This window comes from Xyrauchen texanus, chromosome 27 (genome assembly GCF_025860055.1).
Source record: "Xyrauchen texanus isolate HMW12.3.18 chromosome 27, RBS_HiC_50CHRs, whole genome shotgun sequence".
NCBI lineage: Eukaryota > Metazoa > Chordata > Actinopteri > Cypriniformes > Catostomidae > Xyrauchen > Xyrauchen texanus.
The window spans coordinates 18,250,233-18,538,590 of record NC_068302.1 but is presented as its reverse complement, the minus strand read 5'-3'; the positions used below and the strand labels follow the sequence as shown (position 1 = coordinate 18,538,590).

Here is a 288,358-nt window from a genome sequence, read left to right as displayed (position 1 = left end):
GGCAATACTGGAAATGGATTTTGTTGATAATTAGGAGTAAAGTAATAATGGTATTCCCTACTGTCTTTTATAGTGGGTTGTTGAGCAATTGAGCAAGAGGAGCCCTGACCAAAATGGAAAAAGGATTTCTTCTCAATTAACAATCGGAAGCAAGTATGATTTTCTAACTGCCCTCAGCAAAGATTGCATCTACAGGAGCCTTTTAAACAGTAGATATTTGCGCAACAAAAACATTTGGTTTAGTGCTTAACTGAGACTTCTCAAAAGTGACAATGGATAATAATACAGACTTAAACAATATACAGTGAAATATTATGAAATGTAGCGAAGCAAATTTACCTGTGAGAAAAACAACCTGTACTTCAACAATTGAAAATGTATTTGGTGATACCTCAAATTTATAAATATTGCTCAGTATAAATATGCTGCAATAATTTATTTTATTGGTTCAATTAGAGAAGTGGATGTGTTTATTTAAATAATTTATGACACTATATATATATATATAAGACTATAAATGTTTAATTTTATGACAAACATCACCTCCGCCAGACATGGTTTTCAATCACATACATTAGCCTAACTAACTCAATGTATTGTGAAGGTCTAACAAAATATATTGTAATTTTCTTACTGTGCATTTCAGCAAGTAATGTAGGGCATTAAAATATACAGTGCAGTCAGAAGTTTTCAGACCCCTTCATTTTTTTTCCACATTTTGTTATGTTGTAGGCTTATACTAAAATGCTTTAAAAAACATCACATCACTCTAGACGCCATACCACATAATGACAAGGTAAAAAAAATTTTTCATAACTTTGCAAATTTATTAAAAAGAAAAAACTCTGAAATATCACATTGATATAAGTATTCAGACCCTTATCTCAGTACTTAGTGGAAGCACCTTTGGCTGCGATTAGAGCCTCAAGTCTTTTTGTGTATGATGTGACAAGTTTTGCAAACCTGGATTTGGGTATTTCTGCCATTCTTCTCTGCAGATTCTCTTAAGCTCACAAAGGGTTGGATGGGGACCATAGATGGACAGCCATTTTCAGGTCTCTCCAGAGATTTTCGATTGAGTTCAAGTCCGGCTCTGGCTGGGCCACTCAAGACATTCACAGAGTTGTCCCTAAGTCACGCTTGCATTATCTTGGCTGTGTGCTTAGGGTCATTGACCTATTGGAAGTTGAACCTTTGGCCCAGTCTGAGGTCCTGAGCACTTTAGACCAGGTTTTTATTAAGGATATCTGTGTTTTTACTAAGGATAATGTATTTTGTTGCATTAATCTTTTCTTCAACAGCTTTTATTCAAGTCCTCCAGTCCCTGCCGCTGAAAAACACCACCACAGCATGATGCTACCACCACCATGCTTCACCGTTGGGATGGTAATGCACATGTAATGAATGATGCCTGGTTTCCTCCAAACATGACACTTGGAATTGAGGCCAAACAGTTCAATCTTCATTTCATCAGCCCAGACAATCTTGTTTCTCACAGTCTGAGAGTCATTTAGGTTCTTTATTATGTGTCTTGCACTGAGGAGAGGCTTCCGTCTGATCACTCTGCCATAAAGCCCAGCATGGTAGAGTGTTGCAGTGATGGTTGTCCTTATGCAAATTTCTCCCATCTCCACATGCGACTTTCGGGTTCTTGGTCACATCTTTTACCAACGCCCTTTTCCCTCAATTTCTCAGTTTGGCGGGGTGGCCAGCTCTAGAAAGAGTGCTAGTTGGCTTTGTCATTATGGGGTGTGGAGAGTCATTCACACATTCATATGCATTTTGGCATAAAAAATGAAAACCTTGTGCACAAAATCTCTCATTTCATTATGTGTATTCTGAACATGTTTATGCTAAAAACTGTCAGTTCATATCACACAAATTAGTATACAATTGTCAGAATCAGTCACCAGAGATGCAGTCTATGTAGAACAATGCAAACAAATTTAACTTGACATCTTCAATTTCAAACCTGTACAATCACATTGATTTATGAATCTGTTATGTCATAATTCAACATCAGAACACACAATTGCAGGAGATTATAATAATAATTAAAATATCTTTCCCATATTCATTCCATCACTAACCTAAACCAGACCTTTTACATAGCTTGTACAGATCTGCTACAGATGTTGCAACCATAACATGCTCAATATAATGAAATTTCAAGCTCACCCATCTGATAGACAGGAACAGGAAACAAATTTCCTAATTGCTCTGCCTCTCTCTCTCTCTCTCTCTCTCTCTCTCTCTCTCTCTCTCTCTCTCTCTCTCTCTCTCTCTCTCTCTCTCTCTCTCTCTCTCTCTCTCTCTCAGAAACTGACATACACCATGATCTGAAACTCTCCACCAGCTTGGCCATGATATTCAGATGCTTATCCTGAAGTAAAATGACCAAGTAGTCTTTAAAAATGTTTTACTCTGTGCTGCCCTAATATTCCTGTCCATGTATACATACATTAAAGTAAATTATTATCTTTAAAGAACACAGATAAAGACATATAAACACATATCCAAACTGTCACATAATTGTCATACCTGGGAATTATGTATTGTGCAGCCACTATAAATCAATTTTAAGATATGGATTTAACCTCTGGAGTCTTATGGATTACTTTTATGCTGCCTTATTGGAGCGTCAAAGTTCTGGTCACCATTCACTTGCATTGTAGGAACCTAAAGAGCTGAAATGTACTGCAAAAAAAAAATATTTTTTTCAACAGAAGAAAGAAAGTCATACACATCTGGGATGGCATGAGCATGAGTAAATGATGAGAGAAATTTCATTTTCGGGTGACCTATCCTTTTAATGAATCCAAAATAAGACAACCCACTTTCATTTTTAGCTCAGTTAGGAGATAAAACTGTTTCAAATTAAAGCCAATCTGAATGTTACTGAAGACCACTATGAGCTACAGATTGTATCTGTTTAACTGAGTGGCATAAGCTCATGGAAGAAGTGAGGGAAGGTTCCTCAGTTTAAACAAGCTTCTGTGGGGCTAATCTGAGGTTATTTAGGCCTTATTTCAACTGAATTATTGATGATCCCTCTTTTCCACAGGTAAATATAACCAAAACAAGCAAACAAAAAAAGAGTAGAGTTAACCTATTCCAGGAGGAGTTTTTCAGAAAAGCAAATTTAAATTAAGAAGTGATAAAGATCATACCTCCAAAGTCCTCTTTGGAGGATACCAGTCGAGGTGAGCTGTTCACAGGTTCAATCTTCAATGACAGACTGTATTAAATAAAATGAAAAAAATTTAAAAAGTAATGGTTGTGTTTATACTTCACTGACATCATTTAAACATTGAAATTTGACCAACAAAATGTCACTGATGTGCAGATCTTCCATTTTTATTTAGAAGTGGTGTCATCAAATGTGTATTATTTATTCTATGTTAAAATGACTTTGTCTAATATGCAGATACAACTATAAGTTAAAGTTTAATAGTCTTTCACTTTTTGCTTTCTTTGTGGGCTCAAATTTAATGTCAGATTTGTCATGTATTTCTTTTGAACAATGTATTATTTTAGTAAACTTTTAACCTAAGCACTACACACACACACACACACACACATATAAAAACTCATATTCAAGAACAAGACAACTGTTCAAAACAGTAAAATCGTGTAAAATCCCTTTTATAAAACAGTTTCCTTATCTAAATTGTGATTGACATGATATGTTCAAAGCTTGTGACGGTGTAATCATGCATTGTATATTAATGTGCCAATTGTGTGCATTGCATGACAATCGCAGACAGTCTAGGATAATAAACTATATTACTTGGCAGAAGAATTGTTTATTCTGATAATTACTACTAATATATGTTAACTTTTTTATTGAAGGTTGGTGTCTTTTGCCACTATTTGTAATAATAATAATTAGCCAAAAGAGGCTGTCAAAAGAAAAAAAAGGGCTCTTGTGGCATCTTGCTTTATTTGACACTATGACTGTACAGTGTACATGCATTCAATATGCACTTTTCATGACTTAATCTTCCACTTTATTACAGTACAGACTTTATGTAAACATTAGTCTCTGCATGGCCTAGTTTTAACAGAGGTGTCACCTGATATTTCTCAAAGTAAGCCAGACAAACAAGTTTTTAACCAAGCACGGAAAAGACGTGTGAATTATGTTACTCTGTCATAAAGTTGTCATTCTTTATTTTATCAGATGAAGGCTGGGTTTGAAAACTTTACCAGACCAACAGCTTTAACTCATTACTGTCGTCTGTTCGAAGATCCTGAAAAAAATGATTCAGTAAATTAAATTTCACCATGGGCAAAATGATCTCTCTTTCCTAGAAAGAAAAAAACACAAGACCTTATATGTCTGCTGAGGTTCAGTCTTCTGCACAGATCTCTAGATAAACAACTGTTAAGCTGTCTAGAGTCAGCTTATGTTCAAAACATTATATTCACTGGACATGATAACAAAATTATCACATCAACATCTGATCTTACAGTTTTTTACGATTGCCATGACAGATTTTTCAATACTTTTAACAATTTTCCAAAACTCTTAACACAGTTAGCACTACATCCGTCTGTGTAAGCTATACTATTAACACATTTCTTGTTGCTTTAACACAAAATGCATACAATTAACACAAATTTAAAATGCTTGAACTTCTTTTACAGACAAGCTCAAACAAGACCAAAACGATGGATTTTTACTGCCAAATTTACCAATGCTTTAACACTGTATGTCAGAACAGATAACACCATGTTCTAAACTTAACCTTACAGGCTAAAGTCAAGGTAAACAGCTGTTTATATTGTGAATTGAAACACAAATATATCCCCTGTATTTTAGTCTATTGTTACTGAGAAACAGCTGATTGAATTATGCAAATGTATAAATCACAGCTGATTCCCATCTAGGAAACACACTCAGGTGATGAGGTTCTTTCAATCACATGACCATATGGTATAATGTAAAAGAGGACCTTTTGGGCTGATCTTTTGTGGAAAGGGAACAATATAGAGCAACAAAAGAAAGAAATAAAAATGTCTGCACTAGGTAGAGGAAGACGTATACCAGGACAAGGGAGAGGAGTGGGACAATGTTGCATTCCACCATTCCTGTGCAGTCACAGCTTGGTTTGACGCCCATCCTAGGATGATGTCCCTTTTCCTTGCTCCTTACTCCCCTTTCCTCAACCCCATTGAGGAGTTTTTCCTCATCCTGGAGATGGAAGGTTTTTGACCATCATCCACAGGACCAAATGTCCCTCCTGGATGCAATGGATGCTGCATGCCAAGACATCACAGCTGAACACTGCCAGGGGTGGATAAGGCATGCCAAAAGATTCTTCCCACGATGCCTTGCCAGAGAAGATATCAGGTGTGATGTGGATGAGAACATGTGGCCAAATGCAGAAGACCGGGCAGATTAGAAGATGACTCTTTTTTTTCTTCTTTTTTTATTCTTCTGGTGCTTTTTCTGTTCGTATATTTTGTATTTTCACATATTACTGTAAATGGCAGCTATATTGCATATTTTGTTATCTTGCAGTAATGTCCTTTTGCAAATAAAGTTGTTTTTTCATGAACTGTACATTCTATAAAACACTCTGAGATGGGTCTTTTTTGTATTGAATTTCTGCAGCAAAAGACCTAAACCCAACAAAACAAAAATGTAGAGATGTTCAAAAGAAACTGTAGTGCAAAACACAATCTATGATCAATACAATATACTGTCTGTTGTATAAGACCTAACACATATAAAATAATGCAGCTTCTGTAATTCCATCTGATGTTAGTGTTTTTATGACATTGTGATTGACTAAATATTCCTGTTGGACGAGAACATATGTTAGTGTTTTGAAAAATTGTTTGATTTTGAGACATGTTTGCAGTGTTTTGGTAGACATAGTGTATTGTTGCTAGTGTATTATTGTATTTTGAAAATTAGTGTTGGAGTTTAGTTTACAATGTGTGATTTTGAGCATGAAATTAAATGTTTTGCCAATTGTGTGTTGTAGGTGTGTTGGTGCGTTAAGAGTTTAGGAAATTTGTTAAAAGTATTGAAAAAATTGTCATAGCGATTGTAAAAAACTGTAATTCTTGAAATTGATTGATTGTTAAAGTAAAATTGTGAAAGTACCACATTCTTATTGAATCAAACTGAAAGCTGAACAGAAACAGCAAGTTTTAGGTTTGTGTATAATTTAAAACAAAGCAATGTTATGGTGTAAAATGATGAAGACATATTTAAGATTCTGCACTGCTTCTTGGTAAACTCTGCAAGTGGAACATTACTTTACGAGTTCTGAGCAGATGAATGATCAAGCAAAGTTGTATTTGTAAGTGGGAAACTCATAATTCTTGATGATATTCGAGCTGCCGAGTTGTCACTTTGGAAGGGGCAAGTTGACATAAAAGATAATGGAAAGCAACTATTTTATTTGTAATCAAATCAAGCAATGAACCTATTTGCAATTTTGTCAATTTCAGTGCTTTATTTCAATAATATTAATTTGTTATATATGTCAGTCAACTAATGAATTTCCTTTCACTGTTTGTTTTAAGAAAATGAATAAATGATTTGTTAAATTCCAGGCATTAATAAATTATATAGGTCATGTAAAAGTGCTGCACAGGTGTATTCACTAATGCTTATTCACTGTTACAACAGAAAAAAGGTTCTCTACTCTGCTGTACTCAGTAATGAGACATTGTGAGAGTTTTGTGCCTCTGTTCAAAGACCTCCAGAAACAAATATAGTCTCAGAGCTGGGATTAACATCACAAAACAACATCACCAAGACATGCTGTTCTGTCTTTAAATCAGCTGTGAATTGCCAAACATTTAGTTAAATAAAAAGCTGTACAAATAATTGGAAAACATTTACTTGAGTTTTTTGGAGACAAACACTCTTTAAAAACTGTGAATTTAAATACTTGATCCAGAAACAATAATAGGCACATGATGTAGAAGGGTTGGTCCCTCTTTAGAGCATTTCATATTAAGTTCCTCTTCTTTGTCACTTTCACATTAATGAGGAAATACCAGCGTTGCTGATACGACAGTTGTAAAAGAGGCGCTTCCTTTTCATGATGAGGGGAAAATCATTGAAAACCCTCTAAACCTGCATACTTTGACCTCTGAGACATCCATTGTATTCATTAAGGCTGCATGATTGATTAAATTAAGAATGAATTTGTGATGTGAACTAGCACAATTAAAAAAACTGCAAAAGGCTGCATGTTATGAAATAGTTTCTTACCAGAGGCACTTTCAGCTCTTCACGGAAATCAACGTCATGTTGTAGTGACACGTGACTTGTGTGGCAGAAGTGGCATATTAATGTGCCTACTCAGCTGTCCTCTGTAATGAGACATTTCGAGAGTTTCATGCCTCTGTTAAAATTACCTTTGTACACGAATATAGTCTCCGAGCTGGGATTAACCGTCACATCACAGAACAAAATCAAGTCATGCAGTGCAGTCTTTAAATCAGCACCTGACATTAACATCCACAAAGCTACCAAATGGTATCTCCGTCATCCTTACAAGCCACTTTGGTGGGTGGCCGCAGACAAAGCAAATTTAATGGTATTCATATCGTGGTCAGTGACTTATAAGCAGTAATTATACTTCTCACAACTGACACATACTGGTCAGGAAAAACAGATTTTTTTTGGCTTATAACTGTTGAACACTTTTGCAGAAAATGAAAAAAATTGTCTCGTTAGATCAAGTGCTACATATTGAGTCAAACGATACCACAATTTCCTATGTCGGCCATTTTGGTTGCCAGGCATTTTTAATTTAGTCATACAACGCAGTTTTTTAGAAACGACTTGGCGTATCGTTACGAATCTCGGCAACTGTCTTTGGCACCATGCTCTGAAGGAACTCAAAAAGTTTCAGGACAGGCCCTGAGGTTAGCGTTTTGGCATACTACCCCTTACTGGTCAGTAGATAGAAAAATGGCTGTTTTTGCTTTGTAGCTATATTTATTCTTCTTATTCCGCTCTTGAGTCTATGGCAGCCCATAGAACCACTTGCGGGAAAGTTATGAAATTTGGCGCACAAATAGAGGACAGTCTGATCTGTTACCACAGCAAATTTGTCTTCTCTACCTCAAACCCCCAAGTCTTCAGGACTCGTACCCTTGACTTTTGTATCGCATATGCAGCACTCTTATCAGTTGAGCTAACATGCAATTTAAAAAAACGCTAAAAAACGCTAACCTCAGGGCCTAATGGTGATGACACATACCAAGTTTTCAAAATATTTAAAAATGGCGGACAGGACGTTTGTTTGACCATGACATAATTGGTATCATTTTTCTCGGCATGAACCATAGAATGCAAAAATAAAAGGCAAAAGGAGTCAATAGCTATTAGCATTTTTAGATATAGCATTATAATTTTTATCCTGAAACTTTTTGAGTTCCTTCAGAGCCTGGTGCCAAAGACACGTGCCGAGATTCGTAACGATACGCCAAGTCGTTTGTAAAATACTGCGTTGTATGACTAAATTCAAAATGGCTGGCAACCAAAATGGCCGATATAGGAAATTGTGGTATCGAGTGACTCAATATGTAGCACTTCATCTAACGAGACAATTTTTTTCATTTTCTGCAAAAGTGTTCAACAGTTATAAGCCAAAACAAAAATCAGTTTTTTCTCCTGACCAGTAGGGGCAGTGTGCCAAGAAACAGCAGGCAACCCCAGGGCCTAATGGTGATGACACGTACCAAGTTTCGTCCCAATCCCTCAAAGCGTTGCGGAGATACAGCCTCAAGTTCAATTTAGCATGTTCTTTGTCAAATTTGTTCAAGTGCAATTCGAAAACATATTGTTTTTCAAAATTCTGTGAATAACTTTTTGTTGTGAGTGCCTCTAGGTGATGCGGATGTGGCCGAGGCACACTCGCTGCTCATGCCGAGAACTGGGTTTTAAACACAAAAGAGAAAGGCTACACGGTTCAATTCGTTGTAAAACCAGCTCTTTTCAGTGGAGTGGCCATGTCAGCGGCTCAGGGGGAGTCAGTTCGGATATTAGAGGAAGAAATATGTTTTTACTTAGCAAAGGAGTGATAAGAATGATACCATCGGAAGAACGCCATCAAGGTTTTTATTCCTGGTATTTTATTACTCCAAAAAAAGGAGGTCTCTTTACTGAGGATCCATAAATCTAACACGGGACGGAGACCTCCTTTTTTTGGAGTCAGAACTTTGTCTCATTCTATTATTTTTAAAGTAGTCACCCTTTGCCTAGAATTAGCAGACATGTACTCTTGACATTTTCTCAAACAACTTCTTGGGGTATCACCCTGGGATGCTTTTTAAACAGTATATATAACAGCCCCATCAATGTTGGGCACTTATTGGCAGCTTTTCTTTATTATTTGGTCCAAGTCATCATTTTCAAAAAACAATTTTTTTTATTATATTTTAGTTTTATAATGAAAATTAATATGGTGGCACAATTATGTTTTTGTATACAAAACTAATTTCAAACATTTAAGCATATGCCTTAACATCAAAAGATTTTTAAGATCATGAGAATCATTTCAGTCAAGTGTTTCAAATTTTGACCGGTAGTGTATATAAATAAATAAATATATATATATATATATATATATATATATATATATATATATATATATATATATATATATATATATATATATACAATGTGTGTGTGTATATATTGTGATACCTGTGTGAGCAAAGTCAGTAAGTTTAGTCCAATATGAAAACACTAGCATTTTCAGGCTAAATAAAATCCTCTTCGGGTCAAAATTACTGGAACACAACATGAGGGATAAACATATTTTCCTTTAAATGTTAATAAAATTAATACGTTTTTGAAACATTATCAAACCAGTAGCATGGATGAGTTAGAAGTATGCAGTAAGTCTGGCCTGGCAATTGTTTATTTTTATTTGAACAAAACATGAACAAAAGCACAATAAGAACAAAACATGTATTACAAATTTTAACCACTTGCAAGTGAGAAATTAACACAATATATCAGCATCAGTTAAACATTTCAGGTCTGAGTTCCCAGTTGATTATAAATGTTCTTTTTTTTTTGTTGTTGTTGTTGCTATAGCATGTCATTTGGGTTTGTTTACAGCAGTAATGTTGCAGTTGCATCATTCTTATGACAGATGGCTTTAATCAAATTTGGTCCAGAACAAAAATGTTTGGCAGACAGTTTACGTAACCCATAAGCAGTCTCCAGAATTTTCTACCTCTGTTCATCTTTTTCTTTATTCATAGTTGAATTTGATGAGTTTGGGGGAAAAGTGTATTGTGAATGACATTATGATACAAACATGTCAACTGGAAAGCCTAAGTAAACCTGAATGTTTCAAAGTCTGGTCAACATTCTGTATCAGTTTTTGCTCAAAGTCCCACACTCTTTTGTCCACAGCCAGTTCCTCTTTTGTAAGACGTCCCTGCAGTGGAGTTCTTACATGTACAATTCTACACACATGAAAAGGTACACGGTAATTACCTCCAATGCTTTTCAAGGGGACATGCACTGAGGTTTGCTCCACCTTCCTTGGGTCAACAATCATCTTTGTGGGATTGTAAACATTCTTTCGATCAGGTTCTCTGTAAATGTGCTCCATGATATTGATTCCAGGGACATCATTCCATTCTGGCCGTTTGTACTTTCCACTGTCCTCAAACTGTGTTTTGGGGAATATGTGGTTCTCAATAAGGAACACACCTACATTGGGATGTGCAGACTGAAGGTCCTCCATAAGAGAAGGCAAATCGGCATGCTTGTAAGGCATGATGATCTCATCAATGTCATTCAGGAGAACATACTTGGATTGATACATGTGCCTGTATATGCACTCATTGAGTGTTATCAACTGGCCATAATAGTGGAGATCACCACTGTTCTTCCTGAAATTCCAGCCTGAGGACGGGTTAAGGAATTGGTCAATAGGCCATGAAACAATCTCCAGTATTCCCTCTCTTTCATAGTGCTGTAGGAGCTTTTCCAGGTCTGGTCCACAACTAGTGTTATAGATTACCACTCGCTGTATGCCCAGAAGCTTATACATCTCAATAGTTTGCGCAAACTGCAGTACATTATTGTAGTCCCCAAAAAGGTTGGAGATGCAAACTGTGAAGTTAAATTTAAAGGTCTCACTTATCACTCTATTTTTTATTGGCAGATAGTCCTTTTTAAGATTGGCTGAATCTTTATCAGTTGAGATGAGAACATGTTTTGCATTTTGCAAGTGCTTATCTTCACAAATCACATCTGAGGCAGCAAAAGGGAAACCAAAATGATCCCTGTGTATCTGGACATTTGCCTTTACAGTTTTACAGTCCTGTTCAGTGTTGCAGTAGACACAGTAAAGTGGCTGAAGACTGTTTCTGTTGATTATGCTTATGACTCGAATGATCCCACCCACTCTGTGGTCGATAAAGGCAGACACCATATAGTGCTTTGAGTTTTTGATGGCCGTTATTGAATTTAAAGTCTCTGTGGATTTCTGTTTATCACTGGGTTGAGGGAATCTCATGTAATAAGTCTGATTGTCTATGTATGCCAAAATCAGCATGCTAATAATAGTGACAACAAATAATATAGTAACAAATGTCTTTAATCTGTCTTTTTCCATCTGCCCTTTAATTCCTGTGGAGTAAAGCAAAAATATATGTCAGAAACAATGCAAATACTCAGCTCAATTTATCTTTTCATAACTAAAACCATGGTAGAATCCAGTCATTTAAACAGTATTATTTTATCACAGCATATTGCGTCATTTATTTAACTTACTAAGAAGCAACTAAACAGCTTAATTTAACACACCAGTCACATTTTCACATTCACAAATGTCTTGAATAAGTCTCAACTTTAAGATATTTAAGATACTGATGAATGTTGAGCTTTCTTTTTTCTTCTTCTTCCTTAGGACATCTATATACTATGGATGCAGAACTGAATATGTTCAATTTGTTGATATTGTGTAATTATGTATATAACATTAAGACTACATATATGTTGAGACTGACGGCGTCCTAGTACGCACATGATTTTAGAGCATTGTCCAGATTCAAAGGTTTATAGAGTCTGTACCATTTATACTTATTTTTTATGTGCTTTTGTAATAGAAATACGTATTCACTGGTGATGGATGTTTACATGGATTCAACCCAATAATTGTTGCTCAATTATCATTTTATTGTTTCTAGCTGTTTGTTGTGTGGCTTAAACTGGGATCCTTTTATAACCAAGTTGTTGTCCCTTTATATGCATGGTGTGACGTACAGTGGATAAAATATCTACACACCCCTGTTAAAACAGCAGTTTTTTGTGATGTAAAAAGTTAACAAAGAAAATCATATCAGGATTTTTGCACCTTTAATGAAAAAATGACAACCTATGCAATGCCACTGAAATGTGTCCCTTCAGTTTTCAGAGGAAACATTTTTTTTTTCTTTTTAGAATAACCTAACTGCAGAAGTCTGCACATCCCTGAACTAATCCTTAGTTGAAGCACCCTTTGATTTGATTACAGCACTCAGTATGTTTGGATAGGAGTCTGTTAGCTTGGCACATCTTGACTTTGGAATATTTTCACACTCTTCTTTGCAAAAACTTTGCAGATCTGTCGAATTGTGTACGGCCCTCTTCAGGTCCCCCCACAGATTTTCCTATAGGATTCAGGTTTGGGCTCTGGCTGGGCCATTCCAAATTGTGTGCTTTGGATCATAGTCTTGCTGAAAGGTGAAAGATCTCTTAATTTTCAGCTTTCTAGCAGATGCCAGAAGGTTCTGTGACAAAATTTACTGGTACTTGGTGCTATTTTGGATTCCCTCCACCTTCACTAAAGCCCCAGTTCCAGCTGAAGAAAAGCAGTCCCAATGCTGCCACCACCATGCTTCACCGTGGGTATGGTGTTCTTTTGCTGAAGTGCTTTGTTGTTTTTGCTGCAAACATACCTTTAACAATTTTGGGCAAAAAGTTCACTTGGTCTCATTATCCCAATGTTGCTTTGGGCCTCTTGATAGCACCCTGACCAGTTTTCTCTTTGTCTTCTCATCAAATTTGGAGGGATGTCCTGTTCTTGATAATATCACAGTTGTGCCTTACTTTTTCCACTTATTGATGACTGTCTTCACTGTGTTCCAGGGTGTATCTAATGCCTTGGAAATGTTTTTGTAGCCCTCACCTAAGGGATACCTTTTAACAATGATATCCCGTTGATGCTTTGTAAGCTCTTTGTGGCCAGTGGCTCTTGTAGTAACATGCAACCAAAAAGATGTAAGAAAATACATGCTGAGATTTATTTGGAATTAATCAGAGTCACTTCAGGTGAAGAAAAGAGTGTACTTTTTCACATGAGCTTGATGATTGGTTGATTCTGTTCCCAGCCACATACCCAATTGTAAAAGTGTGCAGTTAAGATATTCAAAGTTTTGTTTTCTCTGAAATGTGTCACTTTGGTTTTCTTAAAAATGTATATGATTTATCTTTGTTTAATGTTTTTACACCACAAAAACCTGCTGTTTTAACATTGCTGTGCAGATTTTTTATATCCACTGTATAGTAGAAAATTATAGGTTATCTCACATTCTTTGTCTAGATGTGCACTAGCAAAGAAAGTATGTTTTTATTTTTTAATTTATTTTTATTAATGTAATTGTTTAAGGGATTCACTTCCTAACGACCCGGTTACTAATGTAACCTCGGTTCCCTGAGAGGAGGGAACGAGTATTGCGTAAGTAGCTTACGCTATGGGAAAACTCCGTTTCTCGAGAAATATTGAAGTCTTTATGTAAAACGCATTGCAGCTGCACAGCAGACAGTAATGAGCGAGGCAGCTCGGTCATTGGCTGTGCTGCGGCAACTGCTCGAACCAATGACGGGCGACTCTGAGCACGCGACCAATGGGCTGCGCCTCGCGTTCAGCGCTCAGAGCCCTCCGAAATTAGCATAGCCAGGCTATATAATGGGCACCCGTCATGCGAGTTCCTTTAGGTTCAATCGACTGAAGCGAACTGACCAAGCACAAGCACGGCAGCTTACGCAATACTCGTTCCCTCCTCTCAGGGAACCGAGGTTATGTTAGTAACCGAGTCGTTCCCTATCGAGAGGTCTCTCCTATTGCGTAAGTAGCTTACGCTATGGGAACACCCTGCAAAACGCTGTGCGTGCTGACTTCAGCTCTATAAAGCCAGAGGCAGATGCCTGAGCCTTAAAGCAAAGTGATTATTCCACGAGCCGACCAGCGGTGAGCTATATAACGGGATAACACAGAGCGCCTTTGCCCCAAGGTGGGACGCTCACTGTACAAACACAAGCACATATCTTATGTACTGAGTTTTCTATGTACTGATATGCATAAAAAATCCTTTAAGTCGGTCAGAGATGGACCTTGTAAGGGAGGAGATAATGCTCAGCATATACATACTCCAGTCCATTCTACAGTCAGGCTGATAGAATGTTGGAATGCATTTTTCTATGTACTGGCATGCATAAAAAATCCTCTAAGTCAGTCAGAGACGGACCCTATAAGGGAAGATATAATGCTAGCATATACATTCTCCAGTCCATTCTACAGTCAGGCTGATAGAATGTTGGAATGTAATGACAGGACCTGTAGGTTATAAAACCTGATAAATGTCGAAGGCGAGGCCCAGCCCGCCGCCGCACAAATATCTTCAATGGGTATCCCACTCGACCAAGCCCACGAGGAGGCCATGCCCACGAGACCTTTAGTGCAGCCGCCAAAGCATACGAATAATTGTTCCGTCTGTCTGAACAGGGCAGAACGTTCCAAATATACTCTGAGCGCCCTGACCGGGCAGAGTAAATTAGCGTCGCTTTCGTCTGCTGGGGACGATAGCGCTGCCAGAGATATCACCTGTGCTCTGAAGGGTGTGGAGAGCACTTTAGGAATATACCCGTGCTTTGGCCTAAGGACAGCTCTGCAGTCGTTAGGTCCAAATTCCAGGCAAGCAGCGCTTGATGACAGCGCATGCAGGTCGCCCACTCTCTTGACTGAGGCAAGCGCCAGTAAGAGCGCAGTTTTGAGCGAGAGCTGTTTAAGGTGCACGGTTCGGAGAGGTTCGAACGGGGCACTCTTGAGTGCGTCCAGGACCGTGGCCAGGTCCCAGATCGGCACCGAGGGGGGGCGAGGAGGGTTCATCCTCCTAGCGCCTCTTAGGAAACTAATGATTAGGTCGTTTTTCCCTAATGAACGTCCTTTATCAGGATTGTGTGAGGCCGCTATGGCAGCCACATAGACTTTGAGTGTGGAGGGTGTGCGGCCCGCCTCCAGCAGCTCTTGCAAAAAGGCGAGTACACTTGGTATCTCGCACGATTTGGGGTTCAAGCTCTTGGTATCACACCAGTCACTGAACACTTTCCACTTTTGGGCATATAAGCGCCTCGTAGAGGGTGCTCGCGCCTCAGTGATGGTTCTCAAAACTCCACAGGGGAGGTTCTCAGGAACCCGTTGAGGGGCCATGCATGGAGGGCCCACAGATCGGGGCGGGGATGAAGAATCATCCCGTTGGCCTGCCTGAGGAGGTCTAGCCTCAACGGAATCGGCCATGGGGCAGATTGCATCATCTGCATCAGTTCTGGAAACCACGTTTGGTTGTTCCAGAGTGGGGCTACCAGGAGCACTGCACATCTCACTTCCCTGATCCGACTGATGACCTGAGGTAGCATCGTGATCGGGGGAAAAGCATACAAGGGGCGGCTCGGCCAGACTTTAGCGAGCGCTTCCGTGCTCTTTGAGAAGTAAAGGGGGCATTGCGCGTTTTCCCTGGAGGCGAAGAGGTCGACCTCTGCCTCGCCAAAGTTTTGCCATAACCACTGAACCATCAGGGGGTGGAGAGACCATTCTCCTGGGAGAACCTTGTCTCTGGACAGCATGTCTGCTCCCTGGTTCAGGGCGCCTGGCACATGCGCTGCTCTCAGCGAGCGCAGGTGGTGTTGTGACCATAAGATGAGCTCCCTGGCCATAGAGTGCAGGGAGCTCGACCTGAGTCCACCCTGGCGATTTATATACGGAACTACCGTCATGTTGTCCGTTCGGACCAGGACGTGTTCGTTTTTCAGGTACGGAAGCAGGGCTCTGAGAGCCAAGGCGACCGCTTTCATTTCCAGACAGTTTATATGTAGGCGCTTTTCCGCGTTTGACCAAAAGCCGGATACAGGCCTGCCCTCGTAAAGGGCCCCCCATCCTATTTTGGAGGCATCTGTCGTGATCATTTTTCTCCGCGTATTTACGCCCAGACTCACGCTGGTTTGATACCAGTTGACAGCTTTCCAGGGCATCAGGGCTTTTATACAGCCGTAATTCGCTCTGATCAAAAAGTGGCCCGAGCGCCACACGTGAGTGGGGACACGGCTCTTGAGCCAGCACTGGAGAGGACGCATGTGCAACAATCCTAGCTGGAGTACCACCGATGCCGAGGCCATGAGACCGAGCATTCTTTGAAAACGTTTGACGGGGGCGTGTGCGCCCGTTCTGAATGATGTTGCAAGGCGTCGAATAGAGAGCGCGCGCTCTGATGAGAGGCACGCTGTCATCTGCACTGAGTCTAGCACTATTCCCAGAAAAGAGATATTCTGGCTGGGGGATAGCACGCTCTTTGCAAAATTGATTCTCAGACCCAGGCATTCTAGATGGCTGATAATCCAAGATCTGTGCGTCGTTAACTGACCCTCTGATTGTGCTATGATTAGCCAATCGTCGAGGTAATTCAGTATTCGCACTCCCGCTGTCTCAGGGGAAAGTGCGGCGTCCATACATTTCGTGAATGTACGGGGGGCCAATGATAGGCCGAATGGTAGTACTGTGTACTGGTATGACTGTCCCTCGAAAGCGAATCTCAGAAAAGGCCTGTGATGAGGCGCTATCGGAATGTGAAAGTAAGAGTCTTACAAATCTACTGATAGAAACCAATCCCCAGGGCGAACTTGCGCGAGGATATGTTTGGTTGTTAACATTCTGAACGAGCGAATCATTAAAGCTTTGTTCAGATGTATGAGATCTAGGATGGGGCGGAGGCCACCGTCCTTTTTCAGGACGAGAAAATAGCGGCTGTAAAAACCCGCCTCGCTCATAGAGGCAGGAACAGTTTCTATAGCGCCCTTCTCTATCAGTTTGAGCACCTCGGTGCGTAGAACATGTGACACATCTTTCCTCACTTTCGTCTCGACCACCACTGAAAAGCGGGGCGGTCTGCGAGCGAACTGAAGTGAGTAACCGTGTTTTATTATGTTCAAAACCCATTTCGGCATGTCGGGGATTTTTTCCCAGGCTTTTGCTCGCACAGATATGGGCTGAATGCTGGCTGGGGGCATGTCGCTGTGACGTATGGGCCCCACCGGCAAATTGCCTTGTGCTAACACTGAGTTTACAGCTCTCAGAGGCGCAGGTGCGTGCTGAGCAGCCGTGTTGAGTGCCGAGTGCAGAGGTGCGTGTGAGAGTACAGGCACGCACGCTATCTCCAAAATGCTTGCAGCATGAGTCGGAGAAATGCTTGAAACTGTATGAACAGAGTTTTCGGGTGGGGGTGCATACATCGGAGTAGGCACGCGCGCCACATTCATAAAGCTTCCCGCTTTTAGCGGGGCATCTCTTGGCTCGCGCATCGCATCTGTGATGTTTGCGGCATGAGACAGAGAACTGTTTGAAACTGTATGGGCAGCACTTATGGGTGGGGGTGCATATACTGTAGTAGGCACGCGCACCACTTTCATAAAGTCTTCCGCTCGCGGCGGGGGTTTTTTGGCTATGCATACAGTGTTTGTGTGTAGGGGTGCATGCAGGACAGCAGGCACACGCGCTACCTTTATAGTATTTCCCGCTTTTACTGGGGAAGTGTTTATAACTGTGGGAACAGTGCTTGTGTGTAGTGGTGCATACATGACAATAGGCACACGATCTACATTTATTGGACATCCAGCCTGAGCTGGGGAAGTATTTGGCACTGTTTGGACAGTATTGGTATGTGGGAATGCGCACTTTAGTGTGGACATGTGAACCCTTAGTGACACAGGCAGAAAATGACTCTTTTCTTGATTTCTGTGTGTCGCCGTTAAAACGGCGTTTGATTGCAGGTGTGCGAGTTCTGTGACTGGCCCATTGACTGCTGTACAGACATTTCCAACCGCCTGTAAGGGGACTGGGTAATATTTTACATGTTTTAGAGAGAGTGGTTGGCCTTTGCGAGACACGTACTCTCTCTTTTTCTTCCTATTGCTAGGAAGACTTACGAGGCTCCGGGTTCAGCACGATCTTGGGCCGAGGACCTCGTTGCTCAGGCGGCTTTCTTCGGCCAGCGGAACGCGAGCGGCATCGAGCGTCCGTTTCAGGTCTGCTCTTCGGCTTTTGGGAGACGGGAGGGGCCGCCCTGGCTCGCTGCTGCTGCTGAGGCGGTCTCTGGTGAGACGAGCTGGAGCGCTTGGGCAGGAAGTGACGCATAGCTTGCGAATCCTTCCGGGCCTCAGTGAAGCGTTCAGCGAATTCTTTTACCGCTGATCCGAACAGGCCGCTTGGAGCGATAGGCGCGTCAAGGAATGACGCCTTATCCGCGTCCTTCATCTCCGTTAGCGTCAGCCACAGATGGCGCTCAAGGACAGTCAAATTAGCCATGGCCCGGCCGATGGATTGGGCGGTGGCCTTTGTGGCTTGCAGGGCTACGTCAGTGGCGCTGCGCAGGTCCTTGAAAGCTTCAGGTTCAGGTCCAGACTCGTCCATGGTGGGGAGAAGTTTAGCCTGGTAAACTTGTAAAACTGCCATTGAATGAAGCGCTGACGGCGTATGCGCGACCGGCGAGAGCTGAGGTAGATCTGCAGGGCTTCGAGGGATGAGAAGCTTTGGCTTTCCATCCGGCGGTGGAGAGTGGGCACAGATGGTTGGCCACAGCCTCCTCGAGGGGCGGAGTTCCCTCGTAGCCTCTTTCTCTTGCGCCGTCCACTGAGGAGAGCGATGAAGAAAAAGAAGGCTTCAGGCGAGCAGAGTGCGGGGCTTTCCACGACTTTGTGAGTTCGTCGTGCACTTCGGGGAAGAAAGGAGAAGGTCTCTGTCGAGGGGCCTGCCGGCGCCCCTGCAGGAACCACTCGTCCAGCCGGCTGCGGGCGGGTTCTTCCGGAGAAGACCAGTCGAGCCCGAGGTCTTCTACAGCTTTGGACAGGATGCGGACGATCTCAGAGTCCATGCTGGTGCCCGTGCTCGTGTCCGCTGATGTCGATGGCGCGGGGTCGAAACTCGAGCCCGGCCAGTTGTCGGATGCAGCGTCAATAGAGAGGCTGTCATCCTTTTCATCGTCGTCCCCTGACGCGCCGAACGAGACGAGACCCACCGCTCTGCTGGAGGGGTGCTGGTCCGTCTTCATGAAATGGACTGGCGGCGGGGAGATCTCAGGCAGCGGTGAAGCACGCGGGGACTGGGCCGGCGTGACGTCACTGAAGTCTACGTGCTCTGGCAGCCTCTGTGAGCGGCGCTTTTTCTTGTGCGGCTCGAACGGAGGGGGCGGCAGCACGGTGGAAACAGGCTCGATTGCGGCGAAAGTGGCAAAGTGAGCGCGCATCTCGGCGAGGCCCAGGGAGTCACATTCGGGGCATCCGCCCTGAATGAGAGCAGCTTCTGCGTGGTCCGGTCCCAGGCAGCGAGTGCAAATGATGTGACGATCCCCATCAGGAAGAGGGCCTCTGCACGAGGCGCAGGCTGAAGGTATTTGCAACAACGCCTTGAAAAATTGCACTTTTACTAATCAAAAGCGTCGCAGGGGCGAGCGCTTGCAGTAAAGGATATAGCGTTGCGCGCCGGATGGCGTAGCAGAAGGCTTTCGAAGGCGGCTGAAGATGCCGCCGTCCTCTTAGTGGTCCTGCTGTAGGCTTTTCGACAGCGGGCGAAAGACTCCAACAATCCGGAGAATCCAGCGAAGAGAAGGTCTTTGCTGAAGGAGATTAAATCTAAAGGAACTCGCATGACGGGGTGCCCATTATATAGCCTGCTATAGCCTTCTGGGAACCTCTTGTTTCGCCTGGGACAGAGGGTATCCAAGACTAGCCCTTGGGCCATCAGTGGCCTGCTACAGCGAAATTATATGTAATTCATCTTCTGAATACCTGATGCCGCTATCATGTTAGCCACTATTCAAACACATTGATTAAACATTTCCAGAACATCCTGTGCTCTGGTAAGTATGGTGTAATTAATTGGTTTCTTTCCGATGTTTAGTTGAAGCAAGAAAAATTATTCACTGGCTTCCCAGTGACATTAGATTGAGGACATACTGTATGAGTAATGCTTAAAACACTCGCACATCTACGTCTGATGCACACGCTCAGCTTGCACATGGCACATCTACAAAATAAAATGAAGTGCAATAATTTTTATCTAGGCAAAATACAGTCTTATTTGTAACACAAGTAAAAACATAATTGAAACTATAATTGAATAGTTGAAAAACAAAGAGTTCACTTCATAATAGGAAAATGTATACTGTTTCTGATTATTGTGATGGTCACACCTGACACAATAGCAGCTAAACAGAGAAAGATATAGCTGCAGCCATTGCTCCAAACCACCATTAAAAATTAAGATATGGGGAGCCCCTTACCTAAAACTTTCCCTAACCTTAACCTTTAATGGAAGTGACACTCCCTTTTGAAGTTGGCGAAGAAACCCTCTTTTGGAGTAACCCCGCCCTCTTTTGGAGATTCCGCTCCCTTCTTTCCCTAACCTTAACCTTGAGTGGAGAACGCCCCATTTTGGAGTCGGCACAACCCTTTTTTGGATTAACCACTCCTCCTTCGGGAGAAAACCTGACCTCTTTTAGAGATTCCACCCCCTTTTGGAGGTCTACGGCTTGCAACTTTACCTACTAGGCTCTACATGGGTCATTATCAAAATATGGTAACAAACATGCCCCTTTTCTTTTCAGTGAAGTAAAAGATTTGAAATAGTCAAATAACCCCATTTAAAATCCATCAGTCTATAACATAAAAATGTTTAAATAATAAAAATGGTTTGACTCTCTATTGTTTTACACACTTTTTAGAAAATATATTTGAATTTGTCAACTGCCTAAAAACCCCTGGTACACCACTTCTATGACATTTACAATTATTTATCAATTTATTTTGTATACATTTTTTTCTCAGGTCAAGCATTACTGAGAGACCTAACAAGTGTGTAAAAAAATTAATTAATAATTTGTCTGTCCCTTGAATTCATCTCATTGGTGTTATCTATGTTAAAAACTTTGGTTGTGCAAAAGAACTACCAAAGTCAAAGTTCAGAGAAAGAAAGGGCTGCTCAAATGTGCATATATGATTTTCCCACCATGTTGAAAAAGTTATTATTTTACACTTTAAATGTATTTTTACGACGTCGTCCTACAGGCCTTGGAGGGGGTACTGGGCGATCCCGCCAGGTGGCCACGTTTTGCGGGCGCAGGTGCACCCCAACCGTTTTGTCCACTTGGGGGACCTCTGTGTACCAGTGGACTGCCCCGCCGTCGAGGGTAGTGAGGGCAGACGAGCGAGGAGGTTGGATTCGGGCAGTAAAAGGTGCCCTCCAATACTCTGCCAACTCGTCATGCACCTCCGGGAAGAAAGGAAACGAGGGGGGGGGGGTGGCTGTGAGCGGCGCCCTGACCCCAGGAACCAATCGTCGAGTTCCGGGGAGTTGAAGCCTTCTATTTATCATGTAGCATTGTTTATTTATTTAACTATTCTTAACAACAATGTATATTAAGTATTACAATTAAGAGATGATAAAGTATCATGAACTGACAACTGTTTATTTCTTGGCAGGAAACATGTGCAACATATTCCACTCCCTCTTTCAGAGACACAACTTAAACCATAGCAGCCTATGTTTGGTTATTGAGAACAGCTTAGAGCTTATCAAATATAGCTTTCATGTAGAATAAATTACAAAAACAGAACAGAATTTTTATAAATTTACTTCAACAAAGGCTATAGGCAAACTATTGTTTCAAGTCAGCCTTCAATTTCTCTCTGTATTTAGGAGATAAAGGGCCTATCTGTCTGTCTGTCTGTCTATCTATCTATCTATCTATCTGTCTATCTGTCTGCCTGTCTGTCTGTCTCCGTCCATCCGTCCGTCACTTTATCTCACTTCTAAGGGCAGGCCTAACAAGCCAGGCCCATTGTAAGTTCACATTTCTTGGGATGTCAAGAAACGCAGCTGACACTAACAGAACCACAGATGCACTGTAATGACGGCTTTTGCATTATGAGTCAATAGTTTCCATCCACCATTCACGCTATTGTGTTATTGACAAAGTGAAAATGCGTAATTTTTTTTGACATTTGCTGCCTTCTGCCAGTTTCCATTCAAATGGCCTTGTATCGATAAAAATGCGTAATTTTGTTTTGGACATTTGCTGCCTTCTGCCAGTTTCCATTCAAATGGCCTTTTATCTACCCTTAAGCCATTTCCATACAGAAATGTGTGTTTATTGCTAATTTGCCTCCCAGAGATGTCTCACATTTTTTTCCTCCAAAGTTTTGGTAAAATGGGGAGACAATTCTTTGAAATTTGACAGCTTACTGTCATTTTAATAAAAGCAAAACGCATCACCATTACAACTGCATTATGTCCCGCATATTTCTCCAGCAACCAACTTATCATCTAAAATGTATTTTAGCTTCATATTGCAATTTACATTTTCTGAAGAAGCAAATGCGATCCGAGGTAAAGCATTCTAAACCATAAAATGGTTAGATTTAAAATATTTAAACGTTTTTAAATGTTAAAAAGCTCGTTTTCTGAAAGTGAGCTCAGCACTGGACAAACAGTTCTGATAAGTTTTATAGTGCTAAAAGTGCGGAACATTCTAAGAGTCATTCAGTCATTAAAAGGTTAATTTAAGTTTGTGTAAAGAAAAGGCATAGGTCTGAAAGTAAAAAGAAATTATTTTGGTAATTTATTTTTTAATTGAATGCTTTTTTCGTTTGGTCATTTATTTAATTTAATACTGCGATTAAATTAATCACAAATAGTGGCCATTCATTTGTTCGACGTGCACGTATATTTGTGTTGGCACTCCTGGAAGTGTCATGTTTGCAGCATCGGATCTATATGCCATAAAGATCAATCCATAATCACGTACAATCAGTACCGCCGCTTCCTATAAGCAGACTATGCAGTCTGCGTAGGGCACCAACTCCCTAGGGGGGCACCATCTTACCCTAGGAGGGCACCAGAAAGTCCACCGGCTGCCCTTACTCGCACGGTATACATTACTCAAGGCGATCACGGAGTGCTGTGGTAAACAATGAGTAACAGATTCCCTTCACGTCACCAACTTATCATATTACACACAAAAATCATCTTTTGCCACCAGCTGCTGACTAATATATATATATGTTTATATATATAAACAGTTAGTTCCGGTCCTCGAATCTGATTGGACGAGAGATGTTGTATATATATATACACACAAACACACAGTATACAGTATATACACTGGTGGAAAAAAGTTTGGAATAATGTACGGATTTTGCTCTTATGGAAAGAAATTGGTACTTTTATTCACCAAAGTGGCATTCAACTGATGACGATGTATATAGTCTGGACATTAATAACGTGAAAATTTACCATTACAATTTGAAAAAACATTTTAAACTACTTCAATGAGTTCTCATCAAAAAAATCCTCCACGTGCATCAATGACAGCTTTTCAGATTCTTGGCATTCTAGCTGTCAGTTTGTCCAGATACTCAGGTGACATTTCACCCCATGCTTCCTGTAGCACTTGCCATAGATGTGGCTGTCTTGTCGGGCACTTTACAGTCAGTACTGATCCCACAAAAGCTCAATGGAGTTAAGATCCATAATCCATTTTTCCAATTATCTGTTGTCCAATGTCTGTTTCTTTGCCCACTCTAACCATTTCTTTTCATTTCAATTGTGGCTTCTTCTTTGCAATTATTCCTATAAGGCCAGCACCCCTTAGTCTTCTCTTTACTGTTGTACATGAAACTGTTGTTGAGTGGGTAGAATTCAATGAAGCTGTCAGCTGAGGACATGTGAGGTGTCTATTTCTCAAACTAGAGACCGTTATGGTTACGGTTGTAACCTCCGTTCCCTGATGGATGGAATGAGAAGTTGTGTATTGAACGTAGTGACACAAGGGATCTTTCTTGAGAGCCTCGCATACCTCTGAACTTGAGAAAAGGCCAATGAGATATTGGCAGACAGAATTTGCATGTCCCACCGCCAGACATACGGATAAAAAAGGAAGCGGGCGTGTGTCTGTCAGTCAGGTTTTTGCACTGAGGAGCTGAGAATAAGGTATAGCCAATCACAGTGGTCTAGTGTCGTGGCAAAGGGGACACAACGTCTCGTTCCCTCCATCAGGGAACGGAGGATACAACAGTAACCATGACGTTCCCCTTCTGTCACTCACAAGGGGTCCTATTTCAAAGTGCAATGCACTAGACCATGTTACGTGAACTGCTGACAAAGGTACAAGAAGGATGGTGCATGCTAGAAGAAACTGTATCGGCTGCACATAACCCTCCCCAATGCCCCCAGAAAATGGTGTCATAAACAGACCTTCCCAGCACCCTTAAGGGGGGACAGGCACAACATGACCATCATGGGAGCAAGCCAGCCAGCCGCGGCCTTTTCTCTCTCTATGTTTCTCGCATAGAGCGTAATGCTATGAAATGCGTCGGGGAAGGCATTCTTTCCCGATCCTATTCTTTCAGGGGGTAAAGACCCTGCAGAGACCACATCCTGCCCGGACTAGGGGGAGGTGATATGTGGCCAATACACCACATGGGTTGTCAAGCCATACGTGGGAGTGACATGGTGGCAGGTCCTACCTGATGAGGGAGGAGCTCTACAAACACAGGGACAGGGGGCTGAGGGACTGCTCAAGGGACATGCGGGTCCGCCGACAGGGGGACCGTACCGTGGAAAATACATCACAGGGAGTTGCCTGAAGTGGGAATTAAGCCTGTGGAGCCCTACCACAGTACAGAGCACTTGCTGCTTGTAGTGGGTCTGGTCGCAAATTTCTCCACTGAATTCGCAGGCCAGAAGGCTAGGGAGGAAGAATATCCAGGAAACAAGAGCTTAGTGGCTAACCTGGGAAAGAAAGCACACTGGATCAGCTTGGTGAAGGGCACTAGGTGCAAGCAGAGCACCTAGTCGGCTGTTCCGTATTACCGAGTTCTACCGACTCGGACTTGACAAAACACAGGACAAAACAGACTCAACCCTGAGATTGTAGAATCTAGCAAAGGTCTTGGGTGTTGCCCAGCCCGCTGCTCTGCAGATGTCTGCTAGGGAGGTGCCGTTGGCTGTGCCCATGAGGATGCCACAATTATTGTCGAGTGTGCTCAAACCCACATGTGGACAGCACCGTCTGGGTCTGGTAGGCCAGAGAGATGCATCAATGACCCAGTGAGCTAACCTCTGTTTGGAGATGGCATCCCTTTCCACGATCCGCTGAAGCAGACAAAGAGCTGCTTAGAACAACTAAAGCTCTGCGTTCGGTCCAGATAGATACGCAAAGCACGTACCGGACACAGCAATTAAAAGGCTGGGTCTGTCTCCTCCTGGCACATCGCATGTAGGTTCACAACCTGATCCCTGAAGTGGGTCGTAGGAACCTTGGGCACGAAGCCCGGTCATGGTCTTAGGATGACATGAGTATCTGCCAGACCGAACTTCAAGCAAGTGTCGCTGACAGAGAATGCTTGCAGGTCCCCAACCCTCTTGATGGAAGCGCTATCACGAGGGCCGTCTTCAAGGAGAGTGCCTTGAGTTCAGCTGAGTCAAGCGGCTCGAAGGGGGGTCTCCGTAGGCCCAAGAGGACCACTGAGAGATACCAGGAGGGGAATAGGCTTGTCTGGGGAGGGTTCAGCCTCCAGGCACCTCTAAGAAACCTGATAATCAAGTCGTGCTCACCCAAGGACTTGCCGTCCACTGCATTGTGGTGGGCCGCGATAGTGGCTACATACACCTTCAAGGTGGAGGGGACAGCCTCCCCTCCAACCTCTCTTGCAGGAATGAAAGCACTGACCGCATTAATGAAAGCACCTGAGCACCGACTGCGCACGCTCGGTTTGTGAGCTCGAAGGGGGGTCTCTGTAGGCCCGAGAAGACCACTGAGACATCTCAGGAGGGGAACAGGCTTGGCCAGGGAGGGTTCAGCCTCCGGGCGCCTCTAAGGAACCTGATAATCAAGTCGTACTTACCCAAGGACTTGCCATCCACTGCGTTGTGGTGGGCTGTGATAGCGGCTAAATACACCTTCAAGGTGGAGGGGGACAGCCTCCCCTCCAACCTCTCTTGCAGGGATGAAAGCACTGACTGCAGGAATGAAAGCACCTGAGCACCGACTGCGCACGCTCGTTCGTGAGGCGTACTGTCATTGAGACTGAGTCTAACTCCATGCCGAGAAAAGAGATGCTCTGAACCGGGATAAGCTTGCTCTTTTCTCAGTTGACCTGAAGCCATAGATGGCTGAGGTGAGGCACCTGGTCCCTGTGAGTGCATAGTAACTCAAGATTGAGCTAGAATGAGCTAGTCATCAAAGTAGTTGAATATGCGTATGCCCATTTCCCATAACGGGGCAAGGGCTGCCTCTGTGAGTTTGGTGAAGACGTGAGGGGACAGGGAGTGGCCGAAGAGAAGGACCTTGTACTGATACGCTTGGCCGTTGAACCGTAGGAAGGGTCGGTGTCGAGGCAAAATGGAGACATGGAAGTACACGTCCTTCAGGTCTACCACCGCGAACCAATCTTGATGCCGTACGCAGGTCAGAATCTGTTTCTGCGTGAGCATTTTGAACGGGAGTTTGTGTAAAGCCCGGATGAGAACTCGCAAGTCCAAGATTGGCCACAACCCACCTTTTTTGGGTATGATGAAGTAAGGGCTGTAGAAACCTTTCTTCATCTCGGCTGGAGGGATGGGCTCTATTGCGTCCTTGAGTAGCAGGGTTGTAATCTCTGCCCGTAAGGCACTGGCGTTCTCGCCACGCATCGAGGTGGAGCGAATACCGCTGAAATGAGGCGGGAGCCTACCGAATTGAATCGCGTAGCAGAGTTAAAAATTTTATATAATGGCAAGTGATTTTCTAAAACCAAATTAGCAATTAAGCATGATTACTTAAGGATTGTTTTTATCACTTATTTTTTCAAATAGTGATGGTGCTATTTTTTACATCAGTAATGCCCTTACTATACTTTGTGATCAGTTGAATGCCACTTTGGTGAATTAAAGTACCAATTTCATTCCGAAACAGTAAAATCTGTAAATTATTCCAAACTTTTGGCCACCAGTGTGTATAATTAAGCAATATCACACGAGCAAGAGTGTGATATGGCCTAATATCAGCACTGCTGCGATTCGGCTGCAGCCATGAGGCAGCAGGCTGAGTGCCAAAGGTATTCACGGCAGTGCTGATGTAAGGCCATATCACACTCTCTTGCTCATGTGATATTGCTTAATTATACACACTGGTGGCCAAAAGTTTGGAATAATTGACAGATTTACAGCATCCCGAGGCTGTAAATCTGTTAGAGTCCAGGATGGTTCATGTCGGACAAGCATGTCGGACATCTAGGCGTCAGCCACAGACTGGGCATACTGGCTTGAAGGCGGCAGCCCAGTCGAGTCATCCGCGTGGCCGTGAGGCGAGCCGACATTGCCTCTAGCCCGGACGGAAGTCAATGAGCGTGTCGGATGGTTCGCGGAGACGTACCCGGCAAAACCGAGCCCACTGCCATCCCCAAATCACCTCCATCCTTCTGAAGAAGAAAATCTGTGACCGCAACGTTGCCATGGTCATGTTCTCGCAGTGAGAACATGAGCCATCAACAAACGCTGCCTCGGTGTGATCACTGCCCAGACACACGAGACAGCGCCTATGGCTGTCAGGAGCGGAGAGCACTCTACCGCATCCAGGAACTACACAGGGGCGGGAGGGCATCTTTATAAAGACGCGTCCTGAAAACGACGTTTTACGCCAGCTGTGAATATGCTCTTTTAGAGAAAATAACTATTTTAGAGAAATAAACTCTTTTAATCTACTGTCTAAGCGCCCAGGGGCAAAGCTGGAGAAAGCCGCTGATATGCGCCATGGATCCAACAGCAATCGCTCAGAGATGGGAGGAACAGTGTGTGACTCGCAGGTCGCTGCATACACAACCAGTCGGCTCCGAAGAAAATTTCTTCAGTCATCATTAAAGTGCAGAAATTCGTTTGGCATGTCTTCATTAATCATTCACTCATCGTCATTCAGACCATGTTTCAAGCTACAGGGATCTTCAAGCACTCGGGGCTTTATCCATGTTCCAAATTTCAAAGCCCAGAGTCTAACAGTCATGTCGGCCCAACTATATTACTTTTCGGTATCAAAGCATCTCGATATGAGCCATTCCCTTTTAATGCGCATGATCAGGGACGATACATTTTAGTAGCAGGTAAGTAGGTCTGTCAATCACTGGATAAAACCTGTGCCGAGTCAAGCTCAATAATATAATCTGTAACCATTAAAGGAGACCTAATAAGTCCCAGATGTCTCCAAAATGCGTATGCAAAGTCTCAGCATAAAATACCCCCTACAAATCATTTACTATAACATGTTATAAATGTATCTTTAGGGTGGAATCAAAACACGCTGATTTTGTGCATGTCTCTTTAAATTCAAATGAGCTGCCGCTCCCCGCCTCCTTTCCGGAAGAGGGCCATTCCTTTTCAGCCCCCGCTTAAGACACTACAGCAGCAACAAATCAGAACCAATATGATTGACAGCGTAAATACCAGAGTTCAGCCATATAAGTACGAATATGTATGTATAACTGGTCTCCACGAATGCAGTCAGAGACAATGGTAACCATAGCGCATTAGTCATGGAATCAGCTATCAAGCACATTCGGAAAGGAGATTTGCTAATATTCACAAAATATAAAGCGCGATACTTGCATATTCAGGACATAAAGCTGGGATTCGAACAGTTGGTACTGATCCATGCTATACCATATTGATAATCACATTTTGAAGATCCAGATTTATATTGACACACATTCACAAAGCAGTCCGGTGTTTGCACAAACATACACATATTTTGTATGTTTTGGGGCACATTTCCTTAAAAAACAAAACTGTCCTCTGCGGCTCTGACGCCGGGACTACATGAGACTCCCATGTTCACTTTTACAGCCAACAACAAAACTCTTACGAAGCCGAGACTTGATTCTTCTCACTCTATTTGCTCCAGCTCGAGGAAGGAAGAAAGAGAAGAAAAAAAAAAAAAAAAAAAAGGGGCCACATCTCTCGAATCACGCTCCATTCTCTAAACATGCAAGATTCATGCCTAAAGAATCACAACAGGATCAGGTCTATTTACACGTCGTTCTCTGGTCAGTTTGGGCCTCATAAGCAATCTCCAGTCCCTACCAGGCCACCGCAATTTTGCCATGCTTATCATTCCTCAAGGCCACTCCTTCGTTTCCCGCCTCCCCACACTAGCTCATTCCGTAGACCACCTCTTCTACCTATCAATCGATGATGGCTTATGCGAATCTCCGGATGACATGTGCCTATTCACGGATGCGGCTCCCTCCACAGGACTCGGGGGTTACTTTCTAGGATCATGGTTCACAGGAAAATGGACAGAATTATACTTTTTCAATATAGCTTCCTACGATCCATCAGCTCTCTTCGAAATTAATCCCATCGTTAGGTAATTTCGTCATTTAATGTATTTAATGCATTTTCTTGATCTGCAATCCCTGTCTCGATGTGGCTAAGCTGAGGGAAGAAAGATATGACACAGAGACTCAAGCTATCAAATCCATGGTCCAGCAAATCAACATTCCACTATACCCTCCATGAAATGGTTCTTTACCCTATATGGGGTAACATATATGTCTTAGTACAAGAATGGGATATACATTCCCAGAGCAGCTGCTTTTCATGATGCCACAGCAAGCTACATCAACAAGAGAAGTTTAAAAGAGGCCTTTATTATTCCACACCCACCGTCACGGCCAGCGTCATATGGGTTTCCTTCAGACACGCAAACGCATCGTAGTTATGCTACAATTCCGCAGTCGTCACTATAAATCAATAAAGGCTGGTCCCCCTCGAACCATCATGTTCCTTATGAGACGTCTGACATGGCAGAGCATTTCCTGCAACTTCATTATCCCAGCCAGACACATCCCTAGGTTTTCAATGTAATCTCTGTCTCCCTCCCTCGTTTCGCAGGAGTTCCACAGACCAGCTCATACTGGCACCCTTCGAGGTATACTGGAATCCACAATGAAGATGCTCGGCCGCCGATCTCCCCAATCGTACCCGAAATGGTCAACCTAACCCAAATCATCAAACAAGCTCAACTCTCCATTAGCCATAAGCTCTCATGCATATCTGGAGGTGGTCGGTGGCTCTCTCCCAGTACATCCGATTCAACACAAGCATGCCCACTGTTCGCAAGGATAGCGCATAACTATGTCTACCCCCCTTGCCAGGGCTTCCATAATCTCAACATGGTTCCTTTGCAAAGATATCTCAAACTACTCTTCCCTCGTCGGAGGGTTTTCATATCAAATGTCTTTCAACGAAGGGACTGCACGCAACGTCGCCATTATCGTATGGCTTTACGCACATCGCCCACCTTTCAGCAAAGATACCCAAACAATTCTTCCCTCGTCGGAGGGTTTTCATATCAAATGTCTTTCAACGAAGGGACTGTAAGCAACGTTGCCATTATCATATGGCATTACACACGTTGTCCACCTTCGGCAAAGATACCTCAAACAACTCTTCCCTCGTCTGAGGGTTTTCATATCAAATGTCTTTCAACGAAGGGACTGCACGCAACGTCGCCATTATCGTATGGCTTTACACACGTTGCCCACCTTCGGCAAAGATACCTCAAACAACTCTTCCCTCGTCGGAGGGTTTTCATATCAAATGTCTTTCAACGAAGGGACTGCACGCAACGTTGCCATTATCATATGGCTTTACACACATTGTCCACCTTCGGCAAAGATACCTCAAACAACTCTTCCCTCGTCGGAGGGTTTTTATATCAAATGTCTTTCAACGAAGGGACTGCACGCAACGTCGGCCTAACATAGGGCCGCATATCACGCTGCTCGCCTTAGGTAGAATCTTCACAACCAGGGGCCTCGACGGAGAGCCCAAAATCACACCCAAAAAAAATGTTTCACACAACCATACCAGAGATATTGCAAATTTCATGTCAATTCTGATGCTCACATCTCTTATTTTCTCCTTCTCCAGAATGAATGCAAGACCTGGTTCGTACCAAATTGGATCATCTATTTTGGGGGTAGTATACTACTTTCTCTTTTTTTGGGGGTAGGCTCCTCGCCCCTGCCTCCTATCTCTGGCAGGACATGATGGTTCTGTGTACAACTCCCTCGGACCGCCGTACGGGGCCTACGCCAAAGAGAGAGACATTACTTTCTGTTTTACATTTATCAAATAAATGGCATCTTAACGAGCAATCACGGAGTGCTGTTGAATATAAATATTGAGTGACACTGACTCACTTCACATAACCAACTGGCTCGTATTACACGCAAAAATGGTCTTTTGCTTTCACCTGCTGGCTAAAATATATATTTTCACAAAATTAAATGTAACGAAAACTAACTGTTGTATATGTACACACACATATATATATATATATATATATATATACACACACACACACACACACACACACAATACATTCAACGGTGCTGCAGCATCGCATTAGTAGATTGAAAAAGTTCCGGGTCAAAAGCCTACTCATTGTTCTGGTGGCCATACTCAAAATCCTAAGAAAGATATATATATATCTTATAAATATATATATATATTTATAAGACACATATGCCTCCGTATACCCTAGACTACACTACAGTATTGTGGGTAATGTAGAATCTGTGTATCTAAGGGATTCTTAACAATGGGAGATAACTAATCTATGTATCATTTGGCTGATTTAAGGTTTATTGAAAATAAATTTTGTTTGAAATTAACTTTAAGATGCTTAGAAGTATATTTATTGTTGAAATTGTTTTCTAGAGTCAAATGATTTGGACAAAATGTGCTGTTCTGTCTATCTGGAGTTAGTTCTGAACTGGGACCTCTGTAATGATGGTCAGATGTTAAGAAATTTGCCTGTTATTTTATATAATTTTTGCCAATAAATGTGTACAATGTGTAATGTGTAATACGATTTGAAAACTGCTTCCTGATGTCTGCTTGGACCACATTCTCACATAGACAAAGTATTATGTAACTTGATATAAAATACAAGGAAGAACTGGCTTTTTAAAGTTGAGACTTTTCAAGATTTCCATTAATGTAAAAATTAATGATTGAATGTAAAAAAAAACAGTGTTGAACTGAGCTGAAAATTGTTGAATTGCTTCTTGGAAAGTTAATGAAATGTTAATTGTAATAAATCAAAGTAGATGACCAACAATTTGGTAACTGAAATCTTAATCATTCTTTCCAATGTATCTTATCCGTATGTGTTCATCTTTCTTTGACTGGCAAATGATTCAGTCTTAGATAAGACAATATTTTTTGTCTTATCTGATTATGTTTTGCCAAAATATGCTGCCAGGCCAGTCTTTTAGCATACTTAAAAAAAAAAAATTAAAAAAAATCTTCTTTACTTGATGCCATGCATTTGAGTATCAATTGAAAAGTAATAATATATACTATAAAAGTATAATAATTGCCATTATTTAGTTTTAATTGCTGTTTGTCTGTTTACCTTGTCTGTTACTGACCTAACTGTGTAGGATAATTTATACTATTTCAACATAAAGCTTAGATGCATTTAATAAAACTTGCTTAATGAATCAAAATATAAGAATTACCATGGTTTTACTTGCTTTTTGTCTGTACTGAGTGATTTACAAAAGCCGCTTACAGGGTCATAGAACACTTAAAAGCATTTTAACTGATATGTATGTTAAAATTCCATGTTTTGTTGATTAATTTATGTATTTGTCCAGACTTCTAGAATCAATAATTAGTTAATGTCACTGAATTTGATGTAGACACTTCACAGTTAGACATCAGCAGTGTTTAGATATTTGTATCATTATTTGTCATGAGAAGGAATGGTCTAATCGTTGAGTGGTTCTTCTGTCCAGAAATTCAGAATCATCGATAATGTATTTCACGAAGGGAGTTTCTTGTTGTAATATAGATTTTATAATTTATACATGTTTATTCATAATCATATTTACTTTTAAGTATACTTATATTCTCATGTGTTTCCGTGTGTGTGTGTGTGACTGAACACTCCCTGCATTTCTGAGAACAGAGTGGCCTCGCACCTTCTGTAACCATTCTTGCGGACTACTAACTCAAACTCAAACAGACTCACTACCAGTCAGAGTTAGAGTCTCTGTATGGTTTTGAGTCCACAAGCAAGTGTGTTCATTAAATATTTATTAGAAAAGGACCACAGTTTTTGAGTCTCTTATTACAGAATTTCCACCAAACATGTCTAGACAGACTCAAATATGTTAAAGTTATTTGTTATGGGAATGTTTCTAGAATTATATACAGGTGCCCAGGGGAGTGATAAACAAACGTGATGAACAAGATGACCAAGGTTTTGAAACATGTACCTGTAGCATGCAAATTAGTTTAAAAGTATGCTGCAAGACTGGGCAGACAATATATTATTGCAAAACTTACTGAATATTTTCCGTCATGGTGGTTCATCTCCTAAACACTATGTTCTTTCACTAAATAAGGCTTACATTTAAATGACTGGATTCTACTTCTAGTTATTATTGTTACCATTTAATTAACTTACCAAGAAGCAATTCAACAACTTTCAGCTCAATTCAACAACAGTAATATTTTACAGTTTTGACATTCAAACATTCATTTTTACATTGACAGAAATCTTGAAAAGTCTCAACTTTAAAATGTCAGGTGATACGTATTTGGGAATGTTAGGTTTGTTTGTTTGTTTGTTTGTTTGTTTCTTTAGCATAACCTACTCAAGAATCACTATGGAGACTAATGAGTTGGTTCCTTGTAATATTTTAAATTACAAGTACTTTATTTATTTACAGATTACATGTAATTCGTTATTATTTGGGAATGTTAGGGTTTCCTTCTTTCCTTCTAAAGCACTTCTCAAGATTCACTAGACTATGGAGACTAATGGAGTTGCTTCCTTGTAATGGTCCTTATCTGACTACTTATTCAGGACCTTACAATCTTTCTTCAAATTGTCTTTGTGGATGTAGAATTGGTTGCTTGTGCACACTTTGAAATGCTGAGATAAATATTTAGCAATATATTGCAGAATATAATAGAAAATGTAAATGCTGTAGTGTTCATCTTCATTCAAACCCTTCAAATTGACTCTAATGTTAAAAAGACAAGAGCACTGCGAACCAGAATAAACTTACAATTTATAAATTATGTCAGATTTCAACAAATCTTTAGGCACAACGGACCACCTGTCTGCTGTAATAATACAGTTAGGTCTATATTAAAACCCCTTCACTTATCACACAAGCAGCACATTCATCACAGAGCTGATCCACTCTCACATAAACTAGTTTTGCTTTTAGGGTATTTTAGTAATCGCGCCCAACACATTTATTAAGCTTTAGATATATAATTAGTTTAATATTTAATGTTATTGTGAAATATGTCTTGAATGCATAATATAACAAAACCGTTTCTGAAATTGGTAGCTTTGATATATATATATATATATATATATATATATATATATATATATATCTATAGATATATATACTATAGATATATATATATCTATATATATATACATATATATATATATATATATACAAACAAGAAGCAAAATTCGATCAAATGAAACAAAAAAGCAGTCTATGTGTAATAGATAGCCTTTTCACTTAACTGTACTCTTGCAGATGAATAGAAGTTATTCGAAGGCAGGTTTGAGAATTTCTGTCTATAAGTATACTATTGGTGCGTTACTTCATAAGAAAAACACGCAATGACACATGCGCATTTATGAAAATACGCTGACACACGTCACTAACGCTTATAATTCCCTTTGTAAAACACGCTGCATTATTCTCCTAGATGGTATATGGCTGAAGTCCAAGTGTAGCTTCCAGTAAATGCTCCACCGAAAGCAACTCTGAACTACAGTGCTTCAGCTTGACTGTTTCCTGAAAGAGATGTGCACAGCTTGCATTTACATGGCAGCTCTACAGTGGCTATACTTGAAGATATGCCAAGAGTTAACAACTTCTCTCTAAATATTTCAAAATGTTTTACAAAACAGTCTCTGGATGGGTATGAAGTATAATGGAAGACCATTAATAATTTTTATACAAAAATGTTCAACCTCACTAAACAATGCAAGTAGGCTAAACATTGTCAAGATAATAAAATAGTAGGCATGCACACAATACAACTCTTAAATAAAAACAAAAAGAATGAGGATTCAGTAATAATTGGGAAGCATTATATTTGATTAAATCATAAATAATATGCAGTTAGAAGTACAATTATAATAAGCAGTTTTCCAAGGCGTTTCTTCTTAAAACAGTAGTTTCATTGGCAGTAAAGACATAATGGAGAGATGGCAGACAGCTCAGTCCACATTTAAATAGTAGCCTGTCCTTGTTATATATATATATACAGTTTACTAATGATAAATAAAATAATGTTGCATATTTTATTTGTCACATAGAAATGCAGATTTGACAGTAAAACATTGATTTAGTGTTGGCTCAGTGGTTGAGGCTCATTGTTACTGACTAGAAGGTTGGGGGTTCAAGCCCCAGCACCACCAAGATGCCACTGTTGGGCCCTTGAGCAAGGGGGACTGTCCCTGTAATAAGTGCACTGTAAGTCGCTTTGGAAAAAAGCGTCTGCCAAATGCGTAAATGTCATAAATGTCAAATGTAGAGCTGGAATGCAGAAATACATTTACTGGTATCAAAAGTGCACTCAATAATGTTCTCTCTGTCTATTCTCTCCCTGCATAACATATAATGTGTGGACGCTCTGTAGCCCGAACCTCCCCTACAAAAGAGGGTGAGACATGGGAACGTGAAGGCTGAGGGCGGAGTTGGATCAATGCATGATCCACTGAGTAGAAGGATAAAGGACCAACAAACAGATTTAAGCAGCAATTCTCTATCTGGTAAGAAAATTACACTGTGATTCTCAATAGATTATAATTTTTATAATTGTTATTTAGTTGAGAATAGCTGGTCTGGGGCCGCAACAGAAATCCCACTGTGATTCTTAATATGGAAAATTAAAAAAATTTAATTAAGGAAACACCAGGGCTGGAATAAAAAGGATTCTAAATAATTGATAAAATTATTTTAAACGACGGATTGCTAGGGCAAGTCTGGGACCACTAGAGAATCACCTAAAATGGGTTCGAACAATAGTAAAAAAGAAAATGAAGGGATAATAGACTAACCAGGTCTGGGATATCCAAATACCAAATATGATAAATAATTATGGCAAAGGCTGCTGTGATCAACTGTGAGTTTGTTTAGTTGAATGTCGATTTTCAAAAACAGGAAGTTTCAGCACATGACAATTGAAACAATTAAGAGAAAGGTTAGAGGAGAAGGTAAAAAAGAGTAGGGAAGAACATGAAGGAATGCCAAAACAGAGGCAGAAAAAGCATGCAGTGTTTCAGGAAGACTGGAAAGCATATGCAGACTGGCTCACCGAAGCAAACATGAAGGAAAGAAAATGTCAGGCAAGGACAGATAAACAAACAACTTGTCTCAATGTCTGAAGTACTCCAATGATCCTCATCTGAACTCAGCTCCCACTGGGCGACACCGAGATCGGCAGAACAAATGATCAGATGAAGCAGCACAAGACGAGGCAACCCTGGGGTCGACAACAAAGCCCCATTCAGCTAGTGTCTCACCATCAGTGCTGCCACTACCACAATCGTATACAGTAAACATGAAGGAAGGCACTGGATTACCATATACAGAGAAGCCGCAGCTGACTTAACCATCCCATATGTGCCAGGGAAAGGTGCACAATGGGCTGCAAGACAGTTTGTTAGTTTCGTCACCAAAATCATCTCGAAGCTTCTCCGACAAAGCTGCCATTAACATGCCAGGGCAGGGCCAGGTCGTGATGCTACACAACCTTCCCCTAATCAGGCTAATTAACCCTCGAGGGGGATAAAGGCAGACTGAAGATGGCAGTGCGACAGAGAGAGATTTATGGACAGCTGTCCGACACCAACTTTACTTAAGTTTCTAATTAAAATATTATTTATATTTTAAAGCCGGTTCTCGCCTCCTCCTTTCCATTAATCCCTTTACACTGTTGCCGAAACCCGGGAAGGTGGCAGCGAGAACCGGCTTGACAATATAAATAATATTTTAATTAAATTAAATATAAAAAGGTTGTGGAAAAGAACTACCATGGTCAAAGTTCAGAGAAAGAAGAGGCTGCTCAAATGTGCATATGTGATTGTCCCACCATGTTGAAAAATATATTTTACATTTTAAATGTATTTTTTTTACATGGTTAATTTTAAAATGTGATATGTATTCTCATGTTAAATATGTTTAATTATTTTTTTAATGGTATGATTTACCATACCATTGATGGTGTGAAATTGTATTGTCTCTGGTTACAACCCTTTTCCCAAAATTAAGTAATAAAATAAAGAACAACAGTCAAGTTGTCTTTTATGATTAAAAATAATGTCAAGATGTTGAAAAATGTTTACCCTCAGCTTTTATGGGTGAAAACTGAACTTGGAAAAGGTCAAAATGTTGTAGGTTGGAATGTCAAAATTGTTTGAGAATAACTCATACTTTGCGCTTTGCAGTCAAACTGAAGGGACAAGTAAAACATGTAGAACAAGACAAACCAGTATTACTGTTCCATTACAGTGAGTGAAATAGAGTATCCTTTATGTGCATGCAGGTTCTACACAAGCATAACATTGAGTAAGAACATTTTACTAAAACTTGCATAATTTTAAGCATACAAAATAAAGGTCATGAATAGTGGCGATGTAGTAGCATTTAGCCTTTTTTTTTTATTATTACAATGATGCGGCCCACTGCACCATATTTTTTTAGGCATTTGACCCACAACCAAAAAAGTTTGGACACTCCTTGCCTAGGATGATATGATCTTTGACTGCAGCATGGGCCAGTGGGTGGGGAATTAGAGTGCACGTGAGCTTCCAGTCATTTTATTTATTCTTGCACTATATATTGTGGTAGTGGTGAAAAAAAAAACACACATGCACTCAATCTTTAAAATTCATTTACATTTATATACAGTACATATACATATACACAGTATAATATGTAAAGAAAAAAATCCATAAAAAAAAGAAAAAAAAAGAAAAACACTTTAGTCCCACATAAACTTACAAAATGTATATGCTTTCCATAAATGACAGACTCAAATATGTTCAAGTTTAACAGTATTTGTTATGGGAATGTTTCTAGAATTACATACAGGTGCCCAGGGGAGTGTTAAACAAACATGATGAACAAGATGACCAAGGTTTTGAAACATGTTCCTGTAGCACGCAAATTAGTTTAAAAGTATGCTGTAAGACTGGGCAGACAATATATTATTGCAAAACTTAATCAGAAAAGAACACTTACTGAATATTTTCCGTCATGGTGGTTCATCTCCTAAACACTATGTTCTTTCACTAAATAAGGCTTACATTTAAATGACTGGATTCTACTTCTAGTTATTATTGTTACCATTTAATTAACTTACCAAGAAGCAATTCAACAACTTTCAGCTCAATTCAACAACAGTAATATTTTACAATTTTAACATTCAAACATTCATTTTTACGTTGACAGAAATCTTGAAAAGTCTCAACTTTAAAATGTCAGATGATACGTATTTGGGAATGTTAGGTTTGATTGTTTGTTTGTTTCGCGCGCCTCATCAGGCCGATTGGGGACCTGGCGCGCGATATTCTGACCCGGCCCCGCCACCCTCCGCTCCACACTACTCCCGCCGTTATCTCAGGCCGGGGTGCCACCGGCATGACGTACACCCCCCCTCCCATCCCTGGGGCGGGGTGTATCTTGCGTCCCGCGTGGTCATCCCCGCATTTTTCGCCCTGGGAGGAGACAAGAGGGGAAGAAACAACAACAAAAAAAATAGGCGAGGGAAAAGGCCAACACGGTGCGAAAGAGAGAGAGAGAGGAGAGAGAGAGGAGAGAGAGAAAAGCTCACTCACCGGTTCTCTGATGTACCGTCGCGTGGTCCTCGAACACTCCTCCACACTCAGGCGGACGACAGCCACTCCAACCCCGGGCAAACCGGAGTGAAACCTTCGACCCCCAGCGGGCAGAACGCGCCTCCGCTTTTCTGGCAGCAAATGGGGACACTCCTCTGCCCCTGGCAGCGGCTCTACCGCTCCGGGCGGTCATAGAGTTTCTTCCCTCCTCCCCTCGTGGACGCCGGTCTCCCTCGACCCCTCCGTGTCTCTGGGGATGGCAGGGCAGTCCTCCGCCCCCGGCAGCGGCTCCCTCGCTCCAGGCGGTTGGGTTATCCAGTCCCCACTTGCTCCGCGGACGACGGACGTTCCCCGCATCCGGGCGGTCGGGCTACTCCATCACCCGGCAGATGGCAGCGGCGCTCCCCAGGGTGGACGGCAGTGTCGAGGACTCTGTGACGGGCATCCCTCCTCCTTCCCGGGCTTCGGCACCAATGTAACACAGTTAAAGAATGGGCAAGGAGGAGGCGAGAACCGGCTTGTCAACATAAATGATATTTAATGAAAACTTAAACCATAAGCACACAAACATAAACACACATGACGGACATGCCCGTAATTCTCTCTCTCGAACCATCGTCACCAGCCGCCTTTATCCCTCGCGCGCCTCATCAGGCCGATTGGGGACCGGGCGCGCGATATTCTGACCCGGCCCCGCCCCCCTCCGCTCCACACAGGCCATTCGATGGTTTTGTGTTTTTTCTTGCCCTAAGTGTCACGCCATCGGAATATGATGAGACGTCTGGAATAATATTTCCAGATGGCTCATGGGTATCAACAATTGGGTTTTATCCTCTTTTGTCTAAGCATCCTGCATCACCCTATACAACTGATCATTTATATCAGAAAAATACAGAAATGAGAGTGTGATGTCTGGCTGAAGACATTGACCATCAATCACTTTCACTTGATTGAAGGCGTGCCTAACTACCTCGTCCTGTGTCTGCCCTTGAGGGAATTCGCTGGTGGGGAATCCTCTAAGGGCTGGGGAAGCCGAGACTTCCCCCTCCCTTATGTCATCCTGATGCGGAGCTGATGTAAATGGCCCCGGCTCCACCTCCCCAGCCAGCACATCACAAATCGCATATTACCATGCACACACCTTACCTTCACCTTGTGACTAGCATCCAAAGCCTTGTCTTGAATCAGGCATTGATGGATGGAGGTTTGGCTGCAACCTGAATCCGCCAAAGCCTGGTATGTACCCCACTTAATACTTAGTACGTCCCAACTAGATCGGGGACAGTCTGTTGCATGTCGGGGACACAAAGCAATGTCCCCACCTCCATTACTGAGCATTGGTTCTGTAAATACCTGGGCTCCCTGCAGCTCTAGCAGACTGGCCCAGACCGGCAGCGGTTTCACCAACCTGGGAGTGAGAGCGGAGAGGGACAGGAGAAACCGGCGGTTAGTGCAGTCCCTGAAGCGGAGGAGCCCCCATTTCCTGGAAGGAGGAACAGGATGGAAAAAAGGGAAAGAGGAGAGAGAGAGAGAGAGAGAGAGAGAGAGAGAGAGAGAGAGAGAGAGAGAATGATCTCAAGTCTTGTCAGCTTCTGAATACGCCGCCATGTGGTCCTCATCCAGCTGGATGGTCGTTTGGAGTGACACCGGGTAGTGGCACTGGACCCACTCTGCCATCAGTCTTGGAATTCATGCAATAAACTGCCCCAGTACCACCAGGTTGATCACAGCCCAATGTTGCCATGCTCAGCCAGCAACCACCTCTGGCAGGTGTCCCGGAGCTGCTAGGCGAAGACAAATGGGTAGCTGTGCTTCCAATGGACAGTGAGCGGAAGCATTGGCACTGTTGCTGGGGTGTCTGGACGACCCGTTGCAGGATGGCTTTCCTCAAGAAGGCAAATGGGTGGCTGTGCTTCCAATGGACAGCGAGCGGAAGCATTGGCACTGTTGCTCGGGTGTCTGGACGACCCATTGCAGGACGGCTTTCCTCAAGTCGGTGTATACCAGGAGGTTATCTGTTGATAACTTCTGCTTCCCGTGTATGGCTTTCCTGGACAATAGCGGAATTAAACGGACTACCCACTGGGTGCTCGGCCATTCGCAGGCCTCCACCATCCGCTCAAAGATCTCCAGTAAGGCCTCTGGATCATCTTGGGGGCCTATCTTGACTAGCGAAACATGGAGTGGGGCAGTCGCATGGTTCATGGTTACGGCGGTGGCACCCTCCTGGGGCAGCAAGCTGCGGAGCACCTTCCGGTCCTCCGCTTGGGCCTGGAGGATTGCAATAAACCATTGCTCCTGTTCTGTGAGCAGCTCAAGGAGGGCCTGATGCTGTGACTGGTGGATGTTGACGAGGGTCTTGAAAACGTCCTCCATAGGTGAGGCATCCATTGTGGCGTTCTTCCTCCCTAACTCCATGTTTTGGCACCAGTGGTACATGTTCGTAAGTGGGGAAAGGATGAAGTAGGAGATGGTGAATCCAACTCAAAGGTAATTTGTATTTTTCCAACTCAAAAGCTTCCAACACACACGACTGATGCACTACACACACACACACACAAGTGCTGACTCTGCTCTCTCTCTCCCTCCTCACTGGTGTCTGTGAGGAGGGAGAGATACATCTCCAGCTCTCACTGCAATGATTAACAGCTGTTAGAGAAAAAAATTGCCAGGTGATGATACTTATGGTCCTCGTCTTCTGATCTTGCTCTCCATTCACAATCCAGCGCTCAACCACGCCCCCACCACCACAACGTTTTTAATCACCTAAAAAAATTGTGATTGCAATGTACTTCAGTTAAGATTTATCAAGCATACCATGAAATGATTCAACAGCTTCCTATTCAAACACATCACTGCTATTCAACACATTTGTATATGCTTGGAATTGAGAAGGCTTTATAGAGTTCAATGTAAGATGTCAGGACATTAGCTGAATTAATAAAACAAAGAAAAAAAAAGAAAGAAAGATTGAATTATCTACTGTATATACACAAGATTTGACATTTGGTTACCATAGATTTGATTCACTTAGTTAAAAGATTGAGCAAAAACCAAAATTAACAAGAACTGAGTGAATTAGGAGGTTCAGACAGAAAAATCTAAACTACAACTCAATTGTTGAAACCACAAACTTTAGAAAAAAAAACTATTCAGAATTGTATTCTTAATTAAAATTTTTCCTTCAAATAGTTTACAAAACCACCAAATACTCAGATACCCTTAACATTAATACATTAGTTACACACTCTTGGTATATTTTAAAAACAATACAATAACAACTTCTTCGGTTATTTAATAATTTATTTGAATACATTTTAAGCAGAACATAAAGTACCACCTGGTATGACTTATCCACCCTTGAAAAGAATCTAAAGCAAATGTCATTACAAGCCTATTCCATTGCTTGTAGAAGGTTCTCTCACTGGTAAGGATTTCTATCATAAACTTTCACTGCCATCTCCTACATCTCTGCTGTCACCTCTTCCACTGCCTTCTCCATCTCCTCCACCTCTTTTATTACCTCCACAGTCACCTCTTACCACTCTCCGAACTCTTGCTCTCCTATTCCCTCTCCAAATTTGTCTTACTTGACCACTCTCTGAATTGTTGGAATCCATTTTTTCCAATGCCAGTACAGTACACCCTCTTGCAGTCCTTTTTATACATCCATTGAAAGAAATCTGATTGGTGTGTGATAGTGTTTCGGAAACCTGTTTAAAAATAGCTGTTAGTGGAGCATAATTTACACAACTGACATTTAAACATAATGTAAAGTATGACAGGTTATTCAAAATATATTTCAAACTTTTCTGTCTCATGCACCACTCTCTCACACACAGCCTATTATTTTTTTGTCTTGGTGGGCTCCCAGTTGTAAAGTAGTTTATTTTATTCTGTGTATTACAGGTGTGCATAAAAGAAATTATCTGTATTTGTATCTGTATCTGTTCATATGACAAAATTATCTGTATCTATCTCTGTCTCGGATAGAAACGGATGTGCGTGGGGTTTAAACTGGAAGTGTGCCAAAACTAAGGAATTGCCTGTTTTTAAATGTTTAATTGCCTGTTTTTAAACTTTTACATGTATAGTTTCCATTAATACATTTTGTGTGGTATATGCCTTTTTAATAATAGCCTAATAATAATAACAACAATAATAATAATAATTATTATTATTATTAGCCATTTATATAACTATTATTTTGTTCTTTCTATTATCTTTTATATTATGAGATGAAGCTGAAATTGTAGGCTACATTAAATGTGGAATATGTTTTTGACTTATTTTTTATAATAGGTATTTCTGATAATATCTACATGAAACAGAATTTTCGTTTGTCTGTGAATGTATAATAACATTATTCTGGAGGCAAGAGGTGTTAAGCAAAATGTGAAATTTCAAGCACACATTTTGCAGTGAATAATAAATACAAATTCAAACATTAAAATAAATGTATTCTACAAACAGTCCCGTAAATCTATCAGGAATTTTTATGATAAGACATCATTATTTAGTTAAATAATAATAATTATAATGTGAAATTTATATAGTGCCTTACCAGAGGTAGCACAGTGTAAAGACAAAGAAACAAAGCATGTTTCAGTTTCTTAGATTAGCAGGAACAGCCTATTCCTAATATATGAATAGGCCTACTTTATGAAGCATTTAAACCTTTATGGAGCATTTAAAAAAAATTTCTTAATAAAGTCTTAACCATATATTTATCTACGCCTCTGGTCATGGTGGTTTTTAGATGGATGGCAAGGCGTTTTAGGTCGGGTGGAATCTGTTATCTCTGATTCAGTTTGTTTGGTGGCTTCCATGGGTACAGCAGGCGGTGTTGTTTGCCTGCAAACTTGTTCAAATATGGCAACCTGGAGGTGATGAAATACTATTGGTGAGTGGGCAGTGGACGGGATCACACAGGCCAAAACATAAATAGTAATTCTGGCCTGGAATTGAAACTTCAAAGTAGAATATCTGTAGCATTGTTATTGGAGAAGCCAGTATTTCAACTTAACATGTTTCCTATATCGACATAATGACATATTATGGTCATTTTATGATTTGGTACAGTGTAAATATTACATATATAGCACCTTTAAATTACGGGTGTATCAGTTTTACAAATTTTATTTGATAATTAGTATTTTTGTATCATTTTGGTGATCATCAGGATCAGTTTCAGTCTCTTTCGTGCCTAATAGAAGAATCTCTGATTGCACTGAAAACTTTCACTGTGAGAAAAATTATCATTACAGTACTTTTGAATCTGAGAAAAAAAGAGCAAAACTGCTCTACCTGTGGGTCTATATTCATCTCTGCGGTGAGAATGTCCATGGGTTTATCAGTTGCATGTTTTCTCCCTCATTCTTCGTCTCTTCTTCAGAGTCAAAGTCCCTTAGTCGCTTGACGAAAGCTCTCTCCAACATCACTCTAGGAGGAAGAGAACAGAGAAAAAAAAAACAAGCATACTTTAATAAGTGATGTTAAACTGGGAGCAACCTTTCCAAAATTCACCAATCACCACACTAATATACAATGTATAGTTACACAATTAAATGCATAGGTGACCTAAAAAATGCCTTTACTCACCCCAAAGTTGTTCCAATTTTAATTCTTACATTTCATTGCATCTTTTTCCATAGAATGAAAGTGAATGGGGACTTATTCCTTACAACATCTCCTTTTGTGTTCCACAGAAGACGGTAATAAAAAGGGGTTTGGAACAATATGAGGAGTATATTAAATTTGTGGCTGAACTATACCTTAAATGAGGTAATTAAATGCACACATAATAATTAGGTAATAAATAGTTCAGTCTAAGTTTTGGTGTAGGGCAGGCATTTATTCTCTCTCGTTTACACACACACACACACACACACACACACACACACACACACACACACACACACACACACACACTTGTTTTTGTGGTATAGAAGGACATTGATAGCCAAACAAGTTTGGTGGTGGTATATGGGGACACACCTTTCCCGATGCCCTCCAGTGATGATACAACTATCAAAAAAAAATTTTTTAATCTGCAGATCACAAATCTGACTTCAAATGTTCTATACACACAACAGAAAGGAAAATATGACAATAGGATATTTTGGTGGTACACAAGGACATTTCCCGCCCATTCTAAAATGTTCCTGCCTATGACACAATTGTGATTTTTGGCGCCAGGCCGGATTATGAGGACACTCATTTTACAATACACAAAATATGTCATTTCAGTGGATTACAGGGACCAATGTGTTTTACAGGCACATGACCACACACACACACACACACACACAAACCTGACGATATGGTTCATTACCAAGACTAAGGTGATTTAAGAGTACTGGAGCTTATACACAATACACAACTGCACTATCCAACATTACAGGGACTAGTGTTTTACAGGCACACGACCACACACACACACACAAACCTGACGATATGGTTTATTACCAAGACTAAGGTGATTTAAGAGTACTGGAGCTTATACACAATACACAACTGCACTATCCAACATTACAGGGACTAGTGTTTTACAGGCACATGACCACACACACACACACACACACACACACACACACACACACACACACACACACACACACACACACACACAACCTGACGATATGGTTCATTACCAAGACTAAGGTGATTTAAGAGTACTGGAGCTTATACACAATACACAACTGCACTATCCAACATTACAGGGACTAGTGTTTTACAGGCACATGACCACACACACACACAAACCTGACGATATGGTTCATTACCAAGACTAAGGTGATTTAAGAGTACTGGAGCTTATACACAATACACAACTGCACTATCCAACATTACAGGGACTAGTGTTTTACAGGCACATGACCACACACACACACACACACACACACACACACACACACACACACACACACACACACACACACACACAAACCTGACGATATGGTTCATTACCAAGACTAAGGTGATTTAAGAGTACTGGAGCTTATACACAATACACAACTGCACTATCCAACATTACAGGGACTAGTGTTTTACAGGCACATGACCACACACACACACACAAACCTGACGATATGGTTCATTACCAAGACTAAGGTGATTTAAGAGTACTGGAGCTTATACACAATACACAACTGCACTATCCAACATTACAGGGACTAGTGTTTTACAGGCAAATGACCACACACACACACGACAACACTGTGTATATTACCAAGACTAAGGTGATTAAAGAGAACTGGATCTTCAACACAATACACAAAAAAATTACATTACAGGGAAGTACTTTAATTGCAACACCATTTGGAAAATTTTTCCAGATTTGAATCATTCAAAACTTTTCCCCCCAAAAAAAGACAAAACAGCCGTTTTGAAACAGGCAAATTTTAAAATGTTATTAAACAGGCATTGAAATGTATTGATATTAACTTACTGAACATGCAATGGATGCCAATCACATGAGAAACTTTTATGAGGGACCAACCAAAAGAAATGGCAATTCTGTTAGCATTTCCTCCCCCTCATGTTTTTTCAAACCTGTATGACTTTCTATCTTCAGGGGAACACGCAAAGAGACGTTTAGCAGAATGTTAGGGCCAACCTCAGCAGGAATAAAGTTACGGACACGAGTCTACCGCATACACACCTTCTGAGAGAATAGATACGGACACGAGTTTACCGTATAAACACCTTCTGAGAGAATAGATACGGACACGAGTTTACCGTATAAACACCTTCTGAGAGAATAGAGATACGGACACGTGTTTACCGCATACACACCTTCTGAGAGAATAGAGATACGGACACGAGTCTACCGTATAAACACCTGAGAGAATATAGATACGGACACGAGTTTACCGCATACACACCTTCTGAGAGAATAGATACGGACACGAGTTTACCGTATAAACACCTTCTGAGAGAATAGAGATACGGACACGAGTTTACCGTATAAACACCTTCTGAGAGAATAGAGATACGGACAGGAGTTTACCGTATAAACACCTTCTGAGAGAATAGAGATACAGACAGGAGTTTACCGTATAAACACCTTCTGAGAGAATAGAGATACGGACAGGAGTTTACCGTATAAACACCTTCTGAGAGAAGAGATACGGACACGAGTTTACCGTATAAACACCTTCTGAGAGAATAGAGATACGGACACGAGTTTACCGTATAAACACCTTCTGAGAGAATAGAGATACGGACACAAGTTTATTCTCTCAGAAGGTGTTTATACAGTAAACTCATGTCCGTAACTCTATTCCTGCTGAGGTTGGCCCTAACATTCTGCTAAACGTCTCCTTGCGTGTTCCCCTGAAGATAGAAAGTCATACAGGTTTGAAAAAACAATGAGGGGGAGGAAATGCTAACAGAATTGCCTTTTGCTCACAAACTACTGTTGCCATAAGTTTCTTACTATAGTATGAAAAAAAACAAGCATAGTAATAATCAAAATAGCTGACATCAAATAAGACATGTAACTTTACTTGATTTGGGCTTTCCTTTTTAAACTAATTCCACGATTTCTGACAAAATCTCTGATGTTTTGAGCACTGCGCCTTGCCAAAATAGGATCTTCAGCTGTCTTACACTGCTGGCATTCAGTCAGTGTGGCCAGTTTCCCTTTGCTTATATGTGCCTTAAAATGTTTCATTACAGCGCTAATTTCCGCATTCGACCAGCACACTTTTTGTCCTCTGCGTGGGTTTTCAATTTCTGTCTCACTCTCATTCGCTGTACAGAATAATTAATACATTAGAAAGCTCCAACTATATGAGAGCACATGTACATACAATGATGGTTGTGTTCCAAATTTAACCTCAGGTACCTTTCGAAAATTCAGTGGCTTCCTCGATGGGCATCTTCTGATCATCTGGAAGAAATCAGTTATATACCAATCAGGAAACTCGGATGTAACTTAAACTTACAGAACTCAATGTTAACTGGTTATAAACCAGATATCTTGATGACATTACAAACTAAATATTCAACATATTATTCTAGAGATTACATATCAGCCTGTTAAACAGCTGCTTTTTAAAACTTGTGTTCATCTGTCATTTCTGTTTTTGGCGAACATGAAAACTATCAACTTATTGGTTGATCCTTAATTTCAATAATGTTCTGTTAGAAAAGTTGCAATATATGCACAATACAGTATAATTGTATTTATGCATTTTAAGACAATAATCTAATGAAAATGATGGGTTGAAATAATAATAAGTTTATGAACATGTTTGTTTGACACATACCAAAATCACTGGAGACACCTACAGCTCCAGCAGAAGCATCATCCTCAGACTCGCTTTCATCAGGATCACTGGCATCAGAATCTGTAATACTGATCTCATCTTGAAGAAAAAGGGAAATTTACATTTACATTTATGCATTTGGCAGACGCTTTTATCCAAAGCGACTTACAGTGCACGTATTACAGGGACAATCCCCCCGGAGCAACCTGGAGTTAAGTGTCTTACTCAAGCACACAATGGTGGTGTCTGTGGGGATCAAACCAGCAACCTCCTGATTACCAGTTATGTGCTTTAGCCCACTACACCACCACCAAAGTGACTTACAGTGCACTTATTACGGGGACAATCCCCCCCTTACTCAAGGACACAATGGTGGTGGCCGTGGGGTTTGAACCAGCGACCTTCTGATTAACCGCTGATTAACAGCCCTGTGCTTTAGCCACTACACCACCACCACTTAAAGTAATTTGTGAAAAATGACAATTAGACTACACCCTACAGTGTACTCACTGGATGCATGGTACATCACATGATTTAAGTTTCCTTAAATCTCCCTATGAGTGTAAAATATCCACTGTACTACCTACACTAGGACGGACATGTCAAGTCATCTTCATTTAAATAGCACTTTTAACAACGTAGATTGTTTCAAAGCAGCTTCACAGTGATAAATGGATAATTTAAGGTAACCAGTCAGTGGATGGACACTAGGATGGACATACCTTCAATCTCAATGTCATCAAAGCGATTTGCCTTGAATATTAGGAAGACGGCCCTTTTCCATGGCTAGCAGTAACTTCGATATTTTAGCCAGCTGAGTAGTGGCTTCAGGCAGCCTGTAATAGTCGCGATGGACGCGAATATCATGTCCTAAGAAATCTGCGACCTGATCTAATTCGTTGTTTTTCAGGTTAAGGATTTGGGAGAGAGTAGCTACATGCTTACGCAGATGAGTTGATCGGAGAAACTCTGGATTTTGAGCTCCACATTCACTTGCATAGACCCTAAGAGAATCTGGGCCTCTGTAGTGACTCTGGGAGTTGGGCCTGGCAAACAAGAATTCATTAGTGTCCAGCACGCCACATTCACTTCTCTTGCTGACCAGCAGTGTCAGGGCATCAACCATATCGGGTGAGAGAAGAACCGCAACCTTTCTTCCTCTTTTCCCCTTGATCTCAACTCGACTAAAATGGCTGCAGAGTTTCTGTTCAAACTTGCTCAAGCCCATGGCAACATCATCATGGAGAGAGGTGCTGTCCCTTTCTTTGAAGCCTTTGAGCGGCATTTTAGAGACCTCTCCGGCACGTCTGCGGTTGAAAACAATGATTTTGGCGAGCGTTGCTTTGGATAGTTCTGCGTAGCTTTGAGGTGACCCAGTCTCATTTAGTTTCTGAAATGTCGTATACGAAGTCTTCTCAAGGAACTGGTGAAGACACTGTACATCCTGAGTGAAAGGCAGTGTTGACGGCTTGTTAAATTTCGCCTCATTCAGTGTTACTAAAGCACTGTGCGAGATCATCTCAGACCACTTTGAGGAGTATAGCTTTTTAAAGGTCTCTGTCGATGCGATCAGTTCCTTGTCCTCGGACATCAGTGCTCTGCAGTGAATGATTTCACAAATCTTATTCAAAGAATGCCCCAGTTTCAGTGCAAGGCTTGGACATTGGTAGCAGTGACTCTCGTCGTCAAAGCCAGACACCCTCTGGACCGCTCCAATGAGTCTGTGAAAATTGGCAGGTTTCACAGCTTCTTCAAGACTGTATATAGAAAACTCTCGACCTAAAGTCAACAACAATCTTCCAATTTCTCTGAGTTTTTGACTGAATGTACTCAAATTTGGTAGGGTCATGTCCATGTTTGTTACAGAAAGACTGTGCAAGCTGAAGAATACTCAGGTCATTTTTGACAACAGCAGAAACGTCATCCTGCTTCATCACACTTAAGAGTTTCCAAACTCCCTGAGATATCTGCTGACTGATTGAAGCCATAGTTGCCAGACCCAAAACCCTGGTTCTCCCTTGGTTTTCACTGTCAGACGCTGGTTTTGAGGAACATGTTTTCAAATGACGCCATAGATCTCTCCGTACAAACATCCCTTTGCAGTACATGCAATGCACAAAATGCTTTGAATTACATTCTTTTTTTGGGGCCCGTTTTATTTTAAGGGTGCCCACGCCACACTGTAAAACGTCTGTGTTATGCTGATAGTTGCCCTTGTTCCTGAGTTTTGCTTTACGTTCTTTTGAGTGCACAGGGAGTGATAAAGCATGCCCAATTTCAACATCAGACGTATGAGTTTTCAGATGGCGTGCTAACTTGGACTGAGGTTTCCCGCAGATGTAACAATAGTTCTTACTATTTGCTGAACTGGAAATATTTGCTGATTGCTCACACTGATCTGCTTTGGACATACCGCTTTCTCTCCCTTCCTCTCTCAACGTTGCTGCTCTTATTGCATTCAAAAGCTTCTCAGTACTGTCCTCTCTGTTGTGTGATCAGGGTGATGACATAACATCTATTGAACTGTGTACCTCAGAACCTTGCTTTCTGGGAAGGTGGCATTCAGCTGTCTCTGATTCAATGTCTATCTCAACATCAGTCAACTGCTCCTCATGACATAGCAAACCAGACTCTCCATACACACATGCAGCTCCCTGTATATCTGAAAGGAGTTTAGCTTGATCACATCTTGCTGGTCTTGTTAGTTCAACTGAACTGTCTAACTGACTGTCTGACTCAGACTGTGGTATGTACTCCTCATCTGACTGCTCGTCTTCCTCTGAACTCACTCCCTATAGTCAATATATTTATGATTAACAGCAATAATAGAAAGTTAATTCATAAAACTGAGCAAACAATATAGAATCAAACATTCTTACCAGTGATGACTGTTTTCTAGTCCATTTGTGAAACTTTGTATAACAGGACTTGTGCCAAAAACTGGAACACACTATGAGAGAAATGTATCAGGACATGTTCAGCTGTTAACATTTGTATTGTATTTAGGTATAGAATCTCATGTTAATTTACTATTACCCCCTTATTCTAATTAATACGTTTTAGTGGTGTAATAGATCACAAAACTCAAAGGTTTGGAACATATACAGTTTTTGGTAACAGGATATTATTTTAAGATCAGCAAAATAAAATAAAAATGATGTGCGTGCAAAGTAACTTTGCTTTACATATATTACTTTAAGCACATTTTAAGTACTTTTATACCACAGCAAAAACTACTGGCCTAACCAATAATCTGATAATCACCTGCAACAGTCATTCAATTTTGATCTTAAATGAATGATTCTAAAATGAATTAAGATATGTCATACTGGAAATAGACATCATACTAACATTTACATCTCAGGCCAATCCACTTCAGTGCCGCAACAGGTCCCACACATTCAGCACATCTGTCCATGCTTGATATTGCTGAAGTGACCACGTCATGCTTACAGACCTGTGAAGAAAAACAATTGTGAAAGTGAAATCATAGTAGAAAAGGAATATTCTAAAACACACATGTAAAAATACATTGAGCTACATTGTTCATTAATTGTTTAATTTTTTTGGTGAAAGGGAAGCTGTGGTCATATCAAAAAAATGCCACATGTAATCATTAAAGAACATTTACATCACAGATCTTAAATGGTATTGGCTGATAAGCAGTAACAAATTCTTTAGACATTGTCTAATATTACTGAAAAGAGCTAAAAAAAAAAGGCTGTGTGCTCTTCACTTTGAAACAGGGAGCGCAATAGACCATTTACTTAATTTCAATCTTTCACAATTTGATATGGACACCAAGCCATATCGTGCTTTCGACTAGTTCATTTGACCTAACCCTAAGCAATGGCACAGAACACAATGTCAAATACATTTTATGTTATTACGAAAAGTGTAAAAATATGTCTAGGTTAATTCGGTTCAAACTGGGGCAGGACAAATTAGACTTGAATTGGGCCAGCAGAGTAAAGGCAATTAATGGGAAACACGGTAAATAATTTGACTAAAACATGTAAATACCTCTTTGACTCCTTCAGTAGGTGAACAAAAGCTCTGCTCCTCATTTAACAAGTACTCTTTGACAGGTGGCATCTGAAAACATAATGAAAAAAGAAGGCTAATGTGGTGAAGCTACACTACACTAATCTCGTATTTTCTAAAATGATGCAATGGTCTATTAATTACCATCTCAACATCATTTTCAACACAGTCTTGACCTTCCAATGATATGTCTTTCTCAGGAGTCACCTGGAAGTAGAGAAAAGAAAAAAGGTACTAAACCCCATTAAAGATTCAGAGATTATCCAAATAAAGCCGCATCACAGACATACCTTTTCCAGTCCTTCGGTGGATACACAGACCCTTGATTTCATTAACACTGATTGATCACTGACAACTGTCAACTGAAAACAAGATCACATTATGAATGATGTACTCAAGCAAAAGATGGCTAATGATGCCATTATTAGATGATGCCCGAACAAATTCAGGTATGATGGCACATTTTTAACCACTGGGTAATAATAGTGGGCAAAGAAATCCATTGCAGTGACTTGCACATTTAAAAGAGGGAGAAATATTAACGTGGTATTCATGCATTTAGTTAAAACTATGAATATATGTCCATAACCATTTGATTTCCAGAGAGAGAAAACAATACCTTCTGCACATCTCTGGCTTCTGACTGGGAATGAGAGTTCACTTTAAGAGTGGGGGTTCAACCTCACGGAGAGTCTACAAAACATAAAATTAGACATTTGAAACACTGGTCTAAATATGTTAGCAGCCTAGGTCGCGGAAACATCTTTGCTACATTTGCTCATATGAGTTGGTATCAAAAACAATTCCAATTCTAAAATAGAGTACTTAAGGTCAGGAATTGTATACTAGTAATAAAATTAACATTTCAATTCCTCTGATCTATTCCTATTGCATTTTAATATGACCTTGAACTATTCAAGCGCTAATCCCATGCGTTGTTCTCTTACGAGAGGTTCTCTCGTATTGCGTAAGCTAGCTTACGCTACGGGAAAGATTCATCTTTTCTGAGATATTGAAGCCAAAAATTATCCTTAATTTTGTATCCATTGTCAACGCAGTGCGGCAGCTGCAGACCTTGAGCGGGCTAGCTAGCGAGCTCATTGGTTGCTCTGCGGCAACTGCTGCAGCCTATAGACGAGCTTGGGCGAACTCGCGATCCAATGAGAGGCGTCCGGCGCTCACTGCATCAAAGCCCGCCAAAAGGCCGTGACTAGAGTGCATATAAGCGTAGTTCAGTAGGCTGGAACCCTGATTTTCATCTCTTCAGCGAAGCTCTTCGCATCTCTGAACTGGAAGCCGCGTCGCCGTTCGAGGGGCATCTAGCAAGCGTGGACGGCTTCGAAGAAGCCGGCCGTCTTCGCCACCTTCAGCCATCCTGCGAGCTACGCCATCCGGCGACGTATTCTTTTAGAGCAAGCTAAGTTCCTCAGCGAACTTCACAAAAGAGTATCGGCGTCTTTTTAAAGATGCCTCGCACTTCCTGTGGCTCATGCCGCGCTCCTCTCAGCGCCGGAGACCGACACATCATCTGCGCTCTCTGCCTGGGACTGGGGCATGCAGAGCTCGCCCTCACTGTCGGCGGATGCGACCTCTGCGAGGAGCTTCGATGTCGACCCTGCGGGCTCGACTTCGAAGTATGCAAAACCGAGCTGCCGCGCCTTCTGTTTCGCCGCGCGAAGAAGCGCCGCTCCTAAAGGCTGCGGAACCGGTTTTAGAAGCGACTGTCTCGCCGGAGCCCCTCCCTCGAGCATCGCGTTCACCCTCCCGCCCCGGGCCGCGCAGTTGCCGCCGGCGGCCGCACTGCTGCCACCTCGAGAGTGAGGCGGAGGACAAAGGCTGCTGTTCCATCATGGCTTCGGACAGCGAGGAGTGGTCACAAGCCTCCTCAACGGCCCAGGAATCCAGCAGGACCCGCGCCTGAGTCGAAGGGGAACTGATACGCCTCCTCACACAGGCCGTCGACCACCTCGGGCTCGAGTGGTCACCGCCCCTGAGCAGGCTCCCAACAGACTCGGCGGCTGTTTTCTTCAAAGCCGTCACCGCTGGCGCCAGCGGCCGGACGCTCCCTTCCTGCGGAACTCCACGCCGAGCTCTCTAAATCGTGGAACGCGCCTCTCTCGGCCAGGACTCGATCCCACATCTCCACCGCACTCGCTTCAGTGGACGGCGCCGCCGAGAAGGGCTACTCTTCCATCCCCCCGGTCGAGGATTCAGTAGCAGCACACCTTTGCCCGCCCTCCGCGAGATGGCGGTCTAAACCAGTGCTCCCGTCTAAGGCCTGCAGAACTACTTCCGCCTGTGTTGGCAGCGCCTATTCCGCCACCGGCCAAGCCGCATCTGCTCTGCATTCCATGGCCGTCTTGCAGATCCTCCAAGCGGACCTTCTTCGGGAGTGGGATGAGAGAGGCAGGCACCCAGAGGCTGTTACAGATCTAAGGAGCGCGACGGACCTCGCCCTTCGCGCCACCAAAGCTGCAGCCCAAGCTATAGGGAAGTGCATGGCCTCGCTGACTGTAACCGAGAGACACCTGTGGCTAACGCTAGCTGACATGGGAGAAACTGAGCGCTCCACGTTCCTCAACGCGCCGCTCTCTCCGTCCGGTCTCTTCGGTTCCGTGGTAAGTGACATTGTTGACCGTTTTGGAAGTCCAGAAAGCCACCCAAGCCATGAATCTCTTCCTGCCTCGCGCGCTAGCTCCTCTGCAGGCCGCCCGCGTAACCAGCCTCCTGCACGAGCATCTTCACAGCGCCCAGCTCAACAAAGCCAGACTTCCCAGCGCCGACAGGCGGCCGCCCCAGATCGGCTCAGACAGCCGCCGTAGACCACCGCCCCAGCGGGCCTCGGCCTAACATTGCGCTGAAACCTGAACAACCGAAGTCCTCCTAACTTTGTTGAACAAATGACGGCTCAGTCCGCCGCGGCGGACCACCGTCAAAGCTTAGCCCCTGTCAGTCCCCTTCTCTCAGGCTACTGCAGTGGTGAATTTAGCAGCCAACAAGCCGGTGACACTGCCTGCTTGCCTGCACTCAAACGCCGTTTTCACGGCGACCCAAATAAATCTTGTAAAGAGCAAACATGTCTTATGTGTAGAAAATGTGCCCACAACCCTGTGTTAGCCCCTACACACAAGCATAACACATCCCGTGCCCCTATCAGAGCACGCTCTCATAAAGCGTTCATGAACCGCTCGGCGTCAGAGTCAATGAAGGTGCCCACAAATCCGTCTTGGCGCCCATTCTCTGGCAGCTCTGTCACACAACCAGCCCTATGTGTACAAAGCGTGCCCACAATCCAGTGTTCACTTCTGCACACAAGCACTGCATGTCTCGTGTCCCCACCAGAGCACGCTCACATAAAGCGATTCTGAACCGCTCGGCGCTAGAGTCAATAAATGCGCCCACGAATACGTCTGCGCGCCCATTCTCTGCCCGCTCTGTTACACGGCCAGCAAACATTCCTCTGTGTGTAAGTCCCGTGCCCATGACTATGCTTACGCATCCACGTAACAGATGTGACTCTTTCCCCATTCATTCCAATCGGAAGTCACTCACAAAACAGCCTGTTCATGCTGTCTGCGAGCAATCATGCATAAACACACTAAGCGGCTCACACATTTTGTTCAGCTCTGTGTCGCGGCAATCAGAGCGAATTGGCCATTCAGCCCTCTAGCGTTATGCTTCAAAGCGTGGGAAGCTATTCCAGGGATATCCAAGTGGGTGTTAAGCACAATACAACAGGGCTATTTGCTACAGTTCGATCGCCGCCCTCCTCAGCTTCAGAGCTGGCTCGAAACCACTGTGAACACGAAGCTTAGCGTGCATGCTTCGTTCAGAAATAACAAGCCTTCTGTGCAAAAGGGCCATAGAGAAAGTGCCACCCTCTCTGAGCGAGTCGGGGCTTTACAGCCATTATTTTCTTGTTCCCAAGAAAGGCGGCGACCTCAGACCCATATTAGATCTCAGGGTTTTGAACAAGGTGCTTGCAAAAGACCGTTCAAAATGCTTACAATCAGGAAACTCCTCGCGCATGATGCGCCAGGGGACTGGTTTATTTCTCTCAATCTGAAAGATGCATACTTTCAGATTCAGATAAATCCCTGTCACAGGCCATTCTTGAGATTCAGCCGACGGCCAGGTTTATCAATACACCGTCCTTCCGTTCGGCCTGTCCTTAGCACCCGTACTTTCACGAAGTGCATGGATCGCGGCTTCGCACCCCTCGTGAGTCAGGGTTTGCGAATTCTGAACAATTTGGACAACTGGCTGATTATGGCTCAGTCACATATGGAGCTTCTGTCTCACAGAGCAGTTCTCCTCAGCCATCTGAACAGTTTGGGTCTTGCAGTCAATTGGACCAAGAGCTCACTACAGCCCAGTCAGACAATTTCCTTCCTTGGGATAGAACTAGACTCCGTGGCAATGGCGGCTCGCTTATCTACACAGCTGGCCGTGTTCAGCGACTAGCCGCATCTTTTCAGATGAACAGCCTCACGCCTCTGAAGAAATTCCAGAGAGTGCTAGGTTACATGGCCTCAGCCACAGCAGTACTTCAGCTGGGTTTACTGCACATCGCCCGCTTCAGCATTGGCTAAGCACCGGCGTCTCGCCGGGCTTGGGCCACAGGCGCCAGCCCATCAAGGTGACTCAGACCTGTATTTCAGCTCTGCAGCCTTGGACAGTGGCCGAGTGGTATCAGCGAGGAGTGACAATGGGAGCTGTATCTCGCCCGAAAAGTCATCTCGACAGGCAGCGTCCAACACGGGTTGGGGCGCGGTCTCGCGAGAGCTCTCGGTTTTGGCCTATGGTCAGTTCAGGAAAAGCTCCTTCACATAAATTGTCTGGAAATGATAGCGGTCGATGCGCGCTCGTGCGCTTTCTCCCGGTCATTCAGGGTCACCACGTCCTGGTCCGTTCGGACAACAGATCTGTGGTATCCTACCTAAACCGTCAGGGCGGTGTCAGATCCAGGAACCTTTTCCATCTGGCCGGACGCATACTGAGTTGGTCCCAGTGCCACCTGCGCTCGCTGAGGGCGACGCGCGTGCCAGGCCACCTGATTGGCGGCCCGGACAGACTGTCCAGAGACAATATTCCCCAGGGGAATGGTCCTGCACGCTCAAACAGTCCAGGCGTTATGGCACCTATTCGGCAGAGCAGAGATAGACCTCTTTGCGTCAGAAGAGAACTCTCACTGCCCGATATTTTTCTCAGCGAGGGCAGCTGGCCCAGGACTGGCCCAGGCGCCGGCTTACGCCTTCCCCATCTGCGCTATTGCCACAGGTAATGCAGAGGATCAGGAAGCAGCGTCACTCGGTGCTCCTCATAGCCCCGCGTTGGGAGAATCAGACATGGTTCCGGAGCTTACGCAGCTGTCACTGACAGCGCCGTGGCCCATCCCAGTGAGCAGATCTCCTCTCTCAAGCTCGCGGCACGATCTGGCATCCCCACCCAGAGCTGGGCTGCATGCGTGGGTGATCAGCGACTACCCGTCGCTCTGCCAGAAGGAGTAATAAATACCATTATACACGCTAGAGCCCCTTCCACAAGAAGACTCTATGCGTCAAAATGGTCTGTGTTCTCAAAATGGTGCACCGACAGAGACCTGGACCCGCGGACATGTGGGGTGTCAGTACGCTGCTCAGTATTTCTACAAGAGCTGCTGGATAAGGGCAGATCCCATCCATGCTCAAAGTGTATGTGGCAGCCGTTCGGCGTTAGCTGAACCCCTGCACGGCCAGTCATGGGGAAAAAATGAGCTGGTCATCCGGCTTCCTTAGGGGAGCTAGAAGGATGAACCCCAGCGCCCCCATCGGTTCCTATCTGGGATCTTTCTATAGTTCTCGAAACTATGAAAGCCCCCTTTCGAACCACTTCAATCCGTGGATTTGAAATACCTTTCACTCAAAACCGTTTTTCTGACTGCCCTGTCATCAGTCAAGCGTGTGGGAGACCTTCACGCGCTGTCTGTCAGCGCTGCGTGTCTTGAGTTTGGACCAAGTGACTCCAAGGTAATTTTAAAACCTAGACACGGCTATGTTCCCAAGGTGATCGGTACTCCTTTCAGAGCACAGATCATTTCCCTATCGGCGCTACCAGCATCCGATAGCGAACGCGACGCCAATCTCCTTTGCCCAGTCAGAGCACTGAGATTGTATACGCAGCGCTCCGCCGCTTTCAGACGCTCGGAGCAGCTTTTCGTTTCGTTCGGAGGGAGCACCAAAGGTCTCGCCGCCTCGAAACAGACACTATCTAGATGGATAGTGGACGCTATTGCTGCTGCATACGCGTCAAAAGACCGGCCATGCCCGTTGGGCATTAGGGCTCACTCCACTAGAGGCATGGCATCCTCGTGGGCATGGTCCAGCGGGATTCCCATTCACGACATATGTGTGGCAGCGGGATGGACTTCCCCCTCCACATTTGTCAGATTTTACAATATGGAAGTGCCCTCTCTGCAGGCAAAACTACTAGCGGTTTAATACGCTACAGCTCCCCTGGTGAGCTGCACGGATGGGACACATTCCACACAGACCAGCACCGCCGCTCTGTCGTTCCCTTCCCACTATGTGCTTATATATTACACAAACACTGACCCGCATTCTTGCCGGCCAAATCTTATTTCCCCACTCATAAGGGCTCCCCCGGGTTCCCCCTTAATTCCCTGGGGCTCATACAGTGGATGCTTGGCGCGACGGCGTTGACAATGGGTTCCGTAGCGTAAGCTAGCTTACGCATATCTGAGAGAACCACTCGTAAGAGAACGTATCGGTTACCTAACGTAACCTCGGTTCTCTCTAGATGAGGAGCGAGTATTGCGTAGCCGGCGTGCTCGCGCCACGGCGACTTTTCGCTTCAGTCAATGAAAACCAGGGTTCCAGCCTACGAACTACGCTTATATGCACTCTAGTCACACCCTTTTTGGCGGGCTTTGATGCAGTGAGCGCGGACGCCTCTCATTGGATCGCGAGTTTGCCCAAGCTCGTCTATAGGCTGCAGCAGTTGCCGCAGAGCAACCAATGAGCTCGCTAGCTAGCCCGCTCAAGGTCTGCAGCTGCCGCACTGCGTTGACAATGGATACAAAATTAAGGATAATTTTTTGGCTTCAATATCTCAGAAAAGATGAATCTTTCCCGTAGCGTAAGCTAGCTTACGCAATACTCGTTCCCTCATCTAGAGAGAACCGAGGTTACGTTAGGTAACCGATACGTTTTCTGTGCTGCACACACATCCAAAGCACACTCACACAAAGCGATCTTAAATGTACATTTAAACCAAAGACTCACGCATTGCTCTTCTGTGCTGCTCACACACCCAAAACGACATTCTCAAAGAAATCCACCTTTTATACTGAATAGTATGTATTTGATACTGAAACAAGTATTTCTCAATTATCATTCTGCATCCTTCTGCACATGAATGGCCAAATACACACAAAAATGTCCTTGTAAACAGCAGTGACGTGCGGTGATGTCTTAAAGAGGCTAGGCACTGAGTTATGAAAGCCAGATTACCTGATTGTTTAAGATAATACGTAATAACAGTGAACGTTACGCACAAGCGCGGCATATCAAGAAATGTACAAATCAGGATGTATATAGTGTGTACTCTCTCTCTCTCTCTCTCTCTCACACACACACACAAGTGCGTAAACAGTGAACGTTACGCACAAGCGCAGCATATCAAGAAATGTACAAATCAGGATGTATATAGTGTGTACTCTCTTTCTCTCTCTCACACACACACAAGTGTGTAAACAGTGAACGTTACGCACAAGCGCGGCATATCAAGAAATTTACAAATCAGGATGTATATCGTGTATTCTCTCTCTCTCTCTCTCTCACGCACACACACACACAAGCGCACAGCCACATAGCCAATCTTTTCTTACATACCAATCAGTTTGAAATGATCGGATAATTTTTGGGCCCTTTTGCTGTACTAGTCCATCTAAGGCTGGCGTAGACCTCCCTCTTGCAATTAACTCCTATTTGGAATTAAAATCGAGCTTGGAAAAATTTCTTAATTCCGTGATTACGGCTGGTGCTGTCATTTTGAATTTTGCGGGGATTAGGCATGTACGCTAGCTGTGGTGTAATGACGTTAGCTACGCAAATGTCCAGGAATATCTTGATTTTAATTGGTCCATGTCTGATACGTAACGGAGATGATTACGGGCATAACATATTTACGTCAAATGGCACAGCAGATTTGTGCTTTTTGCCGTACGTGTTAAAGAATACAGGATCGAAGTGCGCATGCGCAACATGGGTTTTCCGCTTGTCGTCTGCAATGAATGGACCGTAAAAGCACTGCTTATTCTACCATTTGTTTTTAGTTGATTATGCGGCTAACTGCTACATTTGTCATCATAACGTCTAAACAATTGGAATAACACACATATTGCATATATAAATCACAAGAATAAAAAGTAAAAATATAAATACAAGTTTATCATTTAATAAACATTTTATTTTTGAATTTTGGCAGGGTAGGCAGTGCCTAGTTTGCCTACCCAGACCGCACGTCAGTGGTAAACAGACAGTTTTGTCTTAAGTGAATGTAACAGTTGAGAAAAAACGCGTGTATCAGTATATTGGGTCCGTGCAGCTCTTAAAGTGTCAGCAGCCCAATATTCCTGGTGCTGTCTTTTTAATAACGGTAATCAAACAAAAGACAGAGAACATTCGGTCGCTGTTTTTCACTGAATACGTTTGGTAACATGTGGTTTAAGTGGACTCGTTTTCATGGTAGGCCTACATGTTTTAAGTAATTTACACAAAATGTTCAACATTAAATATTTAGCTAACAGTCTGAAGTTACCTAGCAGCAGTGAACACAAGGCTAACATCAAAAGGACTAGACAGAAAATATGATTATCCTGACCTAATTAACTCACATCTTTCTTTTCATCCATGACATTAAAGACACCCGTTGTTGTTTCTGGCGTTCCATCGCTGTCTGTGCCGCAACCGCTATACAGTATGTGCTCTGGCAGGTCATTATAACGTTCAGTGAGCTATTTTACACAGGCTCGTTCCTGCTCCTCCGAGGCAATGACGGCGGGCGGTTAAAAATCACAACAAACGAATTTGAAAGTGGGGGGTGAACTTGCAATAGACAGTAAAAGGAACTTGCGCTCCATGCTTTCAACGACGACGCAAACGTGACGTATGGTTCTCAATCACACTGTGCTGCCAGGACCCGCCCTGCTCAGCTTGTAACGTTAGCTAGAGATGCGTTCCTCTCAATTGATTTCAACTACCATATGAGTCGAAAATATTAAACCGCATGCAAAACAAAATTCCCCTCATGGCCGCACGCCAGAGATCCGGCATGGTGCCAGAATACTTTAAGCCCTGAGGACATCATACGAACATGTTCCTGTTGTTTGACGTGACTGGAGAATCTCAATGTGTGATAGTTTGACAGAATCCTGGTCTATGAGGACACAGTTTTATGAGGACATCATACAAACATGTTCCTGTTGTTTGACGTGACTGGAGAATCTCAGTGTGTGTGTTAGTTTGACAGAATCCTGGTCTATGAGGACACTAGTTTTACCGGGACACTGGTAACTATAGATACATTTGGACTGCACCCCGAGTTCAAGTGTTTGTATGAGAGTGATACAAGACAACGTGCCTGTGCCAGTTGTACAGTAAGTGGTCAGGACTAATAATCATAATGATTCAATCATAAATAACTGTGGCAAACACTTCTGAGGAACACTGAAATATGTTGTATTCTTTAAGGACTAACTCCATTATTAAATTAACTTCTTGAATACCTTTAGAGACTTTTCAGTTGTCATCTGAAAGAAGTTTTAAAAAAAAAACAAAATATTACTTGACAAATAATTACTATTGTAGAATTACTTATTGAAAGTCTATTTTAACCAAAGAGGCTACTTTATTTACCTTCTATTATGATTACATTTTATCTAACAAGTACAATTATGAGTTTTCAATATTGGCATGAGCTGTTCTTGAGATGTCCTCATAAAACAGGTGTAAAGCTACACACAAATTGACATACTGTAATCACCACACATTTAATGTAAAACAAAATAAAATCCATTATATTTGACCTTTAATATTTTTAACCTTTGAAATAATCCAATAAATAAAAGTTGTTATTGTAAAGGTTTACATACCTTGCATCGCCATGGCCACTCAGAATCACCATAATTATATGTGATCTCTTCACCAGCACAGATGTTTCTTATAGCAAATAAGCATAGATGAAGTTTTCCATCCACGTGGATAGTCTTCATCTTGCTGTTTGGGTTAATATGGTCATCATTTACAAGTCTACCAAGAGAACCGTCATCTCGGGCAGCATCAACACTAAACAAATGAGTTCAACAATCAATAATGGAGTCTTATTCCTGTTAAAATGGTTGACATTAAAAACAGAATATCAGTTCTGAAAACCTAGGAACATCAAATATTATATTATTTGCATTCAATCATTTAATGCTCATTACCCAGCATTGAAAATACATAACTGATAATTATAATAATTATAACAAACAAACAAAATTATGCATTAAATAATCATTGACATGTCCACTTTCACATTTTGAATAGGGGTGGGAATTGGCAAAAATGTGACCATTCGATAGTATTGCAATATTTGGGCCATGATTCAATATTATTGCGATTCAGCAAGTATTGTGATTCGATTCTGCGATATATTGCGATTCATGCCCCCCATATTATTCAAAAGCATTACAAAAGACGAGGAAAATAAGACTGCTCTACTCACTTCAAATGTCACATTTAATTCTGTGAACATTATCTTCTATACATTAAATGAAGTGCAAAAACTACATCATAAAGTATGATCATTTTATACTTTGAGCAATGATGGAGCTATACTTGACTCTTCTTAGAAGCATATAAAACAAACAGTTCCTTGCTCCTTGGAAAAAAAAAAAATTAAAAAAAGTAATATTGTTATAAACAAAGGTTTATTTTTATTTCAGATTAACATTTGAGAACAGCAATTGTATTCATAATGTCGAAATTAAACCCATGTAACGTTACTTGAAAGCATTGTAGCCTAAAATTCCTGCCAAACTTCCATGGTTACAGTTAGCGTTACTACAGTAAATCCATGGTAAATGTTGCTGATCTGTGAACTCTGGATAGTTCATTCGTGGCACAATGTTTCTTCCTGGTTTCCACTTCAGCACTGTTTGATCCGTTAATAACAGAGACATGTGAATGCTTCTCACTAGATCTTGCAGTGATTATTACTTCAGTGGCGAATTCAAATGCTTTCTTTACTGGATGTCTTAGCGCTGTGTAGTAACAGTCTTGCTTGATCAAGACCGGCTCACGCTGCATTGGTTTAAACTGATTCCGTGAAACACAAAATGACGAGTAGCTCAGTTTCGTTCCGCTTTCATTATGTTTGCCATTTGATGTTGGGCAATGTTGTGGTCGTGCCAGCGCGCACTTGCCACGCACCTACATTTAAAATAACTAAATTTTGGTCGGCAGGAAAAATGGTCCAATGAACCGTTCGGTTTCTTTGTGTACCGAACCGAAAGCCTCGAACCAAACGGTTCAATACGAATAAGTTTATCGTTACACCCCAGTTTACATGTAGCGCGTCGATTTTGTGTGGTATAATGCAACTCTCCTTCTCTCTGTGCATGACGGCGAGTCGCGCACCTTCACACGAGTTTAAGGTAGGTCACACGTAGGCCTACGCTGAGCTGAATGATCGCTTGACAGAGCGAAACTCAGTCAGTGTTCAGCAAGTGGAAATATATCTATGCTAAACTTATACTTGGCATCTATATTTTCATTTTAATTTCCTGTAGAATCCACGACAACAAAGAACTGCAACAAGCGCTTGGATGTAATACGCGAATGTAAATTAGTGGAAATATATTATTCAGTTTATATTCAGTTTATATATATATATAAACATGTACATACCAGAGGAGTTTTCCATCGTAACGAAACTCAAACAAGAATACTTTGAGGGCGTTATGATATATTCTTTGCCTCCGCTCACATTCTTCTTTGCTTATGAGGTCTCCTCTGTATTCCAACAGGAAATCTCCCTTATCAAACTCAGTGCAACTGAACACACCTCTCCCTACACAACAAGTAAAATCACTGTAATGGCATATAATTTGAAATTTAAAAAAAAAAAAAAAACTTATTTAACTGACCTTTTGAATCATTGATAAATCTGCCATCAAGCCCTTCTTTGTCTTTTTTAAGAAGGGAAAACTGTATGGCCTCCTCCAGAGGCTTGGGCTTCCTCCTTCGCCGTTTAACTTCAGCCATTATCTGATGTGCCTGCGGTCACAGAAAAAGACCCTCAATAATTCTGAATATTGCATTTCATTTGCAAGTTTGTTTTCAATATAAACATTGACAGTTCTATTGTTACAGAATATATGTTATTACATTCAGGGGCAATAAGAGCATCTTGAACAATCTCTTTAATACCCAGCAGAACAGCAGCACGTCAGGATACTGGGTAATAATATATTATATTATTTCGTGTGCAGTTTCTATCTGTACAACCTGGAAATTAAAGTGACGCATCACTACACCACTGATTACCATATTAATTATAGGCTAATATAAACTTAAAAATAATATAAACACGTATTTAAATAAGCATCTATGATGTATGCCTATGAGTAAACAGTGTGTTTATACTTATTATTAATTGCAAATAAGCTAACGAGATAATAGTCAGTTCACGTTTCTCTATTACACTGACTGACAACTGCTTTCAAGTTATTTTCATAATTTATTAGGCCTATATGATATTTAAGGAATGTGTTTAACTGCAGGATTACTATGCATCACATATTTAATTCATAATCGATAAATTAGTGAGAATTATAATAATTACTTAGTATTTTGTATATTAACTCACGTGTATGCAGCCAAGGTGCGACACTCTCGAAATCAGGGATACACTGTGTATGGTAAAATTTCAGGGTTTTGTGGTATGTAAGGACATTGCGCCAAAATTTGAGAGGGAGCTTCTGAGACATAGTAGATAGCGTTTACACTGTCGGAATTATAAGGACATGGCCTCTGTCCTCATAAACCCAAATGTCCCCGTAGTGCTGGTGCGTATTCAGGTCAAAAGTCCTCGTAAACCACAAAAACAAACACACACACACACACACACACACACACACACACACACACACACACACACACACACAAAGTCAATCATTCCAAGCGTTTTACATTTCTTGGTCTCTCTCTCGTCTTTCTCCTGCAGTACCCATTTGAAACGCTTGTTGTCATAGCACCTTTACATTTAATACACTGCACGTAACTTGCACTAAACTTTAATAAAACAAGCAAAAAATGGCCCACGGTGCCAGTCAAGAGGTTCTAAAAAAGCTATTTTAAAGTAGTAAATAAACATCAAAGGCTGACATGAACAGTCGTTTAGGCTACTTGTGAATCTTACCTTTATATTGCTCTTTTTTATGCTCCTCTTCTTTGTGCCACTTCCTGCCTTGTGCACCTGATAATTTGGTTCTAGTTTTACTCATTTTGTCCACATATGATAAGGATTCGATTATAATTTAATCGCATTGCGCTAGTGCTCAATATATCGGTAGAGGGCGCACAGTCGCCATGAGAGGGCACACTTCTGACAAAAAAGAAATACATCTCATATGGTGCCTCTGTCATTTTGCACCCTAGTCAACTGCCTATGCTTCCTTCCTCTGCCACGGGCCGGCCCTGAATCAGTCAATACAAATATGTTTTATATCATTCGGATGAATCCATTATTCGTTTTGAAGTAATTAATTGTGCCTTTTAAAAAAAGCTATTCGGCTTCGGGGACATCCCTAATGTGTATCTAAATAAATAATAGTGTATTTTAACTATTCTATTCTATTTCATTACATTGTTTTTATTTTTTACAGCGTTAACCATCCTTTTAACAGTTTAAACTTCCTGTTGTGTTTGTGTCATTAAAAAAAAAGAAAAGACAAATCGATTTCAGAGTTTAAAACATGTTTTAAACCTAATCTTAATCTTTTTAAACTTGTTATGGTGGTTACTGGGGCATTGCTACGGTGTTGCTATGTAGTTGCTAGGGCATTACTAAAGTGTTGCAAGATGGTTGCTTACACAGGCCCAAGTCAAATGAGACCATCCCAAGTGTCTTCAACATCCTGATCCCCAGATACTGCATGACCTTTTCAATGGAAGTCTTTGTGATGTTTCGCTTATTTTTCATCCACCAGGCAGACATCTATATTAAATAATCTAAAATACAATTTTTACTCAAAACAGAAGGGTTAAAATGTAATTTAAGATGAAGTTTGTAATTTCTGCAGTACTAGCACAACTGAACCAAATTGCAAAAATAAACATTGTTGATCAAACAAACAGAAAGCCCACCCAAAACTTGTGTTGCACCACTGGTTGTTGCATCGGGTTGAAATGTTTAAGTTATGGAGAGAGGAAGATACTCTGATTATTTGGTAACACGAAAGCATCCTTTTTTAATCAAAATATCAGCAAGATTTATTTAGACGAAACATTTACATTTAAAGAGCTTTAAAGAGAACAGTGCTTTAATAGCCCTAGTGAGAAAGCCAAAGGCAACATTGTGGTGTGCAGGTAAAAGTAGAATACCAAAAAAGTGGAAGATCATTCTCTATTCACCATCAATGAAAGTGATATGTTGCAAAATATGGTGTTAGATTCTACTAGAGTTGCTAGATTATGCAAATTATAAAGAATGAAAAGTTTGCCATATGTTTATGTTTGTTCAAGTTTGTGAGATTAAGTTATTGGCATGATGAAAAACCTGTGAATATATCCTATATAGCCCTTGATTTTAACGTTACATTGTTTACTGTCACTATGATTTTGGCCCATAATGATTTTAAGACCTGGCTGGAGACTAGAAGTTGTTTGAAGCACTCGTTCACTGTCCTCTTATATTTTATATTTCACTGGTGAAAAGCAACAAGTAATAATACATTCATTTTAAACCTGAAATAAAAGAACCTTTCCACCTCAAAGGGAACTGTATAAATCCATATCACGATGGAAAAAGTTACAATACAATACTCCCTTATAAGTGTGAAATAAGAAATGTTATACCAAACGAGTTGTTCTGAATAAGTATGTATTTCCATAAACAAAGACAAAACATCACCAAACACAAAATGTGTTAAGTAAGTAAAAGGTCCAGGTTCAGTTTATAGACAAGATTCAGTGACATCACATCATGATAACTGTCCAACAGAGCAGTCAAATCATAACTCCTTCATTTGCAGAGGACTAATACAGAAATACATCTTTGTTAAATTTCAGTATGGTAAACATATACTCAACCATAAGACTAAAAAATAAATAAATAAACATATCAACATAGGAGGTAGCATAAGAGGTAGCATCCACAATTCTTGTTTAGAACACCAGTGCAGAAGTGCTACCTGACAGTGCAGTCAGTCACACACAAAAGGTTGTTTGATGCAACATTACAAAACCAGTGAGAGCAGAATTCCATTGATTGAATTTACCACATAACATTGCAGGCTTCACCGGTGGTTCTTGTGGTTAACAATGTTTATACCATGGTCTGGGTGAATACTCGATTCTGATTGGCTGCAGGGTGTCCGTTAAAAAATGATAGAGGACACCTAGTAAAGTAGTTCTGGTGAAACTGCCTGTTTACCATTCAAAATTAATAAATAAATGCGCTGCCTACAACAGCTGTGAGTAACCATTGCAACAGGCAGTCAAAGTATCCGTTAACAATTTGCTCTATCAAAACAAACATCTAACGTTTGTTAGATATTACATAGCCTACTAATACAACAATGAGCGACTTCGTTATTTCTTTTAACATTTATGGAGAATATGACAACTTTGACGACTGGGATGCTGCTGAAGAAAGAAAAAATGTAAATAAAACGGAGAAACGACACAAAGAGATAACACCGGAGAATTGAATCAAATAGAAGACGAAAAAGTTGAGATCAACACGAAAAAAATACCGAAATGGGCAGTAAATACACTCAGAGACTTTATTGTTCAAAAAGAAATGGACTCCAGCTTTGAAAATTACACCGCTGCTGCTCTGAATGAGACCCTGCAGGAGTTTTACGCAGCTGTCCAGACAACCAAGGCAGGAGGAGAGTACAGTGCAGAACTAATTGTTTTTTTTTTTGTTTGATTGTTGTTTGATTAATTGTTTTATGTGTAATAAAAAAATAACTATGCCTACCTTTGTGTTTCATGAAAAAAAAAAATGCATTTTTGAACCTGAAGGGTTCTACAAGCTGAGTGGACTATAAATATCTCCGGTTGCTAAATAAACCGTCAGGCAAGTTATTATTTGTAAAAACTAGATTTAGCCTAATTAAAATATAAACTAATGTTTTAAAAATGTTTTATTTGGCAAGTGACCATGGTATAAGCGGGTTAATGCCCTCCGAGATGTCCATTGTCAGGTTTTAATGGCCTTCGGCGGAGGCAACCGTCCTCCGCTGCGCGTCGGCCGGTTCACACCTCGCCGTCGTCCATTAAAACCTGACAATGGACACCTCGTCGGGCATTAACCCTTACTTATTTAAAATCACCTGCAGCACTCATAGCATTGTTGAATAATGGAATAATTTTAGGTGCCATAATGTCAAGCTATTTACTGACCATCTTTTGGCACTGCGGAAATTATCACCAAGAAATTAGGCCCTAGATAGACACTCAAAAACCTGTTCTTAATCCAAAACATTTACTGTATGCATGATTCAGAGAACCTACAGTGTACAGTATCTAGAAAATGTCACAAATCTTTATTTGTACCTTGATTGCTTTATTAGATATCCAAAGCATCAAAGTTAACTTCACATTACATCTTTGAAGTGAATACGTCTCATTCTTACACCTTATAAACATTTGTCACTGTGCAAAATACTAGACTTTGCAATGTACTTTACAATTTAAACAAGCCTTTTGGTGTATTTTCTAAAAACAAACAAAAAAAAACAAAACAATAATAAGTGGAATAACTAGCTGAATTATGTGAACACTGAACTTCCACAAAACATTAATTGTGGTTTTCCCTAACAATAACTCACAAACATCATTAAACATGGGAAGAAAAATGTTCATTCTGATTAACTCAGATGCCCTGGCCAAAACACCTTTACAGCTCTTCACATACCCCTATATGATTTAAATCTAAATTTACAACACTGTTTCTTTAAAACGTAAGCTTTAAGGACCTGCTCACTCTCTGATGTCATGATAGTGGAGAAGAAATCAGACTTCACATAGTCACATTATGTTCAAAAGCATAGACACTATAAACCCTTTGAGCTGCACAAAGTTAAGATTTGCAATCAATTACTAATACTTGGCTGTGTGGCAGTCGTATATTACATTGCTTGGTGATTATCATGGACTGTTTACCAGTTTGTCATTTAGGTGTCATTGTGATAATGCGTACTCAGATAATGCCCTTTGTGTACTCAGGAAGGTCAATTCACTGTTTAAAACATTGTTGTTGTTTCCTATTATACAAGCATCCTTTTCTCCCAATTGATGTGCTCTTAATAGACATACTGAATCTGTATTTTACCCACAAGAGAATATGACTGTGACATCTGTGACATCACTAAAGTGCACGCACACACCACGCGCACGCGCGCACATACATACACACGCATATCAGTGGCAAAGTCTTCTCTGCTAGCCTAACATGCCTAATAAATAAATATTTTTCATCCTTTCATTCTCAATCACATTTTTGCCTATGTATTTTTAATCGCTTTCCACTCTTACTTAATCTACAAACAAATAGAGAAAAGTTTATCCAGTCAGAATTTATTCCTTGATGCTTACAAGTAAAGTGTGACAACTGTTTCACAAATAGCATGGCCGAAGCAGCTTTGAGTTTGAGCTCCACCCCGTCAGGCCTTCAAAATTTCCACAGAATCCCTCAACAGTGCAAATGAATGAGCAACTAAAGTCAGATTGCCAGATTCATTAGCCAATCAGATTGATATATTTGTTCTTGGTGGGTGTGATCTTTAGGATATGTCCCGGTCGAGGCCTTCTAGCTGGCCTTGAGTGATGCAATCATTCTGTCGGCTGTCATTACTGCCTTATCACCATTGAGAAAGAGATCCTTAAGGATTTGACAACACAAGATGTTCTGCATGACCATGTGATTGCTTTATTAAACAGGAAAGGAGGACTGATTTTCACTTCAAGTAAATTGGTAAGTGCTTTTTGATTGTTACAGCAACATCAGGAGTTTTCTATGTGTAAATTAGACTGCTTGAGCATTCAGTGTCGGGTCACGTTTTGAAAAGTAGTGCTGCATTCCATTCAAGTCGGATTTTACAACTTCCTACTAGGAAAAGTGCAATGAAATGCATCTTGAAGTCAGAACTACAGCTTGTAAGCTCATGCAGAAATTCTCATCTCTGATTTTGCTGAGATGCAGGTGCATGATGTCACACAAACATGTCGTCACTCAGGGAGATAACATTTACTTTATTAAGTAACATCGATAAATGAGTTTGTTTCCACATTACATGATATTAAAGCTTGTTTAACAAAGGCTTGCAGAAACAGGTGTATAAAACATATTTTGATAATCGTACACCTGAAGCACAAATGCTAGCGCTGCAGTTAGGTTGCTAGGAGACATCTCTGCTAAGCTAACCGGAGCGTTGCAGTTCTGAATATCGGGGAATGGAAGGCATTTATGGTTGGAGATATCAAGTAGGAATATCCCTCATCCAACTTGAATGGAACGCAGCATAACCGTGTACCCTGACGAAACAAAATTTATTGCAAGCAACATTTAAAACGCAAATATTATTAGATAGATTTTTCCAGGTATTATAGACCTCCTTGATAGATTCATATGAAAAAATATGATTTTTTAATGTCTGTTCGTGAGAAGTTCATTTCACAAAACAGTCATGCTGCAGTTAAAATTAGGCTTGCTTAAGCATTATGTGTCGTTTCATGTTCTGGCTTTCATGCGTGGACATGTTTTTAAAATGTCAGTTGGCATTACTAGTTATCTGCGACATAATGTATGATGCCCGAAGGCATAGGGTGTCTTATTCATTGTGAAACTGTGTTTCTTAATGGCATGAATCACACTGAAGGCCTAGACTTAAAATGCATGGGCCACCACATATATATATATATATATATATATATATATATATATATATATATATATATATATTCTTCTCATAAGGTCTTTCTTATTATAACTTTAGGTTATTAGGATACAGATTATGTGTGGCCATGCATGTTATGCAGGTGTAGACTGGATTCCACTTTTTCTCTAACATCTAACATTAATTTAACATAATTTTAAGAGTGTTAACAATAAAAAAGTCATAATTTTGGCACTTAATCACATGGAAACATCAATAAGACAATTATATTTTATACAAATATTTTACACCATATTTCACAAAGCTTTAGGTTTGTTAGGCAAAACTTAAAGGGATAGTTCACCCAAAAAAGAACATTCTCTCACAAATTACTCACCCTCATGCCATCACAGATGTGTATGACTTTATTTTTTTGCAGAACACAAACAAAGATTTTAAGAAATAATATATCAGCTCTGTAGGCCCACACAATCAAAGTGAATGGGTGCCAACATTTTTAAACTCCAAAATGCACATAAAGGCAGAATAAAAGTAATTCAAAAGACTCCAGTGATTAAATCCATAGCTTCATAAGTGATATGATATTTGTGGGTGAGAAACAGATCGATCCATCCATCCATCCATCCATCGTCAACCGCTTATCCTGTGTACAGGGTCGCGGGGGGCTGGAGCCTATCACAGCTAACATTGGGCGAAAGGCAGGGGAAACAGATCGATATTTAAGTAAATTTTTACTATAGATTCTCCTCCCTGCCCAGTAGGTGGCAACATGCACAAAGACTGTGAATCGCCAAAAACAAAAGAAGAAAGTGAAAGTGGAGATTGACAGTAATACATGACTTAAATATTGATATCTTTCTCACCTAAACTTATCATATCTCTTCTGAATATATGGATTTAGCCACTGAAGTCATATGGATTAATGTTATGCTTCCTTTATGTAATTTTTGAGCTTCAAAGCTCTGGTCACCATTCACTTGCATTTTGAGGACCTACAAAGCTGAGATATGTTTCTAAAAATGTTTGTTTTTGTGCAGCTGAAGAACTCATACACATCTGGAATGCCACGAGAGTGTCAATTATGATAGAATTTTCATTTTTGGGTGACTATCTCTTTAATTCAAGACACAAAATCATCTTCTCTGGACACAGCTGTGTCTCCAGTATTTGACAGAGTTCATGACCTTTTACTCATACAGCTGCCACAACATATTTTCCATTTCCAGGTATATAATGTTGATCTGCACAAAGGGAGGGATATGTAGAAGTGCATAAAACCAAGTTTATTTCTTCCTACAAAGTCACAAAATGCTGTCCCCTTTTAGCTATGTATAGCCAAAAGAGAAAAAACTCTACCGTAATGTCTTTTTGATCTATAGGTTTTCACTTCATCTTCTTAAATTCCACTGCTTTGTTTTCCATGTTCCTCGAAGCAGCTATTCAAATGACATGAGGTTTGCTGGTATCTGCAGAAAACAAGATTTGATGATTTTTTTTAAAGTTAAACTTTACTTCTTTGTGTGTAAATGAGAATTTTGGTCTCAGAACACACTTGCCTGTGGTCTTGTACTCCTGCAAGCCTCAGCAAGATGTTTGTGCCAGATAATCGCAGAGAAACGAGATCCAGTCTGGAACTTGTAAACATTACCTGGATCCACAAATGAACACAAATTAACTCACTTGAGCTTATACAAATTAAGTTGTGTGACATAGCAAATCTACAATTTATAAACCATATGAAGTAGTTTGTCGTATAATAGAATTATAATTTTTTTATATGTAAACTATGTCTAGTTTTCAGAATGTTGGGTATATTTACAACCTCAATTCTGGAAAAGTTGGGACAGTATGAAAAATGCTACTAAAAACAAAAATGAGTGATTTGTAAATTATAATGACTCTTTGCTATATTGAAAGCACAACAACTACACATTATATGATGTTTTTCCTTGTCAATTTCATTATTTGTGTTTTATTGTACAGTCATTTGTACAGTCTGAGGCATCAGAGATCACACGCATTCAGAAGTGGTTTTCGTCTTGCCCTTTACGCACCAAGATTTGACCAGATTACTTGAATCTTTTAACTATATTGTGCACTGTAGAAGATGAAATGCCCAAAATCCTTCCAATTTGTCTTTGGGGAACAAGTCTCGAAAGATCCTTGGTCTTGAAGGACTAGGCTGTTTTTGGAGGCTCCTTATACAGTAATATGTCACAATTGCCTCACCTGTTTAACATCTGTTTCACATCGCCTTGTTATTTAAATTCATCAAATTGCTATTAGTCTTAAATTGCCCTTCTCAACTTTTTTGGAGCGTGTTGCAATCATCTGATTTGAAATTACTGAACATTTTCAAAAAAACAACAAAATTCACAAGGAAAAACATAATATAATGTGAAGGTGTAGTGCTTTCAATATAACAAAGGGTGAATATAATTTACAAATCACTCCTTTTTGTTTTTATTTGCATTTTATATACTGTCCCTACTTGATCAGGTTTTTTTTGTTATTTTCGTTCTAGTTTCCTCCCCAAAGGTGTGATTGTGAATACAACTGCCAGGGTACAGTATGTTGATGTTGCAAGCATTCAACAAAGTGTTTGAATTCACTGAAACTTATCCAATACAACAAGGTAAAGGAGAGACAAAGAAATGCACCACACCTACAGCTTGAGCAAGAAAAATACATTCTTGTACTAAACCGCAAAGTGTCTAGCCACCATTTTTGCTCCCTTATCAGGCAACACAGCCCATAACATGCAGAACACCTAGTACTTTGGCAAAGTCTAAGATCTGAGACTGGAAACAGATGGGTCTGTCGGTAGCTGTTAAACACCTGTCATGGTTTGTGTCATGAAGTCTAATGATTCTTGGTATGGTCTGAGAATAGCAAAAGAACTAGAATCCCAGATGCAAAAATCCTTGAGATATAGAGTCCCAAAACACAGTAAAAACACAATTGATCAGCCTCTACCACAGGGTAGCCATACTCAATAAACAATAGTCAGTCTTGAAGTGACATGACATTTTAATGCATGACAGATACATGACGCAACCTCTACAAACTGTCTTTCTGATTGCAAAACACCTTTGAACAACAAGATAAAAAATAATAGCTTTTCTTATTAGCTTCTTAATAATCACATATTGATTTTTATTTTATTTATTTAAATTGACCTTTTAGTAGTACAAAACCATATTTAAAAACCACCAAAAAAATTTCAGCAACCTAACTTTTGGAATTTGGAGAAAACTCACAATTCGATTGACTAGCTCTTAGACAATGAAAATGTTTGTACATAACATAAAGCATACGCAAACAAAACCATAATGAGCATTCATAGATATTGTTTAGTTAACCTCTTCAACTGGCGGGTCCAAAAGTGGGCGCTATGTTACAAAAAAAACGAAACTTCTGCATTTACATAAAATAACAAAATAAGGTCTTAAAACATTTGCACCGAAAATCAGCGCCACCAAGAGGTGAGGTGGTAGAAATATTAATATGAATAAAAGTCTTTCAAATAGCACTTAAATAGACAAATCTTATATCAAATGAAAGCTCTCATTCTCAGGAATGCGATTTTACAGTTTATTCAGTTTTATTTTGCCCTAATACCAGTTCGAAAGATTTTCAATAGAATCCCAAAATGAAATATGATTTCTGTAATTCATCAAATACAAATGTCTCTTTTATGTGTCAATCAATGCTGCTGTAAGCCCCAAATACCTAAAAGTGTTATAACTGCTTTTACCTTTTTACTTGTCTTTGAGCTTGCTTGTGTGAATAATCCAATGTTATATATTAGATGTACATAAACAAATAATTGGAAATATATGTTATCGACGATTGTTGATAACATTTTTTAGATCTCTGCTTTCTAATGACACCTAGACTGAGCTTCTTGTCAACTCAGAGGCCAAGATATTTGATTAAAAAATGGGGATGGGGCAGTAACTAAAAATTAGACTGAATGTCAATGGACGAGCACATCTGTGAGGGCTAAAATGTGCATCTAAATTTCAGATCATCATTTTGTGATGGAAGGTGATAGAGGAAAAATTCTAGTAATTCTAGTGGAATTAAATAAGACTTTTTGGAGAGAGATGGAGAAAACAGAACCAGAAGTACGTGCTTACAAAATTAGGACAAAATAATAATAATAATAATAATAAGTTTGTAACTATATAAAATATTACTAATGAATCATTTGAGTCTTTAATTTTTTTTTATTGTTTTAAAAGAAATTAATAAATAAATGAGACCCATTTTTGGCAATTAGTCCACAGTATATGTAAATGGTGAGCTTTTACATTTTAGTGTGAAAAATTGTAGGTAGAAGCACAAATATGCTCCAGTGGTATGCTTGAGGTAATGATTCTCAGTCTAACTTTACTATACTTTTTTTTTTTTTGCGCTAACCTTAAAAAAAACCTGCTTCATGTGGTAACATCTAAATCATCTACTTTTTATTAAAGTCAAAAATTGTATTTAACCTGACAATCAACCTTTCAAATTAGGCTACACCAACAAAACTAATATTTATGGTTTAGATCAAGTAGAACTAGTTCCTTGAGGTTACAATTTCAAGTGGCCACTTTGTTCAAAATTGAAACCTTGACAGAGTTTTATTTGTGCAAAAATAACAATTCTAAGTCATGAGTGTTTTAACGCATTGCTGGAAGACAATAGGCAGATAAGTGCCAGTACCTCTTTCAGGATCAGTGAGCTGGAATATGTTTGGGTGTTCAGGGTTGTCAGGCAGCGCCACCATCCATCCTGTGAGTGTGATCTTTTTACATGGCCTGGATTTGTACTTAAGACAAAAATGTGAAATTACAAAGAGATGAAAATAAATGTAAATATACTTTAATGTAAGCTTTTACTGTAAGTAGGTGTTTAGTCGATATGATGTATTGCTTTTTTCATCACTATTTGTGGCAATTCTTTCACAACAGTCTAAATGTCTGCAGTCTTTTCAAGAAATGTGTGTTAGAAATGTCTGTTCCAAATGTTTGTGTTCCACACCACACTAAACAAATGTAAAAACAAGGAGGTAGTAAAAATGAGGGGCTGCCAAAGCCATTACTTAAACATGACCTTGTAGCTTGACTTGACATTATTTATTTGACAATGTCATGTCTGAATGATGGCCTTGATGTCTCTTAATAAGTAAAGGTCTCTTGTTTCTCATAGAATTTAGGGAATAATTAATCACGTACATGTCTTCGCTCATTTGCTCTTAGAGCTTTAGAACCAAAATAGATAAGAACTGGGCCAGAAAGGACAATCCAGTACCGCTTCCACGATGAGAGCTGGAAAAAAAAAAAAGAAATCAGTAGAGACAGGTTAAAGTGCTCTTTTGAACTCTAACAGACATGAATATTGCAATGATATGGAAGGCCTACCAAAGAATGTTATTTAATGAAACTTCAGACCTAAACTGACCATAAACCTACCTCTGTAAAGATGGTACAGTGCTGTACAAACACAACAAAATAATGTCTAATCCAGTAGATATAACCAGGTAAAAAGTGCACACAAAAAATCGTGATACATTTTTTTCCCATTTTAAAAGTTTTACTCCTAAAAAGTTTATTGTAATTTTTAAACATATGTATAAATAAATGTATAAATTATACGCAGTGACATGAAATTACGACTCTTGTCATCAGTAAATTATACATGGAGAGGGTCCACTCATGGGGGCTGCCATGTTAGGATCACATGACCAGCCACATACTACTTGCTTAATCTCAGTAACCGTCCTCTTATTGGATCCTTAACTCATGAATTAAGTTTATTATGGCTGACTGGGAATAGTGAATTTCTATAATGCCATTAGTAACTGAAAAATATTGCGTTTAAATTATGCTGCATCCACATCACTAGGCGACAAATTCCAAAAATGTATGAGTGTATCTTTAACCAACTCAGATGTACACCGGTACCTCAAGAGTTTGATTTTGAGTCTAATTGCAAAATAAATCAATTCATTAATTTTAAAGCACAGATTTAAAGGTGCACTCATTATGTTTTACTCATTTAAAAAAGTTTTACTTCTAAGTAAATTAATAGTAAATTTGAAACATATGTATAAAATCATGAACACTAATGTGAGATGAAGAGTTCAGACATATCAGTAACCATATAAAAGCTCTTTTATTCTATATGGAGCAGGGGCACCTCATGGGGGCAGCCGTGTTAGAATCACATGACCAGCTGAATACTACTCGCTTAATCTCAGAAACTGCCCGGTTACTGGACACTTTTATTAATTAGTTAAATTAATCCATGCTTACTTTGCATAGAGAAACATTGTTTTGGACCAATAAGGCCAATAACTGGTCATGACTGGGCAGTGGGACAGTAATACTAAGTCGTATTCTTAAAATGTACATAATTCTGAAAAATCACAGATAAATGTGACTGTCACTTACTGTGGGTTTTTTACCCTCCTTCATCAGTGTCTTCCTTCGTAGAGGCCCTTCAATGGTTATACTGCTCAGAGAACTGCACTCATAGCTTGATGCTGCTCCAGGGGTGCTGACAAATAAGTAGCAATATCCTTATTTTCCCCATGTCATCACAAACATGCAGATTAACATATACCATAGCAGAACCAGTTAGGTCTGTAATATGGATATACACTAGTATTAATAGTATAGTCATAATAGTATATATTATAGTATATTCATAATTTTCTATTACATCAAATGTAGAAAATAGACCAATTTCTATTTTAAAAAGGGCAGAGGCTATTTGCAATAAGTGTAAATAGCAACCAAAAGCATCTTCTTTGCACATCGGTCCAACCAGTGGCATATACTAAATCAACCTAAAGGAAATATTAGGAGGAGAGACAGGAAACAGGATGTGAAAAAGTGGGACAAATTTCTTTGTCTTCATTTTCTGTTTTTCCACCAGACTATTGGAGTGCAAACAGCCACCCTTGTGGCAGGTGCTATTTACACCTAGTGCAAATAGCCACAGTATTAACAATTATATTTTCGTGATATTCAACAGTGTGTACTTATGGACCCACACAAATGGCAGCTCTAGTGTCTCTTACCTGTAAACATAACGTCTACTTCTAGGAGAGTTACAAACTGGAACTCGCCAGTTTGGACCGAGTGTTGCATACATACGTCCTCTGAAATGGATCAGAGGTAGGAATGTTAATATTAGTAATAAAACTTTATATTAAGAAAGCAGTCAAAGTAAATAACATATGATGACAGCTATTTATTCTGAACATTATTGCATGGAAAAGAAAAAGACAGAGAAAAAAGTAGAGGACATAAACTGAAGAGTAAAAATAGTTCAAAGGAAAAAGGAAAATCTTTATAGAAATGGTATAACAATGTAATAATAATGAAGTATAGATTGCCTCACCTCTCCACAGTACTTGATAATTCATCACTAAAAGAACTTTCTCTACTGCCTACAGAGGGACAAAGAAAGGCAAATTCTAAATCACTTTCTTTCTCTCAAAATCAATGGCTGCTAACAGATAAATTCTATAACAAATATGACCATACTATTAACGCAAATATACTCCACTAGCCAATTATTGTAGAGTTTGCTAAAAGCAAAACTCACAACACAAAGGCTTCAATACTGCTGCCATCTAGTGAAGAAAATCATAAAGGTAACCACAAAAATGTATGACATAAGAGAACACTAACTCTACTTTAAATAATCCTACAGATATCCTTGCACTGGCAGTGATCTTCAGTGAAACATGCTTAAAGTATGTTTGTGAGACAACATCTGCAATCATAATAAGTGTGCAATGGAAATATGCAGCATTACCCAATGAGATGCCATTGGTGAATACTGAATCATATGTGTGGTTTCTGACAGGACTGTGAGACTCTAAGAAGCTGTCATCCAACAGGTGTCGAGCCTTTTCTTTTGCAGGGAAAGTCGCACTTTTACTCTCCACCACACCAAACTGGCACATCATACTGAAAATATATGAGAGAAAGAGATTGAGAAAAAGATATGCTTTATTTTGTTTAAGGTAATTATATATTTATATATAAATATATAATTATTTCTGTTGTGAAAGTGTAACCAGTGTGTACGTGACACTGTATACAGTATGACCACATAGTAGTCTTTTAATGTTGTGAGACACTAACTTATTCCCCAGACTGTGGCTCTTCCTGTGACGGGCAGGAGGTGGGGTGGGGAGGTGTGCAACCACTGATGTATCAGGACAGGTCGGCCGACGGTTATACCTCACTGATGCTGACACTTCTGAGGGTCCTACACACGCACACACACACACACACACACACACACACACACACACACACACACACACACACACACACACACACACACACACACACACACACACACACACACACTTGTTTTTATATCATTGTGGGGACTCTCCATAGATTTCCATGCATTTTATTGATTTTATACAGATCTAATGATAATTTCTGTCCCTTACCACTAACCCTACCCCTAAACCTAATCCTCACAGAAAACATTTGTATTTTTACATTTTCAAAAAACCATTGTTTGGTATGTTTAATAATCCTTTTCCCTTGTGGAGACCGCTGGCTGGGCACCACAAGGTCGGTGATCTCAGATTTTACTATCCTTATGGGGACATTTGTTCCCCACAATGTAGTAGTACACACACACACACAAACACACATTTACATTTACTTAATTATCAAAATGAGTATAAAATGTACTTCCAAAACTGAAACTGTGGTACTTGGTTTTAGTGTGCATCTTGTAGCTATTACAATTTTTATATTCAGATTCTAGAATATCCAGTTATACATGATCTTAGATAATAGTCTAAGAGAACCGGTTTTAGTTATAGCTCAGTTTTGAATAAATGCGTATGCTCGACAAAGGCAGGTGCAGCCAGGAAAGGAAACAAATTTGCAATACTGTGTTACTGGTCGGCGCTGCACTGTCTCTCACTGTGCCTATTGTCCTGTAAATTCTTTGTAATTTATTGTACTGTCCAGAACTTTGTGCACACGTTAGCACGTGCACTTTACATAGGTATGTTATTTAGTCTGTGTAGTCTCATGTGGTTCTGTGTTTTTCCTATGTTGTTTTATGTAGCACCATGATCCTGGAGGAACGTTGTCTCGTTTCACTGTGTACTGTACTAACTGTATATGGTTGAATGACAATAAAAACCACTTGACTTGACTTGGTTCCAGCTTGGTCCCCCGAGCCTGCAGCATCACCCTGGCTCTCCATTCCTCTGGCTCTGCCTTGCTCTCAAGTCCCCCTGACTTTGCCTTGATCCTCTGCTCCCCTTGTGCCCCCTTGAACTGCCTGTTTCCCCCTTCCCACCACACCCTATTGACAATCCTTTTTGGAGCATCTGGAATAAGCTCCTTATTGGGGGGCTCTGTCAGGTATTCCCTGTTTTTGTTCTTAGATTTTTATTTTGAAATTCTTGTTTAGTTCCCGTTCCTGTTTCCTGATAGTTTTGTAGTCATTTTGTAGTTTCCTTTCATGATTGGTTTTTCCCTGATTGATTTCCACAGTTGTCCCTTGTATGCCCTATTGTGTAATTAAGCCCTTTTTTCCCATGGTTTCATTGTCAGTCTTCACATGTGTTGTTATGCTCTGTACTTGGTTCCCTGAGTTTTGTTTCTTTATATTCTGAGTATTAAAGCAGAATAACCTTTTATGTATAATATTTACAGTGTACAGTATACTATATATATATATATATATATATATATATATATATATATATATATATATATAGAATAGCATTCTGAGATGATATTCTTCTCACCACAATTGCACAGAGTGGTTATCTGAGTTACCGTAGACTTTATCAGTTCAAACCAATTTGGCCATTCTTCGTTGACCTCTCTCATCAACAAGGCGTTTCCATCTGCAGAACTGCCGCTCACTGGATGTTTCATTTTCTTTACACTCTAGACACTGTTGCGTGTGAAAATCCCAGGAGATCACCAGTTATAAAAATATGCAGTCAGCTTATCTGGCAACAACAATCATCCATGTGATTATCTAATCAGCCAACCATGTGGCAGCAGTGCAGTGCATTAAAATCAAGCAGATATGGTTCAGGAGCTTCAGTTAATGGTTCACATCAACCATCAGAAAGGAAAAAAATTTTGATCTCAGTGATTTGGACCATGGCATGACCGTTGGTGCCAGATGGGCTCGTTTTTTTTTTGTAACTGCTGATTTCCTGGGATTTTCATGCTCAACAGTCTCTAGAGTTTACTCAGAATGGTGCCAAAAACAAAAAACATCCAGTGAGTGACAGTTCAGCTAACAGAAACGCCTTATTGATGAGAGAGGCCAACAGAGAATGGCCAGACTGGTTAGAACTGACAAAGTCTACAGTACGGTAACTCAGATAACCTCTTTGTACATTTGTGGTGTTATGGTGGCACAAGGTGGACCTAAACAATATTACACAGGTGGTTTTAATGTTGTGGCATATTGGTGTAGGTTGGTAGGTGGGTGGACGGACGGACGGACGGACGGGCAGGCGAACAGATAGATAGATAGCTAGATAATCACTACAGACTAACCCTTACTCACAACCTTACCCTACTTCTCAAATAAATATTTTTTGAATAATAATAAAACAAAATCAAAATACATATTTTATGTGCTGTATGAATTGCTTTTCCGACTGAGGACATCCTAGGATGAAATAAAAACCATTCCTCAAACTAGCTAAGCATGCACACACACACACACACACACACACACACACACACACACACACACACACACACACACACACACACACACACACACACACACACACACGTTGTGTTTCCATGTTTTATGGGGACTTTCCATAGACATAATGGTTTTTATACTGTACAAACTTTATATTCTATCCCCTAAACCTAACCCTACCCCTAAACCTAACCCTCACAGAAAACTTTCTGCATTTTTACATTTTCAAAAAGCATAATTTAGTATGATTTATAAGCTGTTTTCCTCATGGGGACCGACAAAATGTCCCCACAAGGTCAAACATTTCGGGTTTTACTATCCTTATGGGGACATTTGGTCCCCACAAAGTGATAAATACACGCTCACACACACACACATACACACACACACACACATTTATACTCAAAATGTAAACAAAAGCTTCATCATGTCAAATATACAATTTCCTTATTTCTGTCACTTCAAAAACACTTAACACTCCGAGTAACTGCAAAAAAACAAACATTTACTGTAGGATCTCCTTCTTGCTTATTAAAACTCTAACATTTAGATGGAAGATGCATTCTTAGAGCTCTTTCCTGTACTGTTCAAAACAAACAACCATACAATACTTAATAGCACTTATTTAAGACACATGTGAATAATTTGCAAAGTTCTGATTCTCAGAAAGCTAACAGGGCCATCAATTTAAATGAACACTTAACATAGTTCCACAGCAGAAAATTAGGCATCAAGTCAAAATTCCTCTTTATTGGCTCATTTTCACAAACCAGCCACAGCATTACTGGCCTGATAAAAAGAATGTCAGCAAAAATAATTGGACAGGCTTATCCAATAAAACTGTTCCCTGTATTCATGTTTATAAGCATCTTTCCATTATAAACTGAAACCAGAGAGGTATTTGTGGCAATACTGGAAATGGATTTTGTTGATAATTAGGAGTATAGTAATAATGGTATTCCCTACTGTCTTTTATAGTGGGTTGTTGAGCAATTGAGCAAGAGGAGCCCTGACCAAAATGGAAAAAGGATTTCTTCACAATTAACAATCGGAAGCAAGTATGATATTTATAACTGCCCTCAGCAAAGATTGCATCTACAGGAGCCTTTTAAACAGTAGATATTTGCGCAAAATAAACATTTGGTTTAGTGCATAATTGAGACTTCTCAAAAGTGACAATGGATAATAATACAGACTTCAACAATATACAGTGAAATATTATGAAATGTAGCGAAGCAAATTTACCTGTGAGAAAAACAACCTATACTTCAACAATTGAAAATGTATTTGGTGATACCTCAAATTTATAAATATTGCTCAGTATAAATGTGCTGCAATAATTTATTTTATTGGTTCAATTAGAGAAGTGGATATGTTTATTTAAATAATTTAAAAATATATATATATAAGACTATACATTTTTATTTTATGACAAAAATCACCTCCGCCAGACATGGTTTTCAATCACATACATTAGCCTAACTAACTCAATATATTGTGATGGACTAACAAAATGTATTATAATTTTCTTACTGTGCATTTCAGCAAGTAATGTAGGGCATGGCATACAAATAGGCATTAAAATACAGTGCAGTCAGAAGTTTTCAGACCCCTTCATTTTTTTCCCACATTTTGTTATGTTGTAGGCTTATACTAAAATGCTTTAAAAAACATCACATCACTCTAGACGCCATACCACATAATGACAAGGCAAAAAACTGATTTTTGATAACTTTGCAAATTTATTAAAAAGAAAAAACCTGAAATATCACATTGACATAAGTATTCAGACTCTTAACTCAGTACTTAGTTGAAGCACCTTTGGCTGCGATTACAGCCTCAAGTCTTTTTGTGTATGATGTGACAAGTTTGCACACCTGGATTTGGGTATTTCTGCCATTCTTCTCTGCAGATTCTCTTAAGCTCTGTCAGGTTGGATGGGGACTGTAGATGGACAACCATTTTCAGGTCCCTCCAGAGATTTTCGGTTGGGTTCAAGTCCGGCTCTGGCTGGGCCACTCAGGACATTCACAGAGTTGTCCCTAAGCCACGCTTGTGTTGTCTTGGCTGTGTGCTTAGGGTCATTGACCTATTGGAAGGTGAACCTTCAACCTAGTATGAGGTCCTGAGCACTTTAGACCAGGTTTTCATTAAGGATATCTGTGTTTTTACTAAGGATAATGTATTTTGCTGCATTCAGCGTTTCTAAAACAGCTTTTCTTCAAGTCCCCCAGTCCATGCCACTGAAAAACACCACCACAGCATGATGCTACCACCACCATGCTTCACCGTTGGGATGGTAATGCACATGTAATGAATGATGCCTGGTTTTCTCCAAACATGACACTTGGAATTGAGGCCAAACAGTTCAATCTTCATTTCATCAGCCCAGACAATCTTGTTTCTCACAGTCTGAGAGTCATTTAGGTTCTTTATTATGTGTCTTGCACTGAGGAGAGGCTTCCGTCTGGTCACTCTGCCATAAAGCCCAGCATGGTAGAGTGTTGCAGTGATGGTTGTCATTCTGCAAATTTCTCCCATCTCCACATGTGACTATCGGGTTCTTGGTCACCTCTTTCACCAAGGCCCTTCTCCATCAATTGCTCAGTTTGGCTGGGCGGCCAGCTCTAGAAAGAGTCCTAGTTGTTCCAAACTTCTTTAAGAATTATGGAGGCACTGTGCTCTTGGGAACCTTCAATGCAGCCAACATTTTTTTTTAGCCTTCCCCATATCGGTGCCGTTACACAATCTTGTCTTTGAGCTCTGCAGGCAGTTTGTTGACCTCATGGCTTGGTTCTTTCACTGATATGCATTTCCAGCTGTGAGAGCTTATATAGACAGTTGTGTGCCTTTCCAAATCATGTCCAAACAATTGAATTGTAGTGTAGAAATGTGTAGAAACATTTCAAAAATGATCCAGAGAAATTAATTTCAAATGTCATAGCAATGGGTCTGAGTACTTATGTCAATGTGATATTTCAGTTTTTTTTCTGTTTACGAAATTGGCAAAATTCTAAAAAAATCTGATTTTGGCTTTGTCATTATGGGGTGTGGAGAGTAGATTGAAGTTAAAAAAATGTAAGCGTTTAAGCAAAATAAAATGCAAAGTTTCACAAAATGTGAAAAAATGAAGGGGTCTGAATGCACTGTACATTTTCAAAGCATTGCTTAAGGTGGATGACCAATTATAACAGCAGTTTGGGATTGTGAGACAATTTTAACAAATTATATTTATAAGCCAACAATTATGTTCATGAGCATTTTGGCATAAAAGATGAAAAACTTGTGCACACAATCTCTCATTTCATTATGTGCATTCAGAAACATGTTTATGAATACAGAAAACAAAACTGTCAGGTCATATCACACAAATTAGTATTCTATTGGGCACAGAATCAGTCACCAGAGATGCAGTCTATGTAGAACAATGCAAACAAATTTAAATTGACATCCTCAATTTCAAACCTGTACAATCACACAACATCTGTATCTGTTATGTCATCACTGCCCCAATAGTCCTGTCCATGTATACATACATTAAAGTAAATTATTATCTTTAAAGAATACAGATAAAGACATATAAACACACATCCAAACTGTCACATATCTGGGAATTATATATTGTGCAGCCACTATAAATAAATTTTAAGATATGGATTTAACCTCTGGAGTCTTATGGATTACTTTTATGCTGCCTCATTGGAGCTTCAAAGTTCTGGTCACCTTTCACTTGCATTGTAGGAACCTAAAGAGCTGAAATGTACTGCAAAAAATATATATTTTTTTCAACAGAATAAAGAAAGTCATACACATCTGGGATGGCATGAGGGTGAGTAAATGATGAGAGTAATTTCATTTTTGGGTGACCAATCCTTTTAATGGATCCTTTTAATGTCTGGATCCAAAATAAGACGACCAACTTACATTTTTCAGTTAGGAGATAAAACTGTTTCAAATTAAAGCCAATCTGAATGTTACTGAAGACCACTATGAGCTACAGATTTTATCTGCTTAACTGAGTGGTATAAGCTCATGGAAGAAGTGAGGGAAGGTTCCTCAGTTTAAACAAGCTTCTGTGGGGCTAATCTGAGGTTATTTTGGCCTTATTTCATTGCTCCCCTAAAGCACACATCTGCAAAATCCCTTTAACCAACAATGACTTCCAGACATATGATAGTCCATGCAGAATACCACCTCCCCAGGCAGGTACAGCTGTGGTATTTCAACTGAATTATTGATGATCCCTCTTTTCCACAGGTAAATATAACCAAAACAAGCAAACAAAAAAAGAGTAGAGTTAACCTATTCCAGGAGTTTTTCAGAAAAGCAAATTGAAATTAAGAAGTGATAAAGATCATACCTCCAAAGTCCTCTTTGGAGGATACCAGTCGAGGTGAGCTGTTCACAGGTTCAATCTTCAATGACAGACTGTATTAAATAAAATGAAAAAAATTTAAAAAGTAATGGTTGTGTTTATACTTCACTGACATCATTTAAACATTGAAATTTGACCAACAAAATGTCACTGATGTGCAGATCTTCCATTTTTATTTAGAAGTGCTGTCATCAAATGTGTATTATTTATTTTTATGTTAAAATGACTTTGTCTAATATGCAGACACAACTATAAGTTAATGTTTAATAGTCTTTCACTTTTTGCTTTCTTTGTGGGCTCAAATTTAATGTCAGATTTCTCATGTATTTCTTTTGAACAATGTATTATTTTAGTAAACTTTTAACCTAAGCACTACACACACACACACACACACACACACACACACACATATAAAAACTCATATTCAAGAACAAGACAACTGTTCAAAACAGTAAAATCGTGTAAAATCCCTTTTATAAAACAGTTTCCTTATCTAAATTGTGATTGACATGATATGTTCAAAGCTTGTGACGGTGTAATCATGCATTGTATATTAATGTGCCAATTGTGTGCATTGCATGACAATCGCAGACAGTCTAGGATAATAAACTATATTACTTGGCAGAAGAATTGTTTATTCTGATAATTACTACTAATAAATGTTAACTTTTTTATTGAAGGTTGGTGTCTTTTGCCACTATTTGTAATAATAACAATTAGCCAAAAGAGGCTGTCAAAAGAAAAAAAAGGGCTCTTGTGGCATCTTGCTTTATTTGACACTATGACTGTACAGTGTACATGCATTCAATATGCACTTTTCATGACTTAATCTTCCACTTTATTACAGTACAGACTTTATGTAAACATTAGTCTCTGCATGGCCTAGTTTTAACAGAGGTGTCACCTGATATTTCTCAAAGTAAGCCAGACAAACAAGTTTTTAACCAAGCATGGAAAAGACGTGTGAATTATGTCACTCTGTCATAAAGTTGTCATTCTTTATTTTATCAGATGAAGGCTGGGTTTGAAAACTTTACCAGACCAACAGCTTTAACTCATTACTGTCGTCTGTTCGAAGGGCCTGAAAAAAATGATTCAGTAAATTAAATTTCACCATGGGCAAAATAATCTCTCTTTCCTAGAAAGAAAAAAACACAAGACCTTATATGGCTGCTGAGGTTCAGTCTTCTGCACAGATCTCTAGATAAACAACTGTTAAGCTGTCTAGAGTCAGCTTATGTTCAAAACATTATATTCACTGGACATGATAACAAAATTAGCACATCAACATCTGCTCTTAATTCTTGAAATTGATTGAATGTTAAAGTAAAATTGTGAAAGTACCACATTCTTATTGAATCAAACTGAAAGCTGAACAGAAACAGCAAGTTTTAGGTTTGTGTATAATTTAAAACAAAGCAATGTTATGGTGTAAAATGATGAAGACATATTTAAGATTCTGCACTGCTTCTTGGTAAACTCTGCAAGTGGAACATTACTTTACGAGTTCTGAGCAGATGAATGATCAAGCAAAGTTGTATTTGTAAGTGGGAAACTCATAATTCTAGATGATATTCGAACTGCCGATTTGTCACTTTGGAAGGGGCAAGTTGACATAAAAGATAATGGAAAGCAACTATTTTATTTGTAATCAAATCAAGCAATGAACCTATTTGCAATTTTTGTCAATTTCAGTGCTTTATTTCAATAATAATAATTTGTTATATATGTCAGTCAACTAATTAATTTCCTTTCACTGTTTGTTTTAAGAAAATTAATAAATGATTTGTTAAATTCCAGGCATTAATAAATTATATAGGTCATGTAAAAGTGCTGCACAGGTGTATTCACTACTGCTTATTCACTGTTACAACAGAAAAAAGGTTCTCTAGCCATTGTTCGTTGTCTACTTGTTTGAGTTTGACTTCCATATTTTGTTTCCGACTTGAATGCGTGCTATGTCGTAATAACAAATGCGCGACTCGGATGTATTGTAAGAGCTTCCCAGGTTAACTCGAAGGCAGCAACTAATCAAATATAAGCACATTTGTGATATTGACCATGTAAACTCCTCACAAAAGATTTGATTTCCTTGTGTAGTCCATGTCAGCTTGAGTGTCTGCTGTCATTAAAGAAAAATGGGTATATACTAAATACTAAGAAAGTCTTACATTTATGTAGATTTATTTCAATTAAATTTTTCAAATACAAGTAATGAAAAAAATAAAATAAATGAATAACAATAATGTTTAACTTTATCTATTCTGCCCATTCTAATCAGACAAAGATATAAAGTAGTGTGATATTATACCATGGTCTGTTCGAATACTCATTTCTGATTGGCTGGCATGCGTGCCTTAAAACCATTTAATGCACAGGTATTTCCAGTTGGTTTTAATCACCATTCTACACTAATGCGCCTACACTGCTGTACTCAGTAATGAGACATTGTGAGACTTTTATGCCTATTTTTATTAAATACTGGCGTTGCTGAAATTACACTTTTAAAACATTTACATTTATGCATTTGGCAGATGCTTTTATACAAAGGGATTTACAGTGCCCTTATTACAGGGACAATCCCCCTGGAGCAACCTGGAGTTAAGTGCCTTGCTCAAGGACACAATGGTGGTGGCAGTGGGGATCGAACCAACAACCTTCTGCTTACCAGTTAAGTGCTTTAGCCCACTACGCCACCACCACTCCGCTAAAAGTGGCACTTCCTTTTCACGATGAGGGGAAAATCATTGAAAACCCTCTAAACATGCATACGTTGACCTCTGAGACATTCATATTGTATTCCTTAAGGCTGCATGATTGATTAAATTAAGAATTAATTTGTGATGTGAACTAGCACAATTAAAAAACTGCAAAAGGCTGCATGTTATGAAAAAGTTTCCATTCAAAGCTTCGGTCAGCGATTTGTGATTGTGGGGGTGCTCTCTAGAGGCTATAGACAGCACATATTGAGAAGCGCAGCAATATTAGATTATGTTTATCATATTACAATTTAAATCATCTTGCCTCGTCTTGCCGGACAGTAAAACAATTTTTTTCCCTCACATACAAAACCATATCAAAGCATACTTTCCTTAAAAGTGCTTTAGGTGAGTAATACGGGGCTGATGAACACTATTGTCTATTCTGTGTTTCCTGTAGTGCTTCACAGTTTATTTAAAGGACTTGGCATTAACTTTTTGGCTCAACAGCCATAGTGGCTTGTGGCATTCCAAAGTCACTTGCCACTCAGCATTTTCACAAGCCAAAATCCCATGCCCCACAAAAACTGATAAAGGTAAATGGAGACTGTAACTGTATGCATTTCTTTGGACATTTTATTTGAATGAGTATGATATACTTTCAGCAGGACGCCGGCCACCTTTATATCTGAAGGCAAAGATGGCCATTTAGAACAGTAGTATAGTAGTATGATAGAACAAGAGGAAAACAATAATTTGTCAATTTGTCTATGGAAGCCCAGATGGTAACACCATTAACCATTCTAAATTGTACTTGCCTTCATGAAAGGTTACCATTGGTTCTACCATTTTCTAACAGTTGCATTTGGAATAAAGCAACAATCAGATCATGGATGGCTCCTCATTATTACTGTCGTTAGGCTAATGTTGATAGTCTTTCAAAAAAAAAAAATATGCAGTATTTGAAAATACTAATAGTCTAAACACATTTAGAAACCTTTAACTACAACTTTCTCAGTAATAATTCCATTGAGTACAAAAAGAGATGTTAGACTGATTAAATTCACTCACCATTAAATTTCATTGCACCTTTTTCCATAAATGGAAAAATACATTAATATTTTTTTTTCCATTCATGGAAGAAAGAAAGACCTATGGATTTGGATTAAGATAAAGGTGATAAAATGATGGCAGAATAATATTTATAAATTAAGTCATATATACAGTATTCACCCTAATTGATTTAATATGTATCTATACCAGAAATCAGTTAGTGTTAAAAAAAAAAAAATTTTGGTGTGATGATGAGTATTTTAAAAACCTTGTAATCTATGTTGTCTCACACTGTTGTCTCGTCAGTGCTGTTTAATGTCAGAGCCAGGGCCATAGCGAGTGGGTTGAAAGGTGGTAAAGATCAAGGGGCCCAAAGGTCCAGGGGGCCCCACAACAAATTCTAAACTGTATTTTTTAATAGGATAGGGGCCCAGAGACTTTGACAGTCTGGGGGCCTAAATTACGGCTCTGGTCAGTGCTGTTAAATATCAAGGCTGTCTGGTAGTTTGAGAGGTTCAACTTCTCTCAGTACAATTCAAATGCATCACATTAGTTTTGTTGTCTATGCCAGCTGCTACGATATCGAAGCACGAATGAATCACACAGGTTTTGCTCTGCGCTGAGCTCTGGCTCTGTCTCTGGAGCACACTGATTTGCACTGCAGTGGTTAGAAAGAAAGCACGTATCATTCACCCCACGAAGATGCATGTGTCGGTTGTGAGAAGCATATTTACTGCTTATAAATTGCTGAAAGCGATATGAATACCATTAAATCTGCTTCATCTGCGGTCACCCACCAAAGTAGCTAGTAATGGTGATGAAGATCCCAGCCAAACCCAATTTCTACCCACATTTGGTGGGTTGGCAGATGTTAATGTCAAGCCCTTATTTAAAGACTGCACTGCATGACTTGATTTTGTTCTGTGATGTGACAGTCAGCCCCAGCTCGGAGACTATATTCGTGTACAAAGGTAATTTTAACTGAGGCATAAAACTCTAGTAAATTATCATTACAGAGGACAGCTGAGTAGGCGCATAAATGTATAACAGGGATTAAAACATAATGGAACTACCAGTGAATTAAATGGTTTTAACAACCAATCAGAATCGAGTATTTGAACAAACCATTGTATAATTCAATTTGTGACAATGGGACCAATCACAATTCTCTAGATACCACAAATTACATATTTCCATTCACCAGTGTCTACTTCAATATGAATCTTCAACACACCACCCTGATATAGCCAACAATATCTGACTGGAAAATAACTTTGACACATCCAAAGGATGTGAAAAAAATTGGAAATATGGGCATGCAGAGTTTCATAATTCCTGATGTTGCATTTATAAGTGTCTAGACGGCGAGAAATTGGACCACAGTAAAACCACCTGCCCCTTATGCAAAACAGACAGACAGGACCACACAGACTGACTGAATTACCTAATATAATAATGATGTCACCCTAAGAAATGTATGCCATTTTTGTCTTTGTAGAGGAAGAATGCCACATTATACTTAATATATGTACCATGTAGCTTTTCTTAAAAATAAATATTTACATTCTATAGTAAAATATTAATTAATAACATTTTATTCGTCATACATCACCACATCATTGCATGGTGTCATGTTTTCAGATAACCATATAATATAAGACTGTACTAGGAAAATATATTATGGGCTTCATGTGTTTATGCTGCCTGAGGTAAAGGAAATAGGGATTATATTGTAGCAGAAAGTCATGCCAAGCTGGTGCAGCTGTGGTGGGTAAATTAGGTGTTTGGTTGGCTTTTCGGCCACACAGCCAAACCAAGAAGGCATAAAGTCCACAGGGTCCATGTGTTTTAATAAAAACTATAGGCAGCTGTGCAAAATTATGTGTTAAAACTAGGGAAGTTCTTGATTTACAAAGGTCCTACAGATGTGAGCAGTTTTCAGTGAAAACTGGTATAGATGTTTGTGTATAATGCAATTAACTCCGAACTAAATTCAACATTTTCTTTAGTTCCTGTCCTTGAAAATACTGACTGATCAACTTACAATGTTAAAAAACTCTTATACTATTCAAAATTATACACTATAATTCAAACTAGAAGATCTGAATTTCTATTAACAGATAATGATCAAAAATCCAATTAAAATTTGTTTAAGACAAGCTATTGAGTGTAACTTACGAGTAATTGTCATCTTCCACAAACTTCTGCAGCTCTTCAATGTAGCGCACTGACATCAAATACTTCTGCACATGTGGTAACATCACCAAATGATCTGTGGGGTGAATACATGTGGAGATTTTATGTAAATTCTCTGCCATTAGCATACATACACTGAGCATGTGTATCATTGTGCCTATTTACATGCACAGTATTATGCCGATTACTCTCTAAAATCAGCTTATTTAACAAATCTGACAAGGCATTTACATGACATTTGAAATAATTGCATTACTCTCTACTTTTGATGTCAAACCGTGAAGAGGAATACACTCAACACATGCACACGTTGGATGAGCCGGTAAGAATACCGGGTAAGGTGTTTAAATGGCACGAAAAAATCGGCATAATGGGCAAAATTCTACCCATGTCAACTGGACTATTCATCAGCCGTTTATGGCCTTTACATTGATAAAGGAATGCTGTTTATTGCGTTTACATGAAAGCATTCATTTTCGGCTTATTAAGCATAATCGGTTTAAGAATGTGCATGTAAATACGCTCAATGATAGCTTTTCCTTTTATTTCACATGTAGTTTCTAGGGTGAAGAATGTATTACACTGTAAGGCAGTGGTCCTCAACTGGTTAATAGTGAACCATAAATAGGTCAGAGGTTTGTTCTGATAAGTTTCCAGAAAGCAAGAAAAAAAAATTATAATGTAATGCATCTGACGATATATTCACTCATACTTACGACAGAAAAATAAATAGGCTTATCGAGTTTGAAAACAAGAAAATACATCCTATATTGTATGTTGTTAATTTCAAATGCAGTACATTTGCAGCAAATTAATCTGTCACTTGGTAGAAGCTAGTCAAATTCAGATCCCAACATTGAAATATTGATTGGCATGGCCTCATCCTCGAAAACCATGAACAAAAATAACAAAGTATGACCCAGACTGCGGTTTTGGTGATACGACCATAAGTGGTCAGCATTATATGGAAGCGCAGCGTAGTTCTAGCGGGAAGACTAGCAGCTGGGTAATTCCTAGCCTATCGCATGTAAGCCATTGCTTTATAAGTCTGCTCACAATCTATCACATTGCTGTTTCAGTGTGCTAACACGGCAACCTCCACCACCCCGCCATCACCAGTTGAGCCCTGTCCCACACGGGGGTAGGCTCCTCGCCCCTGCCTCCTATCTCTGGCAGGACATGATGGTTCCGGGTACAACTCCCTCGGACCGCCGGACAAGGCCTACGCCAAAGAGAGAGAGACATTACATTCTGTTTTACATTTATCACATAAATGGCATCTTAAACTTCACTCAAGCCTGCGTGTCTTCCCGATAGAAATACAGTTGAAAACAGGGTCCAAATGGTTTTGTGACCGGATCACTGAGGTAGTCAAAAAATGCATGTGACAAATCAATTTTGAGGTGTGAAATGCTAATTCGTCCTGAATGTGTCCCAGTGCTGTACACGCTTGAATCCCTAATATGGTTAGGCTTAAGGGTGGGTGAAGGGCTGGGCTTAAGGGATAGGGACCTTATTGGGAGTAAGAATCTGTCAGATTTCGGTAAAACACCAGACAGCCGTGAAGAGCCACCCCTTGCCTGTGAATCAATGGCTGTGCTAAAACAAAAGTGTAAACTTTGGCAGTTCTGAGTGTCTTTAAAAGGAAATAACCGTCCATTCAGAAAACTTGAAAAAGCATACACAAGCACGGGAACTTCAATGATCTTCTTCAGTGTTTGATATCAACATGCAGAGATACAAATGACAAACACAGACATCTGAAGCTAAGATTATTACAGGTAGAATACTCCACTATAATAACCGAAAATACTGCTTGAAATGTTATGTTTGTTTTAGATCATATTTCAGTTGAATCTAGGAGAAAGAGTGCACTAGGGTTATTTTTCTTGCATTATATTTGCCTTTTATTACTTTTTTGCAGTTGATGTTCATGCAGTAGCACACTGACATACAGTAGTGATTGATGCATGATATCAGAGACCCTCCCCTTGAAATCCGAACACAAGTGCTCAAAGGAGATGCATTTGAGACGCATGGTAATACCAGGTGGAAACAGCAATATGCCACAGCTCCAAAAATGCATCTTAATACAGGTGTTAACAGAGCCAAGGATAAAAATGGTTTGTACTGATCACTATTTGTTTTGTACAATGAATTTCATGAGACTTTAAAAATCAAAATTGTAAAATGTTCTGTACAGCCTTTTTCATATTTTTTTTCAATTAACATTTGTATTGATTCATAGACTTAACACAAAGAAAAAAACACAACATTATGAATCACAGTTAACATTAAACCCACAATATTAACTCTAACTAAATCAGACAAATTTGTCAAAATACTTAATGCCCTGTTTGGGCCACTGGAAGGCACCCAGCTGGAAAGCCGTTACTGGGCAGTACAATGTCAGAGCCAAAGCTTCTGATTTAGACCAATTAACTCTGTATTCTGAGAACTTAGAAAATTATTTAATAATTCTGTGGAGGCAAGGCATAGCTCTAGTGCGGTCGGAGACGAATAATAAAATATAAAATGTGTAAAGCAAAAGCTTATACCACACCTCCAGCCACCACCCCAGGAAAATGATCTTCCCTTCTTATTGCCGCTGCTAATGGTTCCAGGGCAAGACAGAACAATAATGGGAAAAGAGGGCAACACTGCCGGGTGGCACTATCCAGAGTAAAATAATCTGAAATGAATCCATTTGTTTGTTTCCAGAGTAAAATAATCTGAAATGAATCCATTTGTTTGTAACGCCACTACCGGGCGTCTATAAAGTAACTTATTCCTTCCGATAAAGTATTCCCGAACCCGTATATTTCCAAAATCATAAAAAGATAATCCCATTCTACCATATCAAATGCCTTTTAAGCATCAAGTGAGATGGCCGCGACCGGAGTCTGATCATTTGCCACTGACCACATAATATTGATGAGATTCCTAATGTTGTTAGAAGAGCTGTGGCCATGAATAAACCCACCTGATCAATATGTATAAGAGATGTCATAACTTTACTTTTTGACATTTTAATGTCTAGCAGGATCAGGGAGATTGGACGATAACTCTTACACTAGCTTGGACCTTTGTCCCTTTTAAGAATCAGACTGATCAGGGCTTGTGTCATGGTTGGAAGATGCTTTCCATTCTTTAATGATTCTGTATAAACTTCTAACAAAAGTGGAGCCAGTTCTGTGGCATAAGATCTAAAAAACTCAATGTCAAAGCCATCTGGCCCCGGAGCCTTTCCTGTAGGCAAGGCCTTAATTACCTCTCCGAGTCATGATAATTTATTTGCTCAGTCGTCAGTTTAGGGAGTTCTAATGGTTCCACAAAATTTCCAATATCCTCATCTATAGATGAAAACGCGGAACTATAGAGATCAAGATAGAACACTTTAAAAGCATTTTTAATATCAATGGCCGAGGTAAAAATTACACCACCAGCAGATTTCTCTGAGGGAATGATAGAAAAAGACTCTCTCTGATTTATATATCTAGATAAAAGCTTCCCTACCTTGTCCCCCGACTCAAAGTATGACTGTCTTGCCCTGAATAACTAAAACTCCACCTTCCATGACAAAAAATTATTATATCTGTATTTCAATCAAATCAATTCTCTGAGACCATCAGACGACATCCGGTGCTTCAGCTGTGCCTCGGCACTTTTAATATTTCCTCCCAACTCCACGAGTTCTAGTGCTTTGGATTTTTTTTGTTTATAAATGAGGCATACTGTATGATCTATATGAATCCATGCCCACATAGGATAATGAGGACAAGTTGGTCTCCATATAAACATTGATTCATCCTTTAAAATTTGTTGGAAATCAGGGTTTTGCAAAAGGTATACATTAAAATGCCAACTATGATTCTTCTTCTCTGTGGCAACACCTCTAATCTCACCATGGTGTGAACTGAGACTAAGATGTTTCCAAATGAACAATCAACAACAGATGAAATGAGGGACTTAGAAATATAAAAAAACAAATCTATTCTATAGTAAATCTTATAAACTGATGTAAAAATGTATAATCCCTACCAGATTGGTGCAGAAGTCTCCAAATATCTGTAAGACCAAGAGTTTTACACATCCTGTGAAGCATCACTGTTGCTCTAGGGGGCTTACACACTTTTGCTTCACTACGATCAAGGACTGAGTCCATCACAAAATTAAAGTCTCCTCCCAATATTATATCATGAGGGTTCCAGCGGCTTGCAACATCCCTTCAAGATCTATAAAAAAAGCCCTGATCATCAGTGTTAGGTGTGTAAATATTAGCCAAAATTAACCCTTGCCCCTGAATTTCTGCAAAAACAATAATGACTTTTCATAATTTAAAAACATATCTTTACTCTGAGACATTTGAATTGAAAATGTTTATTTATTAATGTAATGACTCTCTTACTTGAGCCAGCACTGAAGAAAACATGTCCACCCCATAGCTTCCCACATGTTGCGGCACCCCACATTTCTTGAAGAAACACTAAATCCTATTTCTTACGTTAAAGAAACTTTCCTTCTTTTTATGGGGTGCCGCAACCCATTCACATTCCACGTGGAGAGAGACAATCCACTCCTATTAACATTTGACAATTTGACATATTAGGAAAAAAAAAATTATAAAGACCACATTCTAACATTAGTGCAACAATCAACCACCGAACTTTCCCAAGAACAAAAACAGAAAAAAAAAATTGTGCATTAACCCAGCGCACGACAGCGCCAACCGGTGTCCATGTACACTTAAGAGAGCCCCTGTGACAACTTTGCCATTGGATTGCTTGAGCCTGGTGCTTCTGTACAAATTTTGTGAGACAGAATTACACAACAAAATATAATCTATAAAACAAACTCCAGCCAATGGGCAGAATAAACACAAAGAATGTGTAGATTCATTCACAAAACTGTCTTGAAGGTGTGTTCTTCCACAAAACAGACTCCAGCCACTAGTGGAACTAGCACACAAATAATAATAAGAAAAAAAAGCCATTCAGTTTCCTCTGAGAGTCAAATTAATGTTTAGTGAGCCGGCTGTTCATGAGTGCAACAGATGACCTAATCCTTCCAATATCCTGAACAAAAATACTCCACAAAACAAAGCCTTCCTTCACTCCTCAACTCGCGCAACACAAGATCTTTATTGGATGATCTCAGAAATTTGGCCAGAATTGATTGCCTGTCTCCTTCCGCGGACATCCTAGCCGGGACTCTGTGAGCTTGCTCAATTTTCAACTTATGGCCTGATATGTCGAGCAGAATTGGGAAGAGATTGTCTAGGAATTTCACCATATCTCGGCCTTCCTCATGCACAGGAATTCCAACAATTTGGACGTTGTTTCACTGATTACAATTCTCAAGGTCTTCCAACTTTTACCAAATACATTCCTACTCTGTTTTGGATGCTAGCAGATTAGCAGCTAATTCCCTCTCCGATTACTCCAGATAATCAATCAGTTTCTCGATGTCCCCTATTCTTGTAAGCAACTCAGAGAATTTCGCCTCCATCGCCGCAATCGATCGACATATTACAGCAAGATCCTCCAAGTCTGCCATGACCTTTGCCAGCATTACAGACATGCTCGACAGTTGACATTGAATTTCTCCTACCACACCATCCAAATTGAGTCCCTGGTCTGCGGCCCTGTCTGGGGTGTCAGCTTGATCACGTAAGCGTCTTTTAATATCTCCAGAGCCCGAGGATTTTTAGTTCTTTGACATGTTGACTTCATAAAACAGTTATGAATCAGGGTGTACCGAATCTCACCGGTTTATGACATAAAATAATTAAAAACTAGCAAAGTGCGTAGAGCTCGCGTTCACACGTCTGACCCCATGGGACTCCATATAGCCTTTTTCATGACAATAATTGTGCATTATGTTGAGCCTATGCAGTTCATGGTGATTTTAATACAAATCAATGATTTTAAGGATACACTCACTGAGCACTTTATTAGGAACTGTATGGTCCTAATAAAGTTCCCAAAATGGTCTTCTGCTGTTGTAGTCCCTCTGCCACAAAGTTCAATGTTTTTTTTCATTATGAAATGCTATTGTGCTCACTACAATTTTACAGCCTTCCTCTCAGCTCGAACCAGTTAGGCCTTACTCTGTTGATCTCACTCATCAACAAGGCATTTCTGTCTGCAGAACTGCCACTCACAGGATATTTTTTTGTTTTGGCACTATTCTGAATAAACTCTAGAGACTGTTGTGCGGGAAAATCCCAGGAGATCAGCAGTTACAGAAATTCTCAAACCAGCCTTCTGGCACCAAAAATCATGCCACGGTCTAAATTCCTGAGGTCACATTTTTTCCCCATTCGGAAGGTTGATGTGAACATTAAAATGAAGCTCCTGTACTGTTGTACTGCTGCCACATGATGGCTGATTAAATTATTGCATGAATAAGTAGGTGTAAAGGTGTTCCTAATAAAAATGCTCAGTGAGTGTATGCTACTGTGGCAGCGGGGCAGTGGTCAAGCATCCATCCGGAGAGAGAGAAAGGGGTAAGGGTGCTCACACCTGAGCTAAACACCTGTCTCTAATTCAAGTGAGCATGGGGAGAGCGGCATATAAACAGCCACACGACCGCCAGAGAGGGAGAGAGAGAATGACACGAGTGACCAGTGACTGGCCTGATGTATTACATTTTTATTTTGAAGATGAAGAGTTTATATTGAAATGTATAGTGTTGTGAAGCTGAAGACTCAGATAAATTTATGTTAACAAAGATTGTGTCACATGTTGATTTAATTGGAGAGGACTGTACAGACATAAAAAGAGCCTTAAATAAAGAGCCTTACTGGACCTCTTCACAGCCCCCTGTCTCATCCTTTCCACAGTTACTTTTGTACGATAAACCATTTTGGTACTGTGTTGGCTCACCACTTGATGTCCAATGTAAAGAATATGTATCAAGGCTTTTCTAGATCACTCAGTGCTGCCTTCTGGTGGATATTGGAACCTTATAGCTATCCACTATCTCTGACCTGTCAAAAACATGCTAGCATCTTTTCTAGACTTTCTAGACACCCATATGAAAGATTTTTACAAGGGTGTATAGGAAGACGACACTTTATGATGCTGAAGATTTCATTTAAATGTTGATAAATGTTCTTCTAATATGAACAATACAAATATTTTAAAGTTTTGTGTAGGAAACTGACCATAGTTACAGGACATCTGAAGGTCAGAGATGATGCGCAGTAGATTGTTCATCTGATTGGTTCTCTGCTCAGTCTCTATGATGCTGTCAGAGGCTGGGTAGGCGGAGTCAATGTAGGTCATATCAAACAGGTAAATTCCTAATGTAAACAGAGAAAGAAAGAAGTATTTGATTAGACAGATGGACAAAGGTGTACCAACATTAGCATTAGAGAAATTAAAGTGGCAAATAATTAAGGATAAGGTAACACTACAATAAGGTTAAACTTCTACTATGTGAGTCACGTGGCACAACAACATGACGTTGATTTCCGTGAATTGCTTCTACTGGCGCAGAGCCAACTAAAGTGCCTCTGGTAAGAAACCTCTATGTTTTTTAATTGAAAACTTTTTGTGTGTAAAGAGTAGCAACACTATGCTGCTTTAAAAATGTAATAAACTAAACATGATGCCCACATACATGGATTTTCGGACACTATTCCTTCAAAAGTGGAAAGTTATTTTGAATAACTTTCAACATTAACACATCTGTGGGTCATTTTGCTTCATTTTAATATACATTTTTGTTATATTTTTAATTATCACTGTACAATATGGTTCTATTAATTAACATTCACTATACGTGTTTCTAATGTAAATCTCATAAAATCATGTTACAATAACAAAATGTTGGCAAAATTATTTTTATGTGGCTTTAACATGGCAAATTCCTTGTTGAATGAGCACAAGAGGTGCTAAAACAACAATGACTTCTATCCCCTTCACTCGAATCACAAGTAAAACGGCAGATTATCAGTTCATAAACACTTTGTGCTCTGTTCTTAACACAGTGCTCTCTTATGACATACAGTATAAACACTTTTACTATAGCGCATGACTTTTGCATTACATAAACAACTACATTTACAAGCTTGTTTAAATGTGATCAAATTGCATGGTAGCTCAACTGATAGAGTGCTGCATATGCGATACAAAGGACCAGGGTAGAAGTCCTGAAGAGCACGTGAGTCGACACTTGAGCCGAAAGTGTCATAGAAGCACCACAAATTGAGTTCGTTACTACAGAAATTCTGTTTTTCATGGCATTTTTCCTTTTTATGACACTATCAGGTTTAGGTTTAAGGTTTAAGGGTAGGGAGGTAGGTTTTGTTGATTTAAATCTTGATAGAACATTAATCTTAAAAACCTCACGTGTTTGAGAGAAAATTTCACTCGCTTTTAGCGCCACACAGTGGACATTTCACTTCGGAACTGCCTTCACATGTGTAATGAACAAAATAATTGTATTTTCCAAAAACCTTGCCACAGTCACACAATGTTTGTTACATGGAAGAAGGCACACACTAATTGCTATGTCAGAGCACTCAGCCCCTTGAGACATAGAGAAAGATAAAAGAAAATCAAAATAAGCTGTGAAGAAAGTTAGTAATGTTGTTGGTTTAGTCAATTGTTTTCTGAGTTTTGCTACCGAACCTTGCTGTTGAGCAGATGGATGAATTCAATAAAAGTTATAAATGATATTTACTCAGATTCCATAATTTTTATTATCATTATTATCATCATTATTATTGCTGGTTTTATAGTTATTCTTATAATTAATAGTTGCCAAAAACAACAATAATAATTCAGCAAATAGGGTGTAGAAATTCATGGATATTATTTAAATATGAGGGCAATTGAAGAAATAAATGACATATACACATTTAATTACAAAAGCCTTTTGAATTTAAATATATAATATATAAATATATATTTTGACTTCATAACTGTCCATTCTGTAAAAGCAGCAGGCATGTAGAATAAAGTTTATGACAAAAACCGTCTGTGTTTCTCACATCGTGTTCATAGTTTAGAATGAATACATCACATTCAGTTGGCTGGTCACATAAGGTCTAGTTGCACAAATATTTCAACATATCTGAAGCTCAAATCAGATCTGTAATTCTGCCTCTTCAGATGGTCAGAATATTATTTTCTTCCATTTTTCTCCCCAATATGAATTCAATTCCCAATGCACTCTACAACATGCGACTCTACCCTCCCTAGAAACCTGGCCAATATGGTTGCTTAAGAAAGCCTGGCTGGAGTCACTCAGTATGCCCTGGGTTTGAACTCGTGAATTCCAGGGATGGTAGTCAGCATCTTTACTCAATGAGCTACCCAATTTTTAGGAAAATAATTTGCTGTAGAATGTTTTAAAAAAAAAGTTGTTTATTAGGTGGTACTAGTTACAAATCAAAAAGGGAAATGGAAAATGCACACACCAGACATGCTCAGGTCTCTGGAGGTTAAGTGCCTTGCTCTTGATACAATGGTGCTGGACAGAGGTGGGTAGAGTACCCAAAATCTTTACTCAAGTAAAAGTAAAATAATTAAAATATATATATTACTCAAGTAATATTAAAAGTAGTAATGTGAAAAATGACTTGAGTAAGAATAAGAAAGTATCCAATTAAAAGAATAGTCAAGTAAGAAATGCTCACTTCCTGTTCCGGTTGCTGCCGGCATGCTGCATGAGTCTGTTTTTGTAGCTTGCTAGCCTGCTTAGCATTGCTTATTCTTATAAGTTCTTAATTTTATCCTTTGCATTTTACAGCATACTTCATTTTTTCCGCTTTTCTACTGTTTCTACTGCGTGTAGTTTACCATGCACACCTGGTTCTCTCTTTTTCTTTTCTTTTTTCGCTTGTCTACATCTAGTGTCTCGACTGCGTACGTTCATTTCTCTGAGTTTTATAAAGATTATTACATAAATCTCAAACATCTGCTGATCAGGAACCACATCAAACCACATCGATCTCAAACCCTTGCACTCAAGAACAACCATAACAACAACAACAAACAATTGTGGTAAGTCATGGCATCCGCTCATGTTATTTCTTCCTGCATTGTATGCCACATGTTTACTATAGCTTCTTCCATCAGCAGTGATGGATAAACATGTGATAAATGTAGGGAATTAATCAGGCTGACAGAGAAGTTTAATTAGTTAGAGACACGCTAGAGGAGGACAGTGAGAAAGAGAAAATGGAGTGCAAGTGGAAGAATACAACATTACAGGTATTTCGAGCTGTGGCTACAGACTAGCTAGCAGGTCAGCATATTTTAGCAAACTCATAGAAAATAACCACAACAATCCTAGGTTTTTATTCAGTACTGTGGCTAAATTGGTTAGGAATAAAGACTCAACTGAACGCAATATTCAGTCGCAGCACAATAGTAATGACTTCATTAATTTATTTACTGATAAAATAGAAATCATCAGAAATAAAATTGGAATTATGCAATCAATTGTCACAGCACCTCAGAAAACTTTGTCTCATAATTTTCCTTATGAGCAATTTTTTTACAGCCGGGTACACATCCAACATTTGACATTTATTAAACAAAACACAGACATAAAAATTTGACACACATACACAGTGTAGGGCCTAATAAAAATGGTGGTAGGGCCTAATCAAAACGGCCTTTGTTCTATAATCAAAGGAGAAACTCCATTTCAGAGCTGATGTTAAGTCCCGCCAATGGACCCAGTCTCAAATACCATTGGTCGATATCGGCATATGACAAGCAGACAGATGTAGCTCAGCCTCTCTGTACTAAGCTCCAGCTGGCTGTTAAAGAGACATCTGTATTTGTGCACATACTGAAGGAATTTTCCCTCCTTTTAGGACAAAGAACAAAGAGACCACGTTTTTCTAACCTCACCATTTGGCCACGGTGGAGTAAGATTAATTTAGCTTTGTTCCAGTCTAGTATAATTATAAGGACCGGTTCATTCATTTTTCACTGTAAGACAACAGTGAATTTATTTTGAAAAATAAATTTTCTATCGTTTTCTATCAACATTGACTATCTCCTGCATTTCTCTCCATCACCGGACCCGAGGAATAAAGCAGAGATGCATCTTTTCACTGACGAGCATAAGACAAAGGACCAATCCAGACCGTTTCTTCCCGCTCAACACAACAAGAATTCTAATGGACAAACGTGCTGAAATCACACAGGATCTCCCAAGTAAGGCTTGATATCTGGGCGGATTTAGTTTAGAAACTGTGATTTTTCTTGTGCAAATAAATCTTATGTTTGAATCTAAATGCTGATGTTTTGAGTATAATTTGTATGTTTAACTCTGATCGCTGTTTGCTGTTTTGATTTGGGAGATCGTAATTTTTGGGTGAAATGTTGTTTTGTTGAGTGATCTGAACTAGTAATTTAGTCAAGCTGTTACAAGTGGTCACCCTCAATTAGATTTCATGCACCTCTTTGTTCGCTCTCTCCCTGTCTCACATACTGATATTCACAGATTGAGTAGCACAACAGATTATGTCCAACTCAGGCTAGTGTTTCAAAATCTCCTGCCTGTTTCGTCAGTTCCTTTGTGTGCCTGCTCATTTCCAACCTCACTTGGCATCAGCTCCACTGCTTTGGAACTGATCCAGCCATCTTTCTTTTCTCCTTTCCTTCCACATTCAAATGATCTTTGGCTGTGTCCTTTTGATCTAGTTCTCCATGTTGGACCTACTCCATTTTGGATTAAGTCCTCCGTTTAGAATTTAGTCTGGCATTTTGCTTTCTTTGTTACCATATCTAGACACACACACCCACCACCCACACACACACACACACACACTAGCATATAGCTGCACTATTAGTTAAGATTTCCGTGTTATGTTTTATGCTATATTCAGATAGTATTGGCCGTGCTCATTACTGCTTGATTATAATAAATCTTGTTATATTATAATAAGAAGTACTCCTGGTTGCTTCGCTCCTTAAATTCTTGGGAGACCCAAGACAATGCCAGACACATATACACCTCAGTATTGGTAGGGAGGTGTATAGACATCCATGCGTTACTGGACACTGTGTCTGAAATCAGTCTAATGGGCAAGGAGACTTTCGCAGAAGTTGCCAGGGCAATGGTCTCTCTTGGTAAATTACTGCAGACAGAGCCCTGTAATGTGAGCCTTGTCAGCGACACACAAAACCAGCCTTACCAAGCTCCTCCGGAAAGACAAGGTCTTTGAGTGGGGAGACCCTCAAGAGCAGGCATTCAGAGAACTAAAAGCAAAGCTCTGTTCAGCCCCTTGCCTCGGCTACCCAGACAAGGATAATGAGTTTAACTTAAAGGCGAGTTTCTCCTCCCACTGCCTCAGTGCCACCCTGACACAGAGGTATGACAAAGAGAACTAGGAAATTCCCCAAAACTGCCTGCTGACTGTGAACCTGGGTTGACAACCGGGCAATGCAGACTTGAGTGCCATGTAGGAACGGGACCTGGTGATCCAAGCAATCCGGCAGCGGTTGATGGATCATCAAACACAACGGGCCCTACCATCCCCTTTACAGGACTCAAAAGACCTAAAAGCTCTCTGTCAGGTACAACAACACCTGAAATTTGTGAAAGGCATGTTGATCTATGTTCCCCATGGTCCAGGTCCACCCCAGTGGGTCTTTCCGACCGGCCATAGGGGGGTGATACTGATACATGCCCACAATGCTCCCACTGGAGGTCACAGGAGCTACAAAGCTTCCTACCACATGCTCCAACAGGTTGCATACTGGACATTTATGCTTAAAGACACTAATGCATATGCAAATGTTTGTCTGATCTGTTGTCAATTCCATCCTTCCCACCCACTGAATCGAGCTCCACTGCAGATCAAGGGAATCATGTATGCTTTGTCCAATCTGCAGGTGGATTGGATCAGACCAGTACCCAAATCGGCATCAGGTAACAAGTACCTCCTCACTGTCATCTGTGCTTTCACAAAGTGGGTGGATTTTTTACCAGCACCCAATGATATGACTGAAACCACAGCCCTCGTGCTCATGAACCATGTATTCAGCCGTTGGGAGATACAGCTCTTGATCGACTTGGACAGAGGCACTCATTTCATGGCTGCTGTGATGAAAACAAAGTGGGAAATGTTGGGTGTGTAAGCCAAATTCCACATCGCATACCACCCCCAGTCATCATGTCAGGTTGAGCGGACCAACCGTACCATTGTCAGCATGCTCAAGAAGTATGTCAACAGCAATGGCAGATTGGGATGTGAAACTCCCCTTGGTACTGATGGCCATCAGGTCTACTCCACACCATAACTCAGGGGGTCACATTTGAAATGATGTCTAGGAGAGAAATGACTCTCCCACTGCATCTGCTGAACCATCCAGAAGGCATCAGTGTTGCAACCACATATGCTGCTCATTTTTTTGGGCCCAAGCAAACGTAATTTGGAGGTGTTAGCGTAAATCGGTCACAAACTTGTAAACCAGTGTCAAAGGACAAAAGGCCTATAACGATAGGAAAATGTCTGACCTCGAATGTAAAGTAGGTGATAAAGTCCTCTACTTTAAGTTCACTAAACTAGTGGGAATCGCCAAAAAGTTCCCACCAAGTTGGTCAGGCCCATTTGAGATCATAGGGAAGCTCTCCCCGGTAGCTTACCGAATCTCGATCTAGAAGTCAAACCAGACATAAACGTACAAATGGGTCCATTCAAATCAGATCAAACCCTTTGAACAGTCTCCACTCCAAAGGAGGGCGGACCCACAACAATAGTGTCCCCTGTAGTTAGGTGTAGCATTCTTTACTCAACATTAGCATGCATTAACACTTAAGATCACTCCCGCAAACACAAGGTAACAAGACTCTTTTGTGTTTCAGGATCCTTGGCATCTTCCTCTACCTACAGCGAACACAAGCCAATGAGGGGGTAGAACCCAGCCTACCAACCGGTATCGTCCTACAAGGGACACCCTCTTAATCACCCATTGTCACCTCTACACCCAAATAATCTACATTAGTTTAGACCCTTGGGATGTGTATCACAAACACAACCGGTTACCTCCACAAATGACGGCAGGCAGGGTAAGTGGAACCCAAACCAAGGACACAGCTGAACATGCCAAATTGACAATTGTCCACATCCTAAAACAACTGCAGAAATTCCTAGTCATAGAGGAAGAACTCAGTGGGAATAAACGACCAAAGCGGTTTCTCGATGGCCTGCTAGCAGCAGCATTGGCCATTGGTTCCCTGTTCTCTATCGGCCTTTCAGCTGCCAACTCTGTCAGTCATGGTACACTCCAAAGACAAATGGGTGAACTTAATGAGGAAATTCCAGAAATCCAGAGAGAAACTCCTATTACAACAAGAACAATTAGAGGGTCTGGATAATAACCTGCAGGGTACCATCCTCACTGTAGACATGCATTCTGCAATTCTAAATAACACGTTGCATGCTCTGGATACCTTGTCAGATGTTGTGAGATCAGAAATAACATATGTGTGAGTGGTTAGAGATCTAATGCATGACCTTGTGAGGGAAATCAGCACTTCAGTTAACAGCCTGAGTGGTGGAAAGATCCCATCCTATCTAGTTCCCCTAAACATGGTTGAACAAATCCTTAGATCTGCCACTTCCACTGTTGTGCAAACTTCTCATATACATCTTGCGTACAACATTGGCAGTGCAATCCCCATCCATGTAAATCCTCAGAACCTAGGGATAGGATTTATCTTTAACTTACCCATTATAGAGAGACAGAACATTTACCAGCTAAAATCCATATTGAACGTTGGGTTTCGGAAGAATAAAGTAAATGTAGATATCAAAACACCACCTGTGCTCACATTCCATGATGATAACCCCTCTCTCTACCTTATTCCCAATCTTAACATGTGTACTAAAACCAAGGACATACACTGGGTTTGTCCCAGTAACCCCTTTATCAGAGACATAACTGACCACCTGTGCAGTCTGAGGGCTGACACCCCAGAGCAAAAATGTCAGGATAGTACGAAGGAGCAGAAACTAGGGTAGAAAGAGCTGGTAGTCAATGGCTTGTCAGTACCCCTGCCTCCGAGATCCTAATGTCATATGACCGTAATGACACAGCCATTGAATTAACAATCCCAAACCAATCAGTGTTCTTCAAGGTCCCACAAGGGGCCACTGTACATATAGCCAAAATTGTACTCCACCATCTCTGTCCAGAGAGACACAAAATATAGATTGAGACGATGGACACATACAGAGGCCAGAACCTCACTATCAACAGCAGCTTCTAGCTGAAGGAACCAAAGTAGTAAAGTTCAGTCTCAAATCAACTGGGCTCACGACTAGATTTTTCAATCGGATAGGAAAATTATCGTCTTATCAAGAACCAGTCCTCCATTTTGGATTTAGTCCTCCATTTTCGATCTAGTCCTCCATTTTGAATTTAGTCTGCCATTTTGAGGGGCAGCCGTGGCTCGTGTCATAGAGCAGGTTCGATTCCCGGCCCACACGACTCCACATGCCGAAGTGTCCTTGGGAAATCACTGAACCCCAAGTTGCTCCCAATGGCAGGCTAGCGCCTTGCGTGGCAGCTCTGCCGCCATTGGTGTGTGAATGTGTGTGTGACTGGGTGATTGGGACACAGTGTAAAGCGCTTTGGTAACCTCTAAGGTAAAAAATAAAAGCACTATATAAGTGCAGACCATTTACCATTTTGCTTTCTTTGTTACCATATCTAGTAACACATACACCCACACACACACACACACACACACACACACGCTAGCATATACCGTAGCTCCACTGTTAGGATTACCTTGTTATGTTTTGTGTTATATTCAGATTGTATTGGCTGTGTTCATTACTGCTTAATTTTAATAAATCTTGTTATATTATAATAAGAAGTACTCCTGGTTGTTTTTGCTTGAATATTGTGTTGAGGCCATTGTGATGGTGTTAGAAACTAACTGTAATTAGATTACCATTAGATTAGTATGGCAATCATTTAACTAGTCCCTCCCCTTTTTGATTATTTTTATTAATATTCAAAATACTCAACCTTCCAGGTAGATTTTCATGAGACATCGATCAGTAATTTGCTATAATATTTCTTGTCAAAGAGTGATTCCCAGAGAAATGAATTTAATGAGTTAAATTATATAAATGAGTGTCTCTCTCTCGACTACAGCTGTGGTTGCAGCTTTATCTCTCGCCCTTCATCGCCATAATCACTAACAGATGGGCGAGATCATTCGCCCCAGGCGTACATCTCAGCCTTGCTCTGTGCCATCATTGCTCACCCCGCCTGCCCTGACACACTCCCCCATCACCCGATTCAGGCCGAGAAGCTATCCGGCCTGAGCCTTAAAAATTAGTTGTTAACTAAGGTTAAACTGCAACTTATCTCTGTATTTGGAAGCGAGATGGGCTTATTTAATTCCGGGCTCTGTTGTCCATGAGAAAAATGCGCGGCATCTGTCAAATGCAGAAATGCTGTGGAGACATGCGGTCAGCTGGCGCTCCAGAACTCAAGTATGTGGTCTACAAAGTATAAAACATTTACACCTAATGAAGATGAATTTAGGAACTGATATTGCAACACTGATAAAACAAAATTATACTTAGAAACTGAGGACATAAGAGCCCATAGTTACAGAATCACCCTGAAAATAACAAACCGACATTATCATAATTGCCAAAACTTACCACGCTGCACTTTTAATCTTGAAATATCCACTTGTCTTGGTGTAAAATGAAGGCACTGCATGACAAAACTACTCTTTTTCATGGTGTGGAGCAAAGATAGTGTTGATTTGGTGCTCTTGCTGCTGCTGGAGTGACGAGCTTGACTTGAGTGACAGAGCACAGCTGTAAAATTCCCTTTCAAAGATCTCTCAATAAATAACATATTTATTTACACTTATTAAATTAAAACCAGTATTGTAATGACAGGAACGTCACCCACTGTAATGAAGTAAAAAGTAAATTTATTAATTAGAAAATATACTCATAAAAGGTCAATTCTTTCCTAAAAGTTACTCAAGTAAATGTAGCGCATTCCTACCTACCTCTGGTGATGGATCACCCATTCTTGTGTTCAAACTATTAACCTTTATGTTACCAGCCCAATTCTTCAACCACTAGGCTACAACTACCCCCTTTTGCACAACTTTGTGACAGTTAAGAAACTTCAAGGCTTTCCACTTTAGTGGCCCCTCACCCCACTTTCACCTCATCCTTAAACAGATAGTTCAGAGAGAACTCTCTCCAGGATTCTCATTCTCACTGCCAATTGTTAGGCGACAGAGACAAAACTAAAACTACATGTAGTGTCTGGCCTAGATAATTGGTGGCCTGGAGCTATTGCCTGATAGCTCTTGCTTGCTTTTTAGGGTTCAAGAGCTGCTTGCTTAACAGCAGGTGGATGTTATGAGTCTACTAATTTGGGCCTGAAGATTATCAGTGATTTTGTATATGGAAAAAAGATGCAATGTAAGAGAATGGTGACTGAGAACAAGAAGAGTTCAGAAAGTGTGTTCCAAGAAAGTCATACAGGTTTGGAACAAAGTGAGGAAGAGTAACTGATGATTGAATTTTAATTTTGGTGAACTATCCTTGTAATTAGTTCTAAATAACAGTAAAAATAAGAAGTGGATGTTCTCAGAGAACAAAGCAAGCTGAATAAGGTAAATCTGTAAATTATACTGTACTATAAATTGAGTTTGAATCTTTTGGCTGAAGTGAATTTTTGCAGCTAAAATGAATGGTACAGTAGCTGCAGAGCAGCTCTTCTATTCTATTGCTAAACCAGATGCCACTCTTGCTCCTTGTAAACCTACACTTGTAAAATATTGTAAATTATCTGCCAAAGTTGTCAGAAGTGAATAGTTTTGACACCTGTAACTGTGTTGGGACAAACTTGGTGCTGAATTGCATTATGCTTTGTGGCCGAAAGCTCTCATTATTTTTCAGATCTAATGTGTATTTCCACCTATTGTCTTATGGCTGAATTATGTTTTATGAGTTTTTCATTAACATGTGATTAGAAAATAATTTTAACTGAAAAAATAAATAAAATATTGTCTTAATATTTTGGTGTGTTCATTTCAGTAAGCACTTGAGCTGGGATAAACTCCAGGGGGTACTGAAAAAAAAGAACCCTGATGATCCACGTTATTACAGCATGATTTGAGATTGTTCTAGAGAGCATGGAAGCAAGAAAATGCTCAAAGTAAGCAACTTTCAAATTAAAACCATCTTAAGATTACAAACACTTCTCTAGAAGTGTAGAAGTGTAATTGAGTCAAAATTGTTGATTTGATATTTAATAAAATGGGAAACAAGTGTAGCACTCGAGCCAAATACTGTATGCATTTAATGCATGCAACTTCATAACTGCACCATAAAACTGATGTCTTTAAAAATATCAAGACCTGCTGGAGCAAAATAGAATCTGTGGTTATAACAGACACTGAAGCTGTCATTTAAAGTCACAGAAATAGTCTAGTGTGAGTGTGTTGGTGGTAGAGGTCAGAGGTTAGCTGTACAGATGAGACTCTGACATGCTTCTTGTGAACAGTGAAGTGGGTGGCTCATCAACCTCAAATGACCTCATATGATTAAATGACAACAGTAAAACAGCACTGTTGTATTCGGGTTGAAAATGAAAGTGGATGAATGTTACTTTAGCTGCCACAAATCGTTCTATAATGACTGTACATATGCAGAGGGTAAAGAGAAATACAGTCCAACTTTTTTTCAAAAATCCGTAAACAGATGTTAAACATATTTGAGGGAGAAGTAATTTGCACATTCAACTTCTTCAAATAATTGTCTTTCTGTGGACAAGGACAAAATAATCTGTTTACAAGCATATTTTATCTTATTTTATATTTCAGTTGAGTTCAAGGAATTCAAAGTGAATCATTAGAATTTTACATTTGAAAACTTTATATAAAAAAATAACAAAAATCGAAATGGCTTTATTTGGCATTAAACGCATAATAATTACAAATAATTATATATTTAGCCAGGTCTATTCTAGGTTTTTGAGACTTTACGACTTTGTGGGACAATGAATAAGAGTCAGATTTCCTGGAAATGAATGTTCTATATTGGCTGGTTTCCAAGTCCAGGTTCAGCTTCGCAGAGAGACAATGAGAAAGAAGTAGAAAGAAAATGAGTAGAAAGAAAACTCTACATTATCCAGAGTTACATTTATCAAATTCAACTTTTGCATGAATACTATGGGTCCAATGTTTAATAGATTGTGTCCTCAATCTGTCAGGAGTTATCAATGTTTCTTCATTCCCTATTGACCCCTATCAGGAGAATGTGAAAGTCAGCAGAAAATAATTAAATGCTTGTGGAATTCAGTCTGAGATCGGCAGTCCAGTAATGTTGCCCCTGAATAGAACAGGGAGTGTCGTGCTCTCCCTTTCTGGCAGAGTGTTACAGCTCCTAAAACCAGGGACCATTACAACTAAAGACATTTACAGACTTCAGGGTTTATGCTCCCTGAAATGTATAATAGTTTATAAGTCTCCCTTCCCAGGAACTGAAAAACACAGTTTGACTTACACAGACAACGATATGATAAATAAGGAAATTTTCTCCGAAAATAATAATAAATACCCTCTGTGATCAAAATAAACCCTGACATGTCCCAGATGATCAGTGATTAATATGCATCACCTGTGATGTATAAATAATAATAAGTAAATATGATCACCTTCAAGTTAACCACAGGCAGTTGACACACAGATTTTGGTCTATAAATATCAGAAGCATTTAGGACAAAGATCAGTTTGGAAGCACAGTCACAAACTTAGATTATTGTGTATATTTTAATAGGGGATTTCACAAATAAATATACACCCACTGAGCAATTTATTAGGAACACTATGGTCCTAATAAAGTGCCCGACTTGTGCCCATCTGCCTCAAGGTTTGATGTATTGTGCATTCTGAGATTATATTCTGCTTACTAAGTTACAGTAGCCTTTCTGTCAGCTCAAACCAGTCTGTACATTCTCCGTTGACCTCTCACATAAACAAGAAATTTTTGTTTGCAGAACTGCCGCTCATTGGATATTTTTGTTTATTCTGAGTAAACTCTAACGATTGTTGTGCATGAAAATCCCTGGAGATCAGCATTTACAGAAATACTCAAACCAGCCCGTCCGGCACCAACACTCATGCCACTGTCGAAATCACTGAGATCGCATTTTTTCCCTCATTCTGATGGTTAATGTGAACATTAACTGAAGCTCCTGACCTGTGTATGCATGATTTTATGCATTGCACTGCTGCCACACAGTTGTACATGTGTTATTAATAAAGTTCTGAGTGAGTGTACATTTACATAATAAAATATTAAAAATCAATATACTGTGAAAAAGGAACTGTTCTCTGCCCAAGACTGATGGAGAGTGGATAAAATAAATAGCTATGCATGTTGTACCACATTACACTAACTATGGCATGAACAAGAAGGCATTTTTACATAAAATTTACCAAAAGACATTCTATATATACAGCCATCAGCACATTTTAAATGGTTAACATAACTGTAAAGCCACTTGATATGATTGGCCAAGACTTGTTCCATGTGCTCAAAACTATACATTAGTAATTGGCAAAATGCACATTGACTTGGACTTAATACATAAATTATAAACAATGCTGCATATAACTACAAACAATTCTGGACTGACTGCTTGGATTTTTGCCAGTTAACCTAACAAATCTACTTCATGTTCTCACGCCATCAGTGTAAACAGTTTTATTAGTCAAAAATAATTTATCAAAAAGTCTAACAAATTACTTAAAATAATTAATTAAACCTGACTACTTTTAAGTGCACAATTAAAGTCATTTCAAAGGTCAGGAAAGAAAAGCTTATTTACCTTACAACTGCCCAACACTTTTTATGGTGAGTAAGCATTGTCAATGAGACAAAGCTGTGTTAAATCTGTGTAAGATTACAAGAAATATATGCAAGCAAATGGATGATGGTAAAATGGTCTGCTTTTATATAGCGCCTTTTTTTTACCTTAGAGGTTACCAAAGCACTTTACACTGTGTCCCATTCAGACACACATTCACACTCACACACCTAGCCTGCATTTGGGAGCAACTTTGGGTTTAGTGTCTTGCCCAAGGACACTTCGGCATGTGGAGTCGTGTGGGCCAGGAATCGAACCGCCAACCCAACGATTAACGGCTGACCCGCTCTACAACCTGAGCACACAGCTGCCCCATGATGCCACTAAAATCTGATGGATTGCTCTAAAAATATAACAATCTCATTTCCCAACTAGGCAGTGAGGTGAACTTCACTAATTACAAACGTTAACCTCTTTTTTTTTATTACGACTGTTCCTGAAATCGCAGTAACTATATCGCATATCCATCATTAAAACCACATTTGATAAAAAATATAGAGCTGTCATTAATGATATTACGTAAGGGGTGGAGTAATAACTTCTGAGGATATCAAATTATAAAAGCTTGTTTACACTTAACCCCCAGTATTAGCATTTTTATTTTGTGTATGTAAACATGGTCAAATTCTTGATGTATTGAAAGATTTACAGTATATGGAATAAATTATATAGAAGCCTCAATGAAGATAAGTTATGTCCACACACCAAACTAACAAGGAACTATGCTTCAAACAAAGGTAAATAGCAGTAAACACAAAATCATATAAATATCTTGGTAATGATGAAACTTGTGACAACATGGCTATGCTGGCCCACCAGCTAGACCAGCACCAAACCAGCATAAGCCAGCCGGGATCAGCACGGTAACTTCTGTAGTTCTAACCTGGTCTTTCCAGTAGGGAATGCATACTGGCACTGTGTAAAGGCATCATGTTTACAGCTTATGACAGTAAGCCAACTGAAGATGCTCAAAGCCAACAGCAATGCTCCTCTTATCTTAAGCATGGTGTCAATGCCATTAACCAGCTCTATTAAAGCTTTCTTATGTGTGCACTGAACAAAGCTATTAAATCAGGACTGCTTCATTAATCAAAGCGCAATGCAATAATAGTGGTAATATCTGAATGCTTATGTCTGGTTTGAAATTAGGTGAACATTTGAATGTGAATAATTGTGGAAAACTACAATTAAATAAATGTATTTTGTAGCCACAAGTGGTTAGGGGCCTTTTGTTAAATGGACTGCATCGTCTGTATTCATAGTGAGCTATGGAAAAACAACTTTGTGAAAAATATATGTCCACAAGCAAACAACCAGAAGAGTATTGAGGCTTTGGCCTGGCTAGAGGCTGAGAAAAATTCCAGAGGTATGAGTTCACATGTGATAGTGTGGTTGCAGGGTGCTATTCGGTGGCTGTCTCAAGCAATGTGGCCTTCCCTACAGGGGCTTTCCAGAGTGCAGGAACAACTGAGATGGCTGGGAACCAACCAATGGGAACTCCAAAACATATAAATGTTTCTAACGAGTAACAAGGAAGAAATACATTACTAATGTATGCATTTAAATATGAGTATTTGTCTTGAGATGCAAGGCCAAGTATGGTGAGATTTACTGAAGGATGATGGAACAGAGTGCAAAACTAGGAGCAGCCAAGAGCATGTTTTAAATAAACACAAACAACACTGGCATAAAGTGAATTCACAGAGAGAAAGAGGGAGAGAAAAGGCCTGGCTCTTTCAAATGGCTTTAGAGCCAGGAAAATACTTTTGTATCTTCTCAACAATCTGCTCATCGTCTCAGGTGTAAAATGTACGTAGACAGTGACGACAGAGTTTATTAGTACCTGAAATGAAATCTTCCCAGGCAGAATAATGTTCTTTAGCATAGACTTAGGCTATAATATGTTGGCATGTCTGCAGATTTCAAGACAGAGTTTACGGAAAATGCCACGCAGACTGGGAAAATTTATATATTGCATAACAAGATAAAAGAGTCTTTTGTGCGGTGACTCAAGGGGCTTTCATGAAACAGCCAGAGACAGTGGAAAATGACTAAGTGAACAAACAAATGTGCACTTAGCACTATTGTACTCACACACACGCAAGTGGCAAAATCACTACAGGGACATTATAAGTGAAAGCCTTATGCAACTGTCTATCTTTGGCTAAGACAGTAAAACTTGCCACGAGGCAATAACTTATCCTCTGAGAGGAATTTTAAAGTTTTCAACATTGTCAACATCATACGAGGGGATTAAATACATTTTAAAAAGCAGATTTAATCTGCCCTAACAAACACACATTAAAAAGAATTTTCCTGAATAAAATCCTGAGGAATAGTTTACTCAAAATTATGCTATTTCAATTGAACCTCATCTGTTTAATTCAATGGAAGTTGATAGTGACTCACTTTGAAGCTTTTAAAGGAACCAAAAGTATCATAAAACTAGTCCATGTGACATACTGTACATCATATTACAAATCTTCTAAACTCTTCAAATGTGATATTTGTAGGGCTTTCGGCAAATGCCAATAAATGGAATAAAATCAAAGCTTCCATATATAGTGTCTCCTGGAAGACTACCGTTCATCTCTGACACACCAACAAAGATGTGGTTATTCTTAACCAGCATAAATTCTTAGTAGATACTGAATGCAGAATGGGTGGAAACAGCAATGTCAAAAGGCACATATTTTGTTTGTAATACACAATATTATGAGTCTTAACAACTACAAAATATCTAAAACCAATACAGTCAATTTATTTAAAAGAGCCACTACATTTCCATCCAAGGATTGCTTTGCAAAAAAAGGTTTAGCGCATCCAAATGTTTAACAATATAGCTGAGAGAAATGTAAATTATCACGGTCGATTTGTCAAATGTCATGAAAAACTAGTTTTGGAAAAAGACTTTGTATTTGACGCAAAAAAAAAAAATTGTGTGATGTAAATTCATGACAGAACAAACATCATAGCAGAAAGGAATACTTGGACTAATGAGGAGACTCAAGCTTTCCTCAGTTTGATTAAAAACAATTATTTTTAAAGTGTGTTTATTCTTGATGGAATTTTTTCTGTACTTTTTATGGACTGCGTGTTTGTGTGCAGGTAAAGATTGAGGCACATTTTAACAAAAATGGCCAGTAAAAATTACATATTTAAATTAATACCGTGCGACTGACTTGCTGGTAATAAAACAGTAAATCACTGTTCAGCCTGTAAGCTTGTTATTTATGGTTAAGTTCAGAGTGTCTGGATATTGCCCAACGAGAAGACACAAGATACAATTTTTTATTGTATTGCAATAACAGACAAGAGTTTTCAGAACAGAAAAACAAGAAGAGAAATAAAATTCAAAAGGTTTAAACAAAAGTGCCAAAATAATTAACACAGATACAAAATAGGTATTAAATAAAAAGTATATGGAAGGAGTAATTAACTTAAATAAATGAAATAAATGAATCCTAACAAGTGTACAGAGACAGAAAAAAAGAAAGTCATAAATAACAGAGATATTATACCATATTATACCAAAAGTTATATAAAGAAACTGAAATTCGTTCACCCATTCCATGTTTTGATAGCTTGTTTTTTTGTTGGAAGAAGTGTACAGAGTTTTCATGTAAATTCCAATATATCTTTGCAAAAACGACTGCTGATAACGCTGGCTGTTGCCTATGGACTAATGCATTATATGCAATCCAGTGTTTATTTACCCAAGTAAAAGAAAAAAAAAAATGAGTGCATATTCTTTTGGTTTGAAAAATTAGAAAAGAACACAAGCACATAATTTTCAAATAAATGTACATTATTTTAATGGATTGTCTTTATTTTTAATTCAAGAGTGTAATATAGGATTACAGGTGCACTAATTCCAAATGTTTTGTTGCATTTTGCCAGATATTCCAATCAATTTCTTCTAATAATCCCAGATACAGACAAGTAACTTCTCTGTTTCAACGTTATCTTCTTATATTTCCTACAAATGCAATTACTGTATGTGAAATTAATTTGACAGTAAACTGGCCAATTTCAATGATCTGTCTCAAAACTCTCTCTATTTTACACAAATCTGGGACATCTGGGATGCAAAAGTTATAAAAATCACGATATACACAAAATTCTGTATGGAAACGGCTCAAGGGCAGATTTATTTTACGCTAAAGCAAAACGTATTCGACAGTGTGTTTTTTTGAAGAATGATGTCATCACGCACACCATTATATCAGTAAAAGGCCCTTTAAATGGAAACGAGCAGGAGATAGCAATTTTCGCAAACATTGTTTCCGCAAAGTTTTTTTCAAAAGCAACTAGCTCTACAATCCAAATTGCTGCTGATTAATTCCCGCTATAAAACTAAAGTAGAGGTAAAGCGATATGCAGGACTGATCTACAGGGATGGTGGAGTCTTGAGGATGTGGTCAGGCTACCGTTCAGGTCTGTGCACAAAGAGGCTGCAGAAGTCTAGCCAAGCAATGAGCTCATGAGTTTGTGCAGGGACCACAGTGGAGGCCTGGGGTGGATTTTCCATCTCTTCTCTCTTTCAGGCATGCTCGGATCTCTGTTTCTTGAGGTGGCTTATTACAGACTTTGCGTGTAAATTGCTGTGGGTGTCAAAGCCGCTCAAGAGAAACCCTCTTAACCCCTTTCTGATTAATGTGACAAGCTTTTGCTTTTTAACTCATCAGCACCACAAGGCTGAGGTGAACATTCATCCTTTTGTATTAAATGAGTCAGGGTTTTTTTGGCTGTCTTGCACCAGACATGTCTGTCTGATTATGCATCAAAGATGAAAAGATGAAAGAGATACTTGGAGCTGTGAGATGTCCTGAAAAGAGTGCAGCATTTCAAGCAGATCTGCTGTCCAATTAAGTATGCACTTCATTATGAATCTATTCTTGTGAGATTGTGGAAGGGAGAAAATGAAAGGTGGTTGAATGCACAAATTTATGGTATATAAGAGCACAAATCTGTTGCAAAACATTTTCAGCTGTCTAAAGGGCCATCCATTTCTCACATATTTTAACATACACATGTTTTTCAATTGTTTTCCTATATAAAAATGCCCTTAGAAGTTGTGTCAATTTAAAATGAACTTCAACTTTGGTTACATTTTTTCCATTCCTTGAAGCTTTATTTTAGTGGAAGAATGTTTCTAAGCAAAACAGCCCCTAAGTATGCATTATAAGCATGCTCCAAGAAAATCTTATTTTGGGCAAATTCTAAGGCAGCATTGTATGTATCTGAGAAAACTGGATAAAGCAAGATCCATAAATATATTTATAATTCATTCAATTCCAAAATGTTACATTTTATTAAAGATGGACTGTTATAGTCAAAATTTGTGCATGCTCTGCATTTTTTGCTTATTAGATGATCGTGTTGTTAGCTTAGCAACATGATAATGGAAAACTCAAATAAAAATCAAGTTTCCCGTATGCTCCACATGAGGGGCGTTCTTGGTAAGACACACAGAATTGCTAAACTAAGCCGAACCCTTGCATATGTGGAGCATTCCAAATTAGTCACTAAAGTTCCATTTCAGTTAGGGTGCTGCATATGTAGGCAGTAGAAAGCAAGGCAGCTCACTCCAATGTGTGTGCAACCAATGGCAATGGCAAATTTAAGCCTGTAATTAAGGAGGTCAGGCAAATTTCTAAACATGTACCATATGACATATCATCAGTTCCACTTAACCGTTCCTCCAGTTAATTACATTTTTGTCAATTTTGACAACAGGGCACTTTTGAATGTGAAATAAAATCCAACAATTTAAAAAAAATCAGATACTTACCATACTGTATGGTGGAAAATGGCAGCAGAAGCTAGTTGTGGTAGATTGAGGCCCTTCATTTAATTTGTAAGGTATTACCATATTTGCTGAACATGGGAAATAATAACAAATGGTGAGTCCCTCACACTGAGACACTGGGTATGTGCTTTGCTTGGAACCTCTGTCTCACCGCAACATCGACTTGCCTGAGTTTTTCAACTCCTGGATTTTTCCATAGTGCTCAGATTGTAATACTAAGCTATTGTTTGTCTAGTGTCAATAGTTGGAGGGAAAGGAGAGATTTGAGAGGAACTTGAGGGTCTCAGAGGAATATTTGCTTCCAAAATCAGCAGACAACACAAGACCAGGTTTGTTATTTAACTACAAGGAAGCTTTATGATTTCATTAAGAGTCAAACACCCATCTGAGGCTGTTAAAGGGATAGTTTATCATTTCATTTTTTTCCCCATGGAAAAAATAAATACATTTAAGCATTATGTTAAGGTGGTCGCACACCTGTACAGAACACAGGGCACATCGATGCAGTTCAGGTGGCAGACAGTACACTCAAATGTTACCAAGTTTTTTCCCTTCTTCAAGAATGAACAAAGTATCGTTGATGAGTTTGCAGGTTAGTGTATGAAACTGTGCAAACTGAACGATTAGAAATGGCTACATTAATTATGCAATTTCTCTATCTGCAGCATTTAATGGGCTTCATTCAAACTGTCAAACCACAAAATACATACTTGTCATTGAAAACGTCTCGGGTAACATGTGTAACCCTTGTTCCCTGAAAAAAACGGAACGAGATGCTGCGCTGCTAAGCGCTACGGGGGAACAACTCTAGCTGTGAACCGAGCTGAAATAGTGTGTGTAACACATCAATGAACATTGACCGGAATTTATAGCCTCGGCTGATGTAATCATTAGATGCACCTGCGGCCAGGCTATAAATGGAAATGTCACCAGGTGTCGTCAGATACTTCTTTTTGAAGAGCAGTCCTGGGACGTCCCAGTGCGGCAAAGCAGCGCAGCATCTCGTTCTGCTTTTTTCAGGGAACAAGGGTTACACATGTAACCCGAGACGTTCCCTTTACAAAAAGCTTCACTACGATGCTGCACTGCTAAGCGCTACGGGGAACGCAATACCCATGCCGCAGCACTTGGGGCTGTCCGGACCCCTACGGTTGTGCAGTGTACTCACAAAAACACGAGAGGTCTCAGACATGAGCTTGAGATGTCGACTCAAGGGCATAAGAGCCCGGAGTAGCATAAACATCTAAACCATTCATTTTTGATGAATGTGTGCGGAGAGGACCAGCCTGCCACATCACAAACTTGTTCAGGCATGAGCTGAGATGTCAACTCAAGGGCATAAGAGCCCGGAGTAGCAAAGCATCTAACCCATAAAGTTCGATGAATGTGTGCGAAGAGAACCCTATCGTAACACAAACTTGTCATAAAAACTGATGAATGTGAGCAGAGAGGACCAGCCTGCCGCATCACAAACTTGTTCAGGCATGAGCTGAGATGTCGACTCAAGGGCATAAGAGCCCGGAGTAGCAAAGCATCTAACCCATAAAGTTCGATGAATGAGTGCGAAGAGAACCCTATCGCAGTGGCCACATAGAACCTGGCAGTGGCGAGGCAAGTGCCCGCTGACAGTTCTTTCTACAAAAAATCCAGAACTGAAGCAAACTGGCAGTAAGCTGGTTCTGTAATAAGAACTTTAGTAGAAGGAAACGCATGCAGTTTCATTTGTGCTATGTATGCGTTACTACGATCAGCCCCTCCCGAGGGGGGTACTGGACGACTCGGGGAGAAGTAGAGGAGACATTGCGCTATCAACAGAGGCGAAGAGGTCCTCTTCTGCCCTGTAAAATCTACCCAGATCAGTTCCAAGTGGAGGGAGCCCTAGCACTTGAAATGGTCTCGATAATCTCAAGAGAAAACCCTGTGAACCTCATTTGGTACCCTTAGGGGCCAGACATGAAAGGTTTCACAATTTGGGCCAAGGATGAGAAGGTCCTCCCTGTTCGGAATCGCCCAAGGCGAGCCGTCGAGGAGAGGAATTAGCTCCGAGAAACATATCCTGATCGGCCAGCGCAGCCATTAATAGGAGGCAAGACCCTTGCTGGTGAACATCGCCAAGAGTCCCGGAGCAGAGAAACCGGGAAAGAAATGCATACAGACGCATTCTGGGTCATGTATGTGTCTTAACGTCCAGACCCAAGGGGGCTGGGTGATTTCAGGGAGAAGTAGAGGAGACATTGCGCTATTCATAGAGGCGAAGAGGTCCTCTTCTGCCCTAAGATCTCACCCAAACTTGTTCCAAGTTGAAAAAGCCCAGCATTTAAAAAGGTCTCGATAACCTCAGGAGAAAGCCCTGTGTCCCTCAGTTGGTACCCTTAGGGGCCAAACATGAAAGATTCCACAATTCGGGGCAGGGATGAAATATTGCCCTGTGCCTGAGATAGAAGATCCTTCCTCTGCGGAATCGCCCAAGGCGAGCCGTCGAGGGAAGAGATTAGCTCCGCGAACCAAGCCCTGTTCGGCCAGCGTGGTGCTATCAGTAAGAGGCAAAAACCCTTGCTGGCGAACTCTGGGCAACTACTACCTTAGAGTGGAGTTCTTAACTCCCCCGTTGGTATTTTCTGTCTGGACCGTAAATCTGCTCCCATATACGGGCATCGAGGGATATAACTGACCTGAGTGACAGGAGCTTACCCTGGGCCCTAAGGAGAATCCGACGTGTCAGAAATACAGCTGACAAGAACGTGGGTCTCCATGATGATTTATGTAAGAGGCTACCGCTGTATTGTCCACCCGCACCAAGACATGGCAGCCTCAGGAGGAGGTATTTCAGGGCCAGAAATACAGCCATCAACCCGAGACAGTGACTGTGACAACCGAGCTGATGACCCTCCTATCCCCTTAAGCTGGACGACCGCTTAAGGCCGCTACCCCGCCCGTCAGGGAGGCGTCTGTCGTTAGCAGTCTGCTACAACAAGACGCACCTAGAGTGGGACCCAAGGCAGAAAACCGGGGTCTGAACCACATAGAAAGGGAACGAAGCCTGAGGCGCGTGACCCTTTTTAGCCTAGGGGTTTTGGCCCTTGGAAGAAATCCCTTGGCTTTTGGCCACAACAAAAACGGTCTCATGAGCAGAAGGTCCAGAGGGATCACCGTGGACGCGGTCGCCCTGAGACCTGGAAATCGTTGATACTGATAACAGTGCAACCTTGACCTAGCCTGACTTTGCTCAGGGTGATTTGAATGGACTCAATCCTAGCGGGAGACAGTTGTGCCCGCATTGTGATTGAACTCCATACGATGCCCCGATAGACAGTGTTCTGAGTGGGAGAGAGGACGCTTTTCTTGGCGTTGAGCCTCAACCCCAGAGAAACAGAGGAGCTAAGACGATGTCCCTGTGCTGAACTGCCAGTTCCTGGAACTGTGCTAGGATCAGCCAGTCGTCAACATAATTCAGAATGCAGATGCCCCGGAGTCGCAAGGAGCCAGCGCTACATCATGCATTGTGAATGTGCGGGTAAAAAGGGCTAGGCTGAGTGAAAGAACCTGACCCTGGAAGACTTCGCCCCTGGAAGTGAACCTCAGGAACTTTCCATGTTGTGGCAGAACTTCTAAATGAAGTATAGAAGTGCGTCATAAGATCGATGGTGACCAGCCAAATGAGTTGTAGGGCTTGAGACACGACCATCTTGACAGGCATCATCTTGGACTTGAACACCCACGGGTAGTTCAAGCTTTAAGATCTAAGCTAGACGCCACCCCTCACCCTCCATGGGAAACGGGTAGTATTTAGTGTAATAACCTAACTCTCTCTCTGGAAGGGGAACACATACCATAGCCCCTTTAACCAGGAGATTGAGTTTTTTTGTTTTTACATAAAAAGAAATCCGGTTCACGGTAGTGAGAACACGCCGTTGAAACACGGAAAAGCGGTGAGTGAATTAAATCTTGACGCCCTTATAAGACCCACAGAAAAGAATACATCCGGCAGAAGTTTCCACGCTGCCAGGATCTCTGAGAGGGGTATTATATTTTAACACTTCCTGTTGAGGGGTTGTCGGGTGTTTCGCGTCCTGAATAAAATGCAGGAACAGCGAAAACACCCAATTTTGACGGAAGCCTCTGCAACCCGAAACACCAAGAGGTGGCGGGAATGGAGGGGCTTCGAGGGGGTACCGGGAGGGGTGAAGTGAAGCACGTGCCCCGTCCCGAGGGGAGCTACCCCCTAATCTAGGCGCAAGACCGTCAGGGTTTTCTCTTACTAGAATTTATAGTCCTGAGGTCTTGCTTCGGGGGCTGGCGAGGGTGGCGAGACTGTCCCCAATCCCTGGGAGGAGGAGCACGACTCGCCACGCTTTGCTTTTGAGCCTCCCTTCAGTCAGGACCGAGGCGGGTCTGAGGCTTGCTCGTCAAGCGCAGAACCCACACTCAGGTCGTCCAGGAGGTCAGCCCGGTACGCCTGTAAAACAGCATAGTGTGCAGAGCAGCACCAGCCTGACCTGCAGCTTGATAAGCCCTTCCCACTAAAGTGGAGGTTGTCCTACAAGGCTTTGAGGGGAGAGAGGGCTTCTTAAGTGACGATGCCGAGCCCGGCGAGAGATAGCCCGCAAGCGTGTCTTCGACCGGCGGCATCACTGAATACCCCCGTGCCTCAGCACCCACGATAGTCGAATATAATGACGTTGAGGGTATGTGAACACGGGAAGAAAAAAAATAAAAATAAAATAATAAAAAAAAAAAAAAAATATATATATATATATATATATATATATATATATATATATATATATATATATATATATAATTATTATAATTTTTTTTTTTTAGGGGTTCTCCATGAGCGAAAAAGCTCTTCATGGAGGTTATCAAAGAAAGGGAAGGGACCCGTGAGGCGTTCCCTTTCTTAGACTGGAAGATAAAATCTATCCCCTAATTTGGAGCGTTTGGGGGTCTCTTTTTCGCGTGGCCAGTCCAATCTGGCAACCGCACGAGTAACAACATCGAGCAATTCCTTCGTAGATTTTTTATCACGGACGGAAAGCTCGGAGGCGGGAAGAGCCTCATGATCGGAACGTCGGAACGCGCTTCGAGATCATGTGAAGGACCAGCTGGGTTTGGGGAGAGAGTGAGAGAAAGGGATCAACGAGCCCCACGAACGATGTTTTTTTTTCTTTTTCGTGAGTGCTGACTCCCGGAAGCATGCGAGGCGAGCACGACGCACTCTGCCTGTTAAAGCAAATCGCAGTGCTCGCACCCGCCCTGCTGCAACGCGAGAGCAGCGTGCTCTTACCCCCAAACAAACAGAGCAAAAACTGATGTGTGTCGTCTTCAGCTATAGAGCGAGAAGAGGGGAACACGCACCGTTTGTGGCTTTCAGTCATTCTCTCTTTTTTTTCTGTCTTTTTTATAAATATATATGTGACCGATCACGGAAAGTAGGGACACAAGTCGGTTTTGGGGCATTTTGAGTTATTCACAGATTCTGAAAGTGTAGTCTCCAAGCTTTCCAACGATTTGTAACACATGGAAATCTGACAATATTTGGAGAAGTTGTGGCCATTTGAAGGTAGGCACTCAAAAAAGCTAAAAGGGGAGAAAACGGCCTCAAAAGATTGTGCAGTTCTCACCTCTCTCTGCTGCTGGGAGTGACAATAGGGCTCATTTACATCTCATTTAGATAAGCCATACCCCCTGTAAAGCTCCCCCCTGTAAAGCTGTAAAGCACAGGGGGGAGCAAAAAGTTCAGGAAAATGTGCCATCAAAGAAAAAAAAAAGTTTGCAAACAGGTAATAAATAAATGTCTCTTAGCATCTACCGATAAAACTGTATAGGCAACTCTTATGTACACTGAGTGCTTTTCATACAAGAATGTAAAACTAAATTCAGGTGGTTGGTTGATAAAGTGACATTGCAGGTGTTGTAAACAAGAAAAAGGTCTTTGTGACACAGTCCAATGAAATTACATTCAGCATCCTCTTCTGTGGACTCTTCTGTGTTGTGACCCTTGGCGCTGGGCATGTGATGTCTCTTGCCTCGTCAGCACAGAATGGCCTGATTTTTTCATATAGATAGGTCTGCCTGTCAATTTTCAGTCCAGGTGGGGCCAGGACAGGAAGACCGTCGACAGGGGGCAGATCTGCTCCGTCGCGCAGTAGCTGATATTCGACAGGTTGTGCATCACGGTGACTTTTTGCAAGCACCACACCTGGTCTCTTGGCTTCAAAGCTGTGACAGAAAAAGCACATAAGACATTTTAAACATGGCAAAGTATTTTCTTATAAAAAACTGTCATGTGTATGTTGTTGCTATGTTATATTGTATGTACACAATGTGAAAGTTTCAATTACCTGAAGTGCTGATAACTCTTGATCTGTGGGAGTCTACGGAAGTGGCGAGTCAGATGCTGCTGCCAGTCGAAGGTCTGGACTAAAACTTTGCCCTCTGCCGTTCCAACAAGCTGTGGGAATTTGAGGTGACTCACAGGAGAGCTGTTTTCCACAACCTGATGACAAAAAAGAGAAGAGAGGAAGAAAAAAAAAGATCTTCAGTTAAATGTTTCATTGAAGCAGAACAGAAAACAGCACTGAAGTCATTAAAGGAAAGTAAAGTTAAAGTACCTCAGCGATGTCTGCCAAAGTGTTGACTCTTGTCTTCATGTAGGCTTGCTTGATGAGTCCAAAGCCACAGTCAGGGGAAAACTTGGTGTGGCCAGCAATAAGGAAGTGGATTTCAATTTTATCGTGAAGCTTGTGTCCAACCCGCCAGGCAAGGTACCAGAGCATGAAGTTGTTCTTGTTCTGCCCACTGCAGTTGTCACAATGAAGATCCACCTCTGTTTCTCCAACTCCAAAGTTGCCGAAGAAATGATGCATGTAGCTGATGACTTCATTGCTTCCCTTAGTAGATGACATGCCTTCATCAATCAGGTAATTCACCTGTTTCTGCAGCCCTTCACATGAAACACCAAATAGGCCACATTTCCGTGGGGTCAGGAAGTACATTGGTCCTGGCTGGAGAGGGTTTGAGGGAAAGTGTAACTGTAGGAGACAGAGGGAGAGAGGGAACTTGGATTAGATTAAATTAAATTTGCATCTATTCATAATTGTCTAATAAAGATAAAACTTACTATATTGATGCTATTCTGCATTTGCACTATTTATTCTCATGCACCAAATCGCCCTTTAAGGGACATTAATAAAGTAAAGTGAAGTAAATGTGTGTGAAATATTACCTGCTGAGCAAAATCAAAACTGTAATGCATCCTAATCTTCTTGCTTGCTGGTAGGGATGGTCCAAAAGACAGGTTGGAGCCAGAGCAAATCTTTCTGCAGGCAGCAGTCATGTCGTTGTACACAGCCCTCTCTTTCTGCACAAGGGAAAGATGATCTTGTTGCTTCTTTACTGCTTCAGACTTTCTATCATCTGGGAGGTTTGCACTTCGTATCAGCTGCTCGTTATTGCTTTGGCACTGCCAGCAGAGATCTGTGCGTGGCCGGCAACTTTTGATGTGTGGGAGAAGTCGGTTCCACAGTGCTTTGAAGCTGGTTTTACAAACTGCACGCTCACCTGAAAAACAGATATTGCTTATGGTTAATTGTATTGTAATTGCTAATAGTGCTCCGCATTATTTCACTTTATAAGCACTCAATTTTAAATCAATGTTTACACATACCAAGCTCCTTAGCAGACTTCACGTAGAGATGCCACACTGAGGCCTTGGACACATGAGTTGGCAGCAACTTCACATGCCAATCCTTATGCCCAGGCTGTCGGCCAGGCAGCATGATGGCATTGTCTTCTGCATAGTGTTTTATGAAGTCCACAACTCTGTTGATATCCTCAGGGCTGATGAACCTGGCTGGTGGACGTGGCAATGAGTGCTTCTTCCTCAAACGTGGTCTTGCCCCATTCTCCTCATAGTGTTTGACTATATCAGCCAGGGTGTCTCTGCCAATGCTGAAAAAAGGGGAAATAAGAAAAACGTTTAACATCATGGTCTTGCTAACAGGCATCTTGTCACCTATATCAAAATGTATTGTACAAATTATAGGTACTTTTACTTTACTGAAGTAAATTTTATGATGAATACTTTTTACTTTTACTTACTTTAGAGCTTGTATCTGTACTTCCTGGTTTAGTCTTGTTTTAGTCCTGGTTTAGACCTCAGTTAGTGGTTAGACCTGGTTCGAGTCAAAGGATTAAAAAATCCTAAATTAAGTCATTAACACCAGTCAATTCAAGCAATTGAAGCATTATTCAAATTAATAGCAGAAGCTCACATTACCATCTTAAAGCTCATTATAGTAATGGGGGTTTTGGCAAGTGATATGATGCTAATGATTAGCAGCTAACGTTACAATTAAAACGACAGTCCTGAGCTAGCTAAAAACAATAGGTAGGTATTGGAAGGTCTAAACATGGACTAAACATGAGATAACGTGTAATGCGTGTTCTTAGAATGAACAAAAAACGACAAACTTTGATGTTTATGGAAACTCACCCCATAAGAAACAGAAAAGTATTCTTGCAGATCTCGTTGCCTCCAATGAAATAAGTCGTTCGGGCACACTTTCTCTTTGTCGGGGTCTTCTTTGTGGATGTAACCATCTCCGAAGTTTGCACTGTGCGTCTGTTTGCCTCTAAATGTCCAATAATTAGCATGTCCTGACACTCTTTTTCCGCAGCTAAAGAATCCAGCCGTATGTTGTACATAATGTCTGGAGAAAGCTTCTGGCTACAAGACTGTCTCCCATGCAGAGAGTTCTCTTTTCTCCTCGTGTAACATTTACAGTCAAAGTTACGGATTTTCCCCATTTCTCTATCTATATCCCCATCAAATGTTACTATCGATATAGCCTCTGATATCTTACGGTCCAACTCGTCTGACGCCAGTCCGATACATTCTTCCTCGTCTTCATCTTCGCTCAGTTGTAGATTAGGGATATTATTCAGTCTTATCATGCCACTTTCATCGTCGCTCAGATCGTCTTCAGAATCAGTGAACGCTTGTTCATAAGCATCCGGCTTGTCGAAGAAGTACTTCAAAACATTTTCGTTGTAACGGCCACGGTTCAGCTTCGTCTGCGACGTTCTTTGCGGCGTCCATCTTCATTGAATTTTGATATCAGATAGAGCCGGCTAGAGCGCTGCATAATAAGTAGCCACGCTTGTTGGGGGCGGGGCAAAAGCGCCGGCGGCTATTCAGTACGGAAATACACACAGACAATGACACGCCCCTACTGCATGCTAGAATCTCCGAAAAACAAGCTGATTTCAACCTCAAAATGTACGCTTTTAAATATACCAATACTGTTATCTCAAACATGGAGAGGCTTCTTCATGATCTCAACTAACAGATTCTGCAAAAAAGCGGAAATCACCAATTTTGGAAAAAAACACTTGTTTCTCATTTTGCTCACAAGTTGTGCTGCCGACTTGTGTCACTGGTTTCCGTGACGGGTCACATATATAATATTTTCTAGACAGAAGAGAAAAGAGAACAACATTCACTGCACACTGCCTAACTGATTCTAACTCCTAACAGAGGAAAGAAAGTTTTGACAGGGTTTGTGAAACACACATCGCTCTGAAAAAAAGAGTTTCTAACGACACCTGGTGACGTATCCATTTATAGCCTGGCCGCAGGTGCATCTAATGATTACATCAGCCGAGGCTATAAATTCCGGTCAATGTTCATTGACGTGTTACACACACTATTTCAGCTCGGTTCACAGCTAGAGTTGTTCCCCCGTAGCGCTTAGCAGCGCAGCATCGTAGTGAAGCTTTTTGTAAAGGGAACATATTGTGTAGGCTATATGAAAGAAACATTTACGCAATATATCATCCAGTGATGGCTAGATAATGATTTGGCTTGAATTTAATGGAAAATTAAGCAAGTCGCGGTCCGTGGCGTGGCAGAAATTTAAGAAGCCTCCAGAGTCGTAGCTGGTCGCCAACAACAGACGGCGAGCGGTGGTGCTGCTTTAGTTTCTGTGACCATTCCCTTTCATTGCATCTTTTTTTCCATAAAATGAAAGTGAATGATTTTGTGTTCCACAGGAATTATGTAATTCATACAGGTTTAGATCAAGGTGAGTAAATGATGAAAGCACTTCCATTTTTGGGTGAACTAACACTTTAAGGGTATCATAAATTTGAGCTAACAAGTTTTTATATGTTCACTGTGTCAAACAAATATCTGTATCGGAACTCAATGATTGGCTTACTCGTTTAATAACTAAATACAGTATATTAAATCTCTTGCTGAGTGAATGTGATGCACCTCATGTTCTGCCAGTAAGCAGGAATACGTTTGGATTTTTCCAGTAATTTTTTCTCATGAAAGAATTAATGAAAATATGTATTCATAACTCCCATAAAACATACAAGGCTATAGTGAAAATGGGAGCAGTTACCACAAAAAGAGAACTTTTGGAAAGCCACCCAAAAGCAGAAAACCCCAACAGTTTTACATGGAAATAAAATTAGAGGTAGAGGTGACAAGGTCATGAAGTTTGTCCTATTCCATTTTCCTCTGTGGTTGAAAACACCTATCTGATTTTCTCATTCAAAACAGCAGCCCCTTGCATTCATATTATTTCTTTCTGTGTTTGCAATGAATGTTATATTCTACGTATATTCAATGTAAATTATTTTTATTCTTAACTGTAACAATTATAGAGACAGTGTCGAAACACAGTCTCCAAATTAGTGTTTTAATATTTAGAAAGTTTTAAGAAGTACACTTTTACATTAACAAGTTTACTTTAGGGCTGTCACAATTACTTTATTGAATTTGATTACTTGATTAAAAAAAAAAATCTTGATTACTAAACAAAGTAAACAAGGCGGAAGTGACGAAGTCCACAGATGAGTGTCTGAACAGATAATGGCAAAAAGTGTCGGCTGTGTGAGAGCATTTAATTTAGATTAGAAAAACTATGTAGCTGTCTGTCACCCTATAATACCATACCATCACTTTTGTGCACTTTAAACCTATTTATCTACACAATCCTATACAAAATCTTTTGCATTTTTGAAGCGAGATAAAATAATGTAATAAAAAAGACGTTCGTTGGACTTAATGAAATTAACACACAGTGATGGACACACAAACCCTTTCTCTTCAGTAAATCTGACTGAATCCAAACAATCTCAAAAGTTTATTTTCAGCTAATTGTGGTTTGGATTCTGTTCTGTGTAAATGAATTACCATTTAAATGTAAATGCAATCTTCCTCATGAGTAAATTAGATTTTGTGATGATTAAGTTTGTAATAGTTCATAAAGCCCCACTTATGATAAATATTATATAGGCCATTATCACAAGTAAAACTCAATGTGGGAATCCAGAGAAATATATTGACTGAACAGAGCCGCAGCTTAATGCAAACTTGCAGCTTGCTATTAAAGCCACACAGCCGAGTGCCTTCTGCCCTGCAGACGCTATATGAAAAGGGCTTACCTGAGCGAATAGTGGCTAGTCTTTGCATGTGAAATGATTAACAGTGTTTACTCAAGAAGGAACTGCCTTAAGGGCATTTTACTCAGCATGTGGCAAGCGACATCCTTTGCACAAGCACAACAGTGCCCGCAAGTACTGCAGCTCAATGCAAGAGAGTGAAAACATGTATCTCTGAATGATGTGATTGCTGTAAACATTGTATTCCTTGTTGCATGTAATTGATAAAAAGTAATAAAAAAAATGACTGATGGGCAGACATTGTTTCCAAAAATATATTTGGCCTGTTTTTCCATATAAAAGTTCTTAATTGGTAGATCGAGTTGAACTAGTTAATGAAAAAGCAGATCTTGCATTACATCAAAATTTGGGTGTCTGTCAACTTTTTATATTATAGATCTACTTTGGGTGTCTGCTGGCTTTAGATATTGTTTGCATAATTGTTTTATTTTCATTGTCATTCAAATGTAGTGTACAATCAAATTTAGGATTATTAATGTATTTTAGCCAAATGTGACTTCACGTCGATAACATTATGCAATCTGAGTTAAAAAAAAAAAAATTGGTTAATCAATTAATCATCAGATTACTTGATTAAAAAAACAATCAATGGTGACAGCCCTTTACATTCATTAAGAGGGATACAGGTAAACAGATTTGGCTTGCTGTCCATATTGGAGGGTGTGGCAGGGCGGAGGGCGGGGGCCGGGTCATGATCCTACGCACCCGGTCCCGTATTAGGCTAATCAAGCCTCTGAGGTATAAAGGTTGACTGCAGGGTGTCGTGCGGGAGAGAGAGATCGTTTACGGACAAGTGTAAAGGAATTAATGGAAAGGAGGAGGCGAGAACCGGCTTGACGATATAAATAATAGTTTAATGGTAAAATTATAAGACAACACAAACACACACACATGACGGACATGTCCATAAACGATCTCTCTCTCCCGCACGACACCCTGCAGTCGACCTTTATACCTCAGAGGTTTGATTAGCCTAATACGGGACCGGGTGCGTAGGATCACGACCCGGCCCCGCCCTCCGCCCTGCCACAGAGGGCTATGAAGGATATTTAATGGAAGATATTAAATTATAGAGATATTCTATTTGGGGTGGTGGAGGGATGCAGGAAAAATGTATGTGAGGTAAGCAGCGACTTATATATTTGTGTGATGTAATTGTCAGGATTAGATGAACAACCTCCTCCAAAACCTTTTATTTAATAGTTCATTAAATGCTCTGGATCAAAACTCAAGACATAAATCTGTTTCTGTAATTTATGCCTCTATAATGCGAGATTAGGGGGTTTTGTTTCCTCTAAACTCATTTGGATCAAGAAAAGCCAAACAAGAAGCCAAAAACAATAGTAATTCAAAGACAATAAACTTCATTCAAGGAGACACAATGAGCTGCTCTTGGCAGTTAAGTACCCTTGACCAACATGGTCTCATCCAGATTAAAATCTCAATCATCCAGTTGTGTATAAGGATGGGAATCATCTTAAAATGGGGACATAGAGACAGAACAGTTGAGCAAAACAGAATGGAGAGTACAGAAGGTGAATAGAACATCTTGACCCAAGGTTGAGTTTTCAGCAAAGAGCCATGAAGTTGGAGAGTGTTTCAACAGTTCCTTTCTGTATGTGCAGGGCTATGATTATCCAAAACAAACAAGGACTCTCTTTCAAGTGCAGGGATCACATACTGAGCACCTCCTCCAAAGAAACGAAGGTCTTGCTCCTATCACTTCACCCACTCCTTTTTCTCAGAGATGAGGTCTCACCCCTACTGCTTCACGCTTCTCTCATCTGAACAAAGATCCTGAGCAAAACTTAACTACAGAATAATTTATGGTGTATATCTGAACATGTAACAGCACAATAATAAAGTTTCCAAAGCCTCCGAACTCAAGGGTCTTTGATGCCCTTCAATGTCACATTTGAATAAGGAATGGCTAATAATGTTGATGTATATCATTTCTGCACCACTGGCTAACTGAATTGCATTGGAATGCAATTAGGTTTCCTGAAACCTCAACCCATCTTCCATTTGTTGGTCAAAAAAGATGCTTGGTCCCACCCCAAACTCACACCATTGGTTCAGCCAGCGTTGCTATGTCAGGCTGGTTGGGATGCTCAAACAAACAAGAGTGGTGTTTTGACAACGGCACAGAGCCACAGTGTTTACAAGGGGGAATCAAACTATGAATGGCTTGCTTTTAGTTGTTTCTTCATATTAAGGTTGGATGGAAGAAAGCATCTTGACATTGGGAAAATCAAAAACTTCACCTTTAACTGAAAATGACTTTATTTATTAAAAACTTTTAGTTTGTAATTAGCTTCAGGTTTTAAGGAAAGAAAATGTCAGTTATGACAAGATAATGTCCAATAATTATTGGTTTTGTATAGAACATGTTTTTGGTTGTTTTTTTGTTTTGTTTTTTTGCTCCAGAGGTTTGTGGCTCTTTATCTTTTTTCCAGGGATTGTGCTTGCAGGCAGGATATGATCTCACTCTGATCTTTGGCCTGGCAAATAATCTGAAGTGTCAAAGCTTAAGTTGACAAACTCAAGCTGCATCAGTGAAGAACAAAAGGACAGCTTATAACCAAAGTTTTGGTAACACTTTGCTTTCACTACTGATATATCCTGAAAACAAAAGATATTCTCCATATCTAGCATACTGCTAGACATCTGTAATTACATCAGTTTTTTTTTTTTTTTTGAAAACTATTAAAAAATTAAATATAATAATGTGACTGTCTTATAAGGTTCTAAAATGTGGTAAAATGTATAGTCTGTCTGTGTTGGGACAAGGCACCCCTTATAGTTACTTTGACTTGCTATATTCTAATATATATATATATATATATATATATATATATATATATATATATATATATATATATAAAAATATTACTAGAAAGACTTTTCCATTCTCTGACAGGAATAAGTTTTCCACTCAGCAGGAGAATGACATGTACCACGCTGGTTCTCATTGAACTCATGTTGCACATACCTGTATTTCGCAGAACTCAGCTGTTCTGAGCGTGAGCATGAATATTTGTTTCACAGTAAACTGCATTACTTATGATTGGCAACACTTCCCATTGATCTGATTGACAATATGGAGGCTTATTGGACCTTACATTATCCAAGCATAACAGAATATGAATACCAATACCCAGGTGCGGTGCTAAATCATTGACAGAGGTAGCAAGGGTGGTGTCAGGATTTTTTCACAGGGGGGCGGGGGGCGGGCAGGGTAGAGTGATCAGTCTGTGGTGGCTAAGAAATTCCATCTGCCTGGTGGGTGGGGTGTTATATCGTCCAACAGAGTGGGGGAGAGGTGTGCAAGTGTTATACACCCCTTGCCCCCCATCTAGAACAGCTCAGGGGAGCTGAGTTTTGATCACTAAATATGTGCAAAACCTGGCATGGCCAAGCAATTTTTGGTTTAATAATTAAATATTAAACTTAATTGTTCCCTTTACAAAAGGCTTCACTTTGATGTTGCGCTGCTAAGCGCTACAGGGAACAGCTTTCGCTGTGAGCCGAGCTGAAATAATGTGTGGAACACGTCAATGAACATTGACCGGAATTTATAGCCTCGGTTGATGTAATCATTAGATGCACCTGAGGCCAGGCTATAAATGGATACGTCACCAGGTGTCGTCAGAAACTCTTTTTTCAGAGCGATTCTGTTTCTGTGTGTTTCACACACCCTGTCAAAACTTTCTTTCCTCTGTTAGGAGATAGAATCAGTTAGGCAGTGTGCAGTGAATGTTGTTCTATTTTTCTCTCTGCTCCAGAGGGCACTCCTCCTCTAAAACCTTGGCTAGAGGTCTCCCTCTGCAGCAAGTTTGTGATGCGGCAGGTTGTCCTCTCCGCACGCATTCATTAGATTTTTATAGTTTGGATGTTTTGCCACTCCGGGCTCTTATGCCCTTGAGTCGACATCTCAAGCTCATGTCTGGACAAGTTTGTGATGCGGCAGGCTGGTCCTCTCCGCTCACATTCATCAGTCTTTATGACAAGTTTGTGCTGCGATAGGGTTCTCTTCACACACATTCATCGAACTTTGTGGGCTAGATGCTTTGCTACTCCGGGCTCTTATGCCCTTGAGTCGACATCTCAGCCCATGCCTAAACAAGTTTGTGATGCAGCAGGTTGTCCCCTCCGCACACATTCGTTGGACTTTTTTAGTTTGGATGTTTTGCCACTCCGGGCTCTTATGCCCTTGAGTCGACATCTCAGCTCATACCTGAACAAGATTGTGATGCGGCAGGCTGATCCTCTCCGCTCACATTCATCAGTTTTCATGACAAGTTTGTGTTGCAATAGGGTTCTCTTCACACACATTCATCGAACTTTATGGGTTAGATGCTTTGCTACTCTGGGCTCTTATGCCCTTGAGTCGACATCTCAGCTCATGCCTGAGCAAGTTTGTGTCTTGCGGCAGGCTGGTCCTCTCCGCACACATTCATTGGACTTTTTTAGTTTGGATGTTCTGCACTCCGGGCTCTCATGCCCTTGAGTCGACATCTCAGCTCATGCCTGAACAAGTTTGTGATGCGGCAGGCTGGTCCTCTCCACACACATTCATCAAAATTGAATGGTTTAGATGTTTATGCTACTCCGGGCTCTTATGCCCTTGAGTCGACATCTCAAGCTCATGTCTGAGACCTTTCGCGTTTTTGTGAGTACACTGCACAACCGTAGGGGTCCGGACAGCCCCAATTGCGGCGGCGTGGGTATTGCGTTCCCTGTAGCGCTTAGCAGCGCAACATCAAAGTGAAGCCTTTTGTAAAGGGAACGTCTCGGGTTACATGTGTAACCCTTGTTCCCTGAAAAAGGCGGAACGAGATGTTGAGCTGCTTTGCCGCACTGGGACGTCCCAGGACTGCTCTTCAAAAAGAAGTATCTGACGACACCTGGTGACGTATCCATTTATAGCCTGGCCTCAGGTGCATCTAATGATTACATCAACCGAGGCTATAAATTCCGGTCAATGTTCATTGACGTGTTCCACACATTATTTCAGCTCGGCTCACAGCGAAAGCTGTTCCCCGTAGCGCTTAGCAGCGCAACATCTCGTTCCGCTTTTTTCAGGGAACAAGGGTTACACATGTAACCCGAGACGTTTTCTGTTATAGCAAAGTCTTTCTAGCAAGTCAGTGCACTGTCGGCCATCTTTGGAACACTCCCTGGAGGCTATTTCCAGTGATTCCAGCGTAGCTCCTATTTACTTGAATGGCAGAACACCGAAATAAAAAAATAAAAAATGGTCAAATGTAATCAGCAGTAAAAATCTGATAAAACTGGTTCAATAAATTGTGCTTCTTTACCTCATATTACACTAAAAAGCAATTTTCCCAGCGTATATAGCTAATGTGCATGCACGCTTTCAAACTGTTTGACATTCAAGGTCTGTGTCTAAAAGGCGATTGGCTCTATAACTAAAGGCGGGACTTCCTTTCTACATCCGTTGATTGTTGTGTGCTCAGAGCTCCTTGGTTGGGCATTCCAATTTCTCCCATTCATTTTAATAGAAGTGGCCCATCTCTGCTAAATAGTCTCTGGTTCTAGTCATTTCATTTCTGTTTTTATGGAGTGAGAAAAACTCAAAATGATACAGTGCATCAGCTTTCAGAACAATTCAGACCATTTTGATAAACGGTTCTGATTCTAAACAGGTAACAGAAATACAGGACACATGACATGATTGCTAAAATATTGTCAAGGAAAATTATTCTTCATACAATCTTTATACTGAGGAAAATCTGTTGGGTGCTGTTACAAACATTTGAGAAATGTGTTGGTTGCTGTTAGAAACATTTAAGAAAAATGTTATCATAGAGGGAAAATTGGAACCTCAAAACTGCGCTCGTCACTGATTATGCGAATGCAATTACTTCCTGTCACAACAAGGGATGGGAACCTGGGTCTCACATATGGCTGAAGCAACAAGCTTCTGGTCGTGCTACATGAGAAGTTAAACATACTTTAACCAATGCAAAAATGGAAATGGTGCTTGTCAGAAACTCAGCATAATGGGGCCGATGTCAGGGTACTTGAACATTTAGAAGCAAAACTCAGATCATGTTGCAAAAACACCATACTTCCATACTGACTCATGTACTATATACCAAGTTGTCTGAAGCCATACAAACACTTTGTGTGATCAACAGAACAAAATCTTAGCTGCTATTTACTCTCAGATAAATCGTATCAATAAAGTAATGTGCATAAATTAAATATGGTGGTTACGTTGATAACTTCAAACCTATTTGGTTATGGATCTTACTTTGTTATTATAAAAAATAATTACAAACAAAATTGGGTTTGATTCAGCATATAAAGTGACCGTATGGCTTCAGAAGACAATTACAAAATGTTCAAATGTTATAGACCAGGCTTAAAATACAACACTCTATTTAATACAATCTATGGCAAGTGTCCCTGCCAGTCTCTTGATCCACCAAGAGGTTTTTCTCATGCTAAAGGTTGAAGACCTCTGGTCTAAACCAATCAGAATTGCCGCATTTTAAAAATATTTAATTATTGGTTTATATAGGTTTTCTGAATCTTCAGAATTTTTGGAAGAGCTGATAGTTGATGTCTGCACACACCAGCCCATGAAGGGACACTGACTAGGGATCACCTCCACCTACAGTGAACAGATACAAACAAGGCAATATTTTAGGCATGCTGCTGCTCTGTTCCAGGCAGCAGCAAGCATTACAATGTGCAGAACTGAACTCTATCACACACTAACAGAGCACACCTTGTTCTCTGCTGTCCCGCAGCTGTGACTTAAGGGGAACCGCTCCTCCAAATAGACATGATATACTCCTGACATGTCACTAGTATGTCACTCTCAATTTGTAAAGTCACTTCAAATTTGAGGATTGTGTAGCATGAATCATCATCACCATTTTTAAGGGATATTTCAAAATACGGTCGCAAGCCTTAATTTGCACCGGAAGATATTTAGACCCCATGAAATCAAAGCAGGAGTTTTGTGGCTTTTAATCCATCTCTGTTAGCTTTGAGGTCTTCTGAAAGCTAGTGTACTCCTAAAAGTTGACAAAATTGTTTTAGCATATATACACCAAATTTATAGTCTTTCTCATCCAGTAAAACAGACCAAAACATTGATGATGCATCTTTACATTTACATTTATGCATTTGGCAGATGCTTTTATCCAAAGCGACTTACAGTGCACTTATTACAGGGACAATCCCCCCGGAGCAACCTGGAGTTAAGTGTCTTGGTGATGGTTGTGGGGATCAAACCAGTGACCCTCTGATTAACAGATATGTGCTTTAGCCCACTATGCCACCACCACTCCATCAACAGAACTATCACTATCACCTACTTCGGACTAGTAGCAAAGATTTGTTCATGGATGTTTTGCCCCAACTTTTTGTTTCAACAGGACATGTCAAAACAGGAAAGAAAACTGCACTTGTCAAGTGATTTTAATGGGGTGTTTAAATGTGGTACAGCATAATACTAAGTCAAGGGAAGTGTTGAATTGTCTTGGTGACAGCAGTTTAACTCTTCTTTCAGTAAATACCACAGTTAGGTGGGTTAAACATTTCAAATCAAGTTGAGTCTTCCAAACACTATTAAGGATAAGTATCAGAAAATGCCATAAATCTAAGGTGTTCTTTCGCAGGCACAATCCAGAACCACTGAAGTATTTCTTAAGTTCAGATTCTTTCTCAGGTTTGCAAACATCTGGGAAAAAGAAAATCAGCAAAATTTTTATTAATGGACGAAGCACAGACAAAGTGTGCATGGTTTCAGTCTCAACATTTTCCACAAATGTTAAAGGGAAAGTATTTAATGGCAAGAGTAAAATACCTTCCTCTGAAATAATAATAATAAAAAAATGATTTTATTGGCAATTTTTGAGGATAGGGAAACTATGTAAAGTGCTTTGACAGAGTATCTCATTCAGTTTCTTCTGGCAGAGTTGACAAATGAGGTAAATCTTGCACCTCAAATCTTTCTCAACAGTTAAAAGATACGTCTTTTAACCGCAAGAACAATGTTTAATTCAGCACTGGCACTGAAAGACAATCCCCAGTAATATCCAGCTGATGGAATTTTTCCATACTTTCAGCTGAAGATATCTCCTTGTAAAATGATATCTTTGAGATTGCCTGAGGAAATTCTCAAAGATGATTACTGGAAACATTTGCCTTTGCCTCCTTTGAATCTCTCTCTATTTATTTCTCTTTATCTCAGGATTGGTGTTACCCATTAAAAGACTCACCCTTCTTTTTTTCTTTTTTTTACATTTAACTACAATGGATTTTAATGCAAGGCACCAGTTTAAAGCTTCACCCTAATCCCTTTCCATAGATCCGTTCCTTGTGATGTACTGAAATAAATCTATCTGGAAGCTATATGTCTTGGCCTTTAAATGAAGTATACATGAAAGATCGTGAACTTTAACATTTTAAGGTTGGCGTGATAATAGATTTTCATTTGTAGCAGGAAAACAGCTGATGTAAAGAAGCAACCCTGTACTCTACTTGGTCAGCACCAGAGAGGAAACAATGCAGGAGTTCTTTGTTTTGTTTTTTACACTGTTTCCAACCTATTATTTCAGTAAACCAAACAATAGGATAACCAACATCTAATAGAAATTACATTACATAAATAGCAGTTCTGGTCTTCTAAGCTGATTGGATATGCTGCATTCCAAGGGTGCTGATATTTAGTATAAGCTCACTGGGACTCTTCATTGGTTGTATCACTCCACTTGTCTGTGTTAGCAGCATTTTAGACGGTCTGTCAGTCTGTGCTTTTCTCAGTGGCAGTTGATCCTTGTGGAACTTTGGCTTTGTTTGGAACTATTTTTGAAAACAAAGCTAAAAGAAAAGCTAAAATAACAGAGCTGGCTATATTGTGATTAAAATATAAGTTACTCCAAATTATCTTCTTGTTTATATCAGCACGGCTTGGCTAATTTTCAATTTAAAATGTGGAATGTTCTTAAGGTGCGTACACACTGCCAGCGACTTTGTCGCTGCAGGTCGCCAGTGGCTGGCGGTGAAGTCGCTAGTGGGTGTAACATTTATAAATGACATTCACGGATGTCATTCCATTGCTGTTGGCAGCGAATCGCTTTTCTTACCACTAAAAACAAACATTTTGGAGGGAAAAGACTAAATATAAATGGAATCAGTACATAAAATGCTTTATATCAAAGATGAATGAGAAACCAGGCGTGCTGTTTGCCAGAGCGGCTGTTTATCTCTGGCGAAAATGCAAATGCCGGTCTGTCTGGGTCCATAAAATCCCCGCGATCTCAGATACACCTTTCCACGCAGTATTTTTCTTAAAAATGTCCTTGTACGTGGGAAGGGACATATCATAGAGCACTGGAAAATTTCTAACAGCAAGAATTAGCCTTTCATCCATCTTTCCGTTACTGCAGGAGCTGAGAGAGAGAGAGAGAGAGAAGGATCACGTGAGCTCTCCCGTCGTCTCTCCTATTGGCTGTCGCTTCCGTTAGTCGCTCCAAAGTTGAACTTTTCTCAACTTTGTCGCGTCGCTGGACACGCCCACATCTAGCGCCAGCAGTCGCGACAGCTCGTGTCACCGGAAGTCGCTGTGCTCGCACTGAAAATGAATGGTATTGAGTCGATGTCGCTGGCAGTGTGTACACACCTTTACTGCCTTCATTAGAGATTTGCATTACACAATTTCAGAATAAAATCAAGGTTCTGGTATTCTTCTCAACTGTAAAAGAAAGCCTGAATGTGATGACAATTTATAATACTATTCACTTGGCTAAGATCCTGACTCCCCAAAGGCAATCACAAAGACATTTATGAGGTAGGCGGTTTTACAGCCGTACAGAGTCGAGGACTACCAAACTGTGGAAACTGTAAGTAGGATAGATTAACATTCATATCACTCATATTTTTTTTTACCAAGTGCTTGAGCAATTTTTGTGGAGAGGAATCTGTGGGGTAGCCAGTTAAAATAACTGTAAATTGAACTAGGGACATGTGGCTTGGGAAAAAATTAAAATATTAGGCACAGCAGGAAAATAAAACTTAGGATAGAAGGACAACTAAAACATACTTCAGAGAGGAAATTAATGATGGTGAAAGAGAGGCTTTGTATGGGAGGACTGGAACATGCAAATCCATTTAAGTTCCCCTGTTTAAAAGTATTAAAAACCTGCTACTGCAAGAGATAAGAATTTGTATGTTTATTTCTACTATTAATAGCCTTAGCAGCGGTAATTTTAAGGGGATGAATTTAGAAATACAACTACTTAGAGGGTGTTTTAGCATGCTGTGACTGCTAGCACACTAAAATCCTTTCTAAGAACTTGCCTCTCCATGTTCATCCCCTTTAAAGCACCACCATCTTTGCATCAAAGCATTTTTTTACCAAGTCCACCACCTCATATACATTTCAATTGTTGAAATTACTGTTCTGATTTATATAGTTGCACTATTTACACATACATATAGACACATTTTGCCGTTTTAATTGTATTTTTTATTTTTATTTTGGCCAATTGACCATTGCGTTTTTGAGATGCAAAGTAAAATTAATGACCAGTGGTGTGTGGTGGACTTTTGAAATGGGAAGGCAAGAGTTAAATGTTCAGTTTTTTGTTTTGTTTTTGTAAATTCATATTTACAAATCTGAAATCTGATATTTCACATCATATGATATAACAAGTAGGCCTATATAAAAATGCATGATATAAAAAAAAGTCATACTTGCACATTATGCAACAACATACAGTGCATTAAGACCCCTTAATTTTTTCAAATTTTGTTATGTTGCAGCTTTATGCTAAAATGCTTTAAATGTTTTTTTTGCACAACAGTCTTCATACCCCCATAATGACAAAGCAAAAACAAGATTTTTGATAACTTTGCAAATTTATTAAAAAGAAAAAACTGAAATATCACATTGACATAAGTATTCAGACCCTTAACCATGTACTTAGTTGAAGCACCTCATTGAGGCAGCGATTACAGCCTCAAGTCTTTTTGTGTATGATGTGACAAGCTGTGCACACCTGGATTTGGGGATTTTATGCCATTCTTCTCTGCAGATCCTCTTAAGCTCTGTCAGGTTGGATGGGGACTGTCAATGGACAGCCATTTTCAGGTATCTCCAAAGTAGAAGTCGACCAATATAGGATTTTGCCGATACTGATAACTAAGTTGGGAAGACAAGACGATAACCAATTAATCGACCGAAAATTGATACTGAAGTGAAAAATAACATTTAAAGTAGGGATGTACCAATACCACTTTTTCTCTTCTGATTCTGATACCAGAAATCTCAGAATTGGCCAATACCGATCGCGATCCAATACCAGCGTTGTTGTTGTTGTTTTTTTTTGCATAATCAGTTTAGAATATCTTTACATTATAGTGTGTAACTAATTGGAAGCATTCTTTAATAAGTAAAGAAACACAAACCTCTAACTAAATGTATAGCTTATTAAGAAACACTTTATTATTAACTAGTATACTGGATAATGTAGTAGAAAATTAACAGTAATTCCAGACTTCAGTAGAAAAGAAACCAGTGTTTTATTTTTTCCAAAGATTTTGGACTTCAAATGATTCAGATCTCTTTTTTGTTCAGTTTAGTTCTAAGATATGAGCTCACTTTTCATTCACACAGTTATTGTTTGGAACCGGTTTAATTTAAATATTGTTATAAATTGTAAACAAATACTAATGATGACAATAATAATAATAATAATAATAATAATAATAATATATGTATTTTTTACACTATTTTTTACTTCACTTCTGGTGAGGGGTATTTAATGTGAAACTAGGGCAAACTAATTAATTGCAATGTCTTATGTTTTTTTAACACTTCTATAAGATTCAGTGATATTTTGCGTTACGTTCATTTAAATTCTCCGAGAAATTTGACTCACACACACACACACAAAACGATCACTTGATGATTATCTAATCAAAATGACAAAAATACGCATTAATGTGAGGATAAAACATTTATTAAAATCAGATGCATTTCTGATATGTTTATACGTTTCTCTTGACTGTATGAAGATATTTTTCTCAAATCTCTGACTACCTTTATATATAAAGGGCTAGCAGTCTAAAGCATAAACGTGACTGATATAAACTAATGCAAATAGATGGTAATAACTTTTTTTAAACATTTGAATAGGACTTGCATGATTTTTGTAACATTGTTCTAACCGCTTGAGGTTAGTTTTAAAGTTAGCGTCCTCTTGGCCTGGTCTGCAAACATACTGCTGTTCTTTACTAATGCAGCACCTATTCAAGAAATTAATTACTTTATAATGATATGACAGCATGTACTGTATACATACCTTTTAGTTGTTGGTGTTTTATATCTGCATTGTTCAGCTCTGTGCAGTGTTGCACTTCATTCAATGTGCAGTCTCACGTGTCAAAACATCCACCACGCGGCATCGATGATTGCCTCTAGAGGCCGCTCTCATACTGTATAATGACAGTGTGCCCTTCCCAGCCGCACCAGCACCGGACACAATGGGCCACAATGGGGGAAAATGATTTGTGTGGATTTTTGCTGATAAACGATAGTTCCGGAAATCGTTAGCGGTGACGATTAATTGGCAAAACCGATATATCGGTCGACCTCTACTCCAGGGTTGTTCGATTAGATTCAAGTCCGGGCTCTAGCTGGGCCCCTCAAGGACATTCACAGCGTTGTCCCTAATCCACTCATGCGTTGTCTTGCCTGTGTGCTTAGGGTCATTGTCCTGTTGGAAGGTGAATCTTCAGGCCATTCTGAGGTCCTGAGTGCTCTGGACCAGGTTTTCATTAAGGATATTTCTGTATTTTTCTACATTCCACTTTCCTTCAACCCTGACCAGTCCCCCAGTCCCTACCACTGAAAAGCACCCCCACAGCATGATGCTACCACCCCCATGCTTTACCATTGGGATGGCATTGTGCAGGTGATGAGCAGTGCCTGGTTTACTCCAGACATGTTGCTTGGAATTGAGGCCAAACAGTTCAATCTTCATTTCATCAGACCAGAGAATCTTGTTTCCCACAGTCTGAGAGTCTTTTATGTGCTTTTTTATTTCAAATTCCAAGCAGGCTTTTTATGTGTCTTCCACTGAGGAGAGGCTTCCTCCTGTCCACTCTGCCATAAAGCCCAGATCGGTGGAGTGTTGCAGTGATGGTTGTCCTTCTACAAGTTTCTCCCATCTCTACACATGATCTCTGGAGCTCAACCAGAGTGACCATTGGGTTCACCTTTTTTACCAAGGCCCTTCTCCCCTGATTGCTCAGTTGTGCTGGGTGGCCAGCTAGGGAAGAGTGCTGGTTGTTCCAAACTTCTTCCATTTAAGAATTATGGAGGCCACTGTGCTCTTGGGAACCTTCAATGCAACCAAAACACAATCCTGTCTTTGAGCTCTATACCCAGTTCCTTTGACCTCATGGGTTGGTTTTTGCCCTGATATATATTTTCAGCTGTGAGACCTTATATAGACAGGAGTGTGCCTTTCAAAATCAGATCCAAATTAATTTAATTTGACACAGATGGACTCCAGTCAAAGTGTAGAAACACAAAGATGATGCAGATAAATTAAACCTATCCTCCACCAAATTTCACAGAAGTCTCTCTGTTGTGCGCACTGTGTCCATATCCCCAACCGGCAGTCCACTGAGTCCTATGTCTTTGGTTTCTATCAGATAAATTTCAGTTTAGATCATTTCGCGTGCCCGCTGTTTTATACCAGAATCAAAGTAATGATCTTTGAAAAGAAAAGTAGCGATGCAGTACAAGGGTTTGGATTCCGTCTGATTACATCGCCTGCTGACAACCTCCAAGAGTGTGTGTTTCGCCATTTTTACTCCATGGTCTGTTTCAACCTCTTTGCTTAGCAGACGCTTTAGTGCCTAAGGGGATGACTTCAGCAACAGATGCATTGAATGAGCTTATCTCCTTTGTTAACTGCTCAAAGGCGGCAAGAATGGAAATGACATAGTCAATGAACGCCCACTGGTGGGCACTGTACTGTGCGGGAAGATCATAATAAGCTACATATGCAACCAGGACTGTCTTTTGCTCAAATAACCTTTCCAGCATATAATATGTACTATTCCATCTCGTTGTGACATCTTTATGATGCCTTTTTGTTGGCCATCTAAACTGTTTTTGTAAATTTGCTAAGCGTGAGTATGCAAAAGGAGAATTATTTAAGCGGCCTACAACCTTTCTCCCTTTAGCTATCACATCTGCTATACTGCACTGACTCAGCACTCCCTGTTTGAAAGCTAACTAAAGAGTATATGCCATGCAGGGCAGGCATTTTAGATCGAGGTCCTCCATAGCTTTCGCCATGTTCCTTGCAGTGTCCCTGATTATGAAGTGCATTTTTTATTAATCAATTTGCCAAGTTTGTAGCATACTGCAAAATGCCTCTGATATGGCTGCTGCTGAGTGTGACCAAACTCATGTGTGTGAAGCAGAACCGTCTACAATTTTAAATTGTTGTCTAGCCATTGTGCTGTAAGACTTAGCATACTACGTCTGAGCTCCAAATGTCAGTAGTAAAACTAAAGGCTGGTATGTCTGCAGTCAGAATCTCCTGGATGTGATTCGCAACAATGGCGTACATTTCTGGCAGACACACATCTGAGAAATAACGACTACTCGGAATTGTATTACAGGGCTCAATGTGTTCGATCAACTTGCAAAATCCTATGTTTTTGACTACTGAAAAGGGCTGATCATACAAAGTAATAAACTCCATGATATTCTTAGTGATGCATTTTGCTTTAGCATTGTCATTGGAAATTGTTTTTACCCTTTTCAAAAACATCAGCTATGGATGGAGTCAGTGTGCTGGGGCCGGGGAGATTTTTATTTGCCATTGTTGTTTTGGTGAACTCTGTATGTTGTTCTGGGTGTCATGTTATCAGGTGATAAATCAAACTGGTCATATAAAAGTTCTTTGGCAACGAGCCATCTCATGATATTTCAGCTTTAAATAAGAGGTGATGCACCAATTAATCTATTTTATGTCCAGTATGGAAATTGTAATTCCTTAAAAATTAAAACTGAATGAGCAATTTGTGAGTTCTAAAAAATATTGTAGTCATCCTAAATGAGAGAATGTTACTCGCTGGTTGCAGCTGTTTTCTTATGTGTACACAAACATCATCATCATACAAACACTAGCACCCGCACAAACAAACCCACTTTTCTATACACTCAATGCCAGATGGCCAGGTGCGGAATCAATTGCCGGATCTCATTTTTCACAAATGCTCAGGGCCCCCATGAGAGCATGGAAAATGACTTGGAGTAGGGCTACTGTTACAAGTGTGAACATGCTGGTGTCAATGAGAGACTATAGTCAGCTATTACTCAAAGATGAGTCAGACAGCTCTGAATCAGCTCAGAATGAAGCCAGAACTTCATTCAGTACTATTAAAAGCCATGGAGACACTAAACTGTGTGTTCAAGGGGTCCAAACTTCCATCCAAAATAAACTGTAACAATCAATTTTTCAGCTGCATGGTAGGTTACCCATAAAGGGATGGTTCACCTCACAATTCATATTCTGCCATGATTTAGTTTCCTATATTCCATTCCAAAATCTGTATGACTTTCTTATGATGCTTTCATCCAAAGCGACTTACAGTGCACTTATTACAGGGACAATCCCCCCGGAGCAACCTGGATTTAAGTGCCTTGCTCAAGGACACAGTGGTGGTGGCCATGGTGATCGAACCAGTGACCTTCTAATTAACAGTTATGTGCTTTAGCCCACTATGCCACCACCACCAGAGACTATTTATTCACCATTTAGAAACTGGAATGCCCAACAGAGAACATAGAAAAGTAGACAAATTTAGAAAAGGAAGTGCCAACTTGTAAAAGACCTTTTAGATACAGACATCATCACCTGTCAATCAACTTGAGAGAACGCACATGCAAATTAGCGATACAAGAAATAGCATTTTTCTGCATAATCAGAGTAAAAAAAAAAATCAGAATTGGTGATTCCACTGTTGTCAGATTTTACTGCTGATTTGAAATATTTTCTTTGATCATAATCTTGACCAACCTTTTTGGAGATTTTGGTCTTTCCCCATTTAAGTAGATAGGAGCTGCTCTTGTATGCCACTTGATTACATAGAAAAACAGCCCAGCCTGCCCAACAGGATTCCAAAAATGGCTGATGAGTGGACTGACTTGCTTAAATGACTTTGAAGGCCTATAAAAGTTAAGTATTATTAGTTATGTTTAAAAATGTTACCATGTTTAAATCCTTTCAATTTAGCAGATTTTCTCCAAAACAAATGTGCAGAAAATGCGAATGTGTCAGATTCAGTTTCATACAATTAGGACAGAATACCATCTGGGCCTATAGAGGACCCATTGAGGGCTAAAATACATTTGGCAATAAATATGTATTTTTCTGTAATGATTAAACACAACAAGTTAAACAACATTTGTGGTAAATTACTTGCTGTTGCTGTGAGCCGTTAACAAAACAAACCTCTTTTCACCCAGTGGAGTTGTCAGTTATTTCAGAGTAGAAATGATGAGAAATCTGAGGTATTTGGGGTGAAGGGGTCACCAGAGGTCAACGCAGGCACATTCATCATCAATGGAGACAGGAGAACACTTCAGCCTTGTTCTGACAAATGTTTACCCAGCTGAATCTGTGTGGTGGCCCTGCTTAACAGACTGACCTGGTTTGTGTGTTTCTTGCCACATTTGCATGCTTAATGTGAATGCAGAAAAGCACAAACTGAAAGTCAATGGTTTTAATGAAATCGTTCCCCTTGAACAAAGATGAATGACATTATCAACCTCCAGTTGACAAGACTTCAGTGGAATTAATGTAGGTCTTACAGATTTAGTACATGAAAGTTACTCGTACATACATATCCCCCATGTTTATTAATCCTGGCAGATTGAATGATTTTGGTCCACCTCTACTATAATTAGACTTTCACCCGGCAAGCCCTTTCTATCTTCATTGAAACGCCTAAACACAGGAACAAAATATCTGTGTCAGGTTTGTCATTAAACACTGAATAATCACTGCCACACAATAATTTACAAGCCAAAAAAAACTTCTGTAACAATAACAGTATGAACTGTTGCTCTGAAGAACTGTCCATGACCTCAGATGCTCACTTTTTCCGTGCCTGGAAAACTTGAGTGCACAAAACTTCAAGCATGATCATACAATCACAGATCAGAGTTTAAAGAGACAGATACTATTGAAATCTGAGGTTCAGTTCAGGGTTTAAATATTGTTGTCCAACACTTTGCATTTTACTTATTTTTTCATGAACATTTTAACTATTTTTAAACTCTATGATGAATGACATTTCACCTACAAAATATAGTTAGTTAAAATAATGAACTGTTCAAACAACATGTTCTGCAGCATACTAATCAATCAATTTAACAATTATGGGATCACAGAGTAAAATAAAACGTGGTTAATATACTGTATCGTTAGATTGGAATACTAACAACCAATTAAAAGTGCACGTTTTTCACAAAAAGTACAGTATATACTAAAGTTGGAGGGTCGCACAACTAAAATGCCATTTGAGTCTTAACAACAGCTGTGCAGTTATAAACTGTACTATGGTACGAGAGCTACTAAAGTCTAGTGCACACTACATGACTCAAGCTCATCAAGAGGAGAGTGTGACGGGCGGAGGGCGGGGGTGGGTCGTGATTCCGCACACCTGGCCCCTAATCAGGCTAATCAAGCCTCAGAGAGGGATAAAGGTCGACTGGAAGCTGCAGTGTGGAATCATGTCCCATCCCCATCCTCTGCCCAGTCACAGAGAGCATGGTATTGGGAAGCAGGAGACAAAAAGTTATTAGAAAAAAATAAATAAATACCCACATCTCCCTATCCGATGTCTTTATGACTTTCAGCTGTTTTTCCTTAGCAAAAAGCACAAAAATTGGAGCGAGCCATTCTTGCATGTCTGTTGATGTTATCACGAATTAATAATTTTTTAAAATTTTATGGTGTATTTTGGCTGATCTGTTTGAAACGGGACGGCGCAAAAGAGATCTGTAAGGGGCTCAAACTGTTTTGAGATTTCCTCCCTTTAAACCCATTAAGTAGTTGGGCTCGTAGTGCCACAGCAGTGGAGTGCATCTAATAAAACAAGAGTTTAAACTTTTACAGTTACGTGCGTATTTAAAGGGAAATAACTGATAGGAAACTTTTGTGTTGAACGCATGCATGAATGCAGTCTTCAGTGTGCTGATATAAACATGCAGGTACACAGATATGAGAAGCACACACATTATGCAAGTATTATTAAGAGAAACTCTGTGCCGGTTTTAACACTTTTTTTCTTTTATTTTTAGCGCTTTATTACTATTCAGTAAAACACAGATGTAATGATTGATGTACAGTATGTCCTCATGAATTCATAGAGTTTCCCCATGAAATACAATCACAAGTGGTCAAAAGAGATGACCAGATGTTACAGGTAGAGTCTTGCTTGTACACATGTGATCTGTTAACTCAAAACACATCTTAGTACCAGGTGTACACATGGCCTCAGTCCAATGGTTGTGTAGTCTGTAATTAGTCATGTAGTGTGACCGAAATCAAGACTGTGAGTCGAAGGGCAATGACTGCAAGTCGTGTATTGTACTATGAGGCAGAATCTGTGACCACAATGAAAATCTTTTTTTTATATATACATTTTTAGAATTCTGAAATATTTGAAACAAAGAAAAGATTATGTAAAATGAAAACACTCTCTCTCTCTCTCTCTCTCTCTCTCTCTCTCTCTCTCTATATATATATATAGATAGATCTCTCTCTATATATATAGAGAGAGAGAGAGAGAGAGATACATAGTATATATACATCCTTTTTTCCCCAAGGCTTTTGCCTGTTGTGCTTGCATTACAAGATAGATGACATCACACTCCTTTTTGTTTGTACATGTTAGGGTATACTGCAACAGTTATAAAAGACTGAAGGCCACAATCTGCAACAAATGCTCAAGATAAACTATAATCATTCCGGTTCCCATTGAACTGCTTGTCTACCCTCTGATTATCTGAAGTTAGCACTCTCTGTGCTCCCAGACTCAGCAGAAAAGGCAGATATCTGTAACTGTTCTCTTTGAGCAGTTAAGTGGCTCAAGGCCTATAACTGAACAGAATCCATGCATGCACACATGTATGAAATTAACAAAATACAGACAGCAATTACAGGGATGGAAAGAAAAGCTAAGAACAGGATAATGACTGTTATGTAAAACATTTCTGATTTGAAGTAACATTCATGTTTTTTTCTATGGTGATAATGCATTGTTTGTCTCTTGCTTTCCTCATGTATTTAGTAAGTTTAGAAATTTGTGGTCTGGTTGGCAGGTATCCCTGCTGAAAAAAATGGTTTGGTGGTCTTAGCTGGTCTGAGGACCAGATGAAGACCAGTTAGACCAGCTTAAATCATCTAAGACTATTAAACCAACTAAGGCTGGTTTTAAGCTTTTTTGTAACTTACCCTTTCAAATAACGTTTGTTAGTTGTATGCCCAACTGTGCCTCACAAAGCAATTTTATTTTAAATTCTGAACTTTAAAGGCATGTCTTGAGGAATAAACATTAACTTGATATTTTGACAAATAAGAGGTCATTCTATTATAAAAACATACTGTAAATTACAGAACTCAAAACGTAATGCCCAGTGCAATATACAGGTGAAACTCGAAAAATTAGAATATCGTGCAAAATTTCATTAATTTCAGTAATTCAACTTAAAAGGTGAAACTAATATATTATATAGACTCATTACAAGCAAAGTAAGAAATTTCAAGCCTTTATTTGATAAAATTTTGATGATTATGGCTTACAGCTTATGAAAACCCCAAATTCAGAATCTCAGTAAATTAGAATATTGTGAAAAGGTTCAGTATTGTAGGCTCAAAGTGTCACACTCTAATCAGCTAAACACCTGCAAAGGGTTCCTGAGCCTTTAAATGGTCTCTCAGTCTGGTTCAGTTGAATTCACAATCATGGGGAAGACTGCTGACCTGACAGTTGTGCAGAAAACCATCATTGACACCCTCCACAAGGAGGGAAAGCCTCAAAAGGTAAATTGCAAAAGAAGTTGGATGTTCTCAAAGTGCTGTATCAAAGCACATTAATAGAAAGTTAAGTGGAAGGGAAAAGTGTGGAAGAAAAAGGTGCACAAGCAGCAGAGATGACCTTAGCCTGGAGAGGATTGTCAGGAAAAGGCCATTCAAATGTGTGGGGGAGCTTCACAAGGAGTGGACTGAGGCTGGAGTTACTGCATCAAGAGCCACCACACACAGATGGGTCCTGGACATGGGCTTCAAATGTCAAACGTCTTACCTGGGCTAAAGAAAAAAGAACTGGTCTGTTGCTCAGTGGTCCAAAGTCCTCTTTTCTGATGAGAGCAAATTTTGCATCTCATTTGGAAACCAAGGTCCCAGAGTCTGGAGGAAGAATGGAGAGGCACACAATCCAAGATGCTTGAAGTCCAGTGTGAAGTTTCCACAGTCTGTGTTGGTTTGGGGAGCCATGTCATTGGCTGGTGTTGGTCCACTGTGCTTTATTAAGTCCAGAGTCAACGCAACCGTCTACTGGGACATTTTAGAGCACTTCATGCTTCCTTCAGCAGACAAGCTTTATGGAGATGCTGACTTCATTTTCCAGCAGGACTTGGCACCTGCCCACACTGCCAAAAGTACCAAAACCTGGTTCAATGACCATGGTATTACTGTGCTTGATTGGCCAGCAAACTCGCCTGACCTGAACCCCATAGAGAATCTATGGGGCATTGCCAAGAGAAAGATGAGAGACATGAGACCAAACAAAGCAGAAGAGCTGAAGGCCGCTATTGAAGCATCTTGGTCTTCCATAACACCTCAGCAGTGCCACAGGCTGATAGCATCCATGCCACGCCGCATTGAGGCAGTACTTAATGCAAAAGGGGCCCAAACCAAGTACTGAGTACATATGCATGATTATACTTTTCAGAGGGCCGACATTTCTGTATTTAAAATCCTTTTTTTTTTATTGATTTCATGTAATATTCTAATTTTCTGAGATTCTGAATTTGGGGTTTTCATAAGCTGTAAGCCATAATCATCCAAATTATATCAAATAAAGGCTTGAAATATCTTACTTTGCTTGTAATGAATCTATATAATATATTAGTTTCACCTTTTAAGTTGAATTACTGAAATTAATGAACTTTTGCACGATATTCTAATTTTTCGAGTTTCACCTGTAAGCATTTATTGAAACTAAGCAGCAAGAATGCCTTGTTTTCTACTTTCGTGACTTCCCTGTGTCACTGGGGGCTCAATAATTCATGACCGGCTCTGCAATAACAACATCAATGCCTACTTTAAATCATCGCACCCTTGGCCCCACCTGAGGACGTAGATTCCAGGGGGGATGGGGTATATTTATTTTTATACTTATACCATGATCAATGGAAACATTTAAATGCTTCACACTGCAACCCCCTAATATTCAAGCCAAATCTATGCCCTTGGCCCTGCCCACTGGTGCTCAGTTCATAAACAGAGAGAGAGCAGGACAGACAGACCTTGTGTGGCCTACTAACTATTCCTGAACACCAAAGGGAACTTTTTATTTTATTTTATGTATATAAACATTCACTACGCATATGTCTTTGACAGTTGTCATGTATCTCAAACCACTTTTAAAAGACGCAATGTCAAGTTACAACTCTGAAAAGAAGACCTTATTCTGTTTCATTCAGCTGCTCTGCATCTTGCTGTTTTTGCGCCCATCTGCACTATTTTTAATTGTTGGTGCAAAAGACAGCAGTAATATCACGTCTCATCTTGAGTTCCCAACAATGTCTCAAACAATGCTCATATTTGCTGAGACACCAAATTATCAGACAAAGTTGATACTTAAATAAAACATAACTGAAAACTCAATTACTATACGTATCCTGAGCTTTGAAAGAGCAATCTCTGAGCAATCTCTTTGGGGTCTAAATAATAATTAATAATTAAATAGTTTACCTGCAAATGCTATGTCATATGCTAATGGCGGCAAATGCCCCATCTAACAACAATTGATGGATTAAACACATCTGGTAAGGAAATGATGAAGGACATCATGGGATAATTCGTAGTGGGTAGACTTTGGGTAGAATTAGTCTAAAAATCAGTGAAAGATAACAGCCTTGTTTTCACCTGTGTTTGTCACATAATTGTTTTTGCCGTTTTTGAAAAGCATTGGTTGGTCACTATTATTAATATAGAGGGAATTTGTCACACCTGTTTTGATTTGTGTGCATGGATTACATTTTTTTGGGACAAAACCGATCCCCATCTGACACGTGTTGTTTATTTCACCAGTGTAAGTATTTCTTAATCAGTTTAGAATATCTATACCTCACTGTGTGGAACTATATATATGTATATATAAAATAATATATATATATATATATATATATATATATATATATATATATATATATATATATATATATATATATAATAACATTAATAATAATAAATATTATAATTGTATTATACAAAGTAATGCATTTCAGTCATATTTCTTGAAAGCAAAGTGATTTTTTTATTTTATTTATGAAATGACATGCAATGCCTTTGTCAGATATCACTGAAATAGGTGCCATGAAATATCACACCCGTCTCGTTAACAGCGCTAGGCAGTCTGCGGGCTTATCGGATCGTTTGTTCAGCCAAGCATAAGACTTTTTGCCTGTCAATCATTGTGCACTTTGCCGTGTTCACAGGGCAGCCCATAAATGCTCGTAAAAGGGCCGGTAAGGTGTCCTGCTTAAGTGAAACTTTCATGTTCGGACGGCAAAACTCTACCCCCTCCATCAGCTCCAAACAGTCTCTAGTGTGTTTGTGAGTGTTTGCATGTCTTTAGAGTGAAGTGTTTTGTAAAGAGAGGACTTGGCTAGTCAAAGACTGCATAGTCTGGTGGAAGTTCCAGGAAGGCTAAAACTGCTTACAGCACTTTTAACCTAAACCCTGAGGCTTTTATTATGATGAACACTCCAAAAAGACAGTAGCCTTAGAGTGTCTGGGCTAGTTAACAGTGGTTTAATATACTTTTAATTTTAAATCTGGTGAATTGCTTCTCCAGTTCCGATCTCAATGCATGTTATAAGCAAACCAAAATATCAAGCATCTATATCTGAGATGTAGTCTGTGTGGAGCACCCACATATTGCGTGCCACTCTGAAAGCTGAAAACAGCAGCTTGTTATCAGCCAGCACGTGCTATGTGAGAGTGTGTGACACAAAAGAGCACCATTCATTTACTAAAGTGCACTGCACTTGCAGCCTATTTATTATATGCAGCCTTTAGAGATTCACAAAGCTATAATATGTATAAGAGGCTTTAAATATAATGCATGAGTCATATGGAGTATTTTAATGGTGCATTTATGGTTCTTTATGCCATTTTTGGAGCTTCAGGATAACAATCAATTATTGTTGGACTAATATCGATTTGGTTAAGAATGTCAGTATTGGAGCTGATACTGATCCAGTGATTGAATAGTTGCATTCTATTTTTGATTAGCAATGGAAAGTTCCGCAACCCACGGTTACAGATGAAATCCAAGCACAAAGAATACGACAGAGTTAACTCAGACTATGACAGATTAGAGAGTTCTATTAACAAACCACAATACTGACTGGCATTGTGAATGAGACAAAACATATGCAAAATTACCAACACATGGCGCAATCTGTCCCACCACTAGCATGTGGAAATGTCTGTGGTGTGACACCACTAAATGTGTCTCTGATATAAACAAATGTTGCCATAGTAACTGTGCTCTCATTACCCCATACTGAATCGTACAACACTGAATTTTTAAACATCTAAATGAAATTGTCAAAAAAACCTGACACTCATTATATTCCTGTCTTTTGAACAAAGGTGTAGTAGGTACAGTCTGGATGGATGGATGGATGGATGGATGGATGGATGGATGGATGGATGGATGAATGGATGGATGGATGGATGGATGGATGGACCAAGCACCAACAAAAAGTTTTCAGATGAAGTAGAGATAGATCAATTCCAAGTGTTATGTTATGTGTTCATTCAAAGTGGTATGTTATGGGTTATTTTTTTTCTCCTTCTCCTTTTACACATTTTAAAGTATTAACTTGTTGATAAAAGCTCTTTAGCTACTTAAAATACACTTTCACATCCACCATAAAGAGGCCTGAAATCTGGTTCCAGTATTTGATAAACCTGATAAAAAAAAGAAAATTGTGCCGTCTATCGATCAAAATGTTTAATCACAATTAATTACATTTTTTTTGTAGTTAATTGCGGTTAATCACAGATTTTATAAGTGCTGAAATATCTAATCAATATTTATATTTATTTTACTGTCACAGTGCATTTATTTCCAACTTAAGAAAGAAAATAAAACAATATGTAACAATACAATGCTTTATTAACATTTTCCAAACAAAGCCTTCCACAGTATAAATATAGAAATGCACTAAAATAGCACAAATTCAAGTAACATTAAACGTTCCCAAAGTCTAAGTCGGAGGTCGACTAATTGAAAGAACTAGTCTCCCCATAGGTTGCCCATTCATTGCAATGGGCACTAAATCTCTTAAACTGTCATCCTCCACAATATTAATCTGCCTGTAGACTGTGGCTGTCTGCTGTGTTACAGCAATGGTGAAGCCGCATTCATGATTGAATGCGCATCCATACCAGCATCAAGCTCCGTTTTGATCACAAGTCCCATCTGAACTTGAGTGTTAAGAGCTCCTTTCTCCATCATGTTATCACTGACACGGAGGCACTGTTGTGTGTTGTGTGAAGTGTGCACCTCTCTAAAAAGTTCTGCTCTCAGCTCTTCTTCCTGAAGAAGTAAAAACCAAGTGAGCTTTGACCTAAACAAAGAGCATAGTTTCTGTTCAACATCTGCTCTGAGAACACCTTGTGAGGCATTCTTATGGAGTGTGAACGTTCCATGGGACACATCCCACATCAAACAGCTTGTAAATACCCACAAACTGATTTCCTGTAAGGGGAAATAAAGGGTTTTAACCTAATCACCATAATATGCTGGATGTTTCATTACGTTATACAGTATATGGATTATGGGGAAATGCAGAGCAGCTGAATGGACTGAAAATGAGCACTGTTTAGACTATTTTGATAATATCAGCCTTGATTTCTTTCTTTCTTATTTTTCTTTAAAGCCAACTTTCTTCAAAGCATCTGGTAAGTTGATCAGTGTAATTGCATTATTTTGAGGGCTTAAAAATATACCATTGCTTATGAGAAATAAACAACTTGGGTCTAATTCCAAGCAAGAGGGAAGCAAAACTAACAGCAATATAAACTACCAGGGTCCACCAGGCAAATCCTAAACTCAAGTAATAGAAACATTAAGCTAACATTAAGCATACATACTCAAAATTAGAACCTGTTGACCCTGAAAATTAAGCAGAATGTTCCCAATAAAACAAACTGAATCCAGACCTACACTGCAAAAACAAAAAGAAAGTGTGTTAATGCTACAAAAAAAAAAAACTGTTGTCAGTTGTCATCCTGAAAGAAAATGCAGCTTTATAATACATTTCAAGCAATAAAAGAGATGCACTGTTATTATTACTTAAAAACCAACCACTCATATAAAAAAATGTATTACCTAATTTTAAAACAAAACAAAGCAAAAGCAAAAAACAAAACCTAATCAAGCCTTAACAAACAAAACCATCATCAAACCTAATCAAACAAAACATAATCAAACCTAATCAAACAAAACATAATCAAACCTAAACAAACAAAACATAATCAAACCCGATCAAACAAAACATAATCAAACCTAATCAAACAAAACATAATCAAACCTAAACAAACAAAACATAATCAAACCTAATCAAACAAAACATAATCAAACCTAAACAAACAAAACATAATCAATCCTAAACAAACAAAACATAATCAAACCTATTCAAACAAAACATAATCAAACCTAAACAAACAAAACATAATCAAACCTAAACAAACAAAACATAATCAAACCTAAACAAACAAAACATAATCAAACCTATTCAAACAAAACATAATCAAACCTAAACAAACAAAACATATTCAAACCTAAACAAACAAAACATAATCAAACCTAAACAAACAAAACATAATCAAACCCAAACAAAACATAATCAAACCCAAACAAAACATAATCAAACCTAAAAAAACAAAACATAATCAAACAAAACATATTCAAACCTAAACAAACAAAACATAAATCAAACCTAAACAAACTAAACATAATCAAACCTAAACAAACAAAACATAATCAAACCTAATCAAACAAAACATAATAAAACCTAAACAAACAAAACATAATCAAACCTAAACAAACAAAACATATTCAAACCTAAACAAACAAAACATATTCAAACCTAAACAAACAAAACATAATCAAACCTAATCAAACAAAACATAATCAAACCTAAACAAACAAAACATAATCAAACCTAAACAAACAAAACATAATCAAACCTAAACAAACAAAACATAATCAAACCTAATCAAACAAAACAATCAAACCTAAACAAACAAAACATAATCAAACCTAAACAAACAAAACATAATCAAACCCGATCAAACAAAATAAATAAAACAAAACCAAATAAAATATAATCAAACAAAACCAGATTAAACCAAACAACCAAGAAAAAAACATTACCAAGCTCACTTTCTCTTTTGATCTCTTTTTGATCTTTCTTCCTCTCACTCTCCTAATTCTAACCTCCAGAACATGCCCATTAGGACCTGATTGCAGTGACGTCACTGAACTCCAGACAGCAGTTGCAGCTGGTAGACGACTGGCCGGAAATAGCCACAGAAAGGGAGGAGGGTATAGTAGGGGCTGTGAATATGGGTGGGGGATTAGAAGCTAATGCTTTCAGATTGCTTTGTGCCAAGGGGAGGAGAAAAGTAGAGAGGGGGGTGGACCAACCCCAAATTCACTCTCTGTTGTAAGAAAGAGAGGGAGAGAGAGCAGTAGAAAAAGTTAGTGCAACAGAGGTGATGGACTTAGTCCAGTAAGAGTGACAAGGAACACACACACTCCTTCTTCGGGCAGAGAGGAGCAAGCTGACCATGTCGTTGGACTTTCACTGCCTTTAAATCCCCAAGCTCACTGAGGAATCTACATCCACTTCTCTTATCAGAGATATCTACTGATCCTCTAGGATCATCAAAGCCCAAGGACTTTACAAAACTGACCACTTATCTTAATCTCCTTAAAATACTATTAAATTCTATAGAACACCAATTTTTTTTTGCTAAAACCTCAAACAACAATCGAAGGACTAATCAAATTTAAGGGATTCTTGCTATTTTAAATGGTCACATTTGGGTTTAATTCTAAGGACTTTTTACTTTATGTATATCCTTAAGAAAAGGGCTTTGAGTAACTGGTACTTGTCTCAGTTCTGAGGCAAGCCTTCACAGGCTCTTTGTCGCCACACAAACAGAGGTGTTTAATTGAGGGCTTTAAGAGTGAAGGCATTTCCACTGACACGGAGGACACACTAACAAAGAGAGACAGTGGGGGATTACGACAGAGAGAGAGTGGGAAGAGGAGAGAGGGAAACCCCACGAAGCAATCTCTCCAAATTGTGATGACTCTTTTCACAGAGGCTCTTTGCACAGTTTTTCCAGGACACTGACAGATTTGAAGAGGGTGCTGTGTGATAAACTGGAATTGTCTGGTAAGGTTCAGGTGAAGGCTCTTCTTTCTGTGCTAAATGCTTGTTTCCTTAGTTTAAACGTGTGTAATTGCATCTGGCTCACCACATTGTAGTGCCTGTGCTAATCTTGGAATGGGCTTTTAAACACCTGTTTACAGACAGTGGTGAGTTTATGTTGTGCAATGAGATATCTTTTGTGTTACATGTTGAGTTTGGACTCTGTGATTATAGAAGGGGTTGTTCAATGTGCTTTGGTAATCATTTTTAGCTTTGCCCCCATCCCAAGTCTATCATGGACTGTATGGATTAGGTCTGTTGCCCCAGGCAACATCCCATTCTGAGTTTTAAATCAAGGGATAATCTTTTGCCAGGCTGAAAGTAAGTCCTACAGGGGTGTTCAGGACAATGGAAGTGAGAAATTTGGGATGGCGTGTTTCAGGGGTATGAGGCAGTTAATTGGTAATAAACACACAATGCCTGTTATTAGTGAGGGTCCCAGGCACACAGTATAAAGCAACTAAGCAGCCGTCGCTAGCCTATAGTCAATTATCACATCTGTGGTGTATTTCGAGCAAAAAGAGTTGTTTCTCATGTGCTGTCAGAGATTAGATTTGATCATAAAAACACTCTGTGAGGTGTAAAGGATAAAAAATAAAGACAAAGTGGATTAAACAGCACAAAATGCACTGAGTGCATCAAAGTTGCACGGTTGGGGAGAATATTTTACACAATGCATCTTTCAGTTTCGTGATTACAAATGATTATTTTTGGAACTAGAAAAATAAAGGAAAGACTGTATTTGCACAGAGGGATGCAGGGCAGGGACTGATAGAGGCGGGTAATCTACACATCCAGCTCCCAGAGTGAAACATTTGAATGGGACAGGATGCTGGAGAGTTGACTGTGCATGTGTCTCTTTGTTTTATCCCTCAGGAAGCTGTTTTCATCTGTAGCGATCAGAGTGGAGACAGACTCCTGAATCAGGCTTTGTTCTTTGAATAATAGAGAGCATATTTTCAAAATCAAACTTGTCAGCCCTCTCTATTTACATTTTCATAGACGAGTGTGCCATGGCAACAGAATACATAAGGATCATGACTGCAACTGTAAATACAAACCACTCAGCATTGGAGTCCTTAAAGGTACTCGTGGACAGACACACTGTAAAAAAAAAAAAAAAAACCCATATAGAACTTTATTTTAAAATATCCTATATATTTCAAAATTAATTTCTAAATGTGGTACATTAATGATCTGGCATTGTAAAGGGTAATAATGTTCACTAAAGTTAGTAACAAAGCATTCCTGAGTACAACTTGGGTGTCCATGGGTTGGCTGAGAGTCTGGGTAGGGGGTCCGTGGGTCTCTAAATGTTTAAACCCCCTGGTCTAGACAATAAAAGCAGCTCCAGAAAATGATGTCACACAAAGACACTCCCTGTCTCTGAAAACAGCCACAATAACCTAATTATATTTCTGTGCAACCTTTAAAGGTTTAGTTCACCCAAAAATGAAAATTCTCTCAGTTCACCCTCATGCCATCTAAGATGTGTATGACTTTCTTTATTCTGCAGATCACAAACAAAGATTTTTTTTTTATATATCTCAGCTCTGTTGGCCAATAAAATGCAAGTAAATGGTGATCAGGCCTTTGAAGCTCCAAAAAGCAGATAAAGTGGGTAACTAAATAATGAGAGAATATTCATTGTTGGTCAAACTATCCCTTTGCCAACATATGTACTAACAATAGGGTCAGTTGTTTATTAGTTCGTGTATTTTTTGTTTTAAAGTGTTGACATATTTTTGACTAAATTTCAGTCTGTTCCTCACACAGCGGTACCACCATTTGGCTTCAGAGGACTTGCAATACAGCACACAAGTTGTATAGACTAGTTTATGGTGCTTTTATGGTACTTCATTGCACTTTTGATAGCTTGACCATTTAAAGCTGCTTGGACAGTCTGCTAAACTTCCTCTTTTTTATGGCATAAAAAAGATCATTCATTGACAGGAGGATGTGTAAATGATGACAGATATTAATTTGTTTTCTCCCCAATTTGAAATACCCAATTCCCAATATGCTTTAAGTCCTAGTGGTGGCATAGTGACTCCCCTCAATCCAGGTGGCGAAGGACGAATCTCAGTTGCCTCTGCGTCCGAGACCGTGCATCTTATAACATGGCTTGGTGAGCGTGTTACTCCCACACACCCCACCGAGAGTGAGAACCACATTGTAGCGACCTTGAGGAGGTTACCCCATGTCTACCCTCCTTAGCAACTGGGCCAATTTGGTGTCAACTGGGCCAATTTGGTGTCTAATGTTAATTTTAATTCATGTGTGAACAATCCCTTTAAACAGAATGTGACTTTGTGGAACATAATTATACAAATGACCCTCAAATAGATCTATTGTTAAACTTAAAATAACTGTGTATAGTCTCATTACTCTGTGTGCTCTGTTAACGTATAAATAACTCTGCAGTCAGAGCTAATTTGTAAATGGTTGAAAGTATGAGGGCACACAGGCACAATTGTTAGGTGAGGGCTTCACCAGCGTTCACCAGTGCATGTGTGTGTTTGTGTGTGTATATGGCAGCTTGGCTCACCCTAATGAGGAGAGGTGGAATTCAGGGAATGCCACATTCAGGTTGAAATGAGAAGGGCAGGCGAAAGAACAAGGGAATGAGGGAGTGAGAGAAAAAGAGATAGATGAGGGGTAATTTAGTCTGGTGTTACTGAAAAGAATGAGTTATTTTTTCAGCTTGGTTTCAATAAATGCTTTTATTGCATTGGGGATTAAGTTTTGAGTTCTGTTTTTATAGTAGAATTACCTCTCATATATCAAAATATCAAGGAAAATGTGATTCCTCGTAACATGACCACTTTAACATGCTGTTCTTAAATTCACCCGAATGCACATTTCACTGATGCTATTGGTTAAGACATGGTGCAACATAAGTTTCTATTGGCTATTTTTCTTTTTCTTTTAAAACTAGTCTACTTTTCTATTAGGGTATATGTGGAAAATATCAATATTCAGTCATGCTGTTGCTTGTTGCTATTAATGGCACATCTGTAATGAAATACTGGACAGGGTAAACTTCACTTTGGCCTATAATGACACTTCTCAAGGTGGGTGTTTGTCTGAGTGTACTTCAATAAGGGAGGCGAGAGCAAACAGGTCAAAAAGGTCAAGCTTCTGGATTAGGCAGATGTGCTTTCTATTCTTTATGAGGATCTGTTGCTAAACCCATGCATATAAATGCTCAAACTGACATTTCACCACAACCGAATGAATTTCCAATGCCTCTTTGTGCTGGTTGGGGAGTCCTAGCACTTAGACTTGGGGTCTCCATTGAAGTTCTGTAAAACAGGCTCTCAAACAACACATCTAATGTTCCATTCAGAAAAACCACAGGTATTGCCCTTTCTAGACACACACAGACACATGAACACAGATGCTCACATACCACAATGAAACCACATTCCACCCGCAGCATTAGCTCATGCGAGACAGTGCCTGCTGTAATATCACGGCTGTCCGACACTGTCAGTATGTCCAAAAAGTCCAACCTATAATTATTGGTCTGTTACAGCGACTAGAGGGGGTTCCTTTCCCCCTGTAAAAAATAAATAAACATATATACATATATATATATACATATATACATATATATATATATATATATATATATATATATATATATATATATATATTCAAACATTATCATTACATTTTCCTTTGAAGAGAAAGAGAACATGAAAATATTGCTACTTTTTTTCTTTTCTGAAGCTGACTTGAGGGATGTTGCTTTGAATTGGTTTCTTCTGTTGAATATCTGTTTATCTACAGCTTATGTAATTTCTGCACAATCTATTGCAAAAAATGATAAATGTTTTCAAACAGCTTTTCCGAACACTTCCCCCATCTCCCACTGCTCAAATAAACAGATAGTTCTGCCCCAAAGTTGCTGTGTCGAGCTGGTTGGGATGCTCAAACAAACAGATCAATGCTTTGATAGCATCACAGTGTTTTAACTTTTGGGGGAAATCAACTTACAAATGACTTACTTACAGTTGTTTCTGCATACAGTATTAAGCTGGGATATGATCATATATTTTAACATTAAAAATAACACATCAACTTTAAGCCATCTGCCTCATGCCAAATCAAATCTGATGTGAATAGCTAACTCTAAAGATTGTAAAATTGTGATGCTTCTCTGAGAATAAATCTGTCAATAAGATTAGATAAATAAAAGCATTTTGTGAAAACTGTAGAATGTGTTTACCAAAAGTTTGCATTAATTTCTTATCCCTGAAAAACTAATGTAGTAAACCTATGCCATCATGACTCAAACAGTGAATATTTTCCATGGGAAAGGAAATGCCAGGAAGTTTATTTAAATAATTCTTTTAAATATTGAATCTCTTTTTCTCTATATATAACCTAATATCAGTGCCGGAAATCCGAAAAAGCATGGCAACTTAAATTACAGAGATACTATGTAAACAGCTCTCAGATCATCTCTTTTTTCTGTTAGTACACTCCTCAGATATTAAAAAAATTAAAGATGAAGTATATACAATTTCTATATTACAGTAAAATATTTTCTCCTGCCCCAGTTAAATATGCAGAAACAACTTTAAGTAAGGCATTTGGAGGTTGATTCCAAGAAAAGTGTTTACACAGAGGGTCTGTAGTACTTTCAAATCATTGCTCTGTTTGTTTTAGCATCTTTACCAGCCCGAAATTGTCTCAACCAATAAGCTGAGTTTGGGGAGGGACTATCTGTTTGTTCGTCCAATGGAAAACTTGGGGAGTGAGCTGAATACCTGTTTGAAAACAAGCATAATTTTTGCAATTCCGTGTGGTGACACTAGTGCTGAAGATATTACACATCACATTTAAGATCATGAATGATTGTCTCAAAACTGGAAGAAAAAGAGGGATGCATGGAAAGAAAGAGCCAGAATGAGAAAAGATATTGCATTGCAAGACAGCTATTAGAAGACCCAGTCATGAAATAATGATGTGGATGGCCAGATTGGTGACACGTTCCTGTGCTTTTGCTGACTTCATCAGGGGCTCATGACATCTGTCATTGTGCTTACTGTGTGAGAAGAACATAAAGAGACTGAATCTTGTTGTCAGTCTTTTATTATTGAAACCAGACAGAAAGCTCAACACAAAAATGATGAGAAGTGTTTATACTAAAGTTTGAATATTTTCTTCCACGGATCTTTCTCTCTATTCTTTTCATCTTCAGTTAATCTGCATCCATCAATGCTAATACTTCTAAAATCCTCCTAAAGTTAACTCTGATCAAGATCTGTGTGGCAGCGGGGGCGTGGTCAAGCGCCCATCCGGGAGAGAAAAGCGGTAAGAGCGCTTTAACCTGAGCTAAATTATGTCTAACACCTGTCTCTAATTTCAGTGAGCACGGGGAGAGCGGCATAAAAAGCAGCGAGAGGGCCTCCATGGGGTGAGAGACAGAGAGATATGTTGGAAGCTGAAAGCTCAGTGCTTTATTGTAGATGTAAACTGTGAATATTATTTTGAATTATATTGTGGAGACATTAAAGGTGACTGACCTGAACTGCCTTGTGAGGAGTTTCTCTTACACTGGTGCCGAAACCCGGGAAACGTTATTCCAGTCATGGAAGGTAACCGCCCCAAAGAGTCCTCCCAGCTGGCGGAGGTCCTCCAGTCCCTCGCTGTGATGCATCAGAGCCACCAACAGTCCCTGCTTGAGCTCCGGCAGGACCAGGATCGTCGGTTCTTCGAGATCATGCGGGCTCCAGCAGAGGATCGGCTTGCGATCCGGAGTCTTCTCGGCCAGGAGGCCGATCCAGCCACAGCCACAGCCGTGACCCCGGACCCCCGCGCCTCTTTGCCCCCACCGGCGATACAGAAGATGGGGGCGGCGGACGATCCAGAAGCGTTCCTCAACCTCTTTGAGCACACCGCTGAGATTTGGCGCTGGCCGCACGACCAATGGGCAGCTCGCCTTGTTCCTCTGTTGTCCGGGGAAGCCAAACTCGCGGCTCAACAATTGCCGGCAACGAGCCTCCTGGCCTATGCTGACATCAAGCGAGCCATTCTGCAACGGGTTGGTTGGAGCCCGGAGGAGAACCGTCAACTCTTCCGGGCTATGAAGCTGGAGAAGACCGACCGTCCATTCGCTTTTGCCCAACGGCTCCGGGACGCCTGCCGGAGGTGGCTGCTAGTGGGGGACCACGACGTTGAGGGACTCATTGACCAGGTAGTGCTGGAACAGTTCACCCAACGCCTGCCCAGGAGAACGGCGGAGTGGGTCCAGTGCCACCGCCCGGCGTCGCTGGAGGCTGCTGTCTGGCTCGCAGAGGACCACATGGCGGCGATCCCGAGGGCAGAGGAGCCCTCTCTCTCTTTTCCCGCTCCCCCTGTATTTTTCCCTGTTCCCTCCCCTTCCTCTCTGCCTTATCGCTCTGCTCTCTCCCCAGGGCCTGTTCCTGCCCCACGTAGGCGAGGAGGATTAACGAGACCGGCTTCCCGGCCATGGGAAGCAACATATTCCCCTTCCCCAACCTTCAGCCGCCCTCCCCCTCAGGTGGGGGCACCTGTCGACGCAGGTACAGGCATAGCGCCTGGGCCGGCGTGTTGGCGATGTGGAGACCCGGACCACTTCGGGGTCAGTGTCCGCTGATGGAGGTGGGGACGGTGGTGTGGGTCTCTGATATCCAGCAGGCTGCCCCCGATCGGTCTGGAGCGTACCGGATTCCGGTAAGAATCAAGGGGGGTACATACCAAGCTTTGGATACAGGCTGTAATCAGACCACCATCCACCAACGCTTGGTTCAACCCGGGGCTTTGGGCAGAGCTAAACTGGTGAGGGTAAGGTGTGTGCATGGGGATGTTCACAAGTATCCTATGGTGACCTTGGTGATCAAATTTCGGGGGGGAAAAACATAGAATGGAGGCAGCGGTTTGTTCCCGCCTCACTCATCCACTGATTTTGGGGACCGATTGGCCGGGCTTTAGAAATGTATTAGAGGGAGTTTGCGCGGATGGGTCCTGTGCTAAAATGAGGAGATGTGTGATGTGCGATGCTTTTGCAGGGGAGGCGGAGCCGGGGCCATCCTCGACCACTTCAAGTCGGAATGACGAGGGAGGGGGCGGGGTTACCGCCCTTCCTCTCAGGGAATTCCCTGAGGGGGATTTCCCTTTGGAGCAGTCGAGGGACGAAACTCTTAAGCACGCCTTTGACCAAGTGAGAGTAATCGATGGTCAACAACTCCGGCCGGGCATCGCCATTTCATACCCTTATTTTACCATTATAAATGACCGGTTATATAGAGTGAGGCAGGATGCTCAAACAAAGGAAAATGTAACACAGCTGTTAATTCCACGGAGCCGCCGGGAAATGGTTTTCCAGGCGGCTCACTATAATCCCATGGCGGGTCACCTAGGAGAAAGGAAGACACTGCTCCGTCTAATAGCCCGTTTCTATTGGCCCGGCATTGGCGGCGACGTCCGCAGGTGGTGTGCGGCGTGCCGCGAACGTCAGCTGGTTAACCCACCGGCCACCCCAAAAGCGCCATTGCACCCCCTTCCACTGATCGAGGTCCCCTTTGAGAGAATTGGAATGGACCTCGTCGGGCCATTAGAACGGACAGCACGCGGACATCGCTTTGTATTAGTCCTGATGGATTATGCAAAGCGATATCCGGAAGCAGTGCCTCTGAGCAACATCTCAGCACGTAGTGTTGCAGGGGCACTCTTCAAGATAATCTCCCGGGTGGGGATTCCGAAAGAAATCCTCACCGATCAGGGCACAACATTTATTTCACGTACACTTCGAGAACTTTACGAACTGTTGGGCATTAAGTCGATTCGCACTAGCGTGTACCATCCGCAAACCGATGGCCTAGTGGAGCGATTTAATAAAACGCTCAAAAATATGATTCGTAAGTTCGTACACGAAGACGCTAGGAATTGGGATAAGTGGCTCGACCCCCTGTTATTCGCAGTACGAGAGGTCCCACAAGCCTCCACTGGCTTCTCACCATTTGAGCTGCTATATGGGCGGCACCCGCGCGGAGTGCTTGACGTCATCCGCGAAGCGTGGGAGGAGGGATCTTCAAATAGTAAGAATTAAATTCAGTACGTTCTTGATCTTCAAGCAAAACTCCACACACTGGGGCAATTAACACAGGAGAATTTGCTCCAAGCTCAAGAACGCCAACGGCGGCTGTATGACAGGGGTACTCGGCTAAGGGAATTTGCACCGGGAGATAAGGTACTCGTATTACTCCCAACATCGAGCTCTAAATTACTCGCCAAGTGGCAAGGGCCCTTTGAGGTCACACGACGAGTAGGGGGATCTCGATTATGAAGTTAAACGTACCGATAGAGGGGGCGCACATCAAATTTATCACCTCAACCTCCTGAAATTGTAGAGGGAGGAGGCGGCCTCTGTGACGTTGGCCACGGTAGTTCCGGAGAGGGTGGGGCTCGGACTGGAGGTAAACAAAAACTGCAATCTTAACACTCTGGTTACTTGTGGAGACCACCTCTCACCGCGTCAACTCACATAGGTTTCCAATTTACAAAAGGAATTTGCGGATGTGTTTTCCCTTCTACCGGGCCATACAAACATCATACAGCACCACATCGAGACCGAACCAGGCGTGGTGGTGCGTTGCCGCCCCTATCGCTTACCCGAACATAAAAATAAAATAGTACGGGAGGAATTAGATGCGATGCTTGATATGGCCGTAATAGAGGAATCCCACAGTGATTGGTCCAGCCCGGTTGTTCTTGTTCCCAAGAGCGATGGGTCTGTTCGATTCTGTGTGGATTATAGAAAAGTCAACGCGGTGTCTAAATTTGACGCGTACCCAATGCCCCATGTTGATGAACTGCTCGATCGGTTAGGTACTGCTCTATTTTATTCGACCTTGGATTTAACAAAGGGTTATTGGCAGATCCCCTTGACACCAATGTCCCGTGAGAAAACAGCCTTCACTACGCCGCTTGGATTACACCAATTTGTGACACTTCCTTTCGGTTTGTTTGGAGCACCAGCCACGTTTCAGTGACTCATGGATAGGATCCTCAGACCTCACACCGCGTACGCAGCTGCCATCTAGCAATGATTGGCAGCGGCACATGCAACATCTGAGGGCCGTCCTGAGATCGCTGCGGCGGGCGGGGCTCACAGTAAACCCGAAGAAGTGCGCGATTGGGCGTGTGGAGGTGCGGTATCTGGGGTTCCACTTGGGTCATGGCCAGGTGCGTCCCCAAATTGACAAAACCGCGGCGATTGCGACTTGCCCTAGACCCAAGACCAAAAAGGGGGTGAGGCAGTTCCTGGGGCTGGCTGGCTACTATAGGAGGTTCGTGCATAATTATTCGGACGTCACCAGCCCGCTGACTGACCTCACTAAAAAGGGGGCTCCAGATCCGGTCCAATGGTCGGAGCAGTGCCAACAGGCGTTTATGCAGGTTAAAGCCGCACTTTGTGGGGGGCTGCTTCTTCATGCACCTGACTTCTCTCTCCCTTTTGTATTGCAGACGGACGCTTCAGACAGAGGGCTGGGGGCCGTACTCTCGCAGGTGGTGGAGGGGGAGGAGCGCCCTGTGCTGTACATTAGCCGTAAGCTCTCCTTAAGGGAGACTAAGTACAGCACCATGGAGAAGGAGTGTTTGGCCATCAAGTGGGCGGTCCTCACCCTCCGTTACTACATGCTGGGGCGGGCCTTCACCCTCTGCTCGGATCACGCCCCACTGCAGCGGCTCCGTCGCATGAAAGATACTAATGCCCGGATCACCTGTTGGTATCTGGCCCTCCAGCCCTTTAAATTCAAGGTGGTCCACAGATCGGGGGTGCAGATGGCTGTCGCCGACTTCCTCTCCAGAAATGGGGGGGGAGTGGTAGACAGGCCGGATGACGCCCCGGCCTGAGTCGGGCAGTGGGGGTATGTGGTAGCGGGGGCGTGGTCAAGCGCCCGTCCGGGAGAGAAAAGTGGTAAGGGCGCTTTCACCTGAGCTAAATTATGTCTAACACCTGTCTCTAATTTCAGTGAGCACGGGGAGAGCGGCATAAAAAGCAGCAAGAGGGCCTCCATGGGGAGAGAGAGACAGAGAGATATGTTGGAAGCTGAAAGCTCAGTGCTTTATTGTAGATATAAACTGTGAATATTATTTTGTATTATATTGTGGAGACATTAAAGGTGACTGACCTGAACTGCCTTGTGAGGAGTTTCTCTTACAATCTGTTTCTCCTCTCTGGCTGTCCTCCCAGAACATACTCCAAAACCGAACTAATGAGCACACCAATATCATTTTCTCTCTAGAATTTCCAAGAAACTCTGCAGTCAGCTTTGTACGTGTTCTGCACAGACCATGTTGGACATGTTTTCATAGCAAAGAGATCATTTACTAATTAGACAATCTTAAAATTCCCATTTTAGCTGGTTTGGTGCTGGTCAAGCTGGTGGACCAGCAATGACAAGCTGGTTAAACTGGCTGAATAACATGGCTTTTCTAGTGGAGCTGTGTCACCAAATAAATATTGCTCATTTAACTAGTTTAGAATTCCATGCTGGGTAACAGAATCCATATCAAAATACATCGGGGCTCCCACATTCATGGAAAGCCTGGAAATATCAGGACATTTTAAAATGTGATTTCCAGGCCTTTGAAAGTAATGAAATTGGTCAAAATTAAAGTCACAGAAAAGTCATGGAGATTGCTATAGTGAATATACACTCTGTACGCACTTCATTAGGAACACCTGTACACTTATTTATTCATGCGATTATCTAATCAGCCAATTATGTGGCAGCAATGCAATCCATAAAATATGCAGATACAGGTCAGGAGCTTCAGTTAATGTTCACATCAACCATTAGAATGGGAAAACAAAAAACATTTATCCCAGTGATTTAGACCGTGGCATGATTGTTGGTGCCAAATGGGCTGGTATTGGTCAAAATGGTCCACAAATCAGAATGATTGATTTGTGAACTGGTCTGAATCAAAACTATTTAAAAAAAAATCTGTATACAGTAATTAGAAATTACTGAATTGGTCATGGAAATGCCATGGAATTTCATTGGTCAAAAAGGGTGGGAACCATGGCCAGCTGGGTCTATAAAGTGAAAGGTGTGATAAATTAATGTCACCAATAACAACGGTTCATGATACTGCTTCTGTAAAATAAGCAAAGAGTAATATGGTGTCCCTTTCATTTGCATGCATCTTTTGAATCAAGTTTCTTTCAAGTACATACACTAAGCCAATGCTAGGCCTTTTTACTCAAATATATGCATGTGTATTTATGTGAGTGGAGATCAGAGAACCTGCTCACAGTGGGTCAGAAAGGTGTTGCACAGCAGCACTCTGTAACCCAATCCACCAGCGGCTTTCAATTAAACTTCCCACAGATGAAGTGTTCTTGTTATGCTTCCTTAGAAGCAGTGTTCTCCAAAGCCTGCATTGGCATCTCTCCTTCCACCTCTCACTGTGTCCACCCTTACAGACACCCCCGGGCTGTTTTTCCAACAATAAACTTATTCTCTATGAAACTTGAGGTAAACAACACAAAATGGCATTATTTCATGAATATAAAAGGCCATGTGTTGTCATTACAGAGCTTCACAAACAGTCTTTATATAACAGTGTTTTTTGTTGTAAATAAAAAATCAGGCCAATCAATTATGTCATACTGCTTCATAGAGACTTTATGGAGAAAAAAAAATTGAAGACTATAAAAGGATTGATCACCCAAAATGAAAATTCTGTCATCATTTACTCTCTAGCCTCATGTTGTTACAAACCCATTTGATTTTCTTTCTTCCATGGAGCACAAAGGGAGATGTTAGGTGGAATGAGAGCCTGAGTTCATTGCAAATTCAAATTCATTGCATGGACAAAACATGCAAGGCACATTAATGGTGACTGAGATCATACTAACATCTTTTTTGTTCCATGGAAAAATAATCTCATACAGCTTTCAAACAATAAGAGGGTGAGTAAATTATAATATTATATGATAACATTATTTCCATTTTGGGGTGATTTGCTCTAACCAAGCAACTTTGTGGGCTACATACTGTATATCTTTAGATTGTGCCCTTAAAATGTTTAAATTGAATACAGAACCTATGTAAGGCAAAGGGTATGTAAGCTTTGTTAGCTGTGGTTTGTACTGCATTTTATGCAATACATTGTCATGATTGACATGCAACTCAAATGTGTGTTTGCATGAACCAAGAGCCACATCAGATTTTCCATTCTCCATTTGTGATTTTCAAGCCTTTGGCAAAGTTGAGATAACCAAGCCTCATCATTCAGAAGACATTCATATGGCTGCCTACCAGAGAAGGCTCCTGCCAGAACACCCCTGCCAACTAAACATCCATTCAGTAGCATTAAGCATAGTCCGTGTCACCCTTCAACAGGGCAACTCAATGCTTAAACAGGATATTTTCTCTTCATATGGGATGTGGGTGGTGAATATTTGCCTGATAATGGCAAAGCAGGGCATTTCAATACAGCTAACTGCTGTTGTATGCAATTCATATGGGAAAGAGAGTGGCAAAGCAACTAATTGCTTTTATGACCCCGCAGAAACAAAGAAAACATGTCATGCTAAACTGCTGGAAACTACCAGCAGTTTTGTTTTTAAGAGAGTCTAAATGGCCGATCGTAATCAATGTTTAGAATAAGCTTCAAAAACCTGGGCAAGACTCAAGAAATAACATTTACACTAAGGTTCAAAATGACAACAAAGCACTATAAAAGCACCAGTAGTCTATACGACTCATGCACTATATTCCAAGATTTCTGAAGACATACGATAGCTTCATGTTAGGAAGAGAATTGTATTGTGCTATTCTTGAACAAAAACTTTGAGATTATTACACATAAATCCAATTTTGTAAAAAGTATGCTAATTGTTGTTGACATTAATGGCATGCTTGACCTGAGAGGTATTTTTAATGCTTATTAAATGGTTTTGCAATTCAGTATGCCCTAAATTAGTTTTAGCAATTAATTTGTATTTTCCCCTCATTCTCCTCTCATGAAATTCACAGGCCTGTGAGGTGTATGTGGTCATGGATCTTCTAATGTGGCTGATGTTGGTCCTGGTTAGTGGACTGTTCCCTGAAATAGAGTGCAACACTCAAGAGTTTGACAGCAGTAATAAAGGTCCAGAGGTAGAATTTCTGTCAACCTCTCGAAAACGGCGGGCCCCCGAGCCTCCTCCACAAGACAAGTGTTCCTACACCTTCATCGTACCCCAAAAGAAAGTTACTGGAGCCATCTGTGTAAACTCCAAGGAGCCTGAGGCTGTGCTGGAGAACCGTGTCAATAAGCAGGAGCTGGAAGTTCTCAATTCTGAGCTCCACAAGCAAAAGAGACAGATTGAGACTCTACAGCAGCTTGTAGAAGTCGATGGTGGTATTGTCAATGAGGTGAAGCTTTTACGTAAGGAATCCCGTAACATGAATTCCAGAGTGACCCAGTTATACATGCAGCTACTGCATGAGATAATTCGCAAGAGGGATAACGCATTGGAGCTGTCGCAACTGGAGAATAAAATTCTTAACCAGACTTCTGAGATGCTGCAACTCACAAACCGTTATAAAGATCTGGAATATAAGTATCACCACCTTGCCTCACTTGCTAATAACCAGTCAGCTCTCATTGCTTTGCTCGAGGCGCAGTGTCAAAGGGGAACACCAGTTGTAGTCCCAAGGGTACCAGTCCAACCTCAGCCCCAACCTCAACCCAGACCCTCACCACCCATCAATAAGCCCGTCCAACCACCGACATATAGCCGCAACAACCAGATCACCAATGAGATCCAGAGCGATCAGAACCTTAAAGTGCCACCTGTTCCACCTCCCACCATGCCAGGTGGAACTCACAGCCCGTCTACAACAAACAAGCCCTCAGGTGAGACACAGTGTCATTCTTTCAGTGGTGCATGCTCCATTTATTTTTTGCCAAAGGTAAAAATGGAAATGAGAACAAAAGCATTAGTGACGCAGAAATGATCTATAGGTTTTCCAAAAACATTCCAACAGAAAACTAAGCTTACTGTATATTCACTAGGTGCCCATCAAAGTTCTATTTCCTGTGAGACCAAAAAGTGCAGATTATGAACCCTTACAATGTGTTCTTCAATTCCCCCGACTTTCAAGAATTCCAGTATATTCAAAACCTGTTGTCTTAACAGTATTCAAAGAACTATATTATTATTTTGTACAAAACCCCCGAAGACCTTTTGGAATAGCAGAATTATGGCATATGTAAATGCCTATTAAAGTTAATTCCTCTCAAAATCTTCATACTAACTCCCAGACTCATACTTATAGAGATGTCCAAGCCTCACTTGACAATAACACAACTGTTGTTGTCTCTGCTTTGAAATACAAACTTGTAATTTTTGTTGATCTGGTCAGATGGTGGACATCATAAACAAAGTATTGGAACAATATTTTGTGTTGAGTCATTTCACAAGAGGCATTGTTGCATGAGGACACAAAAAAAAAAAAAATCAAGATTTATTTAAATAAATTTATAATGTTCATATGTAACAAAATCCTGAATAATTGTTCAATTTAATTTTAATCCTATTTTAGCATTAAAAATACAGAAAAGATACAAATATTTTACAAAAATAATTAAAAATTATACTTTTATTTTTTTTTAATAAATGTACATAACTGTTAATTGAATAATTAAAAAAAATAAAATGTGTGACAGGCCTGCCTTTAAGTTGGACATCGTTTTCAGTCAAAAGGACCATTTATTTTCACTTTCATTCATTTTTTGTTTCTACTTTTAAATATGTTTTACATACAAAAAGTTAATAATTTATGTATATAAATATAATGATTGTCATGATAATTTACAAGTTTAAAATGTGTTGGGTGATGACTAAGCAAGCAAAATGAATAGACAGCTTTCAGCACCTGCATTTCCACTCCAACTGGTGATCTAATCAATTTCCTGACTTAGTCTGCCTGCATTTAACCAAAGGTTTTCACGATGTGCTTTCACAATGACACTACAGTACGTAAGAAAGGTTTGGAAGGAAATAGAGAGAAAGATTCTGGAGAGAGGTCAAAAAAGTGAAGGAAAGAATACAGACAGAAAAAAACTGCTGTGACTGAGTTGAAAAATGGCAAAAGGATGTGGCACCATAAGGAGAGTAAAGCTAAAATGAATAGAAATGAAAGAGTAAGATTAAGGCGGGAAGCAACACTCTCTGCTACAGTGAAGCAATTTATTCCACTGGTACCAGACATGGGTGAACCAGACATCCGACCTAAACACTGGGTTTTATCAGGCATGTGTCTTCCTGGTAGACTTAGAGAAAGAGAGGAAGAGAAACACAGAAAGAAGTGGCCAGCTGATGGATTTGCCATGTTGTTTTAACATGACCCACTCGATTGAACATCTTTAAGTCCTACTTGTTTCCTCTTTCTCTTTTCTTCTTACCACATCTGTTCACTAAAGTTCACTTGAATTGATGGATTCCTTTTCAACTCCAGCTCATCACCTCATCCATCACTGGGAATGCTAGATAGACGTTTTTGCAGATTTGCCCAGCTGATTTTTCTATCCAATGTCTTTCTCCTTTTCCATTCTATATATATTTTTTCCAGATATATCTGAATCCTCTCTTTCATAGTTCTGTCTTTCCATCCCTCTCTCAGACACACATAATCGAAAAGTCTTCCATTTGTCTGCCAAACAACAGCTGCCTCTGTTTAAACTTCTATTTAAAAAGCTCCCTGTGTACAGCCATGCTAAACAACAAAAATACAAATATACCAAGCAACTGACATATTACAGTATACCATCTTATGTTACAAGACAATGTCAACAATTGTTAGTGATCCGATCAATAGACAATGAAATGTATCCATATAAAACTAACATTCAAAAGTTTGGACAAACCTACTCATTCTTATAATTACTTTTTTCTTACATAGAAAATGAATATAATAACCTTTTCCACATGGGAATAATTAGAATTCATAAAACCTTAAACAAATAAACATTCCATTATCGTATACTTTAGCTTCTTGAAAGTAGCCACGCTTTGCCTCGATTATAGCTTGGCACACTCTTGGAATGGTGTGATTTTTAAACAGTATTAAAGGAGTTCTCATTTGTACTGAGCACGTGTTGGCTGCTTTTTCTTGATGGACTGATCCAATTTACCAATTTAAAAACAGTTTTAAAAATCACATTTTCAAATTCTTCTGGAGCCATCTGTGTAAACTCCAAGGAGCCTGAGGCTGTGCTTCACACAAAAACTTCACACATTTAAAAATTCAAAGACGACACATTTAATTATTTCATGCATTTAAGCATAAACCTTAATTCGAAAAATACACAGATTAACCAAAACATTATAACCAAATATGCTGTTGGTCCTCCACATGCCGTCAAAACAGCACCGACCCACTGAGACAAGGACTCTGCAAGACCACTGAAGGTGTCCTGTGGTAACTAGCACCAAGACATTAGCAGCAGATTCTTTAAGTTCTGTAAGTTGCGATGTGGAGCCGCAATGGATATGACATGTTGATCCAGCACATCCCACAGATGCTTAACCTGTTTGAGATCTGGGAAATTTGGACGCTAGTGCAAACTTTGAACTCTTCATCATGTTCCTCAAGCCATTCCCAAAAAATGTGTGAAGTTTGGCAGGGCACATTATCCTGCAGAAAAAGGCCACAGCCATCAGGGAATACCATTGCCACGAAGGGGTTTACCTGGTCTGCAACGATGTTTAGGTAGGTGGCACGTGTCACATTGACGTCCATATTAATGGCGAACCCAGATTTACCCAGCAGAACATTGCATCAAACTTCTTTCACTGGCTTATCTGCTTCCCACAGTGCATCCTGGTGCCATCTCTTACCCAGGTAAACAGCCCACACTTGCACAGCCGTCCACGTGATGTAAAAGAAACATGGACTCATTGGACCAGGCGACCTTCTTCCACTGCTTCAAGGTCCAGTTCCGACGCTCGCATGCCCATTGTGGGTGCTTTTGAGGGTGGACAGGGGTCGTCATGGGCCAGTCTGTGGCTACGCAGCCCCATATGCAGCAGGGTGTGATGCACTGTGTGTTGTGACACAATCCTCCTGCAACATCATTAATATTTTCTGTGACTTGTGCCACAGTAGCCCTTCTGTCGGTTCGGACCAGACGTGATAGCCTTTGTTGTCCTCCTTCATTGAGGAGCCTTGGGTGCACAGCACCCTGATGCGGTTTGTGGTTTGTCTCTCCTTGGACCACTGATAGTAGGTACTCACCACTGCTGACTAGGAGCACCCCACAAGCCTTGCCGTTTCAGAGTTGCTCTGACCCAGTCATCTGGCCATAACAATTTGGCCCTTGTCAATGTTGCTCAGGTCTTTACACCTGCCCACTTCTCCTGCATTCAACATGTTGACTACAAGAACCGATTGTTCGCTTACCATCTAATCTATGCAGACCTTGATATGTGGCCATGTTAGGTGATGATTAATGTTATTTGCTTCACCTGTGAGTGGTCATAATGTTTTGGCTCACCAGTGTATATTTTCTATGTCAAATTAAACAGAAGGGAGGTTGTCAAATATGCTGACAAGCAGACTTCTCCAGGGTAGAGCAAGCAGTCGGTGGCTCTAAGATAATGACTCAACGAATGTGGAATGAGGTGATTTCATTAGTTTAACTACATATTCAAGATGGGAAGGTATAATATTCAGCTCAAAACACCTGATAAAACAAATAGTTTAATCTAGGATTACTATGGACATAATCAACATCAACCATTTTGTGCAGGAGGCATATTTCTACTGAATGATATAAGGCTACACATTTAATAGAAATATGGTCTTTTGGGATGCTAGAAATCTTTTGACAAAATTACAAACAAACTGTTTAATGCAGGCTCCACCTGGCTTTGGGAATGCTGGAGTGGATTCAGTTATGCTCACGCCAAGGGGCTAATGAGCCTCGTCTGCGTTGTTATCTTAAATTTGGCAGGTAGTGTGATGGCTCCCACTCTGGCATGCTGAGAAAATCAGTCAGCCAGATAGATCTCAGAGACACATACACAATCAAGCTCATTGGAGTGTTCACTGGATGCTGTGTATCCAGCAGAGTCTGGAGATTTGTATCACAAGTGCAACCAAAAATATCTGTGACAATTATGTTTGTGTGTGAAGGTTACTTAGTACACACAACTTTGAGCACATATACATACACAAAGTCACAAACACACATGTATTTTCACAATATTACATTTGTTAAATTAAAGGAATAGTTAAGCCAAATATAAAAATTCTGCCATCATTTTGTCATCATTCCCCATCCTCATGTTTGTTCCAAACCTACTTGACTTCATTTATTTCATGAAACACAAATGAAGAAACTCTGAATGATGTACTGGTCACACTTATAGTAGTCTATACGACTCATGTGCTATAATCCATGTCTTCTGAAGCCAAACAATAGCTTAGTATGACAAGCAGACCAGAAATAAAGTTGAGAGTCATTCACTGAAAACAGTAACATACTCGCTAGATCACCTTGGCGTGTTGCTGAAAGAAGCAAGGTGTCAGATTTGTGAAAGAAGAATTCTTTTGATTTGAATCTTTTTTAATGAATTATTTGATCCAGTTCACAAAGCAATTACAGTATATGAATGATTAGGTCACATATTAGTTCACTCAATGAAGAGTTTCTCAACTTAAGGAATGGAAGACTTTACTTTCTGTCTGTTTCTCACACAAAACTATCATATATATTTAGAAGACTTGGAATATAGCGCAACAATAGGATGGACCCCTCTTATGGAAAAGAATGACCAGCAAATTATTATTATTTTTTTTTTTTTCAAAGAAGTAAGTCATATGGGCCTGGATTGTAATGACAAAACGGTGACTGAATAATGACACAATTTTTATTTTAGGGTGAAGTGTTCCTTTAAGACTATTAAGTCTGCATTTGGCATCACTAATATTTCCTATTAGCAAAGAGTGGAATTTTTCTATTTGCATAATTATTTTATAAATCCAAATGGGAATACAGTAGCCATACATGTTTACATGACATGAAAAATGAGAATGATCCACAGGACTGCCTATGGGAGAGCTGGATCACTCAACGCATTGTGAGTAATGGGCAAGAAGTGTGTGGTATGGAAAGCTTACATGCATGACATCTTGTTCTCACCTACGACTCCGTGTCCACTCGTTCAACCTTAAAACTACTTTATAAACATGAAGACATGCCATAAATTAAGGGAAATCAACACACAGCCATCAAATATGACGTTTAGAGACTTAGAAAGGAACAAACAAAATCACTTCTCCATCCCTTTTAAAAGCTACATGACAAGAGTAAATACTAAAATGTCTCCAGACTACTGTAGATAAACAACAGGGCCTCAGCAGCACTTTATAGACTGAAATCTAAGATAACTGCAAGACTGTCTGCCAGATTTGACAGTTAGGATTACAGCAAGGTATGGGAGGTATGGGAGATGTACAGGCAAGCTGCCATATCTCTTCGCATCGACCGAAAAAACTCAATGTCATCTGAGCAGTTTCAAAAGCGAAACTATGTGAGAGAGACCGAGCGTGTGTGATAGAGACTGAACAACTGCCAGAGAAAATAACAGTTTTTTAGATATTTAGCACATAAAACTTCAGGATTATTTTTTTTTTGTATATCTGTATGTATAGTGCCTTATAATGCAATGGAAATGTACACTTAAGTTTATCTTGCCAATAAAGCATGAAATTATTTGAATCTGCCCATTTAATCCTATTATTGTGGGAAATGGCAGAAACATTTTCCCAACTTATAATAACAGCTTGTCCACTCATTTTATGGCATGTTGACATAGACTTTTATAAAAAAAAAAAATTGCTGTAAAAATGTGTCTTATTAACTCTATTCTCCAAAAAATAAATATATATATTTTTTAAACATTTTAACATACATATATTTTTAAATAATTAATATTAATGATGCCTAATTTCAGTTGTTTGAGAAAAATATAATGTAAATAGATTCTGATTATATTTTAATATTTGTTTTAATATACCATGTACCACGATTAATCGCAGACAACTGAGTGATTAGATACAATTTTAATCGATTCACAGCCCTAATTTAAGCATAATTGAAATAAATTATGAATAACCAAATCGCAATTTCTATGAAATAAAGTGAAAAAAATGATTTGGAAGACAGGGCTGAACAATGGATGGTCTTGTCGTCTTCATTTATTTGGAAAAATAAGGAAGCTGGAACCATTTTGACACATCCTTATAAAAACAGTACTATGTGCCTAGGGAACTTTGGATGTGCTTGCTAATATATTTGCTACTGTTACATTATTTAGCATATGGGCCTTTCTTTGGCTTTGATGCCAGTGTTATGTTTGGATGGGAGAGCCGAGGCAACTTCCCAGCCATGAATGGCAGCCAAGGTCAATCATCTTCTTACATTAAGAGCTTTTCCAGCTGTGCCATAAAGGAAAAGGAGATCTAGTATGAGCACATCAATGTGAGTGGTGAGCAAAAGTCTTGGGTTTGCTTCTCAGAGATGGAAGATGCTTGTCTGATTGTGCATTGGTTTGATGGATGCTTGATGTTGGATCAGCTTTGCGCCAAACTTTACCCTGTCATATTTCCACAATGACATTTGACACGGCTATGTCCGAAAGATGAAAAACACAGCCTTTGCAGGCAGTATATGGAGGTTGGGAGGCAACAAGGCATTTCCAAAACCAATGTTTGTATAAAATCATGTCTATGACAAATTTTTACTGAGACATAAGCATTGCAGTCACTACATATTTGAGTAATGATGTCTAAAGTTGACTTGAACTTCTTTTCGATGCCTTTTCAGCCGGTCTGAGCCTGTCAGTTTTAATTACGTGCTCCCTATACTAAAACGACTGACTGGGCAGTGAGGCAGCTACCTTAGGTTTCAGACAGCCAGCAGAAGGACACAAAAGGCATAAAAAGACAACACATTCCCAGCATTCCCAACATTGGAGTATCAGAAACAAATAAGGGGTTATGTCTTGTTGTTGAAATAAGCAGAGGCTATGACTGAGAGGGGTAACCATGAGACAAAACATTGATGATGATTTTTTGCTCTTTTATGGCAAGGTCCATGGAAGGATTGTCTGCAGGCTCTCGAGGATGGGCACACTAACAGCGGCATGTACCTTGTGAAGCCTGAGAACACCAACAAGCTGATGCAGGTGTGGTGTGATCAAAGACAGGACCCTGGCGGCTGGACAGTCATCCAGAGAAGAATGGATGGCTCTGTAAACTTTTTCAGAAACTGGGAGACATATAAGGTGAGGCAGAATTATAGCCATTTCGTTATGGACCAGAGTGATACGTTTTTACTCTGTTATGTAGTTTGGTCAAGACGTTTTCAGGGCAGAAGAAAGTATTAATCATTATATTTTGTAGAGAACATGTTCTATATCTTCTTTATATATTGTTACACATTCATATGAAACCAATACACTATTTGCAGCATATGATCTGCAGTGAAAAGGTTTGGTATGTCTCTTCCTTTGACAATTGTGGTAAATTCGCCATGGAAGGGAATTCACATTAATACCTTCCTGTGGTAACAACTTGCTGACATTTTACCTTTGTCGCTCAGTGTCACACGGTCTATAACTCTTGCTGGCTAGTTCACATAAGCTAAACCAGAAGGTAGTCAACATGCAGACTCTTGCACTCTAAGAGATTTAATGAGGAACATATGTAAAGCAGAAACTGCAACACTGCACTAAAAAGCCTCGATGCAATTGAGAAAATTACTACATTATTATCTAAACATTCATTTTATATGTATGCTTCATGCATATGTTTAGATAAAGAAAACATTTTAAGATTTTAGAGCAGTTTTAACATTCTCTACACAAGTATTACAGAAGAATTTTCAAGGGGAAATGGGGTTTTCCTGTTCCATCTGAAAAGTGACTGTATATAAAAAAGGATAAAAGAAGAACATGACCAGTCTTTATTTGAATCTTTGCCATGTTCATAACAAAAGGTATTCAATGTCCTGTATATACAGTATTAAAAACAAGCACCACATGAATAACAAGTGTTCCATGGGCTAAGAGAGCAGCTGTATGATGCAAAGAATGTGTTGCATAATGGGTCTACCAGTAAAAAAAATTTATATTAATATATATATATATATTTTTTTTTTTTTTTGTAGACAAAGAGAAATATTTTACTTGACCTTCTCTGTTTTATTACAGCAAGGTTTTGGAAACATAGATGGAGAATATTGGCTGGGTCTGGAAAACATATACTGGCTAACCAACCAGGGACCCTATAAGCTGCTGGTAAACTTGGAGGACTGGTCTGGTCGCAAGACATTTGCAGAGTATGCAAGTTTCCGCCTGGAGTCTGAGACCGACTTCTACAAACTGAAGGTGGGCCGTTATCATGGCAATGCGGGTGACTCCCTAACTTGGCACAATGGGAAGCAGTTCACCACTCTAGACCGTGATCATGATGTATACACAGGTACAGAGACCTATCAACTTATTCATTACAGATGAATTCAGAATATATATATATATATATATATATATATATATATATATATATATATATATATATATATATATATATATATATATATATATATATATATATATATATAATTTATCTAATTATAACAGTTATTATTGTATGGTTCTAAACCGCTTTTGCTTTAGGGTACAGAATTAACTTTGGGCACCAAGTGGTAACTCAACACCAAAAGTATAAAAATTATCATACAAAATTAAACAAAAATCTACTTAAAATATAAAGACCCAATTTGTATTACACGTCTTTACCTACTATGTTCTTAAGCATTTGATAAAATGTACTTATTATGTACATACATGTCATTGCATTGTACCAACATTTAAAGTACCAGCATTTAATTACATTTGTAGTTACGCTGTTAACTTTACCCTAAACCTATCCGTACCTCAACCTCAGTAGCAGCAAATGTTAATTTTAGGAGAAATTTGCAGAACAATATGCAAATACACAATAAATACAGTGCATTGTATGTATTTTAATGTAAGTACATAGTGGTAAAGGCAAGTGGGACCAAAAAAATAAATAAAATAACAAAAAAAACCTGACATAAAATAATTTACATGAGCAAGGCCGAATAGGAAAATTGACAATTTTGCAAATGCATAAATAAAACAGAAATGTGATTTACACGTGAACTTAATGTAGTCTAGGTCGTTTTTTAAACTTAATTTGTATGCATGACCTTTGACATCAGAAAACATTTCTCCCTAAAGCCTATTTAGCTATACAAGCTATGCACAATTGTATGGTTACTCGCATTTAACATTGTTTTTCCTGCCATCCACAATCCTATCAGAACAGACCTGCAACCCCATTTTGGGATCGCAACCTACCACTTGAGAACCACTGATTACTTATAAGCTTGTGTAATGCTTACGTTTTCATACTAATCGTTTAATATTTAAAATTATTTTCTTTCAGGCAACTGTGCCCACTATCAAAAGGGAGGCTGGTGGTATAATGCCTGTGCCCACTCAAATCTGAATGGTGTATGGTACCGGGGAGGGCACTACCGCAGCCGATATCAGGATGGGGTTTACTGGGCTGAATTCAGAGGAGGTGCCTACTCCCTCAAGAAGGTTGTGATGATGATACGCCCCAACCCCAACTCTTTCCACTAAGCAGCACACAAACACAGAAAATGAACTGTTCATTGCACCCCCTTGGTCCCTTTTCACCCAACAAAGTGCAATTCATTTAGACTGTGTTTTTTTTTATTGTTTTGCTATGCATAGCTAGATAAGATATGTGGCTTAAGGACAAGAAGTGTTTGGTCAACATAACTGAAACTGCATGGGATAAAGAACACCAAAGGAATGCCTTTAGTTTATTGGAAATCACTTCCATAAACAGAAAAGTAGGTGTTCCATGGTTTGGACTATTTACCTTCTTCTAACCATTTTTAATTATGAAGTAATTTTAACAAAAATATATAATGAACGTGATTTGCTTTTTGCCAAATAGTCAGTGCAATTGTGACTGTTTTCAGCTGTCTTGATTAGATGTATCTTGTTAAATAGGCCAATTGTGTAGATACATATGAGCAGTACTCATTAATTGTTACATATAAGACACAGGACACTCAATCCAGTGATAAACAGTTTATGCTTTTGAAGTTTTTTCCTGATGAGATTAATGACTCAATGTATTTCAGGGATATAATTTTTTTTAAATGCATATAAATGTTTTAGTATAAAATTATACATAATTAAACATGCAAACACATCTTAACTCATTGATTGCTCCATCTAAAAACTGTATTTAATGTGTAAATTGTTGGTATCAAATGAAGACCCAACACATGATATGTAAATATAAATGCAAGATAGTTGAAAATAATGCGTCATTTGTAATATACAGAAAGTGTAACAGATTTTCACATGTATTGTCAAACTGTTGCAATAATAATGTACAGCTACATGCTTTGTGGATGGCTTAATGCACATCAATGTACATCACAGAGTTGTAATGGTTTTGCTGTATACTGACATGAGAATGTTATGTGGCAAAATAAAAACAGTACAACACACATGCAAACTAGTAATGCATTTACAATGGAAATTAGACTATTGTATCTAATGATTTTAAAGCATATCTGTATAGATATAATTTTATTAAAAAAACTCTATTATTGTTCAAAGTTGTTCTAAATCATTCATTTGAGGTAAAACTACTTTTGTAGGTGGAGGAACATATTGTTATGCATTCACAACATTTTCTGTTACCTCTATGCAAAAGGTTCTTTACAGAAAGTTACATCAAGTTGCTTCTTAGTATTTTTGTGCATTTAATGTTAAAGTTACCAGGTTTACATGGTCATGAATCGAGTTGAAAGATTGCACATAAATTTGAAGAGACATGGTTGGCAAGTGATTCTATAACACTAGTCTCATGCGAACACTTGTAATGATTAAGTGTTATGACTATACTTTTGAAACAGTACGATCTAGTACAAACTAAAACTTTAATTTTAATTTATATATATATATATATATATATATATATATATATATATATATATATATATATATATATATATATATATATATATATATAATTAAAATGCTTTACATTCTTGTAGCAGAAGAGTTAATCATTGACAATACAAAAAGCGGCTTTAGAATACAATGTATTGTTTACTACCATATTATTGATCATAAGTCAATCATTGGCACACAGTTCACAGCAATCCATTTCACAAGTGAATTTGTCAATCAGTTGGAGATTTATTATGAGGGCTTGTTTAAGGCCTGTCAATTTACACCTACGTTAGACGTCTCGGGTGTGTTGCGTCATAAACATAAAATGTTTAGGTCACTGTGTCAAGATAAATATAGTTTAATACTCAATCTTTAAACACATCTTGAGATCCCTTAGTTCGCATTTGCGCTCCTTCGAGTGTTTTGAACACAAGAACGTAACGCATGTTTGTGTTGTTCTGCCTACTGAAGTGTTTTCTTCACTGTAAAAACTGCATATTACTCATACAGCTGGAATTTAACTTACTGCCCTCTGGAGTAAAAAGGTGGTACTGCAAGCTTGCATTTCTCAGGAATCTTCCTTGTTATGGTCCGTGGGCATGCGATTAATTGCGTAATTCTTTTTAACATGTTATTTTTGGTAAAATTAAATCGCACTGAATTAACACATTAAATCGACAGCCCTAATATATATATATATATATATATACACACTACAATTGTCAAAATACAATTGTCTGTGGTAATAATATGCAGCCCGCAAATGCTGTCGATAGAACTTAAAAGTGGAGTGTTTCCAAATAGAACTGCAAAAACTGTTTGTGTCATTGGATGAACAGACACACAATTTCACCCCAAACTCGGGAGATGCGCAAATAAACAGAGCAATGTTTTGAAAGTGCAACAGTGTTTACACAAATCAGCAAAATCTATTTACAATATGGATTACTTATAGTTGTCTCTGCATATTTAGCTGGCAGATTTGAAACATCAAAACATTGAAAAAATTAAATATATCCCCTGTACTGTTAGTGTTATAAAATAAACAATATTGTTTCAATCCCTGAAAGCACAACTTGCATTTCACTTCATGCCTAACTGTCGTTTAAAAAAAAGCATGAAAAGAGTGCTTGACAAAATCCCAATCCCTTAATTTAATTTACCTTTCTTTTGTCCCAATGGGGAACGGAATTGGCCACTAGAGAATCGAAGTGGAAACTGAAAGATAAGACGTGACAGGCTGCTAAACCTCAGCCACGCCAGACAGTCTTTCTGTCCCTGCGGTAGACCCCACTTTTTAAACTGCCTGCTGCTGAGAGAGCTCTCTTTGCTTAAAAACAGCAGCATATTACCAGCGTACCCTGCAACTAAACCACAGGGTACAGGGACCAAGTTTTACACTGTGACATCTGAGAAAGGGCTTTCTGTTTGAGTGGGATGGAAAATGAGACCTAGAGGGACAGAGGGAGTTACTGACATGCTGCCCAAGTGGAAGCAGACTCTCATTGTGGATTATGTAAAGGAAATTCAGCTAATGAGAAAGATGTGTGTGGGTGGCAGAGGGGAGACACTACGCATCCGTTTTATTCAGTGTTCACTATCATTAATAAAAACTCAACGGAAACATTTTATTCACTGGAAGAAAAAAAAAATCTGAAAACTAAACCAAAATACAATTGAATGATTACAAAAATACATAAAATGAAATAAAATTGATGTTGAATAATTTTAGTTTTAGTTTCTGATACTCAGAATATTATAAACATAAAAACGGCAGTAGAGTTATTTTCATGATTTCAGTTAATGCCATAACTTTGGCTGTCCTAAAATCCTAAAACTAAAATGAAACCTTAAAATACTATATCCAGTTATGTGCATAAGAGAAATGAGAGGGATCATAAAAAAATACATGTTTTCTTTAGTTTTTTTTACTGTACAAATGAAGCTATTTGATATATAATTGATATTGTCATACACTGATGAGCCAAAACATTATGACCACTCACATGTGATGCAAATGACCATCTTCTAACAAGGCCACATGTCAAGGTCTGGTAGTTATGGTGGTAAGCGAACATCAGTTCTTGTTGTCAACTTGTTTAATGCAGGAGAAATGGGCAGGAGTAAAGACCTGATCGACTTTGACAAGGGCCAAATTGTTATGGCCAGACGATTAGGTCAGAGCATCTCTGAAATGGCAAAGCAGACCAGGTACACCCCTTCATGGCAATGGAATTCCCTGATTGCAGTGGCCTCTTTCAGCAGGATAATGCTCCCTGCCACACTGCACACATTGTTTGGGAATGGTTTGAGGAACATCATGAAGAGTTCAAGGTGTTGCCCTGGCCTCCAAATTCCTCAGATTGCTCTCCGGTTAAGCATCTGTGGGATGTGCTGGACCAACAATTCCGATCCACGGCAGCTTCATCTCTCAACTTACATGACTTGAAGGATCTGCTGTAAATGTCTTGTCAGATACCACAGGACAGCTTCAGTGGTCTTGTAGAGTTCATGCCCGGTTGGTGCTGTTTTGGCAGCATGCGGAGGACAAACAGCATATAAGGCATAAGTCATAATGTTTTTGCTCATCGGTGTAAATTCCACAAGACAAAATAATAAATGTAATTTGCAAACATTTTCAAAAGTTAAAATTTCTATGGTTCTTAATATGGTGTGTTGCTTCTTGATGATCAATTTCAGTCTTTTGTGATATTTGCGCATGAGTGCTTTGTTCTGAGCAGTAAGGCAGCCCACTGTTCTTAAGAAAACTCTGCACAATCTTTGGTAGTTCTTCCCAACAATGTTGAGATGCATCTTTTCACACTTTGCACAATTGACGGACTCATGCACAACTATTACAAAAGGTGCAAACATCCATTGATGCTCAAGAAAGCAATACACTATATTAAGAACCAAGAATATGTAAACTTTTGTTGTGTAGATTGTTTATTCTGATCATCTATTGTGGTAGAGACAGTATGTACAGTAAATATATGTTTTGTAGCTTCAGAAGGGCAGTACTAAATAGCCAAGAACAAGGGATGATTTGAATAACAACCCTCTGAAGTTATTTTTGACTTGCTTGCTAGTTATTCACATACCACAATGACACAGGAGCACCTGGAAAACTACAGCTCTGACCATGAGCCTGGGCCTCAAGCATGTGGCAATGATATACAGTCTGCACAAAATCAAACATCCATGTCTAAGGAAACACAAACAAGGCTTCTCGTAAAATAAGACCACAGATTAAGACAGATCCACAGGCCTCCTAAACATAAAGCTTCACTATCACTCACTGATGGGTCAGGTTGATGTGTCTGTAAATCATTGTGCACTGGGTTTCTTCAATGATAAGAATGTCTAGCAGACAGAAGCATCATGTTCATTTAAACCACATGTGCCACCTCAAATTTTTGAGCCAATTGGACTATAAACACAACTTCAAATAAATAAATGATAGATGGAGAAAAAAATGTCCAGAACATTGAGGCAGAAATCACACATTCACATAAAAACATACAATTATAATGATAATAACTTTGATCAGAATCGCACCTCCCACCGATAATTTGCATCAAACTGAAAATTATCACCTTCTACCCATTCTCATGTTGCTCGAAACTCTTTTCTCGCAGAATACAAAAGGAGTAATTATTAAAATGACAAAGCTGCTATTTTCCATTCAACAAACATTAATAGTGGTCACTGGCTATCATTTTTGCTTTTGGTTTATTAAATAAGATATATTAGGTCAGAATTTGAAAATGGAGGGGTCACCTTGCCTGTTAAAAGGGATACTTCACCCAAAAATGAACACTGTCTCATAATTTACTCATTTAATCATTTTCCTCATGCCATCCCAGATGTCTATGACTTTCCTTCTTCAGCAGAACACAAAAGAAGAATATTGCAGCTCTGTTGGTCCTTACAATGCAAGTGAATGGTGACTAGAAATCACATAAATGCCAAATAAAATTAATCCATAAGACTCCAGTGGTTTGCATTTCTTCAAAAGCAATTTGAAAGGTGTGGGCGAGAAACATATCAATACTGAATTCCTTTTTTACAATAAATCTACACTTTCACTTTTAAAATGTCTGGTCACCATGCACTTGCATTGTAAGGACCGACATAGCGGATATAGTCTTCTAAAAAAATTGTTTGTGTTCTGCAGAAGAAAGTCTGAAATATCTGGGATGGCATGAGGGTGAGTAAATGATGATCATTTTTATTTTTGGGTGAACTAATCCTTTACACGCACAACACTTTAAAAAAATAAAAATAAATAAACAAATAAAACATATCACTAAGCCACCATGTCTCACACTTAAAGAACTACTGAGTTGTTAAAAAAAGTTTCTTTGTTTTTGGTCATGTCTTATCTCATCAAGGTCACCAAAGCAAGCCTAGACTGACACTGGTGCCCCCTCGAAAGAAAGAAAGAAAGAAAGAAAGAAAGAAAGAAAAAAGAATGTGCAGGAGTTTTTTAATAAGTGAGAAATAGGCGCTACAATGAGAAATTGGTTTAGGCCGGTGTGTGATTAGTGCCAGAATTACAGAGAAGGTGGAACTCACATTTGACATTGTTTTTCACAAAGCTGCAAAAGGAGACACTGAAATCAGGTATGTTTTGCACAATTAAAGCTACCTAAAAATGTGCAGGAAGGTACTTAGGATTTTCTTGTATTTTCCATCTGACAAAAACAGTTAAGTGGACATTCATGCAATGCAGAAAGCATTAGCTGTAAAGTGCACAATGAGATATTTGACCTTAAGCAGAATTGTAGAAAGACCCCATTAAATGGTCTGACAAAATGTAATTTCTTTCCAGTGTTGGTTAATACAATTTAGTTCATGTCACAGCCTGACAAAACCATGATTTGCTACTTGATATTGCTAGTCATTGGCAGGTAGTACAAGGGGAGAGGACATTCTCATTTTTGAGAGCATTTCATTGGACACAAATTTGTAACCACCCCTGAGCAGGAGATGATGTCATCAATACATTTTTGATGTATTGATGACAACCAAAATGTTGGTAAATTTTGAATGAAAAAAAGAATGGGCACTTTAAATGTTCATGAGTAAAGTTAATTTTGTCCACTTTTAGGAGTAAACTACAAAATAGATGGCCTCAAAACAAACAGACATGGACTAAAAGACACAAAGTTCACAATCCCATAATCTTATATTAAAGGCATCTTAAAACATTTTGTCTTGGATTTACACTGACATCTAGAGGCCTGGATGTAGCATCATTCAAATGCAAAAGTTTTCACTTTGAAGAAATTCATTATTCACAGTCAGTCATGATTCATTTAATCCAAGAGTGAACCTGTCCATAAAACAGGGTGGTTACAGAGATTAAGCAAGTCGTTTTCAGCTTGTAATGTGATCAAAACATGGCTGCCCCCATGAGGAGACCCTCTATATTTAGAATAAATACAGCTTTTGGATACTGATAAGCCTGGAGGCTTCATCTCATGTGAGTGCTCATAATTTTATATATACATTATGTTTCAAAATAATGACTAATTTCTTAAGGAGTAACATTTTTTTAATGAGGAAAAAAATACTTTATATTTTTTGCTTATCGTATTGTGAGTATGGTGGACAAATCCATTTGCCCTATGTATCAATATGCAAAGTTCTTCAGATCTGCTACTTGCTATGGTGTGGTACATTGTTACAGAAACTTGAGATTGCCAGGTCAAGCAATGGCTACAGATGAAGTCAAGTAATGATAAACAAATCAAATGATGACATGAAGAGCACTTTTCACTGGATTCTGAACTAGAGGAGCATATTGAAACGCCCTCTAATGGACACAAAAGGAAATTAAGATGAGGCAAGGCCAAATAGTATATCCAAATTTATATTAACCCTATCAGCACCAATCACCTACATTTACAAACATGTAAGAAACAATTATATCTTCAAAGCAATTCAAACATTGACACATTTTGAATGAGGACTGTGGAAAATATTGCAAGGCTTGCTAAAGTCCAATGAGGATGTCCCACATAGGCATCCTCTCTCTGACTCAGATTTTACTTTTGTTAAAAAAAAAAAGCATCTCAAGATTTAGTAACAGGCTTGATAAAACCATTAAAGGAATAGTTTACCCTAAAATGAAAATGCTGTCATAATTTACTCAATAATGTTGTTCCAAACCAACTTTTTTTTTTAATGCGAAACGCAAAATATATATTTTTATGAATATCCTGGTCCATCTTCTCAATAAAATGTCAGTTGATAGTGATTCACTGTAAAGCTTAAAAACAAAAATAACCCAAAAGTATCATAAAAGTAGTCCATGTGACTAGTCAAATTCCAAGTCTTTTGAAGGCATAAAATAGGTTTTGGTGTAATTTTCCAGTCAAAATCTCGACATCTATCATGAGTTCATGAGCACTGTGAAAGAAGCTACATAGTGGCACGCATTTTCATGTGGGAACTTGTTTTTAGCACTAAACATTTTGAGTTGAGCGAATTTACATAATTCTCATTTTTGCAGAACTATTCCTTTAAGAAATAGATCCACAATTTATTACTGCTCGCTGCTCTGTGCACAGAATTCCAAAGAAAGTCTTATATCAAAATGTAACATCTTGCTTAGCCTCTGAATTTACATTCTTTTTCAGCTGGCATCATTACGTTCTCTTATTTCCAACCCTTCCCCTCCATCCACCTGTCATTACAGAAGTCATATGGCTTGCAAACCATATTAATTTTGACATTACCAATTAGGAGCTGTTCCGATAAAAGATCAAGTATAAATACCATTAACACAAGTTCAACTGTCTATGGGAAGTTCAACTGTCACATAATGGCAGCCTTGAGCTTTCTCATTGTTCAGGCTTTTTAGGCTTAAATCTATGGACAAGGGAGATTGCGTACTGAAGCGTACCTAGATAGGGGATGCAGGGAGCCATTTTGAGGGATCTGATGTACTCTCTCATACGGTTGTAATTCTCCTCCTTTGATGTCAGGAAGTCCAGCTTCTCAAAGGTGACCTTGTCTTTTCGACTAATCAGCTGTTCAGAATGCAGGAAAACAAACAACAAACAGGTAATTAGTTCAGCAAACAAGGAACAACAAATGACTTTTCCCCAACTGTGAAACATCTAAGTGTAATTTTTACCATTTGCAAACACGTTGAAAATGAAAAGACTAAACACAACTCATTGGGAGGCTAATAAAATTATGTTAGGAGAGATGTTCCAAGATCGCAGGGATCCTAAACTCCAGACGCACTCCAGACATGCAACCATGTGCTGTCAACAGTGAAAATTGAAACAATTAAAATTCTTACATTTATGGGACTAGCATAGTCACATGAGACAGACTCGTGTCTAGAAGGCCTTTATGACTGACATAAATTCACCCAACACATTTATACAGCAGCATATGTTTTACTGAACAACATTAGTGTGGATGAACATGTGTTCCATTCCCTGTAAGGATTAACCAAAGGCTAATTAAAGAATTCCATCACCTGTTGCTTTATCACATCAAATGCTGGGGTGAGGTTCTAGACAGATATATATTTCCACTCTCAACACTTTTTCAGGTTTGACCAGAGAAGAAGTTTTGTCCAAATAATGAAGCACATCTGCTGTGAGTCATTGCTAGCAGACCATTAGAAGAATTTCCACCAGTTTTTAGAAGTGGTAACATACTTCCTCTCCAGAATATTGTCATTCCCTTATTAATGTTCATGTCTTGTTGAAGTCAGTGAATATACTTTATTGCTCTCTGTCTTCTATGTCTTGTCTTTACTCTGTAAATTTTGAGCTGTTTTAGTCTCTGACATGCAACCCTATGATTTTGTTTATTTATTTATTTCTGATCACTATTTGCTTGCTTAGCCCCTGTTTGTGTCTAATTTTGATATTAATATTAGATATGACTTGATATGAATTCAAATTAATATTATATTATATTTATATTATATATATATATATATATATATATATATATATATATATATATATATATATATATATATATATATATATATATATAAATAAATAAATATATACACATATATATATATATATATATATATATATATATATATATATATGTTTCTTACTCCTCCTTAGTTCTTTTATGCACTTTTACTGTATGGCATATACTACACTGATGAGCCAAAACATTATGATCACTCACAGGTGAAACAAATGATGTTGATCAACTCCTAGCAAGGCCACATGTCAAGTTCTGCGTAGATTAGATGGTACGAGAATAATCAGTTCTCGTAGTCGACGTGTTGAATGCAGGAGAAATGGGCAGGTATAAAGACATGGGTAGCTTTTACGACCACGTACGGGTGTGTCGTTTACCAGTGATGGCACCAGGATGCACTGTGGAAAGACGATAAGCCGGTGAAGGGAGTGTGATTCTCTGGGCAATGTTCTGCTGGGAAATCCTGAGTCCGGCCATCCATGTTGATGTCAATTTGACACGTGCCACCTACCTAAACATCACTGCAGACCAGGTACACCCCTTCATGGCAATTATATTCCCTGATGCCAGTGGCCTCCTTCAGCAGGATAATGCGCCCTGCACACATTGTTCGGGAATAGTTTGAGGAACATCATGAAGAGTTCAAGGTGTCACCCTGTCCTCCAAATTCCTCAGATCTAAAACTGATTGAGTATCTCTGTGATGTGCTGGACCAACAATTACGATCCATGGCAGATCCACCTTGCAATTTACAGGACTTTGAGGATCTGCTGCTAATTTCACCTTCAGGGATCTTGTAGAGTCCATGCTTCAGCAGGTCGGTGCTGTTTTGGCGGCACATGGAGGACCAACAGCATATTAGGAAGGTGATCATTATGTTTGGCTCATCAGTGTATCTGAATGTAATAACACATTTTCTGTGAGCACTAGCATTCAAAATGCCTATTATTAAAGGTGTCTCTTTACTTTTTAATGCCAAAAACAGAACAAGTCTAAACATAAAACACAATACCGTATTAATCAGTATATATATTTGTAAATGAAACAATCATGACAAAAATAATAATAATTGTGCAGTTTTGTTTGGTGCTGCTAGTGGCACATAAATTACACAGTTTTAAGCAATGCAGGGAATTGGAAGTTACATTTGCAGTTGCCTGGCTCTTTGTGGAGAACTGTTTATCATGACTTTAGATTTTGGCCAAAAAATTCACTATAAAAATTAACCTCAATGAATGAATGAACCTCAACTCATTCTTTTTGACTCATTCTTTATTAAATGTCAAAAGAAGTTGTACGGATTTCAGTTTGTTTCCAAATCTGCTGAGAGAATATATGGTAGGAAAGTCAGATTGCAGCGCTATCAATTAAGGAGTTTTTACTTGGTCTGGAAATAATAATATTATGACAAAGATTTGAAAAACTAGTGGGAGCAAATGTAGACTGCTTAGGAAAAACTCATTACAAAGACATTATAAATGATGAACAGGGTAAATTATATCTGCACTGGAGTGTTTCAGTAAATGTGATTTCAATCCGAGTGTGTGTGTCTACAACCTCAACAGCAATACTTTATCATTTTCTGCCTGAGTTAGAGCAACCAAAATTAAAGGCATTGTGTGATCTCCTCTATCAAGCCTCCATCACCCGCTACCATGACCACAGAAGCAGTCAGTCTCCCCCTAAAACACGAAACTTGAATGACTGCCATAGTGGCATACACCCAACGCTGCATTACTCATTCCATACACATACACAGTGCTAAACAATTCCACTGAGGGTGATAAAAAAAATAGGGAATTCCTTCAAACACTCACATCTTTATTTTATTCTGCAGTAACACATGACTGACTTTGATTGCAGAAAGGAGCTCATGGAAGCCAACAGTGTGCTTGCTGTCTCTCTGTAGCTGCTCCAGATAGCAGTTAAAGCCTCCATACATCAGTGGCTGTAAAGATGGGGAGGTACTGGGCTCAGGGGCACATTAAGAAGTTGTTTCCACTTAGCCTGCATTTCGTCAACAGGAATTAACCTTTTAGTAGTAGGTTGCTGATGCTATACCAGTAGAATGTAAAATTTACTCAACCCTCATGTGAATCAAAAACCTATATTCTATTTTGTATTCAATTTATATTCACAATGAACATTGTCTGTCATTGTATGGAAAAGGGAGCATTCAAATTCTCCTTTTATGTTCCTTGGAAAAATAACAGCAAACAGGTTTGAAACAATATTGTGCTGACAGAATTTTCACACATAAAGGCAGCAAAAAGTAATCCAGAAGACTACAGTGCAGTGGTTTAATCTATGTCTTTGAAGCGATCCAATTGTTTTTATGTGAGAACAGGGCAAAATGTAAAAAAAAAAAAAAAATCACACCTTTTTTCAAAAATTATAATGCCATATTTTAAAACATTGTGATAATTTACACATTGCTGAGACATTTTCTTAACCTCCTTGATCAGCCCTGTGTACTAATGATCTACATCTAAATTCAGAATCCATCATGGCGGACAAAATTAATCGCAGGTAAACATTTTAATCATGGGTTAAATATATAATCTCTGATTTGTTAAACCATAAATAAAATTAAGTGGTGCAACACAATTCAAATTAAAATAAAAATTTAGATCAACAAACCCTGGATTAGCTCTAAACTCTGCTTAATTTAATCCTTATTGGCGCAACCCACCCTAGGAAGTGTAATCAAGTTTAAAATCATAATCTTGCCTACATACTGCAGTTACATTTACATTTACATATTTGGCAGAGGCTTTTATCCAAAGCGACTAACAGTGCACAATCCCCCCTGAGCAACCTGGATTTAAGTGCCTTGCTCAAGGACACAATGGTGGTGGCTGTGGGGATCGAACCAGCGACCTTCTGATTAACAGTTATAAGCTTTAACCCACTACGCCACCACCATTCTTTTATGATGCCTGTATGTGCTTTTTGGAGCTTTGAAGTATTTCTCATCATTCACTTGCATTGTATGGATTTACAGAGCTGAAATATTATTTAAAAATACTTAATTTGTGTTCTGCAGACGAAAAAAAGTCATACACATCTGGAATGGAATGCGGGTCAGTAAATGATGAGATAATTTTTATTTAGGGGGGGAACTTTTCTTTAAGGGCTCTTATCGCAAGTAAATTAATTTGTCTATTTATTTAAATTAGTATAGAAACATAAGCAGAAAAGGGGATTCATTATTAGTAAACAGGAGGAAGCAGTCTGGAGAGAAGAGAAAGAGAAAAGAAAGAGAAAGGGAATGAAAGGGTTGACAAGAACAGTAGAGAAGATGGAAAAATTGCCATAGGGACAAGATCTGAGACACAGAGACTACTGGAATATACACAGGAATGAAGGTGCTTTCAGAATCACATTCAACACACCCTCTCTTTTTCATTGGTCATCTTTTCTACAAAAGCTTCACCTCTTTCCTTCTCTCTGTCAACAAGCTTTAAAACCCTATTATTATCTCTCTTCTCCCAACCATTAGTTATTTCTCTTCTCATCTTCATGATTCCATTTAATTTCCTACCAGTGCACAATATAATGTGTAAGGTGATCCATAATGTGTGTGCTGATTTTTTTGGGGAATTTAGAAGAGAAAGAGTATCTTAAGTCTTGTAATCGGTATCCATTTAAACTTTTTTCACAATTTTTATTAGACTTTTGCCTTCACTCGTTCATTTTAAATAGTTCTTTGTGTGTCTTCAAAGCAAATTAAAATTAGAAGTACGAAAATTCCATGCAGTCTTTCAATTATGAAATCATAAAAGCTGCAAGCACAATAATTATAACAGAATTAGCAGTGCTTTTTAAAATAGTTTTACACTGTGTACAGCATGTCATACTGCAGGTCAACTTCCAAAAGTATATAATATCAACTACACATTATATGCATGTATCACAAATAGAAGAAGCTTTTATTTTCCTGACTCCACAACATGAACAGAACCGACCAATAAAAGTGCTGGATATATAAGGATAAAGTCACATATAGATTTTTTTACTACTGTATGTTCCGAGGGCTGTCTTTCTCCATTGCATGCCCACTGGGAAATCAGCAGTCAATCTTCAAATAAGTGGAAACAAGGCCATGAAGTCAAGCGGTTCAGAAATTGGCTGGAACAAATGACATAAAGGATTACGCACTCTAGTCTGTGCCAGGAGTAATGAAACATAAGCTATTTGCAGAGCAAGACCTCAAACAATCATTATAGTCAGCATATACATGCAAGTGTCTTTTCATTATTAACAAGTCAATGAATGAGATGTTTAAATCTACAATTAAAACTGGCCTATAGTTGACTGTGCTATTTTTGGACTATTTTTGGACTCTTCAGTGATCTGGGAATCAGAAAATCCAGAACGGTTTTATGGTTTTTGGACAGGACTTGATTAGCTAGGCCTAAATTTGTGTTTAACAGACATCCTTTGGGATTTGAATCCTGTCCAAATTGAATACATCTGTATTTTTCCATCACACAACTTCAGAAAAGACAGACCACATTAGCTGATTTTTTTTAAGCTAACACAAGAGGTCATTTTAGAAATCTAATCCTGTCTTGATATTTTGTACTGTATTTTTCACTTCTCATTTATTATTATCTTTTTGAATACTGTATATAAATCAATTATTTTTTGTTGCGCTGCCTGGTTCTTTCTAAGTGAAATATCAGTAGGTGGTTCAAGTGCTCTCATAGGCTTGTAGTGAGGGGGTTACAGGTATGTCCAATGGGAAGGCCAAACAGCTGGCCAGATACTGTTCTGTATCAGCCATTATTGATATTCACAGTGTGTGGAGGAAGCATTGTTATTTGTATCGCTGGTGCTAATGATTGAATACTGACGTTTAACCAGCAAGTTTCAAAAAAATTTCTGTTTTTTTTAAATGTGAAAACGAGGGCTAGGTTTAAGGTTAGGGGATAGAATCTATAGTTCTTACAGTATAAAAATCATTATGTCTATGGAGTCCTCACAATGATAGCTGGACCAACATTTGCATATACAAGCTCTGAACTGTTATTGTGGTATTTTGTTGCGTAAAATAAACGTATTATGTGCTTGAAAACACTAAAAGAGTAGCTATTTGTTTGTCGAATGACAACCGCTACTAATGTAAACAAACATTTCAGCACACATCGGAGGAAGATCACTTTTGATGTCTTCACTGTGCATATAAGACATGACATATAAGAGTGATCATTTTTATCATGGTATTTTGGTGACGAGTTGAATGTATGCATATAAAATTAACTTATTTTATGGTTTAAAAGACTGTACCAGTAACTGTTTGAGCAAATATAAATTACAGGAGATTGACCACTGATTGACCAGATTGGAGATTGACCACTGATTGACCAGATTGACTCGAAAGCCGAATCTGGCAGCTTGTGATGTAACTGGCTGTTGTAGACACTCATGTGTGTGATGCTGAGGGGCCCAGTTATTAACCGGCACATATGTGTGATGGTACATATGAAAGGAATAAACACAGTACTGAAAACACAGTGAGAGGCATCACAACGGTCAAAGATATCAAAGGTTCTCTATGGGATTAAGATCTGGGGAGTTGCCTGGCCACGGATCCAAAATTTAAAATGTAATGATCACTGAGCCACTTCATTATCACTCTTGCCTTGTGACATGGTGCTCCATCATGCTGGAAAATGCACCGATCATCACCAAATTGCTCCTGGATCATTGAGAGACGTTGCTCTTGCAGCACGTTTTGATATCATTCTTTATTCATGGCAATGTTTTTGGGCATAATTATGAGAGAGCCCACTCCCTTGAATGAAAAGGAACCCCACACATGGATGTCTCAGGATACTTCACTGTTGGCACAACACAGGACTCATGGTAGCTTTCACCTTGTCTTCTCTGGACTATCGATTTTCCGAACAGTAGGAAAGGGGCTTCATCAGAGAAAATATCTTTGCACCAGTCTTCTGCCGTCCAATCCTTGTACATCATGCAGAATTTCAGTTTGTTCTTGATGTTTTTCTTGGAGAGAAGTGGCTTCTTTGCTGCCCTTCTTGACACCAGGCCATTGTCCAAAAGTCTTCGCCTCACTGTGCGTGCAGATGCACTCACACCAACCTGCTGCCAATATTGAGCAAGCTCTGCACTGGTGGTGACATAATTTCGTAGCTGACTCCTCAGGAGGAGACGGTCCTGGTGCTTGCTGGACACTCTGGGACATCCTAAAGCCTTCTTCACTGCAGTTGAACCTCTCTCTTGATGATCCAGTAAATGGTTCTTTCAGGTGCAATATTCTTTGCAGCAATTTCCTTGCATGTGAGGTCATTTTGATGCAAATCGATGATGGTTGCATGTCTTTCTTTAGAGGTAACCACTGTTAACAAGAACACAATGATTGGAAGCACTTCTTCCCTCCTTTTGTAGCAATCAATCTGCTCTTATAATCCAATCAGAATGATAGACTGATTTCACCTGACTAGTACTCGTTCACTCGTTCTCAGGTGCTGCTGATATGATTATGATTAGTGAAATGATGTTAGCATCATTCCACTCAAGTGGAATCTATTTTAAAAGGCAGCACTTTCTATCTTGAAAGTGACTTCCAAGTTTACTTCAATAAAGGTGCTTTAAAACCACCTCCATTGTGCCGGTGCCAAAACACTCCAATGCAACAAGCCTTAATAACTACCATCCAGTTGCACTCACCCCCATCATTATGAAGTGCTTCTAGAGGCTGGTCCTGGCCCATCACAAGCTTAAGACCTGCTTACCACCCTCGCTGGACCCCTTCCAATTCGCCTACCTTCAGAACAGGAGCACAGAGGATGCCATCTCTACGGCACTTCACTCTGCACTCTATTGTCCCACCTTGACAATAGAAACACCTATGTGAGAATGCGGTTCATTGACTTTAGTTCAGCATTCAACACCATCATTCCCTCCAAACTGATCACCAAACTCAGTGAACTGGGCATCAATTCCTCCCTCTGTAACTGGATTCTGGACTTCCTAACCAACAGACTTCAGTCTGTTAGGTTAGATAATCACACCTCCTCAACAATCACCCTGAACACTGGCGTACCACAGGGATGTGTGCTGAGCCCTCTCCTTTACTCCCTCTTCACCTACGACTGCACACCTGTACATGGCTCTAACACCATTGTCAAGTTTGCAGACAACAACGATGAGACGGCCTACAGGGAGGAGGTTCAGCACCTATCATCGTGGTGCACTGACAACAACCTGGCTCTCAACACTAAGAAGACCAAAGAGCTCATTGTGGACTTCAGGAAGGCACACACACACACACACACACACACACCATTTCTATCAACGGGACTGAGGTGGAGTGTGTCACAGCTTCAAGTATCTGGGCGTCCACATCTCTGAGGACCTCTCTTGGACCCTCAACACCTCTACCCTGATCAAGTAGGCTCACCAGCATCTCTTCTTTCTGAGGAGACTCAAGAAGGTCCACCTGTCTCCTCAGATCCTGGTGAATTTCTACCGCTGCACCATCGAGAGCATCCTCACCAACTGTGTCACAGTTTGGTATAGCAACTGCTCTGCCCATGACCGGAAAGCACTGCAGAGGGTGGTGAAAACTGCCCAATGCATCACCGGTTCCTCACTCCCTTCCATCGAGGACATCCAGGGCAAACGATGCTTGCGTAAGGCGTGCAGCACCATCAAAGACTGTTCCCACCCCAACCACAGACTGTTCACCCCACTCCCCTCCGGGAGGCGTTTCAGGTCCCGCCACACCCGAACCAGCAGGTTTCAGAGGAAGCTTCTTTCCTGAGGCTGTCACCCTACTGAACTCTAGCTCTGCATACCGGTGACAATTGACCCCCCCCCGGACAATTTGCACTAACCTCTCCCACCCATTCTGTTCTATTTATTTATTTAAAAATGTACATACTGTAATTACACCTATACATAGCCATATTCTACTGCTCTTCATACTATTCATCCTGCGCATACACTTATTCTTAGTGCCCTTATAATGTTACCACACTGCACATAGCTGTACATATCGGTCTATATGGTTCATACAGAATATTCATATTTACTCTGTTTTTCTTATTATATATTCTGCTAATACACTGCATATATCTATATTATTATACTACTTTTAATGTCACTGCTACTACATTGCACATATCTGTACATGTTGTTTATACACTGTTCATATTACATAGCCATATTTATTCTGCTTTTATAACACTGCAATATATTTCTTGTCCTGCCTTTGCACCACCTGTCTACACTTGAATATCACATTGCACCTTTCTGCTTTTTTTGCACTTCTGGTTGGATGCAAACTGCATTTCGTTGTCTTTGTACTTGTACTCTGCACAATGACAATAAAGTTGAATCTAATCTAATCTAATAATAACAAAAATAGTGAGTATCAGACAAATTTAGATCATTGTTACATCTTCATTACTTTTGGTTACTCTTCTAATACATCTGGTACTGGAGGTTTAATTACAAGGCAATGCATAAAGGCACATACTGTAAGCAGAATACCAGTAGTTACAGCAATGGAAAATGTGACATGCAGAGCAGCACACAATGATTACACATAATAAACTGTCTCTTAGAAATTCATATGTCATTTGGTATACTTTAGAATGTAAATGGAGATAAATATATGCTATTATCTTTTGAAACAAGAACCCTTACATACACTAATAATTCAGCAGGACTGAAACTTCACACTGATTGTAAGTTTTGTCAGTAGAGCGCATAAACCCTATACTGCCCCCACCCCCATGCTTATAAATAGGTTTAAAACTTTGGAATTGGTAAACAAGATCTTGGAAGCAGCTCTTTCAAAATTGTCAAAGCCACTTAAATGTTCAGAAAGGGATCAAATGGGTTCAGTCTTTCACTGTCAGGGTTCCCACTCTTTTCAAGCCACAATTTTCCAGGACATTTTATGTGCCCAACAAGTGTAATATTTAAGCAAAAACATGTGTCCATTTAAATCAAGCTTTTATTTAGCCATTTCTGTGTGTTTTTGACGGAAATTTCTCACCTCCAGATTAGCAGTATGCGCCATGGCATAGTGTAATTATTAATCCCCGTAAAGCAATAATTTTATTAAATAAATACATAGTCTGTATATTCTGTGCTGTGGCTTGCTTCTGTTTCACAAATAGGTTCAGACATTTTTTTATAAATTTTTTGGGGGGTTCCTGGGTAGTAAGTGTTATTTCCTAATTGCTTATGCCTCAAAAGTAATGGATATTATTCCCCACAAGCTTTGCTTTTGTGACCAAGACAGTGATATTTTGAAATGTACCTATTTTCCAGAACATTCCAGATAGTTTCAGTGCTGGGTAAACTTGGAGTAACTTCTAGAATTTCTCGAAATTTCCAGTAATATAAATAGTAGTACAAATACAGGGGCCTTAAGCCCACCAGTTCAGTTTTGTTTCAGCTCCCTAAATGGATACATATCAAGACCTTGCTGGATGCCTTGAAGTATGATGAGTATGGCTGGGAGGTCATAGGAGACTTAAAAATGTTGGCATTCCTAATGGGTCTCCAAGGAGGTTTTACCAAGTTTCCACCCTGCTATCTTTGCCTTTGGGACAGCAGAGACACCAAGGCGCACTACTACAGGTGAGACTGGCCACAGCAGATGGAGTTCTCTGTCAGAAGGAACAACGTCAAATGGGAGCCACTGTTGGACCCCCGGAAGGTGCCAATGTCACCACTGCACATCAAATTGGGCCGTATGAAACAATTATTAGTGCTCTAGATAAGGAGTCGGCAGCCTTCAAGTAACTTCAAGACTTCTTCCCTAAGCTGCCTGAGCTTCAGACCACAGATAAAGAAGATCCTGTAGTGCAATGAATTCCCCAAGAAGCTCACTAGTAAGGAGAAAGCAGCATGGAACAGCTTTGTCACAGTGGTTTGGGGCTTCCTGGGCAATCAAAAGGCCGAAAACAATGTGGAGCTGGTTGAGACTCTGGTGAAGAACTATGGCACAATGGGATGTCCCTAAGAGTCCATATCCTTGATGCTCATCTTGATAAATTCAAGGAGAACACGGGAGCATACTCGGAGGAGCAAGGCAAGCACTTCCATCAGTATATACTGAACTTTGAACGCCGCTACCAAGGACAGTATAATGAGAACATGATGGGAGACTACATTTGGGGGCTGATTCGTGAAAGTGATTTACAATTTAGTCAATTTGTACTACTTTAGTATAAATACATGTTAATTTGGATTCATATGTTGTTGTTTTTCTGACTTTATGTGAACGAAAAGACACAAATTCACCTGTTTTTTCATCGGAAATAGGTACATTTCTAAATATCACTGTCATGGTCACAAAAGCAAAGTTTGTGGGGAATAATAGCCATTTTCTATACTTTTGAGGCATTAGAAACTAGGAAATTACACTTATCACACAGGAAAAAAAATGTTTACATAATGTAATTGATTCGTTTAGTGACCCCTTCTGGAGATGGTAAAATGGTAAATGGTCTGCACTTACATAGCGCTTTTTTAACTTTAGGGGTTACCAAAGCACTTTACACTGTGTCCAAATCACCCATTCACACACCAATGGCGGCAGAGCTGCCATGCAAGGCGCTAGCCTGCCATTGGGAGCAACTTGGGATTCAGTGTCTTGCCCAAGGACACATCGGCATGTGGAGTTGTGTGGGAATTGAACCGCCAACTCTGCGATAAGCAGCCGACCTGCTCTACCACAGCCTAGGTGGCAACAAATGAAAGTCTAATGTGCTATGAGTGAGTCATTGAATCATTTGAAATTTTCAGGATCGAAATCTGCCAAGAGACTTTATAGTTTTAAGCATTATAAGAACAAAGCAGATCTATAATTTCCATTCAGTTGAATGGACGAGCATGACTTTACATCCAAAAAGACAACAATAATATTCTAATAATAATAATAATAATAATAATAATAATAATAATAATAATGAGTATCAATAACGTCCCTACCTTCTACATTTTTAAAATTTGCATGTCAAATCTACTGACTTCAGTAGAAAGTTTAAGCATTATAAAAACAAAGCAGATGTACTGTATCATTTTCCTACATTATTTAAACTGCTGAACATTATTTTTATCAGATAAGAAAACAATAATAGCATAATAACAATCATTTTGAGTTTCACTGATGTCCCTTCGTCATTGTAAAGTGCATTTCACATGAGTTGCAAAATCTCCGCTAAACACCAGCGTCAAGTGGAGCTTTGTCCCCTTTTGTCCGCGCTTTTGTGCATTAGAGAATGCTGCGAATGCACTGATTTCAAAGGGGATGGTACGTTGGAAGGACAAAGAGGGAAACTATGAGACGTTCAACATCTCTTCATAAATTTCAACCTTTTTAAAATATTGAATGTAGCTTTGTACTCTCAAAGACATCATTTGTGAGGCACAACGTGTGTGAAAAACACTTCATTGGTGTGAGGTTCATGGTGTGAAGTTGGAGCTGAGGTTGTGCTGACGCGTCACATCATAGACTTCAATGTATTTGGCAGCACTGACACAAGTCGTGACATCCCCTCAACGTGCAGAAACATCAGTCACTTTTACACATTAACAGCTCTTCCAACCTTTTCTCTCCATAATGAACAAGGTAGACTCACATGCCGATGCTGAAATAAACAAACAACATTCCCCTCTCATTCAGTCGGTCGATACATGTATCAGGTCATTCAGTTTGCTTATGAACGAGATGTTTCACGAATGCCGCTTCTTACTTTGCATGTGCCGCTTAAGCAAAGCACGCGTAACCAATCATGAGGGTACAAGCGCCATTAAAGGGTTAGTTCACCCAAAAATGAAAATGATCCCATAATTTAGTCATCCTCAAGCCATCCTAGGTGTATATGACTTTCTTCTTTCAGCCAAATACAATCAGAGTTATATTAAAAAATATCCTGGCTCTTCCAAGCTTTATAATTGGAGTGAATGGTACCTTAGATTTTGAAGCCCAAAAAAGCGCATCCAAAACATATCTGAAGCATATCTTCACTTCCGAGGGCCTTTATTAACCCACTGGAGCCATATGGATTACTTTTTTGATGGATGGATGCGCTTTTTTGGGCTTCAGATTCTAAGGTACATTCAGATTATAAAGCTTGGAAGAGACAGGATATTTTTTAATATAACTCTGACTGTGTTTGGCTGAAAGAAGAAAGTCACATACACCTTGGATGGTTATGTAAATTATGGGATCATTTTCTTTTAATCACTAATGTTGTTTCACAATGTGCAGCCGCCAGCAGTGAAAAACGTTTTGTATTTGACTCCTATTCTGAGTCATATCATTACCATGTTTTTGTGCTTGTAACGGTGCTAGAAACACAGTAAAATGGTTATATTAATATTTTCCAGGACAAATCACTATTTTTCCAGGACATTTAGGTATTTTTCTAATTTTCCATGACTGGAAAACTACATTGCAAAATTCTAGGTTTTCCAGGACGTGTGGAACCCCGACTGTCATGTATTCAGACCAACTACTCTGTCTTCTCATCTACATCTCTGCGAATAAGATCAATGGAAATCCAAGAGCACTGGAGAAATAAAGACAAACACAGCAGTGGCAGCTAAATTATACAGTAGAACAGCCAGCATTTGGTGGTTATACATAATATGTCCCCTACAAGTAAACAGAATATATAATGAAAGATATTTCTCATTTAATAACACTAAAAATACTCAGCGTTACAGAAATAAAACTTTTTTAATACATTATTAGAAACAGGTATCCAGCATTGGAGCCAATCTTTTGGTGAAGAAGACCAAAAAAGCTTTTGAAATGAGCCAATGCTCTCACATCAGATATTTTAAACTATTGTATACTGATAAAGGTACTTTTATCTGTAAAAATAAAGATACTTAAGGCACAGTTTGGGGTTCCTCAGTTGCCACACTGTAGGAAACCTCTAAAGAGCCTCCAGACACCCTTCCAGTTCTCTGAGGAACTTACTCTTTATCCCTACAAGATATATATGGTGGATGGAGGATCTTAGAGGATCCTGGTGTGGCATGTGAAGAACACCAAATGATGCCTTAAGTATCTTTAAATGTTTACAGCAAGGGTTCTCAACAGGGGCGGTACCACCCCCATCCCCAGGGGGCGTTCAAAGGATGTCAGGGGAGCTGAGAGCAAATTAGTTTATTTATTAATAATCAAATCTATCATTAAGTTCACATTTGCATTAATATTTTATATAAACTTGGAGTATATCAGTTGGTTCTCAATTATACGGTTTGGTAAGCATTTGTACCGCGGTTCATCTGATTTTTAAGTCTAGCGACCCATCTGATGGTGGGTGTTAATCCGTCATAAGCAAATCTATCATCAAGTTCCTCTTTGCATTAAAATGTTTATCTAGACTTGGAGTATATCACTTGGTTCTCAAAATGAATTTGGCACAGAATTCAACATCACCACCCTTGAGTTTACTATAGTAACACTAACTGTACTTTAGGCAGAAATAGATTGATAATAATTATTATCTTATCACTACTTCAGCTGTATTACATTTATCATAGGCTACACTAGGGGAGTGAGGGAATATAATACATTTTTGATAAAACTTATAAATATTTATATTCTGTATTTATTGTTTTTACATGTGTTTAGAGTAGGTCTACTGTTTATAATTACAAACATGTCATAGTTTGTTTTATTTAAATCATGTTACATGATGGTAGTGAAGTTACAAAAAACACTGTTAAAACGATTTAAAAAAAAGAATAATTCATTAATAAATTAAACTTTTCAAAAATACAAATGTAAAACATATTAACAATATCACTTTTATTATTAGTTCACATTTCATTGTATAGGCCCCAGATATAGCCCTCCATCTGCTTGAATTTAAGATTCAAAATTCCTAGGGGTAATGAAGTAGAGGGGCGTTCATAAAAAAAAGGTTGAAAACCACTGGTTTACAGTGTAAAGCAAGGTACTGCAAAACCATTATGCTCTTTTCAGTCAACCAATCAATATGTTGTTTAATGGTCATGTAGATCTTACCGCCCAGGTCTTGCTGAGTCTGAATATCGGTGCACTCTGAAGGGCAGAAACCACAGACACCAGGGAGTGCAAGTTATTCAGTTCCAGGAGTTTCTGTGAAGACACCAGAGAAACAGCCTTTATAAACATTTTTATCAGTTCTAATGCCCTTTATACAGTCCGCTCATTTGCAAGACTTTCTGAACAGTATTTAATAGTGAGCTGTTTCTAATACAGTCATGGTGTGCAGATATATGTTATATATTCAGTGATGTCAATCATTATTGACCAATAATCAGTAAAAACAAATTAATTGAGAGACATCATAATCAGGCTCTGAAACTCTTCACACAACTCTATCTTCTCTATATTCAACTTCTATCTCACAACAAGACAATCTTAATTTCATGATTTGTTTATTTCACAGTGCTTTCCTGGCAGATGATGTCATGCTTTCAACATTCTTTCCTTTTTCACTACGCCTCTGACCTCTGTGAAGCACTGTCCTTTATGGGTCCATATTATGAGGAAAGCAGCCCTGATTTGGTTTAGTCATTGGCCAATCTGCTTTATCCATTAGCAAAAATGTTAGTTTAGCCCACTTAGGCTCACTGGGGCATGTCTGCCGGTAGCATGGTATGCAGAGAAAGAGCAGCTCTTTCAGGTTTGGCTGGTAGCACAGGCTGAGTGTGAAACCATAAGGAGATATTCATCAGGTTTGTTCTGTGTTATGGTACATTGAGTTTCAGGAGAGTAGGCTGATTGAATTCACAGGAATGTGCAAGTCTCTCCTCTGTGTGTGCATGTGTGTGAGAAAGTTGGCACAAAGGAAAAGATAATATAAATAACATCCTGATTATAATCTAAATTTGATCTAAAAAAAATGTATAATGTTTATAAACTTTAAGGAAAATATCACATTTAAAGCAGAAGTATATAATTTATGCTCCAGTAGTGCCACCAAGCAGAATTGCAAAACTAAAAATAGCTTTTAAAAAGCTTTTCTGAATTTAAACAGACAGCCCTAAAGCCAGTGGTTAAGTCAATGTTGCTGCATCAGGCTGGTCAGGACCATAAAACAAAACAATGTTTGACATGGATTTAACCACTGGAGCCAAATAGATTACTTTTATGCTGCTTTTATAAGCTTTTTGAGCATCCAAATTTTGACACCCATTCACTTGCACTGTGATGACCTACAGAGCTGAAATAGTCTTATCAAATCTTAATTAGTGTTCAGCAAAAGAAAGAAAGTCATACACATCGGCGATGGCATGAGGGTGAGTAAATGATGAAATTTTAATTTTTGGATGAACTATTCCTTTAACACATATCAGCTTTAATGAGAATAGACTAAAATTACTGGAATTTTGGAAACTTTCCATAATTTTTATCATATGAGCATACATCTGGTTCATTTACAGAATGCCCAGTTTGCAATTTAGGCAAGTGATATCTTTATTATTATTATTATTTTCATCCTCTTTGATTTAATATTTTTTTGTTCAGGTTCCAATAAAATTCCACAATTGAACTTAATAAAATTTTAAGAGCATTTACGAGACAGATAGAAAGTCAAATAAAATGTGTGAAAAGATATGAGACTAAGTTTAACGAGAATAACACTTATATAATAGTTTTGACTTTTAGATTAGACAATATGCTTACAGTGCTATTGGTAGGAGAAATAATGATGATATATTTCAATAAATGGGTCTGTTATCATCTTTATTGTCTTCATTTGACAGTTATTAAATGGATCTTTTTTTCTGTTCAAATAAAGTCCAGATGTTACCACCCCAATTACAAAAAAGTTGGCACAGTATAAAAAATGACAATAAAAACAAAAAGGATTGATTTGTAAATTGACTTTGACTTATATTCAAACAAAAACTGTATAAAGACAACGTACTTTGTATGTGATTGGTTAATTCTGAACACAGCCACATCCCCAGTTATAAGAAGGTGTGCACACTTATGCAACCAGGTTATTGTAAGGTTTTTAATTTAAATTTTTCCCCCACGAAGATTTCAGTTTGTTTTTCAATTGAATTGTTCACATTATAGGTCACAATAAGTGGAAAAAGTTCTGACATGATTTATCTTTGTCTCATTATTTTACATCACAAAAACCTGTCATTTTAACAGGGGTGTGTAGACTTTTTATATCCACTGTATATGTAATTTCTGCAATTAATGCCTGCAACACATTCCAAAAAAGTTGAGACAGGGGCAATTTAGGACTAATAACAGTCTGATGAGTTGAAATAACAAGGTGATATGAAACAGTTGATGTTAAATGGGTGAGGCAATGAAGTTATATTATATAAGGAACATATATAAATGAGCAAGGATGGGTGGAGGCTCACCAAGTTGCTAACAGATGTGGCAGCAAATAATCCAGCACTTTCAGAACAATGATCCTCAAAGACATATTGGTAGGATTTTTTTTGCATTTCATCCTGTACAGTACAAAATATAGTTAAAAGTTTCAAGGAATCCGGTAAAATCAGGGATGCACCGAAATTTCGGCCGCCGAACATCTTCGGCCGAAAATGGCACTTTCGGTTTTTGTCCGAAAGAGAAAAAAGGCCGAAAATATATACCTCCTCGCCCCGCCCCTCAGTGCTCAGATTTCACTCTGGATCGATCTAGCCCTTATCACAGCGCTACCAAACAAAGGCCGATCATATCAGCGGTGTGGAAAGTTTCTGATAAGGACATCAAATTTGCGTTCTACAGTGTTTGTTCAGCAGAAATTTCAAGAGGGGGTATGGTGCCGAAGAACTTTTCCACGACAGGTTTGATACACCACCTAAAACACGACATCCAATTCAATATACAGAGTACAGCAAGAGATTCTACAGGAAAGCACCCTGATCCACAGCAATGCCTCAACTTGCGCAGCTACACCACAACTTGAGACGTATCTAGCTGAACTACCCATTGCCAGAAACTACAATCCCCTTGACTACTGGCGAATAAACAAAGACCGCTTTCCATTGCTTGCGCGGATTGCACCCAGGTATTTATCTGCCCCAAACACCAGCACAGAGAGTGAAAGACTGTTCAGTGCAGCATCTCATGTTCTTGATGAGCTTTCTGAAAGGAGAGACTGTCAGAAGTCTGAGCAACTTTTGTTCTTGAAGAGAAACCTGTCACTTGTAATTAAATAGAAAGCAGTCCAATTTGATGTGTATAGCAATTACATACAAATTTGTGTAGCCCTGCAACACTTGTTCTTCACTTGAGGCTAAATCTGTTTATAGTTTGAGGTTGGATTTAGTTCTGTTACTGCTGTCATGCACTGTTGTTTTGCACAATAATTTTCACTTTAAGTGGACATACGTTTACATAAACAAAATAGAGGCCCTCTGCCATTCTGTGTTTTGCCTGTTGTTTTCATTAAAATTACTGTTGCATATTTAAACTTTCTGAAAGATGCTAGCGAAGTTCATTACTTGACTGTTGTTTTGCATATAATAGTTTTCTAAAACTTGACATTATTTGGATAATTGTTAATAATATCTGTTAAATTTGATTGTAACAGAACTGAATGAAGAACAATATTTAATATTGTTTTAATAAATTTTCTGTCCAATTTTGGTGTGCTACTTTCAATAAAAGTGTGATTAATTTATTGGTTTGTAGTTTTTCAATTCAGATTCATTAAATTCATGAAATTAATGAAAAAGTATAATATTAATACAATTATACACACACACAAAATATATATATATATATATATATATTCGGTTTCGGTTTTCGGCCAAGTGCATACTGAAGTTTCAGTTTCGGCCCAGAATTTTAATTTCAGTGCATCCCTAGGTAAAATCTCAGTGCGTATAGGGCAAGACGAAAACCACTTCTAAATGCGCGTGATAACCGACCCTCAGACATCACCATCTTAAAAATCGTTATGGGTCTGTAACGGATATCATGACATGGGCTCTGAAATACTCCATTAAACCTTTGTCAGTCAACACCATTCACCGCTGCATCCACAGATGCAAGTTAAGGCTTTACTATTTAAAGCAGAAGCCCTACATCAACACTGTCCATAAGCGCTGCCGACTTCTCTGGGCTAGGTCTCATCTTAGATGGAAAGCAGAACAGGGAAATCGTGTTTGTTGTATGACAAGCCTACATTTCAAAAATATTTTGGAAAAAAGGGGAGAGTCCCCTGTTCACAATGTAAAGTACTTTGAGTGTAGTTTCAGAAAAGCACTATATAAATGTAACATTCATTCATTCATACAAAAAACAGCTGTTGTGTTCTTCAGGATAAAGAGGAAAAGGGCCATCCAAGCTTTTATTAGCGTCAGGTCCAAAAGCCAGTGTCTGTCATGGTGTGGGGGTGTGTCAGTGCTCACGGCATGGGTAACTTGTACATTTGTGAGGGCACCATTAATGCAGAAATATTTGTAAACGTTTTGGAGCAACATATACTGCCAAACAGATGCTGTCTTTTCAAGGGACATACCTGTATTTTCCAGCAGAACAATGTCAAACCATACAGTCAGGTCCATAAATATTGGGACATTGACACAATTCTAATCTTTTTGGCTCTATTCACCACCACAATGGATTTTAAATGAAACGAACAAGATTTGCTTTAACTGCAGACTTTCAGCTTTAATTTGAAGGTATTTACATCCAAATCAGGTGAACGGTGTAGGAATTACAACAGTTTGTATATGTGCCTCCCACTTTTTAAGGGACCAAAAGTAATGGGACAATTGGCTGCTCAGCTGTTCCATATCCCATTTACAAGGAGCAGATAAAAGGTCCAGAGTTAATTTCAAGTGTGCTATTTGCATTTGGAATCTGTTGCTGTCAACTCTCAATATGAAATCCAAAGAGCTGTCACTATCAGTGAAGCAAGCCATCATTAGGCTGAAAAATCAAAACAAACCCATCAGAGAGATAGCAAAGGTTTAGGTGTGGCCAAATCAACTGGAACATTATTAAAAAGAAAGAATGCACTGGTGAGCCAAGCAACACCAAAAGACCTGGAAGACCACGGAAAACAACTCTGGTGGATGACCGAAGAATTCATTCCCTGATGAAGAAAACACCCTTCACAACAGTTGGCCAGATCAAGAACACTCTCAGGAGGTAGGTGTATGTGTGTCAAAGTCAACAATCAAGAGAAGACTTCACCAGAGTGAATACAGAGGGTTCACCACAAGATGTAAACCATTGGTGAGCCTCAAAAACAGGAAGGCCAGATTAGAATTTGCCAAACAACATCTAAAAAAGCCTTCACAGTTCTGGAACAACATCCTATGGACAGATGAGACAAAGATCAACTTGTACCAGAGTGATGGGAAGAGAAGAGTATGGAGAAGGAAAGGAACTGCTCATGATCCAAAGCATACCACCTCATCAGTGAAGCATGGTGGTGGTAGTGTCATGGCGTGGGCATGTATGGCTGCCAATGGAACTGGTTCTCTTGTATTTATTGATGATGTGACTGCTGACAAAAGCAGCAGGATGAATTCTGAAGTGTTTCGGGCAATATTATCTGCTCATATTCAGCTAAATGCTTCAGAACTCATTGGACGGCGCTTCACAGTACAGATGGACAATGACCCAAGCATACTGCGAAAGCAACCAAAGAGTTTTTTTAAGGGAAAGAAGTGGAATGTTATGCAATGGCCAAGTCAATCACCTGACCTGAATCCGATTGAGCATGCATTTCACTTGCTGAAGACAAAACTGAAGGGAAAATGCCCCAAGAACAAGCAGGAACTGAAGACAGTTGCAGTAGAGGCCTGGCAGAGCATCACCAGGGATGAAACCCAGAGTCTGGTGATGTCTATGCGTTCCAGACTTCAGGCTGTAATTGACTGCAAAGGATTTGCAACCAAGTATTAAAAAGTGAAAGTTTGATTTATTATTGTTAATCTGTCCCATTACTTTTGGTCCCTTAAAAAGTGGGAGGCACATATACAAACTGTTGTAATTCCTACACCGTTCACCTGATTTGGATGTAAATACCCTCAAATTAAAGCTGAAAGTCTGCAGTTAAAGCACATCTTGTTCGTTTCATTTCAAATCCATTGTGGTGGTGAATAGAGCCAAAAAGATTAGAATTGTGTCGATGTCCCAATATTTATGGACCTGACTGTATACTGCCCAGATTACAAGTGCATGTAAGCGGACAGTGCGGGTACTAGATTGGCCTCCCTGCAGTCCTGACCTGTCTTCAATTGAGAATGTGTGGCACATTATGAAGCGCATATGACTGTTGGAAAATTCCATTTGCAAAACTTAACCAACTTATGTCTTCAGTGCCCAAATGCTTAATAAGTGTTATAAAAAGAAATGGTGATGTTACACACTGGTAAACGCTTGACTGTCCCAACTTTTTGGGGGCGTGTTGTAATCATCTGATTTGAAATGAGTATGTATTTTCAAAAAATCTATTCAATTCACAAAGTAAAACATCAAATAATCTGTTGTTGTAGTGCTTTCAACACAGCACAGGGTAAATACTTTACTAATTACTCATTTTTGTTTTATTGTCATTTTGCATACTGTCCCAACCTTTTTGGAATTGGGGTTGTAAAATGAATAGGTAACATCTTTTTTTTAATTTTATTTAAATCTCAACTTGTTTTGCTTCAGGGCCCAGATTTTACATAGGACAGGTTTTAGCACAAACCATGTCTATTCCCATTGCAAGTGACACCATATATAATGTTGTCTGTGTTATGTATGTTTCTTATTTTTTGTTAACTACATGTAGTTTTGTTTATGGTTTTTTGAGATTGTTAATGACACGTAACCTGTCATATTGCCTAATTTGGCCATACTTTACTAACTCACAGATTAATTTGCACCAGAATACGTTTAAGCCTGATTTGACACACAGCCTTTGATCTCAACAAAGAAAGTGAGGAAAGCATTTTCACCTCCCTTTTAAAAGTTTATAATCCTATTTATTTTTCTATCCTAACTATGCACAATTATATGGTAAGCATTTTAGCATTTGCATTTAGCATTGTTTTTCCTTCCTGAATACAGTGGCTGAGATGGGCTGCATTTTGATGAACCTCTTTTTTTTTTTTTTGCAGCTATCCCTCCTTTTATGCCATAAGCACTCTTACCACTTCTGTGCAATCTTTCAATTTGTTCTCATTTTGCCATAAACCTGAAAGCATTAATACATCAAGACTGCTATGAGGTCATAAAAATTGGTCATTGTTAATGGAAAATTATCGTAAATTCCTGACAAATTTCTAATAACACCAGTTAAGGAAATGGCAATGCCAAGTGCAATTGCTACTCCAGGATACCTAATACAATTCAGATGTCAATTAATAATGTTTGACAGAAATTGTTGGTAACATACACACACACACACACACACACACACACACACACACACACACACACACACACACACACACACACACACACACACACACACACACACACACACACAGCATAAAGTACTAATGAGTAAAGTAGCCTAAACTACAAGCAGCAATGGCTGAAAAACAGAGTAAAGACCTAAGAATGTCTCACCTTTGCAATTTTGATGAAGTGGCCCAATATTTCAGCTCGGATTTTCAGTGTTTGAGCTGTCAATATCTCTCTCACTGCCCAGAAACTGACCTGAGAGAAGAATGTTGATATGTTAACAATTGAGAATGCCACAATGCACTAGTAGCAATCCCACATTAGTTATTCCTGCACATTTAGTGTCAGAATTCAATAGAGGGAAAAAATAATTTAAAGCATCTTTAGTGTGGAAGAAAAGCCTAAGTAATTCTAACAGTTCTTAGCAAATATATATTTACCCAACACTAGTATTAGTACTCAAGTCAGTTTTGTGACAATATTAACCTAAATTTAATGTGAAAGACATTTTTATCAGGTAAGAATGGAGGTCACTTTGAACTGGAGAAGCATTCAGACAGTTGCTAAGAAAGAATCAAGTTCAACAGGGTGGCACAAGCAACAAATTAATATGTTCCAAAATACTACACACCTCTCTCTGTTTGGAAACAAGCCATGTTCAGGCAAATTTAAAGAGGTCAGGATCAAACTGAACCATAATCAAATGTAATGCTAGTTTTAACCTAGGATAAACAGACCAAGCAAAACACCACATGGGAATTATTAAAATAGAACACTGTATTGTGGCACTTAATGTTCTACGCATAAGAACAACTAGTAATGCACTGCTGATTTACCATAGGTTGTGTTCATGTGATTTTCTAGAAACCTCCATATGCCCATAAAAGTAGTTTCCTCTTCATTTTTATCCAGCGCAAACAAATAGTTATTTTTCATTTCCAAGCATTTTTTCACTCAAATGCATTAAGTCAGAGGTTAAGTCAATCAACAAATAGGGAGCAAGGGGGTTAAGTGCATTAACTCCTAAAATCTAAACAAAAGTTCAGTTTCAGGCTACAGATGATGTTTGGATGACTCAACATGTTTGGCAGATATGGGACAAAGGCAATCAGTACTTGGATTCAGAATTTATAATGTATCATTTTATGTTAATATGGTTGGCAGTGCTTGGATGATGCTGGCCATAACGCTAATTTACGATGTAATGTATGTAACATCTCAAAAACATGAATAACCAACACTCCTGGAGACATAATCAATTTGATTAAAGAAAATTGGTCTTTCTATAGCTTGGTAAAAATCTCACAACTTAGTCCCACTGTCCACATATGTTGCCATCAAGTTTTATGCAAACTATTTTTTATTTTATTTTTGCATGTGTATTAGGTCCACAAGTTACAAATCAAAAAGGGAAATGTAAAAAGCACACAGCAGTCACGCTCGGGGTTTAGGAGATTACAATAACTACCAGTAAATTATCAAATGAAACCATTTTATAATGTGACAGCAAAGCAGCAAAGTTGAATCTTTCTTTTTTTCCTTCTGGAAATATAAAACATTTGCCGTTTATGAAAGACTGAAATGGCAAATATAATTGCAGACCTCAAATGGCCTACAGTTCAGTAACATTCCAAGACATTTAAACCTTGCCAACATGTAATTCCATGTAAATAAAAATCATATTCATTCTGACTGTATACTGCCCTTCTTCAGTGGATATTTTTACGCATATTTTTAGAAGTGAGGATAAAGAACGTGTTGTGCATTTCCAGTAAAGTGTGTGTGAATGAATGTCCCGGTCATATTAATATGTGTAAAGAAGTTAGATGAGAAAATTGAGTCATTAGTTGAGAAAGAATTATAGCAATACTACACAATAACTAACAAGCACACACACACACACACAAACGCAATTTTACCACTCAGTTATCTAATATTCAGTTATCTAAAGGATATAATGCAGCTGCTGGATAAAAACTGTTTGCACTATGTAACCACCATTTCCAATGAAGGGAGCATGTGGCAAGGAAATTTAATGTGATTCAAAACTGTCAAAAGAGGTCTCTTCCATTAGCAAGCTTGTACAAATGGACTCCTATTAAACTTATGGACTCTAATCTAAATTTAGAGCCTAACAACTTTTATGGCTATATTAAGGTTTCTAGAAAATCATATGAACACAACCCATGGTAAATCAGCAGTGCATTATTAGCTGTTCTTATGCCTAGAACATAGAGTGCCACAATTCAGTGTTCTTTTTCCTCTTTCAGTTCAATGAGATTCATTAACCTCTATTATTTGATTTATTTCTGGTGGTGGTAATGGCCCGGGTTTCGAACCCTGGAAAGGGGTGATCTTTGAATGTTGCAAATACAATTGTGCCTGCAGCCTGCCTGGAAAAGAACTACTAAATCAGCACACTTGCAGTTTCAACTGTCCTCTGATCAACTTGACAAAAAATAATGGTGAACTTGATAATCCTATATTTATCTTTGTATGGTGCTTAACTGCCATGAAATTGTCTTTTAAAATTAGGCGAAATTAAAAACTTGGTGAAATGCCCATTATATCAGAAAACTATTGTTGACTGAAATTACAATTAATATCTTAAATTGACATTTAGACTAAATTAAGTGTGTATTTATGGTGCATTTGTACACTGCAGTGTTATAAAGTTTGCAATAAATTACATTTAAATATTACCTGATTGAATCTCCGTGTGAAGGCCACAACGTTGGGTGCAAGGCTGTGCTTCTCCTTTTTGTTCCATCCACAGCTCGCCAGCTCCTAAATAATCAAACAGACATTTTAGCCTTTCAACAGTTCTGTCAAAATGTAATAGAAGCTCTAATGTATGCATATGCTGTACTGTCAGTTCATCTAGTCTTGTTCTGTGTTCCTTAACACAGTCGCAAACGGCTTGCTCACTGGGGCTCTAAATACAATTATTATTTAACTATTTATTTATTTTTTACACAATTTAAAATGATACTACTGGACTAATTCAGGGGTCTTGCAGAGTCCATGCCTCGGCGTGTTGGCACTGTTTTTCCAGCAAAGGGAGGACAGCATATTAGGCAGGTAGTAATAATGGTTTGGCTCATCTGTGCATAAATAAACTTTTTACTATTAAAAATGTAACTGTTCAACCATTTTACAGCTTTCTTGTAAGTCTTTATATGTATATGGTCAAATTGACCCTTAAGAACATCTTAGACACTTTTCTTATAGTGTCGTTTATAAATGCATTACATTTTAACATTGTCAGATCTAAATCACCTCCATGGAGAATGTAATTAAGTTTTATGTCGAAAAGTTAGTTAAGTTGATGTAGTCTATTCATGGGTTAAAGCCTCATTGGGTTCAAACGAGATCCAGTATGAATACTAATACTTTCAAGGTATGGTGCAGACTGCTGTCAGTTGAGAAGGCAGATGGAAACATTTGAGGGCATTTCAGTCTCCACATGGACTCGGGAAGTGGTGTTTCCATGTGAAACAGCAGCTCAGTCTCTGTACAGTACCTTACCAAAATATTTTAGGTCTGTTTGTAAAGTCATCATTTTAAGCCACACATATTTTTGGATTTAAGTGTCAGTGTTACAGTGCACCCACATTTAACAAAGTAAGAGGTCTTTTTGGTTCTTAGATTACACATCGATCCTAGGGATGGCATTTAGAATAATTTTTTAGTCGAGTAATCTTTCACATAACAAAAAACAAGTAAATGATTACTTCAGATTTACAGTTCAACCTTCAACATTTGAACATGTTTTTTCTTATGAGCACTATGCATAAAAATAAATAAATCTAGATTTAAAAATTATGAAAAAATAAAAACATTTGCACTTACACATAGAAACTCCAACACTTCTGAAGCAATATAATCAAATTAAGTCATTTAAATCTTTTTAGGTGAGCTATTCCTTCAATGTCATGCATCCACAGCACCAACCAATGTGTTGAATTGTAGCATCAAGATTAAGGTGAGAGAATCAGTTTCATTGTTGTCCACAGCAGACAAAGGTTAATCAAATTGCAATATTAGAGTAGATTTTACTAGTTACATTTTTAAAGCTGAACGATTACTTGATTAAATCAATTACTTGTGCACATTCCTATCTAATACATAACAACTTAGTATAACAATTATATTGAATTCATCCCCTTACTATAGGCCCTAATGATTCTTTTGTCATGCAATTACAAAAAACTAATATATATGTTTAATTTATAATGTAACAATATCAATAGAGGAGAGGAGCTGGAATTGAGTATAAAATCCATCTTTGTAAAAAAAAAGGATGAAAGTGTCAATGTAAAGCCAAAAACAAAACAAAACAAAAAACATTTTAATCTGAATCAGAGTTTAGTGAAATGTTTTGGTTTCAACCCAAGAATATTTTAAAGTACACTAAATTATGCAAAGGGACACTGCTAACTCAGACAGCACTAATAATTGTGTGGATGTTCTAGAACCATTGTATATCTGATATCTATTAATCCAGTTGCCTGTCAACTCCAAGAACAACTCTTTTTAGAATCCACAAAAACCTTTGAAGCATGCAGTTGAAATATTGATGAATGAACATACATGCATATGGTCAAACACAAAAATGTAACTGCAGTGTACTTATACTTGTGTTTCCACAGACCAATGAAGCGTACAGGCAAAAGGCTCAACAATAACAAGACCATTTAATTGTCAAAAATGTTGGGGTTGGAAAGACTGAGACCTATGAATGAGTCCCGAATTAGTGGCTGGGCAGGTCAAACTCAGCATTTTTTAAATTAGCTCTTTTCCATTGGGATCTTCTAAGCAAATTAATTCAGTGTGCTTCACACTCTGTAGTGTTCTTGAGATATCTTTTTAAAAGATTGGATGCTAGATGTTTGGGAACTTATAAAAAAAAAACACTTTTTACAAAAAAACAATAACCAAATAATTTATGTGTTTAGAAAGCAATGCAAACATGCATGTCTAAAGCAACAAGGGGGAACGAATCCATCATGTTCTACTCACATAAAACAAGTTTTCGTACTCCACAAATCAGACAATCTCCCTGAACACCTATTAAAACCACTTTGAGTCAAAAACTGAGATTTTTAGCAATAAAACCATTGGCAACACTTGGAGTACAAGCAGATAAACATGACAGCACTGGAGCTAAAGAGAAAACCCATTTTCACCCATGACTGATGAGTCTCGGAGGGAAGGAAAGATTGAAAAACGTCCTTACTGTTTCCTACAACCAATTCAGACCCTGATTAATGCTTTGGAACAGACAACGCCTGCACAAGGCCCTAACTTCATAGCTTTGTGCAGTTTGAAGAATGCATCCTTTTGTTTAGATGTATTTTAAGATGCAGCAGGGACACAAGCAATAACAGGGGTCAAAATTAACCATCTCACCACAGAGGGCAAACTCAAAAAACTTGTGACTTGTGATAGTAAACCAGGGAGTCAGGGTTTGGCTTAGTCTCCACAAAGAGTTTGTGCACTATTCGTCTGATACATATAGCACACAAAACTGGATAACGCTTTCTCAAGTTAGTAAGTACTAATCTTATTTGGCTGGTTTGATGGAACGTGAGAAAAAGCACACAGGACTTTTTATCAGTCTATCTGAATACAGTCATGTTTACAAGTTTCCATGTTGAAACAACAAGTGCTTCTGAGGATGAAAGGGTGAAAGAGGTAGGACATGGCTTCCAACAGAATAGTGCAGCTTCTTCGAGAAGCAGCAAACGAACTGGAAATCAGGTACGTTCAGTGCTTGCTCACATCATGTTCACATTCATATAATGCTTCTACCATTGTAGCATGCAATAGCCCACAAACCAATGGCAATACAATTATTGTATTTCCATGAGCCCCCACTGGTAAATACTGTAAATACACCAAATTGGCCCAAAAAGCATCTTTCTACATTGATGGTGAAATAAAAAATTATATTATAGCAGATGCTTTACCAGAGACCAATGCTTTATGGAGGGCTCTTAAATGTGTGAAATGGAAGTAATCTTTCATGTTACAGCTCAGTTGCAACGTAAAGGCTATTTTCAGCAACAGATGTCATTGTCCTGTGTCTCCAGTGTAAATAGTCACATAGTATTTAATACTGATCTCATTGACTACGTTCACATGGACATCTGAAAGTGGGTAATTGGGAGAAAGCAGCATTCTGGTTTACATGCACTGTATAAGAGAAATTCTCTTTACTCCCATACACATGCGGAGTAAACAGCTTTCTCCACAGCAACCTAATTTCCCCACAACTCGTGTAAATAACAAACATAGCATCTGAGGAAAACTGCTATTTTATTCTCTATTGCTTCGCTTTATTTCCAGATATTCCACAGTTCTTGCCGTGTTTATTTCCTTGAATTTTCACCACGATCTGCAGTGAAATTGCAACGCAATAGTGGGGTTTCTCTCTTACGTAAAACTCCAGGATTCCCTCGATGTACGAGAGCATATATGCGAATGTGAGGGACAGTTGATATTTTACAACAGTGTGTATAAATGGGTATATTTTATAGTGTATGAATTTTTCTCACTGAACTCCACAGTACTTGAATTCTTTCTGCTGTGTTGACTTGTTGTTGGGCTCCATCCTATGATGTTTTTTATCCAGTCTGTTCACGCAGATGCACACACCTCAAAAACCTATTAGAACACTGGCTTTGTGTTTACATGGCCACATGAAATCCACATTCTCCGGGAGAAAACTGGGTGTGTTAAGACGCTTTCTCTTAATCCTTTAAGAGGTGTAAGGAAATCAGTGTTCTCATTTACATTACTTTCTGAATGTCGGTTTCTGAAAAACCCTGGAATAAACCATTTTATCAACCCTTTCGCATGTGCAATCAAACAGGTATGATTATACAAGGATGGGCTCAGACACGTACAATCATGTTTACAAGTAAAAGAGGGACAGAAGTGGTTGTCATAATGAACCAGCTGATATCACAATATCTTTATTTTTTATATGTTACAAACATTCAAACAATCACAAAATAAAGTGTAAAGCAGTTACCATCAGAGCACACCGTTTTGGTGCAGCGATGTGGTCATGTTTTCTGACCTCAAAAAAAGAATACAAACTAGTCAGTCCATTCAAGCCTTCTCCCATTCCATCCATGACTCATTTTAAACACTTCCGGTACTGGGAAATTGGAAGGGCAAGGTATTTTGAATATTCTATGCTTCTGTGACAAACTCAGAATCCCATGCTGCAAAAAGGTTATTTATGTGCATGTAAATGTGGTCACTGTGAATTTGGTGACTGAAGATCAGAAGTTCTTCAGCTAATCTGTTCACACCGAAATTCGTACTACTGCCCCCAGTGACCAAAGCAGTAGTGTTTTTAACGTATTGGCATGTGTGAGCTCCAGTTTTCAGGTAATATTTCCACAGAGGGGTGCTAAAAGTGAGTTATAATGCAAGTTGTTTTTGTTTTGAATGATATACAGTAAAGATAATTACATATTTTATTAACTTTACCCCCAAATCCAAACATCTACCCAAAACCTAACCCTCAGTGAAGTAAAAGTTTTATCTTAACCCTCTGGGGTCGGCGCGTCCTGCTGGATATTTTCGTCATAACAGCAGAAACAACTTAAAATACTGTCATTTTTGGGTATACAGATAAGTGTAAGTCATCATTAGAGACTATAAAGGGTCTACTTTTATTTGTGTACACTCACAATAACAACAAAATCTTGTGCTTTTGTAAAATAAAGAAAATAAAAAGGGTGAGCTGTCAGCAGTCTCTGGGTTTGCAAGCATATTTCTGAAACACGTCACAAAAATGAACTGAAACTCCACGAATACTTATCACACAAACATGAAATATATGTCTAAAGAAAGCTTAAAATGTCTACTTTTAAATAAAACAATTCAAATTTAAAACAAATATTCTCCTGCAATGCAATCTGTTTGAAACAAAGTGATGTACAGTTTTTACTAGGCTATATAATTATCTGTAATGTGATCACACCCACCAGCAGAGCGCACCATTCATGACGCTAATGTGCTGAGACGATCAACGCAAATGTACACGCCCCCGACTGTGAGGTTGTAAACACAACACAACTCAACTTTTCTGCATGTTTTTAACGATACACAGGCAACTGTGAGGTTTGATTTAAACACCTGTCATTAATTTTTCTGCACGTTTGCAACGATACACAGACGAGAAAGCTCCAGGATATTATGGAAGAGTTAACATTTTCCTCAGAAGAACAGCGGGACTCCGATGAACGTTTGAAGCAGGTATTTAAATTGTATGCTGTATAATATAAATATGATATGTAATTTTATATAAAAATAATATGAATGTTTAGAATATATTTTATCAAGTGTTTATGCTGCCTCATTATCATCAACAAAACTTGTGCTTGCAAATATGTGTTCAGGTGTAAATTAGTAAAATACACTTTAAATATGACCATATTAGAAAATCAGAATATTATGATTTCTGAAGGTGCTGAAAATTCAGCTTTGATCACAAATTGCATTTTACAATATATTTAAATTGAAAACTGTTCTTTTATACTGTAAAAAGAGTTCAGAATATCAATTTTGTTTCTGTATTTTGGATCAAATAAATCCAGTCTTGGTGAGCAGCAGAGATTTCTTTTAACGGTAGTGTAGGTCTAAAATTAAGTAAAGTCTTTATGTAAACAAAATATATAGTCAGTTTATTTCTTTTAACTTAAAACTTGATTTTGATCATTAAGTCTCCTCAAATTAATTCTCTATCCCTCATTGATAGGCCCAGAGGAGGGGTCTTTGTATCCTCAGGTGTGAAACACATCAATATTCAAGATAGTTCACGCCTCCTCGCATATTACCCATCAACACTAAAAGTGTCTTACAAAAGTTAAATTACTATATTGTTATGTATGAATGAGTGATCAGGATAATTTTCACATCATTTTGTAGCAAAGAATCTAGGCTACAAGATCCAGTTCTCAAAAGGATTGTGGACAAATGTTTAGTATGTGTTACATGGCCTTATTTCAGTGACTTAAAATTTTTGTTTTTTCAAAAACCACGCATAAACATTATTTTCTCAAAAATACCAACCTGTACATGCATGTTGCTCACATATTATTGTAGCCACATTTGTCCTGAATACAGTGTTATCACACATTAGCCATTAATATGTTTTTAATCAACTGAAAAAAGCACAAATGTCAAGGCATGTCAAAACCTATCCAGGGGCCAAAATACCCTCAGACCCCAGAGGGTTAAAGAGAAAGTGGAGCCACTGAATTGTGCTTGTCATTGATTATGAGAACATGTTCCTGGTTTCAATGCAGGATGTAAACCCAAGTTTATGAAGCTGCTGACACTGCAGACGCATCACGCATCAGTCATGCCACAGGAGAAGTTAAACACAAAAGATTGGAGATGGCGCTGGTCAGTATCTCAACAGAATATGGTAGAAGTCAGAACTGGAATATTTGGTATCAACGTGTTGACTTCTCGTGATTGGCTAAAAAAAACCTGTATTCAGAACTGAGCGGCCATTAGAAAAGATTGCAGATTTAAAATTGCGTACTTCTTGGAAGAACCTGTGCCAGCCATTCATCTGACATTCAGATGAATGGAAATGCTAACAGATAGCTTTCCTTGTCATAAACCATCATTCTGTAGCTGTCCACTTGGTAAAGTAAAACTCCAATATTGAACTAAAAAAACCAAATCCTTAATAAACCAGACCAGTGGCTGAGTTCATCTGAAACAATTATGCGACCTCAAACAATGTTTAATATTAATGCTGCTACTTGGAAAAAAACAAATCTGCAAGAAAACATGTCCCTGCTTTTTTAAAAACAGATCCACTTTTGGAATGTCATAGCAGTCTGTAAAAATGGTTCCAAAATTATGATAATTAAAAAAAATAAAATGATGACATATTATTTGCAAATATGCACTGTAAGTCAATCAATTGCACTTCATTTTACTTTCAAGTCAGTCCAATCACTCACACTAATGTACTCTGGATAAAGTTTAATCAACCATGACTCACTCTTGCTAAATGTTAACATCCATTTGTTCATGTCTCTGAAAAAGGACAGAGATACATTCCAAGGTCACTGTGAATGGAAACAGACTAGTCCAGACTTTGAACAATTTTGAAAAGTAACTCTGTTGAACCAATTGCCGAACATTTTGCCAAGTAATTCTCTGTTGATGTATTACGCCATTACCATATAGACGGTGTGGGGAGAACAAGCCAGGATAAAACTGGGACACTACGAGATCACCTCATATCTGATTAAACCTCTTGGATAAATCTTGTGGATGAATTAATATTCATGGATTTGGTTCCATGTTGTATGGTAGTGCTATATATGTTACTGCACCTTGCAGATAACTTTCAGAATTGCACGTACAGAGGCCTCAAAAGAATTTGGATACTTCAGTCATGCTTACTGTAAAAATGCTTTAAAGTCACTTTTCTGAGTCATTTTTGCAATATATTTCAACCAGCTGACAAGGTTATTTTTAGTGGATGTATAAAGTAAGTTTCTTTCAAGTTTACACAAGTGCCCTACAGTAGCAGAGTAACCACATCACATAAACTGTGGACATATTCTAGTAATTTGGTGTCCAAAAGTTTCTCAAAACTTTCAAAATTTTTAACAACATATGTATTGCCTTATACACCGAAGAAAAATATAAACACAACATGTTAAGTGTTGGTCCCATGTTTCACGAGCTGAAACAAAAGATCCCAGAAATTTTCCATATGCACAAAAAGCTTATTTCCCTCAAATTTGTGCAAAAATTTGTATACATCCCTCTTAGTGAACATTTCTCCTTTGCCAAGATAATGCATCCTTCTGACAGTTGTGGCATGTCAAGAAGATGATTAAATAGCATGATCATTACACAGGTGACAATAAAAGGCCACTAAAAAATTTGCAGTTTTGTCACACAACGCCACAGGTGTCTCAGGTTTTGAGGGAGCGTGCAATTGTCATGCTGACTGCAGGGATGCCCACCAGAGCTATTGCCAGAGAATTGAATGTTAATTTCTCTACCGTAAGCCACCTCCAACGTCGTTATATAGTTGTAACCGAATTCAGTGGGCAAATGCTCCCCTTCAATGGCCACTGGCACGCTGGAGAAGTGTGCTCTTCATGGATGAATCCCAGTTTCAACTGTACCGGGCATATGGCAGACAAATGCGTGGCATCATGTGGGCGAGCGGTTTGCTGATGACAACATTGTGAACAGAGTGCCCCATGGTGGCAGTGGGGTTATGGTATGGGCAGGTATAATCTACAAACAACGAACAGAATTGCATTTTATCGATGGCAATTTGAATGCACAAAGATACTGTGATGAGAACCTGAGGCCCACTGTCGTGCAATTCATCTGCCGCCATCACCTCATATTTCAGGATGATAATGCACAACCCCATATCGCAAGGATCTGTACACAATTCCAGGAAGTTGAAAATGTCCCAGTTCTTCCTTGGCCTGCATACTCACCAGACATGTCACCCATTGAGCATGTTTGGGATGCTCTGGATCAATGTGTACGACAGCGCGCAATATCCAGCAACTTCGCACAGCCATTGAAGAGGAGTGAGAAAATGTTCCACAGGCCACAATCAACAGCCTGATCAACTCTAGGAGAAGGCGATGTGTCGCGCTGCATGAGGCAAATGTGGTACAGATGCATATCTGTATTACCAGTCATATGAAATCCATAGATTATGGCCTAATTCATTTATTTCAATTGACTGATTTCCTTAAATGAACTGTAACTCAGTAAAATATTTGAAATTGTTGCATTGTTGTGTTTCTATTTTTGTTCAGCGTAATTTTAACTTTTAGTGAAATGATTTGCTTAAATTGTGTTTTTGTGCTATGTCTTAAAAAAAATGCCACTTGCTTTAATATTTTGTTAAAGCCACTTTACTAAAGCTGGCTCTACACAAGCTGATTTTTCCAATTATTTTCATGTGTTAGCTTCATTAACAATCACTGGCCAGGCAGAGGGATACGGAGCACACTTTAGCACCTCTCAGCGGGAGTTGTTAATCACTTAACTGTCAGGACTCCCTGCTGAGTTAATGGCTTCAAGCGCTGAAAATGTTTTGTTCACACTGTATGTTTTGTTTGAAAAAATTATTCTGTCACTGAGAAGAACTGACAAGATGACAAGCTGATAGGAGCTGATCTTTTTATCACACTCCGCTGCATATAATCACAAACACTAATTAAAATCCATAATGATTCTAGCATTCTGCAGAAATAATGCTGTGGTGATGTGGGCGTGGCCGAGCAACGTCTGTGTCTGTGGAGAGCGGTAAGGATTGACACCTGTGGGAAATCACCTCTAACAGCTGTTTTGTGTTGCAGTGAGAGCTTAAGGGGGTTAAACAAGTCCAAACCTCCGGAGAGGAGCAAGAGACTCAAAGCTGACTGCATGTGCTTACGTTGAGCTGAAAAGCAACCTGTTTGTGTATATTGAAAAGTGTGCAAAATAAAGACTTCTGTTGAACATTTACCCTGCCCTCGCCTCCTCAAGAAGAAAGCTAGAGACCTGTCACAAATGCAAAAGCAACTAATGATGGCTTTAAATAACCTTGACAGACATTTTACCGTTTTAGTGCATTAAGTGCATTTTATATAACCTTATTTATCAACTATAACTCTGAAGAGAGTGAGATCTCAGCAAAAGTCTTTTTGTTTGTTTTGTTTTTGGAGTCTGCTAGATTAGAGCCAGTTTAAGACATTCAAACTTTTTGAAGTGTCCAAATACCTTTAGGGGCCACTGTGTGGCAGTCTTACACATAACAATTAAACACCTATGTAAGACATTATCAAAAGGAGCATTTGTTAAACACCTTAACTGTAAATGTTTGTGAAACCTTTATCACTTTGTAAATGGCAGAATCTGCTATAAGCTGTAAAATGCCTTGGCAAACCTGTTTTCATTATCGGTGAAAACCCAGCACTTTCACTTTTCTCACAGATCTAACTCGATTCTGTTTCAAATTTACATCATATCAATTTAGGAGTGCCTTTCCATTTTCATCTTCACATAAATTGTGAATTAAGGAAAGCTCTGAGACCCCTGAAAATCTGAGCACAGGAAAAGCTCTGGCTAATGTAATGGAAGAATATGGAGCTAGATGCTGTGGGTTCTGTGGTCTATTGGAATTGTGTGTGTGTAGGCATGTGTGTCATTTATGCACTGCTATAGTGAGGGCTGCCACGTTACACTAATCTCATGCACTAAAGTGCATATGAGATCAGTACACAGCTGTAGGGCTCTTCAGATCTGCATGTGTGGATTCAGTCTGAATATCCTAATGAAACTCTGTACAAGTGCTACCTCAGGATTCCAACACTTTATAAAGAATACATTTCCATGACCTTTCTGGTTATTTTTATAAGGAAACATTTACATTTCTCGTCCCTTTTAGACCTTTCGAGTCATTTGTACAAGAAATTGGGATACATTGTGAACCATAGACCAGCTCAAAAGGATGATTTGATCATAAATCGGACACCACTATGGTTTGCGAGCAATTTTTTCTCTATACAATTTCTACAAAAGAGCAATATGAAATATGAAATATTTTACAACAGAGCATAACTGGGAAAAAGTTAATTCACCATAAAAATATTTGAAAGACTTTTTGAAGACATTTAAGATTAAATTAACTTGAAAATTAACTTAAGAAAACAGGCTATTAAAATTCCTTGATGTTTCCATGTTTCCCCATGTCTGTGAGAACCCTGTATTCTCCTGATAAACCTTCAAGATCTAAACAGAGGATGTTTATCAAGTTGCCATAGATATCTGTCTCACCTCAGGCTGTATCACTTTGAACACAGGAGCATCCATCAAAGTGATTTGACTCTGCAAAAAAACAAAAAAAACAAATCAACTATACAGATAAATTGACAAGTACTTAAATTTGTTTTACATATTTGCATTACCTTAAAGGGATAGTGCACACAAAAATGAAAATGTTCTCATTCCCTCATGCCATCACAGATGTGTTTGACTTACTTTCTTCTGCTGAACACAAATTACATTTTTAGCAGAATATTTCAGCTCTGTTGGTCCATACAATGCAAGTAAATGGTTTCCTAAACTTGAAAGGTCCAAAAAGCACATAAAGGTAGCAAAAAAGTAATCCACAAGACTTCAGTGTTTAAATCTATGTCTTCAGATGTGATATGATTGGTGTGGGTAAGAAACAGATCAATATTGAAGTCCATTTTTGCTACAAATCTCCACTTTCACATTCACATTCTGCCGATTCTCAATCTTTGGGCATATCGCCACCTACTGGGCAGGGAGGAGAATTTAAAGTAAAATAATAGTAAATTTTGATCCGTTTCTCACCCACACATCATATCGCAACCACTGGAGTCATCTGGATTACTTTTACTGCCTTTGTGGAGCTTCAAACTTTTGTTCACTTCCATTGTGAGGTCCTACAGAGCTGAAATATTATTCTAAACGTCTCTAATTAATCAGCAGAAGAAAGAAAATCATAAACATCTGGGACGACATTAGTAAACGATGAGTGAATTTCATTTTTGGGTGAAGTATCCCTTTAAGCAAATAGAGGATACATTAAAGGTGCGTTATGTATGTTTTTGTGGTTCGCTAGCAGATAAGACTGTACTAGACTTCATACTGATGCATTACATGGAGGCAGCATCATGAAAAAACTAAACGTTTTGTTACCATGTACAGCCACCACAGTGGAGCCATCCTATTTGCAAGCATATTTGACTCCCAGGATTAATTTATTCCACAACCAAAAGTATTAAAATGGGTTACAGAGACAAATGGAGAAGTGTTTGTCTACCCACCCTATGTAGAATATAACCACTTTTTTTTTGGTTACTGTGGAACAGCAGTGAGGTCTGTGTAATCCTAAGGAAGACTAGACAATGCCAGTGTGGCTGTGATGGGTATTTGAGCTGTTCTTGATTACTAGTGAAACTGTGCAGGTGATGAGAACCTTGGGTATAGTGATCAGAACAAGAGAGAGCCTGATAGAGATGATGATATTTGTGCATGTGAATTAGAGCATTTATAAACTCACAGCAAACTCCTCAGGTGTCACTTTGAGCATGTCAAACACCACCGCGTCAAAGCTCTTGGCAGAGTCCAAGCTCCGTCCATCCAGAGACTCTGAACTACTGCTGTCCTGCAAGCACAGGATGAGGACAGTTAGGGAATGAGAAACAACATGGAAAGAGAGAGAAAAATTGGACATAATATCAGTGAAAAGGTCTCATACATCTATGAAATCCATATGGACAAAGAGCTGTGGCCAGTTCAGCTTTTCCTGTGGATATTTAATCAGTTTAATTACAATTGTCCAACTGAATTACTTCATTCTCTTTGATTATACAGCACAGATGGGAAAAGTGGATCAGAATGCAACCGCATCACTTTCATTATTTTATTAACAGGCAACGTGCCAGTCCAGACCCTAATAGTATTAAAGCCAGATAAACATAGTCCACATAACAAAGGCTTATGAAGGAAATATACAGTCACTCTGAAAAGAATGATTTCTCTTTAGCAAATATACTGACAGACCTCCTTTGAAGTTTCCCAGTTTCATCCAATGTAATATCCGTAATGATGAACACAGTGTAAAATATTATCTTCTAAAAAGAGTCTTATCTTATCTGCCATCCCAGATGTGTATGACTTTCTACCTTCTGCTGAACAGAGATTTTTGAATATCTCAGCTCTGTAGATCCTCATCATGCAAGTGGATGGTGACACATTTTTGAAGATTCAGAGAGCACATAAAGTTAGCATAAAAGCAATCCATAAAACTTCCATGTTTTAATCTACATATTCAGAAATTATGTAATTGTTTTTAAGTGAGAACAGACCAAAATGTATCTCCTTTTTCACTGTGCATCTTGCATCGTAGTCTCTAATCACGTTCATGATATCAAGCTTGATTACTCTTCCTAGTGTTTGACGCATGCACAGATTGCGAGATGGCGCCAGTGTAATACAGCTTGAAATCTTAATCGAGAGACTGCTGATATCAACATTTAAAAAAATATTATGTTAACCTCATTTTTTTCCTCCAAATGCTTTAATGACTGCTCATGTCATGTTAACATATGGTCAAAATAGGTCAGGATAGATCTGCAGATGCATACTTTTTCATTTTAAATAAACTAAATAAATGTATCATTCAACAAATTACATAATGGACTATATCTTGCCAAACATACCTGTACACTGAAATGATAAATCGTGAATTGGCCAATGGCTTTCTAAGCACACCTGTGCAATGACATACAGCAATCAATCAGATTAAGGGAGGGCAATCAGACAAATCATTATATCAAATATAACATAACAATTCAGATTCACAATTGGAGTGTTGACTTGCAATTTATCAATTGGAGGTTATCAGGTCTGACCCAATTATAAATTATTTATTAATGACTAAATTGCTATAAAGACCATATTGAGTCTATAAACATCAACTGTCAGTTTAGTTTGGGCTAGAGAAATTTTAAAAATGGCATATAAAAGATATTATAGGAAATATTCAGAATTCCTGCCCAACAAAGATCATATGACAACAGTTTCAGTTCGCTTCAACAATAAGAAAATCAGTGCTGAAAAAAAATCACTTTCATGGCCTGGAATCACAACGATAATTCATCATTGGCCATCCATTAATCTATAACTGGAAAATGCTTTGAAAGACTGAACTGCATGTACTGAACTATGACATGACAATGACATATCACTGTCACACTGGAGCAACAACCTGGAGCAACAACCTGCCAGTGTTTATTTGGACTAATCAGCACTGATGAGGCAACAAGCTCAGCAACCAAATATCATATGATCTAGCTTGAACACTGTACACAACATGCTTGAAAACGACAACAGTCCCTCCACTCTGCACAGTGTTATCACATTGTGGATGTGTGCTGCACCACTGTGCTGTGATTTAATAATTTATACATTACGTTACAAATGGAGAATGTTAATATTATTCAGGAAAATCCAACTTATTTGCTTTGAATTTGCAATTTATTTGACTACAATTACTTAGATGTGTTGTTAAAATCAGCAGATACTTTTGTAGTTTAATAAGCAGACGTTTTCTTTTCTTGTTGATTATTTTCATAATAATCATGATGAATCAGTCAGCACGTTTTCTTTATATCACGTAAGATATAATGAAGTAATGAAGATTGTTTAACACATACAGTACTCGTTTGTGTGAATCTCTCATGGAAGATTTAATTTAAAACACTGTGGTTATAATCATCAGCTGCAATAAATCTCTAAAATGTAACCCATGACTGTCTGCCAGTGCTTACAGTTAAAGACAGATTTTATATTAGCAAACTACAGCTTTGATTAGTCCTTTTGGAGATCTACTTTGTGCATAACACGAGTCATTTTTCCAACAGTTATTTACAGACAGATTCTTTCACTTTTAATTGACTATATCACAATTCCAGTGGGTCAGAAGTTTACATACACTAAGTTAACTGTGCCTTTAAGCAGCTTGGATAATTCCAGAAAATGATGTCAAGGCTTTTTACCGCTTACGAAAGAGACACATTCTGTCTCCTAGAGATGAATGTAGTTTGGTGTGAAAAGTGCAAATCAATCCCAGAAAGCAAAGGACCCTGTGAAGATGCTGGAGGAAATGGATAGACAAGTATCTATATCCACAGTAAAACAAGCCCTATATCAACATAACCTGAAAGGCTGCTCAGCTAGGAAGAAGCCACTGCTCCAAAACTGCCATAAAAAAAAAAAACAGACTGCAGTTTGCAAGTGCACATAGGGACAAAGATCTTACTTTCTGGAGAAATATCCTCTGGTCTAATGAAACAAGAATTTAACTGTTTGGTCATAACGACCATAGTTATGTTTGGAGGAAAAAGCGTGAGGCTTGCAAGCCAAAGAACACCATCCCAACCGTGAAGCATGGGGGTGGCAGCATCATGTTGTGGGGGTGCTTTCCCGCAGGAGGGACTGGTGCACTTCACAAAATAGATGCCATCATGAGGAAGGAAAATGATGTGGATATATTGAAGCAACATCTTTAAGCCAGGTAGTTAAAGCTCGGTCGCAAATGGGTCTTCCAAAATGGACAACGACCCCAAGCATACCTCCAAAGTTGTGGCAAAATGGTTTAAGGACAACAAAGTCAAGGTATTGGAGTGGCCATCACAAAGCCCTGACCTCAATCTGATAAAAATTTGTGGGCAGAACTGAAAAAGCATGTGCGAGCAAGGAGGCCTACAAACCTGACTCAGTTACACCAGTTCTGTCTGGAGGAATGGGCCAAAATTCCAGCAAATAATTGCGAGAAGCTTGTGGAAGGCAACCCAAAACATTTGACCCAATTAAAAAAATGTAAAGGCAATGCTACCAAATACTAAATGTGTATGTAAACTTCTGACTTCAACTGTATGTATGAGCTGTTAACTGACTGCCTTGTTCGTCTATACTGTATTTTATGTATGGTAATACATTTTTGTTGTAATTTACTTTTTGTTGTTGTTGTTACAACAGCCTCAAAACCCCTTGAAAAATGAATGTAAATAGTTTACAGTCATGTGTCTGATCTACAGTTATAAGAAACCATATCCCTCTAGACAAAAGTGAGTGTACCCTCAACTTATGTGAGGTGAAACTAAACGTGACAGGTTTGAGGAAAGGATGTTTCTAGCTTTCAGAATCTGTAAGCTTTCATTTTAGAAGCATGGCAGACTAGTCATACTAATGCAGTGATTTACAGTGAAAAGTGGCCAACATTTTTTTTATTATTATTATTTATTTTATTTTTTTATTTAATATCTTGATATATTAGTGTTTAGAATAATTAAAAATGACAATTCTGGACAATTTTACCTGGATGTAGCTTACCTTTAAAAGTAACTCAGGCTAACATGTACATGTATGATACGTTATTCATGCTTCAAAAGTGGGGTTTTTTGCATATTGTTCTGAGCATTGGGCAATCGGGCCTTAGTATTCATTGATTGTTCTAGGTTTGTTGCATTGAGAATGACAAGTAAAGATGAATAAAAAGAAAATTGATATTCTAGATTTAAATAGTTTAAACACCAAAACGTTTCTTATGTTTTCAAACTGGTCTTAAAAGTGCCACGAACAGAATGTGCAACCACGTCATTTGTTATACTTGTACACGTAAATCTCAAATGATAACACCCATTCCAACATTCCATAATAAATGTAATATTACAACGTACATCTGCACAAGTTGTGACTGAACAGGTGAACTTGAGCGAAGTTATACGCTTGTCATAATATGCTTAACTTGCGTTGTGAATACGCTGCCTGTTTCCATAAAATCATATAAACTGACTCATGACATTACCTGATCCTGCTCCTCTGAAAAATAAAATGGAAAATAAAGCCATAAATAAATTGAAAATATTTTTTAAAACTGCTGGAACATATGTATTTGTATATATCTGTACAGGTGATATTCAGGTTTAACAGTTTTAATTACTCTCAGCTGAAGTCATTGTCAACACTTACGTACAGTATACGCAAATAAAGCTGCAGTGTCTGTTTTCCTGTTTTGATCAGCCAGAGTTTTTCATGCATTATGGAATAAAATATCCCCTAAAAACAAAATAAATATGATGGGACAGTCAGACGGTCATTATGGGAAAACCCTTGTTTCACCTTGAAGGGGTTTATATTGCCATAATGATCAGCTGACTGCACATTTTTTTGCTTATTAATTGGCTAAATGTAAAATAAGTTAATGCATGTACATTAAATATGAATATGAATATAATAAGCTCTTCAATATATAAATAAACATCAATACATTGTTTTATTATGTGAGAAGAAAGAGACTGTGGAGTTATTTGAGAGGTATGAATCTAGCACAGCTATGAATGAAATTGATTGCCTGGGACAACAGTCAATTATACAGTTTACAGGTCAATATACTAAAATATTTGAAGGCAAAATGCTGAAACTGACCAATCAGAATCAAGTATTCCAGAGAGCCATATAATTAAAAAAAATATAGGCTATGATACAGGATAAATACTCTCATACATGCAAACATTAGTAAACACATGGGATGCATTTAAATACCTGTGTGTGGCGGGAGGTGATGCTGACGCTGGCAGGGAGCCCATTCCTCCTGTACATGCTATCAACCAGACGAGAAGACCCAGATCACAGCTGACCTCAGCTGCTCACCGCCACACATGACCTCTCAGCTATCCCTGCAACAAACAAACATTATTTTTCAAAGATATAATGTTCTAAAAAAAATGATATGCACTCATATGTCTGAAATGAAACTGCTCATTATAAGTTGCAATGTTTGATACAGCCAGCAGAGGGAGGTCTTCTCCGTGAATTCAGCCTCTCTCTCCTCAGCATATTTTCTGCATCTACCCTACATTCTCAGTCAGCCATTTCTTGTTTAAATGAGCTATATACCATAGCCATTATAAGACATCTTGCAGAGCTTCTCTCCAATATATACTGTTCAGTATGAGTTTTGAAATATTAAACATTTGGCATTACACAAAAGCAAGTTTTGTTTTGCAAAATGAAGTCCAAAATTCAAGGGCACAGATGTGGTCTTTTAAAACCATGGCTTTCATCCAGGGGCCAGTAGACCTCTGGGGGTCTTGTGAAGGAACTGTATGGAGTCCATGGAGAAGATCTATCAACTAATTATCAGATAATCATTACATAATGTACAGTAATCTTATTGTTTATAATGTAGTTAGTTCTAACTACAATTTTTTTTGGGGGTCCCTGGGTTGGCTGAGTATCTGGATGGGGGTCCTTTGGTCAATAAAGGTTGAAAACCCCTGTTCTAAAGCCACATCCATTTTCAGCTTCCTAACTTTTATTTTCCAAACTTTGCGGTAATGGAGAGCATTTTTGGAACACTATGTTTTGAGTTCCAGTGTGGATGAATAATCTCTCATCATTTTCATTATGGATTATTAGATTATTAGTTAAAAAGGACTTGAATATTTATCTGTTTCTCACCCACATCTATCATATTGCTTTTAAGGATATGCGTTTAACCACTAGAGTCTTATGGATTATTTGTATGGTGCCTTTATGTTATTTTTGTGGCTTCAAAGGGCTGGTCACCATTCACCAGCATTGAAAAGACCTACAGAACTGAGATACAGTTTTTCTAAAAATCTTAATCTTTGTTCAGCAGAAGATGACATCTAGGATGGCATGAGGGAGAGTAAATGATGAGAGAATATTAAATTTTGATATAAACTGCAAAATCAATGTGTTTTTAAACACACACACACACACACACACACACACACACACACACACACACATATAGTGTGGTCGTGGCCTACAATATCCCCCAAGTACCAATGATTCCACCATGTGTAATTGTAGTTACTGGAAATATGCTGGAGAGCAATCAAGCTAAAAAGAGATGACCCAGCATATTCTGTCCAAGATCTGAAAGAGCAGTTTCAGCATGAACATGTCATAGAGATGAAGCAAATTTGGCTTGATATAAAGACAAAAGGGAGAAAGTCACTAATCAGTACTGAGAGCCGTTTCTCATTACACACTTTGCTGTCTGAAAATATGTATGGGGCAATTTAAGATGATATACTATTGTTTCTTGTTTTCATCTTTGAAAAAGTTTCCTTTTCTTTTTGTAACAAAAGGTTTCAAATATTTACTAGTTTCTAATTCAATAACTAACTACTAGTGCAACAATACCATAATAAAACAATAAGCACAGATTTGCATACCCATTTTGTTTTGCCAGATCTTTCACATGGTTAATATCCACATTGTAGAGTTGGTAAAAATGCCATCCCAAGCAACGGTCCTAAAATACTGAAAGAGAGGAAACAGAAAGAAAGACTCATTATGAGCTCAACGCACTAAAGTTTATAAATCAAATGCAAGCCATGCATCAATAGTTGGCTGTAAAATGTAAACATTTACTTCATATTGTATCAACAATATGTCTGGCCTTCCCAGTTTTATGATGTTTTTTTTTTCTTCTTACATTTATGCAAAAAGTTAAATTAAAATAAATATAAAAACTGTATAGCGGTAAATAAAATTGTGAGTAAAAAAAATGCTCTGTTCCATTTAAGAGTCAATATGATGTCATATATCATATTACAACCACATAAAACAGGTCGTATTGGTAGTAATCCTTCATGTTTAATGATTTGTTATGGTAACAAAAAAGCCCCTTCCAAATAGGGGTGAAAAGTCAGGTTGTATTTTTGACAACAGCAAAGACTTGCATTTAAAATACACTGGCAGCCAAAAGTTTGGAATAATGTTCAGATTTTTGCTTTTATGGAAAGAAATTGGTATTTTTATTCACCAAAGTGGCATTCAGCTGATCATAATGTATAGACAGGACATTAATAACATGACAAATTACTATTACAATTTAAAAAATACATTTCATCAAAAAATCCTCTAAGTGTAGCCTTGGCATTCTAGCTGTCAGTTTGTCCAGATACTCAGGTGACATTTCACCCACACTTCCTGTAACACTTGCCATAGATGTGGCTGTCTTGTGAACACTTCTCACACACCTTACAGTCCAGTGGATCCCACAAAATCTCAATGGGTTTAAGATCCATAACACTCTTTTCCAGTTATCTGTTGTCCAATGTCTGTGTTTCTTTGCCCACTCGAACCTTTTCTTTTTGTTTTTCTGTTTCAAAAGTGGCTTTTTCTTTGCAATTCTTCCCATAAGTCCTGCACCCCTGAGTTTTCTCTTTACTGTTGTACATGAAACTGTTGTTGAGCGGGTAGAATTCAATGAAGCTGTCAGCTGAGGACATGCGAGGTGTCTATTTCTCAAACTAGAGACTCTGATGTACTTTATCCTCTTGTTTAGTTGTACATCTGGCCTTTCACATCTCTTTCTGTCCTTGTTAGAGCCAGTTGTCCTTTGTCTTTGAAGACTACATTGTACACCTTTGTATGAAAACTTCAGTTTTTTGGCAATTTTAAGCACTGTATAGCCTTCATTCCTCAAAACAATGATTGACTGATGAGTTTCTAGAGACAGTGGATTCTTTTTTGCCATTTTTGACCTAATATTGTGCTTAAGACATGCCAGTCTATTGCATACTATGGCAACTCAAAAACAAACACAAAGACAATGTTAAGCTTCATCTAACAAACCAAATAGCTTTCAACTGTGTTTGAAATAATGACAAGTGATTTTCTAGTACCGAATTAGCAATTTAGCATGATCACTCAAGGATCAGGTGTTGGAGTGATGGCTGCTGGAAATGGTGCCTGTCTAGATTTGTTAAAAAAATTACTATTTTCAAATAGTGATGGTGGTGATCTGCTGAATGACACTTTGGTGAATTAAAGTACCAATTTCCTTCCGAAACAGCAAAATCTGTCCATTATTCCAAACTTTTGGCCGACAGTGTATGTGAACAGCATATATTTTTGTTTATATCCTAGTCATAAAACAATAGAGCATGATATGGCATTTCTTACACTGTCAACAATTACACGCATGTACTGTTTGTGTGGATATTACTCTATTGTTTCTAAGTAAATACACCACCTGAGGTGTAGTCAAAGACATGGATACATTCACTTTTTACCTTAGACCTGACAGCAGTGGCATTTAAGCTTAGTTACGTGTAAAGAATTCAGTCAATACATTTAACACTGTTTTTATCCCCACTGGCAAGACTGCAAATTATTTGTCTGTAATTGTCCCTTTGGCTTGCTTTTGAGCTCCCGATAAAGATCATAACATGAATGTAACAAATATTGGTCAGAGATATGTCTTGTGGTTTGTGCACACATGTTTTAGTTGTGCTAACAAATGTAAGTTTGAGCCGTTAAGTTTAAGTGCATTTTACCATGGTAACTGGTGACAAAGGCTGTAACTACAACACATCGAAAGCTCAAAAGCACGCCTTAGCTGTGGTTGCTCATTATGTGCATTAAAGGTGCTCAATGTACAGAACACCTTCCAACTTAAAACCATAACAGTTACACATTTAGAATAACAATTGTATGCCATAACACATTGAGCAGGTAACATCAGGCCAGCACTAATCAACAAAACAAAAAAGGATTTTTGTATTCTGGTGCACCACCCAGCAGGTAAGAAACAAATTGCATGCTATGATAAACTCAATTTTACAGAGGATTGTCTTGCATATATGTTTAAATGTTGCTTTAGAGAGGTATATGAGGTTAGGACTGTCTTATTTGCCCACTATATCCTGAGGAATTGTTTTTATTTATTTCAAACAAGACATAATAAACAAAACAAAATAAGAGCTCAAATCAACAGCATTTGCGGCAATTACCAATAAAAATATTTTAATTTGTCCATCCTTTTCTTAAAAAAAAAAAAAAAAAAAAAATCAAGGTTACAGTGAGGCACTTACAATGAAAGGGAATGTGGCCAGTTTTTGGAGGCTTTAAACTCATTATAAACTCCTTTATAATTTCCTAAAAGCATTACATTTATTCTCCTGATAAAACTCATGTATTATTTGAGCTGTAAAAAGGTTTAAATCATTATAGGGTTTGTTGACATTATCCTGTCATGACAATGTAGTTGTAAAATTGGCTATAACTACAGAGAATAGTAGTTATATATAGGTTAGTATGTGATTTCATCACTCTAAAATTATGCAAACACACATATTGTTTATGTCTTGGCTATACTTTTGAAACAGTGATTATTTTAACATTTACAAATTGGCCCCATTTACATCCAGTGCCTTACTGTAACCCAGATATTTGCTTTTTTTAAAGAAAAGTAGGGACAAGTCAAAATAAATGTTTGTGATAATCAATATTATGCCACAAATGCTGTCGATTGAGGGTAACTTGAATTGAACCTGAAATATAAAACTTAGCGAGTGAATGCTAGAAGTTTTGTCATGAGATATATTTGAAATATAATTCAAATGCTCTAAAATTTGCTCCATAATTGGCTTCATTTAGAAGGGACTGCACTTCATGAATAGTGCTTAGCAGACGTGCCAGACAATAGCCAGAAGATTTGCAAGCTATTCCTCTGGATAATTGACTGGATCTGGCTTAATGCACACCACCATTTTGCAAGACAGTCAATTTAAATGCTGTTTGAGAAACACAACTAAAATGTCCAAACACTTTCCCACTCACAATAATGTGAAGCTAAAAACACAATTTTTTCATTCATACAGATATCCCTAAACCTAATGAGAGCAGATGAAAAAGAGTTTCAGGACACAATGCGGGATCCAGTAAAGATGGAGTATGAGCTAGGAGAGAAAACAGAGAAGCGTCTGAAGGAAATGGGTGCCCACTGTGTGGAGGAAACCTTGGATGTAGAGTACTTCTATGATACTGAGAGCTTTCAACTGGCTTCCACACAGACCTGGATGAATCAGCGTAATGACCAATGGGGACTGATTCTAGCAGAGGGACAAGACTTTAACCACAATCAATCAGAGGAGACCGGAAAGTATGAAGAGGACTTTGAACTGTTTAGACAGTCCAAAGAGAAAATAAGTAAAACATTTGACCCATCACCTGCTGAAAGATCTGAAACAGGTCCTACATTTGTAGCAAAGGAAGGTAATGAGTCTCCTGATAGTTACAAAAGATCTACAGTAGAGAGTGAGATCCTAATGTCCAAAAGCCAAGTTCAGAGTACATTCTCATACATTATGCAGACAGGACCCATATACACAGAGTTGAATGACCCATGCTCAATTATGATGCACCTCTCAAAGTGTCTCCATGTTCCTCTGAACCACAGTGAAATACAAAATATGAGCATGGAGAACTTTTTAAACATGGCCCAAGTCCAGATTTATGACAGCCGCATAATGACCAGGACAATGAAGTACTCTCTGCCTGGTGGATTCTTACTGGATGTGGAGAGAAACCACAGAATTCCCACTGTGATTTCCTCTGCATATTTGATGATGGATGCTGATGTTCTCAACATAAGCAGTGAGCTGGAAAGGATGGAAAGACTGCACAAAGAGCTGGGCCTAATACCCAAGACAAGCTCAGGAAAAAAAAGTGATTGTAGGAGCTGTGGCCTAGCAGACTGTTCACTTCTACACTCACTGAGCACATTATTAGGAACCTGCACCCCTACATATTCATGCGATTACCTAAACAGACACTCCTGTGGCAGCAGTGCAGTGCATAAAATCATGTAGACATGGGTTAGGAGCTTCAGTTAATGTTCACATAAACCATCAGAATGGGGAAAAAAATCTGATCTCATTGATTTCGACTGTGACATTATTGTTGGAGCCAGACGGGCTGGTTTGAGTATTTCTGCAACTGTGATCTCCTGGGATTTTCATGCACAACAGTCCCTAGAGTTTACTCAGACTGGTGCCAAAAACCAAAAACATCCTGTGAACAGCAGTTCTGCAAACTGAAACATCTTGTTGAACAGAGGGGTCAACGGAGAATCGCCAGAGTGGTTCGAGCTGACAGAAAGGCTACAGTAACTCAGATAACTACTCGGTACAATTGTAGTGAGCAGAATATCAGGTGAATGGACTACAACAGCAGAAGACCACGTCTGGCACTTTATTAGGGCCATAGTGTTCCTAATAAAGTGCTCAGTGAGGGCAGATGTGGTGCTTCTATAGTCGAGAGTTTGAATCTGGCTATTGTGGAAATGATCGCATTAACCCCTTTTCTTCCCATCATTTCCTGTTTTCTATCTACTCTCCTATAGACTCTTTTAACATTTCTAGGTTAGGACCATGAAGTAAACTATTGTGGGGTACATTCTATAGAGGTGAATGGGAGATCACAGCAAATATTTTTTTGCATTCCCATTTGCTCTAACAGCAAATAAATAAATAAATAAATAAATAATCCATTATTAAGTTACCAAGACTTTCAAAAAAAGGAAAAAACAGGAAGCGGTGGATTACGGAAGTCAGAAGAGAGAAAGATGCCAAATTTAATGTCACACTATCAGCAGCTGTATTTAAAACTCCAACACAGCAGTGTTGACTTTTTATGCCAGGGTAATAGAACAATGTTGTTAATTTACACTAAATAGTAAACTTAGGTGCCATTTACGGATGGGATGAATAGGACATGTCCCTACCACTTTTTGCCTTTGCCAACTGTGTCCCCACCACTTTTTGAAATAGCTTTTGTCAGGTAATTATCTAGTGCAGAAGAAACATCTCCAATTCTTGAGAAGGAGTCTCCATTTCGTTTGTGTGTATAAGTGGTGATCCAGCACTGGAGTTCATTATTTTTAATGTTTTTATGAGTGCTCATTGCGGCTGTTATCAATGGGGTCCAGTGACAGCATGTGGCGATGTTCTCTCGTGAATCCAGGCACGCGTTATGCTTCCACTGCTCAAATCGCAAAGCAAAAGGCACACAGATGATATACAGCTACTGACACACAGATGCAATATTCGTTTATGAAATTAAAAAGTTATAGAAGGACAAATTAGAACCCTGAAATCCTTGTACTAGAGCCAGAAACTTTCCCATGAGAATGACCATCAGTTATTCTGTCTAAAGCTTACTGATCCATGTATTTATCCACTAACTAACAAAATCCTGTACTGACAGGGTTAATTGTACAGATCAAAGTCTCAAATTAATAGTGAGAAATATTTATTGGAGTGCTTGAATTGGTAATCAAGAATGAGAATGGATTAAAACAGTAAAAAAACAGTAATGAATTGGTGAAACCCATAAATATTTATTATTAATTAGGTTATGTGCAGATTATTTACAGTTGTATGCAAAAGGATCAAAGTAAATTTTTAAAGACAACATGAATTTAAAATTGACCCAATATATTTTGTTACTTCATATTCCTGGTCTTATTGTCCAAGATCATTGGTACACATTTTTCCAAATAGAGCACTGTTTGTCTTCATGTTGTTTGTCAGTATTTGATTTTCTGCTTAAATCACAAATCCCTCTTAACTTTCACCACCTCACTTTCAACCATCTGGCACCATTAATGTCAGGGTTGGGGAGTAACGGAATGCATGTAACAGGATTATGTATTTAAAATACAAAACTGTTTTCCACTACTGTTACAATTTAAATTGTTGGTAATCAGAATAGTTACATTCAAAATGTATTTTGATTACTGAAAAGATTACTTTGTCATTGTCATTAAATGTATTGTTTAATTCAATATTTTGTCTATTTGGTTGGAAAACATTTATCCATATAAATGATGCAATCCAAAGAGCTTTTGAACAGCAGTGAAACAATTTCTTATGAAGTGATACATTCATACAAGCAGACAGAGAAATCCGTTTGAAGTTTGAAGCAGCAGAAATATAAATAAACCATTTGTAATTTGTTATGCTAAGTTGAAATGCTATTTCTATCCATTTTACATCCACATGTTACCAGACAAGATCAAATATTTAATCAAGAAAATCCAGGTTAGATCATAATTTTGTTCTCCATTAAGACCTTTGATATTATTCTTGATGATCGTTTTTTTCATTGTTTTTCTGTGAAAATATCAAAAACTCCTTAAAAAATAATTTTTTTCAGAAAATGTATTTTAACATGTGTATTTTGTCTTACAGTACTGGAAGATTTTTTTTTTTAAGTCAAAACAGTTAAAAATCTGCCATTGCTGAAGAAGTAATCCAAATTATTTAGATTACGTTACTGACCTTAATGGATGCCAACGGAATACATTACAAATTACTTTTAACGGCACGTATTCTGTAATGGAATACATTTCAAAAGTAACACTACCAACCCTGTTTGCAATGCCCACCTTTTACAAACTAATCAATTCCTGATGTATAATATGATGTCCTACCCTACATTTTACCCAGAAATACATTCAGATTACAGAAGTAACAGCATTTCAGGTTCACTTTAAAATTACACTGATGAACCGAGAAAAACAGAACATCTCTGGTTGTCCAACAACACTGCCACGCCAAACTGTCCACACTCATCTCCACGCTTTATTCAGTTTACTTAATTCAAATCAAATAAATCAACCCAATTCTAAAACATTTTGTTACAGTAGATTTCATTGTGTTCTATCCATATAAATGTCTAAAAATGGAAATGTAGTTGAAAATATTTTCAACTTCAGGATTTTTTTCATTTTTGTGGTCAAAGCATTGTTTAAACTGAGCAAAATATTTCCATTTCCCAACATGCATTGCATGGGACAGGGAGAGTAAACATTAAAATGAAGTGTACTTTTTATGCAGTTTTTATGCAAGATGAATATAAAGGGAGATACAGTTTGTTAGTTTTTATTGTTGTGTTATGTTGAGATTTAGAACATTTTCTGTTATGTTGGAGTTTTGTGGGTTGCCATTATGGATGAAGGGTGAGGCATATAGTAGAATACAGTGTATGGGTCATTTTTTTTGGTTCCCTACTGATCCACAGGTGAGATTTTTCAAGAAACATATTCTGTCAAAGCACAGACTGGTGAGACATCTATAGTTTCTATGGCAACAGAAAGAGCTGTTATGTTTTTATATTTTTTTCCCATATTATACACATTTCTGAGGGCAGAGCAGTCTGCAGGCAACAATCTGCCACAATGGAAGTCCAACATGTTCAATATGTTCAGCAATTCTTTTCTTTCCAGGCTCCTGGGGTAATCTGTATATGCTGTACATCTATCTGCATACAGTAATATATGTATGGCTCTGTTTCAAAATAATTAACATTTATTCATTTGGCTCCATTTATTCATTTATTCCAAAGCAACTTGTGTATGTTCCCTAGAAATCAAACCCATGACCTTGGCATTACTAGAGTCAAATTCTACCAGTTGAACTACATAACTTGGCAAAAAGACTTAAATGAGATATATGTAACAAAACAAATAGAAAACATGAATAGAGTCTGAAACAATAACCAATTTTCTCTTCAGCACTTGCAGATGAAAGCTGATTTTACAGAGGCGTAACTTAATAACAAAACAATAGAAAGACCCATTCACTGGCTACACCAACATATACAGTTTTTGCAGCTTTGCCTTCAACTCCACAGCAACAAAGCACTACACATCAACTGGAAAGGGACACAATGTGGAGAACTAACATTTAGTGCTAACATCTGAACAAACACATTTTAACAGAAAACGAAAGAACACATTTACAAAAATGCATTGCTTGTCTGTTTCCCTTGAGGAGCATTACAAGTACTATGAGAGCAATGCTGCTAACCACACACAAACAAACTTTAGTGCTGTAACTAACGATTATTTTTATAATCGATTAATCTAAAGATTATTAGAGCGATTATTCGACTATTCCGGCTATTATTACAATGATTAATCATTAGCCATTAACCGACTATACAGCTTGTACCTCGACTTAAAAGGTTGTATTAATTGTGCTTACTAACAATAAAGAGGACAAAATCATCTTTTAAAAATACCTCTAAATGACATTCGCTGAATTAAAGGAAAAAATATATACTTTTCATTAAGAAAGAAAATCACTGAAAACAATCATCTTGTTATCAAGAGTTTTTGTCTCGTTTTCCATTTAAACATATCTAAAAATCCTTAAAACAAGATACATTTACTTGAGAAACAACATATATATATATATATATTATACATACATAGTCTAAATATCTTATGTTGCTTCTTGTATTTAAGTATATTTTTAGATATTTTAAAATGGAAAAACGAGACAAAAACACTTGATAACAAGATGATTGTTTTCAGTGATTATTTCTTAATAAAAAGTATAATATTAATATTATATTCAACATTCTCAAATCAAAAAAATGTTCAGCAGTATAGCTCCTAAAGTTAATGTACGTTCTTTTAAAGGCGTTTTACATATTTATATTGGAAAACATGGCAAAACAACAACAAATTATAAACTTATTTTGTTGCACTATATTATGGACAAAGACTACCCTCTATTTTGTTCACTGTGATCCATCTTTAAATCACTCTCTATAAACTCTCTCTTCTTAATAGAGCTGCATTTCACCGATTTTCTTCATGATACAATACACACCGCAACATATATTTTGATTCAATATGTCATGAGCCGCACACGCGAGGGACAAGTGTACCTGCTTCAGAGTGTGTATCTGCCAGGTGCAGTTTCAATCTCTCCACAGTAGATCGGGTCACTTCACGCGACTCCTAGAAGAGGTGCAGTTTCGGAGTTTGTAATTAATTACATGACCTGCTTTCTTATTATTTGAACTTGAATATGCATTTTAATGCATTAAAGATATAATGTCAGGGTTTTTCCTTTAAAGATGCTCTGGCATGCAAGTTTTGCTTAAGTGGAACGGCAGCTCTGGCTCTGCTTTATTTCACCACAAGAGTGCTTCTGTATGCACTTATTTTTTATTTTTGTCTAATTCCACATACATTGTGATCAATATAACCTTAAGCTGTTTGGAAAGTTTGGAGTGCGTCTTTGAGCTGTGTAATTCTTTCTCTCCTCAATCAGGCGCAAGCTGCTGTCATCATTAGAGTTTAATGGGGTCTCATGTTATATTAAATGAGATCAAACGACTATTCGACAAAGAAAATGTATGTTGACAATTTTTTGCTGTCAATAACGTCGACTAATCGTTTCAGCCCTATTAGAGTCATGATGCTGAAGTGGAGGGAACTAGATGTTTACATATAAATAGTCAAATAGTCCCACACCCAACTCACTGACAAATATTTATGCAGTCACACAGTTTTTGTTAATCTTTCCAAAAATATAAAAGATTGTCTCTCATGAATGTACTGTACAAGGTGCCCATGGTGCTAAGAGAATATATATATATATATTAGGGCTGTCAATCAATTACAATTTTTAATTGAATTAATTACATGGGTCCCGATTAATTAATCGTGATTAATCGCATTTAATCGCATATAAAAATATTTGCTGAGAAAGCCCCTCATATAAAAATAATTAAATATATAATGATGAAATAATTAAACATAGTTATCTTAAAATATTTAACACTTATATATATATATATATATATATACAGTGAGGAAAATAAGTATTTGAACACCCTGCTATTTTGCAAGTTCTCCCACTTGGAAATCATGGAGGGGTCTGAAATTGTCATCGTAGGTGCATGTCCACTGTGAGAGACATAATCTAAAAAAAAAAACAGAAATCACAATATATGATTTTTTAACTATTTATTTGTATGATACAGCTGCAAATAAGTATTTGAACACCTGTCTATCAGCTAGAATTCTGACCCTCAAAGACCTGTTAGTCTGCCTTTAAAATGTCCACCTCCACTCCATTTATTATCCTAAATTAGATGCACCTGTTTAGCTGCATAAAGACACCTGTCCACCCCATACAATCAGTAAGAATCCAACTACTAACATGGCCAAGACCAAAGAGCTGTCCAAAGACACTAGAGACAAAATTGCACACCTCCACAAGGCTGGAAAGGGCTACGGGGAAATTGCCAAGCAGCTTGGTGAAAAAAGGTCCACTGTTGGAGCAATCATTAGAAAATGGAAGAAGCTAAACATGACTGTCAATCTCCCTCGGACTGGGGCTCCATGCAAGATCTCACCTCGTGGGGTCTCAATGATCCTAAGAAAGGTGAGAAATCAGCCCAGAACTACACGGGAGGAGCTGGTCAATGACCTGAAAAGAGCTGGGACCACCGTTTCCAAGGTTACTGTTGGTAATACACGAAGACGTCATGGTTTGAAATCATGCATGGCACGGAAGGTTCCCCTGCTTAAACCAGCACATGTCAAGGCCCGTCTTAAGTTTGCCAATGACCATTTGGATGATCCAGAGGAGTCATGGGAGAAAGTCATGTGGTCAGATGAGACCAAAATAGAACTTTTTGGTCATAATTCCACTAACCGTGTTTGGAGGAAGAAGAATGATGAGTACCATCCCAAGAACACCATCCCTACTGTGAAGCATGGGGGTGGTAGCATCATGCTTTGAGGGTGTTTTTCTGCACATGGGACAGGGCTGACTGCACTGTATTAAGGAGAGGATGACCGGGCCCATGTATTGCGAGATTTTGGGGAACAACCTCCTTCCCTCAGTTAGAGCATTGAAGATGGGTCGAGGCTGGGGCTTCCAACATGACAATGACCCGAAGCACACAGCCAGGATAACCAAGGAGTGGCTCTGTAAGAAGCATATCAAGGTTCTGGCGTGGCCTAGCCAGTCTCCAGACCTAAACCCAATAGAGAATCTTTTGAGGGAGCTCAAACTCCGTGTTTCTCAGCGACAGCCCAGAAACCTGACTGATCTAGAGAAGATCTGTGTGGAGGAGTGGGCCAAAATCCCTCCTGCAGTGTGTGCAAACCTGGTGAAAAACTACAGGAAACGTTTGACCTCTGTAATTGCAAACAAAGGCTACTGTACCAAATATTAACATTGATTTTCTCAGGTGTTCAAATACTTAGTTGCAGCTGTATCATACAAATAAATAGTTAAAAAATCATACATTGTGATTTCTGGATTTTTTTTTTTTAGATTATGTCTCTCACAGTGGACATGCACCTACGATGACAATTTCAGACCCCTCCATGATTTCCAAGTGGGAGAACTTGCAAAATAGCAGGGTGTTCAAATACTTATTTTCCTCACTGTATATATAAAATAAATATATTCAGATAATTAAAATGCTTTACATTCCTGTAGCAGAAGAGTTAATCATTGATAAGACATTGATAATACGAAAAGTGGCTTTAGAATACAATGTATTGTTTACTACCATATAATTGATCATAAGTCAATCATTGGCATACAGTTCACAGCAATCCATTTCACAAGTGAATTTGTCAATCAGTTCGAGATTTATTATGAGGGCTTGTTTAAGGACAGTCAATTGACGCCTGCGTCAGACATGCTTGTGTAGCGTCTCGGGTGCATTGCATCATAAACATGACATTTTTAGGTCACTGTGTCAAGTTAAGTTTGGTTTAATACTTAGAAACCATCTTGAGATCCCTAGTTTGAATTTGCGCTCCATAAAGTGTTTTAAATGCAAAAATGTAACGCATGTTTGTGTTGTTCTGCTGCTCAAGGGTGTTTTTCTTCACTGTATAAACTGCGCATTGCCAGGCAGCTGAAATTTCACTTACTGCCCTCTGGAGTAAACAGGTGGTACTACAAGCTTGCATTTCTCAGGAATCTTACTTATACGGGGGCGTTGCGATTAATTGCGTAAATTTTTTTTATGCGTTATATTTTATAAAAAGAATCGCACTGTATTAACGAGTTAAATTGACAGCCCTGATATATATATATATATATATATATATATATATATATATATATACACACACACACATACACATAAATATAGGCTAACTACTGTGTACTACCTAAATTTTCAGCTTTTCTGAAAAAATATAAAGGTGAATCAAGGTATGTTTCTAGAAAGTTTTCTGGCATCCATGTCCATGCTCAAAATGATCACACAGTGAATGTTGCTTCTGAATGTTCTGCTCTGACATCAGCCCGATTATGCAGAGTTACTGACAAGTGGCATCTCCCATCAGACATTTTTGCATAGGTACAAGCATGTTTACCTTGCGTCAACTGCATGGGAGACCCAAGTTATCGTCCTGTTTGAAACCAGGAAGTAATCATATTTGCATTCTTAGTGACGAGTGCGATTCAGTGGTTCCAATTTCCCTTTAAGATTACATTTTTACTCCACTGACGGTTAGGTTTAGGGTTTCGCCTATTTGAAACATTTTATACCTAACAAATAAATGGGACAATCATGTATGCATACACTGCCCACTGAAAGATATTTGCATGTTTGTACATAATTATATATACTTTTTATTATTATTATTTAGAAAAGTCAAGCAAAGTACACTTCTTCCAGAAATAAGAGCTGCAATTGCAAATTTTTAACAATTATTTTGATGGTTTTCTTTTAGGTGATTAATTCTAGAGCTTTTAAACACAACATTAAGCAGGAATCAGCTAAATATACTGTATTTCAAATGTTCTTGCAGCTATTAGATTGACTATTTCTGTTTTCTAGACTTTAGTTTAAATAAGCAAGTGATGTAACTCTGAAAATGCAAACTGAAACTGCTGCCACAACGTTTATACTTCCTAAACGTCACTGATGAAATATTACTCCGATATACTGAAGCTGAATCACATATTTTATCTACCACGAGGAATGATTCCTATGCATAACCTCATGTTCTGAAATTATCTGGTAGAAATATCCAGGAAGCGTGCTCCACAGAATACTCTGGATAAGGGGCATCAATGATAAATTAGATTTCTGTATGTGATAAAAGATGCTCTCTGCTCTTGATAACATATTTGCTTGTAATTTACTCTCAGGTAGCTAAGAGTGAGAAACTATTGTCTCCTGAGAGACTAGTGAGACCTATTTTTATGAGCATCTTTTAAAATAAGATGCAGTAGATTTAATTATTCATATAGTGTAAACTCAATGCGCTTGTCAAACATAATGCTAATGCACTTAGAACCTATGGGAATGAATAAGATATGTTTATAAAGTGCAACTTGTAATCAATTCATCATTGAATCAATAATGTATTGCACCCAGCAATGTCAGGAAAAAATCCTCAGCCTTACATTGACAGAACAACAATGTAACCTTATGGAAATCAGATTTTACATAATGCAACTAATGGAACTTCCCATTTCGGTAATCAACAAAACTATTAGTTACAATTACCTGAAAACTGCAAATTTAAATTCAACAGGATTTGATATAACAGAAAAAAGTAGCAATATTGACGGTAACCACACTGTAACACAAGCAGGCATTTAAACATTGTCATTTCTGGCAACGATAATAATTATAGGGAATTATATTAAACTAAATCAATAATTAGAATATGTTGAAACTGCCAGTACTTTTCACAATGCTAATGTAAAAATGTACAACTGAAATATAAATCCAGGTGCTTTCCAAATTCAGGCTAGTCTCTCTGAACCAAAACATTAGAAAAGTAAACAAACACGGAAGGTTGGTCCTTTACAAATTCCCCTATCAGGAAATGTCAGATTTTAAAAAAACTGTCTCTTGTTTCAGTTCAAAGAAATTACAAAATTACTCTCTGAATCTACCAACAGTGGCCTGCTATTTAAGAGAAGCCCAATCTATAGGAAGTAACACCTTTAAAAGGTATTTCTATTCCTTTATGTGGTCTGTCATCTCTGTGTCTGATACAGTATAGTTGGCAGCATGCACTGTCTGTGATACAAATGCATCAAAAGCATGTAACCTCTATCCCATATTTTCAATGGAGCAATTGCAAAACTCATAAAAAGGCAAAGCATTTTTCTGAATATTTATGATCCACCCCATAAAAATCTCTCATTCCATCCACCAGTGTGCATCAGACAATAAATGCATCATAAAATGACAATTCAACCCGAAACAAAATAGCATCCTTTTGAAACACTGCATAAGCATGCTATTTGTAATGCAATGGCGTATGCATCATATCGACAGTGTGGTGCCCAGCCGGATCGAGGCAGACGACCCCCCGTGACGCAACTCCATCACTGTTGCTGCTGTTTATTTGTGGCGTCGGGTTGATGCGCTTTTGAACGGGCAGCGATGCCAACGACACAACTTACCTGTCAATGAAAATATAGGTTACTTCTGTCCTCGTCTGCTCTTGAGATGCACACGCCAGTCCACGCAAAGCTTATCTAGCGCTATTGCAGCACGACCTTACAGATAAACACAAAAAAATCAAAGGATCAAGGATGTACTATAGATTGTAGGCAATCTAAGACAATTTCAGTCATTCCAGTCCATGCACAGTCGTTGTCTTCTCAGATTCTTCTCGCGTGTTTTGAGAGGGCATGTAATGACGAGGGCAGTGCTGGTGTGTTGGCACGATGTTACCGGATGGTGGAGATGCGGGTCATTTGCCAACAGCTGGCCATAGACATCAGGAAGTGTTGGTACGCTATGCCATTTGATGGACAGAGGCTTTAACCAATCGTGTGCGTCTGTGTGAAGGCCAAGGACCGCCTTTGCAATTGAGTGACCAATCATTAATTAGGTCAATGCTGTCGCGCGTGCAAATATCCATCAAATTGCATTGATTCATCTTTAACCAAATAAAGTAAAACAAAAATAAAAAAACGTAACATAAATTATTTTGAATTAAATTTGAAATGAAACTGAAATGTGTTAATCTTTAAAAGCATTTTTGGAGTGTATATGACTGTCTTTGTATTTGTATTTATTTTTAAGAAGAAGAAATGTAGGCATTATTTTTACTATTTTTTTGTTTTATGATGTTTTACAAAGCAGCCTATTTTCAGTGAGTCATGATAATTTGTATTATTCTTACTGTGATAGATGTTTAACATGATATTATCATTTTCTGCTCTGATTTAAATAATGATTTGAAAGAGATTAAACAATGTATTCTGTATGTACAGCACCACAGTCACAGACACGTTTCCGCTGGGACTATAGGGTGATGAAATGACCATGAAAAAAATAAAATAAAAGTTTATCTAGATTTATTTGTCAAGCAGAGTAGGTAGATCCACACTATTCTTCACCACGCTGTTCCATTCTTGTTAAAAGGAAGATATGTGTCTTTGGGCTGAAAGTTCTAGTTTGCTCATTGTTTACTGTCAACCCTGCTCATGCTCACACACACACTTTAGTGGCATCACACTGCCATGCAAGTTGTTATGATCTGGGGTTGTTTCAGATTCAGCAACATTATGCGGTAATACAATAAAATCAGCTGACTACCTGAATGTACTGAATGACCAGGTTATCCCATCAATGGATTTTTTCTTGCCTGAAGGAACAGGAATATTCCAGGACAACAATTCCCAGATTCATCAAGCTCAAATTGTGAAAGAGTGGTTCAGGGAGTATGAGGAATCATTTTAACACATGAATTGGCCGCCACAGAGTTCTGACCTTAACTCCATTGAAAGTCTTTGAGATGAGCTGGAGAAGACTTTACGGAGTGGTTCGACTCTCCCGTCATCAATAAGTGTGTGATTTACAGGGTAGGATGGTGGTGGTGCGGTAGTGTGGTAATAAACATTTTATTGAGATTAATGATGTTGTGCATTATGTAATGTTATTTTTTTTTATTGAATTAATTATATGATGTGTCAATTAATTATTTGAATTAATCACAATTAATCACATATTTGCTCAGAGACCCCCAAATATATAGTTTAGCATGTACAGGATGATAATGATGCATTGATACTTTATTTGGAGAATTAAATAGAATCATTTGCTGATATAGTTTTCACAGCACAAAATAAAATAACAAATATGAAAAGGGGCCATCTAAGCCCTCCAGGGTATACTTGTCCCAACTGTTATTAGGTTTTTGCAGAATGTGTAAAATACATCTTATATCATTCTTAATTGTGTATTTTATGTCAAATAATAATTACAATATTCTAAAATTATGTATTTATTTTTTATAATAATTGACTAACTGAATAATGGCAGAAATAATTTGATAAAAATTTGGTTTGAGTATTTCTGTAACTGCTGATCTCCTGGGATTTTCACGCTCAACAGTCTCTGGAGTTTACTCAGAATCGTGCCAAAAACCAAAAACATCCAGTGAGCAGCAGTTCTGTGGACGGAAATCACCTTGTTGATGAGAATAATCAACGGAGAATGGCCAGACTGGTTCGAGCTGAAAGAAAGGCTACAGGTAACTCTGATAACCATTCTCGTCTCATTGGTAACACTTAACAATAAGGTTCCATTCATTAGTTAATACATTAGGGATCATTAAATTACAATTAACAATATGTTTGTTACAGCATTTAATAAACTTTTAATGTTAGTTAAAAAATTACAATTGTTTCCTTTTGTTCATGTTAGTTCATAGTTCATTATGTAATGTTAACCTATAGCCTATATAATTTTTTATTTTAAAATAACATTAACCAATAAAAGTTGTAAAAGTATTGTTAATTATTAATTCATGTTATCCAATTTTGTCATCCAATGTTAGCAAATACAACCTTATTTTAAAATGTTACCATCTCATTTAAGTTTTACAATAGTCACAAAAATAAATGAAAACATTACTATCAATATTCATTCATCGAAACAAAACAAATAAATAAACAAACAAACAACAGCAACTATAAAGCAATAATAGCAATCAGAAAGTAATTATGAAAGACAGATAAAGAAGCCCATATTTTTCAATTAAGATATGTCATATAGCAGTTCTATGAATTCATATGGAATTATTCCATTTAATTAACCGATTGGTTGTAATGAATAGTGAAGATGTTAGAAAAGTTCATCTCATCTCAACTCAATGTATTAAACATAAAGCGTAATAATTATAAAATTAAATAATGACACTGGCAACAACATGCCACTAGGGGCCTTCTGTTCTGATGAAATACTGTAAATCTCTCAAAAGTTCATGTTCAGATTAAATGTATAGATTAAGAGCATAGCTATTCAATAAATGAGTTGCACTAAATGTAACATGTTAAATTGACAGCCCTACTTTTTACACATCACAAACATGAATCCCTGGCAATGCTACAAGGAATGGTGCCATTGGATAAGATTGTATTAAATTAGTAGAATCACTTAGATAGACATGCACACTGATGAAGAGATTGTTGTGGTGGCAGGCACAGACAGCCAGACAGATAGAAAACTGAAGACTGAACTGAAGATAGAAAACACTGAAAAAAATGATTCCTTGCTTTAGCAAATATTGCTCATTAAAATAAACATATTTTACTGAAAACGTAATGCTGTTAACTTTCCTTAATTATATGCTATATTTGTGACACATGATATTGAGATTATGCTGTACTGATAATAGAGAGAGAGACAGTTCATCTTCAATTGCTGCTCAGGCATCACTCACATGCCAGAAACTCTTTATATCTATGCATTTATTAAGAGAAGCTTGACCAAGCACAGAGAGGAGCAGATGCCATCAATGCTTTGGAGCAAGAAGAGCAAAAGTTGCCTTTCAACCCACTGGATGTATTGATTGTCCTTGAAAATGAGCTGGGGACATTTGTCAAAACTTGTGTCAGTGCTCTGACTTTTTGGGCTACTTAAAGCCCTTCACGTTAGCTAGTCAAACAAGCAGACACAATTTCTTTCTTTTTTTTAGGTCATAGAGTATATGGTGTTGCATCTTGGCGATGGCAAGGTCTGGCCAAGTTGAAAAGATCTTTTGAATGAATAGTTTCATTTATACTGTAAATACAAACTGTTTCTGGTGTTTTTGTTACAGAGAGTTTTCTCCTACCTGCATATATTTCTGCAGTGTGCAGTCTGTTAAAGTGCATTTTTATTTTTATTTTTATTCAGATTTCCTGAAATTCATTGCATAGCCCACTTGTTTTTCATGTTTTTTGTTTATCGTCATGATTTTGTTACTATTTTTGTATTTGAGAACGTATTTTGGTTCTAGGGGAGCATGAATATCTATGTTAGATTGTAAATTTGTAAACAACAAAAAACCTTTGGCATTCACAAGTTGTCTGTTATTTATTCAGGTAATTTTATTTTAAGTTAATTATAAGTAAATTAACAGAACCTAGAATTTGAAGCTGCTAATAGCACTCACAAATGAGCTAAATGAGCTTAAAATGCATAGCTGGGTAAACAGAGACTCTTAGGGTTAAAAACCTTAAATGTAGTAGCTGGTGTATTTTAAGTAAAAAAAAACTTTGAAAGTAAGCTCATTAATTTGGCCATAGCCAACTATGTTTATTTAGGTAACATTGCTTAAAATTCCTAGTGGAATATGCTTAAAAAGTGGGTCGCAAAAATGATGCACAAAAGTAATTATTAATCATTTCATATTTTTTGAATATAAAAATATAATTTTAAGCAAATCCAGTACAGTATTTTGTGCATGACATGGGTAATTTTTCCAACAATCATTTACAGACAGATTGTTTCATCTGGATTGTTTCACAATTCCACTGGGTCAGAAGCTTACATACACTAAGCTAACTGTGACTTTAACCAGCTTGGAAAATTCCAGAAAATGATGTCAAGCCTATAGACAGTTAGACAATTCGCTTCTGAAAGGAGGTGTACTAAATTGGAGATGTATCTGTGGATGTATTTTAATGCCTACCTTCAAACTCAGTGCCTCTTTGCTTGACATCATGGGAAAATAAAAATAAGCCAAGACCTCAGAAAAATAAATGTGGACCTCCACAAGTCAGTTCATCCTTGGAAGCAATTTCCAAATGCCTGAAGGTACCACGTTCATCTGTACAAACAATTGTATCCAAGTATAAATGGACCATGCAGCCATCATACCGCTCAGGAAGGAGATTCTGTTTCCTAGAGATGAATGTAGTTTGGTGCGAAACGTACAAATCAATCCCAGAACAACAGCAAAGGACCTTGTGAAGATGTTGGAGGAAAAAGGTAGACAGGTATCTACACTCACCTAAAGGATTATTAGGAACACCATACTAATACTGTGTTTGACCCCCTTTCGCCTTCAGAACTGCCTTAATTCTACGTGGCATTGATTCAACAAGGTGCTGAAAGCATTCTTTAGAAATGTTGGCCCATATTGATAGGATAGCATCTTGCAGTTGATGGAGATTTGTGGGATGCACATCCAGGGCACGAAGCTCCCGTTCCACTACATCCCAAAGATGCTCTATTGGGTTGAGATCTGGTGACTGTGGGGGCCATTTTAGTACAGTGAACTCATTGTCATGTTCAAGAAACCAATTTGAAATGATTCAAGCTTTGTGACATGGTGCATTATCCTGCTGGAAGTAGCCATCAGAGGATGGGTACATGGTGGCCATAAAGGGATGGACATGGTCAGAAACAATGCTCAGGTAAGCCGTGGCATTTAAACGATGCCCAATTGGCACTAAGGGGCCTAAAGTGTGCCAAGAAAACATCCCCCACACCATTTCATCACCACCAGCAGCCTGCACAGTGGTAACAAGGCATGATGGATCCATGTTCTCATTCTGTTTACGCCAAATTCTGACTCTACCATCTGAATGTCTCAACAGAAATCGAGACTCATCAGACCAGGCAACATTTTTCCAGTCTTCAACTGTCCAATTTTGGTGAGCTCTTGCAAATTGTAGCCTCTTTTTCCTATTTGTAGTGGAGATGAGTGGTACCCGGTGGGGTCTTCTGCTGTTGTAGCCCATCCGCCTCAAGGTTTTGCATGTTGTGGCTTCACAAATGCTTTGCTGCATACCTCGGTTGTAACGAGTGGTTATTTCAGGCAAAGTTGCTCTTCTATCAGCTTGAATCAGTCGGCCCATTCTCCTCTGACCTCTAGCATCAACAAGGCATTTTCGCCCACAGGACTGCCGCATACTGGATGTTTTTCCCTTTTCACACCATTCTTTGTAAACCCTAGAAATGGTTGTGCGTGAAAATCCCAGTAACTGAGCAGATTGTGAAATACTCAGACCGGCCCGTCTGGCACCAACAACCATGCCACGCTCAAAATTGCTTAAATCACCTTTCTTTCCCATTCTGACATTCAGTTTGGAGTTCAGGAGATTGTCTTGACCAGGACCACACCCCTAAATGCATTGAAGCAACTGCCATGTGATTGGTTGATTAGATAATTGCATTCATGAGAAATTGAACAGGTGTTCCTAATAATCCTTTAGGTGAGTGTATATCCACAGTAAAATTAGTCCTATATCGACATAACCTGAAAGGCTGCTCAGCAAGGAAGAAGCCATTGCTCCAAAACTACTATAAAAAAGCCAGACTACAGTTTGCAAGTGCACATGGGGACAAAGATCTTACTTTCTGGAGAAATATCTTCTGCTCTGATGAAACTGTTTGGCCATAATGACACTTTTTGAGTATCAGTACATTACTTGAGTATTATTTTTTTCTGGAAACTTGTGACTTTAACTTCACTACATTTGAAAGACAAATGTCATACTTTTTACTCTATTTCTATTAAGGTCCTCATGTAGAAAGTCGTTACTATGTAGCAGTTTGAAAATCAGAGGATGTTTTTTTCTCTAGAACATGAGTTTTTTTTGCAGGTGACAGACAGCCTATCAATATTCACTCTTGTAGGGTCACGTGTCATGAAGTTCAGTGATTTCCCAGCATTTCTTGAACAATGATAAGTTGACAAATTGGAGGACAGCGGTTCCTCTGCGCAGTGCCCGCACCCATGGCCATACTTAGAAAATATTTTCCAGTTTTCTGAAAACGTTAAAGATTTGTTTCATTTTAGGTGTTTGCTTTGTTTGCCTAAAACGAACCATACCACAGCCTTCAAAAACTCGTCATCCAAACTGCGGAAGCATTTTGAGGTACGCAAACTTTTAATTTCTTGTGAAAGCTTGAAATTATCTGTGCTTTAGAGCTAAAGTAGCCAGAGGGGAACTGGCCCCCACAGTGAGTCTAGTTCGTCCCAATGTTATTTTTCTCCCATTAATAAACACCTTATGGAATTTTGTGTTCCTTGCCACAGTCGCCTTCAGCTTGCTCACTGGGGTTATAAATACAAATATTATTTAATTACTTATTTTTAAACACAATTCACAATTGTATTTTATCTAATTACACAATGATGATTAATCGACATTATAGACATTACAGTTTTATCTTCTGTTAATGCCTGATCTTCTGTAATGCAGCTTTGAAATGATGTGTGTTGTGAAAGGCGTTATACAAATAAAATTGACTTGACTTGACTTAAAGTTTCAGTATGAATTGTGGTCGGTCAAATTATTTTTTATGGATTTGCCCGCCAAGTTGCCATAGCCTTGTGGATACACTGCTAACGCATAGGTAAGTTCGACAATGACGTTAGTCAGCATGCAAAAGTGTGAATGCAAATGTAAATGAGCTTAAGAGTTAAGTTATTATCTTGTAACTTTTATAGTTTTTTTTAGTTGTTGTTGTTACCTTGCGTAATTACTATAGTTATGTGTAGAGCTGCATGATTAAATCATAAAAAGATTGCGATCTCGATTCAAACACCCACATGATCTTTTTCCTAAATGATAATGATTCGCCTGTCTATTAAACCTAAAATCATACTGGAACATTCAAATCTGTGTTGGTGTTGCCGCTGAGCCAGAGAGAGCAGTTATCATGTATAGGTATGAAACAGCTTCATAAACAGTCTTTTCTGGTCCTGGACTTACAGCCAAAGTGCGTAGTCTTGTCTGTATTTACAGCAGATTCACTGTACGCTTGATTCAAATGTGGATGTGTGTATACACATAGATGTGTGCACACTGCCAGAGCTGTGTGAGAACACTACCATGCTGCTTTTGTGGGGGTGGGTAGGAGTGTAAAATAAAAAAATTAAGATTATTATGGTCTTTTATTCTTGTTTCATTTCTATAGGTTTTCTAACATTCTAAAAGCTCTTTATTTCACAGATACTTCAAGCTAGTCAGTGCATTCAGTAGGTTGCTTCAGAGGCATAAGATATTGTAAGTATTACATACAACAATGCAACAATAATAAAACTATGCGTTGACATAAAAAAATACATTTACTTTATATACTTAAGTACTTCTGTAGTTTTACTTAAGTAAAAATATGTCTTTACAACTTTCACTTGTTATGGAGTAACATTTAACCAGTAATATCTGTACTTTCATTCAAGTAATGGAGTTGTGTACTTTGTACACCTCTGCTTCTGACCCACTGGGAATGTGATGTAAGAAATAAAAGCTGAAATAATTAATTCTCTCTACTATTATTGACATTTCACATTCTTAAAATAAAGTAGTGATCCTAACTGACCTAACACAGGGAATGTTTTCTACGATTAAATGTCAGGAATTGTGAAAAACGGAGTTTAAATGTATTTGTCTAAGGTGTATGTAAACTTCTGACTTCAACTGTGTGTAGACAAATTTGCAGGCTATGCATCTTTCTCTTTGCCTAATACCCAATTGTTTGTTCTTATCTAAAACCTATTATTTAATTTAAGAATTTAAGCTGTTTGCTAGTAACTTTCCAACATTATTGAAAAGTTAAGTTTACTCAAAATCACCAGTATGCACAGGTTCTCCTCAATGGCTAAAAAAAATCTTTAATAAGGCCTAATATTGTTTGTACATGTGTTCCATCTGGTGGAAATCGGATGTCATTGCATTAACCCAAAAAACTTGAAGATAAAACGCATATTGCAGAAAAACACAAGATTTTGCAAAGCATACTTTAAGTGAAGTACAAATTTAATGACAAGAGACATTTTGCCAAATCAGCATCTTTATTGTACAAACAAATGTATTTTGATCTATTGACATTTCTTTGTATCATAAAAAAGCAATATACAAGCTTTAGGATGAAAAGCAGCACAAAATGATTATGAGTAAAATATATCATTTGAATAAATATAATCTTATATTTCATGCTATAAAATAAAATGTATAAATTGCGAGTTAATTGTTACAGCATTAGCTAGCTTCATGTACTTCATAGTCGTATAAAACAGTAGAGTTCTGAGGTTCACAGTTGGGTTGTGAGGTTGTACGTATAGTGGATAACATAGAGCTGGACAGAGTGCTACTTAAATCATTTGCGGAAAAAGACATTCTGTATTCCTTAAGCATTGAAACTCTGTGCTTGTCCCATGCATTCGGAAAGCAAGAATGGATATGTTTAGGTGCACCTTACTACACCTTTGAGGCAGACTGTTTTGGGAACCAATGACTGAGGAATTGCTTCCCCACCTGAAGTAAAAGTGCAAGCTTAATTTTGGACGTACAAAGATCATTTCATATCCAAAATGGCATTTTCTGAAAACTAGTAAACCCTGAGTTCTACTTTTTCTTTTTGCCATGTCACAAATACATGAGAACTAGAGGCTAACGGAGTTTCAGAGACTGCTAGAAACAAAGTTAAAAAAATGTTGCTGATGGGCTCTTCGGCCTTTGATTAGCCAGTTTTAAATGCAGTATCTATGCATGGAGGAAGATATTTAGCGCACAGCATAGCGGCAGTTTACCTCTCCCAAAAATCCCTTTCATATTTGACATGTACAAAAACTTTTCACCAATGACACAGGTGGAAGGTGGATGAAATACATACAAACACACGTTGAGTTGGACAGCCACACAAACAGAATGTAGACTGTGGTAACCACAAAAACATTAAGCTGCATTATTGCCCATCCTGTCCAAATAATAAAAAAAGGAACCTCTCCTCGTCATAAGACCTCAACTTCCTGACAATATGAATGCACTCCTTTTGAGACATTGTTTACCTGCAATCTGAGAGGCAGACAGACACAAATGGAACGATTACTCTAAAAAGGTTATTGCTTTTGCTTATTACACAGTGGAGACATGTTGAAAGTAGAGAACCAAATGGAAGACTTCAAGATTTGCTTTTCCTTGACATTTCTAGGTTTAGATCAGTGTTCATAAACTACCTGAATGAAGTTAGTTTCAATAGTTAAAAAGAATGAGCTGCACAATCAAAAAAAATAGTCCAACAGCCTTCCCTGTAAACACTTCTTTTTTGATTATTGTGCATGGCACCAACTGAACCAGTTATGTGAACAAAACGAGTGAATATGAACCATGAGTGTCTAGGTCATTTGTCAGAGCACGACGCTATTAGTACAGTTCATTAAATCATTTACAAGTGTGTCAATTCCATAATCACTCATTAAACATCTTTTTGCTTACATTATAAAACCAACAAGAACCCTGACTAGTCATAAAGCACCATTGAAGGGGATCACATCCCAAGCAATAAAATATTTGAGGCCTTATGAGTCCCAAAAATTGGGAGTATAACATGGAGAGAAAAAACAATTCCTTATAGAATACATTTATAGCAACAACAAAATAAAAACATTAAGGTATTTGAAAGCTTATTAAGTGCATGCCAGATAAAATATCACTTAAGCCATATCACTGTAAATGAAAATCACTTTCAAGTTTTAAGACAAAAAAAAGGATCATCTGTATTTTCATATTACAATTTGGAGGGCACCATGCAATTCTACTTTAACAATAAGTGGGCCAGCATGCATAACCCCCTCTCTATAATAAACAATATACATGATACAGCAACCCGCTAACCTGAAAGTGTCATCATTCTTATGAGAGCATAGCAAAGCAAAAAATCACTTACTAAAATATGATTTAACACATTTTGAAGAGGAAGCTTCCATAGTTTGATTGTCCCATTTTTATTCAGCATATCCTCTTTATGTTAAATCTGCATAATGCTTCTGATGCAAAATCTCTGTTGCTTCATTTAATATCACGGCATATTAATCCCCTAAAAATGAGATCCCCCCCCCCCCCATGAATTATTTTTAATCTAGAATGATAAAGACAATCAAGTCTGGATACAATAAAATGCAACTACAGAAAGAAAAAAAACCCTCACTGCATTGACATTTCTTGATTAATTAATAGGCGTATATCTTTTGCATATCCACACTAGTTTAAAGTTTATACAGATCAGGCTGTGATACATCCACAACTTTACAAACACCCCTCCATCCCCCTTTTTTCAGAAGGAACCCATCTCATTCCCATAACCTTGCATTGTTGCAAATTAAGATAATGTATAGGGTAGTTGAGCCTTTGTTTTTCATGGCAAGGCACAGGTCTCAATCTGATTCTAAACAATTCCTCAACAAAACCTCTAACCTTTCTATACATTTATACCATTCTCGCTATAGCAACCACAAAAACATCCTAAGTCTGTTCATCAAAAAGTATGCCAACAGCTCCATTCACTTTGAAAAATTAGCTCAACATATCAGTTACCTAATGCATTATTGTCTAATGCCAAAATATATAGTAATAAATGACAGCAAACACTTCCTAATTGTTGCAGATTACATCCGACAGCTGTTATGCTGTGGTGTGTGTGTGTGTGTGTGTGTGGTGTGGGGGGGGTGTATTCACACTTCTAAAATGGATTCATTTGTTCCAGGGCTTGGTTTTGGTCTCTCTCTAGTCCACCGTGCAGCAAACCATGCAAACACTACATTATTTTTGGTTTACTCTTTGGTTAGTGGCCAACAGTGTTGGGTTACTCTAAAAAATAATTAACTACTAATTACATATGACAGTGTAATTCAATTACTGAACTAATTTCTCTGTCTGAAAAGTAATTACATTACTTTTTACTAATTACTTTCTAAAACACTTATCAACATCAACCAGATGAAAAAAGCAAGGATAGACAGGAAACTGTTCTTTCAAATAAATCATATATTAAATCAAATAAATTATTCATGGCCAAATTTGAGGGGGGATGCATTAAATATAAAAGTATAACATTTTAAAATTAGACGTTAAATTTAGATTTTAAATTGTTTTATATAGAATTGCTCTATAGTCTATACAGTATTTAACACATTTACATCAGAAGTAACTGTAATTAAATTACTAAAAATTTAAGAGTAATCCCTTACTTTAATTACAGAAATGAATTACTTGGTAATGCATTACACCCAACACTGGTGGCCAAGGTGATGTTCACAACATGGAAAAGCTGGTTCATTACGATAAAGGAACAGAGCAAATCTAAACATATTCTGGGAAAGAAGCCATCAGGTTTACAATGTTACAATGACAGATATGGCATCTCATTTTACAGAGCAATAATTGCAATGAGCTTTATCAGTAGTACACGGACAGACCTAAAGTGTTTTACATTCAACATTTTGGCTCTTGTTAGCTGTAATGCAAACAGTAACAATGTTTGGCTCATTGTTTGAAACTGTCATGCATTATTATCTGTTCAAAGCTCAGATACGGTAAAATAAAAATAAGTATTAGGCTCATTCTTGTATAACTGCCAGTAATAAATCTTTTCAAATGCATTTCAATGGCACAAATGTTGTTCCATACTCTAAAATATGAAATAAGAGTAAACTGAAAAGGCAAACAAATAAAAATGAAAAAAAGCTTGATTTTAAAGGAGGAGAAAAGAGGGACGAAGCTCCCTTCTGTTCTACTTTAAGTGCTGAAGTTAAAAGTGATATGTTAAATTTGTTCAGTGTTAATATACATTCTCCTTCCCCAGCTTAACATGTAGTGACAACTATAAGCCATTTAAAGGTTGATTGATTCCCCCAAAATAGAAAAAATTGTTTGTCTGAGTACTACATCCCAAACAGCCTAGAACAGAGAAATTGGAGTTTGGGGGGGTGGGACTATCTCTTTGTCCAACTAATGGTCATTCATTTTGCAATTCTGTTTGGTGACACTAGTTGCACAGAAATTACACACTTCACATTTAAATATGAATCACTGAAAATAATTTGCACTTGAGCTGAAACAAAATTGTATGGGAAAAGTTAACATTACTCAAGTGATTGCACTGCAATAAACCCATTAAATGACAAACAAACGAGCACCATAGCCTAAATCAGTATGTATTTTACAGCAAAAAAAATTTTCAGAAACAAGGCATGATACTGGACGCGGTTTGAAGAATTAAGGAGTAGTCTTGATGGGATAATCTGCATAATCTCTTTAACAAAAGGGGAATGATGGTTAAATCAATTATGGAGGGTGTGGTCAGGTAAATATTTAAATGGCATGTCAAATCAGCTTGAAAGCACTTGAATCTAGTAAGAACTGGGCATGTTTAAATCCATCTGAGCATTATGGACTATAAATCAAATACTGCAGAGAGCTAGGAAGGCAACTGCTCGTAAAGCACAAGCCAAATGTTTTGCTAGCTTGGAAAAACCCAATATGTGCATCTCTGAGATAACTTGTGATCTGTTAGAAAGACTCAAATAATACATTGTGAGGGTGTGGAGAAAAGAAAATACAGCTCAAAAAACTGTCAAAAGAAAGCAAAAACAAATGTGAGGTATGACGTTTTGCACCAGTTACACAACAGTGAAAATGGATAAGAACCGATATTCTGGTAATAATATGCATACAAGGTTCTTTCTTCATAGTACTAAATGTATAAAAGTGTCCACAATAGTGGAACTGACACTGCAGGTTTAACTTATTACTGTTCTATTGTAGTATGGAAACCTAGACTTAAGAAAAGTCTCTACCTACAGCACATACTATACCATAATATTAAACACTCTTTGCAAAAACCTAACAAGAGTAAGTCAATCATTCTCAATGATTAATTTCTTTATCAAAACAATGCACATTCTGGTCTGTTTTGGTTAACAGATGCATTAAGTGCAAGAAGCTGAGGAGAAATTCTTATTATAGATGTCCATACCACACAAAGCTTATTTTAAAGATGAAGTAAAACACAAGAAAAGCTGTTTGAAATTTAAACCACCGACCGACTGAGAACACCAATGCTATAAATATTCACAAAGAAATGTTTTCCCTTCTTCATAAAGCAGTATGGCCCTAAGGTAATTCCTATAACTAGTAACTCCTGCAACACTATCAGAAATGTATCTGCTAATATATTTATACATAACTTTAAGGTTTAATTTTCAAGGCACACCCTCCTCATCAGCATCTGGGAAAACTCAAACCACAAATTTCAAAGTTTGCTATTTGTGAAGTCAAAGCATTTTGAAAAGACATCAAAAGACAATTTGCACAAAACCAAAAACAGGAAAGCCCAACAGTTAACATTCGTCAACTGATTAATATGGTTTACTGTGCTGCTCTAGCACCGATCAGAAACTACACTGTCAGTCTCTATTTTAAAAGTTGACATTCGACCTGAAATCAAATGTATATATAATGCTATGAAAGGAGTGCATAATAACAGAACAAAAGTATATGGCATCATAATAAAAAAATGAATGGATCCATGATCCTGAGATACACCACAGGGACACATTATACTAGCACTTTCGCACCATACATACATAACATGGCTGATGACGAAAACTGAACTAGATCAATCCAGAATTCATACAATCACCAAGGAATATTTTACTGAAGTATCAAGGCTTGGTAGAGTGAAGATGTTTTGTTGTTGTAGAGGTTCTGGCACTGCAACCATTTAAACCCTATAAAAACAAAACAAATGTGCCTTTAGTGAGTGAAGCTTCTTTCTCTCCTTTCAGGTTCTTTGCTATGAGGTAAAACCTAGCTGGAGATAACAAGAAGCTAAAAATACTGTCCATTATGGGTATGTCGAGGTTGTATGAGGTACTGAACGTATGCATCACAAAGAGTCTTGCACTGGCAGATAAACCATTCCTTGTGAGTGAGTGACCTACTACAGGCCACATGTGCAAAAACAGGTCAGGTTAAAGCATGATATGACAAGCATCTGAGCTTTCACATTAGTCATTATTGCCACATGCCTATATTACTTTGTAAATATGTTGAAAAACATGGAAATATACAGTATATAGATATATAAAAATGTGATAAAACTTTTAGGAGGCTTTGATTACAGAGACCTCCTCCCCGATTATATATTTCCCAGATTATAGGACTCTTGCTTCCTTACAAACACCCTCAATCTTAGTCCAGTTTAAATTTCCACAAAAATTGACAAGTAGAAAATGCACAAGGCAGGAACACTATTTCATGTTATTCTTTAAAAACAGTTGGGCTGAACAAGTAAAAGAGTAACCCTTTAAGCTTCCTTATTACATAAGGAGGACAAACAACAAAATAAATGAAAACGTATTTCTCAATAACCACTCTTTGATTCAGGCGCTTCCTGTGGACTACACTTGCCACTCTCTTCAATGTTGTTTTTTGTCAACATATCATCAGCATGTGCTGCTCCATAGGCTGCTTCGCCCTCAGTGATATCCTCTTGCTCCCCCCTCTGGCCATCAGATGCCTCTCCCAACAAGTCCGCGTGATTGTTAACTTCTGTTGCAGAGGTCATGTGCTTCTTGCGCAAGTGCTGGTTGAGTGTGCCTTGGAAGGGAAAACATTTGCCGCAAATCTGGCAGTGGAAGGGTTTGTTGTCTGTGTGGCCACGGATGTGATACTCTAGCTGGTCTTTGCGGGTGTACTTCTTGCCACAGAACTTGCAGACGAAAGGCGTGATGCCCATATGCAGACGCATGTGACGGTCCAGGCTGCCCTTTTGATTGAAGGACTTGCCACAGTAGATGCAGATGAGGCGTTCATTGTAGGGGTACCACTGGCCACGGAGATTTCCCTCCTTTACGTCATTCTCATATCCAGTAGCTGTTGCAGGTCCATCTCCTTCTTCGGCACCAGGCTTAAGCTGAGTTAGCAGATCAGCTGGTAGAGGCAGAGGACGTTTGCTACGGGCACGACCACCATGGAAGCTGCTGAGCAAAGAGCGTGAATGGCTTGAGGAACTCAGGCTGACAAAACAGGGGGAAGGCAGTGCTGAGTAGGTGTATCGGGCAGAGGACAGCACAGGCCCGTACGATCCCACACTAACAGCTAGCACCTGTTCGCCATCCACCAGCTCAGTGTGGTAGCCATCATCTCCTGCCGACGAACTGTCAGAGTAGCTAGGCCGGTCTGTTTTCTCGAGCTTGATATGGACATCAGTTATCTGCCCATCTTTACCGATCAACTCCACCTGTTCTGGCTCAACCTCCATGGATGCCTCCTGCTCAGATACACTGTCACTGCTCCCTCGGTCTGAGTGTCCCTCCTCTGCAAGCTGTGCGGCCTGTTTTCCTGAACTCCGCACTTCTGTACAATGATTCTGACGCAAACAGTAGGGTGGCGAAATCTGGGTGGGGTTTACAAAAATACCTCCATCTTTCACACCATTGCATCCAGCCCTTGAGGTGGTGCAATCATCATCTGTATCCGTTTCAACAGGCATAGGGAGGCTGACCTTGGAGTGAATACCCTCAAGAATCTGTGTGCATTTGTCAATCACAGCTTGCATCTGGAGGAAGCTGGCAGCCGTAAGAAAGCTGATGACGTCACGCAGGCGCAACGCCATGTGGCCAGTGTAGCAGAAGGCCAGCAGCTGCTCAAAAACCTCAGGGCTCTTGATTACAGAGATGGAGAGACCACTCATTGTGCCTAGTGCTGAATGATCACGGAAGTATGGTGAACTGGCGGCCAAAACGGCCTTATGGGCCCGGAATGGCTGGCCCTGAATATGCACAATGATGTCACACAGCTTGCCCTGAAGACGGAGCTCATTGAGCTGGTTCAGGACAGTGTTGCTGAACTCCGGTACATCAAACTCTATGAGGCTGCCACAGTCCTCCATGGCTCACTGCCGTCTCTTCTGGTTTGTAGAGAACCTGAAAGGAAGAAAACAATACGAGTGAGTAAAGTTATTTATAGATTTAAAGGGATAGTTCACCCAAACATTTTAATTCAGTCAATATTTACTCACCCCATGTGGTTATACCCATGGTCGAGTTGTAATTTTTTTTTTTACTTAGGTTGGTGGTTGTGGGGGGCACGCAAAGTTTGCTGGTGACCTTGCAATCTGTATTTTTTTTATTTAATGCATGTTATTGTCACACAATTCTTATTTAATTGTGACCTTAATCGAAACATTAAAATAACATAATGATGCAAATATCTATTCAATAGTGTAAATTCCCATTGATTTATCTCTTGCAGGCTATAGTGAACAACATCCAATAAAATGTTTAGTCTAAAAGTGTGAACATTTAAAGAAATATTGATGTATGCATTTGTTTACTAAACATTTCTTTAGAATTGATGTCCAAGTTATCCATTCTAAAGCACTACAGTGCTCTAATTAGGGATGCACAAAATATCAGCGGCCGATATATTATTGGCCAATAACCGGGAAAATAAAAATATTATTATCGTACCGATAATGGAATTACACCAGACATTTATTTGCTGCAGCTTCTTTCCTTCAGGCAGGGACTCGGGCAGCCTTAAGCAACAGCGCACATGCGCATACACAGCGTTTGTGTGAGTGAAAGCCAACCCTCATGTTGCTCTGTGAGGATTATTTCTACATCTCTGCACCTTATGTTGTTTTGGGGCTGGTTTTAGATATCAGCTCAAAGTAACGAAATGCCATTCCCCATTTTCTGTTTGTTTCATGAGACAATAAACAAAAACATGGCAAAACCATCTATTTATATGTTACTTGAAGGCACTAATATTCACCTATTCCCTCATACAACATAATCAGAATTTGAGAAATAGCACATCGTTACTCACATCACAGCATTGTGTTAAAAGTCCAACCACACCTAAAATGGTACATTCTTTAAATAATTCTCACAGTGTCATGATATGGCCAAAAACACAAATTTGTGGGTGAAACAAATTTTACGAGGTGAGACTTTTCTAATATTTTGACTCATCACTATTTGATCTGTATGATATTATCTACTCCCATTATGATTGTTGGGTTCAAATTTCATAAGTTTTACAGTGGAATTGTCACAGATGGGCGCTGTAACAATTGTCAGTGAAGGAGATGCACATAAGCACAATGCCACACATAAATACACACAAACTACCACAGTACTCGCAGTCTGGCTGCTATCATAAATTATACACCATGTATAAAGTGATTAGGGTTTGCATTGTGCGTTTTGTTGTTTAATGTTCGTTTAATTTGTCACATGCTGTTTATTGCCTCATTTTGTTTTAATGCATTATTACATCTGTTAAAAGATAATTATTCTCTATTAGTGTTGTCACGGTACCACAAATTCAGTAGTCATTACCGATACCTGTGAAATTTCACAGCTCTCGATACCAGCAAAAATATGCAAATATTATAAATGTACAATTGAACACACCAGTTTAGTTATTTTTAATTATAGTTTAATTATTATTATTTTCCAGAACAATTTCCTCATCCAAATGGTCTAATCAATAAAAGTGAAAATAGAACTTTTCAACGTGTCATTGCATTTTTATTCAGCAGCTGTCTTGCATGTGATATTTTGATTTATTATTATTACTACTACTACAGTGAATTTTACATTTTACTATACAGTTGAAATTAAATTTCAGGCATCTAGATATTTTGAATCATGCTTTTATTATGGATCGTGTTATTATCATGTCTTTTTAGCCAGAAGCTTAACTTTCCGGATAAACGGTTTGGTTCACATGGTTCAAAATAAGCATGTGATCATTTTAAAGCGGTCACATCTCACTCATATTGTGCGCTGGTACCGGATTGAGTCGGTGTTTGGTACTAACGGTACTGCAGAAACATTGGTACCATTACATCTTTTTTATTTTAGAATCGACTTGGTACCGAAGTACCATTACTTTTGACAACACAATTCTGTGAGTCATCGGAATTACCGAAAATATTCCATACAATTTATACAGGTTTATTTTCATTTATTTGTCATTCAAATCAGCATACATCTGTAATATAGGCAAATGTATGGTTCATGTTACATTCACAAAACCTACAATTGCAGCAAATCCAAATTCCAAGTTTTTAAATTACACATTTTTTCAAATGAGAAGATTTTATTGAATTAGCTACCTTTTCCAGGTTAAAAGATAAAAAATATATATGTATTTTTATTTATTTTACATATTGATTATCGGCATCAGCCACAATGAGCTGTGAATTATCAGTTAACAGTGTTGGCCCAGAAATATCATATTGGTGCATCCCTAGATCTAATACTCTCATATTGTGTAAGTCCATTCAGAACGGAGAGGCCGCTGTTATAAACTGGGTTTCCATCAAAATGTTTTGTATTTTTTGTGTGCATTTCTGAAAAAGCGCCCACACTCAAAACAGTTCTGGCTGATTGAGAGGACCGATTTAACAACGATCTGTGGGTTAAGCACTTTCGACTAACCAGTGCTACATTTGAAGAATTGTGTGCCATGGTTGAGCCTTTCGTTGAGCCAGTCACGTTAAGCTCTTGCACACCTATACCAAACAGGTGAGCGCATTGCCATGGCGCTTTACAAATGGTCATGACACGTCATCATTCATGCAAATAAGCCCTTTCCATCACTTTAATGCGCGTTTTAACACATGCGAAACTCATAGCTTCCTTTTTAGATCCTCCTTTCCTGGTTCTCCTATGCCTTCACCCACACTGAAGTCCTTATTCACTCCCTAGTGATTCAACATGAATTGCAAAAGGAGCCTCAGTCAGCAATTTGATGACACAAACATTTTCTCCAACTGGCAAGGCTTGCAGAGACACCTGTCTCATCACCCATATGTTTTCATCATGCCATGGCTGAGAGAAAGAGAAAGGGTGAGGACTAGAAAGCGAAAAAGAAAATCCAGAAAGAAAATTATTTTGAAATATTTTGGCAAATCGTGTTAAATGTGCAAATGTGAAAGTTCTGTTCTCTCCTTTACATTCAAGTGTACATTTGAAAAGAGTTTGAAAGGCGCTCTGGTTGAGCTACGAGATCCAAGTTGAACATGAGTTTGACGTGTTGCCAGAGAATGTATGCTCAGTTGATCTGGTGGACCCAAGGGGGTAAGTGTCCTGGCAGTGCTTCAGGGAGATGGAATTCAGGTTTCACACTCCGGCTTAGGCTTATGTCCTGAGGAAAGAGTTGAGGGGGATTTTTACACAACTCGAGAGTTAAAAATAATAAAAATATGAAACTACTTCCTCATTCTATAGACTGCATAAGTAACAGACCAAGGGGCATATTCATACAGCAAACTGCCGGAATGTTGATCATTATAGGTTAGCAATTTCTCTGTGAGATAAGGCAGCAGTATCAACAGTGATATAAAAGATCTGGCAGCAGCCTCCATGCATGTCAAAGGGTATTTTTTTGGCTGTTCCAGTTGAAGTGTTCAAGTTGCCATGGTTCACAGCATGACACATCTTCACATCTTACCATAAGTTACTCATTGTCATGTATCTCTTAACTAGTGGACCAGCAAGCTTGTCCAAACTAAAATATTTCTCATGATCTTAAAAACATTTTGATCTGAAGGTGTATGCTAGGTTGTTTGAAATTAGTTTTGTAGACAAAAATATAATTATGCCAACATATTAATTTATTACAAAACTAAACTTTTTTTTTAAATGTTTTTTGTTTTTTTAAAATGATGACTTGGACCGAATAATTAAGAAAAACAGCCACTAAGTGACAGCATATAGATGGGAACTCATTCAATACTGTTTAAAAAGCATCCCAGGATGATGCCTCAAGAAGTTGGTTGAGAAAATGCCAACTTGAGAGTACATTTCTGCAAATTATATACACAAAGTGTGGCCACTTTGAAGATATAACATAATTTTGATTTATTTTTTTAGTCACAACATAATTCCCATATTCTATTTATATTATACTATAGTTGTGATGACTACTATTATTCTAAAATGTGAAAAAAATAAAGAAAGAATGAGTAGGTGACCCTAAACTTTTGAACTCTAGTGTATATATTTTTACAGAACATTCTTGAATTCTGGTGTTATGTAGTAATAGGTCAAAGCAGACATCTAAATTAGGTAAACTCTAGCCAAGGGCGCCAGCACAATTTTGCAAGACTGCCTGTTCTAATCACTCTCTTTTAAAGTCATTAGAGTGCAATAGTCTCTCCTTTAAAAACTTTTAATCCCTAATTAACAGCAAACAGAGATAGAATTAGACAACAGAACCAGTCAACTGCAGAGGCAATAAACTAGGCCTGTCACGATTATTAAATAATCATCTGATCATGGTAATTTGATCAATCATTTCTCCAGATTTGGAATGAGGAGCTTAAAAAAATTAATAAAAACCTTAACAACTCCATGCCAATTGAATAAAACAATGCAAAATCAAACATTTCAAAATGAAAATTAGTCAGTGTAACCAAAAATATTTAATGTACAATTATTATTGTATCATTTAATAATGTTTTATTTCACATCAATGCATTTATTCAGATATAATTTTTGGTAATATTATTAGCTATTAACTAAATTGTCAAATTTGGTTACATTATATTTTGTGTTTTCTCAGACCTGATTAACTTATATACAGTATATAACATCAATCCCTCCTACACTTTTGGCTTCTCGAAAGTGAGATGATCCAATGTGCAGGAAAGTAGAACATAGCAGAGGGAGTGACAGTGTTCCTCACAAGGACAACATATTTTGAATAAATGGTCCGAACGGTCACGTAATTTAGCATGTGAGAACAACACTAAATTGGTGCGGAGTAGGGCTGAAACAATTAGTCAATGTTATCGACAACAAAATATTGTCGACAAAAATTTGTGTTGTCAAATAGTCGTTTGACCTCATTTAACACAACATGAGATCATTTGAAACGCTAATGATGACGCGGGAGAGCAGCACTTCAGCTCGCGCTTCTTTAAAGGAAAAATGTCTAATGTCTAATCTTTAAAGGAAACACCCCAGCGTTGCATCTTAAATGCAGTTATATTTAATGTGTTAAAGCTTTATTAAAAAGTTTAAATATTATGGAAGCTGATCATGTAAATAAAAACTCCAACACTGGCATTTTTCTGTGCAGTCAGCGCATCTTCTATGAGTTGCGCTAATGTCCCAATCTGAGGGGGAGAGACAGAAACTGCATCTGGCTAAGGAAACACTCGTCCCTCAAGCACACATGCTTGCTGCAGCTACATTACTGTCCAGAGGACAGTAAGTGAAATTTCAGCTGTATGAGCAACACAGTTTTTACAGTGAAGAAAACACTTCAGTAGGCAGAACAACACAAACATGCGGTGCGTTCTTGCGTTCAAAACACTCGAAGGAGCGCAAATGCGAACTAAGGAATCTCAAGATGTGTTTAAAGATTGTGTATTAAACTATATTTATCTTGACACAGTGACCTAAATATTTTGTTTAACACACCCGAGACGTCTGATGTAGGTGTAAATTGACAGGCCTTAAACAAGCCCTCATAATAAATCTCGAACTGATTGACAAATTCACTTGTGAAATGGATTGCTGTGAACTGTATGCCAATGTTTGACTTCTGATCAATATTATGGTAGTAAACAATACATTGTATTCTAAAGCCGCTTTTTGTATTATCAATGTCTTATCAATGATTAACTCTTCTGCTACAGGAATGTAAAGCATTTTAATATATATATATATATAATTTTTAAATATTTAAAGATAACTATGTATAATTATATATATGTATAATTATTATATATTGAATTATTGTTATATGAGGGGCTTTCTCAGCAAATATTTGTATATGCGATTAATTAATCGGGACACGTGTTATGAGAATTTGGCTTATTGCAAGAAAGCTGGGTTCTTGTTTAAATTTACTGTACAAGCGGTGTACTCTTTACTCCCGTATACCTGCAACTCGTCAGAAAGCAGCGTCCCCGTAGCAACGTGATCCCCGTGATGCTTCTGTAAACAACAAACGTGGCGAGAAAAACTTTGCCAGCTGATGTATGGGACAATCTATAATTTAAACTGGTATATAAATTACTATAGTTAACTGAGCATGTGGATATGCTTGTTTTTCTCAACAAAAACATGACATGACTGATGGTTGATGTGAACATTAACTGAAGCTCCTGACTCATATCAGCTTGATTTTATGCATTGCACTGCTGCCACAAGATTGGCAGAAAAGATAAATCACATGAATATGTAGGTGCAGGTGTTCCTAATAAAGTGCATATTTAGATAAATTATAATAACATAGTATTTGCCACCTTAGCAGGATCAAGCTATAATGGCCACAGAAAATGGGTCAGATGCTCTGGGTCACATCCTCAGTCATGAGGCTACAGCAAAGGAATTTTCTGTTAAAACACTAATGTGAAGCTCCTGGTCGTGAGAGGAGAAAGCTCATAAAAAGTCCAATGTGCATTAAGAACATAGTCCGTGCCCATTCTGTGAGCTGAAACAAGCCTCCTCCCATCACAGACATGATTAGTCGTAATCCACAATGAGTCAAGCCATTTTTATGGCAAGAAAAGAAGAGCTACATCAAAGGTAAAATGCTGCACAAACTCAAAAGGATAATTAAGAATCACTATAAAGGAACTGGCAAGGGAAATCAACCAGGCTATACAGATCTAGCAAGCATAATCAGAGAGGATAAAAATACCACCAATGGTTCTGTTTTGCTTCGGGTATGCAGGTCAAATGCATTCTTTCTTCTTTCTAAAGTAGCTCCCCATTGAAGCTGGCCAAGAAACAAGAAATACACAGCCAAAGCCCACATTTCCTGAATCACAGGCTTCAGCCACAAACTGCAGTCCAAACATTCCCAAAACCTTCAACTAATATACTAATACACAAAAGCATAAACAGATATAATTTTGACTCTTCCTTACTGACAAAATTAAACAGAAGGGTTGATGTCTTGTGTAAAAAACAGGAAAATCAGATGATTCTTTATTTCGGTGTGCTATAAAACTGTCATAACAAGACTACGAAACCAAACCGCTTTTAACAGCTAATCCTGAGGAGAGCAATAGCCACAAAAACGCTAAGGTATACCACGGTTTGAAAATTGACGGTTATCATACCATGTACATTTGCTTATCTACGGTAATGAGAAAAAATGCAACCGGACGGAGAATCTCATATGCGCGTGCGCATCTCCTTTATTCCCTGTCTGCCTGTCAGACTCGTCAACTTGCGACAAACACAAAATCACGCAGCGGAGAAAATGTCTGAGAGAAGCTAGGCAAGGGGGTCTGACATGAGTGTGTGTTAAAGCAGTGTTTCTCAACTGGTCTATTCGGACTGGGTCGCGGACAGCAGGGAAAGAGCAATGCCATGGTTCTCCCATTGAAGAGATTTCGGCTGCCGCCCAAGATATAGACCAGTGTTTCCCAACCTTTTTTTAGTCATGGCACCCTTAGAAAAGTTGCTAAATTTTGTGGCACCCCTAACCCCCCTAACTGTCCAAAGCCATGTCTTGAAATTTCATTTTTAAACTGCGATCTTCCCTTAGGTCTGCAATTTGTTCTTGTACATGCAGTGGCATGCCTTTTGAACTTTCCAGTCCTGATGAACTCCAAGGATCAAGGACCCAGTCAAACTCAGCATAAGTCTCAACTGGAAAATAAAAGTTGAACCTCTCCTCTAGGACTTTCAGATGCTTGGTGATAAGCCCAGGGAGTTTGCTGTTTGCATTGCACAAGGGAAACATATCAAGTTGGCCCTTTTCAACAAAAGAACGCCAGAGGGTGAGCTTGGACCTGAAGCCTCGCAATTTGGCGGTAGAAGTGAGAATATTTTCATCTTTGCCTTGCATTTTTGTGTTCAGGTCATTGAGATGCTTAAAAACATCGGCGAGATATGCAAGTTTTGAACACCATTCCATGTCTGCAATTAACTCTGTATATCCTGAATTCTCCTGATTAAGGAACGTTTTTAACTCTTCCCTCAGTTCGTAGAGTCGTGCCAAAACCTTGCCGCGTGATAGCCATCGAACGGCCGTAGGTAATAACAAGCTCTGATGTTCCGCTCCCATTTCCTCGCATAAAATCAAAAATAGACGGCTCTTCAGTGGGCGTGCCTTGATAAAATTAACTACATCTACTGCTCTGTCCAGTACATCGGAGAGTTCCTTCGGGAGCGTTTTTGCTACCAGTGCCTCCCTATGTAAAAAGCAGTGAGTGGCTTTCACATGTGGGTTTTGCGCTCTCACTCTGCTAATGAAGCCCTTCGTTCTCCCAGTCATGGCAGCGGCCCCATCAGTACATAAACTGTGACAGTCCTTCCAATTCAACCCCCCCTGTTCAAGATATTCTGTTGTCACACGATATATTTCTGCTCCCGTTGTTTTGTCAGGCATTGATTTACAAAATAAAAAAGTTTCTCTAATACTGTCTCCATCTACGAATCGAACATTTGCCAGGAGCTGTGCGTGCCCACTAATGTCAGTCGACTCATCCAGCTGCAAGGAAAATTTGCCGCTGGATCGGATTTTTCCAAAACCACACTTTCAATGTCTGAAGACATGTCTTCTATTCGCCTGCTAATTGTGTTGTTTGACAGGAGAACCTTTGATATTTCTTTCGCTGCTTGTGGGCCTAGCATGGTGTTAACGATGGCTTTGCATGCAGGTAAGATTACAGTCTCAGCGATCGTGTGGGTTTTTTTCGATTTAGCTACTATTTCAGCCACAAGATAGCTTGCCTTTAATGCTTTCTCAGACACTTTTGCACACTTCATCATAATTTCCTCTTGTTTTTCGTGTTGCATTTTCAGTCGAATAAAATATTCTGCATCCTTGCTCACTAGAGATGGGTGATTTTTTGTCAGATGCCGTTTCAGTTTGCTAGGAACCATTGATTCATTCGACAATTTGTCTCCACATACCAGACACAGAGGAAGAGGACATGATGGATCTCCGATAAAGATGAAGCCATATGACAAGTAATTGTCGATATATTGTCTTTTCTTCTTTTTTACTGCTGCTCTCAGCGGCCTGCTCTGGACTGTTACATGAGGAAGTTGACGGCCCAGAAGCATCTGGAGCTTTTCTTTTTAGAAATCTGTCCATATTCTTTTGCACTACACACGCATCGTCAAGGATAAAACACTCGCATATACGTTATGCATAAAAAAAAAATAATAAAAAAAAATACATTACGCATACAGACGTTGACGTGCTGACAGGTCAGTGAGGGGGCGTATCGCTTTTTTTTTATTTATGTGTCTGTCTTATTTGGTATTTCAGACACTAGATATTCCTAATATTTATTAATTGATTTATTTACATTTTATCATAAAAAAAAAAAAAAGAAAAATTAATTTGAAGGACTTTTACACGGCACCCCTGCTCTCGTCAGAAGGCACCCCGGTTGGGAAACACTGATATAGACTATTTAGGACTGCCGACGTAGATTTAATGATATTCTCGCAAACAGCTAAAGCAGACATAAAGCGTTTTTATTTTTCATTGAATATTTCAGTTAACTTGCATTGGGACGTAACGCGTCTCCACAAGCGTATAACATGCCAGATAAGAGACGAAACACCCCCAGTTTGAGATTTATACTTGCGCAAATTGGAAATATTCTGCCTAATGTTATACTTGTATTGAGCAATCTGGCAACCATGCACGTCTCAGTTTCCCTTTGAACAAATTAAGCGAACTGTAGTGCAATATTTTGCTCAAGCAGAAGTGTTATACAGCTACTCTGTCCATTCTTGAGGCTGCTTGTGATGTTTGGTGCTACTAATTTTGCAGGTAAACCTTCTCAGTGATTAAATTGAATATAAAAGTAGATCTCGGCATCATTGACACATGGAGGAGTAATCATTGACATGCGAGCAAAAGCAAGCCAGAGACGAATATGTAAATTATTTTTTTTTCTTTGTACAATTTAGAAACGTTGAAGTCCCTTCGCACCTGTATGTTAATCTAACTCTTGCAGTAATCATTTATCATAGTCATGCAGCCTGTGTTATTCTGTTGAGTGTTGAAAAACCATCGAGGAGACCCACATCATGACTCTTAGCATGTAAACGGGTAAAGTTTCAAGATGTGTTTCAGCTAGTATTTATTTTTCATAATTACATTCATTTATTATTATTATTACTATTATTTAAGACTAGCACACTGACCTAACCATTGTAACGAGGAGCCTTTCCTTCTGTGTAATATGTGTATAAATATGTAATATTAGGTAACAAACGGGATAATAATGGGCTTATAGAAGTAAATAAGCTCTTCAATTTTTAAAAGGGGGAGAGAAAACTTCATGTAGATTTTGTTTTTGACATCATCAACAAAAATAATGTCACTTGATGCATGTCCTTGTACTGGAAAACAATGAACAAAACTATGCAACATAAAAGGAAATGCAACCCAGGATCCATTAAATACAGGTTATGTTTGATCTATGGCAGGTCGACACTTGATTTCCAATGTAAAATCTGTCCTGAAGCAAAACCAGTTGAGAACCACTGAGTTAAAGTGACAGACAAGAGCAGTCTGGCCTCACTGTCGCGCACATACAGTATATGTTAACTGTTAATAATTATAGGACATTACTTTTAAAGCACACAGAGCTGATGTTATTTTTCATTTAGTAGTTCATTTAACATGCTATGTAAACTAACGTGCTTTAGTTATATAACATGTTACAGTTACATGCATATTTTTTATCATGTTTATAATTCTGTTAGCTTTCTTATTTTTTCTATTTATTTATTTTCAAAAGGGAGACTTTTTTTACACATATGCATCAAGAGTGGACGCCGCATCATTATTAAGTGTAACACATACTTCAATAAAATAAATGGTTTCAAGTTCCAATTATAATAATGTGTTTGCTCAAAAATAAATACATTAATAAAATAACCCTTCTGTTTTCACTTTTAATAGTACTTGTGTAATACAGTATACCGTGATATTTTCATCTCATACTGTTGCAACCCTAAAAAACGCTAAGGTTTATCGAGTGCAAAGCAATAATGCCTACTCACTAGGGCTGCAACAAACAATTATTTTGATAATCAATTAATCTAACGATTATTAGAACGATTATTCAGCGCTTATAGCAATGATTAATCATTAGCTCTTAACCGATTATTCAGCTTTGTGCCCTGACTTAATAAGGTTGTATTAATTGTGCTTTCTAACAATAAAGAGGACAAAATCATCTTTTAAAAATACCTCTAAATGACATTCACTGAATTAAAGGCGATTCACTGCAATTCCACTTATATTCTGCAACGAAAGTGCTTCTATATTTACTTAATTTTTATTTTTGCATTATAATTCCTCATACTTTGAGATCTACATCACCTGAAGCTGTGAAAGTTTAGAGTGCATCTGGACTGTGATCTGTATAATTCTTCCTCTCCTCAGGCAGGCGTGAGTGGTAGTGCTGCTCTCACGCATCATCATTACAGTTGTGATCTCGTTACGTTAAATAAGATCAAACGACTATTCGGCAACAGAAATGTTTTATTGTCGCCGTTGTCGATAACATTGATTAATCGTTTCAGCCCTACTTCTCATGCAAATGGCTTAATTAGTTTGGCTCCGTCTGTTCTAAAAAGCCTAGCAGGGAAAACAGTTGTTGGGAGGGACATTATGCCTACAAGTGATAACATAATGCACCTTACAGGAGTGGTGAGCAAAAAGCAGCTTTTAAACTGAAAAAACTTTGGTGAAATCCACAATGAAGACACTTTCAATTGAACATCCTGTTAGGGCAAATATAGTATATAAGTCAAGTATTGTTAGCTATTCATTTTTACTTTCAATTTCAGAAAAGACTTATGCTCAGCTTAAACCCACACAAGATGTCTCAAATATCCTTTCTTTAGGTACTGCCTAAACATCATTGAGCAACAATCTGGTATTTTTCTTACGGATATCATGCTTATCATTCTTGTAAACTTGATGACGTGTTTTCCATACAAGACTTAATTTGTAAACGATACCAGCATTTAGTCATTCAGCATTCTCTTATATGCAAAGCGAATTAGAAATCCAACAATACTAAACAATGCATTAGCGAATTTCAAGAGTAAACCATAGTTTACAGAGAAGCTTGAGCAGAAATCTAAATGTGGAAAAAAAAGAAGAATGAGAGTAAGGGAAAGGTTTTTCTTGTTGTTGTTTATAGGAAGTGCCAATTAAAATAACTCATGAATCATATATGATTTAAGTTCCAACAGCTATGGTTAACTTAACACAGGGGCTATTTTAGGAATTCAATCTTATGGGGGGCTCAGCCCGCCATTGACACCAAGATGTGCGCATTAACAAATATTCCGGGTTCAATACAAGTTATGCATTTGCTGTGAAATGTTGATTAAAACAAAAAAAAATTTGACCCGTTTTCTGAAAAAAAAGAAAGCAAAAAACAAAAATCTGTTTTAGTGAGGCACTTACAATGGAGGTGAATTGAGCCACTCAGGAAAACGTTAGAACTGTTTTCAAAAGTATAGCCACAAGACCAGCCCGTCTGGCACCAACTATCATCCATCTGATTATCCATCTGATAAAACAACATGATTGGGTGTTTAGATAATCAGATGGATGATTGTTGGTGCCAGACGGGCTGGTTTGAATATTTCTGTAACTGCGGGTCTCCTGGGATTTTCACACAAAACAGTCTCTAGAAATTACTCAGAACGGTGCTAAAAACAAAAAACATCCAACGAGGGGCAGTTCTGCGGATGGAAACACCTTGTTGATAAAAAAAGGTCAACAGAGAATGACCAGAATGGTTTGAACTGACAAAGTCTACATTAACTCAGATAACCGCTCTGTACAATTTTGGTAAGAAGAACAGCATCTCAAAATACTATTCTGAGATGCGGGGTCGGCGCTGTTTTGGTGGCATGATGGGGACCTACACAATATTAGGCAGGTGGTTTTAAATGTTGTGCATTAAGTTTAAATAGATGAACAATTTACACAATTTCAGTAGTACACACAAATGACAATAGCTCATGTGTTACACTTGCTATAGTTTACTTCAGTGTTGTTTCTACGTCAGCTAGCAATGTCAAATATAAATCAAATCAATCACGGAAACATCAGCACCACCTTGAGTACGAAATAACAAGTATAACATGTATGAGTGCACGCATATGGGACACTAATAATGCACCATTGTTGTTAATTCATTGTTGCACTGAATGTCAACGTGATATAGTATTTATTTGTATGAATATAGCACTAATTTATCTTGTAATAAACAAAGAAATAAATATCATGTGAGTTAAATTAAATATATATGAAATAATCATAAAAAATTGAATTAATGGAAGTGTGAAATAAAACTACACTCGGGTCTCTAAAGACCCTATAGCCTACACTTTTGGTACTTTAACCATTATATTAAAAACAATTGTTGCAAGTTGTCCTCTTTTTTTTTTTTTTTACTTTTTAGTGCGTTACACTATTTATAAGATATAGATTGAGGAATACTAAAGGGGTGTAGGCACAACTCCAAAAGGTACAGGGTGTGCAATGAGGTCCAAGATAAGTGTTTAAGGGTTAAACACTTATTAAAACACAAAATCCAGAAAAATTCAAATGGAAAACGCAGAATTTGTAAGTCCTTTTTTGTGCAATTTTATCAGTAATCTGACGCTATTTATTTGTTGCCCAAGTATCGATTAAGTATTGATACTGAGATACCAGGGCTGGTATCGTAAAGACAAAATTTTGGTATCGGAGCAAGCCTAATGTGGAAGGTCACATACTTTATGCTATGTGAAAGATAACAAAAATAACCTGGACATATTTTCTTTAACACCTTGTCAATTGTAACTATTATTTGTTAAATACAGTAATACTGGCAGTTACAAACAAACCTTTACAACCTTGCCAAAGAAACCAGTAACAGCTTTATTGGCACATTGACTGTTTAAAATCTAGTAAATTGCGACCAAGCATTTTTAGCATTATAGGTGCAATTCGACCATGACGCCCTAAAAGCTGTCAAGATAAGCAGAACACTAGGGTTTAAGACACAGCCAATGCACTTAAAATTTCATTTTCACTTTCAATTACTAAATACTACAGCTATCATTTAAATGGTTAGTAAGTCAATGTAAGGAAAAATAAATGATTTCAGCTCTAAATAAAAGTTTTGCTAGCTGTCTAAAAAACACAAACAGGCGGGTAAGATACTGGCCCACTTTCTTGTGATTGAGGAAAATGTGCAATGAGGAGGCTGGCAGCTAGTACAGTAACTGCATACAAAGCGAAAACAAACACGTCACCTTTGTTTAAATACTTTAGTTCTATTCAAAAATCATAAAGTGCCCCGCGCAACATGCAAACTGCATCTCACTACATTTTCGCCAGTCAAATTCTTGCCAGGTTAGCTCGAACCAACGCTGTCATGGAATGCTAATAAGTTAGCCAGTTAGCTAGGCGTGTTTAGGTTTATCCGCGCCAAATGAAACAAACAGACATACTGCTCAGGCATACAGCGCCGTTAATCGTGCCATGTCTCACCTTCTCCGCAATCAAACGTCGCCCCTTCCCCAGCACAGCGACTCTCTTTTGCTCCAGCCTGTCCTCCTTCCCAAGCTGTGCTGATCAGCCGTTGCTATTTTTCCAGCGCTCTTCCCCGCCGGAAGTGGACGCGTACGGTCTCCAGGGGACGCGCTCTCTCTCGCAAATGTCTTGACACGATGTCGAGGAATCGCCTTGTAGATGATATAGAGATCTATGGTAATGCTTCCCCCCTCTCGCACACTTTACTTAGCGGTACAAGGGTCAGGGTGTGTATCTTGCTGGATGTTAACTTTGTTGCATTAATTTCTTTGAAGGGTGTCGACTGTCGACTCTAAATTTCCATGAAAACCCACTAATTTGATTGGGGTGCAGGTTTGTAGTAATTAAAGGACACAAATTCCACTAAAATAGATATACATAGAAATAATAATAATAATAACAACAATAATGCGTAATTAAAAAAAATTACTACAACAGTACTTCTACTAATACTACTACTATTATTATGCGTAATAATATTAATAATAATAATAATACGTAACAGAAAAAATTGCAACAAAAATACTTCTACTACTAGGCTACTACCACCACTACTAGGCTATATTATTAATAATAATAAAAATATGTAAAGTTTCGACCTGCCACAGTTGATACAGTTGATACAGTTCTCCTCAGCAATCATTGAGTCTGTCCTCTGCACTTCAATAATTGTCTGGTTTGGTTCAGCTATGAAATCGGACATCAGAAGACTACAAAGGACAGTTCGGACTGATGAGCGGATTATTGGTTGCCCTCTGCCCTCCCTTCAAGAACTGTACACTTTCAGAGTGAGGAAAAAGGCTGCAAAATCACTGGACACTACTCACCCTGCCCATTACCTTTTTGAACTTCACAGACTATCCATCTCATGAACAGTTTAAACTGCCCCATTGAGCAATAATTATGTGCAAGGTTTACTGTTTTTATTTTTTTAAATCCAACATATGCTACCTATTTTGCCATTACATTCCCTTGTACTATATAAAACAGATTTGTATATAAAGCTGATTCTGAAAGTGATCATCCCTATATGCACTACTCCCTTCGAAGGACAGATCTCTTGATGTGGGCACTCTAAATAGAGCATGAAAGTAGCCTGCTGTGTGATTGTATCACTCGCTAATAGTCTTGTAAAAGGGCTCTTTGTGAGAAAAAAAATATATAAATAAATATGTTCTTACTTTTGTTTGGAACGATAGGCGACCCCTTCCGCAGTGCCCTTCAAGAACGCAAAACTGCCGTTTGGAAACGCCCACTGTCTGTATGTACGAACAACCGAATGCACAACCGTGTTCTAACACTTGTAACCATAGTGACATTGACTGAAGTAAATATTAAAGATGGCGACGGACATAACACCGGCATGTCTTATCACAAAAACGCCACGTTATTAGACACTTCTAAATGAGGCGCGAGTTCATTCATCAGATCACAATAAACCGACAGCGGCTTTGAATGCTTTTTAACCGGGTGCAGAGCGCAGCATTTGTTGTCCAATGCGGTTCCGTTCACCCAGCACAGGCTTGCCGAGAATGCGGTTGTGAGACCGGAACATTTGCGGGTGTCAGTTCGGTAATAGAATGCGGTTGTGACGTTTGTAAATAACCGCTCTCTGTGCCAACGCAACCGTATTAATCACTCAAAACAGTTCTGACATCCGTAACCTCTTGCTGTGTGAACGTGACCTATTATTTCTAAATAGCCTACATTTATTTTATACCTTAGATTTATCATAAATCTTACACATTGTGTTATAGAAGAAACATATTAGGCCTAATACCCATTATGGATTTGGCTACATAGCTTTCTTAATGTCAGAATATTTAACATGAGTTAAAACCCCTTTGGTGCATCTCAAGTAGGCTAAATTGTAACAGATAGGCCTACAGTATAACATAACTCGTTTAAATAGTTGAGATTTTACAATGGAGGAGCTCTATTTAGCACGTGTGGGGAAAACAATGGGTCTAATTTATGTGTTATTTATATAACTCTTCTGAACTAAATGCAATGTAAAGTGGTATCATCAAAACACCGAATAAGGTCAAAACATCTCGATTATTCATCCTGACCAGTAAAAAAACTGCTTTATTATGTATCCAACAAAAGAGGGCGCCAGAGGCTTAGTAAACGAGTATAAGAGAAGACACCTATTCTGAATTATCAGTGATCACGTAGACTACATAGGCATAATGATATAATATAATATTGAACAATAACAGAATGGTATAGTTATAGGCTTTTATATACGTTTTTTTTGTTGTTGTTGGTTTTTTTTTGCTGTTTGTGTAATTTTAGCACTGCTACTTCTATCCACTTTTTATTTAATACAATTATAAATTTATATTCTAAAATGTATAATAGGCTATGGATAGTCTACTGTATTTAATTTAAATTTTACATTGTACCTTTCCCGAGAATACTGTAGGCAACAGCACACCGTGTGAATCTAACATAATTTACTGTTAGAATGTACTGGTATCATTCATAAATTACCTGTTTATACAGTATAAAGACATTGGATTGATATGTGTAAAAAATATTTAAACATATTCCTTAGGAAAAGTATATTCATCCATTTATCCATTTGTAACTTTCTTATTATTAATTCTAATTAGCCATGCCATGCTTCAAAACTATAAATCATTCATTTATAGTACATAGTCTCAAGGGCCACATTCACAAGGATATTTTCTGGAAATGAACCAATGTAGGCAAAGTGGTCTGTTGGAAATTCCGCAGATGTGGGCATTTATAAAGTAAATATTTAAGGTACAAATACAGGATGCCTTTGGTTTGGTACATTCTGCAATCATATCAAGTTTACCAGTTGGATATAGGACTGAATTACAGTCATACAGTTTTTCTTGAAATATTTGATATTTTAAAAATGTTGGGTTGCACTTATACAAGCCTTACTTGTTAAAACATTGCCATATGCAACTAAATACTTGCAGGAATTAAACTCTCTAAAACAGCCCCGATTTGCATAATTGTTTCTCCCAGAAAGCAACATAATGAGATGTTGTTTTATTCTTTTGCACTCTTTTACTGTAGCCGAATGAGCTTTTTTATCAACTTATTTGAGAGACAACTTGGCCTCAGAAACAAATATCTGACCTAATCTGAGTGCAGGTGGGTGACTGGTGTAAGGAGCAAAAATCGCTTTGTCATCGCACATGCTCTTGATCGCAGTCCATGTTAAACAAGTCTCCCCTCTATTCTCTGACAGTAAGCTAATTCACTGATCTCTCTCTCTCTCTCTCTCTCTCTCCAATTTAAAGAAAGACACACACACACACACACACACACACGAGAATAAGTAGCCACAGGTATGGATGATTAGAAATGGTTTTGTTGAACCCAAAGGGGTGATGGTGATATTGATAACATTTTCAAACAGTCTCGCTCATCAAAGGGTTTCCTGTTGAAGTTGTAATCTGCCTTGAAACAGGGCTTTGTTAGCCACTGCGCCATTCACTTGACCAAGAATTCCTCAGCAGTAAGCTAATGGGGATGGTTTTGAGCGGGGTCAGCATTGGGGATCAGTGCAGGGGACCCAAGCGGGGTGGCCCCAGAAGCTCAGAGGTGCCTCGCAGTGATTTGTAGCCCAGGTGACTTTGCAAATTCTCTCCCTGCTTAAGATAGGGCAAGCTGGGAGGGAGTGGATGATCATTTTCAGCAGGTCTTTTCCAAGTCCGTATATCAGAGATCAAAAACAGCGAATGAAGTATGTGATTAAACTGCCATGATTAGACAACAGCCTAATATTTATTAAAGGGATGGTTCACACAAAAATGTAAAACCTGTCATAATTTACTCACCCTCATATTGTTCCAAAACAGTATGGATTTTGCATTGTCTGTATGAACAAACATTCTGCATAGCATATCCTTTTTTTGTTTCATAGAAGAAAGTAAGTCAAATGGGCATGGAACAACATAGGTTTGAGTAAATGATTTTCATTTTGGGGTGAATCAATTTAAAGTGAAAATACACAATATACAACCATTCAATATGCATTGATGACATTATTGATTGTATCACTCAATAAATCAACAAAGAGATGGATGTTTATCTTTACTAATGAGATTTATACATGAAAATCCATACTTTGCTCTTTGAATACAAATTAAAACTCTGCTTTACACATAACTGTGTCACTGATAGATACAAATTCCACTGATGATGGATTGTCTGGCTGTTGATAGCTGCAGATCGAGATCAGAGCAGCTCAGGTTTACAGGTGCACCACATTCTTGGCCAGCCAGAGCTGTGTCACAGGTGAATCTCTCTGCAGGGTGTTAACTGATCTTTAGATTTCTTCAAAAGGGTTGCTTGACCCTCAGATAAGGATATTTTTGTAAGAATTCATAAACTTTCAAATACAAATTATGGCAGAAACATATCTTAGAATATATGCTGGTTCATTTTATACAATATAATGACATTAAAATATGCAGTCTTCAAAGCTGGAGTGTTACTTGAAATAGAAAAGGCTTTTATTCTATAGGCCACTAACATGAATTGGCCATTGTTTTTGTATGTGCTCCAAGAGTCCAGAAATACCTTGGCTGTCAGCACTGGTAGGGAACAATAGTCTCCCAGTCCTGTAAAACCCAGGATCACTGGAGGGAGAACATACTTTCCAATAGCAGGTGTTTGAGTCTGTCAGTTCCTGCTCCTCACCACGACTGCCGGTGAAAGGCTCGGGTTGTCCAGGTGTGCATGTGAGTGTGTGTGTGTGCATGACTTATTCCTCTAAGGTTACTATTTTGCAAATCTGGGGATTGAAATATACTAAGGCGATCAGATTATTGAGCATGTTCATATCTCATTTGTTTTGTCTGTGCATCAGCATTACTCACATTTAAAGGGAACTGACTATTGAACGGAACCCCCTTATGTTCCTAAATATACATCATTATTTATTTTAAAACCTAAAATACTTTCTGCTGATAATTCAATGCATTTTTGTTGTTCACGCTGACATATATCAGCAAATAGCTCTTAGTATACATCCATCGCAACTGCCATTGAATAATTGGTTTTCAAAATATCTGTTTTTTAAATCATTTCTCAGAGTGTTTCTCGCAAAAATGAACAATGTTTATTTAGCTGGAAAACTCAATTTTCTTCTTTTCGAACTTCCTCCCTGGATACATTTGAATGTGTTCATAAGCTATTGAAAGCCTCTTACAGTTCCATGAATTAAATGTTCTCACACACTTGCAAGCCATAGAGACCTCTGGATGCACAGCCTATATGAAAAACAACATTTGCTCTTAAAAACTATACCAACTGAGACGTAATCAGGAGATTTAAGTGTTTGTGATGTAATTAAAAAACATTAATTTATTATCACACTCAGCAACAAGTCACTGCCAAATTCTTCGTCCTTAAAACAAGCCTAGTGCGATAGGCCAAGCAATATTCTCATGCAGTTCAGTTGAGTCTTATGATCAACATGCTCAAACTCCCATCTGCAGTTCAGACTTTTTTCTCCTGATAATTTTACAACTAATCACCACTTCAGCAGCGAACACCCCCAATATAGAGAGCTCTAATGACACATGATAATCATGCGATATATACGCCTGAAGCATATTGATGAGAGGTTTCCCACACATAAACGCTGGGGTGATTTAATTTAAGATACAAAGTGTTCTCATTTGGCACCCAGTGGGTGATCAGTGAGTTATTCAGCTATGGTATTTTACCGTATTTGCAAAAGGCTATGATGATAGAGACACATGGGGTTTATATAATGTCACATTTTGTTTTCAGTGCTCTTCTCACATAAGATTAAATTCATTTTACCATTATCTCCTAGCCAAGTTTGGGAAAATGTTTTCTAGTTTTAGTAGTAAAATTACCATTTTAATTTCAATACTAACAATACAGAAGTGGGCAATCGTGACCTCAGTATTATTCTATCTGTCCCAAACCCATTTTGAGATTTAAGTTTTGCCATTCTGGCTAACAGACATTGATACATAGATAAAATAAGTATAACCACTCAAGAGCATGAAGTGTCCTTCACAGACGAGGTGTATATGGTTAACTCATTTTAGACCACAATGCCAGACAGTAGAACCTTATTCATTAAAACTACACATGTCAATCACTCAAATAATTTAACATAATTATTTTATTGTCATGATTTAAAAGGAAGTTTAAGGCAGAATACTCATTTCATTCCAAATGGTTTCAGTTCATGTACACAATGTACACAGAAAAAAATGAGGTTAAATATAAAGAACAATCATGAGATCTTTTTCTCAGATATGCATTATCACCTAAGAAATTAACCCAAATTGTGGATATAACGGTCGAGGCTTGAGAGAACACAACGTGGGGGCTTGGACGGGGCCTTTGTAGGGGTCGGGGGTGGGGGGGTAGATGAGTGATTCCTGGCACAACTGGAGAGAACAGAGAGAAAGAAGGAGACAGAAAGAGTAAGAGCGAGAGAAGTATACTGACTGGTGCTTAGCTCGAATGAAAGCTCCTGCTTAGCAGACCAGAGATCAAAACTGAAGGAGCCGGTCTAGGTCTTCACCTGGACCCTTTGTCATTGATAAGTCTGTCATCCCTGCTGATATTGGAGCAGTAATGGCAACCGATGATTAGCCCACTCCTGAGCCATTAACCACATTTCTTATCCCTCTGCTCATGCTCCACGGGGAAAGACACACAATGAGATCCTTTATAGCCCTTCAGCTTTAAACTCCAAGGCTGCATCCACCTGACCTGAAAGGCACAACTGTTATCTCCCTTCGCTGGATTGGAGAAATGTCAAAAAACATTGATAAATGTCAAAGGTCGCGACGTGGTGCTATGCAGAATGAGGGGGTTCTGACTGACTGGCTTGCTGAAAGAGTGCCACGCTGAAAATTACAGAAAATTGTCTGTTTTGTCAACATTTCATCGGTAGATTTGCGAAAGAAAAAAACCCGGCCATTTGCTGCGCAATCCGTCCGCTATCCCTCAGAGAAACTAGAGGGATTGAGTTGGTCAGAATTTGACTGACAAACAAATCTCCTCATTATTTCTGTCTCTATCCCCCCTCAGTATGCCTCTTAACCAGCGATATTTAATATGATCTCTTTTTAATGATCCTTAAGTGGCTGAAATTACATCCCCTGAAAAACATGTAAGGTTTGATGGAGGTATTTGAGTTATGGGGCCTCAACGGGGCCCAAAACAAGAAAAGGAAGAAAGAAAATAAATTTGTCTCACTGGATCATTATATAACTGAAAAGTTGCGTGCGCACAAAAAAGGGTCTGCAGAACAATTACATGGGTATGAAGATGATAAGATA

General features: G+C 38.7%; 6 protein-coding genes and 2 long non-coding RNA genes across 12 annotated transcripts; 2 read left to right on the top strand and 6 right to left on the bottom strand.

Moving 5' to 3' along the window:
* Positions 1 to 9,880: 9,880 nt before the first annotated feature.
* On the bottom strand, positions 9,881 to 35,118 carry LOC127620615 (uncharacterized). Its single transcript, XM_052093787.1, has 2 exons — positions 34,912 to 35,118; positions 9,881 to 11,632 (listed from the first exon to the last, which is right to left on the bottom strand). The coding sequence occupies exon 2, from the start codon at positions 11,616 to 11,618 to the stop codon at positions 10,311 to 10,313; it is 1,308 nt and encodes a 435-aa protein (XP_051949747.1). The 5' UTR covers positions 11,619 to 11,632; positions 34,912 to 35,118; the 3' UTR covers positions 9,881 to 10,310.
* Positions 35,119 to 45,092: 9,974 nt separating this feature from the next.
* Positions 45,093 to 47,343, bottom strand: LOC127620616 (uncharacterized). Of its 3 annotated transcripts, XR_007967769.1 has the most exons (4): positions 47,309 to 47,343; positions 47,171 to 47,262; positions 45,874 to 46,991; positions 45,093 to 45,688 (listed from the first exon to the last, which is right to left on the bottom strand). It is a non-coding gene; the product is annotated as an uncharacterized LOC127620616 (long non-coding RNA). The 3 variants fall into 3 exon arrangements; XR_007967767.1 differs by having other exon boundaries at positions 47,171 to 47,315; XR_007967768.1 differs by having other exon boundaries at positions 46,006 to 46,991; positions 47,171 to 47,315.
* Positions 47,344 to 53,216: 5,873 nt separating this feature from the next.
* LOC127620653 (histone-lysine N-methyltransferase set-1-like) lies at positions 53,217 to 64,867 on the bottom strand. Its single transcript, XM_052093860.1, has 4 exons — positions 64,750 to 64,867; positions 64,511 to 64,673; positions 62,713 to 62,905; positions 53,217 to 53,252 (listed from the first exon to the last, which is right to left on the bottom strand). The coding sequence occupies exons 1-4, from the start codon at positions 64,865 to 64,867 to the stop codon at positions 53,217 to 53,219; spliced, it is 510 nt and encodes a 169-aa protein (XP_051949820.1).
* Positions 64,868 to 71,749: 6,882 nt separating this feature from the next.
* ralgps1 (Ral GEF with PH domain and SH3 binding motif 1) lies at positions 71,750 to 250,144 on the bottom strand. Its single transcript, XM_052093784.1, has 21 exons — positions 249,867 to 250,144; positions 235,047 to 235,134; positions 233,383 to 233,516; positions 228,335 to 228,439; positions 227,080 to 227,130; positions 215,935 to 216,018; positions 213,397 to 213,486; positions 205,882 to 205,974; positions 190,783 to 190,909; positions 99,947 to 100,084; positions 92,761 to 92,854; positions 86,816 to 86,883; positions 79,881 to 80,007; positions 79,549 to 79,703; positions 79,129 to 79,177; positions 78,806 to 78,886; positions 78,174 to 78,279; positions 76,956 to 77,048; positions 76,444 to 76,549; positions 73,287 to 73,378; positions 71,750 to 73,196 (listed from the first exon to the last, which is right to left on the bottom strand). Exons 3-21 carry the CDS (start codon positions 233,437 to 233,439, stop codon positions 73,167 to 73,169), a joined length of 1,746 nt encoding a protein of 581 aa, XP_051949744.1. The 5' UTR covers positions 233,440 to 233,516; positions 235,047 to 235,134; positions 249,867 to 250,144; the 3' UTR covers positions 71,750 to 73,166.
* LOC127620618 (uncharacterized) lies at positions 127,258 to 128,480 on the bottom strand. The gene is made up of 3 exons (XR_007967770.1): positions 127,988 to 128,480; positions 127,594 to 127,667; positions 127,258 to 127,443 (listed from the first exon to the last, which is right to left on the bottom strand). It is a non-coding gene; the product is annotated as an uncharacterized LOC127620618 (long non-coding RNA).
* angptl2b (angiopoietin-like 2b) lies at positions 157,946 to 183,471 on the top strand. 2 transcript variants are annotated; one of them, XM_052093786.1, is made up of 5 exons: positions 157,946 to 158,766; positions 171,820 to 172,684; positions 179,929 to 180,122; positions 181,050 to 181,320; positions 182,311 to 183,471. In XM_052093786.1, the coding sequence occupies exons 2-5, from the start codon at positions 171,841 to 171,843 to the stop codon at positions 182,508 to 182,510; spliced, it is 1,509 nt and encodes a 502-aa protein (XP_051949746.1). In that variant the 5' UTR covers positions 157,946 to 158,766; positions 171,820 to 171,840; the 3' UTR covers positions 182,511 to 183,471. The 2 variants fall into 2 exon arrangements, with proteins under 2 accessions (XP_051949746.1, XP_051949745.1); XM_052093785.1 differs by having other exon boundaries at positions 157,952 to 158,755; positions 182,311 to 183,470.
* si:dkey-191c17.2 (uncharacterized protein LOC100005628 homolog) lies at positions 237,361 to 240,031 on the top strand. The gene is made up of 3 exons (XM_052093858.1): positions 237,361 to 237,405; positions 238,485 to 239,331; positions 240,027 to 240,031. Exons 2-3 carry the CDS (start codon positions 238,500 to 238,502, stop codon positions 240,029 to 240,031), a joined length of 837 nt encoding a protein of 278 aa, XP_051949818.1. The 5' UTR covers positions 237,361 to 237,405; positions 238,485 to 238,499.
* Positions 250,145 to 260,524: 10,380 nt separating the features above from the next.
* On the bottom strand, positions 260,525 to 282,316 carry LOC127620770 (zinc finger and BTB domain-containing protein 34-like). Of its 2 annotated transcripts, none has more exons than XM_052093999.1 (2): positions 282,218 to 282,316; positions 260,525 to 266,401 (listed from the first exon to the last, which is right to left on the bottom strand). In XM_052093999.1, the coding sequence occupies exon 2, from the start codon at positions 266,365 to 266,367 to the stop codon at positions 264,838 to 264,840; it is 1,530 nt and encodes a 509-aa protein (XP_051949959.1). In that variant the 5' UTR covers positions 266,368 to 266,401; positions 282,218 to 282,316; the 3' UTR covers positions 260,525 to 264,837. The 2 variants fall into 2 exon arrangements, with proteins under 2 accessions (XP_051949959.1, XP_051949958.1); XM_052093998.1 differs by lacking the exon at positions 282,218 to 282,316 and adding an exon at positions 280,995 to 281,111.
* Positions 282,317 to 288,358: the final 6,042 nt, after the last annotated feature.

Excerpts from the sequence above, each read along its gene's own strand:
- LOC127620770 (XM_052093999.1), bottom strand. The coding sequence starts at position 266,367 with ATGGAGGACTGTGGCAGCCTCATAGAGTTTGATGTACCGGAGTTCAGC.
- angptl2b (XM_052093786.1), top strand. The coding sequence starts at position 171,841 with ATGGATCTTCTAATGTGGCTGATGTTGGTCCTGGTTAGTGGACTGTTC. Across the intron at positions 172,685-179,928 it reads TACAACAAACAAGCCCTCAG|GTCCATGGAAGGATTGTCTG; the intron begins GTGAGACACAGT and ends TTTTATGGCAAG. Across the intron at positions 181,321-182,310 it reads TGATCATGATGTATACACAG|GCAACTGTGCCCACTATCAA; the intron begins GTACAGAGACCT and ends ATTTTCTTTCAG.
- LOC127620615 (XM_052093787.1), bottom strand. The coding sequence starts at position 11,618 with ATGGAAAAAGACAGATTAAAGACATTTGTTACTATATTATTTGTTGTC.
- si:dkey-191c17.2 (XM_052093858.1), top strand. The coding sequence starts at position 238,500 with ATGAGAGCAGATGAAAAAGAGTTTCAGGACACAATGCGGGATCCAGTA.
- LOC127620653 (XM_052093860.1), bottom strand. The coding sequence starts at position 64,867 with ATGGCTGAAGTTAAACGGCGAAGGAGGAAGCCCAAGCCTCTGGAGGAG. Across the intron at positions 62,906-64,510 it reads TACGATGGAAAACTCCTCTG|TGTTGATGCTGCCCGAGATG; the intron begins GTATGTACATGT and ends TCATTTGTTTAG. Across the intron at positions 53,253-62,712 it reads AGTGGCCATGGCGATGCAAG|ACTCTCCGTGAGGTTGAACC; the intron begins GTATGTAAACCT and ends TATGTTTTGTAG.
- ralgps1 (XM_052093784.1), bottom strand. The coding sequence starts at position 233,439 with ATGTACAGGAGGAATGGGCTCCCTGCCAGCGTCAGCATCACCTCCCGC. Across the intron at positions 100,085-190,782 it reads TCCCTGCATCCCCTATCTAG|GAATTTACCTGTTTGATATG; the intron begins GTACGCTTCAGT and ends TGTTTACATTAG. Across the intron at positions 80,008-86,815 it reads CTCCAAAGAGGACTTTGGAG|GACCCTCAGAAGTGTCAGCA; the intron begins GTATGATCTTTA and ends GTGCGTGTGTAG.